The sequence below is a fragment of the Lutra lutra genome, chromosome 15, assembly GCF_902655055.1.
Source record: "Lutra lutra chromosome 15, mLutLut1.2, whole genome shotgun sequence".
In the NCBI taxonomy this organism is placed as follows: domain Eukaryota; kingdom Metazoa; phylum Chordata; class Mammalia; order Carnivora; family Mustelidae; genus Lutra; species Lutra lutra.
The window spans coordinates 20,246,197-20,530,701 of record NC_062292.1 but is presented as its reverse complement, the minus strand read 5'-3'; the positions used below and the strand labels follow the sequence as shown (position 1 = coordinate 20,530,701).

Below are 284,505 nucleotides of genomic sequence, written 5' to 3'. Positions count from 1 at the left end.
GACTGAACTGAAATTTCTAAATTTGAAACTCTGAGTAAGCTACAGAACTACAATGATAAACAACCTGTTAGTATTTGTTCTGATAAAGTAATAAGGGAGAATTCTAGCCTAATGAAGTCAGAGACATCGCGTCTTCAGGCAGGATTTTCCAAACCCCTGTAAAGTTCACTAATAGCTTATAGTAAGAATGATCACCAATTGGATGTTTACCATATACTTCGAATTTATAAAGCCATATGAGACAGGTTAACATTGTTATTCCCAATTATTATTCCCACCAATAGAAGTTGGGGTTTTTTGTTTGTTTGTTTGTTTTTAAGATTTTATTTAGTTATTTGACAGAGATCACAAGTAGGCAGAGAGGCAGGCAGAGAGAGAGAGAGGAAGGGAAGCAGGCTCCCTGCTGAGCAGAGAGCCCGATGTGGGGCTCCATCCCAGGACCCTGAGACCATGACCTGAGCCGAAGGCAGAGACTTAACCCACTGAGCCACCCAGGCGCCCCAGAAGTTGGGGTTTTTAACTCCAAGAAACACACTCTGGCTAAACAAAGCAGGTAGTGGGGAGGCACTGGCGAGAGCGTTTCTCTTGGAGGATTCTAGCTGCGGCAACAAGGGTTGCTGGGGGAGGGAAGAGGTTCTCAACGTGGAAGTTACAAGTACAGACTCTGAAGCCAGACTGCGGAGATTCAAATCCTGGCTCCTCCCTTTGCTCTATGTGACCTTCACCTGGGGGGTCTCCGTTTCCTCATGTGTAAAGTGGGATTATTGATAGAACCTATTGTTAGTTCTTGTGTAAAGTACCAGGTAAATGTGCTTTTATGTCCCCTCCTGTCCACCGCTGCCCTCTCCTCCTCTCCCTCCCCTTCCCTCCCCAGGGACTGCTGTCCTTGAACTTCAACTATAAATTCTAACTATATTAGCCAGCTCTGCGTCATCGCTAGCAGGAGCTTTGGCCATGTGCTCTGTCCTTGGACTTCTGATGGGTCTCCAGATGGAAAAGTGGGGAACTCTCCCCGCTTTTCCAACCAGAAGAGACAGACCTAATCATGTCTTTCTCTCAAGACAGCAGAAAAGTCCCCTTGGAACAATAGCAGCTTTCAAAGGCCATATTTCGGGGAGAAACAAAGGAGTGGCCTGGATTATTTATACAGGTCTTGTGCAACAGGAGACCAGAATAATAAATTAAATCTCGGAATGAAACAAACGACACGCAGGAGAGCGGGGCATGTCCTGAGGACATCGGGTTTTGTCACTACCCCAAGAACTCCCAGGGGCAGACTTGCCAAGTGGGGGTGCTCACCAGCTGTCTGACACAGTCCCTAAAGCAGCCTCTGGACAACACAGGTTGGTGTGGCGGGGGGGGGGGGGGGGGGGGGGGGGCGTGCCCAGGTGGCCATTACCGGGGAGGACTTCTGCCACACAGAACGTGGGCTCTGGGGAGGGGGGCAGCCCACTGCCAGCGGGTCTGGGCTGTGGAGCACCCACGTCTTTGCACAGACTCTAAAGCTAGAAAAAGAGCCCTAAATTATCAAAGAATTGTATAGGAATGGAGGTGGAAGGGATAGGAGGGATGGAGAGAGGGATGGAGCTAGGGAGAGACAGAGGGAGGGAGGAAGGAAAGAGGGAAGGGAGGGATGAAGGAAGGAAGGAAGAAGGGAGAAGAGGGAGGGAGGAAGAAAAGAAGAAAAAGAGAAAAGTTGTAAAAGAAAAAGAAAGGCAATTATTTCGGGGCGCCTGGGTGGCTCAGTGGGTTCAGCCTCTGCTTCAGCTCAGGTCATGATCTCAGGGTCCTGGGATCGAGCCCTGCATCAGGCTCTCTGCTCAGCAGGGAGCCTGCTTCCTCCTCTCTGCCTGCCTTTCTGCCTACTTGTCTGTCAAATAAATAAATAAAATCTTAAAAAAAAAAAAAAGAATGAAAGGCAATTATTTCAATGAAGTACTGACTTTACAAAGGAAAAAACGCAAAGCCAATTTCCGGGGAATTCTCACATCACTATGAAAAAAGCCCATTGCACAACACATCTCCCTGGAAAAAGCAGGGGAAACTGTCTCCTTCATGTAGCCTTGGGCCACTCCGAGCCTTATAAGTTCAGGCTGGGACATAATTTTTTCTTTGGTTCTTGAGGGTTGCATCCTTTTTATTGTTGTTTCTTTTTCTTTTTCCCCTGCAGAAATTTTCTCTTTCACATATAAGAACCAAAATTTCTTCCCAAAGCCCCTCATTCCCAGAACTTGCCTGGAAAATGTCTGTCTGATCTTGTAATGCACTGTGACCTTGGCAAATTACCTAACTTCTCTAGGACTTGGTTTTCTCCTCCGTAGAGTATGGTTTCATTTACCCAGCAAGCTCTCCTCCATTTTCTCTGTTTGGTGGGTCCCCCAGCAGGACTGACGCTATAGAAATAGAGGCTATTGGATATGGTCTTGCTTTGGCAGCCTCTCCCGCAGCCGTGGGGGGAGGTCATAGCTTCAATTCTGTGACCTGGAACTTTGAATATGGGACAGGATCCCCTGGAATCTGTTCCCATGAGAGTGGTGGCAGCCACTACATTCAACAGAGACATGGTGACAACATTTGGGTCCAGAGACACTGAGAGGTCTATGTCCCGTGTGTGTGTGTGTGTGTGTGTGTGTGTGTGTGTGTGTGTTGCTGAGGGACACACTTGTTTCCTAGCCCCTGTGCTTCTATGGGGAAGGTCCTCTCTAACCCTGCTTTGCTTCTCCATCCATTAGCTACTGGGTTGTTGAATTGGAAGCCATCCTGTTTGTGGAAAACATGCTTCTTGGTTTACTTCTGTGCAAAGGACTTAGCCTCTGAGTGCAAGGGGAAGCCTGGGGTTTCCTGCTCTGCCAGTTCCTGGGCGGGTCAGTCTCCCTAATTCTGTAATGAGGTATTAGTGTTTCTGCATTAGTCCATTCATCTATTGCTTTTTTAAAGCTTAAGTTTATTTCAGAAAGAGATTTTTAAAGAGATTTACTTATTTATTTGAGAGAAAGAGAGAGAGAGCACAAGTGAGGGCAGGAGCAGGGGGAGAGGGAGCGGGATCAAGCCCCACATTGGGCTCCCTGTTCAGTGGGGATTCTGCTTCTCGCTCCCCCTCTGTCCACACCTCCCCAGCCCCTCTTCCCCAGGCTTGTGTGCACTCTCTCTCAATAAACAAAATCTTTAAAAAAGAAAAAATCACATGCTTTCCTTTCCTGACTTAGCCAGCCAGATAGTCCTATATGAGCATCTTTTATATATAAAAAAAAGTTCTTTAAGCATGGGATGATCTTTAAATGCATGATTATTAAAAAGATCATATTTGTGTACTACTTAAAATCACATTCAGACCAGTGATATATGACTTTTACTTTGGAAAATACTGTATTATGCTTTACAGACTCCATTTTTTTTAAAGATTTTATTTATTTATTTGACAGACAGACATCACAAGTAGGCAGAGAGGCAGGCGGCAGGGCAGGGAGTGGCGGAGAAGCAGGCTCCCCGCTGAGCAGAGAGACCGGGGCTCAATCCCAGGACCCTGAGATCATGACCTGAGCCAAAGACAGAGGCTTTAACCCACTGAGCCACCCAGGTGCCCCATTTTTTTTTTAATTACCATAGCTGTTTTTGTCTGAAAGTAAGAAATGATCAGCTCCTTTAAAATGAGCCTCAAATAATACTCATGCAGCTACATCATTCAGTAGGTTTGCATGACATTTATGCAAATTTCATTTTCTCTTTATTACTCTAACTTTCTAGTATGTGTTGAACTCAGGTAGTGTGATTCCTCCAATTTTGTTATTGTCGAGATTATCTTGGCTATCCTAGTCCTTTGCAGTTCCACATAAATTTTATTTATTTATTTTTTAAAGATTTTATTTATTTGACAGAGAGAGAGAGAGCACAAGTAGGCAGAAAGAGAAGGGAAAGCAGGCTCCCCGATGAGCAGAGAGCCCGATGCAGGACTCGATCCTAGCACCCTGGGATCATGACCTGAGCAGAAGGCAGAGGCTTAACCCACTGAGCCACCCAGGCGCCCTCCACATAAATTTTAGAATAACTTGTCAATTATTTCAAAAAAGTCTGATGAGATTTTGACTGGGATTGCATTAAATCTAGAGATCAGATTTGGGAAGAGCAAACATAGTGAGTCATCCATTCTATGAACATGTCTTTCTATGTAATTGGACCTTCTTTAATTTCTCTTAGCAGTGTTTTATAGCTTTTAATGTAGAGTTTTTTGCATGTCTATTATTAAATATATTCTCAAGTGTTTTGTGTTTATGATTATATGGAGTTCTCAGTTTTTAAAAAAATTTTTTATTTAAAAATTTACCTATTGGCGCTAATATGTAGACAAATAATTGATTTTTGTATATTGACCATATGTCCAACAGTCTTGTCAGATTCATTTATTGGTTGTAGGAACATTTTTTGTAGATTCTGTAGTATTTTGTGTGTAAACAATCATGATGTCTATAAAGAAATGAAAGTTTTACTTCTTCTTTTCCAATCTTGATCCATTTATGTCACTTTTTGGCATCTAAAACTGGCGAGGACCTTTGGTACAATGTTGAGTAGAAGAGGTGACATTTAACATTCTTGTTTTATTCATGAAATGAGAAAGTATTCAAATCTCATTATTGTATGTGATATTAGTTGTATATTTTTCAGATTGAGTAACTTCCCTCTATTCCTGATTTGCTGGGAATTTTATCATGAATAGCTATTGAATTTTGTCTAACACCTTTTTTTCATCTATTGAAATGAACATGTGATTTTTCTCCTATATACTACTAATCTTAGATTATATTAATTGGTTTTCAAGTATTTAACCAAACTTGATTCCTGGGATAAACTCCACATGGTAATGATGTATTATACTTTTTACATATTGCTGAATTTGGCTTGCTAATATTTTGGTAAGAATTTTTGTGTCAGTATTCATGAGAGGTTGGTTTTATTCTCTTTTCTTTCTTTTTTTTTTTTTTAAGCAGGCTCCACACCCAGAGTTGAGCCCAACATGGGGCTTGAACTCATGACCCTGAGATTTAGACCTGAGCTGAAATCAACTGTTGGACACCTAACTGACTGAGCTACTCAAGCATCCCTTCTTTTTCTTGTTTAGGATTTTATTTTTAAGTAATCTCTCTATACACAACATGGGGCTTGAACTTACAACCCCGAGAAAAAGAGTCACATGCTCTGAGCCATCCAGTTGCCCCTATTCTCTTTTCTTAGAGTGTTTTTATCAGGCTTTCGTATTAGGGTTATACTGGCCTCAAACAAGGTAGGAAGTGTCTCCTCCTCTATTTCTGGAAATGACTTAGGACTGGTGTTATTTCTTCCCTAAATATTTGATTGAATTTACCAGTGAAATCCTTTTGACCTGAAGTTCTTTTTGTGGGAATGTTTTTGATAAGTTCAGTTTAAAAATAGATATATGGGGGGCGCCTGGGTGGCTCAGTGGGTTAAGCCGCTGCCTTCGGCTCAGGTCATGATCTCAGGGTCCTGGGATCGAGTCCCACGTCGGGCTCTCTGCTCGGCAGGGAGCCTGCTTCCCTCTCTCTCTCTGCCTGCCTCTCTGTCTGCTTGTGATTTCTCTCTGTCAAATCAATTAAAAAAATTAAAAAAAAATAGATATACGGATGTTCAGATTTTCCATTTCTTCTTGTGTCAGTTTGGTAAGATATTCTTTAAGGAATTTGTGCATTTCATTTAAGTTGTTGAACTTGACATAAAGTGTTTCACAATAATTCCTTTTTTTTTTTTTAAGATTTATTTAACACAGAGAGAGATCACAAGCAGGCAGAGAGGCAGGCAGAGAGACAGGGGGGGAAGCAGACTCCCTGCTGAGCAGAGAGCCCGACATGGGACTTGATCCCAGGACCCTGAGACCATGACCCGAGCCGAAGGCAAAGGCTCAACCCACTGAGCCACCCAGGTGCCCCTCACAATAATTCTTTATTATTTTTCATCACCTATAAGGTTTGTAATATCTTCTCCTTTCTAAATTTTTTTAGTTTAATTTGCTGTGTTTTTCTAGTTTCTTAAGATAAAACTTAAATTACTGCTTTTAAACATTTTCATTCCAGTTTCTGCCTTCTTCTGGTTGTTTTCTCCTATGTTTTGGACAGCTGGGTAAAATATTTTTCCATACTTTATAAGCATTAACTGGAGGATATTAATTTTAATATAAGTCATTCCACCATTATTGGAACTGGAATCCAGTTGTTGTTGTTTTGTTTTGTTTTGTTTTTGATTTTATTTATTTATTTGACAGACAGAGATTGCAAGTAGGCAGAGAGGCAGGCAGAGAGAGAGAGGGAGAAGCAGACTCCCTGCTGAGTGGAGAGCCCGATGCGGGGCTCGATCCCAGGACCCTGGGATCATGACCTGAGCTGAAGGCAGAGGCTTTAACCCACTGAGCCACCCAGGCGCCCCGTTGTTGTTGTTTTTAATTAATTTATTTATTTTGGGGGAGGGCATAGGGAGAAAGAGAGAGAATCCCAAGCAGACTCCCCACTGGGCATGAAACCCAACTCAGGGCTCGATCCCATGACCCTGGACCTAAGTGAGAATCAAGAGTCAGATGCTTAACTGACTGAGCCACCCAAGTGCCCCTGCAATTTAGATTCAAGCTTAATCGTCTTGAGTAAGTATTCTTTTTCTTTTTTTAAGAGAGAGAGAGAGAGTGCACATGTGTGTGTGTGAGGGGAGCAGAGAGAAGCTTAAGCAGGCTCCATGCCCAGAGCAGAGCCCTAAGTGGGGCTCAGTCTCAGGACCCTGAGATCATGACCTGAGCCAAAATCGAGTCCGTCACTTAACCAACAGAGCCATTGAGTAAGTATTCTAACCCAATTACCAATTTCGTCATCTGTGAAGTGGGGGATAATATGATAACATATACCTTAGAAGATTGTTTGTCATGGAGAGCAAATGAGTTAATGCATAGGGAAACACTTCTGAAAGAATAACATGATATATAAATTATATTTACTATCATTAGTGCAACAAAAGGAATCACTCCGATGGTATGTCCTTGTATTTGCAATTAAAGTTAAGAAACAATACTAAGTCATTTAATTTTCATAGCCTGGCAGATGAAGAAGATTGTTCTTTACTCTCTTCCAAGATCGTCTAACTTACCTTGTAATTATAGGCAGTTTCATTTTCAACTGATATTGATTAAATACCTATCGTGTATTAAGCATTTTATGTGCACTATCTTTTTCACTTTATTACTCATAAAAATAGTACCCTCCAACTTATCAACATGTAACAATAACTCAAAATCTCTCATACCTTGATTCTACTCTTAAAACTTTATCCTAAGGAAATCATCAGAGATGGCTCCTAGATTTAGGTGTAAAATGCTTTTTGTAACCTTATTCATAATAACAAAATATTGGGAGCAACCAAAATAAACACATTTAAATGATTTGTCAAAAAATTTTGGTGCAAAAACATAATTCAATACCATTTAGTTGTTAAAAACATTTTCCAAGATTATTTTTCAGAGATTATTTTATCACATGAGAAAATATATATAATATAATATTGTATCAAGAATAAGATTATTATTTAAACATCATGATTGCAATTTTGTTTAAAAATCTGAATTAGAGGGACGCCTGGGTGGCTCAGTTGGTTAGGCCACAGCCTTCAGCTCAGGTCATGATCCCAGGATCCTGGGATCGAGTCCCACATGGGGCTCCCTGCTCAGCGGGAAGACTGCTTCTCTCTCCACCTCTGCCTGCTTGTGCGAGCACTCTCTCTCTCTCTTTGACAAATAAATAAAATCTTAAAAAAAATAAAAATAAAAATCTGAATTAGAAAAAAAACAGCTAGAAGGAAATATACCAAAATGTTGATAATGATTACTTCTGGAATGATACTGTTAGGGATGACTCTTTCTTCATGTACTTTGCTGGGTCCTAAATTGTTCATAATGAATGTGTAATTTTGCTTTCAGTTTTCCCTTTGGATGCCAGAACACATTCTGCATTGGTTTAATCATATACTTCAACTCAACAAATACTCTTCTCATTTATTAATTTAATCTTATTTATTAATTTCTTATAAGTGCTCATAAACCCAATGATCAATATAAAAGCTAGCATTCAAACATGTGGTACTGTTGATATATTATTGCCTTTATAGTCAGGAGAAAAAGAATGTTTCTAAAAACAGGAACAAAAACAACACTGTCTTGCCTTCCTTTCCCCCAAATTCTGGGAAAGATTTGGGGCACAGGAGGTGGTGTATAAAAACAATTCCTCCATCAAGAGCTTTTCAAAACCTTCTAGTTCTAGAAACCCTCTCTTAGCAATGAAGTGGAAACAGTGCGGGGGTTGTGAGAAGGTAGAGAAACTGCAGAATTTTGTGTCATAGGGACTCTTTCCAACAGATGATGAAATTATTCTGTAGGGCTGAATTAGAAATCTCTCTCGTGTTCTCCCTCTCTCTTCCCTCCCTCTCTCCCTCTCCTGAGATGCATACACTGGACCAGACATAGCATTTTCATCCTCTGTAATATGTTCCCAAGACATTCTCTTTGCAACCGTCTTTGCAAATCTCAAAGACCTGACCCCCTTATCTAATTGTTTCTGTTTCCTGACTGCAAAGTAAGAACCCACCAGATACGCTAACTGGGGCGAGGGGTTCCCTAGACAAGCAACTGCAAAGAAAAAGAAATTCAGTTAAGCCTTGGAAAGCCTGTTTCAATAGTAGCACCCTGATTGTCTCCCTTTCAGAGCTCAGCCCTAGTGTCTCTCCCACTGCAGTCTCCTGGAACCGGATTCGGAGCACCAGATGGACATGAGGATGTGTGAGGTGCCCATCAGTCCTGAGAAAGGTGGGCAGCCCGTTCTCAAATCTACACAAAAGAACCAGGATGAGTTTGAGGACCAAATTGGTTGCCAGCCTGGGATTGGCATTCAGCCTAGAGGGTGGCTCCTGGAGGTGGAGCTCCAGGGTAATTTCACCAGATAAATCCACCAGCGACCAGACAGTGGTTTTCTCAGTTAGGTTTAGCAAGGTCCTCTCAGGGCTCTGGGGAGAGTAGGAGAGTCAGGGAGGCAGCGGATGTCCCACCTAATTTTTAAACAGAAATGGAGGAGCTTTCCGGATGCCTGGGTGGCTCAGTCGGTTAAGCATCTGCCTTCGGCTCAGGTCACAATCCCAGGGTCCAGGAGTCAAGTCCCCATTGGGTTCTCTGTTCAACGGGGAGCCTGCTTCTCCCTCTGCCTGCCACCCCCTCCCACTTGTGTGCTCTCCCTTCTCTCTCTGACAAATAAGTAAGTAAGTAAATAAATAGGAAGGAAGGAAGGAAGGAAGGAAGAAAAAGAAGAAAAGAAAAGAAATGGAGTAGCTTCAAAATAGTCTAATTATTTGATTTCAATGTATTTATGTATTTGGTTTCAAAATTAATTTGCTTGTGAAAAAGTTTCCTCTATTTCAAAGAAAGTTTAGAAGCCACTGGTAGTGTTTAGACCTTGAGCTCTAAGGGAAAAGGAGGTAGAGATTTGAAATAGCCTTTGGGGCAGCAGAGCCCCATGGTTGGACATGGATTCTGGGTTTCAGGAGGCAGGTCCATGTGGTTTCAAAATCAAGTGAGCACAAAACAAGGTTTGAAGCTTCTAACAAACATTAAGGAGGCAGACCTAAGACTCTTACTCCAATATGAGGAAGATTAATGAGGGGAAGGAAACATTTTGTTCACCATTGTTATTTTTGTGCCTAGCACAGTGCCTGAAATATATAGGTATGAACAAGTATTTGATGAAGGAAAACAAGAAAGATGGAGGCAACCATGTCATGTGGGCAGGGCCCAGAGCCTCTTTACAAAGTAGTTCTAAGACTTTCCTAAACCATAAACATGCACAAAACATGCATGAACACATGATCACACACACACAAGCACACACACAAGAACCTCTTATTTTTCACCATAGAGACCAATGAAGAAAACTTCAGAATTCTTCAGAATTCAGAAAACTTCAGTTAACAACCATGAACTTCCTCTAGAGAAAAAACCCCAATAGCACATCTGTGACACATCCCATTTTAAGCAGCATTGGTTCCTTGAATATTCCAGGAAAAGTTGGTTTTGAAATGAACCTCCAAGAATGGAATGAGCTCACTGGCTATCTAGAGTTGTCAACTGAGAAATTATGTTTTTGAGAGCATATGCCAAAATGATCTGGGCTTAGCAGTAATTGATTCTAAACCGTTCAGTCTGAAGGCAAAGGAGTCCAAGCTCCAGACTTGGTCCCTTGACCATCATCTGAAATCCCCAGTACAGTGCTCGCTTCGGCAGCACATATACTGAAATCCCCAGTACACGGGAAGGCGCTCCATGTTCTTACCAGCAGGAACGGCTGAGTAGGTGGGAAGGCAGGCGTTTTTTGCAAGGATCAAAAAGAGGCCATAAATCAGCATATATTTTAAACAAAGGGCATGAAACATTGCTCCCTTTGGCACCCTCTTTGACTAAAAAAGAAAACTGTCTATTTTCAAGAAACTGTACTTTAACTGACTCCAACTCTGAGCCGGTATAAGATGCTGGTTCATTACAAGGATCAGTCACTGAGCTTCTATTTTGAGCATAAGCAACAAAATCCAAAAATTGATTTCAATCCACAGAAGGAAGGGTTGAGGAAAGCTCCACATAGGGACAAGAGACTGTCTTATCTTTTGTTCATGAGAGAATCCTGCCTGAGCTGACAGACAGGCTGTGAATGTTCCATGGGCCTGGAATCAGGCTGAGTGGCCCTGGAAATTTCAGGCTGACCCTCACCAGGAAGGCCATAAGCACAGTGTTTACACAATGTGTTTAGTAAACCAATCGGGTAACAGTTTGAATCAGGGAGTCACCTACATTCACGGTGCTTTCCAGTGGTTTTTAACTGGTGACTTGCCTTGGACCCTACAGGCTAGAGCAAACCGCAAACAGTCTTTCAGGGAAAGAAACCTTTATTCAATTATTACCATTTTTTGAGGTTTTAAGATAAAGTAAACTCTCTGAGAAGACAGGACCAAAATCCAATCAGAGAGAAGCCTGTGATCTGCAAATCTTAAGACATTTGTGCTGAAGGAGAAGAGTTGGAAAGAGAGAGGAGTGGATCTGGATTTAAGCTTCCGTGTTCACACTCAGCCAGTTCGTGCCTGGCTGATTCTGTCCCTACATCTTAGCTCCTTCATGACTGTAACTGCCAAACCCTGGGCCTCCCACGAAGATTTGAGTCTTTTGGATACAGTAATAAGTTTATATAAGAGAGGAAGCCAATACATTCTAACGCTGACCCCTTCCAAATTCTATTAGTCCATGGTCTCAGCAGCTTAGAAAAAGTTCCTGTTACAGCTGTTTTCCCTGCTTCAGCAAACCAGGAGCGCGGGGTATGATGGCATCCCCCCTCAAACACGAAACTGACGGAACTCCTCACTATTTATGAGTCCCCGGTCTGTGCCAGGCCCTTTCCTGGGTCCTGGGGAAATGGCAATGAACTCAGTCAAGTTCCACCCCCCATGAAGCCTCTCTTCTAGTTTTAGGCAATAATTCACCAACACGGAGATTAAAGAGGAGCAGAAGACTTCCTGAGGGACGGGGCAGGACCCAGAGATCATGTTTGGAAAAAGTCACCCAGAAGATTAGATATTCTCTTTCTTTGTCCCGTTCTTCTTAAGCCGTCAATCCACTAGCTCAATGGTGGGCACAAACCAGCCCCAGCACAGTTTCGAGAGGTGCAAAGAGGAGGGGGACAGGACTTACCTGACCCCAAATCTTCGTCTTAAGATAGATAAGTGGAGATGAATTCATTACAATACAATGCTGACACCAGCTGCGGGGATAAAACTTCCTCCAGACGGTCCTCATTTCCAGATTCTCCTTATCCAGAGACTTTCTGCGGAAGAGGGGTTTTAGCTGTAGAAATAGCAAATAAGGAAAATATTTCCCAGGGAGAGTTTCAGACTAGAACGGGGCAAAAGATGTGCCTTGAGGACACAAGGACTCCTTGATGGGCAGTGGTGAAAAGTCCGGATCAGAGCAGCAGCCATGGGAGCAGGAGGAGGTACAAACAGCAAGCGTTGTGTTTCAGAGAAAAGTTTCCAGCTCAAGTTAGTGTCTCACCCTGCGAGTGGAATTGAGAGGTCCCCTAGGCTAAACATTACAGTCTTTTGTTCTTTGGGCAGTAGACGTTCATTCGTGACAGGAAAGGCTGGTTTCAGCCAACAGGTGGAGGAAAAGCCTGGATGCCATGGATGGAGGGGGAAATCGGTGACAGGGTAGCAAGGAACCCTGAGAGTAGATTCCATGAAAAATGATTGCACTCACCTCCCACCTGGCCCCTGCCTCTTACTCCCTCCTGCGCACCATTCAGGGCTAGTACAACACTCCCGGGCTTAACATCCGCTCATAACACCATTATCACCTGCACAGTAAATGTCATACTTCTTAGCACAGACATCCCATCCTACCCTGAGTTCCACTTATCTGCATAAATGCCACTCTTTGCCCCTGGGTTAGTCTCTAACAGACACCATCCCTTAAAGGAATGTGCCATTTTTTTCTTTTCTTTTTTTAAAAGATTTTATTTATTTACTTGAGAGAGAGAGAGATCACACAAGCAAGAAAGCACAAGCAGGGGGAGCAACAGAGGGAGAGGGAGAAGCATACTCCCGCCGATCAAGGATCCTGATGTGGGGCTTGATCTAGGACCTGGAGATCATGATCTGAGCTGAAGGCAACCATCCAACTGAGCCACACAGGTGCCCCAGGAATGTACCATTTCTTCCTTCCTTCCTTCCTTCCTTTTTTTTTTTTTTTTTTAAAGATTTTATTTATTTATCTGACAGAGATCACAGGTAGGCAGAGAGGCAGTCAGAGGGAGAGAGAGAGAGGGAAGCAGGCTCTCTGCTGAGCAGAGAGCCCAATGCGGGGCTCGATCCCAGGACCCTGGGATCAGGACCTGAGCCGAAGGCAGCGGCTTTAACCCACTGAGCCACCCAGGCGCCCCTACAATTTCTTATTTGATATTTTATGTCACCCCAACTTCTATCAATTCAACTCACTGAGTAGCATGCACGGAAAAATAAGTTACGGGAGCAATGGATGAATGAACCAAGGAATGACACCAATCTTGTCTTTGTAACAAAGGATTTCTGGATCCCAATATGGCACTTGAAGATCATCTATAATCTTTCTCTGGGAAATGTCTCGTCAAGTTGAAAGAATCTCTGAGTCCAAGAGCCTATTGTTGGTCGGGCATCATCGAAGTGTTTTCTTTTTGTACTTTGAGTTACTTTGGTGTTTCCTCATTAGAACTACACAAGTTCAAGTGTCATGAAGACCTCTGATGGGAACAGGCCTCCCTCAGTAATGTGACAAGGGTGTCTGGAAGTGCTACTGGATAGCAGGGCCCTAAGTTACTACCCACGTGTCCAGTTCTGTCAAAGCTCTGGGTCATGCTTGTAGAGTCAACAGGGTGACCAGGATGGCAATCGACTTTGCTCTGTGATTCCCCCGTTTGGCACATTTATTTGAACTCTCCTGGCAGAGCTGGAGACTTGCTCTGCTAATTCCCTAGGACATCGTTTTCCAGTCGTTTTCTAACCAGGTGTCTTGACACAGCAGGCCTTTCGGTCTTTAACATTTCCTGTGTTGCTTCAAGGTGCCAGCAAGCTGTCTGACTTTGAGCTGCCTGATCTCTGGAATGTGTTACCTGTGGTGTGAGATGAGAACACAGGTGAGCGCCTAGCCCAGGGTGTGGCACCTGGGGGGGGGGGGGAGGTGTCTTTGAGAGATGTTTGTCACACTCCCTTCATCCTCTGTGTCTTATACCCTTTAAATACTACCTTGGGAAGGCTGACATTTTTCTTCATCCCAGAAGAGAGTCTGGTAATTCTACAAACAGGCTTTATGTGGATTCTGTAAGTAATAACGGCCCCCAGGGAACGAATGCTTTCTGCGTGCCTGGTCTTCCAGTCCCTTCCTTTTCATCCTCACGGTAACCCTCGGGGGTGGACATTTTTACTTTCACTTTTTCAGAGGAAGAAACTTCCACGGAGAAGGACTGAGGTTACACAGCAGGGGAGGAAGAGCGGTGGACCAGAACCCACGTCTGCCTCTCTCTGAAACTCTTCGTCTTCAACCATCACACCTGCTGCCCCCCTCCACCCCCACCACAGGCAGGCTCTGAGCGGCCAGCGCGCCCAGGGGACACAAGGATGGACAAGCCACAGCCCTGTCCTAAAGGATTACCTAAAAGGTAACCCCAGGTGTCAAGAGCCCGGGGAGACTCCAGTCCCAGAGCCTGGCCCTTCCTCAACCCTTTCTCTGGGCCGTCCCACCCCCCAGCCCCTGCGCATCTGGCACGTGGAGGAGGGGCTTCCTGCAGCAGGTGCATACGGCTCCGCCCCCAGCCACGCCCCTCCTCCAGCTCCGCTCCCAGTTTGGGCCCAGAGGGGAGAGAACAGCAGGTGCCCCTGTCCCTTCCGCGTTCTAGGAGCCCGTTGTCTAATTGGGCTTCGGCCCGGCCTGCTTCCCTGTCAGCCCCGGGCATGCGGGCACCGCACAGCTGACTGGCAGGGAAGGATGCGGGGCTGCCTGTTCACCAGCGGGAGGCCGTGTTCCCAGCTTGCGCTCTGACATTTTCTGGGGCCTGGGCCACCTGCCAGCACGGGTGGAAGAGGGAAGTGTAGACAGGGAAAATCAGGTCCTGACAGTTGGCAGAGAGAATCCCTACGGGAAGGGACGCGGCTGAAATCCAGGGTCCACAAGGAGGAGACCCGACCTGGGGAGAGGAAGGTCCCAGCAGCGTCCAAGGCGAGCTCATCCATCCTCCGTCCACCTGCCAGGCCCCAGGAGCCCGATCCCCCAGCTTCCCCGGGGACACAACGGAGCCGAGGAAGAGGCTGCGGAAAGGTCTCCAAGCCCCCTGACTGTTGGGTGTCTGGAGGCCAAGTTCCTTGACCTGGAGAAACCCCTCGCAGACAGGGGCCCTGGAGGAGAACAGAGCTTTGGCCTCGTGGAGAAGCTGTGGCCTGGGGAGCCAGACAGATCTGGGTTCAAATCTCAGCTCTCGGCTGACGGGAGTCACCGCACTGTCGCCGTACTGTTCAGTCATAACACTCAGAGCGACCCTTTAAAGGAGATTATCCTTCAGTCCTTATTTTATAAGGAACAGGAGCTTCGTTCAACTCCTTGCCCGTAGAGACGTGTTCAGGGAGGACAGGTGCCCTGCCCGGAACTTGGGGCTGCCCAAAAGACATATGAGCTGCTCTGCCAGGCCTCCCGGGGAAAGACGCTTTGAGTGGGACCATGATCTATGGGACCGTGCGTGTCCGCATAGACAGTGAGTTTCTTAGTTTCGTCATCCCCAACATGGGACTAATAATATGCATCTTTGGGTCTTTTGCGAAAATTAGCATGGGAGAGGTCCTTGAGAATGAGGGTGGTGGGAGCGCGGAGGGGGGAGGGGGGAGGGGGGAGGGGGGAGGGGGAGGCCCCAACCCTCTCTGGGCTAGGACTGAAGGCCCAGGCTTGTTACTGCTGTTCTTTTACACCAAACAACTTTCAAAAACGACACATTACATCAAAACGTAGCAATTGTGGGGGCTGAATGATGAGGTCACGATTTTGTTTTCCTTTTTATATTTTTCCAAATACAAATCGTATGTATTACATTGTCTCATTATAACTGGAAAACATGCTGATGCATTATTATGGAAAATACAGAAACTATAAGAAAGAGAAATCTTTACTTTCCATTGTTCAGAGAGGACTATTGTCAAAACATTTTTTTCTGTTTTCGTTTTTTTCCAGTATTTCATTATTTGTTGTTGTTGTTGTTGTTGTTTTACAGAATTGGCATCATACTGCCCTTTTCACTTTAAAAAAAATTTTAATTTTTTGAGAGAAAGGGAGAGTGTACACATGCCTGCACAAGCTGGCGGGGGAGAGCGGAGGCAGAGGGAGAAACAGATTCCCTGCTGAGCAGGGAGCTTGACAAGGGGCTGGATCCCAGGACCCTGGGATCATGACCTGAGCAGGAGGCAGCTACTTAACCGACTGAGACACCCAGGCACCTCAGTACTTTTCCACTTGTAAAGTGTAATGTATCATGAACATTTTACCATGACATCAAATAACTCTTTTTTTTTTTAAGATTTTATTTATTTATTTGAGGGAGAATGAGTGAGAGAGAGCATGAAAGAGGAGAAGGTCAGAGGGAGAAGCAGACTCCCCAAGGAGCTGGGAGCCCGATGCGGGACTCGATCCTGGAAGTCTGGGATCGTGACCTGAGCCGAAGGCAGTTGCTCAACCAACTGAGCCGCCCAGGCGCCCAAATAACTCTTAATCCATATGAGAGTTAATGGTCGTCTTTAGATTTTCTTTGCAAGGTGGTTCATTACTTTTGTAGTGGAAAAACCAATTTAATTAAAAGAATTTAACTGGGCCCCTGAGTGGCTCAGTTGTTAAGTGCCTTCCTTGGGTTCAGGTGATGATCCCAGGGTCCTGGGATCAAGCCCCAAATAGTGCTTTTCTCCCTATCCTACTCCCCCTACTTGTGTTCTCTCTTTTGCTGTCTCTCTTCTCTCTGTTAAATAAATAAATAAATAAATAAATAAATAAATAAATAAATAAATAAAATCTTTAAAAATAAGTAAATAGAAGAACTTCGCTGTTAGAAAGACATTCATGTCCTGCTTCTGGGGTGGGGTGCACTACTTTGCCTAAGAGGTGTTGTGTCCTATGTTTTATGTGTAGCTCAGGCCAGATGGAGGGTGACAGTCTCCCCATAGTAATCATGACGTATGAAATGGAGATGGGGAGAGCTGGTATTGTTAGGATTATTTGCAATCAGGTGTGTGATGTCCCCAGGAGAGCGTGGGCCATATCGAGTGCTCAGTAGTGACCAAATTGTGTTGGTCAATGACAGTGCAAGGAGAACAAGATGGGTGTTGGTTGGGGATGCCTTGGAGAATTAGAGGGTAGCCCTGCCTGTGTGGGGCTGGATCCGGCTCTTACAAGCCAATTGTTAAATACTCAAGGACTTTCAAGCTGGTTATAAAGATTATGAAGCCAACCGTAGGTTGAAATCTATTGTAGTGGGAATATTTACACCACCAAAACAACAAAACAGTAAATGTTACAAACCAGGATTATTTATTTGCTGATTTATTTATCCAGCACACCATTGGTAGAGACAATCTGAAGACAGGCTGTGCTGCTGCTGCTGCTGCTTCTTCTTTTTCTTCTTCTTTTAAGATTTATTTATGTATTTTGAGAGAGAGCATGAGCAGGGGAGGGGCAGAGGGAGAGATTTTCCAGCAGACTCCCTGCTGAGCTCGGAGCCCCACGTGGGACTTGATCCCAGGACCCTGAGATCATGGCCAGAGCTGAAATCAAGAGTCAGATGCTGAACCTACTGAGCCACCCGGGTGCCCCAGGCAGTGCTTCTGAGAGTGGCTGAAGACTTGTAGACCATGCTTGCGAGGGCTGGTGTAGCATTAATCGATGTTGTAAAGATGGCATGTGAAGAACATGAGCTGAAAATCCTGGTCCGATTTGGTGTCTGGTGAGGGCCTGTGTCCTGTCTCAGAGACAGCGTCTTTATGTTGGGTTCTCCCATGGTGGAGAGACTAGGGATTTTTCTAGGGTCTCTCTTCAAATCTCATTCCTGAGGGCTCCACCCTCATAACCTAATCCCCTCTCCAAAACCCCCTTTCCCAGTTCCATTATGTTCAGGGTATAGGATTTCAACATATGAGTTTGGGTTGGCAGAAACAGGCCTTGCCCTATGGGAAGTGGACATGGAATGGGGGGAGGAACAGGTGAAAGGGAGACTAGTATCTTTCACTTTCCGAAAGTTCAAGCTTTACCACATCGCTTTTACCAAAGACCTACGCTGGTACCATAATGGCTTTTTCCTATAAATTTTCTTCAGGTTTCTTTCAGTTGGTTAAAACATGTTCTAAGGGACGTATTTCGTAAAAGCGAAGTGGCCCAATTCGAAGTTTCAGAGAGCGAAGAATACTGATCACATTGCCTCATTTCACTTGTGAAGGTTTTCGTGGGAAGGCTCTACTTTCCCGTACTGTGGAAAGAAGGAACGAACAAGAGAAGGAAAATGGGGTTTTTAGATATTAATGAGAAACTAGTTTGTGCTTGGAAATGGAAACTCAGGCCAGGCCTACCAAATACTATTAATACCCGAATGAAGAACTTCAGCCTCCCGCCTCATGACAGGAACTTGGCCCCATCCTCATGAGGGGACCCCCCCACCCACCAGGTGCGATAATCCTCTCCCACCCAATGTCGGCGACTTCTGCCCTTCACCCCGGAAGTCTGGGTTCTCTGGAAGCAGAAGGGAGGACAGAGTTTGGGCTTCAGGATGTTTATTTAAGAGCAACACTGTGAATGGGGGTGGGGAGGGCACTGGAAGAACGTCAATGCGCACCCTGTAAGGGCTCCCCCAACCAGGTGGAAAAACTCTACAAGAGGTTTGTATCCTGTGTGCTGTGTCACTTGGCAGGGTTCTTAGAAGCTGTCTCACTCAGGCCCCAGATCAGAGACGCCCAGAGAGGGAATGACCAGGTGGGTATGTCCTCTGCAGGCGAGGTGGACCCCTGGAGGCTGTGGCTGGCTGCACCCCCACAGGAAGGTTTTCTACTCCATCCCCATTGGGGAGCAGCTTCCTTAATTCTCCCTTCAGCCCTGCTGCTTTTAAGAGGGACTTTCTTTCTTTCTTTCTTTCTTTCTTTCTTTCTTTCTTTCTTTCTTTCTTTCTTTTTTTTTAAAGATGTTGTTTATTTACTTGACAGACAGAGATCACAAGTAGGCAGAGAGGCAGGCAGAGAAAGAGGAGGAAGCAGGCTCCCTGCTGAGCAGAGAGCCCGATGTGGGGCTCGATCCCAGGATCCTGGGATCATGACCTGAGCCGAAGACAGAGGCTTAACTCACCAAGCCACCCAGGCACCCCAGGAGGAACTTTCTTTTTCTTTTTAAAGATTTTATTTATTTATTTATTTATTTGAGAGAGAATGAGCAGGGAAAGGGGCAGAAGGGGAGGGAGAAGCTGACTCCTTGCTGGGCAGGGAGCCCAACACGGGACTCGATACCAGGATCCCGGGATCATGACCTGAGCCGAAGGCAGATGCTTAGCCTACTGAGCCATGCAGGCTCCCCAAGAGGAACTTTCTGAAGGGCTGAGGACATCAGAAGGGGAGTAGGATCCAGTAGGGAATGTGTCCTAACCAGTGCTAGATGTGACCACTTTCAGAGCACATGGGCAGGGGTGGGCCTGTCCTGGGGGCTCTCGCAGAGACTCTTGCGGCCTAGCTCACCGGCTGGGTGGCTTAGCCCTGTGTGCTGTCTTCTGTCCAGGTCCAACCACCAGAGGGAGGCCAGGAGGCAGGAAAATGCTCTGTGCCTCAGCCCAGCACAAGACCAGGCTTCCCAGGCTCCATTGCTGGTCCTAGGATCAACCCTTTCATGGGTCGGGGGGCATTTTACACCCACAAGGTGGGGGAAGATCCACCTCACAGGAATTTCTTATCAGGAGGTTCTGGGTTGTGAAATCTCACAAAATTATCTGGTCGAGCTGCCCTGACATGGCCCATTTCTTCCTTTCTTTTTTTTTTAAAAGATTTTATTTATTTATTTGACAGAGATCGCAAGTAGGCAGAGAGGCAGGCAGAGAGAGAGAGGAGGAAGCAGGCTCCCCGCTGAGCAGAGAGCCCGATGTGGGGCTCGATCCCAGGACCCTGAGATCATGACCTGAGCCACTGAGCCACCCAGGCGCCCCAGACATGGCCCATTTCTTTTTTACCGTCTCAGACTTGCAATTTGCTGTTATAAGCCCCTCTCCTCTCCGCCCTCCAGCTCTGGATGTCTTGCAAACAATGCTTAAAAAGTCCCCAGCAGTTTGCCACTGTAATACAAGCAGTACATTGTAGCACAGGAATTTTTAAAAATCAGTAAAATCCCTGGAATAGCAGAAAGAGCCCAGAAATAGATCTCAGTAAACATAACCATATAATATACGATATGAAAAGGTAGTATTTTAATCCAGTAGGGAAAGGAAGGTTGATATACTGTAATAAATGGTGCTGGCACCATGTGGTTAAATCTAGAAAAAAGGAGAGCTGGATCCCTCCCTCACACCGTATTCAAAAATGAAGTTTTGATTTTATGAAGCCCTAAAACAATAAAAAGAAAGCTTAAGTAGAGCTTTCACCGTGTATATTAAAACCTGCCTATTTGGGAGAATATTTTTATTAAGGAAAATAAAGGGTGCCTGGGTGGCTCAGTGGGTTAGGCCGCTGCCTTTGGCTCGGGTCGTGATCTCGGGGTCCTGGGATCGAGTCCCGCGTCAGGCTCTCTGCTCAGCGGGGAGCCTGCTTCCCTCTCTCTCTCTCTGTCTCTCTGCCTGCCTCTCCGTCTACTTGTGATCTCTCTCTCTGTCAAATAGATAAATAAAATAAAATAAAATAAAAAGACAGGAAAACCAGAAGCCATATATATGAATGAGTGACACATTAGATAAATTTGTATATTGGGATCCACCAAATGGAACACCCCCCCGCCCTAGCCCTCAGTGGCCCACCCAGCCCATGTCACAAATTTAAACCTAAGTCAGCCTGCACTTTCTGGGAGATTATTTATTTATTTATTTATTATTTCCTGTCGAGGAAATCTAACGCGCTAATCACAATCCTCCAACTCAGCACTGGCCAGCTTACTTTACCCTAGAAAATAGGACCTGCTGGCCTTATCAGGAAATCCCCAAGCTTTTAGTCAGTCATGCTGTGTCCAAGTTTCTCTTCTGATGCTAAACTTTGCTCTCGCCCAAAATTCTTTAGGAAGATGCTCCCATGCTTGTGACGCACTACCTCTAAGCTATGGGTCATTTTCCCTTGAACAAAGGACATCAAACTCCTTGCTAAATTGTTCTTGCTTTGTCATTTGACAAAGTTTTAAAACCATTGCATGGTAAAAAAAAAAAAAATACCATAAACAAAATCAAAAGAGCAATGACACATTTAAGGGAAAGTATTTGCAAGAAAGAGTGTAGATTAAGAATTTATAGTTAATACCTACTCTATCAAAGAGTTCTTCAGCTTAAGAGTCAAAACGCAGTCCAATAGAAAAATGGGTTAGAGATACAAATACATAGTTTTTGGAAAAGCGATTCCAAAAATCCATATATGCATGAGATACTGGAGACTAGTGTAGAGATTGGAGTGATTAAGTTCTTCTAGAGACAGATTAGCTGGTAGTGATCTTGACCAAGTTACTGAACTTTCCCGTGCCCCAGTTAAATCATAAGTGGAGATGCTCAAGGTACCTGTCTCACAAGACTGTTGTTAAGGATCAAGAGCGATTCTGTGTAAAATGTTCCATGCAGTGTGTGACACATAGTAATCCCAGTGCAGAGTAAAGCATTGTGCAAGTATTGGCTACTATTACAAGTTAGGGAAATGCAAATTGGAATAACAGAGCAATAGCACTCCTTACCGATCAGGCTGGCAAACATGACAAGTGTGCCTACATTTCTGGTGGGAATTCATTGGAATTCATCAGAAGAGAGTTTATTACTAGTGGAAACGTGGAATGTCGTGATCATTTTTGGAGGCCTTTGACAATATCTCTAAACATTTTATAAGTCCATCTACTGCTTTATGACTCAGCCGTTCAACTCCTGGGAGTCTATCCTGTAGAAATAAAGCCACTAGTACAAGGATATTCACTGCAGCCTGGTTTGTATGAAACAAAACGAGGACCTATCAAAAGGGAAGGATTGAGTCAAATCATGGCATATTCCCAACCTGGTAATATTATGCAATCTATAAATAGAACGACTTTGAGCTTTGCCAGTTGACTTGGAGAGATTTTCACAATATGTTTTCAAGTGACAAAGGCAAACTTTAGAGGAAGTATGGGGGGAAAGCATTTTTGTAAAGCAAATATTGGCACCCTTATATACATTTATATGTGTTTGCATATTGTCATATGAACATGAGAATGTTAGAAAGATCACACACAAGGTTGTTAATTGAGTGTCTGCCTTTATTGAATGTTATGTTATGTGAGATATATATATATATATTTTTTTTTTTTCAAAGAAGTATGAGGAAGATTGAAAATATCTGAAATCCCACCATCTGGAGATAATTACCATTAATGTTTTAGAGATCATCTTTCATGCATCTCTTTGCACGTATTTACAATTTTATGTAGATGGGTGTGTGATATTTTGATATAAGAAATACATATTTGGAGACCCCTTGGTGGCTCAGTGGGTTGAGCATCCGACTCTTGATTTCAAGTCAGGTCATGAGCTTGGTGTCATGGGATCCGCCCTGTGTTGGCTCCAGGTTGAGTGTGGAGTCTGCTTGGGGTTCTCTCTCTCCCTCAGCCCCTCCCCTGGCTCACATGCTCTCTTCTTCCCTCTATAAATAAATAAATAAATAAATAAATAAATAAAATCTTTTTAAAAAATGTACATTTGGTCTACAACCAGGTTATTGGAGCAAAAGATTCTCAAAGTTTTATTTCCAGAGTGGCAAGGGTGAGAGGGGCAACTTTTGTTATTCATAATAAGCTTCTTTCAACCTACCTAAGTGTATGCTAATGAAGTGACCTAAGGGGGGCCCCTAGATAGTTTTGGGGTGGGGGCCGGTTGCCAGAGGAATCAAGTGGTGATTCCCGTGATTCTGAGGTTGGAAGTTTCAGCCCTTCCCCACCCACAACTCTAGGGAGGAGAGAGAATCTAGAATTAAGAGAATTAACTAATTGTCAATGATTGAATCAATCATGGCTCAGTAATGAAACCTCTATAGAAACCCTAAACAATGAGGTTCAGAAAAAGTTCCTGGATTGGTGGTCGCATCCCTATGCCAAGAGGGTAGTACACCCCCAAAATCCATGGAGACAGAAGTTCCTGAGCTCAAGACCCTTATAGACCTTGTCCTATGTACGTCTTGACTTCATCTGGTTGTTCATTTATATCCTTTATAACATCCTTTATTATACACTGATAGTAGTAAGTTAAGTGTTGAATTCTGTGAGCCATAAACAGCAGATTATCAAGCTGAGGCGGAGGGGGTCATGGGAACCCCCAATTTGTAATCAGGTTGGACTTTAAGTGTGGATGACCTGGGACTCACCACTTACAATTGGTGTCTAAAGTTGGGGACAGTCTTGTGGAATTGAGCCCTTAACCAATGGGGTCTGCACTAACTGGGTAGTGCCAGGATTAAGTTAAATGCTAGGATACCCAGCTGATGTCTGCAGAGAACTGGAGAACTGCTTGGTGTGGAAACCCCACACATTTGCCAGTGTTATGTGTCAAAACAGATCCTAGTAGGGCGAACGCTCTTTTCTCATGTGTTCCTTTGTAGGGGGATTCCCAGCAAAATCTCACACCCGAGTCTTACTGTCCAGGAAGAGACCCGGAGTCAGGAGATGCTGAGAAGTGATGATGCTTGTCACCCTAATTAGCTCCATGAATGAGAGCAAGTCATTTCACTTCTCTGGGTGCAATTCCTGCCATGGAATGGAGTTGTTGGTAGATGATGTCTGAGGCTTCTTTCTGGAATTTATGGAATTCCTTGCTCCTGTGCTGTTGGCTGTGAGAAAGTCAGTATGATGTACAGGAGACTTTAGAATCAGACAGCCCTAAAGGGGGAGCTCTCACCCACGTGCGGCTCCTTGCCACCTCAGAACCAGCAGCAGGAGATAAGAATTATTTCCACAAGGGAAGAAATGTCTCACATAGGAATTCAAGCTCCTGCCCCCCCTCTTTTGAAATAAGTTTGTTTATTTATTTGTTTGTTTGTTTGTTTATTTTAGGTAATCTTTTCACCCAAGTGGGGTTCGAACTTAGGACCCTGAAGTCCCAATGCTCTTCAGACTGAGCCAGCCACTTGCCCCTCTCCTGCTTGTTAAGAAAAGGAGAGTCCTGGGTGGCTCAGTGGGTTAAGCCTCTGTCTTTGGCGCAGGTCATGATCTCAGGGTCCTAGGATCGAGCCCCGCATCAGCATCGAGCCCCGCATCAGCATCGAGCCCCGCATCAGCATCGAGCCCCGCATCAGCATCGAGCCCCGCATCAGCATCGAGCCCCGCATCAGCATCGAGCCCCGCATCAGCATCCGGCTCTCTGCTCAGCAGGGAGCTGCTACCCCCTCTCTCCTCTCTCTGCCTGCCTCTCTGCCTACTTGTGATCTCTCTCAAATAAATAAATAAAGTCTTTAAAAAAAAAAAAAAAGAAAAGGAAAGGAAAGTCCCTCCCTGCGCTGGCAACGATCTCATTTCTTTTGTTTAAAACAACCCACCCCAGTTTCCTCCCCAAACCTAGTAAAAAGCTGACCTTCCTTGTGTCTCTTCGGACCAGCCTGCGGTTCTCCATTGCTTGCTTGTCCTCTCCAATCCACTTTTTAGCTTAAATAAAATCGCTCTTAGCTCTGTTTAAACTTAACAAACCTCTCTTCATTTTGTTTACTTACCATATTTTATTTACCATATTTTCTGGGTTATTTGTCATAACCCAGAAAGGCTTATGACAGTAGCACCTGTAGGCTTGGGAAGACTTGGACAAACCTCTCCAAAATAGAAAATTCCATTGGTAAATTGTTTTGACATGTGCTCTCTGAAGAAACTGCAAAGGCCTTCTGTTTCATCACTGGGTGATTTTCCCCCATCGAAACTCATATCCAATTTATTTTAAACTCAAAATGGATGAAAGACCTAAATGTGAGGCAGGAATCCTTCAAAATCCTAGAGGAGAACACAGGCAGCAAACTCTGTACAGAAGGCAGGAGGTATAGTCTGGGTCAGGATGACTCTTTGTCGCCAGGTATCAGCATGAGATGTGAAAAAGCACCGTTTTTTTCTACTTAGGAAGAGACCTACTCTGGAAAGACCAGGACGACTTTTCTCCTGAGGAGCTGTGTCTTAGGACTGTCTGTGTGGGACTTGCTGTAGTGGAATTCAGCTCTCTCTGAGGGATTTCTTCTAAGAGTCTCCCTTTGCCTTCTGTTCTGTTTCCAGTTGGACCACCAGGCTTTGGCATTGAATGAAAAGCACCAACCAGAGGAACTCATCAACCAGAGTGTTGCTGGGTAGAAGAATGAATCATTTGTTTGTTTTTAATTTATTTCACTTCCTGACACACATATACTAAGTTGAAATGACATCGAAAGGATCCATCTGAGGGACACCTGGGTGGCTCAGTTGGTTGAGTGTCTGCCTTCGGCTCAGGTTATGATCACGGGGTCCTGGGATGGAGCCCCACATGGGGCTCCCTGCTCAGCAGGAAGCCTGCTTCTCCCTCTCCCTCTAGCTCTCCCCGCCGCTAGTGCTCTTGTGAGCTTTCTCTCTCAGTCTTTCTCAAATGAATAAATTAAAAATTAAAAAAAAAAATCAATCTGAAAAAGAGGAAGAGAATTTGTAGGATTTGCTCTCTTTTAAAAAATACACATCTTTGGGGCACCTGCGTGGCTCAGTGGGTTAAGCTCTGCCTTCAGTTCAGGTCATGATCTCAGCGTCCTGGGATCGAGTCCCGCACTGGGCTCTCTGCTCAACAGGGAGCCTGCTTCTCCCTCTCCCACTCCCCCTGCTTGTGTGCCCTCTTGCTGTGTCTCTCTCTGTCAAATAAATAAATAAATAATCTTTAAAAAAAAATATCTTTACCCTATGCAGGGCCATAGGAAAGCGGTTTCCAGCAGATGACTTGGTGAGATGAAACCGATCAAGTTTCATTTCTAGTTTCGTTTCATTTTTAATTTATCATAGTAACAGCTAATATGAGTAGGCCATGTCCAGTGTGTAAGTTGCTTTCACAGCATTTAGACCTATTGTGATCCTCACAGCAGCATAATGACACAGATCACATAATGATCCCCATTCCACAGATAAGAAGACTGAGGGTCTGAGACACTGACTATCCCCAGGTTTTCCAGTGAGCAAGAGGCAGAGTTTGAAATCAAGTTTAGACATTCTGGCTTTAAAGTTGCCTTTTTAAAGACCTGAAACCATAGAATCCTTGAGCTGGAAGGGATCTTAGAGACAGGCTGGGCCAGCATTTGCTTAGTCCTGCAGGATGTTGACCCAGGTTCCAACAAGCAAAGTTGGGGAACTGGCAGATTAAAGGCTGTGAAATGGATTTCTTGACCACAGAATATCCCAGAACCTTTATTAAGCTAATGGATCTTGATGATTTTGCTAATCTTATTTGGAGACTGATTTCTTCTAGGGCAGCATCTACCTAAGACCCACAACCTGGGTCGCTAGCCTGTCCAGGCTCCTGGGTGCTGTGTTGTCCGAGTTCCACAGTGAGCAGAACAAGGGCAACACCATGGTTTTCAACCAAACTATGAAGAATGATGGAGTTTGCTCTGGCTCTTGGATCGCCTCCTTCCTTGTTAATGTTGCGTGTCATCCTAGAGCCACCCAAACCACACTCCATGAGCCGTGGTCCCCACTGGAGGGCCTCACCTTGGCCCCACCTCACCTCCTGGAAGAAAACCTTCCAGGTTTCCTCATGGATACCTGCTCCCATCTCAGCCCCTCGTATTCCGGGTTCCATCCTGAGGTGTCTCGGAGGGGAGGCTCTGATTGCCCAGGTGTAGATTCTGACCCTCCTGCTCACTCTCTGTGTTGTCCCTTGTCTCTGTGCATCAGTTTGCCTATCAGCGAAAGGGGGCGAAACCTATCGGTTTCATAGGTCTTGTAAAGATTCAATGAGATCATACATGTAAAGCACTCCGCTTGCTGCCCGGTCCCTAGGCGGTATTCAGAAAACTCACACTATGGTTATTATCCTCTTCGTCTGGTCACTGCGTATTTGCAGAAGATGGGCAGGCCACCTTCCATTAATTTCCCCAGACGTGCCAGGCAGTTGTGACCCCTGCAGAGTTGCCATTACTGAGTGGTGCCTTGAGGTCATGCCCTCTGTATGTTGGCGGGATGCCGTGGGTTCATGACAGTCGTTAGGTACCTCCCTCTGGGATGGTCCTACATCCCTCTGTGCTCTATGGTGACTTCCTCATGAGACATTCCTTTCAGAATCAAGTTCTAGGAGAGATGTTTTGTATCTCCTTATGACCTTGACAGTTCTTCCCTCATTTTGGCTTAGAGCTAAATTTTGCCTAAAATTTTTATTTTACTCCCTCATTTTAGCCTTTTTTTTTTTTGCTCTTTTGATTTGTGCTTGCATATTCCCGAGTTTCTGTTTGTTTCCTTTTGTGTTTTTTAAAATGTCATTTTCTAAAGATCTTATTTATTTATTTGAGAGAGAGAGGGAGAAAAAAATGGTGGGGGGAGGGGCCGAGGGAGAGGGAGAAGCAGATTCCCCACTGAGCAGGGAGTCTGACATGGGGCTCGTTCCCAGGACCCTGAGATCATGACTGGAGCCGAAGGCAGATGCTTAACCAACTGTGCCACCCTGGTGCACCTTAAAATTTCATTTTTAATGTATTCATTTTGCAATTGATATTTTGTTAGCCTTGAGCCTTTGGAGAATTAGGCAGGGTACACACACACACACACACACACACACACAAATATTTGCACACAAATATCCCAGAAGGAGGAGCTGAGTATGAAACCAAAATCATGGTATTGGACAGTAGCAAATACATGATGTATCTTAAGTAATTCTTTTCAATTAAGTAATTCATTTTCTGTACTGTACAGTGTACCAATTCATAGTTCTTCAAAAACTGAAGAAGTGTCTCAGTATAATTTAATAACACCTGTCATTTCATGAATAGTTACTGTGTGTCCGAAAGAGACTGACATGCATTTTCTCCATTTCTCATGCCATGCCAGCATATTAGGTAACAGCATCTCCATTTTAAACAAAAGAAAATGAAAGCTCTGAGAAGGTAAGGGTCTTCTTCAGATTCATTCGGCTGGTACGTGGTGGGTTAGAGATTTGAGTTCTGGAAGGTCTAATTACTACTCACGATCTCTTCAGTACACTGTGGTCCCTCGCACGCAATCAGCAACTTCTCTGGTTGGTAATGGCTGTCGTATCTATTTCTCTGGCTGAGGCTATTTTGTGCACGTCCGATGATGCATGGTTTCACTCCCCTCCCTTTAAGAGGTGGAGCTTAATTCCCCTTCCCTTGAGTATGGCCTGAACTTGGTGACTTACTTCCAAAAATAGAATATGGTGGAAGTAAAAGTATAAGGCAGTGAAACTAGGTCGTAGACGTCACTGAGTCTTCTTTTCTGTTTTCCGTCTTGGATCACTTGCTGTAGAAGCCAGCTAGCATGTCATATAGACCTTCAAGGGGTCCTGTGGAGAGATCCCGTGGGAAAGAACTGAGGCTCTCTGCCAGCAGCCATGTTCCTGCTGAAGATGGTTGACTTTTCTGCGGATGAGTAAGTCCAGCCCTTAAATACTTGCAGGTGAATAGGAATTTGCCTCGTTGTCTGACAGTCTAGAAGGCTCTCACTTTAGGCAAATTTGAAGAGTTCTATTAGAATACTTGTTGGAGGCCAATGAGGAGCTGATTTTGGGTGTGGTGGTGGCACCTGTGGTCTCAGCTCCTTGAAAGGCAGAGGCAGAAGGACCACCTGAGCTCAGGAGTGCTGGCATAGAGAGCATCGTTCCAGTTGGAGTCCACATGAAGTCTGGCATCAAGATGGTGCCCTCCTGGGAGTAGGTGACCACCATGTTGTCTAAGGAGAGGTGAACCAGCCCACACCGGAAACAGAGCAGGTCAAAACTCCCAGGCTAATCAGTTGTGAGAACGTGCCTGTGACTCGTCACTGCACTCCAGCCTGGGCAACACAGTGCGACCCTTTCTATAGAATATATCCATATATGTGGGGGAAAAAAAAAAAAAAAAGAACTGACCTTGAGTGAAGATTTGTCGAAGTTCATCTTGGGCCCCTGATGTGTGAGGCAGATGGCAAGAAGCCGTTGATGTTATCCATTTATAGATCCTCTGTGTTCTATCTCTGCATGAAATTGTTACAAGAAAGCAGAGTCTGAAACATGTTATCTCATATTTGTCAGAGGGTGTCCAAAACTAGAGTCTCCTTTTAAAACAATGTTTCTGTGCTTCCCTCAAACCCTGGTTGAGACTATGTCTCAATTCAGTCAGGATTCAGGCAATATATATTTAAAGGCTACTAGGTCCCAAGGGCTACTGGACGGGCTTGGGGGTACAGCAATGAACAAAACAGACAAAATTCCTGCCCTCGTGAAGCTTACAGTCTTTTGAGGGAGACAGACCACAAGTAAGCAAGCTAAGAAGTAAGATAGTTTTGAAGGGGTAAGTGCACGGCAGAGAAATAAAAAAGGGGGCCCACGGGGAGCCCCAGGGGAGAAGAGGCGGGGATGGGTGCTCTGAGGGGCACTTGAGCAGCAAGGCGCGTGTGGAGAAGCTCCGGGCCAACATTACAGGCAGCAGAACAAGTCCTGTGGCAGGAATGAGCGTGACTTACGTGAGAAACAGCACAATGACACTTAGGGATTTCTGTGTAAAGATTCACATAACAAATCCCCCTTGAGGGGCAGAATTTCAGGAAAAGTTTCTCCCTACTGACCAATCTGTGTTCTTTTGGGTGAGAAATAACTAGCATTTTCTCCCTTTCAGCCTGGGCTTCCAGAAAGCTCAGAGACAAAATCCGTACCTTATACTGTCACCCAGATGCCACCTCAAGTCGAGCTGGAAGGGGGTAGAAAAGTTAAGCTATTAATAATTGTCATTTGACAGATTTTCATTAGAAACAAGGAAGCATAACAAAGTGACAGATTTCATTGCCCTGTTGATTCACTGCAGAGAGATTTATTAATTGCGTACCAGTTTCCAGAAACTGGGTGGGGATCTGTGTGGAAAGATGAAGAGAATGGGCCCTGCTCTTAGTCCCTCACATTCTAGGATGCAGTGCAAACACAACAAGCAAATCCTTACAAACGTCTGAGGCAACTGGCACCAGATGGGAGTCCCGAGGGTGGCAGCTTGTCCTGGGGAAGACTTTGATGGAGGAGACCACTGTGCAAGGGGTCCCTGCCCCTCCTGGTAGGAGAAAGGTCACATCAGCCCCTTCACCCGCACCCATCTGAGGAGGGTAGTAGTGACGGGCTGCCCCACTGGCAGAACCTATGGGCACCTTCTAGGATCAATCCCCACCTCAGGGCCCTGGGGTTTGAGCTCCCTGGCCAGAGCTTCCCTGACAGGAAGGAAAAATAGATTGAAAATGTCTCAGCTCCACAAGTCCTATTTTTAATTGATTTGCACACAGACTCTTCAATCACGGTATTAATATTTAATTGGCCTGTCAGGTCAGATCCTTCCCGGTCAGACAGTTAAAAATGGGCTAGGACAGAGGAGGAAATGAGGTGACGGTGGCATGTGGTGAGGTAGGTGAGGCGCTACCTCGGGGGAGGGGTGATCAGGATCTGAGGGCCGAGGAGGAGCCTGCCTGGCCCTACGTTCCTGACAGGAGGGACATCTGGCTCACTTTCCCCTGTCACTATCCCTTCGGTGCCTAATCTGTGAGCACAGCAGTACTTATCCGCAAGGCCATTTAGGGAGCCATATAGGAGTTCCACAAACCTCAGAGGTCCTGAGGAGCTATATAGGAGTCCACAAGCCTCAGATACCTATGGAGAAAATGGGGGTTCCTTTGATGAGGGGAAGCTGAGAGGCTGGTCTCTTTGAAAGGATCCAGAAGACCAAGCACTCAAGCCCCCCAGTTTCCTAAATAGGAGGAGGGCTGACTGGTGTTTTGGGCCCCACCGCAGCCCAGGTGAAACCTGATTTGTAGGCATGATTCTTTGAGAAATGGTGTCCATCTTGGCTGCCTGGCATCACAGAAACATGGAAAAATGGCATTTTAGGTGAACGCACGCTCAGAAGCAGTCAACGTCTCCATGCGACTCATTCCAAGACACTATTAATAGGCAGGAGATGAGAGGGATGTGAGAACTGGTTTTCAGTTTCAGGCTCTGGCTTCTTTTATATGTCCTTTTTAAACACAGAGGCTGGGAGGTAAGGTGTCTACCCCAGAGCCACGTGGGGAGGGGTGTGGCGGGGAGAGATGAGCACCACCCGAAACCTGGAGGCCCCCACCGGTCTCTTCTGAACACTGCCGATTCCTTCTCTGAACAAACGTCTAGCAAGTCCAGATAGTCACAGAAAATCGAGATGAGGTGATGCCTCGTTTTCAGCAAGCTGTGAAGAAACACTCAAGTCATCTTCAGGAAAAGCTTCAACATTGCCTTCACCTCTCTGTGCGTCTTCTCGGTTTGAGCCAATGGTTCTCGAGGGGGAGGAAGCATCTGCCTGAAGGGGGCCTTTAGAAATGTGTGGGTATGTTGGGTTGTCTTAAGGGTTGGGTTGGGACGCTCTCAGCACTCAGTGGGGGAAGGGGCAGAGACGCTAGACAGGCTGAAATCCTCCAGATGGTTCCCCAACCGAGAACTCTCTATCCTCTGGCCTGCACGACTGCTGGGTGCCTGTTTTGTGTGGCGGAGGGGAGAACGTGTTTGAGCCTAAAACTGATCTCCGTTTTACTCATAAAGTATTTGTTGCACATTTTCAAATGCACAGAGTTTTCCAGGAAGGTGACTGTTGTGGAAATCAAGGAAAGACTGGATTTGGAGGTGGGGGGAACATTCCCAAGAGCTGTTCACCTTTCAAAAAGATCGGATCCCTGATGGCAATGCCGCTTGTGGCCGTGAGCTTCCAGAATCCCACAGCTGTACCAGTCTGCATTCGAAGCTGTCAGATTCGAGGGAGCTGGAGGGGATGGGGTGGGGGGGCTCTGCTCCAGGCCGGGAGCAACTCATACTTCCCGCTGGCTCCTAAAGTGGTACCACCAAACCTCTCTGTATTGAAACATGTGCTGCTATCACAAGCGACCCTCATTTTATTTCTCCTTGATATTTCCATTAGGGCATGTACTGCCTTTCAGAATTGTGTGTCAGTGGGTAATACTAATTTAATTTCAGGAACACAAAGGGGACATTATAGGATATTTGTTTTTGGCGGGAGGCATTGGGTCTGATCCAGGTCCTAAATCAGGGTTGAGATGACTGGGTTTAGGTTTTTCTTTATTTCTTATTTTTACTTTTTTTAAAAAGGTTTTATTTATTTATGTGACAGACAGAGATCACAGGTAGGCCGAGAGGCAGGCAGAGAGAGAGGAAGGGAAGCAGGCTCCCTGCTGAGCAGAGAGCCCGGTGTGTGACTCAATCCCAGGACCCTGGGATCAGGACCTGAGCCGAAGGCAGAGGCTTAACCCACTGAGCCACCCAGGTGCCCCTGGGTTTGGGTTTTAAAACAGCAAAAATTCTTGAGAGAAGAGTCAAGCCTGGGAATCGTCAGGAATTGTATCCCCTGAGTCACGCTCTACTGGGAGGCTCCATGTTTCTGAGAACACACCTGTCCGCAAGCCTCAGGCAGCGCCTGGGGAAGAGGGAAGGTCGGAAAAGCAAGAGTGCAAAAGGTCCTGCGGGATATTGGCTCTCAGCCTCCCTGGGGCAGCTTTGCAGCTGTGGCAAAGTGGGACTTAGCTCCTGCGGATGGCAGCACCATGTTGCTAGAAATCCACCCAGCCCCCCGACCTTGGCAACTGGAAGCTGACATGCTGGCAGGTGCATCAGTTGGGGTAAAGCTAGTCAGCTCTAACAAAGGGAGCCAACACTGCAGTGGTTTAAGGAACCGGGATGTTGATTTCTTTTGCAAGTCACGGTCAAGACGGGGCTGCAGCCACATCTGGGTGTTCGCCAGAAGAGGGAAGAGGGCGTGGGCGAGAGTGAGAGCGGTATTGTTAAGGTCCAGGCCAGAAAGTGGCCACCAGTTCCACTGGTGCGTGTCCTCCAATTGGTGGGGAAATGTCACCTTTAGGACGGCCACCTTCGCCCCACCCCACTGTAACACGGAGGGGCTCTGCCAGAATGCCTAATTCGAACATTTACAACGCGTCCTGTGGACCAGTGCAGTGTGGACCGTGGGGCTGGGCTGGGCTCAGAGACGGCCGGTCCTGCCCTGCTGGAATTTCTCATTTAGTTGGGGACACGGACAACTCACAATGGAGGAGGAAGGAGGAAGGTGGGAGGGGCGGGGTGTTCGAGCTGGTGGAGGAGTGGCAGACTCAAAGCAAACATTCTCAGCTCAGGGACAAGAACAGACCCTGAACCGGGGCAAGGGAGTTTTTATTCGGGTTACCTGTCCCGCCTCTCCGGGAAACCTTTCCTGACAGACCCCTCCAGGGCCCAGCTCAGCGCTGCTGTGAAACACTCCCCAAGCAGTGCCAGTCACCCTTACTGCATTCCTGGCCCGTTGTTGTCTTTCTGCCCAGACCGCATTTATATTTTGTTAGAGCCTCAGCGGCCTTGCGGAGTCATTGGAATATGGCAGGTGCTCAACAAATATTTGTTAAATGACTGAAAAAAATCCTCTGAGCAGCGGACATGAACGCATGTTAGAGTCCGCACAAGGCATGACCGTGGTGCTTTGCGTGGAGGATGAATCCGGTTATCCAGCTGAGAAGGCCAGAGTAGCAGGACACAGACAGACTGGGTTGCTAATGAGGTACATGATGAGTGAGGGCAGAGGTGTCCTGTCGGAAAGGATGGACTTGGAAAGGGTGATGGATCCAGGGGTCTGGAGAATAAGAAATTCTGACTGTGGGTGTTTCCCCTCCCAGCCGGAGCAGCACTGACAGGAACCACAGGAAGCCTGGGAAGGCCTGAGTGCTGGGGACAGCGGGTGCAGCAAGGGTTAGAAGGTTCTGCTACGAAGCGGAATTAAAATAGCAACGCTAGGAGGACTGTGGTGTTTGAGGATGCATTTACGGGGGGTTTTGAGGCATGGGGAACAGGAGAGCTCTGAAAAGGAAGTTGGCCTCATCAGTTCTCCAGGAAGAGTCCAGTAAATATTTTTACGAATGAAAGACTAGATGAAAATGGATGGATGGCGGGATGGAGTGGCTTGTGTTAGACTCATTGGGAAAATGATGAAGAGGACAATCGGGGATTCTTCCCATCAGAAAATTTTTGGTGTTGATGTCAGGCCGTGGCCTCTCCCTCTCAAGACAGTTGAAGAAAGCTGGGATCTCTGAGGAATAGGTTGCTTCTTCTGGACGTGAGGGGAAGTTCTGGAAAAGTGTGGTCACCTCTTCCCTGAGCCAGTGGTCTCGCTGGATGTAGGCCTGTGACCCAGGGTCAACCCAAATGCTGACCTTGTCAGCAACAAGAGTCCATGTGCGAAGGTTTCCACAGCCCCGAGGGTTGGCAGCCGCTCCGGTGGCCGCTGTAACAGCCTCATGGTGGTGAGAGAAAGACACAGGCCTTCCATTGTGTGTGGGAGAGGGAGGCTGCGGGTGGGGGGCCCCAGACAGAGCACAGATACACGTGAGGGGAGCCAGCCTCCGCCATCAGACAAAGGCCCGGCTGTGTTAGAGGCTCCCTCAGGGAGTCTGATGATCAGGCTAGATTTAAGGCAAGAGCTTTCTCTGCAAATAGAGCAGGTGCCCGGAAGCCAGAGTGCCAACTCAAGAGGCTGAGGGAAGCAAAATAGAAAGGCCTGGAGTGGCTGGTGGTCAAGGTCACAGTGTCACAAAGGAGGCCTTGGGAACTAACGGTGAGGAAGGCTTGGGCTTGATTTTAGTCCCCTGGACAAGGAGGCTCTGAATGGGGTTGGAGGTGAAGAGGAGGCAGGGGATAATAGTGTTGAAAGAGAACGTGGAGACCAGAAGTCAGACGTCTTGGGTTTTGAATTCAAGCTTTCCCAACTAGCAGTTGACTGTGAGCCCATTCTCCTTCTCTGTGCCGGGCTCTGGCCCAGGACTGTTGGAGACGGGGGAGGGACAAGTGGACGGGCTTGGAAGAGGAGCAGGGTTTGGGACCTGTGAAGGGCTGGTGTGTCAGCGATCAACATTTCCCTGCGCCTCATCGTGGAGCTCAATGAATATAGAGCAGCGAAGCTTCCAGGCTCAGAGAACCCCCTTTGGAATATTCCCCAAATAACACGAAGGTCAGATGGGTCCCACATAACATGAAGGAGCAATGATTTCCTTTCCTGCAGCTCCCAGCAACAACTAGAAAATCATACAAGTTTGGGGCCCCAGCATGATAAATTGGGGCCATTGAAAGCCCTTCACCGCCAAATATCTCATTTTTCCCGAGGTGATGATTCAAATAACCAACATTCTGAAGGAGACTGAAAAATGTGCTTTGGGAAAAAGATTAGATTCCTTTGCTGAACAATAGATCTGGTATTTTTGAAATGACTGAGAACAGCAAAGATAAAACATCCAAACCTACCTCATGAGTTAATCCAGCAAAAAACCAGACATTGCCAATATCCAAGTGAAGTGAGCAAGACTTTAAACGTAAATAAACATCTCAGAATGTCATATTTGGAAGGGACCTTTGAGGATGGCTATAGCCCAACATACTCATTCTACAGAGGGAGAAACTAAGGCCCAGAGAAGAAGTTACAGTCAGCCACAAAAGAGGCCATATTCAGAGCTTACTTTCTCCCATGCTGAATGAGGCCCTGACTGCCAGGGGTCACCTGGCAGGCCATGGACTGATCTTACCCAGCATTGGGAGCAACATTCCTCCTCTTCTCCTGGGTCCATTGGTCATGGTACTGTCCATCATGGGAGGGCACATGATGCCTGACAGCCCAGTCAAGGGGCTGGTCTGGGGTGAGCATACAACTCAAATAAACCCATCGAGTCTCTTCTTGGGATTTTTATAAGGGTGGTTCCAGAGCTGCTGAGGTCATAAACACATGTCTCTCTCCCTGCAAACAGGAAGCTGTTTGAGATAGGAGAGAATGGGACTACTCTATCTGGAAGGGATAAGATCCAAGGTTAGATAGCTGATAGACAGGCAGAAAGACAGATACATACACACATAGAATGAAAGAACCCTACACTTGCTAGTTCTTTTGCTTGAACTAGCTTGAATTAAATTTCTGTCACTTGCAGACAAAAAAAATTGTGATTAATATAGTGGAAAAACCCAGGGCTCTGTGACTGTGTGACTCAAGCAGATACTTTGGTGGTAGAAGGTAAAGAAATGAGAAAACCTAGCTGGTCTCCTACCACTTTTCTATCACACTTTAGTTAAAATCATTTTCAGATAAATATTGAGCCACTTCTAACAAGTCTCTGTTCGCTGGAAGTCCAGGTTTCATTTGCTTTTGTAAATGTCATCCTCTGTGCCCTTGAAATCTCCTGTCCCTTTGTTTTATTAACTTTTATTAAAAAATTTTTTTAAAAGATTTTATTTATTTATTTGACAGAGAGAGAGAGATCACAAGTAGGCAGAGAGGAGGGCAGAGAGAGAGGGGAAAGCAGGCTCCCCGTTGAGCAGAGAACCCAATGTGGGGCTCGATCCCAGGACCCTGAGACCATGACCTGAGCCGAAGGCAGAGGCTTAACCCACTGAGCCACCCAGGTGCCCCTAAATTTTTTTTTTTTTTTTTTTTTAGTGTAAACCCTATGCCCAGGGACTCAAACTCATGACCCTGAGATCTAGAATCGCATGCTCTACCCACTGAGCCAGCCAGGTGCCCCCCCACTCACCTGCCCCTCTCTTTTATGTTCTTTGGCTCATTAACTCCTACTCATCCTTCAAAGCTCTGCCCTGCTTCTCCCTCGTTTATTCATTCATTCTTTTAGCAAGAATTTATTAAACCAAGTTTTGCTCTAAGAGCTGGGGATATGACAAGGAACATAACACGCTTTCATTCAACGGATTCCTCTTGAATGCGCGGATCCCAGCATGCAGGTAATCCAGTGGTGAGCACGCAAGACAAGGTCTCCGTCCTTGTGGAACTTGTATAGCATTGGGAGATAAAAGATAGAACTAATTTAAGATTAGGATGTGTACTTTTATCACCATCCTCCTCAATAGCTCTTACCTGTGTTTCCTACAAGTCTCCGAGGAACTTGGGGAGAGAGACTGTGTCCTTCAATTCGTCTCTTCACCGGTAGGGGGCCCAGGGGCACCTCAGTGCCTGGCTGCGCCGGGCAGTGCTTCCTTATTCATTGAGGATGCCGCCCAGTTAGGGGGGGGATAGCTGCTGTGGGAGGAGGGCTGTGGCTCCCCAAGCTCTGGTGGCCTCCTCTCCAACAGTGGGGGGAAAGAGGAATTTAATGAGGCTTTAAAGAAGACAATAAAGAATGCTCAAAGGCATGGCCTCTGGACTCAGCAGTTTATGAGAAGTGAGCCCAGTCTCTTCAAACAGCTGTGTAATCTCTGAAGAGAAGCAGAGTTTAATCCCCAGCAAAAGCTGTTGGGGGAGTCCACGGGCCAGGCTGTGACTGTCACCATTATCTAAAGAGGCTGTCATGGTTTCTTGCCAGCTTTGAAGGAGGGAGGTCCAGGGACTGGACGGTGGGGGGCACAGTCAGGGCCAATGCTGGAGGTTCGCGGGTGCTGAGAGGGGGTTGGACCTGTAGTGCCCCTGGAATGAGGGCTGGAAAGGCTGTGGAGTTCATCTGGACCAACCCCCTAATCTTAGTGAGAAGACTGAGGCCCAGAGACGTGAGGCAGCCTGACCAGCGTCCACCAGCGAGGACTAGGAATTCCCATGGGTCCTGCCTCAACAGCAGACAGGGCTCCGCTGGTCAGATGTGGAACCTTGGCTGATTGCTTACCATACATAGACAGTTTTCAAGATTAGTATCTGGCCCTCTTTCTTTCTTTTTCCTTTTTTCTTTCTTTCTTTTTTAAAGTTTTTTTTTTTTTTACGATTTTATCCATTTATTTTAGAGAGAGAGACAGAGAGCACAAGCCATGGGAGGAACTGAGGGGGAGGGAGAAGGAAGAGGAGAGAATCTCGAGCAGACTCCGTGCTGAGCGTGGGGCCTGATGCGGGGCTTGATCCCGCAACCCTGAGATCATGACCTGAGCCAAAACCAAGAGTCAGACACTCAACCGACTGAGCCAAGCAGGCGCCCCTGGGCCTCTTTTCTCCCCCTCTCCTACTCCTTCCCAAGGCGACCAAGTACTTGTGTGTGCCGGCCACCCCCACAGGGGCGGAGCATGGAGATGCCCAGGTGTGGCTGAGTACTGGGGAGCGGCCACTAGGTACTTGCGCTCAGTTCGGTCAGGCAGGCTGCACCGTGTGCTCTGAGTGCACGGGGTCACCCAGCTCGTCGTGGGGGCACCAGGGACCATGTTCTGGAGGAGAGGATGCTTGTGCTGAGTGTTGAGGAACGAGATGGGGACAGGCGTTTGGGAAGTTTTAAGCGGGAAAGGGAGATGCTGGGAATTTTGTTTCAGGTGAACAACTCTGGTGCTGATGTGAAGGGTGCATTTAAGGGGGCAGAGACTGGCAGGGGAGACCTGAGAGAAGGGAGAGCTTATGAGGGCCCGGAGTTGTACATGGGAGGCAGGCAGGCAGGGAAGAGTCAAGAAATATTTAAAAGGTAACACCAGCAAACCTGTCGGTTAGTGGTGGGGTGAGGGGCGGTGGGAAGTGGACCGAGGGGTGAGGCTGAGCGCTCACCTTGTCGAGTGGCTCTTCCCTTGTCGAGTGGCTCTTCCCCAACCTCCAGGCTGCTGGCTGGAGGTCTCTCTAGGGACAAGCACTGTCCTGTCAAACCCAAAGCCCCCTTGATCCTCTACAAAAATGTTTCCGCCTTTTCATTTTCAGGTTTTGGTCCGTGGTCCCCTACCTGCCCTGTCTTCAGGCTCCAGTTTCAGCCTTTTCTGCCGGAGCCACTCTGGTCCTTACCTTGGCCGAGCACATGACTTCCCTTAGAGCAAATGCAACTCACCTGACTTTTCCTGAAGCTTAATTTAAAAAAGTGCGTTTAGTCATTTCCCTGGGACTGGTTGTTTTTCAGCCTGAGCAGTTGAATCATTTAAAATTTAGTGACGTTCAACGAACATTTACCCAAAAATTCATTATTTGCTAAGACCCCGGAATCCAGCAAGAGCAGGTCAGTTTCTGCCCTCGAGGAGATCCCCGAGTGTGAGGGAGGCCTTCTCTGTTTCTGAACGGCAGGCCCCTCCATTCTGGGTTTTTGTCCCCTTCTTCTCGTGAACAGAATGGGGAAAAAAAAGTGGGTTCAGAAAACAGAACTAACAACAAAACTCTTAATTATTTGTTCTCATGGGTCAAATGTCAACACGATCTAGGCTCTGACAATAAGTCTGTTGTCAAATATTTTCAAATTTGACTTTTGGTTTTATTGTAGATGCTCGATAAGTATTTGTGGGATGAGTCAACGTCTAGGCTAAGAAAGCATTCATTGCAATAGGTCCTGTAAGACATGATTGGAAGCAAGGGCTGGGAGGCGCCCCTTGGCGTCCCTGGCACCTGTCACTGGGTCCTGAGCTCACAAAAATTCAGGGCATGCTGGGTGGGAGAAGGATCAATTATTATGATCACATTCTCCATTTATAAAAATCAACATTACTTTGTCCTGAGTATTTAAAGTAGGTCTCTCCTGCATCCTGAAATCTTGTTACTGTAATTATTCAAATCAATTCAGCATTACTGAGAAAAAGTACAGATTGTTCAAGGAGGAGAGGGAGCCATTCCTAATTCCCTAAGTGTTGCAGTCTAGGGGGTGGTACAATTGGGGCCAGGGGGCTGAAGGGTGGCAGTAGTGTGGGCTCTGGGTGTCAAACAGGCCTGACACTCACCCCAGGGTGCTACTTCTTCCAATCACTAGTTCATCTGCGTTGCTGCCTGTATCAGTAGTCAGCCAAGTAGTATCCAGCATACGGATATCTTGCATTATGTGAAACTGTCTGCTGTTTGCTGCACATTGGAGTGCTTTCTACTTTTCAGTGATTAGGAACAGAGCTCCAGTGAACATTAAAAGTACAAGTCCTGGGGCCCCTGGTTGGCTGCGTCAGTTAAGGAGCTGACCCCTGATTTCGGCTCAGGTCATGATCTCAGGGTCCTGGGATCAAACCCCATGTTGGGCCCCACGCTCAGCAGGGAATCTGCTTAAGGATTCTCTCTCTCTCCTTCCCTCTGCCCCTCCCCTGGCATGCTCTCCCTCTCAAATTAAAAAATAAGTCTTAAAAGGAAAAAACAGTGCAAGTCTTTTTGTGGGCATATGCTTTTCTTTCTCTTGGGTAAAATACCTAAGAATGGGATTGTTGAAGGAAATGATAAGTGGATGTTTATCTTTATGAAATTCTGCAAAGTGTGCCCCCTACCATTTTTGTACCCCCAGTGGCGATGTGTGGAAGTTCCAGTTGTTCCGCACTCTTGCTAACACTTGGTATTGTCCACTTTTAAAATTTAGTTTTAGCCATTCTGGTGGATATGTAGTGGTTTTTCATTGCAGTTTTAACTTGTATTTTCCTAATGACTAATGACATTGAGCATAGTTATCAAATGTGCACATATATTACGTTCATCTTTATCAGATTATATGTACTTTACACATATTTATCACAGTCTGTACTTTTTAAAAAATATTTTATTTACTTATTTGACAGAAATCACAAGTAGGCAGAGAGGCAGGCACAGAGAGAAGGGGAGGCAGGCTCCCTGACGAGCAGAGAGCCCAATGTGGGGCTCGATCCCAGGACCCTGGGATCACGACCTGAGCCAAAGGCAGACACTTAATGACTGAGCCACCCAGGTGCCCCTAAACATCTTTATTTAATCCAAAGCTGTAAAGGTTTTATCCTTCAGTTTTCTTTCAGAAGCTTTATAATTTTAGTTCTTACATTTAGTACTATGATCCTTTTCAAGTTCATTGTTGGGTGTGGTTTGCAGGAAGGGCCAAAGTTCATTTTATGCACTTGAATGTCCAATTATACCAGCACAACTTATTAACCATATATGTGTGGACCACTGCTGAACTCGTATTCTGTTCCATTGATCTGTTTGTACTTGTGTGTCTGTACTCTGTGTGTCCAGGACCACACTGTCTATTTTTGTAGCTTTACATTAAGTCTTCAAATCGGGTAGTATTAGTTAAAAAACACCTTTGTTCTTTTTTCAGAATTGTTTTTCCTATTCTAGATCCCTTGCATTTCTATATAAATTTTATAATAAGGTTGTGAATTTCTAAACAAAATCTACCAGGATTTTGATTGAGATTACTTGTACCTACATAGAAATTCCTTTCAACAAATTAGAGGAATACCGTTCCTAATTGCCATTGATTTTTCAAAGATTTTTTTTTTAAATTTATTTATTTGACAGAGAGAAATCACAAGTAGGCAGAGAGGCAGGCAGAGAGAGAGGAGGAAGCAGGCTCCCCGCTGAGCAGAAAGCCTGATGCGGGACTCGAACCCAGGACCTGGGATCATGACCTGAGCTGAAGGCAGCGGCTTAACCCACTGAGCCACCCAGGTGCCCCGCCATTGATTTTTGAAAGAAGCTTTGGCGTTTCAGTAAACTGCCTATTTTCTCTTGGCTGAGTGTTTAGAAGCCCATGCTTCTCACCTTCTCTTCTGATCCTAGGATGCAATGAAATGAAGACTCGCTTTGGTGATAGAAACACCTGGGAATGTACCCAAGGCTCTAGGGGCCACCATTTTGTCCTGAGAGGAAAACCAGTTTCCTCCTCCAGGTCAACTCTGTATCTGTGATGTGAGGTAAAACCTCACAACTTAGGCCCAAGAGAAGCTGTTTTAGGCATTTCCAAACAGCCACCCTTCTTTGTTTGTCCAGAGCAAAGTTCATGTGGTTTTGGAAAAGTCCTCTTACCCATAGCCCAAGAACACCACAGGCCCCAGGAAGAGAGTATCCTGGGAGGGGGTTGAAGAGAGGCCCAGAAAAAGCTGAGGCAGAGGCACAATCTTCTGGAAGCGTTGCCACCACCAGCAAGGGTGGTCTTCCAGATGGAAAACCCAGAGTTGGGGCCATGTTGGCCACACAGCCAGCTCCCCTGGGAGTGGTACCCTCAGAAAGTCGAATTTCAGCAGCAGAATTGTTGCCTGTTCTTTATACTGCGAATTGTTAGCAGGTTCTAAATAGACCATTCATCTCTCCTTTCAGCACAGAAGGGTCTCACAACTCCAACTACCACCACTGGCTTGAGTGTTTCAAGTCAAAACATTCCTGAACCACAGCCCTCGGGTGAGATGCAGGGCTCGCCAGGACTTTGGAGGAAAAACAACCCCCACCAGCCTGGAAACCGCTGGGTACACAGGAGGCTGGGTCGTCTTGCTCACAGAATCTGGGAGCCTGAGCATTTTTACCAGTTAATCTGATAAAGTCACCTTCCCTCCCAATGCTTGCCTCCACTTCTCCTCTGTCGCAGGAAATAAGCCCATTCCCAGAACTAGGGGCCTCAGAAAGCGGGGTACAGGGCACAGAGTGGGACAGCCTAGAGCACCTGTAGGACCTGAGTCACTCCCTAGTTGTAGACGAAAAAGAAGAAGAAGAAGGAGGAGGAGGAGGAGGGGGGAGGGGGAGGAAGAGGAGGAGGAGGAGGAAGAGGAGGAGGAGATGAAGAAAAAAGAAAAGAGGCTTTTGTAATGTTCCCAGCCCTGCATTCAAATCAGGAAGCAATGGAGCAGTGCCAAGTCCCCTTCAGACGCTACTAGGTGCACTGAGCAACTCTCAGAACAGGACGGGTGGTGGTGACTGCAGGAAAGCCAGCCCCAGTCAACCCTGGGAAAGCTAGGGTCCCAGAAGTTTCAGCTCCTGGAGCCCCAGTCACAGCCCAGCCCCCATGGAGGAGATCCAGGAGGTCCTAGTGGACCCTTGCAGCCGGCAGTGCTATCTGCAGGTGTTGCTTTCTGGGAAAGAGTATCTTCATCAAGTGCTTCGAAATCTAGGCCTCAGATACCAAGAAATTTTTGTGGGCAAGATCTTGTGTATGTTGCTGCTACTCAAGACTGTACCAGAAGATGGAGAAGGCGTCCAAGGAGATGGGCATTCACCACAACCTCGCCCACTGACATGCCATGGACTTCCATGGCTTTTTCGAGTACAGCGATTTCATGTTGCAGCTCTGCTGCTGGAGCTCTCTGGGGCGGAACGCACTGGCCGAGCCTGGGGCCGCTACCACCTCCTTGGATGCCAGGACCTGTCCGGAAATCGGGTTCATCCTTGGGACCTCAAGCTGGGCTAACTCTTACTCGGTGAGGATCTGGAGGAGGGACCCGGGGATTCTGATTGGCAACCAAAGTCGAGTATAGCAAAGAGAGGAAGAAGCCCCTAATAACAGAGCTCCAGAAGTGCCTAGCAAGAGGGCACGGTTTGGAATGCATGAGTCATGTGTACCTCATCAGTGGGCAAACCACCTTTTGAGATGCCTTGCCTCAAAGACACCTAGGAAGAATGAATGGTGTTTTCCAAGCACATCAACCCCATGGCCGCCTCCCAAGTTCACAAGATGCTTCAAACAAAATCCCACTGCCTGTCAGACCACACATGAGCTGTTCAACGACAAGTTCTTTACTTCTGGCCACATCCCTGCCCTTGTCCCTGCACCTGCCTCACCATTCCACGAGGTTTTCCATCGTTCCCAGCAGCCTGGACCCCAGCAGCCAAAAGCCTCTCATAATCCTCAGTAAAGACAACAAGAACCCCCAGCTCCAGCCCCCAGGGAAAGAGGAATCAGAGGTCTAGGAGACCAGTGAGGTGGTAGAGAGCCCCCTTGGGGACATGCTGTGACAGGGCGTTAATGCCTCCAAGACCTCAGAGCAGAGACTGGTGAGGCAGGACAAGGCTGAGGATCCTGCATCCCCATCTTCTGAGGCAGCGAGGTGGGGGACTCCTTGGACAAGGACGGCCTGGGGCATCAACTGTGTGACCACAGTGTGGGGGTGTGTTTCGATTGCATGACTCATTCTCTGCAAGGACGATGGCAGCCTGGAGAATGGAGAGCATGAGGACATAGAGTCCTCCCTCGCTGTGGGCTCCCATCTCAACTCCTCGATGAGGAAGATCCCCCACTTTAAGGGTTTCTGAAACCATGGGGGCGAAGACCTGCTGAAGGCAGACCCCGAGATCGCGCCCTGGGATCTGCCCCACCTGCTAGTTCATCGTCATGTGCCTCAGTCTGTCTGTGCACTCATCAGCTCCCAGGGCCAGGCCGGACTCACCCTGTTCCCACTCACGGCAGCCATGACCCACCTCGACGAGAAGTGGGACTTTCTTAGGCACCACCTGAGCACCCCCGCAGGGGTACCCCTGCCCCCAGGGGCTGGCCAGCCTGTCCCACTGCACCTGCGCGATGGCGGACAAGCTTCGGAGCCCATGCCCAGCCGCCAGCAGCCTCAGGGCCTTCTTACTAGTCCTCCCTCTGGACTAGTGGCCCCCTCACCCCCACCAGCACCTTGGGCCCCATATGGGTTAGCTCTCACCATGCTTTTTTGGTAGTGTGCCCCTTGGCCGCGATCGGGAGAAAGCGACATCATCCTGCAGGTGGGGGGTGCTCTGGACGTGGTTCTTTTTGAACATGTTGGGGTGTGGCTCATATGGCCTCTTCCCCTTGCCTCTAAACCCCATCCTATGATTGTAGAGAACATTGCTCCTGAACCCGGACTATTCTTTCCTTGACTTTATATGCATTAAACCCCTGTGAAGCTTTAAAAGTTTAGGGGGTATTGATTGGCTTCTAGCAGTCGTGTGGTCTCAGCCAATACGCGCAGGAATGAAGCACTCCGGGGGTGCGGGCCAAGGAGGCTTCTGGGTGCAGGGATGCCCGCCCTCACCGTTCCTTGGTCCAATGAGACATGTAGCAAATATAAACAAATCCGGTGACAGCCGAGCTCCTTTGACAAAAGGCAGTGTTCTGTTGAGAGCTGTGGTTGGTCCTGGGCTGCCAGGGCTCAGAGGATGCTAGTGACCCCGCCATGGGGACAAATCTCTGGGGTGTGGTCTGAGGGGAAGGGGGCCAAACTTGTGAGACCTCCTTTGAAGACCCGCTCTCTCCAGGTCATCCAGCTGAGGAGTCAAGGAGCTCAAACAGCAAGCCAAAATCTTGGAAACACAGTGAATGAGAAGGAAAGGGAGGAAGGAATGCCAGGAACACCCAAGTGGTAAGTTCTGTGAGGGGTCCCCACTCACGGGCCTCACATTAGTGTTTGTCCACTCATGACAGGTGGTTGGTCCAAGAGGGACAAAGGATAGACAGGAAGGCTCAGGGATCGTGGAGGGAAGCTGGAGGAGGTAGGCAAGGAACACAGCCAAACCAAGAAGAGGACAGCACAGGGACCTAAGGCACACATGTGAGCAGCATTATGGCCCAATTGTTGTTGGCCAGACCTCTGGGTCATGGGCCCTGATCCTGTTTATTATCCTGTTTATTATTATCCTCTACTGTTTATTGCTGTGTGACCTTGAGCGAGTTACTCAGTCTCCCTGATGCTCAGCCTCCCCAACTGTAAAATGAAGATTCAGCAGTTATTTTATAGGGGTTATTGGAAGTTTTCCTGAGATACATTTAGTCACTGCTTCGTAAATGGCAGTGACAGTTATGAAGATGGAACACTTGGGACCCAAGGGACAGCTTTCATGACACACTTGCCCAGAATGATGTAGACTCTGCTGGAGTCTGGCAGACTCGGTGTCCACCAGGAAGCTCATCTCACCTGGGACTTGAGGGTGGGTCTGCACTGACCATAGCCAAGTTTTAATGCAGGAAGAGGATCAGTTTGCGCTGGGGGCTTCCTATGTATCCTGATGACCCTATCTATTCACTTATATTTCAGAAGATCCTCAAGCTTTTGCCTTCCAATTGCTTGTGTTTCTGCAGTGGGGAAGGGAGGGAGCAGAAGAGGCAAAATGTTTGAGGCCAAAGCCACCTCTGTGGCTCCTGGGACAGGAGCCAGAGAGGGGTCTGGGGCACCCGAATCCCACTGCATCAGCAGAGGCACAAATACCAGATGATTTTCTCAAGGATAAAAGAGGATTTAGGGTGACTTGATTCAAAGCTCCCCTTTCTCCTTTTTTGGGCACAGGCCTGGGAGTAGGGTTGGGACAGAAAACAGACAGGGCCTTGTTAGGGACTTGAATTTTCACATGTAGAATGACAGAGTTTGGGAAAGGGCTTTCTCCTTCATGTGCTCCTCCCATCATGTGTCGTCTAACCTGCTCTTTATTTTATTTTTATTTTTTAATTTAATTTAATTTAATTTTTTTTAGTAGAGAGAGAGAGAGAAAGCAAGAGACAGAACACAAGTGGATGGGAAGGGACAGAGAGAGAAGCAGATTTCCCCCTGAGCAGGGAGAGCCCTGAGCCCCTGATCGGAGCTCGATCCCGGGACCCCAGGATCACGATCTGAATGAAAGGCAGATGCTTAACCAACTGAGCCACCCAGGTGCCCTCACCTGATCTTTATTTTATTTATTTTAAAGATTTATTTATTTATTTGACAGAGATCACAAGTGGGCAGAGAAGCAGGCAGCGCGGTGGTGGGGGGGCGGAAGCTGGCTTCCTGCTGAGCAGAGAGCCCGATGTGGGGCTCAATCCCAGGACTCTGGGACCATGACCTGAGCTGAAGGCAGAGACTTTAACCCACTGAGTCACCCAGCCCCCCCCATTTTATTTATTTTAAAGATTTTATTTATTTATATGTCAGAGAGCGCGCAAGCGTACAAGTAGGCAGAGGGACAAGCAGACTCCCTGCTGAGCAGGGAGCATGACTTGGGGCTCAAAACCAGGACCCCAGGATCATGATCTGAGCCAAAGGCAGAGGCCTAACGGACTGAACCACCCAGGCGCCCTCACCTGATTTTTTTTTTTTAAAGATTTTATTTATTTATTCGACAGACAGAGATCACAAGTAGGCAGAGAGGCAGGCAGAGAGAGAGGAGGAAGCAGGCTCCCTGCTGAGCAGAGAGCCCGATGCGGGGCTCGATCCCAGGACCCTGGGATCATGACCTGAGCTGAAGGCAGAGGCTTTAACCCACTGAGCCACCCAGGCGCCCCCCTCACCTGATCTTTAAATGTAAAACTCCATCTGTATTCCAGTGTGATCGTGGGAGACTCATCTCCTGGGACCCCAGCTGGGTTTGTACCTATGAGAAATGGGCAGGGCAGCCTTCAGCTGACACCAAAACTGTGGGGAGACCAGCCGGCATCCCTCTCAGGGTCCTCACCACCTGGCTGGGCCCCCCGGGGAGCAGGGTGAGAGCCTTTCCAACCACCTGTCACTGGCTCTTTTCTGTGTTGTGGTATTCAAGGCTCTCAGTCCCCTGGAGGACAGTAAAGCATGAGAGCCCAGTGTCAGGTCAGAGGCCGAGTGTCCAGCACACTGACGACCAGACCTGTGTGAATAATTGCCAGTGAGTGTTTGCGTTCTGGCCATGAGCCTGGATGCTCCGGTGAGGGAGGGCGGGGGGAGATGCATATGTCTTGGGTCACATCCCAGCGGGCAGTTTCCAAATTCACCAGGAATTCAGCCACCGCAGCCTCTGACTATAACACTGATATTAACACCCCTGCTCCCACCCCAAAGGCGCTGGGTGCGTAATTCCTACTTTTTTTTCTGTTTATTCAGCTCAGGGGCTCTGCGGAGGACAAGCAGCCACTCCCCTTACTCCCCTGAAACCGGGGACCCCTCCTTCACTCGCACAAAGGCTTTGCTGGGGGGTGGGGGCAGGGTTCTGCCTTCCCAGAGGCTGGTCAGTTTGGGGACGCAGGGGTGCGTTTCTGAACGCTGTGTTCCAGCCTGAACGCGCCTCCCACAAGGAGGGCTGTCCTGAAGGCGGAGGGGCAAAGCGGCCGAGGAACAGGGTGAAGCAGGGGCTGGTCTAGGCTGCTGCTTGCGGTGAACCACGGAGGGTAAGCCTCCCACCCGGGCGGGCCGAGCTGCCAGCGGGAGCAGCAGGCTTCCCATCGGGGCGTCTTCATGAAATTCTCGATCTTTGGAATGATGGAGGGAAATCGTGCCTGGCAAGCAGATGGTGCCTGGAGGCCTCACCTGAGCCTCAACCCCTAGTCTTGCAGAAGTTGACTCATTCTCTTGTCCCATATCCACAAGAGGGACGCCCCTCCGCGAGTCCCTGGGGAGTCCCCGCTCATTGCCCTCCTTCCCCTGCTCGCTCCTCATTTCATTCCCTGCTCATTCTCTCCATCAGCAGTGAGGACCCGGTTGTTTCTTTTCCGAGCGCTCTCGGCCCCGTGGAGCGTGTGTACAAACCTACAACCTGCTGTTCTTAACTCCTGAGGGCCCGGGTCCGTTGTGTTCCGTTGTGTTTGCGGTGCCCGGGGTCCGCGGCATGCGGTGTAGACAAGTGGTTCTGAAATCTTCCCTGTGCCTCACCGTTGCCTGGGGAGGGATTTAGAAAGGCCCGGCCCCACTCCTGGAGACCCCGAGTTAACTGCCTGAGGTCCCGATGGGGACGGGCTGGAAAGGTCCCCAGCGGGCCCCAGGGCGCTGTCGTCATTAGGAGGCCTCCAAAACCTTGTCTCAGAATGAGCCAATCAGGCAGCTTTGCCCCAGTGGCCCTTTCTCTTTTATTTATTTATTTACTGGAGCGAGCTGGATTCTCAGCGCCCGTGGACATCATGAAAGCTAGGGCATTTGAAGGTGCCCCGCGGGGAATGTGTGCAGGCTGGGCCGGAGGGCTCGGGAGGGAGCTGGCGTCATTTCTGGGGCAAGGAGAAATTAAGTCAGACATGTCCATCCCAGACACCTGGCCTTCAGAGTCTGCAATCAGAAACCAGCAAAGGGAAGCAAATGGCCGGGGGCATCTGGACCCGTGGCAGGCCCCAGGTCCCCGTACCGGTGGGGGCACAGTGTCTCTTCACCCCAGGCATCCCCGTCTGCTCTGTACGTGGTCCGGGCATATGCTTCCTGTGCTCTCGTGTGTGGGGAATGGACTTACAGAAATCCAGTGGGCTCCTCCTCTGTGTGTTTTTAATTCACCGTGGTTTGTTTTTTTTTTTTAAGATTTTATTTATTGGGGCACCTGGGTGGCTCAGTCGGTAAAGCATGCTCTCTATCTCAAACAAATGAATAAAATCTTTTTTAAAAAAAGTATTTTATTCATTTATTGGAGTGAGAAAGAGAGCAGGAACAGGGGGAGTGGCAGAGGAGGGAGCAGGGAGCCCGACCCAGGGCTCCATCCCAGGACCCTGGGACCATGACCTGAGCCGAAGGCAGATGCTTAACTGACTGAGCCACCCAGGTATATCCCATTCACTGTTTTTGAGGATAATCCCTGTTGAGACAAGATGGACTGCATTACTATTTATTCATCCCTTCTCTTTTTGATGGTCACGTAAGACTGTGTCTAATTCTTACCCATCAGAAATAATGCTATAACCTGATGTAGAATGTCTCTTACAGCACAAGCGTCCTTGCGCACAGGTGTTCCTCTCTCTCTCCGACCATTGCCACTTTCAGACCGTGCTGGGCTCTGCCACCGTCACCGTCCTCGGCACTGGCAATCTGGCTCTCAGTCAGTCAGTCAGTGTTTGCCCTTAGCCTGGTCACCTGGTGTTTGATGACCTAGTCTGACAGCAGAACTGCCCCGTGGCTCGAGTCTCAGGGCTTCTACTACCCCAGCCCCCACCACCTTCTGGCCCCTCCTGTAAGGGAGGTTCTTTTTGTCAGGAGAGACTGGTGAGTCTTGGAGCCATACGGCGGGGTCCCATGCAAGTGGTCAGTTTTAACAGGACTCCAGTGGAAGTTCAGTTTATGAGGAGACATGGAGGGTTTTCCTGATGAGGGGACAGCAGGAACCAGAGTAGAATAAACACGGCAGAGCAGTGTGGGGCGAGGACTGGCTGAAGAGCCAGCTGCCCAATGGAGGCTGGTTCTGGTGGGGAGCAGGCAGTGCTTTGGTTACACGAGGTGAGTGGAGGAAGTGAAAGCCTCATGTCCTCCTCCCAGCGACTTTGCTTGAGCGTTCTGGCAGGACGAAGTGGATGGACATGGGCAGTGGCAGGGTCATGGTGGCTGGGGGAACGCTGGGAAGAAGCACCGGCCCCCACGGCTGTCCCAGGGACCTGGCTGAGCTTTGGGATTACTCACTCCTAGGACTTGCGGTCGGCAACCTCGTTTTCCTCCAACCCACTGGGAGCTGGGGCTCCAGGAGGCTGGGCGTTCTTCTCCCTCCGGGGCTCCCAAGCCGCTTCTTGGCCCTCCAGCCTCCAGGCGAAGGAACTTGGGCAGCCCCGTGCAGGCTTCAGCCCAGCGATGACCAGGGACCTGGAAGCTGATGTCACCGCCATGGGCTTGGGGAGCCGACACCAAGGGGCCGTCCAGCGTCCTCTCAGCTCAACTCTTCTTTGGCCTGAGGTTAAAGGAAGCTCCCAGAACCCTGATCGGGGAACAGGAGGCCAGCATGTGTGTCGGGGGGGGGGCGCGGGGGTTTGGGGTGAGGGAGCTCTTCAAGCTTGGCCAGCCTTGTGCTTTCAAGCGAGCTTCTGCTGGGAGCAACAGGCTTACTGTTTTTGAAAGAATTCACTCTGGGCAGAAGTTTGGGCTTTTGCCTTGTTTGACAGCCCGTAAAACTCAACTGCAAATCTAGACTTCCAGCTCTACTGTTTGCAGGGTAAGACCTGGAGGCAGTTATCCACTCCTTCCCCTTGGCTGGCCGTTCCCCCACATTCCCGTGTCTACCCTGGATCCCCACCTCTCAGCTCCACACCGTTGGGAAATCACGAGAAAAGTGTTCCCAAGGGCAAGGATGGAGGGCAGAAGGCTGGCTGGGCTGGGGGATGGACCAAGAGATGTCAGATGTGGACAGGCTGATACGGCCGGGAAGACAGAGCCAAGGGATAGTGCTTTGACTTCATGCTTTGAGGCTGTGTGTGTGTGTGTGTGTGTGTGTGTGTGTGATTTCTCTTTGGTAGATCCTGGAAGCCCAGTGCAGTGGGAGAATCCATTATTCTGAGCCTTCAACAGGTACCAGGTCTTCACCGTGTTGGGAGTTGGGCAGGGGACAGACTGTAAGGCACCTGCCTCGTTTTTCATGCTGCTGCTTCTGCATTTGACTTTGCAGAGCGGCTTTCCTTAAGTCCTCCCATCCCTGCCCCCGTTTGGGAGACTCCAGGGCCTGGCGTTACACCGTGGAATGAATAAATGTCACTGCGTGAGCGACTGCCTTCATGAAGCTGGTGGCTGTTTATTGAGCATTTACTATGGGGTCTCCTCATGTCCAACCTATGGAAAAATGTATTGTTTTTTTACTGATGGGTAGGTACCCTCTAGGCTCAGGAAGCTTAAGTGACTTGTCCCAGGTCTGGCAGCCAGGACCGTGTGTGTGTGTGTGTGTGTGTGTTTTAGGGAGGGTGGGTGGAGATTTACAAGAGATTTAAAAGGCTCGTGGCATCATTTTTTATTATTGCTCATTCTTGCAACGTCAGCAAGTCTGTGAATTTGTGCATTTGTAGAGCTGATAGGATTGATGGGATTGATCCAGGGCCGCCCCTGGAAACTGGGGACAATGAAAACAAAGTTGGGGGTTTTCCAAGCCAGTGCTTGATGCAATAGTTCTCTCTAAAAACAGAACTTAAAAGAGTGGAAAATAGGGAATATCCTCTGTACTGAGAATAGGGAAGAAGAGAGACAACAAAAGAGACAAGCGGAGGGACCAGAGGGACCAGAGGGACGAGACCGTCTGTGACATTTAAACGGCCCCCTCTCTCAGACTCAGGAAAGAAGAAAGGCACAAAAAAGAACAAAGCCAGGTCAACTGTTAAAAATTATTTAATAGAAAGTCCAATGTCAAAATGTAACAATAAACAAAAATACACATGTATAAATATGTATATATAATTAGACCTGTATACTTTCTCAGACCCTTTTCAAAATGGAACGGAATCATCATTACATCTTGATGGTCAAATCAACATGAATATTCAAGCGATGTGGCCCCACTGGTGCGGTGGGGAACATCCCACTGAAGCAGTTGGAGGGTTCAAAGAATTCCAATCACGCGAGAGCCGGGAAGGTTGCTAAATGTCCTCTTCGGGAGAGACCCAGAGAGGTGAGATGAACAATTCCACGGCTCCGGACATCGTACCGGATCTTTTCTTAGCACCTGTAGCCACCACTGTCCAGGGATAGCTTTCCTGTCGGGCAGGTTTTTCATTATTGAAATTTAGGTTGTTTGAAGAGTTTGTTTGCCCTGTCTCCCAGATGAGAAACTCCTGGGATTTGGATCTTAAGACCTTCTTATTCTGCAGGCCAAGTGCCAGCACAGTGGTTTTGGGATGGATGCCATGAAAGTGTGCCGATTTGCTCTTAAAAGAGTAGTGTCCAAAGTGGGTGTGTGCAGACCAGGGGGTACTCAAGGTTCCCCCCTGGAGGTGTTCAGAGAGAAGATACCAGAACCTCTGTTTATAATATTTTGTATCTTATTCTTTTAAAATGGTTACATTGTGTACTTTTTTTTTTTTTTTTACAATGCGTCAAATATAATAGTCCAGGAGTAGGTGAATATGGGCTTTAAATAAATTAATAAACATCCAGATGGGGTGCATCTCACAGAGGTTTTGCCGAGAGGCGTGTGCGGTAGAAATAAACGGGCACCCACTGCTTGGTAGAGTTCCCGTGCATGCAGAGCGTGGGGGAGCCTGCCCTGGGGGACTCCCGTGCCCACCCGAGGAAGTGTGCAGGGGCTCAGAAGAACACTGCCGCAAGATACCTCTCAGACCCAACTGAGAGCAGATGCCTCCTAATCCTGCCACGGTGTTTCACTTGAATGTAAGGCCTTATTCCTAAGTTAAAAACCACAGCACACAGAGCAAATACACAGCCACTGGCAACGGGCAAGGAGGCATTTTGATCCTTTCCTGGTGACAGTGAGGGAAAGGGACCAGAGCAGACAATGGGGAGAGGGTGCCCTAGGGCGAAGCCCACCGTATTCCACGAACACCCCCTGCCGTCACCAAGGAGACCCCACAGGACCTTACTTTTCAGGTAGGTGTGTGTGAGACCGAATGCTCTGTCCGTTTCCAGCATGGTGACTGCCACAGGCCTATCTCTAATGGAAAGGACTAGGCCAGTGGGATATTTGAGTGGGAACCATAAGACACAGAATTAGAAATTCCTCACCAGGGAGCCAGAGGAAGATCTGGGAAAAGGGTGTGCGTTTGAGCTAAATTCTTTCCAAGGGTTCAGAAGGCTGGTGTTGCTTTTGAATAAGCCAGGCTGCACCCAGGAGGGTGGGTGTGGGGGTCCTGCAAAAGAGGTCAGCCCCAAGGAATATTCAGGGCCCTTGGGGATCCCTGGAGACCCAACCACTCGGCTAAGAAAATGTCTTTAGCGCCTAATCCCTCCAACCTCTCACTTGTTTGAGCCTTTTCTTTAGTTTCTAGAAACCACGCTGCCTCACAGCTAGTATTTTTGATTCATTGAATTCTTTTTCTTCTCTTTATAAAATTTCCAATTATTTGTGGGGGTGGGGGGAGGGAAGAACCCACTGCTCTGAACTCGGAATAGGTTCTCTGGAAAACCTAAAAGGCACTGTGAGGTGTCTCCACAGAGAGCCTGCTTCTCCCCTAGCCTCCCTGCTTCATGACCGGAGGGTGCAGAGCTGAGCTTGGGGGGGCCCCCCCATCCCCACGAGGCCCCTGCTGGCTGTCTAGGTTGGCAGGTTTTTGCCATGTGCCTACAATCCATTTGTGCTTTTTTTTTTAATTTTTTAATTTTTTACTATCTTTTTTCTTTGGCAGGATTCAGGTGTACACGTGGGACGGAGCAGAGGCTTGGCCACAGGGCATGACCGAACCCGGGGAAGGGCTGTCCCAGGGCAGGCTGAAGGAAGGCATCACACAAGCCAGCAGGCCGTCAGCTGTTTCCTGGGAATTCATCTTAGGGCATCCCCTCATCCTGGGGTCTAGGCCAGCCTCGTACCAGGGGTATTTTAGCCTTGGTGGCTCTATGGACAGGTCAAGATGACCAGGCACTGCCCCTTGTATGTCTCTAAGCCAGGTCTAGCCCCTGTTAAAGCCCCTGAATTCGAACAGCGTTTGGCAGGAGGATAAGGTGCTGGGTGGGTGGGTGGTTGGGGGCAGAGGACACATGGGGACGAATCATCTCAGCTAGCAAGTGTGTGGTCTCACAGTAAGAGGGCAAGTCTGGGCCCCGATGCTGACCGCACTTATCTCCCTGGGGGACCTCAGCAGTGACCTCTGCTGGCCTGTAGCTCTTTTTCAGCCCTCCCCTCCCCAGTCTAGGGCGAAGCCCCCGTGGCCTTCTGGGACCAGCCAGCTGACTGCTTGCCCTCATCCCCTGTCCTCTCCTCCCGACAGCCTGCACTGTCCCTTCGTTGGGCTGAGTCCCAGACTGTCCTCTCAGCTCCCTACGCCCTTTGTAACCTTCTCCCTCAGTCCTCTGACACACTTGAGCCTGGATGTCTCCTCCTTCTGGAAGCCTCGATTCTCCAGGCTGGGCAGCTGCCACTTTGAGATGCTCCCACAGCCGCCAGGACTGACCCTTACGGTCTCCACACTGTCTCCCTGACCGATGCTAGGCTCCTTGAGGGCAGCAGCCGTGTGCGGCTTAACTGGGCATTCTGGTGCCTACACTAGGTGCTCTACACCCAATCTGCTGCACGAATGGGTCTTCAACCCTGGAGAAGGCAACGCTAACGATGCCCCCTCTGGGACAACCCAGATGATGGGGCCCCAGATCCACACCTCGGGGGCAGAATGTCGCCGTGGATCGGCTGGGCTGCCGGTCAAGGCCATGCTGGACAAGTAGGCGAGGGTGTGAGGGACACTGGTTTAGATGGCTGCACCTGGCTCGGGTCCCGAGGGACGCGCCCTTTCCGCACCAGGGCTTGGGACAGGATGCCGGCCCCCGTGTCCAGGCCAGAGGCCCAGGTGAGGCAAACGTGCCAGTGGCAGGGCATCCTGGTCCAGAGGGGGCACGAGGCTGGGTGGCCAACAGACCTCCCCCCGCCTCATTGAGTCTAACTCAAAGTTTCACAAGAGGGATCACTAAGCGTTTCCTGTTTGGGCATTATTAGAGTTATGCTAATACCTTCCTAGATGTTCTCCTAGAGAGTATGAAAAGCAAAGTACAGCTCTTCCTTGGAATAATTCAATGATAAAGTAGATACGTATTTTTTTCTCTAAGTACCTGTGTCTGTGTGTGTGTTAAGAAAAATAGATAGATCCGAATTTAGAGTCCTAATAAGGCAGCTGCCTGGTTCTGATCCCGGAAAATAGACACGAATTTTTAAAAATAAATTTGCATCTTGTTTTGAATGGAAAAGCTGGCTTGAAATCTATAACGAAGCTTTCCTTCCCTTGCTCACTTGACGGTCGAGAAAGAACAGTCCCTGAAGGTCGGGACTGAAATGCCCCCAAACAGTGGCTCTTCTATTCCCTCTGGGTCTAGGCCAAGTGGCCCCTAAGGTTCTAGAACTATCTGCAACCCTGGAGACCCTCCGGCAGTTCTGGCTGAGTTTACCGTGTTCTTTTTACTGCTTTTAAGTCTTACTCAATCATGTTCAAAGCCTTGGGCTAAAAATAACTCCCGGAAAGGGAAAAAGGGGAGAATTCTGGGTAGAGGGGGAAGACGGTATTAGAATGAGGCCTTTGGTTTAGGAACGATCTTGTTGAATTAAAGCCACTTCTCTGGCTTACAAGAGATGAGAGCCGTTTCCCACATTATCTTGAAGGAATTTGACAGCTGCCAGGGTTGAAAGAGGCAAGATCTTGGGGACAGTTTTCAGAGAAAACTGAACATAGTAGCACCCCCTCTCCACAAGGAACTTTTTTTTGATTCTTTCTAGCCGAGTGAGAGCAGGGGTGGGTCCCCTCTGGACAGCACCTTTAACAGTTGCCATGGAGACGTGAGTCCTCTGTTTTAGAGGACGTGCCTTGAGAAGCAAGGAAAGGAACTCTGGGGAGTTCTTGGGCTCTTCCGACCTTGCACGCGTTATTTAAGTGACTGTCTAAGTCACGACACGACACGACTCTCCAAAACATTTAAAGTCTCGAAAGAGATTCACAGTGACCTGCGGCGCGTCAGCTGGCCTGGAAAATACAGACCCGGTTCAAACACTGGACAGAGACATCCAGCCCTGACCCACAAGAAAGGATTTCAAGTCAACGGTCCAAGCCCATCGTCTACGCTGGGTGATCGGGTTCTCCCACACTTCTCTGCAAGATTAAGGTTTTTCACCCTAACACGATGCAGTCTGGGATGAATTAAGCCTTGGGAGCCAAGAAAGAAATCACAGCATGCAAAGGCCTGTTCTGGTTGCATCTGGAATTTCACTCTAGAAGTAACAGGTTCCTTTTCCAGATGCTGAAAGGATTCCAGAAAGCGAGACATGTGCCTAAATCCCCAAAGCCTTTTCCTTCTGGGCACAAGATTTCTGTTAGCCAGCAGCCTCTGGTGGTTTGTGTGTAGCTCATCAGATCCGGGGAAGGCCGAGGAAAACACCTCCCGTGGCAAACCCGGCTGGGGATGAGCCAAAGAGTGATTCTGGAAGAGAGAAGCCCCGGAGGGTTCTTTTCACAGTGTTGCGAAGGGCAGAGTAAGAACAACAAAATTCGGAGACTACTTGAATGACATCTTTCCTTCTTCCCACGCGGGCACTAATATTGGATAGATGCATTCTGTACGTAGAAACATGAGGAACATGAGGGTCACAAATTCCCTTCACAGGGTCACACCGGGAGGATGACACAAGACAATGACAACATTCCCAGCACAGTATCCGGCACAGCGTGAGCGTAAATAATAAATATTAGTTCCTTTTCCTCCTTCCCCAAGATTAGGTTAGATCCCACATAAGGTACAAGAGTCTCCTGAGAGACGTGGGCGAGCTACAGCGTCTAAAGGTCGGTCACGTTAAGTCAAATACATTCACTCAGCAGCCCCGGTTTCTGCTGTAGTTTTTTTGATCGTTTTCCACAGACACGCGAAAAGGTGACTGACAGACATGTTTTCCCCTTGGAAAAACATGTTCGTTCATTGGCAAAAGGCAATTCATAGAAGTCACAAAATTCCAAAGGTTTACTGCGAGGACGTTTGTGGCGGGGAAGCCAACTGCCTCAACCAGGTGCCCACAGGCTTGTGGGGACCCAGCGGCCCACACGCGACATCCAGAAGCCAGTGTCCCTGCGTCCAGCCACCTTTCCACCATGCTTCCAGACAGGCATTCCCTCTCCCCAACCAGGTCTTCTTTCTCTACTGGGGTTTTGCACAACTTCACAAAAAGCTTTAATTTCTGAGAGGTACAAAGAAATAAAGCTCTAAAAATGCCTCCCAGGGGCAAAAGCACGGAAGGCAGATTTTCTGTCAAATGATCCAGTGCAAGCTAATGCTTTTTTTTTTTTTTTAAATTTGGGAGTTGGGAGTCTTTTCAAAAAGAACGTATCAGAGTCCTGAAGTCCAAGATTCAGAGTCAGTATTTTCCTGGCTTAAGACACGGATCATTTTTCTTCCTTTGAAACCAACATATTTAATGGGGTTTCCTTCCTAAGACCAGTAGGGATGGAGCGCTCCTTTGCAATTCTCACCTAATGTCTAAGCAGTTTGTAATCAATACGCTGCCTGCATCACAGGTACTGAGGTAAAATTCATGAGAGGTACAATCTCGGCTTTTAGCAGGCTTCTGGGAGAGTCTGGCCCTTAGGGAAAAAAAAGTCTCGATGAGGTTGGGAGGAGGGCAGTTAGGACTCAAAGCAGGATGGCATCCAGTGGGATGGAGACGAGGGCGCCATCATCCCTGGGCTGCTCCTGGGAGCCGTCAAGCGTCAGGCATGGGTGGGGAGGCTCATCCTGGGCTGATTCTGGGGGCTCCCCCGACACGGAGGGGCTTCCCTGCCTGGCAGCCACACCATTGTGGACCACAAAGGACCTGAGGCTACTCCCCTCTGCCAGCTCATCCCTCGTTTGAGTCAGAGCAGCCCAGTCTCAGAGCAGGGCCTGTGAGGAGGGGGAGAGACCCATCTCCCCGCAGGTCCGTGGGTGGCCCCTGCTGCCACCGAAGGCTGACTTAGGTTCCTTGTCTCTGGACTTCATTCGTTCTTTGTCCCTAAATAGACCCTAACACCTCTCTAGACTCAGCCTGGGGGTTGAGAGGCTTGGCTGAGGTAAAAGACTCTTTTGAGGTTCTCTGCCAGTAACAAACACGTACTCAGTTAAGACAGCAAGTACTCCATGATCCTGAATCTCCGCCAACCAAAAGAAAGCAGCACATACACTGCTGAACTTCGACAGCTCCACAACCCAGGAGCACAGACAGCGCGTGAGACCCAGCCATAAATCTTCTAGACGGCCAGCCCCACCCACTGGCCGCCAGGCAGCTGTATTTTGAATCGCACCCAAGCGTGGGGCCATGCTATCAACTTTCTGCTGAATGCTTCTCACAGTCCATTTTTCGTCCTTCCTTCTTCCCCCAGGCCACTCCACTCCCTCCCTCCTTCCATCTCCCTGAGTCCTCAGCCAGCAGAAGCACTAGTTTCTGGATGATTCTTTTCATGGTATCTGAGACAATCTGCTTCATGTTCAGATACATGGCAGGGGGAGGGGGGTAGGCAAAATATTTCCGCATTAGACCCTTTGCAGAAGGCATAAAAAAAAAATACAAACATAAATCACTTGACAATTTTATGATTAAAGCCAATGATGGAAAAAACAGTTTTGAGTGTTGCTAACATCGTCAAGCATCTCATTCCAACCCACTCAAACACCCCGTTCCCCGTTTCTCAGATCTATTTCTAGATATACCAAACTTGTCCGCAGATGAAATCATGTCTGCACATCAAAGAGTTAAACTTGGGAGACAACTCCAGGTGAAAAGCTCCCCCCGCCCCCCGCCGCCGAGCGGGAACCAGTTTCTAGTTTTACAAAACACTCAAAAGTCAACTTCCCAAGAACACTTGGTTCTGGGCGCACATGTATCATGTCCACATGCTAAACATGACTAGAAAAAAAATGGTATGAGCATGTATCATCTTTGGGTAGAAGGTGGTGGTTTTCTGGGAGGACAGGACGCGCTCTGAGAACACCAGGTAGAGCAGCCTGTGGGAGATGCTTAGCGCCTGTGTCACTCTTGCTCGAGAAGAATCAGCAGATCATGTAACCGTGAACAAAGTCCCACGTGGACAAGTTTCAGGGGGTGCTCAGCAGTTTACTGACAGTTGAGGAAAACTATTTTAGTCACTTGGCCAAAAGCCACACGAAGGCAGGGAACGTAAACCCCTCTGCGACTGGACCCTCTCTGCATTTTTCTGCTTGAAGCAGGATAAAAAGCCTTACATTTTGGCCGCATCTCTATTTATGGAACAACCACAGCTGCTCCCCAGAACAGCGGCCGCTGGCTGAAAGAGTGAAGGGCTTTTGTTGCTCTTGACTGAGTTTCCTGCCCCCCCACCCACGTCTGTGCCCCGGGGTCTGACGGCGGATCGGGAATCCATCCACGGCGCCATCCGTTACACGGATGGATTTTAAAGTCAAGGCTCATCTTCTCGGCAAGAGCGAATTCAGCGGCTTATTCTGGCCTGCGGCAGGTGAGCTCTCCGCTACCCGGGACGCGTCACGACTCCCCACCTTGGAGGGCGGCAGCGTGGCTGATCCTGAGCGCCCCGCCCCCTGTTCAAACCCCACAGGAAGAGAAACCTACATTCCCCCTCTGCGCTTCTGGGGTGCAAAGCGCACCCCGGCCTGCGGGCGTAGCATTTAGCAGGGCGCCCTGCCCTGAAGGTCACAAAGAGAACCCTCGTCAAAGCTATCAAACGCGTTAAAAAAATACAAAAGTTATTTTCTCCTTTTGATTGCTATTTACTTGTGACAACATTTGTTAAAAATATTACTTCTGTCTCTGAGAAGAGATCATTCTCTTCATATAATATGGAAAAATAAACTCTACCAAACCCACAGTTCACATTCCCCCCAGCACTGCCCCAGGGCTTCGGCTTCCGCATCTCCAAACAGCATCACCAGGGTCAACGTACTACATGTCCAGGACGGGAACGCACGGCACTGTCCTAGCCAGGGCCGTGCGGGAGCGAGGAAGGAAGTGGCAAGGCTCACGGAACATTCGGGAAGGAGCGAGTGAGGACGTAGGGTGGCTGATCTGCTAATAAAATCAAAGGACGCGGGGTGGTTTCGGGCCTTCCTAAAACGTCGAGGGGCAGTCCCTCATCTCCTCTGACCACCGGAGGCCCTGCCAATGGGTGGCGGATTGGTGGGAGGGGAGGGAGCCATGAAGCTCAATTGTCGGTGTCCCCTGCAAAGCAGGGCTCCTCTTCCGCACCCAGGATCACCGTAAGACACTGAACTGGACGAATGGGAGAAGACAAGGATACATAAAAACAGTAAAATGTTTATTTTCTTAGAAAAAAAAGTGGGGAAGAGGGATTCAAAATGATTGTGATCACACTTCCAACTGCTTCTGAGCAAAGCTAATGTTGCAAGCTTAATCCTTGATGAAGACACCTCGTCAAGGAAACCACCTGCCGCTCGCGCCTACGTCACTCCGGCAGTCCCGTCCCCACATGCTCTTAATGGGTAATGGCTTCTCTACCTCTTCTTAGCAGAGAAACCAGGCTTGCCATAGCAACCATCCTGTCTCCAAAGCGCAGCACTGGCAGTGGGAAGCAAGGCTCTGGACCGCTCGGGAGAGACAGAGAGGGAGGAGGGAGGGAAGGAGATGCTTGTCTTAGAAGCAGAACAGTTCTACGACAGAAGTTGGATGTCTGAGTTCACCACTACCTCATCTTATATAGAAAATCGTTTGGAGAGCATCTGGAAAACCGACAGGATCTTTAAGGTGAAAATGCAGAATTTTGCTGCATACCTGGACACAAGAGAAGTGAGAAGTTGCAACAAGTTTTAACTAGCAGCAACAAAGAAAGTTCGAGAACAGTTTTTGTGTGTGTGTGTGTCTGTGTGTTTTTAGCAATATTCCTTTGCAAGTTCATTAAGAAACACTGTAATTTAATGGGGCATACGATATGGAACGATCTTCTTTTCGCTATAGTGCTGTTCGCTGAAGAGAGAACCGACCTTTGCAAAAATTTCAACTGGGGTGTAACCTATTTACACAGTAGTAGCTCCTGGTTTCAGTGGTAGGATGGGTGCTATGTGATATCCTCTTCTTCGGAACAGTAATCTCGACCCTGGAGGGGAAAAGAGAAGGACAGTATGTGAGTGAGAAATTCCAAGCAGAACCCAAGACAGTGAATCACTGGCAATTTTCTCCCAACGTCTGTCTTCTTGGAAGAGGGCTCAGGCTGTATCAGTGACTACAGGCAAAAGGGAGAGAAGCCACAAATCCGTGTTGGCTGATTTATCAATGGGATACGCCTCAGGGCACGGAAGTGTTACGAGCCCCAGATAAACCCTTGCTATATTTATATTGGTAAGGACTTACATTAGGCACATACAAGACTCAGTCTTTCACCACAAAATTACCAAATGGACGATCCAATCAGGAGACCAAGTTCTCAAGACCAAGAGAAACTGAAATAAACAATGAACAAGTCACTTCTGGCTGGCGTCAGGGCTGCTCATGATCTATGGTGGTGTATCTCCATGCCCAGAATTTATAATTTTACAGAAGGGGAGAGTATAATCCAGGGATGTCTTAGTTTGAATCCCCTCTAAATTAAAACAGGGGATTAAAAAAAAAACTCAGGGGCACCTGGGTGGCTCAGTGGGGAGCCTGCTTCCTCCTCTCTCTCTGCCTGCTTCTCTGCCTACTTGTGATCTCTGTCAAATGAATAAATAAAATCTTTAAAAAAAATGCAATCTTTAAAAAAAAAAGTCAAAGATTTACTGACATTTGTATGACAAGTCTGGGACTACGGGACTATGCTTGGTTTATGTAGGAGGTACAAGAAAGGCGAAAATGCTTCTTTGATTCATTTGCCACCAAAACAGGTCACTTGAAGGCTTAAGGACAACACCCCATCGTTACTTTTGAACAGTTTTCATCCTCTCTCCAGGAAGTCATACAGTCTACGAGGGCATGGTTAGTTCTGGGATTCAAGCGTCACATCTGACCTAGGTGGGTTGTCTTGGTCAAAGCCTTCAGCTTCTTGGTCCATAATCCCTCACGATAGGACAGGAACCTGCCCTGCCTGTACCACAGGGTCCCAGACCAGGGCTTTGTAAAAGGTCATGTGTTAATACTATTTGTACCCTTCAACCTGTCTCTTTTTGTATACGCACCACACACTTAAATTTTGGAGGGGGGAGGGAATATTCCTTGAAAAACAGAATTCCCTACGTAACTGGAACTTATTCCCAGAGGTAAATTTAAAGAAAAAAACAATTTTGCATAAAACTAGTTCTCAAGTGTCTTACAGGTTTGTCACCGTTTGTACACCGAACATAAGAGCTAAGGCTGTACTATCTGGCCAGGCAGTCATCCTGGCTCTGTGACTTACTAACTCTGGTATCTCTATCACGTTCCCTTTCTGTACCTCGGTTTCCCCAACTGTTCAGTGAAGAAAACAACAATACCCACTTCACACGCTTGCTGAAGATTAAACGAGTTAATAGTCGTAACGTGATGGAATGGTGCCCAGCACAGCCTTTTGTACATGTTGTACGTGTGTAGTGTGTATGCAGATGTGTTTGGTAAAAAAACGCTGCCACACCGTGAAGTCTCGGGGGCCCGCGGAGCACGAGAGGTCGCCAGCTCCCACGCTAAATGGCCCCAGCTTGCCTGTTCTCCTCGAACGTGATTCACTAGGGGGCATGGTCTGGTCCCCCACCCCCCCTGCAACTTGTAGCATGTCTGAGCCCCAGGTCATCTCCAGGTTGACTTTACTTGGCAAGGAGAGAAGCATGACTCAGCACCCATCAGCAGTCTCCTTGGTGACGCCACCCAAGTGGATGTCATCCTAGCCTTGGCCCAGACCCCTTGGGAGAGCCGCATGCTGGAGAGCTGGAAAGGAGAACCTTGTGGACCCTGGCGGTTGGGAGTTCAGCCTTCAAGGGGAGAAACAGGACACATCCAGGCATACCAGCACAATGCTAGAAACAGACCGGGCGATGCTGACCACGGATCCTCAACTCGTGAGGCTCGGGGAGGAGATCTGCCCGTGGGCACCAGGGGTTTAGCTGGAGGGGAAAGGCAGGGCTCGTGCAGTTTTTATTAGGAAAGGGAAGAGGACATATCCAGCATATATGTGGACAGACACACTGTTGTGTGACAGCAGGCAAAACACCGGGCTTTGGTTTCCTGGGGATAATCGTGGTTCTCTCTCTCTCTGGGTTGTGATCAGGATTTGATGGGAAAACACAGTGTGTGGCAGGTATTCAGTCAAGGTCACTGCTGCTGCTTTCACTGTCATCACTGTTATTATACACCCCATGTTTGACCAGCCCTGCCACAGGGGGACAGGGGTCTCCTTCCTTGTGGCTGTCGGTGAGTGAGGACTGTGGTCATACACTGTGATCGGAGAGATGGCGGCGAGACCTTCCTCCCGCCCCGCAGCCTTGTACCTCAGATGGGCCAGAACCCTGTGCACTTGGATAAAACTTCTGTGAAAGATGCCTAAGGCCCTTTCCTTCTATCTGAATGAGGCCGCAAATAAAAGGCTTGGCCAGCTAATGTGGTATTAACGCAGCAGGAGCATATCAGGGACAAACCCACATCAGCTGTCTCTGTAAACCCGAGACTGTAATAATCATTTCCTGAGCATTTGCTTCTTGGAAATTATCATCACTCTGAGGAGGAGGAAGAAAATGCCATCAGGTGCTTTGCAGACATTATTTGCTTGACTGTTGACGCCGACCCTGTCGGGGGAGCGGTGCTGTGTTACCTGGAGGGAAATCTCAAAGGGGCCCAAGACCACAGGGTTCATCCTCCCCCTTTCTGTGATGACTGAGTGGGCTGACAACTGAATTCAAATGGTAATCAGTTCCCTACTTGTTATCACCCGCCAGCAGCTCCGAGAACCAAATATTTCATGGATGGGAGATTTGGAAATTAAAGGTCTGGAGGGTAAGAGCCCCCAGGGGGCTGGCGCCCTTCTAAGGATGGGGAACCCGAGAACTGCCACGGGAACACCCCACCTGCATGCGGGCAGGCCTTCTACAACATGACTGCACGTCTCATGTAAATGTATAAAGAACTGTGCTAAAAAGAGAACCTGAAAACCTTGAGCTGGCAGAAGGCAGAGGTGGGAGTCGGCCGTGTTTGGGAGGACAGGCAATTCTTCCAACTGAGGGAGTCCTTCCCCGTAAAGGGTCTGCAAAAGGGATGTCTGTAAAGATGCTTCCCACAGTCAGAATTGGGACCGGGGGACACAATTCCACCCTTGTGCAAAGGACCCACTGAAAGCTACAGGGAAGAAGATTCCGACGAGGCCCTTGCAGGGCCAGAAAGTCCCGGGGATGCTGAAAGGAAGGGCTGTTTTAAGACCCACAGGGGCATCATGGTGCAGACTCGAAAATCTCGAAGAGCTCTTGCCCACGGCCACATCCCTACTCTGTACAGGTTTCCGTGTCCTCGTCAGCTGTCTGTGCTATCTCCTTGGAAATGTAAAGAAATTTCTGTCAGCTCAGAATATACATTTCCAAGGTTTTAGGGTGAGGATTTTTGTTTATTGAAATGTCCAGAATTTCAATAACCTAGGAATTAGGGATATTAAGGAACAGAGAAAGGAAGACCATTATCCTAATTTTAAATTCTGCTAAAGAGGGGCAACTCAAGGACTGACTTCAAACAAGAGAATTGTTTTCCAAAGTACCTACAGTGCTTATCTCCTTAAGTTTAACGAGACAAACGGTCAAGGACTGGCTGCCCAGTTGCGGGTGTGGTTTTATCTTGGAAGTCTCCAGTACATTTCTGTAGACCTGTGTGCGTTCAGCCCAATACATATACCTCAAGTACAGAACACTCAGCTGTGAACTGAGTATTTTTCCAATGGGGTAGATCAGAGCCATATGGCTGTTACTAAAAAGATGCAGCGACTCTCCATTTCTCCATCTGTAAAATGGGGACAGTAAGATCCAACACACAGTGTTGATGAAGGAATTAGAATTAACACACATAAGGTGTTTGGCAAAGCTTTGCACATGGGAGGGAGGTAATTAATAAATTAGCTCTAACGATGACATTGAAAAATGAGATCAACAGATGCGGGAGTGAATAAACTGTCGTGATGAGACACTGGGCCACCGCTGAATGAGTTAGTCACTTTCAGGTCCTCAGACAAGCCGGATGCTTGGGTGCTCGTCCATCGTCCTCCGTCCTGACTGGCTCTCCCTGCCTTCAGCCCTCCCCACACCCATCCCTTCTCATTTTCTGGATCTCCGCTTAAATGCCACCTCACTGTCTTCCCTGAACGCCTTATACACAATAACACTTCCCTTACTCTGCTTCATTTTTATTTATATTACGTATCATTTCCCGACATTAATGTATTAATTCCTGTCTTTATTGGCTGTTTTCTCTCTCGCATAGAAACATCAGGATGGTAGAGACTGTTTTCATGCAGTGCTGCGTGTTCAGGACTCAAGACTAGTGTGAGCCGCATGGGAGATGCTCAGTGAATATTTGTTGCCCAAGCGAAAGGATGAAAAATATCTAGAGTTGTGAAGTTTCAGAGTTGAAAGAGGACTTAGAGGTTTTCCCCTCTGACCTTGCATCTAATGCAGGATGGGCCTCCATTTACCCCATTCCAGACTGGGAGCCTTCTCTTGTAGGTTAGAAAATGTCAGATGGTTTTCCAAGCTGCCCATCACACTGTTCAACAGCTGGACCCAAACTCTGACTTTTTGTAATTCCTAAAGAATGGGTTACTCTAGGCCTTTGGAACCAGAGGATGATTCTTCCCAGAATGACATCACCTCTTGGTTCTGCACCTGCAAATAACATGGGTAGGTCTCTGCCTTACAAGGGTGCCACTTCCCCATGATCTTATTAAAACGGACCTATTAAGAATATCACCTGCACAGAATAAAATATCCCAGATACACAGCATAAGAGAGCTCAGAATTCAGGAGCTGACAAAGGGAATCACCAGGAATGACAGATTCCAAGAGAATGGATGTGCTCAATCTTAACAAGAGAACTTCTGCCAAGGTTCTGGAGAGGGAAACAGCTCTCAGGGGAAAGAGGGAAATAAACTTATACAAAGGAATAGAAAAAGGTCGCAAGAAAGAAGATAAAAAGAGGAACGCACTTGATCACGTGAAGACAAACTTTTGCAGGGCAAAAAATAATAAAATAAAAAGGCAAATGCCATTAATGGGAAAAATACCTGTAGCATACCATGTGTCCATAAGTTGTAAGTTATAGGAGAAGCTCATACCAATAAAAAATGGACAGTAAGAGGATCTCAGTAAGAGGGAAGGGTACAAACTGGAAACTCATTCAGAATGACGTAAGACCAGTGAACACATAAATAGAAAGGTGGTCTGCTTCACTGATCAAAAAATATAAATCAAGTAATTAAATATTTTTTTTTAAAGATTTTATTTATTTATTTGACAGACAGAGATCACAAGTAGGCAGAGAGGCAGGCAGAGAGAGAGGAGGAAGCAGGCTCCCCACAGAGCAGAGAGCCCGATGCGGGGCTCGATCCCAGGACCCTGGGATCATGACCTGAGCTGAAGACAGAGGCTTTAACCCACTGAGCCACCCAGGCACCCCAAGTAATTAAATATTATTGAAAAAACAGCGACACCCAATTCTTGAAAGTACGCGGTGGAAGGTAGTTCTCCAAGCTTGCTGGCAGTGGTGTCGAACAATATGGCAGCTTTGAAGGGTAACTTGGTAATACCTACCATGAATCATAAAAACGTTCATACCCTTTATTATAGCAATCACTGAAATCAATCTCAAAGATGAGCCCCCAAAGATATGTTTTTAAAAAATATATGTGTTGTTTCCCTGGGTCTGGAGATAGGCATGGGGATCGTGTTAGCAAGCAGGAGGGACCTTCTTGAGGTGATGGAAATGTTCTAACACTGGAAGGTGGTGCTGGTTGCATCATTTGGCAAATTTACTAAAAAATTACTGCACTGCACATATAAAATGAGTAAATTTTATGCCATGTAAATGATATCTTCATAAAGTTCTCAGAAGTATATGTACAAATATTTTCATTGTTGCCTTTTGACTAGGCATGAAAAAAAAAACCTCAATCAAATATTCCAAAGAAAAAAAAAGTGGTTACTAAGGTTTGATTCAGGCACACTCTGGGACCAAAGAGGCACATAAACAAGCGACAGGAAAAAATCACTCTGTGTCCCAGGCAGCTCCTGCTGGACACCAACTGCCATTTTCACATATATTGTTACCTCATCGCAGAACCCCTCCCCCCACCCCCGCCAGCTGTCTCTAGCGGCCACTCAGTCGTCACAATGGTGTTCCAACATCGTATCTTCAAGTGATGATGATTATTAAATTATGATGCTCTTCATTTCCCTCAGTTGCTCAGGGAGAATCTCTTCCCTTCTAGACCACCATGCTTTATAGTGATTTTAGCCAAAATGTTTGCCTCCCTTACTCTAGGCAGCAGGACGTGTCTCATTCATCCTTGTCTTTTTTGGTATTTACTGGAATCCTCGTGTGGCTCATGTCATGATGGTTATGAATACTCAGGCGTTTGGAGGGAGGCACTGCTGTGTGTGTGTGTGTGTGTGTGTGTGTGTGTGTGTGTGTAGGGATGGAGGCTGTTACGTGATGTTTCTGGGAAGTGTCTTGGACTTTAATAAGTAAAGCAAGTTGTCAACATTTTACGGATTGCACTAGAAGCAGTACTCTTCAACAACACAGCTGATAAAGAGTGAGTTTTGAACACCAGCATCAGCAGAGACTGCAGCACAGCCTTGTCCCAAGAAGAGCCTGGAATTGAGCCGAGGGCAGCAGGAATGCAAGGCGGGGAATAAAAGCTGATATCAGAATCCCAGGTCCACTACTTAGCATTCTCATTTATATAAATAATACTTATGTAAACCCCATAAGGAATCACGTCTGGTTTTCTTTCTCTCCCTCTTTTTTTTTGGACAAGGCAAATGCAGTTTTATGTTTTGATTAAAAAATGTGCATCTGGACAGCTAAGTTATAAGTGTCCATCTAATGCCAGTGTAATAGGAACACCAGCTGTCCCTTTTTAAAAAATTTTAATTCCAGTATAGTTAACATACAGTGTCATATTAGTTCCAGGTATAGAACATAGTGATTCCGTAATTCTACACATTACTCAGTGCTCATCATTCAAAGTGAACTCTTAATCCCCATCACCTATTTCCCCCATCCCCCCCACCCCCCCTTTGGTAACCATCTGTTTGTTCTCTATAGTTAACAGTCTGTTTTGGGGTTTGTCTCTCTTTTTTTCTTTGTTCATTTGTTTGGTTTCTAAATTCCACATATGAGTGAAATCATATGATATTTGTCTTTCTCTGACAAATTTATTTATTTCGCTTAGCATGATACTCTCTAGATCCATCCATGTTGTTGTCCATGGCCAAGATTCCGTTTTTTTTTTAATGGCTGAGTCATATCCCATTGTGCATATGCACACACATATATACACACCACATCGTCTCTGTCCACTCATTTGCCCATGGACATTTGGGTTGCTTCCATATCTTGGCTACTGTAAATAATGCTACAATAAACAGAGGGATATATATACATATATATATATATATATATACATATATATATATATATATATTTTTTTTTTTATTTTTTTATTTTTTCCAAATTAGTGTTTTCATTTTCTTTGGGTCGATACCCAGTAGTGCAATTACTAGATCATATGGTATTTCTATTTTTAATTTTTTGAGGAACCTCCATACTGTTTCCACAGTGTGTCTGCACCAGTTGGCATTCCCAGTCTGGTTCTCTTTTTTTTTTTTTTTTTAAAGATTTTATTTATTTATTTGACAGAGAGAGATCACAAGCAGGCAGAGAGGCAGGTAGAGAGAGAGGAGGAAGCAGGCTCCCTGCTGAGCAGAGAGCCCGATGCGGGGCTCGATCCCAGGACCCTGAGACCATGACCTGAGCCGAAGGCAGCGGCTTAACCCACTGAGCCACCCAGGCGCCCCATGGTTCTCTTTTTATAATATTCAGCCAGGAGTCTTAAACTCAGGCTTTGCTGTTGTCACAAAGTTCTGACTAAAAACCTCACCGGTACTGCAAAGGGGCCAGAGAACTAAATATTTTAGGGAAGACTCGTTATTTGCAGAAGGCAAACATTAAGTTTTGTACTGGAGGCTCATTACAGAAGTTTGTTTTAATGTTTCTGTCTTGTACCGTGAGCTACACTCATCATAAAACAGGCTCCTTGTTTGCTGACTGACTGGCCAACGGAAGCGTTCATTCTCTCCTCCTTTATCCCTCCGGATCACACCAGGAACCACTGTTAGATTCTGGCCCGTGCATTATTTTGATTCTCCTACTTCCCGTCTGCCTCCTTGATATGATTCATCTTCCTCCTCTCTCTTCCCAATCATGGGCATCCTGAGTTTCAGTTTCTTGACTTAGTTTGGCCTCCTGGATAGACTTCTATCCTGCATTGTGGCTTTGCGGGTGCCCAAGAACACCCTGATTCAGGAAACACACTGCTGTGACTGCATTTTGGTGCAGAAATTTAATGGGCCATCTCCTCGCTCTGCCGACCTAACACCTTTCATTCCCCCGACCTTTTCCTCCAGGCATCACCATCCAGAGGCAACCTCGGATCGAAATTTCCATGGGAATCGGGACAATTTAAAAGCTCTGTCCCTGAACCAGGAGTACACCTAGGCTGTAGTCAGGAGAGCTGTACGCCACAGCGTGAGCATCTGTGCGTGATGAGCTAGAACCCAGCACCCAGGATGTGGAGGCAGGAGGCGGGAAAAGGGAGGAGAAGTGGAACAGAGCCCCCCAATCCCGTCGCGGGGCAGCGGGCCAAAGCAGGCGCCTTCCCCTGGCTTCCTCAGGGCTGGAAGTGGCAGGGCCTTTCCAGTCAGTGCTCCAGCAGCGTTTTCGCCAACAGCCCAACAACAATTTCTAGTCACAGTTTTGAGGAAATGCCAAAGAAAAGCAAAAATAATTCGCCACGCTGTTCAAGTCTCCTCCTCCGGCTTACTTCATTAGAAAAATCAGTCAAGGCATTAATGGCCATCTCTGTTTCTAATGAGCTTTATTCTAATTAGACTCATGCGTTACTATTTCGGTTGGAAAAAGGTCTCGTTTGTAAAGAGCAGTAGGAGTGTGACAGCTTCTGCCGGTTTCTCTGACCAGACAGAGGCATAATCACCACGATAACAGCAGCAGGGACAATAGTCACAGCATACTGAGCTTTTCATTTCCAAGAGAGAACAAGTATTAACTGCACGGCTTTAAAACCCCCATGGACCCCTGGGGATAAAAATATATTATATGTTTATAAAAAATAAAATTAAAAAACAAAAAACAAAAAACCCATGGAGTGTTTATAATACCCGAATCCTCATTCTACGAACAAAAAGGAGGGTATTTTAGAAGCGTGAAGGCACGTGTTTCTCAAGCTTTATCTGACTTCGGCACTCAGAGGACTTCAATGATGTTCCTTCCCCGCCCCTAGGAGGTGAGCAGGAATGAGGATAAAGGTGGGAGGTTCGTATCTCTAGGCCATAGTGAACTGCCATCGTAGGGCAGGAGTTGGCAACTTTCTCTGCGAAGGGCCAAACAGTAAGTATTTTAGGCTTTGGGTTCCATACGGTCTCTGTTGCAACTCAGTTCTGCTGTTGGAAACATGAAGGCAGCCATAGATTAAAGAAGAATGAGTGTGGCTGTGTTCCAATAAAACTTTATTAGTGGACCCTAAAACTGGAATTTCACGTAATTTTTCACATGTCAGAAAGTATACTCTGCTTTTTGCTTTTCCCAACTATTGAAATACGTAAAAATCATTCTTGTTTGGTGAGCTGGATTGGCTCATGGACTACAGTTTGCCCACCCCTGTTCCAGGGAACAGAATTACCATCAGTGGGTTTAGAGGCTAACATTGTCAAAGGTTTGGCCCTCTTCCTAGAAGCTTAAGCAACAGAGATAATTTCTATCTTGAGAGGCATTTCTCTCAAGATGGGGCCAGAGTTCTCTTCTAAAATGTCATTTTATAAAATTGTTCTTATTTTACAAACAAGAAAACCATCAATCAAAATCAAATTTTCCTATAATCTACCAACAAGTTGGAGAGTTTCCAAAGTTTCATTTAAATCTGTCTGTATATCTGTCATTTTTATATAGTTTCAATGCTATGATAGATACTTTTTGTTTTTTTCACTTAATGTTATCTTATAAAATTTTTCCCTGTAGTAACCGATTCTTTCTAATGATAAACAGCTATAACATAAATTTCTGCGGAATTCTTTGTGCAAGATTTCCAGGCCGTTTGATGGACTTAATTCAAGGGATGTCTTAGTGTATTTTCAGGTATAAGAGTTAAGATTTAAATACCATCTCTTGACCCCCAGGCCAGGTCAATCTACTTGGTAGGTTCAGCCTCATGGGGTCCCCTCTAGGGTTCACTTCCTCTAGGACATGAAACCTCATGTGTCTCCTCTAGGATTCACTTCCTCTAGACATGAAGTTTCCTCTAGGGTTCACTTCCTCTAGACTTGAAGCCTCATGGGTCTCCTCTAGGATTCACTTCCTCTAGGACATGAAGCCTTGTAGGTTCCCTCTAGGATTCACTTCCTGTAGGACGTGAAGCCTCATGGCTTCTCTGGGGTTCACCTCCTTCAGGACAATGGCTTCAGCAAGTTTGGGATTTCAATCCATATGCCTCTTGACAAAGATGTGTCTTCCAGACAAACTCTTGAGAGCTCTTTGTTTGGAACTAATTGCTTATACCCTAGGATGTATATTGAGCATGCTCAGAGATTTGGTGAGACTAAGTACCCACTTCCTTTCCTTACAGTTTTTAAGTGAGAACAGTCAGGAGTCAGATGGTTATTAGCCCTCCTGCTGGGTTAGGGAACCCAGCAGGCCCTTTCTCATCACCACCCTCTGCCCCACCCTGAGGCCCTCTGGATGGTGACTGACCCAGCCAGTCATATGTGAACAGAATGGAGGATGTTGGGTTTTTGCCCCTCTTACTTCTTTCTCATAAGCTAGCAGACTAGTGAGGAGAAAGTGTGAAACGTTGGTTCCTTTTCTTCCTCCTCACCGAGAGGAGTGACCTTGTCTGCTGGATCAGTGCTCACCGTCCCTTCCCTTTCTCTTTGCTTTCAGAGTAGAAAGGACATGCATCTGGCCAGGAACAGACCACAGCTCCTGGTGGGAGGTCCCTGCCTATAAAAGGCAGAGGACAGTGGATTAGCCAGATAGGAGGTGGAGAAGGCCCAGAGGACAATGACAGTGGGTGTCCTGGGCCCCAGGAGGGGGAGAACATGTCCATGTGGTTTCCCTCCTCATCCAGGACATGGCCAACATAGCCAAGCTGCAGCCTAGAAGAGAAGGGAAAGCAGGGTCTGTGGGACTTCATTATGGATCCTGAGGGGCCCCCTGGCCTGATGAAACTAAACATTTCCTAGGAATGAGCATTCTGCAAGGATGACAACTGAGGGAGGTCCAGAGGACACATGGCAGGCTGGGGCAAGCAGAAGTGACCAGATTTGTGGGGACTCTTTAGCCTAATGGGAAGCTCTACTGAAATTAAGGATTGTCACATATTTGGCCAACTGGCCAATGAGAGTAACGATTAACAGAAGTCAACGCCACCTCTGGTCATGACTATCAGAATCCTTGGGAATAACGATTTCACAGGAAGTAAAAAACACGGCTATTTCGGGTGACTTAGAGCGTTTCTCAGTGCCTGTGTATTAGAGCTTGTCGGCCGTCTTCCACCGAACCGCACACACTGGGATGTGGAGGAAAGTGGGAGCAGGACTCGTGACCACTACAGAATCTTTTCCCCACTAGACATTTTGTCATAAACAAGGTCCTCTTTTCAGAGACTTCAGTTAATCTTGAGAAATTGAGAAGATAGAGAAAAGTAAAAAGATCGTAACAAACACTGTATTTCTATCACTTGGACACAAGAAGCAGGAATATTTTGTAACACTTAGCCCTGATGAAATCGCTGTCCCATCCCCATTCCCCCTCCTCCATCCCCAGGTACAGCGATGGTCATGGGTTTAGTATGTGGCCTTCCAGCTCATTTTTGATACTCGAATATTCAAATTTTTACTCTATCAAATAAACTATACTTGATGTGTATATAGATGTTTAAGTATATAGCAGATATAAACACATGCCATTTATAAATACATACAAATCTACCAGACTGATGTGTGCATACACACGTGTGTGTCAGTGCATGGTATACAGCTGGTACTTTATTTATTTATTTATTTATTATTATTATTATTTTTTAATTTATTTGACAGAGAGATCACAAGCAGGCAGAGAGGCAGGCAGAGAGAGGAGGAAGCAGGCTCCCCGCTGAGCAGAGAGCCCTATGCGGGGCTCGATCCCAGGACTCTGAGATCATGACCTGAGCCGAAGGCAGCGGCTTAACCCACTGAGCCACCCAGGCGCCCCTACAGCTGGTACTTCATAAATACTGGCTGAACTTCCATCTCTAAACAACATATGGCATTTTTATGTTTTTAAAATGGGATGGAATCATACAATTTTTTTTTTATCATTCTGCATATTCCTCTGTTCACTTAATGATATGGTTTCAAATCTATACACTCCATTTACACACCCAATTCATTTCTTTTAACTGCTGTCTAACACTGCACTGTAGCATCCTATAGTTCCATCTACTCATTCCTCTAAAGGTAGACACTTAGGCTGCTTCCAGTGCCTTCATGGTTTTTTGTTTTGTTTTTGGGTTTTTTTTTTTTTTTTTGCTTTCAAACACAGAATGCTTCAGTAAACTTTATTGTACAGATGTAAAAAAATTTCAAGGATACAGACCCAGAAGTTTCATCCCTGGTTTGTATTGGTTTGTATCAATAGTACTTCTTTATATAATCTGGCTATAGATCCTTTCTACGTTTAAGTGTTGTAAAAGTATTCCTAACTAGTTTACGAGAAACCCTTCACTTGGGAGTGATGAGGCTCATTAATATTGTCATTGATCCATGACAGTCACCTGGATCCCTGTGTCAGTTTTTAGTTTGTTAAAGAACCCAGAAGGGAGGCAGGATATGATTAAATATCTCCAAACCTCCAAAAACCAATTTTGGGAATATGAGTTTAAGGAATTTTGGTACTCCTCTTTTGAATCCATGTAGGAAAATGGGATTAAAAGAGGGTAGTCCAGGGGCGCCTGGGTGGCTCAGTGGGTTAAGCCGCTGCCTTCGGCTCAGGTCATGATCTCGGAGTCCTGGGATCGAGCCCCGCATCGGGCTCTCTGCTCTCTCGGGGAGCCTGCTTCCTCCTCTCTCTCTGCCTGCTTGTGATCTCTCTGTCAAATAAAAAAAAAAAAAAAAAAAAAAAAAGAGGGTAGTCCAGAATTGTCTGCCCCAGGAATGCTTTTTCTAGGAATCAAACAGAGTCTGTCTCCACTCAACAGAACTTCAAAGAGAGGAATAAGTATCCATTAATAACAAGATTATCTCAGAATAAAACTTTCAAGACATGTGCAGAACAAAATATGCTTCATAATTCCTTCCCAAATGATATAAATGGGCATGTGTCATTCTGTGCTACAGAGGATTCCCTTAGTGGGAATTTTCAAGAGTTGGGGGGCAATCGGATAAGATATTCTCTTAAGTTCCTCTCAACTCGAAACTTTGCTTCTGGATTAGAAGTTCCCCAAAGGCAAGAACCCAACTTTTAAATTACACACCCCCTATGGCTCCTGGCCCATTTCTGGGTCTGGGAGAACACATCCCAGTTATGTTCATTAAATGAATCAAAAGAAGTTAGTTTTACTGTTTCAATGATTTTGGGGGAGACATCCCTTTCCTAACTTTCTGTTGTTTTTGTTGTTGTCACAAGCATTTAGAGGCTGGTATTGCTATTTATAAAAGCATGTTTTAAAAAACCTAGAAGAGTTAAAAAAGAATGAACCCTCCAAACACGAAAAATCTATATAGGGATCTAGCTCTACCCAGGCTACTGACTCACCGACTCATTCTGTAATCACAGCTCAAAAGCTAGCACAAGGTTATTTAATGGCTCTAAAAATGGCCACATGACTCTAATTCCTGAACACGTTTATACCACACAGAAGTTAGGCAGGTCAGCGCACACTGGAAAGGTGTCCCCTTCTAATACTCTACCTCTAAGGAGACCTCTGTACCACAGGAAGGCACTTTAGCTCGTGCAAAATTCAAGCTATTAAATTCTGCATTTTCAGTTTCAGTTTTAGCCCCCTCAAGCCCCGCCCCCGCATCTCTACAAAAGGCTTGATGATAAGGATACAAACAACTTCAAGCCTGTCCAACAGACTAAACTCTCTGCTAGACACCTGTAACTTATCTCTAATTTCCCAGACAAGTTGGTATTATTATGCAAAATTTCAAGGAGGAGTGAGAGGATCAGAAAGGTCTAACTATCAGTCTGGGGCCACACAGCTACAACTGGAGCTGGTTCTCAGGTCTGGCCCCTGGTCGGAAGCACAGGTTCTTTCTCTTCCTCGGTGCTGCCTCTTTCCGTGACCTCTCTCAAGGCAGGTCTTGGCTCTGCACCTGCTGTCTACCTCTGGCGCTGTTCTTGGTGGAGAGCACCTATCCTGCTGAACCTCCTGCTGGAGGCGTCTGCCTGACCACGCTTCCTTCCTCTGTTTGTTTCTGCTGAGCCCCACGGTCTTATCTGTACCATTCCCTCATTCTAACCAGTTTGCTAAGCATGTCTTCTGTCCCAGGCCCTGTGCTAGGTTCTGGGGAAACAAAGACAGATAGACCCAAAGACAAATCTTAGCTCAGAGGGCTAAGACGATACCCATGGCCGCCAAACAAAGAACGGACACACAGAGAAAGGAACAGCCCAGGAAGAAGACAGGAAGAACTGAATGGGAACACGTCAAGGGAATGACGCACACCAGCGTCACTGTGTCTCTGCTCCGAGTGGTAGCTTGGGTCGCCCTCCCTTGCCGAACTACTGCACCCACAGCAAAACGACACCATCCCCTGATTGTGCCCCACACTACTGTCGGCCAGGCTTCGTTCCTAAGCAGGGGAGGGTTCTCATCATTCCAGAATCTGAACTCTTCTCCGCTGCTGCTCCCTAAGAGCCCGTCCGGCAGAGAGTACCTCAAGGATTCTCTGAAAATCAAGCCCTCCAGAAAAAAGAAAGCGGGCAGAGACTGAGTATTTCATTTCTTTTGGGCTTGCTGCCTACTTTATCTTCCTTAGCCGTGCCATCTATTACGATCAGCTACCTTAGGATCGCAGCCCAGTGGTTCCTACACCAACGTTAGCGTCACGACTCTTCAGGAGGGAGAAAAACAAACCAGGACTGAGTCACATCCTTACCCTTGTAATCACAGCTTTCATTTCACTGATGAATAAGGAAAGTTACACACAGGAGAGAGAGAAGGCAAGGCAGGGGGATGGAGGGACAGGGGCCATATGAAAGGGTCTGATTATGAGCAAAGGCAAGGCCATACTATGCTTAGTGTGGAACAAAAAATTGTTTAATGAAATGATATTGGCAAACCAGCCCACTTGCAAAATATACACGTGGGCAAGCCTCCCTCCACCAGTGTGGAGGGCTGAGAAGGGCCTTGGCTGTTGCTAAAAGTGAAAAGCAAGACGCGAGGTACACCCTGTGATTTCCTCTGCACACGCAGGCGGGCTGTGGAACATTCCTTAGGATTTGATACTATAGCCCTATGTTTCTCTTCCTAGCCAGCACCAAGGAGGCCTTCAAACACAGGCCCAGAGAGGAAAACCTATCATCAGCTGTATCCACTACACATTGTAGCTGATTCTATAGCAACTCTGAGGTTACACAGTCCCCTAGGGGGATAGTTTATATACAGAATGAAACACCACGATTTGTAAATTACATGCTCTTCACTCTCTTCACCAGGTGAAAAGCAAACACCTTCTGATCTCCGACACAGGGACTCAAGACATGGTTCAGACTGAGCTGATGTAATATTCAGAGGAAGAGCCCTTGAAATAAACTTCTAAATGCAGACGTGCTGGTTCTCACCAGCTAGGTCAGTTCTGGGGCCAAGGGGACCAGGAACGCAGGCATTTTCTAAGTGTGAATGATTTTTTTAAAATAGATGTACAGGTCTATTGTACCTTTTAAATAGATATTAAAAGTCCTATTGTACTTTTTAAATAAAAGTCCTATTGTACTTTTTAAATAGATGTACAGGTCTATTGATGAACAAACGTCCTTTAAAATCAGCTGATTTTAACTCCAGAGCCGCTCTTCTACATTTCCTCAAAAGGTTATAATGAGTGATTCCAGTCAACAGTGGCAGAATCTCACGGTCACCCAGGAATAAGCAAGATGACACAGTGGGTGTGCGGGCCGCTCGTGCTCGGAGGGTCAAGCGCTCTCAGCCACTTCTGAGGAGAAGGAAGGGCAGTAAGGAAAGAACGAGAATGGGTTTGTGTGGAGTTTCCTAGTCTTCAAAACCAGAGATCTATCTGGATCATTGCTAGTAAGGTTCACAGGTACAGACAGGTCCTGCTCTGAGGAAAGCACACCAATGAAAGGCATCATGAAGAAATCCTCAGGTTCTAGGCCTGGGGCCCAGGGAGAGGTTCCAGGGAAATGATCCAAGCCTGACATTTTACTTAAGAAATTTGTGTACAGGATATGTGCATTTTTATAGGTAGAGTCTCTATCACTCTGGTAAGATTCCAAAAAGATGCTCACAGCCTAACAAAGCTTACAAAGTTTTGCTTGCGAAAAACTAATCAGACGCAAACGGTGCTGTACTGAGACGTTCTTTATTTAATATGAAGGGTTGTCCTGGGATGCCTGGGTGGCCCAGTCTGTTAAGCTTTGGCCTTTGGGCTCAGGTCATGTCCTGGGATCAAACCCCACACTGGGCTCAGAGCACCTCTGCCCCGCCCCCCACTTGTTCTCCCTCTCTCTTTCAAATAAATAAAATCTTAAAAAAAAAAAAAAAGAGGGGCACCTGGGTGGCTCAGTGGGTTAAGCCTCTGCTCTGCCTTCGGCTCGGGTCATGATCTCAGGGTCCTGGGATCGAGTCCCACATCAGGCTGTCTGCTTGGCAGGGAGCCTGCTTCCCTTCTCTCTCTGCCTGTCTCTCTGCTACTTGTGATCTCTCTCTCTCTCTCTGTCAAATAAATTTAAAAAAAAAAAAAAAGAGTTGTCTTTGAGAGGGCAAAATGCTCCTTGGTCATCAGCTGCTCTTACATCCTCGTAGAGCAAAACTTACATCCTTGTTTTTGCCTGGAGAAGGTCCTATTGTTGTAGACACTTAAAAATGTATTTACCTTTCTGACTTCTAACCTGTAAACTCAAATGTACAGAAGAAAGCATATCTTAAAATGTGATGTCATCTGGGCGCCTGGGTGGCTCAGTGGGTTAAGCCCCTGCCTTCGGCTCAGGTCATGATCTCAGGGTCCTGGGATCGAGTCCCGCCTTGGGCTCTCTGCTCTGCAGGGAGCCTGCTTCCTACCTTCTCTCTCTCTGCCTACTTGTGATCTCTGTCAAATAAATAAATAAAATCTTAAAAAGAAAAATGTGATGTGATCTGTCTTTGGTACTATATTCAGATTCTCCCCCATGGGTCTGACTTTTAATAATCTAGATATCATCTTCTCTAAATATGAATGAGTAGAATTTAAAAATTCGAAATGAGTAGAATTTAAAATTTATGAAAGCATAGAATTTAAAGTCATTATCTTGCTCTGCAGTAAACCATCATTTTCTTCCGTTGCAAAATTAGGTGGATGTCGCCACTTCCTGTAAGGTTTGGGAGTCTGTGAACTGGCAGGAGAAATAACTACAGATTCCAATTGAATATCCGAGTAAAACATAATGAGGAAAAAGTAAACGGGTGCTCCTTTTGTGGCATAGGATTTTTACTCTCCACAAAGGAAATGAAGAAGTAAATCAAAGAGAGTTTATCAAGCTCTTTGGAACTCTCACTGCTCTCCTGAACAAAGCTCTCCCAGACGTAGCTCAGGGTCCTGGCCTTCTAGCTGCCAGGGCAGTGGAAATGGTACAAAGTGTCCAGGAAGCTGACCCAGCTCCCTGGTTAAGGGACTTCAAGTTCCACCACCTGACCCAACAAACACTTGTGTCCGGTAAAGGAAGGCCTGGCTCCCAGTGATGGCAGGAGGACAGGGGGTCATGAGGAGAAGGGCTAATGGGTGAAGGGCTCCAATCAGTAAAATGATTACATTGTGAAAGGAATTCACTTTCTAAAATTGAGCTCCTTAAGGCCAGGGACTGTTACCTACATATTTGTATCCCAAATTCCCATCCTGAGTAACTATCTGGTACTCACTAAGTGGTAAGTAAGTTTTTTTTTTTTTTTTAAGATTTTATTTATTTATTTGAGAGAGAGACAGTGAGAGAGAGCATGAGCAAGGAGAAGGTCAGAGGGAGAAGCAGACTCCCCATGGAGCTGGGAGCCCGATGTGGGACTCGATCCTGGAACCCCGGGATCATGACCTGAGCCGAAGACAGTCGTCCAACCAACTGAGCCACCCAGGCGTCCGGTAAGTAAGTTTTTTTAAAGGCATTTTTGCTACTCGCTTTTCTTTGACATCATTAACGTCTTAGAAAACGTTGGTCCAGCTGAAGGTGTGAACTAGAGCAGTCCAACTTAATTTCCACTAAATACGAGACCCTCTAACAGTCCTAGTTTCTTTACACTAACAGTACTTTTACTTCTCTCTTGAGAGAGACACAGTAGAGATTTCTTTTGGTGTTGAGAATTGAAGGGCAAATTAAAGCCATGTTCTACAGACATTCAATAAATACAAAGGAAGATCAAGGAAGGGCAGGTTTCAATCTGCACAGACAGTCAATTTTGTTTCTCATCAACTGAAGGAAGAAAAAAAAATCTCTGGACATTTCTGAGAGATATTAAATCTCAAAACTCAAGTCCTCTTAGAATGACTCCAATTTTCAGCACGAAGTTCTGAGGTGTTTTCATTTTTTAAAGATTTATTTACTTAAGAGGGAGAGACAGAGAGAGCACACAAGCGCCTAGTGGGAATGGGCAGAGTGAGAGAGAGTCTGAAGCAGACCCCATACTCAGGGTGAAGCCCAAAGTGGGGCTCAGTCTCATGGCCCTGAGATCATGACCTGAGCCAAAACCAAGAGTTGGACACTTAACTGACTGTGCCAGCCAGGTGCCCTGTCTTTTGTTTATTAATTAATTAATTAATTAATTAATTTGATAGGCAGAGATCACAAGTAGGCAGAGAGGCAGGCAGAGAGAGAGAGAGAGAGAGAGAGAGGGAGGAGGAAGCAGGCTCCTCACTGAGCAAAGGGCCTGATGCAGGGCTTGATCCTAGGACTCTGGGATCATGACCCGAGCCAAAGGCAGAGGCTTAACCCACTGAGCCACCCAGGTGCCCCTGTCTTTTGTTTTTTAAAATCAACTCTATAAACCTGAAAAACCGATGTGAGTTTGCATTTATGGTTGCCCTCAGGCTAGCTTGGACCAAAGAAATATTTAGCAATGATGGAAAGTCAGGAAAACAATTTATAAGAACTCAATTTCCAATTTTGGTTATATAAAATACATAAAGATTATATTAAGTCAAATGTGTAGATTAAGAAGGAATACTTTAATCTTGGCGGCTCAATGGTTAAATAACACACAGAACAGCACGCTCATAATATTCAGAGAGATGAACTTTAGATAAGAGGGAAGAAACAGGAAAGCCTGGTTCAGACCGGATAGAAAATTCCCCTAGAAATCTGTAACTGGGAGCATGTCACAGATTACATAACAGCTCTTCTTTGAACATAAATGTATTCCATAGTGAGAATACTGTTTATGTTGAATCTACAAATGCTCCTTTGTCTAGGGAAAGTTCCATCCAACAAATGAACAAGTTATAAACTTTGCTTTTGTTGTGTTAGACACATCATACTCTACACCCTGGACGCAAAAGGAAAAACGAAATCAGATTTCAGATGGGAACAATGAATTCCAGTTTTGAGTAAAAGCAGGTAGAATTTCAATTATGGAAACACACCAGGATGGGATTAGATAATCTTAAATGCCTTGTCAGGGTCTGTAACTTTTGTTTAAAAAGATAACTTACCATTCAGGTTTCAGTTTTTAGAGACTAACTTGAACTACTAAGAAGATCCTCTTATTGCCACAGAGCTAGTGGAGGAAAAAAAGTCCAAACAAACCGAGAAAGAAAAGGTCTTCACCATTACAGCGGGAACAAAATATTCTTTTTTTTTTTTTTTTAACCTCTCTTAATAAAACAAGTGTTATTGGCAAGTTGAACAGTTTTGGAACCAATACATGAAATTTGGTAATTATTCCTAGATGAAGTTTTCAATCTAAAAAGTCATATGTAAGCCGGGATTTCACTAAAAATTAAAAAGAAAAAAGGGGTACCTGGGTGGCTCAGTGGGTTAAGCATCCAACTCTTGATTTCGCCTCAGGTCATGATCTCAGGGTCGTGAGATGGAGCCCTGGTTGGGCTCTGCACTGGGTGTGGAGCCTGCTTAATATTCTCTCTCTCTCTATCCCTCTGCCCTTCCACTCCCCCTCTCTCCCTCTCTAAAAACAGAATAAAATAAATTACATGCAAAGGAGTATTTACGCATAGCCAAGTAATGCTGTAGGTTAAAGTTCCATTCTAATCCATCTTCCATCTCTACCTCTCATATGGGCACAACATGTGCTGGTCCTGTAATGGTGCATGGGAAGATTACACAACTATTCTTTATGGAGGTCCACTTCAGAATGGGGTCTGCTGCTAAAATACTCAAGAATTTAAACCCTTTATTATTTTCCATTGACGGATACATATCATAACCTAGGAATTCATGAAGGAATGCTCAGATAAAAGGGCCACAAAAAAATAAAAAATAAATAAAAATTAAAGTGGAAAAAACTCCAAAGGCAAAACTGGCCCGCAATGCCTTCATCATGGTTGTATTATGTTCTGAATTTAGGATTTTACTCTTCTTCAGAACAAGGTTTTCAAATGGAATTACTCCGATTTATAACAGTCGTATTTAAAATTCACCCCCTGCAGTGATGAATTTGAACTCCACAAGTATGGAAGTAAGCCTTTAATTCTTACCATATTCCCTACTTCATTTAGCTGATTAGCATATGGCACTCTAAGATCCTAAGTATGGCTTCAATTTCCACACAGATCTTCCTGTCCCTGTAAACCACCCCCACTCTGGGAGAAGCGACTCAGCAGACTCTGCTTTGGGGCCAGGCAGATGTGGGCCGGAATTCCAACTTGACCACGATCAGCCTTGCAAACCTCGGTAAGTTATTCAGATATTCTGAGCCTTAGTTTCCTTGGCTGTACAAGCAGATAATACATGTCTCAGAGCCATTTCCCCGTGGCAGGCACTGACGGCAACACAGATGCGATGTCTGTAGAGAAGAGCGAGTGGTGTGAGGCCCTGAGCGGACACTCCAGAGGCGTCGGCAGGCACTGATGACCTCCTTGCTCATGGTCTCAGGTGAGAGCAGGGTACCAGCTGCAGACAATGTGCGGTGACAGCGATGTTCTGTCTCTGGGCAAAGGCTCTGACTAGTCTCTCTTTGGCCTTACACCTGTTCATTAGTGATCAACAAGCCTGGGATCCTGGATGCTCTAGCAGAGATCAAACATTCTCAGAGTCACATTTTTTTTTTTTTTTTTTTTTTTGGTGTGAGGGGAGACTTTTGTTTTAGCTCTCTACCCATCCCCTTACAAGAACAGCTTTGTGACACAGGAATCAGAACATTATTACCTGAACTCAGGAGGCAGTAGCACATGTCCCTTGAAACAAGTGCTTCATTTATTTTACTTCTTACCTTTTCAATTTTCTCATCCAGCATTCTGAAGAATTCTTGTTGGCTTTCAGAGATGTGCATGCTAAAAAAAACAAAGAGTAGTTCAGTGCGTGTTTCAATGTTGTCTCCAACCAGCTCCCTCCAGTGAAAAACGCCGAGTCCCCAAACTTTGAAGCGGATATTTACTTATTGCTGACTTTTCTACTGAAATAGTCCAAGTCCTATTGAGGATAAATGCCATTACAGTAATTCCTATAAATGTGTTTCATTAGAGTCTATCAGTTCCTACGATTTAAGGTATACAATTTCCTTTCACCATACACATATTATTAATAGTGATGTTACTGGGAGCTGTGTGGCAATTTTTTTCTTCAGATACACATTTGTGATTTAAAAAAAAAAAAAGCACAGCCAAGCATTACATGGCATATTTCAAGCCTGTGTATAACTGTGAAAAGCAAATATATCCAAGTTATTATGTGGAAATGTGTATTTTACAGAGACTGTCATCATCAGCACGGTCTTCAGCTGCCCATCTAGGTATGGGCTGGCAGCAAATAGGCAAAGAACTTGACACTGCTCCCGAACCCTTTGTGCAGTGGTGACAGCCAATGCAGCTCTTTAGAAGTGAAATCCCACTGCACTGTGGGAGCGAGTCAGGAAGCCTATCTGAGGAGCACTTGCCCTGTGTGTTTGCTCATCTAATGCTATTTAACTGTACACCCAGTGACACTGACGTGGGTGCTGGGTACCAAACATAAGAAGGTAAACGAGAGCAGAGAAGAATCACAGATGGGAAGGGCATGGGAGGAAAGGGCCCTGGTGGCAACATAGACTTGATGATAGTAATTTCCATGCAACAAACAAGGAGTGGTCCAAGGAGGTTCAGGACACTGGGCTAAGAGACACATCACATAGTGCTTCTTCCTAGTGCTCAGTTGCTGCAGTGGCTGGGCATGGAAGCAGGGGAGGCTCTGGAATAGCTTCTTCCCTACAAGTCTACGTGTGGGCAGCCCACCTGCTAGCCCTTAGCATTCTGTCTCAGCCTTTAGGGGCTGCAGAGAATGCCCAAGGGACCCCAAACCCTTGGTGCTCGAGAGTTTTCCCCTGCGTGGAAAACCAAGATTTAATACTGGGAGCCCATGACATCAGCTCAGATATAAAAGGGAAATGATAAACTATCTGATACCAGCAATCAGCTTTCACACACTTCATATAATTTTTCCTGTCCTTTATATGATAATTCAAGTGAGGTAAAGGTCCTGTTTCAGAAACACTCCCTCCCTGGTTGCAGGTTAGAAGGGGGTCAGAAACTGTGATGATGAAAATATATTATTAAAACAGTCTCCTCTCCTCTCTGGCTGGGCGGAAAAGCCACTTTTGCATACCAGAGTTTTTCCAGATTCCCCATGGTTTTACTCCTTTAAGTGCCAAAACATTTACTATTCAAGCCATTTTGGATGCAAATCTTCTAACTTTAATAGAGGATCTATCACAAACCTTATTTAACTTTCACTTAATGACTAGTAGCCACTCCCATGATCTTTAATCACAATCCCCTCTGTAATACTGAGACCTCCCCCACCCTGAAGCCTCTGAGATGGGGAGAGCCGGCTCTCCTTCAGCAAAGTGGCCTTAAACTGTGGGTTTTGTACTCTGCCTGCTTTGAACTTTCCCCCTTTCTTCTTGTCAGAGAAGGTATCGGTTCTCTTTCCGTTTCCTTCCCAGCTGCTGCTTCTCCATGCTTAGCCCATCCAGGTCTGTTAGAGTTGTGTCTAAAGTCAGTGTAAACAGGCTCTGAGGGAGAGATTGTGTCAGGGGGGTGGTTCTTGTGAGTGTGGAACAGGCGTATCCTGGCAGTCACCACGGCTGCTCAGACACTCCCCCCACCCCGCCCCCCATTCCTGGTCAAACTCTCTGCCAATGAGGATGCTGGACAGCTCTGGGTCCCAGAGAGAAAAGGCATGAAGACAGACAGACACAGATAGACCCTAATATCGATATCCATGCAGACACACATGCACGCACACATATCTTAGTATAGACGAACCATATATCTATTAGTTTTCCTAGGAAATTCCAAGAGACCTCCTAAAAATGGCATGTTTAGGATTTGACGTTCACAGTGATAACTCTCAGGGTAGAGTTTTTAACAAATATTGCCTTGCAAATAACAGAAGGGCAATACATATTTAATCAGGTGGCCAAGTGTCCCTATTTTATTTAGTGATTCACGACTCCTCCCAGAGGCAGTTCAGTATGTTGGGAGGGGTGAGGTGCAGGCCTCAGATCCTCATCTCTAAGACCATCAGGCTGGTCTCTGAGGTCCTGGCCGGCACTGATATTCTGGGATTATTACTAACTTCCATTAACCCCTTAATTGAACGATCACAACAAGAAAACAGGGATGTTTGGTTAGTACTCATACATATGCATACCAGACTAACAAAATGATTAGTCTTAAGTAAAAGCGATTCTGCAAATGTGTCTGCCATCCCTGGGATGAAGAATGCAGAGCTCAGGGACACTTGGCTGGCTCAGTCAGGGGAGTATCCGACTCTTGATCTTGGGGTTGTGAGTTCGAGCCCCACGTTGAGTATAGAGATTACATAAATAACTAAAATTAATTAATTAAAAAAAAAAGAATGCAGAGCTCTGGGGTCCGTATCAGGAGACTGACACCAAAGGTAATGGTGAAGACCTTAAGATGCATATACAGTGAGCTAGCGCAAACATCTCAGTGCTTCCAGTTTTGTGTAGTTTAACTACATACTTTCTAACCATTTTTTTAAAAGCATTCCTTGATTAAAGCAAACTGAACAAAAGCCATGTAACCCAGAATTCATTAGACAAGACAGCGTATCTGCGATCCCGCCTGAATCCTGAACCAAACAGCACCCTCACTCCAGGGGCAGAGGGTCCTACGGCTGGGAAACCCCACTCAACCACGTTCTTTCTCATGTGTGCCCTCTGAGAAACAATTCTAACCAAACCGAGGCAAATGGCTTTCAGTCGGTGCATCTCCACCATCACACCACACAACACAGACATGCTGCCTGCTTTGGCTTTGGGTAAGAGCATCAGAATGTCCCTGCCCGCCTCTGTCTCATTTCAAAACCTACCAAGTCGTGTTTTCCGCCAGACGGATTCACGATCTTGCCACAGACAGCATGTGGACTGTGTTAGCCGGAAAAGACTAATGGAAAGTTGACTTATTTATTATCAAATCCTGATGCACCAAATGAGCTCTTTCCGATAAGCTCCAGCATCCCCGGAAGTGTGGCAGATGGCACAAAGGCCCACATGAGGCCCTTGCCGCCCGCACGCCATCTTCAGGATGGCGAAACCCTCAAACATCCGCTCCTCCCTCTCTGTTCTCTGTGGATTTGTTTCACAGACAAGCCCTGAAGTCCCTTCAACAGGGACAGGGGCAGCACTGTTACTCTGCGGGGGGGTGGGAGGAGTGGGTAAATAAATTACCCCACCTGCACGGACTCCTGCCTAGAGAAACACGGATGTTCTCTTCTTATGTAGAAGCTCTATCAACACAATGTCATTAATATTAGTTTTTACCTTCAAGAGTCCCAACTGCGTTGTGAGAAGCAGTCCATAGGTAACAACTCCATCCTGAAACCCCTTCTGATGCACACTTTGGTGACTGTACGTGGTGAGGGAGGGAAAAGGCCCACTGGCCTTTCTACCTTTCCTCAAGATAACAGAAACGGATAACTAAATTGTTTACGATTCAGTTTATAAAGTATGACTATTTGATGCTAAGATTAATTATATCTAAAAATCTTTTACAAAAGCCTGTATGTTGGTACTTGATTTAACTGATAAGACTTAACAGTCTCAGTAATTCCCATTTCTCTCTAATGAACTCAGCCGGGGAAATCACAATGCTCCCTCCGCCCCAGCACTTCCTGTGTCCCTGGTTGGTGCCGGAAGAGCTAGCTCTTGTGAGTTAACCCTGAATCATCCAAAGGCTCTTCCCGCTGTGATTCCTTAGCTTTGTGAGACGGGGGATGACAGTCATATGGAATCTTTTTTTAAAAAAGATTTTATTTATTTAGTTGACACAGAGAGAGAGAGAGAGATATCAAGTAGGTAGAACAGCGGGCAGAGAGAGAGAGAGGGAAAGCAGGCTCCCTGCTGAGCAGAGAGCCTGATGTGGGGCTCGATCTCAGGATCCTGAGATCATGACCTGAGCCAAAGGCAGAGGCTTTAACCCACTGAGCCACCCAGGTGCCCCCTCATATGGAATCTTAATGACAAATAATCAAAGGAACGAAACAGGTGGGCAATATGAGCTTGAGCGCTGAAAGGGGTACAGCTTTCATTTTTTAGTGACTTAAAAAAAAGAAGTTTCCGATAATAAAAACCTAAGCCACCAAACCTATCAGAAGGCAAGGTCCTGACTCCCTAATACTTCACCTGCAAAAATAAAATGCAATCACTCAGGGCGTTCCTGGCCAATCTTGGCTTGACACAGTTCTTTCTTTCATAACTATCGTCACCATTGCTCAATGGGTCCTTGGGGGAAGTGGCTTCACCCTAATCCCCAAATCACGACACACCTTTGCTAGCAGTTCATGCATGGCTCACTTCCATTGAGTCAAATTTATTTTTTTTAAATAGTATAATAAGCATCTATGAAACTAAAACAAAAACAAGCGCTAGGACCTTGACAACAACCTAGAGCTACCTTACTTCCCATCGAGGCGTGTTTCCCCCAACACCAGGAAACCAAGATCCCCCCACCCCTTTTATAGGCTTTACTGCATATGTGCTTTATAAAGCAGATGATTTATCCGGTTGTTTTCGACTTTACGAGGAGTGTGTCATGCTCTGCGCCATCTTTCAGGACCTAGTCTTTTCTTCAGGTATTACATTGCTCGGGGCCATCCAGCACTGTGTGCTGTGGCCGTGCATCTGTTCTCATGGCTAATATGCCACTGTGAGAAGGCGGTGAGGTTCTTTACCCAATTTCCTGTTAAAGGGCATTTGGGCTATTTCTAACAGTTAATGCATTTTTTTTTTAAATGTTTTATTTATTTGACAGAGAGAGAGCACAAGCAGGGGAAGCAGCAGGCAGAGGGAGAGAGAGAAGCAGACACCCCACTGAGCAGAGAACCGGACGTGGGGCTCGGACTCCATGCCAGGACCCCGGGATCATGACCTGAGCTGAAGGCAGACGCTTAACCGACTGAGCCACCCAGGCGCCCCTAACTGTTAAGGCCTTCTTACCAAGCAGCAGACACTGTGATAGGCACCGGGCATACATTATTTCATTTAGGAAGAAGACTTTTCTCTTTCCTTTTAATTGGAGAAAACGGAAGACCAATGACATTAGGTCACTGGCCTGAGATCACAAAGTAAGCATGTGCTCTGCACGTTACAGCAAATGAAAGTGTGAAGATCGTCTGCCTTTTATTACCTGTCTCCTTTATTATTAATAAATCCCCTGTTACCACATATGGGATTGCTCTTCCACTTCTGGGGAAAAGAAACTCGTTACCTTGTTTTCTACACTGAAGAATAAATGAGAGTTTCCCTATCTTCTGTGTCAGTAAGAAGGAAAATACCACTCACCCCTCATGGTCTTACAGGAAGATTCTGTAGTGGAATTCCAGTAACCCAAGGTTCTGACTCATAGTTTAACACACACACACACACACACACACAAAACAGAGGATTTTCTTCCTAATTTTAATGTAAACACATGAACCAGTTTAATCAACTTCTCTGAAAGCTTCAGCACAGGCCAGTCTGCAAAGAATGCTGCTTTAGTGTGTGTAAATTTACACCAAAGGAAGGAAGAAATTCTCCTTAATGCAGCCCCTCCTTAGAACTCAGAGATAAGGGAGACATTTAAAAATAGCATATATCGGGGGGCGCCTGGGTGGCTCAGTTGGTTGAGCATCTGCCTTCAGCTCAGGTCATGATCCCAGGATCCTGGGATCGAGCCCTACATCAGGCTCCCCGCTGAGCGGGGAGTCCGCTTCTCCCTCTGCCTCTGCCTACCACTCCTCCTGTTCGTGCTCTCTCTGTCTGACATAAATAAATAAAATCTTAAAAAAAAAAAAGCATATATCGAATGGCTTAGATGAAAAGATGACTTGTTCTATCGTCAGATACCTGTTGTCCCTCAAAGGCAGATAAAATTAGGGTAGATAGGGGCTCCTGGGTGGCTCAGTGGGTTAAAGCCTCTGCCTATGGCTCAGGTCATGATCTCAGGGTCCTGGGATAGAGCCCCACATGGGGCTCTCTGCTCAGCGGGGAGCCTGCTCCCCCCTCCCCGCCCCTGCCTGCCTCTCTGCCTACTTGCGATCTCTGTCTGTCAAATAAATAAATAAATAAATAAATAAATAAATAAAATCTTTTTTTAAAAAATTAGGGTAGATAAAAGTGGACGTGGCCGGGTTGGGGTGGGGGTAGGTTGTCATTACGGCATAATGGGTCCCTAAGGGTGCAAAAATTGGTTTTGCCGTCCCACGGTCAGTGTAAGTGGTAAGTGTATTTTAAAATGCCGCAGTTTTCTTTGAAAGTAAACAACTAAGTCCCTGAGCTCATTCACCACTGGTAGAGTCCTAGCCACCTACAGCACCACCAGAGACACCGAGCCAGGGGAAAGTGACTACTTTGACCTCAGCTATTTTTGTCTCCATTTCCTGGGAAGAACCAGACGTAACACAACTTTTTTCTGCTTATGACCCGGATTTATGGAACTACTATTGCATCGATGCAACAGGTTTATTTTGGGGACGGGCGTGACCACCAGCTGCCCTAGTGTAATCGGCACCCTCAGAATTTGTTCTTATTTAGGTGCAACACCACAAAAGAGATTTGTAGCCTCGGGAAAACAGAGCCACTCTGAAGGAAAGGGGAGACAGCTTCAAAGCCCCACAAAGGGCGTTTTATTGCCAAGACAGGTTCAGTTCTAGAACAATCTAGAAAAATACTCATTATTCTCCTTAACTTTTTAATCGTGCAATGCATAACCCATGGAAAACATACAATGTTATTTGTACAGTCTTAAGTAATAACAATGAAAGGAACACCCGTGTAATCACCACTCGGGTTAAGAAACAGAACCCCTGGTTCCATTGTCTTCCACCCAGTGAGAAAGAACCACTCTTTTTAGTTTAATGCCTTTTCATTTCCTCGCTTGTCTTTTTGTTTTATCACACATTTATATTACCTACTGACTCGTTCTGCCTGTTTTCGAACTTTATGTAAGTGAAACTATACGCAGGCAGGTGCTACTACTTCCTTCAGCACACAATCTTACCTTTGTGACAGTCCGCCATCTTCATATGTACAGTCATAGGTTTTCCATTTTCACTGATATGTACAACTCCTTCCTAAGAATACGCCTCAGTTTTTGGTCATCCATTCTATTTCTAAAGGATGTTCGGGTTTTGTTCAAGGATGTTCAAGAGCCTTAGGAGCTCATGGAAACAATCCTGCTATGGACTGGTCTACTGCGCACGTGCGTGAGGATTTTCTAGGCTACGCGCCTGAGAGGGGAGTTGCTGGAGGGCAAGGTAGGTCCAGGCATGATTTTATTAGAAAATACAAATTGTTTTTCAAAGTAATTGTACCGGTTTATGCTTCCACTGGGGTGAAGGGTTCCTATCGTTCAACATCCTGGTCAACCATTTGCACTGTCAGACTTCTACTAAATTTTTGCCAATCTTGTGGTATAAAATGGTATTTCCCGAGACATGATTAGCTCTTCAAGTTTCCTCTGTAGTGAAATGGTTGTTCTCATCTTCAGCCTCTTTTTCTATGAGCTCTGTTTTGTACTTACTGATTTATAGGGGAAGTTTACATATTCTGAAACCCAACTCTTGTCGCTTATATGCTAATATAACTAAATATATAGATATATTCCACCATTTCCTTTTATGCTCCCACAGTAAATTTTGATAAATGGAAGTTCTTAACTTTAATGCAGTCATATTAATGAATCATTTTTCTTAAGTTCTACATCTTTTCTGACTTACTCAAAATGCTCTTACCTCATGGTCATAAAGATATTCTGCTTTATTTTCTTCTAACTGATCTGAAATGTCAGTGCTGTCATTTACTGCGGGTCTGTTTTGGGACTCCCCATGCTGTTCCATTTGACCAAACCACACTGTTTCAATTCAATGAAGCTTTACAATACGTCCTGGTTACCTGGCAGGCAAAACTGAGCTCACTCTGAAGACATTAATAGCTTTAAAAACAACATAAGGAAAAATAGGAACTAGAACTTACTTTGCTCTGGGTTGATGAACTAATCCTGGAATCTCTTTATTAGTTTTAAGTCTTACATTTGAACTGGCACTTTTTTCCTGAAAAACATAAACACATATGTAAAAGACAAGGTGAGAATCAGCAATTAAGCAGCGGTATGAACTGTCATCACAGAATGCTAGAGTTGTTTGAGACCCTCCACAGCCGGTCACTTCCCAAGGACAAAAATCCCTGCAAAGAGGTCATGCTGTATGGTGAAACTGCCCAGCATTTTAACAGGGAACACTGTCAGGAAAAAAGGGGTTAGCCTTACAACAGCTATAACTATTTTTAGAAAATTATGTGCAACTAATATTTGATGTTTAGGTGTTTCTAGGAAAAAATAGTAAGAGAACCAAGGAACAGAAGATTCTAGTCCCAAAGAGAGCAGTACTGTAATTATAGACATTGTTTATGTGCTCAGGTTAACAGACTTTAGTGCATTTAAAAAAAAAGATTTTATTTATTTATTTGACAGACAGAGATCACAAGTAGGCAGAGAGGCAGGCAGAGAGAGAGAGAGGGAAGCAGGCTCCCCACTGAGCAGAGAGCCCCATGCGGGGCTTGATCCCAGGACCCTGAGATCATGACCTGAGCTGAAGGCAGAGGCTTTAACCCACTGAGCCACCCAGGCGCCCTCTTTAGTGCATTTTGTTTTTTTTTTTAGTCAACTGTGGTTAGGGAGACGTGAAAGCTTGCACGAGGCCCTGGCAGTGACAGAGACAAGAACATGATTAACATTAATTAATTGATTCCACCCATAACAAATACTGAGACTGAATTCAACTGAATGCATAACATCCAATACTAACTTATACTCAGGAAGCACTTCTTTGGCTTTTAATCTGATCTGATTTCTTATTCCCAGTTTACCAGCCTCATGGGAAAGAAACACTTTCAAATCTTAAAGTGCAAGTATATTGGGACGCTTGGGTGTCTCAGTCAGTTAAGTGTCTGCCTTTGGCTCAGGTCATGATCTCAGGGTCTTGGGATTGAGCCCCACATCAGGCTCTCTGCTCAGTGTGGGGGGGGGGGTCTGATTCTCCCTCTGCCCCCCCACCTCTGCTGCTTGGCTCTCTCAAATAAATAAATAAAATCTTTAAAAAAACTACAAGCATATCAGTGGGCATACTCTCTCAATAACAGTGCTGCTCTATATTTATACAATATTATCTTTAAAAAATATTCAGGATGCTTTATAATTTGCTCTGAAAACAACCCCTGAAATGAAAGGACAGAGTATTCTAAACCTATTTATAACAGGTGACTGTATCCACTCAAGGAACCTGACATGTAGCAATAATTAAAGACCCAGGCGAGGGCAACAAATAAAGGCTCCTGTGGGCCAACCCACTGCTCTTACCACATGCAGAGTGATGGCACCTAAAACAGATGGTCCCTGAAAGACCTTTTTCGAGAGTTCTTATTTCTCTCAGGACAGCAGAAGCCATTTAAATCAGTGAACCTCTGATGATTTACATGCTCTTAGGTGAGCTTATCTGTATAATGTCAGGACTCCAAAATACAGGGTAATTTTTTGTTTGTGATCTTCCAGGAAAAGAAACAATCGTTATGATTCTTCTGCGGCCTATCCTACCTTCTTTGCCTCACGCTAAACTGAAGAGAGTATTTTCATACACTTTTAAAAGGCATAAAATGTATGCTGTTCCTTCTGCTGACACAGCTGGGGAACAACAGATGAACTACCTCAGCTTTCACAAAGCAGCTCCAGGAGGGCAAGGCCCAGTCCCTTCTTTACCAGCAGGGCCTCCGTGCCTTTGCTGGGACCTGACACTCATGGGAGTTACCCATCGTATACTGGTGGCACGAATGAACAAGGTCAACAGATGATGAGCTTCTTTTCATGAGAGATAAAAATAGCTTCAACTTAGTCTCCCTGAAGGACTGCGGAGGGAGGTTCCGAGTTAGTCATTTTTTTTTCCCCCGAAACTTCCTGTCTGCTTGGATTAATCACCGAAAATGGACCCAGGACAGAGCCTTATGCTTTTTCTCTATTCACATAAATTCTCAAACGCTGAGCCTAAATGATACATTGTAATTTTGTTACTGATTGATTGATTGATTGACACTGTAATTGTAAAACATTGCTGAGGTAGGAATGAGGCCTCTAATTTTATGACTGTGAACGATACACAATTGTATTCTGTTTACAGTCAATGTATTAAACGGTAATCTTCACAATTACATTGACTCACCGCATCTTCCTTAAAAACACTGTGCGTGGTTGCTAGGAAGAGAAGGAAACCCCAAACAACGGGGCTCAGTGGTTGAGGGGGTATGGTGGTACTCGGGCCCAGGACAAGCCATCCCTCCGCGCATGCACACAGGTGCGCACTGCCAGAAATTGGGAGGACCGAAGATGTGGTAGAGGCACGGGGAGGGAAAGTCAGCTTCAGATTTCCCAGTTACAAAAAAGAAATAAGGAAGTATATATAATCACAGAGAGATTTCTATTGATTATGTTTGTATGATGTATTTGATTTTACAAATGACCACTCGCCAAGATCACAATAACAGCTCAGTGGTCACTTACTATATAAGTCAGGCCCTATTCTAAGTGATTTCCATATATGAACTCATTTTAATGTTCACAAATATTTACATACATTAGCTCATTCTTATGTCCACAATGTCTTTCTGAGATAGGTACCATTTTTATTCCCATTGTATAGATGAGAAGGCTGAGGCTTTTACCTGAGACCACACAGGTGTTAAGTGATAGTGGCAGGATTTGGACCGAAGCATAATGGCCCCAGAAGCCATGATATAGCCACGAGGCTAGCAGTTCTCAAACACTATAGGATCAAGACCTCTTTGCCATATTCTCCAAATTTTGACACATTTCTTTGTACAATATGAAAAAAAAAAATCCCATTTGATAAAATCACCATCAGTCTCATTAGGAAAATCTTGCCAGAAGCTGTCAAGCTCATTGTGGTACAAAATTTTCCAAAATTCTAATTTTGGTTTAATGTTTGAATTCTGTGACTAGCAACACATCGTGCCATTTTTTTTTTCTTTGAAGTGACAGTTTCTTGTCATTTATTCTTGAGACAATGTTTGCCAAATACCCAAGTCTGAATATCCATAATTTGTCTGTCAGGAATTTTTTTCTAAAGTAGAGATGGTGTTCCATAAAAATAACCACTCTTTCAGCCTGCAACTCAGTCAACTGCACAAGTACTTTTCCTTGAAATGACCATCTCACCTGGGTGTGCAGAAGAAATGCCATTTTATCACATAGACCATTAAAAGGCTCTGTACCCAAGGCACAGGACTTAATAAAATTAAATAAAATTGACTGCTTCATCAAGGACATTCTTAAGTGAAAATGGAATGTATGCTTCCACTGTAAGTGCACGGGGGAGGGGGCAAGGGAGAAGGGGTGAATACAATGACTATAAAGTTTGGTGCCACTGCCCTGATATGTGCTGGGACACCAGTAGTTTCATCCCCTCGTTGTTTTTGCACCATCAGTGCAAATGTCAACACGGCAAAAAAGGCAAATTGCTTCTTAGTACGGTCACGAAAATGAGCTGGAGGACATCCTAAGACTGTTTGTTGTAGGGACCCCAGGTTTACAGCCATAGCTTGACTAGTGTTTCTCGATTTCCTTTGCAGAGAAAAGAACTATTGATTATTTAATTTGCTATATGCTTTATTTAAAAAAATAAAAAATATATAAATATATAAATAAAAATAATAAAAAACCTCTTTATTGAGGTAAAATTTATATTCCATAAAATTCCATTATAAGTGTATGATGAAGTGATTTTAGTAAATTTATACAACTGTACAATTATTACCATAATCCAGTTTTTGAACAGTTCTATTATCCTAAAAAGTTTCCTTAATCCATTTACAGGTCTTCTCTCCTCTCTGTAAACCCCAGGCAACCACGAGTCTGCTTTCTGTTTCTACAAATTTGCCTTTTATAGATTCATAGAAAATGGAATCTTAGAACACATAGCCTTTGGGGTCTGGCACTTTTCACTTAGCATAATGTTTCTGAGGTTCATTGATATTGTAGCATCTTTCAGTATTTCACCTATTTTAGTTACTAAATAATATTCTAGTGTATGGGTATATTGTATTTTGTTTATACATTCACTACTTGATGGACATTTGGGTTGTTTCAAGTTAGGATATTATAATAATGGTGCTAGGAACACTCAGATATATGTAAGTCTTTGTGTGAACACATATTGTCATTTCTCTTGGGCAGGTTCCTAGAAGTGGAATTGCTAGATTATATGCTAAGTGTATATTTAACAATTTAAGATATCACCAACCTGTTTTCCAAAGTGGCTGCACCATTCTACATTCTCACTTGGGATGAGGGATGGTTCGAGTTTCTCCACAACCCCGCCAACACTTGATAGCGTCTTTTTGATTATTGCCATTTGAGGGTGCCTCATGTAGGTTTTATTTATTCTTAAAAATATGATTTACATGGATTTGTTCTTTGTGTCCCTCAGAACACCCAACACCTTGCCACGTGGGAGCATTTACATGCTTACCAGTTAGCTATACTTGCCTCAAGAAGTCAGTTTTATATTTCCTTATAAACATCACTTAACTTCTTGTCTGGGTTTGTTTGTTGGGGAAGGGGAGGTTTACAGAGACCTGCTTAAAAAAAAGGGCAAAGAAACAAGCAAACACACAGAGAAAACCAGAAGGACTGACAAGATGAGGCTAATGGGAGCCTCAGATGGAGAAGACCCAACAGAGAGCCAAGAGTCATGCCATGTCTGGGGTGCTCCAGAAATAGGAACAGAGAATCTGGTTGATGATGGAAGCGGTAACTAAGATATCATTTTCCTTGGCAGAAAAACCGATTTTATTGGTATTTGACACATGTAAACTAGTACCTAAAATAAACTGGAACCAACTGGGACTAAGACAAAGCCACTGGACAAGCCCCCAGGAAGCAGTGTGCAGAGCAGTGTTTTTCATGATCCATTCATTTTGGTATCAGAGTCCTCTGGGATGTTTGTTAAAATACAGATTCCCAGGCCCTAACCAAGACTGTGTCTCTGGGATCGAGGTCTAGGAATCTGCATTTCATTTTATTTTAAGTACGTTCCATACTCAGTGTGGAGCCCAACATAGGGCTTTAACTCATGACCCGAGACCCAGAACTGAGCTGAAATCAAGAGTCAGATGCTTAACCGACTTAGCCCCCCAGGTGCCCCAAGGAATCTGCATATAAACTAAGAGTCCTAGAGCAGCACCCCCTTTAACCTGGTTTATACTTAGTTTTATCAGTTGAAAAAAAAGCATCCACTTCTCAAAAATATTTGGAAACTAAAGCCAGGTAGTGACAGGTTTATTTAAACAGCAAACCAAATAACTCCTTTGCTTGGAGTAACTCTCCCTCTTGATGAACAGAACACATTTGTCAGTGTCTAGAGTCGACTTACCATTCTCTTAGTTTCTCTGAGGATGGAGAAAATCAAACCAGCCATATTTATGCTGCCTCTCCCCAGTCCCTGGGTGGCATCTCCCACAGGGAAAGTCAGGACTCCTAAGAGAAACTGATAGCTTCTTGAAGAAATCCCCCCAAACCTCCCCTTTTTAATTCTTTCTTTTTTAAGACTTTATTTTTATGTAATCTCTACACCCAGTGTGGGGCCCCAACTCACAACGCAAGATCAAGAGCGGCATGTGTCACCCCCTGAGCTGGCCAGGCGCCCCACCACTCCTGAATTCGAAGGGAGCCGCATTGTGCCTTTAGGAAGATGACAGAAAGCCCCCTCCCCATTGGCGAGGGATGGAACTTCTTTTCTCCCATCACTCCTTTGACTGTGTTGTTCTACTGAGTCTGAGCAGATCTAGATAGCTATAGCCCCGTGAGGCCCCCTGAGCTCTTTCTGGGCTGGAAAGGTGGGGAGGAATCTCAATCTATTTTTCTGGGCCCAACAGGAGGAAGTTCAGTCTTATAAAGAAATCCCAGGGGCCGGATAGATGCAGGAAGCTGGAGGCCTAGAGAAAAGTAGTGGGGGTTGGAGGACTAGCCTCTGGGACTGCCAGTGAGGGAGCAGCGCAGAGAAAAGACACAAAAGCACTAAATATGAATTTGCAAGGGGTTTCCCCTACACACCGACTCTGTGCGCGTGCGTGTGTGTGTGTAATTTTAACCACTGCATTTCAGAAAGTAAATGAAAACTAGAAAGGTAAATAATTTAACTACAATTAGGAGATAGGGGGTACACACATCTTTAAAATAGGAAGACATCAGCTATAAAATACACGAGTAGTCATTCCAACTTTGAGGGAGTAACCCATAGGATGCACTCTCTAAGAAAACAACCTCAAGATGCCTGGGTGGCTCAGCTGGTTAAGCATCTGCCTTTGGCTCAGGCTGTGATCTCAGGGTCCAGGGATGAAGCCCCGCATCGGGCTCTCTGCTCAGCAGGGAGTCTGCTTCTCCCCTCCCTCTGCTGCTCTCCCGGCTCATTCTCTCTCTCTCAAATAAATAAATAAAATTTAAAAAAACCCAACAAAACAAAAAAACCTCCACAACCTCATTTGATGTTTTATATGGCATTTTTCCTGTGTCATTAGTGGGATAAGATACCACTTTCTTCAAATATAAAGGAATTTTAAGCTTCTGCCTTCTGAAGGATGGTGACACATTCACTCTACCAGAATTTCCAGTTATTAACAAACAGCAAGGCCCAAGCTACCAGATGCAACTGTTGACTTGGATTGACCTAGATCTTCATAATTTCAGCAACTCAATACTTCCATTTATAAATTACCGATCCAGGGAAATTATCAGAATTATTAGTATTTTGTTAGAATTTAGTAGTAATGAAGTTAGCATGAAAAGTATCAGCTTTATGGGAATTCTTTTTCTATAAATTAAAATATAGCCTTGTACCTCATTTTTTGTCAAGCAAATGTTAAGGTGGGGGCAAATCAGTTCTAAAGACCTAATATATTTTGTGTAGTTGTCCCTTGATGTAGATTGTAAACATTTAAAATAATCTTTAAAAAGTAAACAGAGTTGCAAGAAATTGCTTGGAACAGATTTAGTTGTGTACCAACAAATCTAAAACAAAGTCATTAAGTCACTATGCCAGCATGTCAGTAATTAAAAGTAACAAGCTCTCTATAATGTTGTCAAATTACACGGAGAATTTTAAGTCGAGGATGTTTTCCACAAGATGATGTATCTCTGAGTTTTTCCAAGAAGTATTACATACACACCCAGACAATGAACTAATCTGGAAGAACCATATTCAGTTTTTGCCCTGGACGCTTTGTCACTTTGAACCGGGGACATCATACTATAGTAAAAAAAACAATCCCAATAAAATACAAGTTTATGTCTTGCACAAGCTAGAGGCGGGGCTCTGCTCATCCTAACCCCTCACGGACTCAGGCTAATGGAGGCCCCATGTTGGTACCTCCTGTCACAATCATCACAGCAGAGGAGGCGACGGTACAGCAGAGCAATAGTTAAGTGCTTGTGTTTATGGGCCAACGCAAATCAGAGAACTACACGTAAGTTCAAGAGAATGGAGAATGTATAATCCTAGTATGTGCTTAGGAAGAGCAACATTGGAATATTTACAAATAGCCCTAATGACCGTCACGATGCTCATTTTTTTTTAAAAGTATGTTTTCTTGATCACAGAACTACCTAATGTTTATCACAGAAATCTTTTTTTCTTAATAATCTGATGTACAACTGTGTCAAGTACCTTACTCGAACTAAAATATGTGTAATTTGCACAAATATGGAAGAAACTAAAATACTGAACGTTTAGATTGGGCTAAAATTTGAGCTTAGTCTTCAAGACAAAGCTGAAACCACGTGGTTAGCTGACTGTAGGGGAAAAGCGTTAGTGAATCAGGCTAAGTGCCAGGTGGACACATGAAGAGGGAAACAGAGACAAAATCTGTGGTTTATACCCCAGAAAACTGCACCTATGTCCACACCTACACCCACGCTCACACACTTCTTGAATTTTGCATTTCTCACTTTTCTCCAACCACTAAATAAAACAAAACACATAGACATGCCAATCATATTCACTGTCATCCATAATAACAAGATCAAAGATTTTAGGAATTCAACTGTCAATGGATGGTGCTCCCTAAAAGACCACATTTAAGAGCTCTTGAGCACAAAATAAACATGCTTTGTCACAGATTTTTCTGGTGGGTAAAAATATCGTCAGAAAAATCAAAGTATATTTGATCAAAGCTAATAAAATATGAGAATGGAGAAATGTATCACTCATTATGTCTTTAATATTTTAGCAAATAAAAAGTCACCATTTACGCAGAGTTGCTAAACGTTCCCTGTGATGAACAGAAATCTCAACGAGTTTATCTAAGTTGAAGAAACTGTCCGCGTCAAAGCTGAAAACAAAAAAGTTAAATGATCAGTTTTTCTTACAGGCACGGTGTTTTTCTCGCACTCATTGTGCTGTAGAAGCCAGCCAAAAAATCAGGCTCCAGCCTTCCGGAACTCTCTGGACACACCCACAACTCTTTTTTAATTCCAAATTCGCCAGTGCCCAGGAAATCTGCGCCATCAATTTCCTCTGCTCCTGTAGCAAGTCAACACACACGTGGGGCTTAAAACCACACACATTTATTTTCTTATACTTCCGGAGGCCAGAAGTCTGAAAACAATTGTAGGGCTGCCTCTGCAGCCTCTGGAGGTCTAGGACAGACTCTGTTTCCTTGCCTTTCTCGGCTTCTACACGGCACCTACGCTCGTGGGCTCATGGTCCATCTTCAAAGCAGTACTGTAGCACCTTCACTCCTCTCTGACCTCTGGTCTGTCCTTACGTCTACTTTTTCTAACTCTGATTCTCCTACCTCCCTCCTGAAAGGATCCTTGGGATTATATTGGGCTGGCTCAAATCAAGAATCTCTCTCCATGTCGAGATCCTTGATTTAATCTCACCTGTAAAATCTCTTTTCCCAGGTAAGGTGCCATAGTTACAGGTTCCATGGTTTAGGATGTGGACATGTCTGGGGGCGGGTTTTTTCTGGCCTACCACCATGTCCGCCTGGTTTCATACCGAAGATTCAGAACTCTCCCACACACAAAACAGGTCCACCTCAAGGTACCCCCAAATCAGCCCACGACGGCATCAACCCAAGTCTCAAGCATTAGCCAAGTCGTATCGGCTTGGAAGTCCCTAAACTTCATTACCTAAATAAATGAGATATGAATGAGGTTCTGGGTCTAATCCATCCTAGGGCAGAACTGGTCTCCATCTGTGAACGTGTGGAATTAGAAATCAAGGGACCTGCTCACAAAATACACTGGTGGGGCAGGCGTAAGAGGACAGTAGAGGCCTTCCTACTCAACCAGCAAGAAATGGAATGAAAAAAAAAAAAAAAAAAAAGAGTTACTTGCTCCAAGCAATTGCAAAATCCAACTGGGCAAACTCCATGAGCTTTCAAGGCCTGGGAATAATCCTCTGTGGGTTAAGACTCCGATCTCTGGACCTGAAGCTCCAGCCTTGTGGTCATTCTTCCTTTTTCTTGAAGGGCAGCGACATGTTTGCAGCTTAGCCCTTTTATCAGTTTGTTTCCTGCCTGCACAAGTTTGGGGATCTGACACCCATTTCTTCCATTTCACCCTCTTGCTTTCCCTCCCGGTTCAAACTGGCAGTCTTTCTGCTGGTGTCACCTCCTCAAGAATGCCATGGGCCCCCTGTGGATGTCATAGGGCTTCACTTCGTTACCCAGGAGGCCCTTCCACGGAGATTTCCTAGATGCTCCCATCTCGATTTCTGGCTTCTGCTGGGATGGTTGAGGGAATACATGCCTCATCTTACTCAGAGAGTCATCCGTGCGACTGAATAGTCTGACCTTTTAATTTTTTCCAGGGATTAGCCTAAGATTGTTCAGCCACACCCTTGGCCTTCTTTCTAGAGCATGTGTTCCCGAGAGCGAATCTCCTAGTTTTAGCATCTTTTGCAATCTGGACAGGCTAAGAATTTCCCAAATCAACAAGTCCTGGCTCCTTTTTGATGAATAATTCTTCCTTCAATTTATCTCTTTGCCCCCCCATTTTACTATCGGCAGCAAGAAGAAACTGAGTGGTGACTTCAACACTCTGCTAAGAAATCTTCTCAGCTAAATATTCAAGTTCATTGTTTGCAGGTTCTGCTTTCCACATCCTTGTAAGGACATGATTCACTATGTGTTTGGCATACGACAAGTGTCACCTTTCCTCCAGGTTCTAACTGGAAACTCGCCAGTGGTGACTTTCACGTCCGTATTTCTACCAACAGTATGTTTGTGAAGTCCGACGTTCTCTAATAAGAGATACGGGTTTTCTTCATTATGGTCTTCACTTTTTTTCCGAGACCTCACCAGCAGACTCTCCAATACCCATATTTCTACTAACTGTTCAAGACAAGCTAGGCTTTTTCTACCGTGCTTCTCGGAATTCTTCTAGTCTCTGTCCACTTCCCAGTTCCAAAGCCCCTCCACATTTACAGGTGTTTGTTAGAGCACTACTATATATATCAAGGTACCAAATCTATATTGGCTGCCTACTGCCACTTAACAAATTACCACTGACTTACAGATTTTTAGAATGTTTCCTTGACTTTTCCAGCTTCTAGAAATTAACCACCTTTGCTCAAGGCTCCTTTTTTCCATATTCAAAGTCAGAGCTTAGCATCTCTCTTCTTTGAGCTCTGCTTCCATTCTTATATCTTCTTTTTCCAATCTGATCCTCCTACATTCCTCTTAGAAGGATCCTTGTGATGCTACTGGGCCCCCCTGGATAACTGCTCTATGTCAAGACCCTTAATGTAATCACATCTGCAAAGTCCCATGTAAGGTACCATACTGACAAGTTCTAGGAATTAGGATGCGGACATCGTGGGGGAGGGGGTCATTCGTGCCTCTACCTTTTCTTAGTGAAGAACTCACATCTGCAAAACTCAGTCTTATCAGGACACACCAGTCCCATGGCCCACAATGAAAAGGTACATAGGGAAAGAAACATGGATTGACAAGTACTTGCGGAAAACCATAGTAGAGAAACCTAATGGTCCATCCTTCACTAAATCAATGTTTAATGGTTCTTGTGAGCCAGACTGTGCTAGAGAGTTGGCGATATCATCCTCAACCACTAAAAAATCAGAGAGTGTGAACTGATGTTTGGAAACTGTAGACGTATGTGTGGTAGAAGCGCTTGAGATGACACTTAACTCAGAGGAGGAGGTCAGGGAAGCTTCCTGGAGAGCGAACCAGGCAGGGATGGGTCTGGAAGGAGGAAGAATGTACACCCTGACAGGGAAAGGAGAGAACTTGACAAGTACTTGGAACCATATAGAACCTGGGAGAGCCTGAGGTGCCAGGAGGGCATATGAGAGATGACGTGAGGTGGGCAGGGGTGGAGCTCATGCTTGGACACTGGGTTTTCTTCGGAAACAAGGAGGAACTACTGAAGAAGTTTATGAACCTTCTGGCAAAATGTTTCAGAGATGGAAGCAGAGAGCCCATGGGGAAGCCATGCCAATAAATTAGCAGAAAGTCTATGAAAGCAACCTAAGACCAGAGGGGCAGGACATAGTGGATAACAAGACTATAGGCTCGGGAGTCACACAACCTCTCCACTTTCTACTTGTGTGACCTTGAGTAGATTACATAACCTGTGTGCTTCTGTTTCCTTAGATGTGAAATGGGGACGTTAGTCATACCTCCTTCACTGGGTTACCTGTTGGGCAGGAAGAGCATCACAAACGATAGCTTGTGTTGAGAAGATAGTTACCCTGGAAATAAGGATGAAGAAATGGATTTGAGAGTTGCCACAAAAATTCCCGAGTGCCCACTGCATGCTGAGCACCTTGCTTTCCTTTGAGGGAGACAAGAAAAAGGCAAAGGAGATCCCCACTTTCAGGGAGCAATTACAAATGTCAGAGGAAAAAAAAAAACCCAAATACTAAATATAGCACTTACATATCATTTAAATACAAATATCTGTAAATAAAATAAATATATATAAACATAGTGCTTATATCTATACTTAGAGAAGTAAAAGCACTGATGAAATCTGAGGTCATCTGAATGTACTGGGCTGGAAGAGGACAAGGTTAAGTCAAGGACAACAGCCAGGTTTTCGGCTGAGCTGACAAAAGGAAATGGTGGTGGCAAAATGGAGAATAAAGGAAATCTGGGGTTACTTATTAAAAGGGTGAAATTTCAAATTTCAAAATTTGATTTAAAAAAAAATTGTTTTTTTTCTTCCTTGCTATGTATGTGTAATGGGCGGGTCAACTCCAAGGGAAGGTATCTTTCTGGGCAAGCAAAGGAAAGGTGACACAGCTATTAAGCAGAAACAGGGCTGGGCAGAGGTGCATTTCTTGATGGGAATGAAATGTAAGCTTCAGGGCCTATCCCCAGATGGCCTGAATAGTCAGAAGAAATTAAGAGAAAATGTAGGGGCGCCCGGGTAGTTCAATGGATTAAAGCTTCTGCCTTTGGCTCAGGTCGTGATCCCAGAGTCCTGGGATCGAGCCCCACAACAGGGCTCTCTGCTCAGCAGGGGGCCTGCTTCCCCCACCCCCTTCTCTGTCTGCTTCTCTGCCTACCCATGATCTCTGTCTGTCAAATAAATAAATAAAATCTTAAAAAAAAGAGAGAGAGAGAGAGAAAATGTAGTCTTTCTGAATGGATACATTAGAATGCAACTCCTTTTGAGACCACAGCCTTTACTTACCACATAGTCTCTCCATGTGACCCAACCAGCGTTCATGGAGAAGGCTGAAGGTGAGGGCCCTGCTGATGGAGAGACCACCTGTCTGAAGGCCTGGGACATACTGGTTTACCTCACAAGAGCGGATCTGAGGTCAGGCCTGACTGGATCCAGGTGGACGAGGAACACTCCCTCACTCCTTCGCTAATCACCCTGATTTCACTTTGTCCAGGCCCCTGTGGCAATGCCAGAGTCAATCTTTACGACCCTGTGGTTCAACAGGCAAGAAAGTCTTCCCTATTGGGGCCATTTTCAAGGATCTCAGAGAAAGTGATTAGCTTGCCTTTCGTCCGGTGCCGACTTGGCAGGAGACCACATCTTGTATTCTGCCTGTGAGCTCTCTGCATGGAAAAAAGTTTTTTCTTTTATATTACTGGACATATTTACAAAACAGACACATTCTCTGTTGCATGGATTTCTCTTTTTAAAAGGTGTGTTTAAAAAGATCCTTTTATGTTTTCACACACGGGAGTTCTAAAGAACAGATTTCTTTTATCTCTGATTATTTTTCCATCACTTCTAGGATTAGTCTGGGCTAATTCTAAATTTAGGTCCCTCCCCATACATTTTCTTCTATACCCTTCTGCCACCTCTCCCACCAGAAGTCGGTGTAAATGAAGGAAGTCGATGTTTTAACAGTGCCCTCAGGCTTTCTAGCTAATACAAGTGTCAATCCTGTCACGGCAGGATTATTTTACAATGCCGAGTCAGTCACTAGATTTCTATACACAGTGTTGACAGTCAATAATCAAATGTGGCCTTGTTCCATTATTGATGTAACTTTTAGCCCAAGGCTAGGAAAAGACTGGTTGGTTCTAACTAGCATTTGGGTTGAAAAAGCTCTTTAAAATAAAATATGGTACTTAGGCAATAAAAGGTAAGCACTATTTTCCCCCCACTTCCCCTGTCCCCACTCCTTTGGGGGAAATGGGCTGCTAGAAATATCTTCATTCTAAACTTTGCAAACAGAATCATCCAGAAATGTTGTAATGGGTTGTTTTTAACCAGGAGTGTCTTTATTTGCTCCTCAGTCTTTTTAGAAGCTTTCTAGAAAAGCCCCCATACTCATCTTTTTCCACGTCTGCCTTCACAGCTGGTGTACCCTCCCATAAGACTTCTGAGCTGACTCCTCACTGGGCCTGGGCCCCGCTTGGGCAGCCTGACAATCAAGCAGGGGAGAAAATAAGAGCCAGTGATCTATGTTCTCTGCCACTGTCATTTCTCATCTCTTTGAGGTTCTTTAAGGAGACTTTCCAATGAGGGGCTTATCAGTGGTACGACAAGCTTTAGTTTAGTGAGTCTGCCTTATGTAAAGTGGTTTCTGAATGTTTGATCCCATTTTCTCCATTCTTCTCACTCTAGATCCTACCAGGCAAACCCGTCTTCACAGACAGCTTGCTCGTTCCCTTCTCCTTTGCCTCTCACCTGAAGTGACAGTCTCTCCCTACCTGAGTCAAAGGCCGGGGGGTTGGGGGAGGGTAGAGCTGGCATGGAGAGAAGACCATGTTAGACCCCATGTCTAAGAGCTCTGATGAACCACACGGGACGATCTCCGTTCCTCCGTTCCTCCAAAGACAAGATCCTCAGAGATGCGTCCTGGCAAGCTTAAATGTATCATCCATCCTTTCGGAATGCAGTCGAAACCTTCAGGCGACGGACTTACAATAAATATTAGTTCAGCTACACAAATATTTAAAACCACATATTGTGTACAAAATTATAAGACTTTAGAAAAATTACTTTTTCCCACATTCACGTCTCGTCAGCTTATACATCTCAGGTGTACCCGGCCTCAGTGTTCCCACCAGCAGTCCCCCACTTTTTGAGTTTCTCATGTTTTTCAAGGCATATTATCTTTACTACTTCCGACCTGAGGACACACAATGCCAGTTGAATTTCCGAAGGCAGCTGTCTTGGGTGTTTATTCCAAGCCATCAATACCCGGGTTAGGAGTGCAGATCTCCGTGTTCTTCAGCACTTTCTGCATTACTCTTTCAGCGTTAACTGTTAAAAAGGCTGTTCTGATGACGCACAGAAATATTACTAAATTAGAATGGGATTTTTTTTTTTCTCATTTAGAAACAGACACAAATGCTGTCAGCAGGCCCCTCTCGGGAAGCCCTTCAAGTGCTCCCTGACGAAAGCCGGTGTTTTAGACGAACGTTTCCCTCAAACTTTGTGTTCAAAGGAACAAGAATGTCCCATCCCACGTCATTCATACAGAAGGTGCAGCCACTTTTCTCAGGGACTTTAAAAAAAAAAATCCTGCTTGCATTCTGGAAAATACCACAACACAGTGAAAACTTCTCATGTGAATACCACGGAAAGGGTACCTTTACCGCCGTCCAAGGTTTCCTGATAAAACTCAATAGAAATATTAGAGACTTCATCCCATCTCTCAAGGGGAATCTTGAGATGAAATCTCACCAATGTTGAGGGCCCCATCTGTTGTCCAACGGTCATTTGGTAGGAAACATTCCGAGGGCCGTGAAACAACGAAGAACGACTTGTACGTATGCTGATGTGCTTGCCCAAGTCCCTATTGTCTCCCAGAGTCATTGTTCCAGAAGATAAACTCCTCAAGTACACATCTAACTGTGTTTAATCTGTTTCTTATACGAGGCCATGAGGTATGTACGTAATTGACGCCCCTGCGATTATCTGACAATAGAGAAACATAGCTTTTGATTCTTTATTACCGTGGGTTCTTATAATTGCAAAAACAGTAACAAGTCAACATAATGGCTCTCACTGAACACCCCTGGCAGGTGCCGGACACCACACCAGGGCCTGCGGGCATTCATTACATTAGTGCAGACCAACGGCCACGCACGGGCCCTGCCGTGTGGTAAGAGCCCAACAGATGTATGTCAGCAATTGCTGTTATTGTTATAATTCGAACTTTTTATTATTTGAGCCTCACAACAACAGCATGAGGTAAGCATTCACAGATGAGAACATTAAGGAAACCATTAAGGATACGGAGGCTCTGAGACATTTTCTGAGTTACCCAAGGTCAGAGAGTTATTGGCCGAAGGCAGGCAGGAACCATGCCCTGGCATCTCATCTCTTTCAATAAATATTGTGCATTCTTTTTGTTTTGTTTTGTTTTGTTTTAGAGAGAGTGGGAGAGAGAAAGCATGAATGGGTGTGGGGGGAGGGCAGAGGGAGAGGGACAAGCAGGCCCCCCTCTGAGCAGAGAGCCCGATGCGGGGCTCGATCTCTGGACCCAGGGATCATGACCTGAGCCGAAGGCAGAGGCTTAACCCACTGAGCCACCCAGGTGTCCCAATATTGTTCATTCTTAAAAAACCCAAATCTGTATAAATTAAAGAGGGTGAGAATAAGAGCAGTCCACATAATTTTTATCACCTGCTTTGTGTTTTAACAACAGAAGATGAGATGAGAAGCCTGGAAGAAACCCAGTTTCAAAGACACAGACAAAAACCCCACGACCATTGGTGAAAAACAGCAGCGGTACCTCCCAGACCAAAGCAACTTAAGGCCAGGCGAGCCATGTGACTAGCTGATTGATGGCACCTTGAGTGAGTAACAGGGAGCAGAGGCACCAGGTATGACTGATAAGGACAGCCAGCAGGGAGTACCCCTCCCAAAGGCATTCAAATTACATTTTTTAAAAACTGAGGTAGAGGGGCGCCTGGATGGCTCAGTCGGTTAAGCCAGGGTTCTGGGATCGAGTCCTGCATCTGGGTCCCTGCTCAGCAGAGTCTGCTTCTCCCTTTGCCTCTGTCTACTGCTCCCCCTGCTTGTGCTCTCTCTCTCTCTCTCTGTCAAATAAATAAATAAAATCTCTTAAAAAATTGAGGTAGAATTGACATAACATTAAATTAGTTTTCAGGGGTACAACACAATGATTCAACATTTGTATATATCGCAAAATGATCGCCACAGTAAGTCTAGTTAACATTTAACACCATAGATAGCTGCAAAAAATTTTTTTTCTTGTGATGAGAACTGCTGTTGAGTCTACTCTCTTAACAAGTTTCAAATAGGTAATATAGTATTATTAACTATAGTCACCATGCTGTACTTTACATCCCCATAACTTATTTATCGTGTAACTGGAAGTTTGGACCTCTGGACCCCCTTCACCCATGTTGTGTGCCTCCTACCCTCCCGCCTCTGGCAAACACTCCAATTTAAGTCTAAAAAAGGCTATTTCTACCGGCCAGTCAGACGTACAGTGGTACTCCGGAGCCGGCCCTGACTAGGAGAGCCAGTTGTTAAATATGCACTGTTAGCCAGTGGCTGGTAGTTTGAAATCAGTCCTTGTGGGAGTAATTGCACGGTGGAAATTGACAAACAGTATCCATCAAACCTCTTCTCCACCCGCCCCCGAAAGCTAGTGTCTCTCTCTATAAAATCATAAAGGATTTGGTTTTAGATTCGCTTGTCATCTCTACCTGGTCCTTGTTGACCAAAGTCAGGGGACCTTACATAATTGACAGCCTTTTCCTTAAATAAATACCCTTTATATGTGGTCAAGAGGAAACTACAGTCCAGTGGAATGCTTTAAATGGACGAGGCTGACCTGTCATCGTGATGCTTTTAAAAAAACTGGGTTAAGGGAGCTGAAATTCCTGACTTCCATCGGCTCAGCTCCTAGGACAAACAGCTACGTCATGTCCTCTCCACAGCATGGTGACTTCTTCCTGAGTGGATGACATGGGATCCTTCTCCATCCCTAGCTCACTGTTTTGTCGCCCTGGTCCCAGTCGCCAAAAAAGCTTCACCTGGCCATGACTAGCTTCTATCACAATTATGTCTTGCAGGAAGTTCTATTATTTCTCCTCCAAATCAGGCAGGTGTCTCTTTAGGGATTTTCTTTGAAAGGACACTGTAACCTGGAAATGAATTAGAGTTGTTTTTGGTTTAACCTTCCACAGAAGAGGGAAGTCCAGCTTCCAACAAAATGTGAGGCAAGAAGAGATTTGAGCTAATCTGTGCACCACAGGACTTTCAACCTCGCTCTGCAAAATTCTCACGCTTCCATTTAATGACTGCTGCGGAGGGGGATGAGAGACAAGGTCGAGAGACCATGCTGCTTTCTTATCCAAATTAACGAACACCACCTGGTCCCCTGCTCCTTTATCATCCGAACAGCTCCAAAGCCATCCAGAGACTAGAACCTGAGGAGTTGCAGAAGCAACTCAAAGTGGCATGGTACAGTTTGTCAGCCTTGTGGAGAAAGGCATCCCCCCACCCCAAAAAGCCACCATGATGACCGACATCCTCAGCCTCCTGTGTGGAACCAGCTTCCCCCTCACTGTTCTTGCTCTGGTGCCTCAGCTTATCTGTTTATCCACCTCTCTCTGTCTTCTTACCACAGGATTTTTTTTTTTAAAGATTTATTTATTTATTTGACAGAGAGATCACAAGTAGGCAGAGAGGCAGGCCGAGAGAGAGAGAGAGAGAGAGAGAGAGAGAGAGAGAGAGAGAGGAAGGGAAGCAGGCTCCCTGCTGAGCAGAGAGTCCAATGCGGAGCTTGATCCCAGGACCTTGGGATCATGACCTGAGCCAAAGGCAGAGGCTTTCACCCACTGAGCCACCCAGGCGTCCCACCACAGGTCCTTTAAAGGCTTCGGTCTCTTGGAACGGAAGCCCCTTAGAGACAGTGATAGCGTCTGATCTGCGTTTGTAGGCGGTATGTGACAGTGGGAGGCACTCGGTAAAAGGCTAAGGAAGAGAAACGATTGAACGTCTGTCCTCCCTCACTGGACTGCTACACTCTTCGGCAACATTAATCCCACTCGGAGTATGATGCTGGGCAGGTGGTTCCGAGGAATGAACTTGGGAGGGTGGCGGCACCAAAGGGAAGAAGGAAGGGAGCTTCTATTGTAGCCGTCACTAAAATCACGCGTGGGCCCCATGGGAGAAAAGAACAAGGGATCGCATCTGTCCAAGCGCATGGCACCATCACTTTTAAAAATTACAAGAACCTCAGGATTAAAAAAAAAAAAATAGGTTTGAACTTATTTCAAAGAAAGAGAAAGAGCTTAACGTATGTTATTTCACTCTAAAAACCTTTGAAATACATTCACCATGAACTCTCTGGGTAGTAACAGTAATATATAACATCTGTTCCTCTCTTAATTGTAGTACTGATCATGTCAGCTTAGACCTTCTACAGAACCTATAGGAGTCAGCTACATGGAGATAGAAAGTTGGTCATTGCCAGTGGCTGGGGGTAGAGAAGGGTGGAGAATGGGGAGTTCGTGTTTAATGGGTACAGAGAGATGAGAAAAGTCCTGGAGATGGATGATGGTGATGTTTGCACAAAAATGCGAATGTATTTAATGTCACTGAACTGTCCACTTAAAAATGGTTCAAGTAGTAAATTTCATGTTACGTCCATTTCACCCAATGTTAAAGAACGCACAGCACAAGGGAGAAGGAGTTCTCACCTCCAGCCGCCCCCAGGCTTCTTTTAAAAGATTTTCTTGACGCTTCATCAGGTCTATTTTATGTTCTCTCCTTATTTTTATATACTCCAAAATTGACATTAAACAGAAAAAAGACTTATGTATAAAGATCCGTTACAGTAGTCACTTATTAGTCTACAGAGTCTGGCAATCTCTGAAGACAACTGTCGTGTCACACGATCCACTGAACAAAGGGATCTGGAGGCCTGGTGGCAGTGGCAAACACAACACCTCCTGTTCAGGTTTAGATGGGCAGGGATTGGAACAATGTAATGTCACACACGTAGAAGCTTTTAAATGGGGATTCTGAGAACTCAGAGCAAATGACCTTTGTGAGAGGAATACAGGGCTCGGTTCCTTGAGGCCTCCGATGCCGATCCACATTACAGGGAAAAAAGTAATTCCCCAGTGGGAGGCAATGAAGCCAGACTAAAACCGAAAGCAACCAAGGGACCTCAAAAGAGTATAAGGCTCTCACTGGGGAAGTACCGAGCGGAGTTCAAAAAAAGAGATGCACGGTGAGATCTAGGGAACTGGTTCTCTGGAGATGGTCGGATCCTCAATACCCAGACTCTGTCACTGACTGTCTGTAAATTTTACACATAAATCCTTGAAGCCTCAGTTAGCTTCTCTGCAAAATGGGAATAAAACAATGTGTCTCATAAAGCACTAGTACCCCATGAAGTGAGGTTTAAGAAGATAACGCAAGCATCTGGAACATGGTGGATATTCAAATAATGCTTAGATATTATTATTTATCTTCACGATGTATTACCTATTACTAATAATATGTGTTACCTATTACTAATAATAAGAATGTATGTACATACACTTCTGAAAAGTAACCAGGTCGGCCTCAGAGACTTGTCCTGATGTCCTGAGCTGTTTGAGAACAAGGAAGGCACCTTTAGAGATGGTGGTCTAGTCTAAAAACAAACAAACAAAGGTCTAATCTATCCCCTCTCTTTTACATCAGTAGTGACTAGAGCCTCGAGAGATCAAGGACTTGGCTCAAGGCCATACCGTTAGAGGCAGATGTTAAAACCTGTAATATGCCCCACTGTATATGCCACACAGTGATCCACCCTCGGGAGACCTTGGTTGGGGGGGCCCGGCAATCCGTCCCAGCTCGGCATGGAACACTCGACCGCTGGTGGAAGCTCCGCGCACACAGGCTGGGCATGGGACCGTGGGATTCAGGGATGTGATGGGCTTTTCAGTTACAGAAAGTCCAAGGGCAGTGTACTTGGGTCTATTTACTTGGGCCGGAGAAGGTGCATCTCATCATGTCTTGGAGAGTCTAAGCGTCCTTGCCAGCATCCTGGGGAGCCAGGTGGGGAAAGACAACCAGGGATCTCAGCATTCGGAATGCAGACTTTCACTTAAAAGCCCTGATTTCACTTTGGTGTGTCCCTGCCCTTAACACTGCCTGGCGCTAAGGAATGAAAGCGCAGACCTGGGTTTCAACGAATCCTCCTGTTTTTAGGTCCACTTTCACATCTGTGTCCAGAGGTATCTAGGCTGAGCATCTCCTGAGCCTTTTCTGCATTCTACAGTATAAATGGCTTTCTCGGGTTTGCTAAGTCCGTTCCCACTCTCAGCTTTCCACCTTACAGAATGTCGATACTGTCTTCTGTTAGTCATAGAGGATTACTATTATTTTGTGGGGTCCTTTCACTGTTGTTTTATTGGCATTTTAGAAGGAAATGAAGAGTGGGGTGCTTGGGTGGCTCAGTTGGTTAAGTGACTGCCTTCGGCTCAGGTCATGATCCCGGAGTCCTGGGATCAAGTCCCGCATCCGGCTCCCAGCTCCATGGGGAGTCTGCTTCTCCCTCTGACCTCCTCTCTCACTCTGTCTCTCTCTCTCTCAAATAAATAAATAAAATATTTTTTTAAAAAAGAAGGAAACAAAGAGTAACAGCTATGTTCCACCCCCGCCACCGTTCCACCTAATCCATTTTTTTTTTTTTAAAGTAGGCTCCATGGCCAACATGGGGCTTGAACTCATGACCTGAGATCAAGAGCTGCCTGCTCTACAGACTAAGCCAGCCAGGGGCCCCCACCTTGTCTAAGCTAGGCATTTCGCATACACTGTATGCACCTGCTATTCCATCCGCATTTAGTGGTGAGGAAACCGAGTTTCAGCAACTTGCCCAAGGTGTCCCACAGAGTTTGGACTCAGGTCTCTCTGCTATTAGAATCCAAGCTGTAGGTCACGACCATATCCAAGCATCCACGGTGAAATAACCACTGCTGACTGTCACTGACCATTACTCATGTGCTAGACGTCTCAAGTGCCTTCCTCTGTGCTCACTGCAACCACTCTGTGAGACAGGCGTCTATTACAGGCGTCAACCATTTCCCGGCGGGAGAAACAAAGTTACAGACTGGTTAAGGAGCCCACCCAGGATCACAAAGCCCAGAACAGAGTCTGGCTCCAGGGGCTGTGTTCTTAACACTCACCAAAGAGTTAGATACGCTACACCTACTTTGTGGACTGCCATGATCTACTTTAGGAACCTCCCCCAGCTCTGCCTTTTTTCTCTTTCCTAGATGACTTACTCCAAAAACAACAAACAAAACCCAAATCTCCTTAAATCAGCCAACCAAAGCAGAGACAATGAAGAGAAGACGGCCAGATTTAAAATAAAATCATTCTGAAAATCTTTGCACAAGAAATTATTCTACTAGATCATGTCCTCCTCTGTTGATAGTTACTTTCAGACATTCGACTCAGGAATAATGTGAAGAATGAGCCAATATAACTAGACATATTTAAAAACATATACTTTTTAGAGAAGAAATGACAAAAAGAATTTGCTTCCTAGTCTTATAGCCTAAAATTATATATGCTAGGGGGTGCTATTGAACAACTTTAGGGGTTTTTTTTTGGTCCACTAGATATTCTTAGATTTGCATGGGATAGCGCTCTGGGCTAGGGTGAGCTTATAATTTTTAATTAAAGTCTCTTTAACCTTGGTTTGCTGTCAACTAGCACAATATTTTACTGCAGAAGAGATTTTAAAGTAAGTCATATTCATTATACGTACTGTTAGTCCTCATTCACGCAGAAGCATTAATCACCCATTATTTTCTTTTCCACATATCCGAGAACTCAATTAAAAGATAATGAAATGTAGGTGTTTAACCCAAAAGAAGGTGTTAGTGTCTCCGGAGCCATATCGATGGTGTAAAGACTTGTGTCCCAGGGCAGTTAATAGACACCGTGAGCTGAAGGCAGCACAAAATCAAATTAGCGAAACCAAAACATCAGCCCTCAGGAAATCTTAGTTCTACATCTCTTGCTCCCCAATTAAGCTAAATTACCGAACTCGTTTAAATCATGATGCAGGAGATACACAAGGTTAGGAAGGTTAGAAACCACAGCAGGGCTTAGGCTGATCTGATACAATTTTGGCTGCACAAGCTCGGTCTAAAACAGAAAACGTGATGCAGCCAAACACAGAAGAGGCCAGACGCCATGCAGAACCTCCCCCCGTAAGAATCCAGATAGGAACGAGGCACTTGTAGACCTATCTATCTTTTAATGAACTTCCACGAATGGTCTAAAAAAATTATTTGGTCTAGAATGGTGCCTCATTCGACACAAAATCATCTCCACGGTGGATGCTTGCATCTGTCTTGAACGAATAGAGTTCATCTATCGACTGTAGCACTGGCAAGTGTGTAGCACTTCGAGGGATATGACCCTCCGCATAGGGCTAGAAGGCACTATGTGGTGGATAGTTTACGGGATAGCCCTACTACCTGACTATTCCCTCACTGCTCCACTTGTCACTTGCCAGGATGGGACAAAGGACTTGAAGGAGGTGACGTGGGACACCTACTGCTCCCATATTTATGCGGCTCCAAGGCCAGCGCTAGGCCAAAGGAACTCAGTGCACACATGCTGACTGGCCAACCGTACAGATGGAAGCGTGCGCTAATTCCCATGGGGTTTATCCAAGTCTGTAGAAGGGTTCCTACAGTTCAGAGAGAGCCATTACTCCCTCAGCCGCCGTGTAAAGGAGAAAGCGAACCATTTTGCTGAAAGAACCATTTGCCTTCCTGAACGTTGCCACGTCCAACATAATTTTTCCTGTCAGCTATCAAGTTCAAGATCATTACCGCTTACAATCAGACAACTTGACAGCTTCTGGAGTCCCGAGGTAAGGTGGTTTTTCCTGTTACACACGAAACCACGTGAGTTACTCCACGTACTAGTACTAGTTTTCTAAAACCATTTAGTGTGGGCCCGGAAATAGCTCTGGGCAGCATACATAACACATAGGTCCTTTTTGCAGTTGGCAACTCTGAAACTACTATTCTGGGACATGGACTAAAAAAAGAAAAACCCTAAAAGCCTTTTTGGTTGAAAACCGATTCTTGGATGATTTATTTTTAAAAAAAGAAACCAAGGTGGGGGGTTGGTAGAAACCCAAAGTATCATATTTAAAGAAATCCTAAAAATATATTTATCCAGTAGACAATGTCAGACTTTTGGAACCAATGGTTACTTTCCAGGGAGTAATTTCAAGGATTTGGGAGAGAACACACTTTGAGTATGGGATTGGGACTAAGGCAAATGATCGGATTATGTCTTCTAACGAACTCATACCTGTTAATCCTAAAACGCCAAATTTTGTCATCATCTTGTCACAGAATGTGTTGCTGCCATCCCAGTAACACCTACCTGACTGTATCAGGCCAAGGGCTTACTGCCCTGCTCAAGATGGTTTGCCAAGGTTTGGCGGGTAAACTGCCCAACCCCCCACCGTCGCTGCCAGGGAGACTGAGGGGCACACTCGTGTATCTTCTAGGTGGGCAGAGGGTTGAGGGAGGGAACAGCTCCGAAATACATGATAATGGCTTCTTGCTCTGGCATCTCGCCTGGGGCTAGGCAAACGCACTGCCCTGAAATTTACATTAAGTATGGTTAATGCCCTTGTCAAGATGTTCTCCACTAACACTGGACTATTCTACAAAGGCTGGAAATGATCTCTGCTTGGAGAAAGGTTTCTCACAGAGAACACAAATAGCATTGCAAACAAGAGCGCTTAGGCAATGCTTAACCGAATTAAGAAAATCAACTGTTTTCAAAAGGCCCTTAGGCACATCAGAGAGCATCTTTTAATTGTAGACAACTGAAGCACTAATTAAAAATAATTCCTATCTACTCATTAAAACAGGCAACTGAAGAGCTGCCCTTAGTCGCCATCTCATTAACCGACGATTAGAGAGTCATTCAAGGTAAAGCGAAGAATTCATTTCATTGGGGCAGCTTTGCTGGGGACTGGCTCTTTTTAGAGGTACGTGGATCAGGGATCATGCCTGTGACATCTGAGGATTCTGGACAGGCTGCTCCTGGGAGCTCAGGACTTTCTGGTCTGCTCTGTCTGAAGTGATTGTGGGGAAGAGGCTGTTTGCCCTGGCTAGACGCCCCTTTATCTGCAGGAGGGACACCTGACGTGACTCCTTCAGATAATTAGAAATACCCCAAGAAGCTGGGTTGGGGGGGTTCTCTAATACTTGAAAAAGTCAGAATTTCCTTAAAAATATTCTGACTTGGCTTTTTCTTTCTTTTCTTTTTTGGATCATGTGACTCCATGCAGTTTTGCTATCACTGAAGAGAAACATACCCAGAAATTCCGAGTTTACACACGTCAGAGAATCTCACACATTCAAGGCTTTGAATCTGCAGGTTTTCAAGAACCTCTTGTGTCCCTTCTTTGGTTCTTAGAAGCTCCAAACATGCATAAGTCTTCAATTTCATCTCTTACTCTCCTCTGAGTAAAATAATCCAATATCTATTCGGCACTAGTGTGACAGGAATAGGGCTATACTGTCTCTTAATGCAAAGCAAACATAACCTCCTTTTTTGGCCTCTTTGACTAAGTAGAAAATGTGACGAATCTCAACAATTTAAAGCACGTCTACTCTGCACTGGAGTTCATCTGGCATGAATTCTCCATGACCCTTCACGTCTCCTGGATTTTACTGACAACGTGCTAGGCCGTGCACACTGTGGGCTGCTCCTTCACAGGTGACAGATGAGGAAATCCAAGCTCAGAGGACAGCAAGCCACTGAGTTGTCCTGTTCACAGGGCTGGGTATTGGCGGAATGTGAGCTCCAGCTGGTCGGCCCAACGTGCACCTCCCCGCAGAGGCAGCATTACGCACGCGCAGTGACTGGGCCCTCAGGTCTTGCCAGGACTGTCCAACGGTTTGACATGTACTGACTGAGCTAACACTCGTAACAATTCTGTGAGGAATTACTATTAACAATCAGCATTTCAGATGAAGACATGGAGGGGTTAAACACCCAGCCCCTCTCACACAAAGCATTGAACTCCAGGAGCCCAACCAAAGCGAGCAGCTGGGTGACCCCTCAGATTCCTCCCCTCATGAAGGACCCTGTGTCCAGGGTGCCAGAGAAGGGTCCCTGCACAGAGCTGACTGCACTTGACCTCTGACCTTCTTCCAGCCTAAGACTCCTAGATGCTTTTGTTCACAACCTAATGGTTTATGTATATTTGACTTTAGAATTCCTGGCATAGAAAATGGGTGTTTTATAAACAAATTCCTAGCAATTACCCTAGGAAATTTAAAAAAATGTACACTTTGTCACTTTGGTGAGATCAAATATTCGGAGGGCTTGAGGGACATGAGCAGTCATCACTCACACAAGTCAGGGCCACAGAAATCTTGAGGGTAGTACACCGATGGGCACTGAAGATGGTCTCTCTGTGACAGGCATGCGAGAAGCTTCTGCTTGGTGAGTGTGTGTGTGTGTGTGTGTGTGTGCGCGGGGCGGAGATGTGAAGAGGTAGTTGAAGAGGAAAACTGAAAGGAAGGTGAAAACAGTATGCTGTTTCCGCTTCAAAGGCTACAAATGAATGAGTGGGAAGTGGGAAGGAAGAGGAAGCAGGAAAAGGCAGCTGGGCCCTCAGAGGGCTGGGCACGGCCAGGGCAGCCATTGGCTCTTTGCTCTTATTTCGAATACTAAGTGGGTAAAGCAAGACCCGTGCCCTAATTCATAAAAACAGGTTTATCCCAATATCCTCTTAGGACACCTGCACGCTGGTGACGTTCCACCAGAATCCCCCACTCACATCTGGATACCTGTGTTAAATCACAGTGGTGTCACCGAGGATGAAAGGGTCCATCAGCCACAGTGTGGGGTTGGGCTGCCAAAGCCGCAGGTGGTGGTTTTTAAAGTTAAAACAAAGTTACTTAAAAACAATGACAAATAAATAAATAAAATCTTTAAAAAACAAAACAAAACAACAATGACAACCAGAGACTAATAAAAATCAAAGAGCACCAAAATCAACCTAAATACTTTCTAAGTAGGAAATTAAAACTTGAAGGAAATGAAGTTTTTTTTTTTTAAGATTTTATTTATCTATTTGACAGACAGAGATCACAAGTAGGCAGAGAGACAGGCAGAGAGAGGAGGAAGCAGGCCTGAGATCATGACCTGAGCCAAAGGCAGAGGCTTTAACCCACTGAGCCACCCAGGCACCACAGGAAATGAAGTTTTAAATGGGGATTCTCTTGGGGAACCTGGCAGTTCAGTCGGCATAGCACGCAATTCCTGATCTTGGGGTCATGAGTAAGGGCCCCACGTTGGGTGCAGACATTACTTAAATAAATAAAAGCTTAAAAAAAATTGGGATTCTCAGGTGAACTTAATACTGTAAGAACAATAATGGATCGATTCATGACCCCCACTGATATTTGCAGGAGTCAGGAGGCTGGGGCATACGGCCGGGAATTCTCACTCCGTAAGTGCAAAGACGGGAGCACAGGGCAGCTCCCATGAGTGCAAATACATCAGCAAAAATTCATCAGGGAATGTGATATTTGCCAATGGAGGAGAAACTCCTTACTGGATGAAGCAAGATAAAAACCGATAGGAAAACAAACAAACAAACAAAAAAACCAAACAAGCATTTTTGGGCACAGAGTGGGAGGGGAAATGACAGAAAGGTTAGTGAGTCTTGTGATACTCGGGCCACTTTTATCACAGAGTGACTCAGCTGGACAAAAAATAGAAATGGATCTCCTAAGCCCAGACAGTCTTTCATTCATCTCTGCCTTTCTAAAATTATAGCCATCCTCCTTAACAGTTAGATCATGTTTTCACAAAGCGTGGAGCACGGTTTTCCCCGGGCTTGATCGTACTGTGCCCTGTCTCTATGCAGGTATCACCTTTCTACTGCTAAGGCGGGTTCTGGGGTGCCTTCCTTCGCCCTTCCTTGGCGTACCCAACTGTTCCAAAATAAAAGGTAACAGCATTTTCTGGTTAAAAGCATTATATGAATACACAACCCTGACAACATGATGAGCGGTGGTCACCAGGGAACTGATGGTGGAAGGTTCCTTCCTTCCTGGTTTGTTTTTAAATAAAGAGGGGGTTGCCTCTCCCCAACCCCCATTCCCTTTCTGCATCCTTCTCCTCCGCCCAGACCCATGAGAGGCCCCAGCCTTCTCAGAAATAAGATTCCTTCACCAGCAGGGGCTCTGTGAGTGTTCTGGAAGCAGGACCAGGTTTGGGGATACACTTTGTCAGCCTGCAAGGAGCGCGCACAGTAAAAGGCCACGCACGTCCACAGAGGCTGCAGGTTCCTCATCACCAGCCTGGAGACTGGAATCTGGCCACTGCTGCTGACCTGCCCCACGGCTATATCCACCTCTCATCTGTCGCGGTTTATTTGTCTGCGAAGCTAAATTAAACCCGTGACAGTATATGCTGTGGTGAACCCTGTGAACGCCTGCGTGTGCCTGTGTCTGTGTGAGGTGGGGGGTGGGCAATTGCTAATTAGGTTAACATTTCTCTGGTATCTTTCTAGAATATAGTTCAAAACAAAGCAGAAAGGAAGCAGCCAAGCTTTATCTGCCTCCCGCAGCCATCCTTGCCTGGGGCGACAGGGAGTTCACTTCAGGGGGCCATTGTGTCCAGATGGCCTGGGGGGCCAGGACAGCAGCTCCACACAGGGACGATTTGCATGAGGCACCAAGTTGCCTCCAGGGAAATTATTTTTCCTGCCAGAGATGTGTTAGCTCAGTCAGAAGAATGCCTCTGCGTTGGAGGGGCCCTGTGATGGCTTTTTCCTCAGAACTTCTGATTCAGTCAAGCCACCGTCCCACCTCACACACTCTCCGCCACCCCACCATCCCTCCACCCCCCACCTTCCCCAACCCTAGTCCCAGCCCTGGGCCTAGGAGCCAAAACAGGGAGGTTGCACCTAAAAACTGAGAAAAATTTGGAAGCACAAGGTAGCTCTGGCCCTCAACTCTGGGACAGGGAGGTTAACAGATGTCTTTTGCATGCGGATGTGACAATATGCATGAACGCGTGTGTGCGCACTTGTAAGGGTGTGTATGTGCTCATTACCACATCAGCAGAGGAAGCTCAAGGCACAGTTCCACAGAACAGTGAGTGGGCTTTGATTAGAAGTCTCCCACAGTGAAAGCAGCAGCATCTGGCCACGGACATCAGTGCCCTCAGCTTGGACCTTGAGAGACTGCGCCCATGCAGACATCAGTAGTAGCTCAGAGGGGCCTCTGCCTGGCACCAACGGATAGGGTGTAGGGATGTAAGGGTTCGGCAGCAGATCCCACTGGAAGCCAGAGCAGGGGGAGTGAGAGGGAGAAGGACTGGTTGGTGGTGGCCACTGGTAGTGTTGGGACTGTACTCAAAGTCACCTGCCAGGTGTCTCCTGAAAATCCCAAAGAATAGCTCAGAAACATCAATATGAGGTGTGTGTGTGGGGGGGTGGGGATGGGGTCCACTTCCCACACAGCACATAGAGGCAGAGAAATTCATTCATCCATTAGTTGATTCATTCATTTTATCTAAATGAAACTGAGGAGTAGCTATGTGCCAGGTATTGTTCTAGATGCTGGGGGTTGGGGGGGGACAAAAACCAGTGTCCTAATAGAGGCAATTAAGAAATCGAGGGGTGCCTGGGTGGCTCAGCCGCTTAAGTATCAGACTGTTGATTTCAGCTCAGGTCATGATCTCAGGGTCCTTCATCGGGCTCTCTGCTCAGCGGGGAGCCTGCTCCCCGCCCCCCACCCCGCTCTCTGCCTGCCTCTCTGCCTACTTGTAATCTCTCTCTGTCAAATAAATAAATAAAATCTTAAAAAAAAAGAAAGAAAGGAATCCAACAGATCTGTTCAGGAGGCTTTGGGACCCTCTGTCCCAAATAGAAATTCAGGATTTGAACGTGCCGTCGACATTTATTGAGCAACTATTATGAGTACCGGGCATGGACCAAGACCTTTAGAAATGGATTCTCTAATATAATTCTTTGAAAGCTAATATGAGGAATACATGGAAGCTACTTCTCCCCTGAGCAGATTTGTCCCTTCTCTAGGCCAAATGATAAAAATGTCCATTTTACTTTCATATAAATGCAAAATGCGTCACTGCGGCTTTCTTTCTGATAACCAAAATAATAGTTTCCTTGCAGAAAATAAACCGCATGTTACCCTCCCAAGTGCCACTAACAAAATGGAGTATTTCCCATGTTCTTTTTACATCTCTTTGTTTCTCTTTTCTTCACTCTGCTGTGTGTGTGTGTGTGTGTGTTTAAGATTTTATTTATTTGAGAGAGAGAGCCAGGGAGCTTAAACAGGGTGCAGGGGAGAGGGAGAGGCAGACTCCCTGCGGAGCAGGGATCCTGATGTGGGACGCGATCCCAGGACTCTTGGGATCATCACTTGAGCCGAAGACAGATGCTCAACCGAATGGGTCACCCTGGTGCTCTACTCTCTGTTGTTTATCTGCAAAATTAGAATTATGTAAATAAACATTCCTTGAACAAATGGTTTTTCATGGCTTTTAATATTTCCTTATAGGATAAACCATTAAGTAACCCTAAGGATAATATAACAAATTTAGGTTATTTCCAGATTTCCACCATTACAAGTAATGTTGTAATAACTATCTTTATACATATCTTTGACTTCCTTCCCTTCTTAGAAAAATAATTTGATCAACTTGAACATGAGCATCTTCATGGATCAAAAAACTGTCATCCAGAAAGGTGGTAACAATTTACACCCCCTGCAGAACACACCCACTTGACCTTTGCTTGAACTGGCAGCATGATTTTAAAAAGGAATACAAGCACAAAATGGCACAAAAAATGTTGTCAATTTCCTAGACCAAAAAAATTTATGTTACTGTTTTCTTAAATCTGCTTTTTATTTTGCTAATAATAAATAAGGTCAATATCACTTCCGCTCCTTTTGCACAGACTATCCTCTTTTTTTTTTTTTGCAGACAAAAATATTATGTCCTTTGCCCATTTAAAAATAATTGGATTGTTAGAAGTATCCTTATTGTTTGATAAAAACACTTTCTATGTTAAAGATATTAAATCTTTTTATTGGTAATATTTGTTGCAAATATTTTTTTACTTGGTGGTATTTACCTTTTAAATGTTTACTGTACTCTTGGACCTAAGGAATTTCAAGTTCGAATATACTAGACAGGATTCACCCCTGCCCTGCCGAGAGACCCTTTCTCTCCAATTCACATCCCTTTTTTCAGAGAATTTGCTTCTGCCAGAAAGCAGCAGACACAAGGCTGTGTAACTGAGCTCAGAGCCCTGGTTCTTCCAGAATCTGGAGCGGTTTCCCTGCCTTGCCCCTGGGAAGGCCCAGCTCAATCACAGTCCCTGCCCTGGGGTTAATCGGAGATCTTTCTCTGGTAAGCCCTCCATTTATTTGTGGTATTTTTGAGTTAGTTTAATTCCTCCTACTCATAATCTTTACTAAAACATGATGAAATAAAAAGAATTCTTTCCCTTGTGGTTTCTTCCACTGCTTTTAGATTTCCAAATCCTTCCCCTTCCTGGTATTGGTTAAGTATTCACCTATTTCTGTCTCCTAGGTTTTAAGAGAATAGTCTTAAAAAACCCACATGGTTCTCTAGTTCCCTGGAGTTTATTCTGGTATGTGGTTTGCTGAATAATCTACTTCCTCTCCCACAGGTTTGCTGTATTTCAATGACTATAAATTAGTGCCTATGTGTCTTTGTGTACATTTCAATGCACTATTTTGATTACTGTAGCTTTACTGCATATTTTAATATTTGAGATAGTATGTTCCTTTTCACCACTTTTTAAAAAATTTTCATAGCTACCCTGTCCAAAACTATTTTGTTATCAAAAGATACCTTTTGGGGGGCTTTGGCATAGGGGGAATGAGGAGATGTTTGTCAAAAGTTCAAAGTCTCAGTTATAAGATAAATACATTCTGGGCATCTAAGTATATAGTATGTTGACTATGTATTGTACACTTGAAATTTGCTAAGAGAGTGGATTGTAAGTGTTCTCACTACAAAAGAAAAAGGTATCTATGTGAGGTAATGATCTGTTAATCATATTTGATTCTGGTTATTATTTCACAATGTGTACATATATTAAATCACACAGTATTCCCTTAAGTATATACAAGTTTTGTCAATTATACCTTAATAAAGTTATACCTTAATAAAGCTGGAAAAAGAGAGGGGGTGAGGGAAGGAGCAGCAGAGGGAGAGGGAGAGAAATCTTCAGCAGGCTCCACACCCAACACAGAGCCCATCACAAGGCTCCATCTCACCACCCTGAGATCATGACCTAAAGTCAAGATTGGATGATCAACTAACCGACTGAGCCACCCAGGTTGCCCCTATCTTTCCTTTCAAAATGTCACTAACTAGCTCTCTCAAGCTTTTGAAAGCCAGTTACAGTTTAACCAAGTCTAATAATAAATTCGTCTTTATAAAACCAGAAGAGAACTTGCTTCTGGATGGCCAGATCTAGTTACTGCCACACTCCTGGCTCAGCAGCCCTGCCAGATTAAATTAATAAGGCAGCTACAAGAAATTTTGCAAATATGCTGCAGACAGCATTATAATTTGCCTTTTTAAAAAACTGGGTGAAGAAAATTGGGTAGTTCACAAAATTAAAACAAATTAATTTACTTTCCTTCCAAAAGTGTTTTTTTCTTTTTTAAATAGATACTAACAGGCCTTACAATCTGGTTTAGTACCATATGCTTTCCTTGATATTGAGATCTTTTAAATTTTTAGGCATTTATTTCTATTATTTGTTTTTTACAAGAACATATAATAGTTACTGGTACCTTAAGGAAAAATATCCATGAACATCTACAATCAACTACTATATTTTGTCTTTCACCATAGTTCTGAAGGCATTTTCTACATATGATTAGGTCTTTGCAGTGACATATATGTTTATTTAAAATTACATGAAATATGTGTAATACATGAAGATAAATAGGAAAATTAGTCATTTAGCGACTTTACTGATACATTTTTCATTAAAAAGAGAAGTGATGGAGGCCCTGGGTGGCTCAGTTGGGTGAATATCTGACTCTTGATTTCAGATGTAATAACTATCTTGATTTTGGCTCAGGTCATGATCCCAGAGTCCTGGGATTGGAGTTGGGCTCCGCACTCAGTGTGGAGTCTGTCTGAGATTCTCTCCCTCTCCCTCTACCCATCCCCACCCTTGTATGTTCTCTCTCTTTCTCTCTCTCTTAAAGAAATAAAGCTTTAAAAAAAGTAAGAAAAAAGAAAAGTGATGGACTAGGGAAAACAAAAAACAAAAAACACACCAGCTAGGAATATTCCAGAACTGCCTGATTGGCAGTACCTTCCCTGCTGCTCCACCCATGAATTTTTATACATCATAAAAGCAATCAAGCAAAAAGAAAAAAGCCCACAAAAATATCAGCTCACAGGCTGAGAATGAGTGAGAAATGCAATGTTATTTCTTTAACAGAAAACTAGGGACTAAAATACGTAAAATCCAACAACTAAAAAGGTAAAACTGTTAGTGTTTATATAGAGACTCACTTTATATATTTAATATATATACAATTTTTAAAGTGCTTATTTATTGGGGTGGGGGGAGGAAGCACAGAGGGAGAGTGAGAGGGAGAAGCAGATTCCCTGCTGAGCAGAGAGTCCACACAGGGCTCGATCCCATGACCCAGAGGTCATGACCCGAGCGGAAGGCAGATACTTAACCGACTGAACCAACCAGGTGCCCCATGTATTTAAGTATAAATGAATTATATTTTAAAACACTGCTGTTGATGGAGAAAACAAAACGTAAACAAACAGATTTGACGATTATGTGGTATCTCAGTGACTTTACTTCATTAATTTAAAAACAAAGTACTCTAGGGGGTGCCTGGGTGGCTCAGTCAAGTTAAGTGTCTGACTCCTGATTTGGGCTCAGGTCATGATCTTGGGGCCCAGGCAGAGAGTGTGGTATCAGGCTCCACGCAAAATGGGGAGTCTGCTTGAGGATCTTCTCTTTCGCTCTGCCCCTCCCCCCAATGGTGCATGCGCACACTCTCTCTAAAGTAAAATAAAATAAATCTTAAAAAAAAAAAAGCAAAGTACTCTAAATAAGCCTCACACTTTCAGTAGAGCTAGAGTGAAAAGAACAAATTCTTTTCTTAACTGAGATTTTCACTTATTTCACTTAAATCATCACTATTACTTTCCCATTTTACAGATGACAAAACTGAGGCTCAGAGAGCACTACGGTTACACAGCTAGGAAACTGAGTAGAAATTTGGCCTGGAATGCAAGGGCTTTTCACCCCACCCGGGGTTCTTAACCTTTTTTGTGCTATGGACCCCTCTCTGGCAGCCTAGTAAAGCCTACATGCTTCTTCCAGAACTGTGTTCTTAAATTCTTAAATACATAGGGTTATAAAGGACAAAAACTATGATAAAACAGAGTTACCAAATATTTTTTGGTACACAAAACGTATGGTATAGCAATTACCAAAACAGTTACGGCGTAGCAATATATGATCTTCATTAATGTATTAAATAAAAAGATGTATTAGTGGGTCTGATAAATAAGGTAATTTTGAAGCAGTATGACCATTAATACTTCCACAACTTTAACTCAATAATCTATGATAACGTGATACAAAACCACCTGTGATTTCTACTGTTGAGAAGTCACAGGTTCCCCCACGGTTTGTCGCCTGCATCCGTAATTAGGGTGCTGTTTCCTACATGCCTTATTTCCTTCTCCAAAGGAAGGCACCCTAAACATTGACGTTAACCAGAAGTCTAAGTTTTAGTTAGAGGTTAGTGAAAATAAAGATCTAATTCTTTTTTTCTCATTCAAGTTCACGGACTCCCAGAATTTTGTCCACAGCCTTAGGAACTGGGTAAGTACTGGGTGTCGACTGCACGTACACACCACACAGGCTCCGACCACGAACCGGTTATGAGCGTGAATCAACGGGCTCAGTGGGTTAAGCCGCTGCCTTCGGCTCAGGTCATGATCTCAGGGTCCTGGGATCGAGCCCCGCATCGGGCTCTCTGCTCAGCAGGGAGCCTGCTTCCTCCTCTCTCTGTCTGCCTCTCTGCCTGCTTGTAATCTCTCTCTGTCGGATAAATAAATAAAATCTTAAAAAAAAAAAAAAAAAGATGTGACACGTCCCACTAAAACACCAAGCAGGGTCGGGGACTCTACGGTGACAGTTCATTGGCTCTTTCTGGGACGGTTCAACGCTTAGAGTGGGTCTGTATGTGGCATGTGTGCGTGCCTGAGCGTGCGTCGGGGGTGGGAGATGAGTCACCACACTGCCGAAAGGCACCTTTTTAACCTGCCTGACCAGTGCCGGGCACCTGCTGACCCTCTGTCCTTCAAAGCATACAACGGGGGTGCCACCTGGAGGTGATGGCAGGTCTTTGGGAAACACACCCTGTTAGGCTGCCTGGAGGAGGGGTGAAGCGAGGAACAAGGAGGGGAGGCCCAGCAGAGAGTAACGGCCTTCCCAAAGCCGTAGTGACCTCTAGCCGTGGTCTGGAGGGGCAGGGGCCACCAGAGTATGGAGGATGAGGCAGCTGGAGCAGGTGTCTGTTTCCAGTCACGTGACGCGCCCACCTTGCAGCTGCACACTCTGATGCCCTAGGTCAACATTTCAGATCGTTATGAATGTCAAGCACTCCTTTCTGAGAAATCCTTGTCTGATCCTCACCCACATCATCTTGCTAGAGAACAGCATATTCATTTCGATTGTTCTTCTCATAAACGATGAGGTACGTTCATTTAACCTATTCAAGTTTTTTAATTAATTTAAGATGTGAGCTAAAATTTTAAATACCCGAAATGCTGCTAAAATAAAACAGACAAACACATTTGGCTTTATTTCCTGGACTTTGTATGTGGGAAAGAACATTCCCGTGGTTGTGTGCATTTGTGTGTGTATACATGTGTGCTGGTCATGGGGAAAAGAAGAAAGCTTCTTTATGATTTTCTAGATTTCCTCCCTGGGGTTCTCAGAAACCATTTTCCTTGCAGCAAGCCCAAGAACTTGTTTGGCGCGTGCATGCCATTTGCAGTTTTTCTAAGAGAGAAAGACACAAGTTTATTTGTATCCTTAATTGGCAAGGAAGTAGGATCATAATTACAAACGTAAATGAGCAAAGACTGATTACACTTGACAAAAAGGAGGCAGAATAATTCAGTCCCTATATAAATGAAAGAATGGTACTTAAAAAAAAAAAGGGAATGGTACTCCAATTCAAATTCCTTAGCTTGGCATTCAAGGCTCTCCTCCATCTGGGTCTACGGCCTGGTGCAAGGAGAGCCTGTCCTGTTTGGTCTGGAGTTTTTCAGCTGCTCTGGTTTCATCTCAACCCACCTTTGCCTTCACTCTCCTTCTCTAGTCTCAGCTCCTGGAATATCCCGGGCTCTGTCCTATTTTGGGGACTCCTACAGATTTTTCTGCCTGGAAGGCTCTTCATGGTTCTCCCCACCATCCCTCCTCCATGTCTAGTTAAAACCTACTTATCTTTCAGGTCCCCCTGGATCCTCCAGACCAGCCAGGCTCCCAGGGCCTGCGCATTTGGTTGGGTAGAACGTGCTCTAAATAAAGGCTCCTAATCAAGATGGGGGAGGAGGATGTCTGCTCTGCTGGCCAAGTCATGTGCCCTGGGACTGGACTGTATCTGCCTGGAGAAAGAGATTCCTTTGTGTGAACTAGAAAAAAACCTCCATCCACTTGCCAAACTGTGCCGACTCTGTGCATCTACCTGGAGGGGCTGCCTTTTAATTTGTTCACCTAGGGGGGGTGGCTTTTTCTAATCTGCACAAAGTCAGTCTCCTTGGCCCTGCAAGTCTTCCCGCTTTACATCTGCTGGTGGATTCCTCACTCATCAGAGTCTGATCAGAGTCTGTAGTCATTGCTTCGTACACTCAGCTGGGTAATGGCAGTTATCCCATTAGACAGTAAGATCCATTTAGGGCAGGGACCGTGGGGTTTTGCCCCCGATCTACTTCCAGTCTCTATTACAGTGTCTGGCATGGAGTAGGTGCTCCAGGCATATTTGTGGGATGAATTAATAAAAAGGAGAGTCATGGAGATGCTGTCATGGAGGAAATACCCAGACTTGGGGACTCAAGAGGGGTCTCTAGCAAACTTACTTCCTCTTACTGAATAAATGAGGATTCAACAGATAATAAGATGTGGAAGCTGGCAGACCCAAAGACAGGCTTCATAACTTAAAGCAGAATTTTCACTGAATCATTTCACCCCAGGGCTAGAAAGAAACATGCTGCTTCTGGAAGAAGACAGAGTCAGGCCAGTACCTCAAGAGCTTGCCTGGGAATCAAGGGAGTTTTAGATAGGACGGCAAGCTGGGAGGAACCCTAAGTGAGACAAAAATCTAATGACTCATGAGATTCCAGGTAGACCAGGCATCTTGGAACTTGCAAAACTTATTGAAACAAAAATTCTTGCCCAGTTGGCTGAAGATGCGGAGGCAGAAAGCCTCTACGTGCCACTCTGTCCGTGCTGTGCACATCAGGGCAACGGGCTACAAATGAAAAACAGAGGCCAGAGTAGAAGAGTTACTGCTCAGGAATTCCTGCAGTCCTCAGGGACTTGGAGAAGAGAGATCCATGTGGTGCAGGGCCTTGGTGATAAGGGGATGGGGCAGGAGGACTGTTCAAGCAGACATCAGTGCCCCATTTCTAAATTTAAAAACATTACTCATTAAAAATGGAGGGAGGGAAAAAAATGAAAGGTAATCACTGGTAATAGTTTTTCATTCTAGCAAAAAAAAAAAATGTATGCTATACCAGATTACATGTATACTGCAAAAATATCTATGTATCATTGTATACCACTTTCTCTACCATAATTCTTTGTTTCATAGTATATTTTCCTTAGAGAGAGAATCTTAAGCAGACTCCCCACTGACCCTGGAGCCCAGCAGGGGGCTTGATCTCAGGACCCTGAGATCAAGAGTCGGATGCTCAATTGACTGAGCAATCTAGGAGCCCCTATATTCTATTCTTTTTTTAACACCTGCAACACATTCCACTGTATGATGTATTGTGATCTATAGAACACAGAGACGGCCATCTAGATTGGTAATACAGCTTGGGTTTTTGTTCATTTTAAAGTGGCCATACGGGGTTGGCAGCCTTCAAGAGGACCCCCAGGAATTTCTGCCTCCTGACTGTCATACTGTACGTGGGTTGTTCTCCATGGCCCAGAGTCTATGACTTGCTTGCTTGCTGGCTGTCTCTTGGTTCACACACTCTGGCGGAAGCCAACAGCCATGTTATGAAGACACTCAGGCACCCCGAGGGGAGGCCCATGTAGTGAGGGAGTGAGGCCTCCCAATAATCATAAAAGCGAGCTCGGAAAAGAATTCTCCGCCCCCACTGGGCCTTGAGATGACTGCCACCCCTCCCTCCAGTTTGACAGGAATCTCATGTGTGACCATGAGACAGACCTACCCACCTAAACTGTCCCCAGTGTCTGAATTCAGAAACTGTGAGATGATGAATATCCGTCGTTTTAAAGTGGCTACGTTCTATGGTAATGTGTTACACAGTAACAGACGACTCATACATCACACACAGTAAAGTCCCCACGGTGGCCTACCTTGACCAAAGGTATATGCATTAACAATTTTAAAAGATCTTGCCATACTGTCTACCAAAGAGGTGGAGCAATTTATCATCACACCAATAAAGCACAAGAACATCGGTTTCCTTAAATTCTTACCAGCACGAGAAACTATTAAGCTTTAGCCATCGTGCTAACCTATTAAGTGAAAAATGGTATCTGTTTGCTTTGATTTGTATTTCTTTAATTTCAAAAGTTCTTTTGGACACATACCCTGCATGATCAGAAATGCAAAACACAAGGTGCATTGTAGGGTTCCAAATGATTAATTATAAATGAGAGACTGTGGGGTCGCCGTGCCTCAACCTTCAGCCACTATCTAATTATTAAAAATTTCTATCAAATGATTAATTTTCTCAAAGTAATAACTACTGCAATTGAGTCTGGGAGTGGAAGTAAGCATCTGGTTTTAAGTATTTTCTCAAAAATGCACAGAACATTAAGTAATTGTACCAAGAGGCATGACTGAATCTAAAGCGAGGAGCCCTAAATTAGAAGTGATCTGAATCCAAATACTATTTCTTTTTAGTGGTTCTGAACCAGAAGCTTAAACACAAAAATTGAGTGAGTGATTGGGATCAAATGGGAACTGAATGTCTGTATTTTCCAAAACTACTTAAATGAAACATCACAATAGTCTCAAATCAAGTATAAACTCAACTGAGTCTTATTTGGCTTAGGTTGCTAGTGAGAGTAAATGGTTTTGGAAAAAAAAAATCTTTTATCCTTTATAAAAAGCTATCGAGGAGACTGGAACTCAGTGATACTGGATAAAATCAGAAATGCTCTTCACTAGAGAAAAGTACCTGCAGTCATCACAGGTCTCCCACTGCTACCTCCCAGCTTCCCCATAATGAAGACAAAAGCATATTTGGTTATTTTAAAAAATAAACCTTATTCTTGATGACATTTCACTAAATTATGAAATATATCGGTTTCTCCTGCCAGAAATCATAAAAAATATTTTTAGAACAACCAATCTACTTTCTGTAACAGTACAGTGGACATACTGCACCAGGGAAATTCTAGAAAGCATTCCTAAACACCTAAGTATCTAGGGTTGAAAACCAAGACAAACTGGTTGCAGATGATATCAAATGATCCCTTGAAGCGCATAAATGAGCTTGTAGAAGGCTCTGTATTGTTAATAAACTAATTACAGTTACTCTTTGAACAATGAGCTGGTTAAGGGCACTGACGCCCCGCCCCCCCAATGCAGTTGAAAATCTGCACAGAACTTGACTCCTCCAGAACTTAACTACTAACAGCCTATTATTGCCTGGAAACCTTGCTGATTACCTAAATAGTTGATTAATATGTATTCTGCATGACACATGTATTATATACTCTACCCTTATAATAAAGTAAGCTAGAGAAAATGTTACTAAGAAAATCATCAGAGAAAATGCATTTATAGTACTGTAGTTCAGTTATCCCCCCCAAATCTCCATCTAAGTGGACACACAGTTCAAAGCTTTGTTGTTCAAGGGTCAGCTGCAGTTGACTTCTCACTTAGTGCGTGACAAGTAAATGACAATATAATTATCATTGCTGCTCCCCCAGGCTACATGGGCGTAAGGAAGGAAAAAAGAAGGATGTGGGTAAAAACAGGGTCTCCTCTCAGCGGACTCAGTGGGACTCCCGTGTCTCCCCTCCAGTTTTCCAGGCAGAGAAACCCAGGGTGGACAACAGGGCACCAAACTTTTCTCGCCACTCTGCCCTGCTCCAGGCATACCTCTCATGGGCAGCCTCTGCTCCACATGTGGCCTTGACCTGGCTTGGCCTAGCTGTTTCTGCCACTGTCCTGGGCTTGTGACAGGCTCTAGCCACACCTCCCCCAGACGCCAGCGTGCATGTATGTTCTTCTGGAGTGACAGAGGGCACCCTCCCTAGGACTGGTGCACCCACTCGGGTCACTCACTGACCAGTGTGAGACTGCACTTTCAGTGACCTTTGACCCTCTCATTGGCTCCCACAGTAGGACAGATGCCATGCTTGCGCTTCTCTAAGGTTTGAATGAGAGGACAGTTTAGTCATCATACACAGTGCCTGTCATCCTTGAAAGCATTCCCACCCATTCACACTTGAAGAGAACTTTGGATAAAGCCAAGGATCTGCATCTCTCTCTTTCCTCTCTAGGATGCTGTGGCCATGGGAGGCAGGCAGTCTCTGAGCTCTGGCGGGAGCTCTGGGCCCATTTACGGTAACTTGGCTCTTGCTCCTAAAGGTCTGCTGGATCCTTGGGCAAACACAAAGATGGTCACCTCTATTGTGTCATTGCTACATACTCCGTGCATGGCATGAAGAGATTTTCTAATCACCCACCTACGTGTAAGCACCGTCTGTTCCGGTGTCCACAACCTCTCCTAACTCTCCAGGAAGCAGGGTAAAGTGTTCTCTCACGTAGAAGGGTCTCACCCAGTAGCAGCTCGTCAGGTACTCCTCTATAACCTTCCGATGATAAATACTCGTATTTTGCTAAAATACGTATTTCCTCCCTCTGAAACATCATTGATCTTATGATTTACCATTTTCAAGAGAATCCTACTTTTGCGTGATTGGGTCATTCCAGCTACTGGTGCTAGCCTGCCTGGGTTTGAATCCAGCTCTCAACCGGCTGCATGACCCCACGTGCTTAACATTTCTTTTTCTGTGAAGTAGAGATATTAGATGCATCTTCTCCATAGGTCGTTATTAGTATTAAATGAGTTAATGCACCTAAAGGGCTTAGAACCATGCTCCGCACAGTGTTTACTGTTGGTGTATCACATGAATTGTCTGTCTTTTATATCTCAGTATCCCCACACAGTGAGATCTGCAGGTGAGATCAGTTATCTAGCTCCAAGTGCTGAAAACGACAGAGACAGAGCATCCCAGCATGTTGTGACAACAACCTGCTGACAAGCTAAAGACTGCGCCCTGTTTGGAGGAGGAATTTGCCTGAAAGCAAAAACAGGAGCACAGTTCAGGCAATTAATCACTCTCATCCCTCCGCTCCCAGAACATTCAGCTTCAGCAAATTCAGGAATTTCTACACGTAAGAAATTGTGAACGGAGAGCTGGCCAGGCTGACATGCCGAAGCTGCCAGAAGCCACACGGAATGCTGTCACCTTCCTATTCAAGTTCCGGCGGTTCTGACTGAGCAGCTCTGCACCTCGGCCTATGATACCCTCTGGCTTCCAGCTTAGGGAGGGAAGACGCACACCTTGGCACACCCTTTCTCAAAAGCCAACCGAGATCATGAGCTTCCCATCTGGAAGGCCAGGTCTGTTCTGTTTATGCACAAGAAGAAAGTCAGGCACTGCTTTTCAAGTTTGTTTGTTTGTTTGTTTTTAATAATTTATTTATTTGACAGAGACAAATAATTTATTTATTTGACAGACAGAGACCACAAGTAGGCAGAGAGGCAGGCAGAGACAGAGAGGAAGGGAAGCAGGCTCCCCGCTAAGCAGAGAGCCCGATGCAGGGCTCGATCCCAGAACCCTGGGATCATGACCTGAGCCGAAGGCAGAGGCCTTAACCCACTGAGCCACCCAGGCGCCCCTGCTTTTCAAGTTTTTTTTTTTTTTTAAGATTTTATTTATTTATTTGACAGAGATCACAAGTAGGCAGAGAGGCAGGCAGAGAGAGAGAGAAAGCAGGCTCCCTGCTGAGCAGAGAGCCCGATGTGGGGCTTGATCCCAGGACCCTGGGATCATAATCTGAGCCGAAGGCAGAGGCTTTAACCCTCTGAGCCACCCAGCCGCCCCTGCTTTTCAAGTTTTAACTGGAAAACACTATGTGCAATTTTGGCTCTGTGGGCCCTCAACATCCTCAGGGGACCATGATGTGATCTCTAAGCAAACATTTATGGATCTGATAGTCTCTCCCTATCATTTCTGCTAGGACCTGAGCACAAGATTTATATCCTTATCCCTTCACCAGAAGACATCCAGACAGGTCACTATGAAGGGTTCCTAGTCTCAGATCTAAAAAAGTAAAGTTATGATTCTGTCTTCTGGGATGGGGAAGAGCAGGCTGGACACATAGTAGGGCAACAGGTCGAGGCTGTTTCTTCTAATGATGATAGGAAGCATATTTACTTAGGGTGATGCTCCAAGTCTATCTTTTTAGGATGTTTACTTAAAATAAGTGAACAAACAAAAAACCCCAAACAAATAAACAAATAAAAAAACCCTGGCATTTCAGGATGAGGGGAACCACACACTGGTTGTTGTCAAAAATTGAGAGAGAAGTGTAATCTTGCTGCTCTTCTATACATGTACTTGGGCAAAATCAGCAAGGGACACAGGTACTTCCCAGGCTTCCCCCACACCACCCCCTCTGCGAGGCGGGATGCCACTGGGGATATAGATGGAGACTCGGGGCGGGGGGCACACAACATGGGTTCAAGTTTCAGTTCCTTCACTCCCCACTGGGGTGGGCTTCAGGAAAGTTCCTAGTTTTCTCTGTGCTTCGATTTTCTCACGCACAAGAGGATTGCTCTGAAGAAGGAATGAGATAATTTATGTAGATCATTTAGGATACTTGGTAATTAGTCAGCATGCAATAAATGTTAGCTATTATTCTTTGGTATTGGAACTGACTTTAAATTAAAGTGACTCTTAAAAGTGGTTTTTAAGTTTACAAGTATACACTGACAATTCTTTTCAATGCTTAAAAAAATAATAAACATCTTAAGAAAAAACTGGTATGATAGCATTTACGTTGTTTGTGGTAATACCATTCACAGGTTACAGATCAGAAAGTCAATTTCTCCGCCAAATTTTAGGACATCAGAACTACAAATAGAGTTTTATAGCATAATAAAACCTTTTCCCAATCTAGATTATAAGTTTCTATAACCCAAAACACTGAAGACTATCAGACTCAAGGACATACAACAAGTCTGTCAATTTCTTTTAAAACCTTGGTGTATCATAAAACAAAACAAAACAAAACAAAAAACCTTGATGTATCTCGTAGCCTAACAATTATGTTAAAATGAGAGGTTAGGGATTGACATTTATTGAAAATCCTGCTGCTAACTAGCATGAAAAGACAACAACTAAATTAAGCTACTAATCTGAGCATTAACTATTAGTATTTGGGTAAAAGCTTTAAGATGGAACAAAAAGATGCATGCATTATATACTGCATTTCTTTGGCATTTATGAACAATGATTTTTTGGTTTAATTAATGACTTTACTTTCACAAATAGAGTGGTAACTGCCTCCCTATCACTTGTGATCCATTGATGAGGTATTTTTTAGTTTCTGTTTCTATCAGCCAGAGGGGTTATGTTATGGTAACAAACATCCCCCAAACTCAATGGCTTAAAACAACAAAGATTTATTTCTCATTCATGCTACACGCCCATCACAGAGCAGAGATGCTGCCCTGAATCACCAAGTCATATCCTCACTCAGGGATACAGACTCAGGGAGAGCAGCCATCAAGAACTTTGCTGGTCACCATGGTGGGAGGTATGCAATATGTAGAACTCTACACTGGTTCTTAAGGTTCTTCCCTTAAATGTGACACATCTCAGCTCTATTCACATTCCATTAGGAAAAGCAAGTCACATGGGTCAAAAAATTGCCCCATGGACTCAGAAGAAGATTTAATGAATATCCCCAGTGACTACCACACCATCACAAGGAGCTTTGTAGGATTCTTTCACTTGAATTTAGAGGTTATATCATGTTCTGTATCTAATTCTGGCACCAGAAAAAGCTTGTCTGCCTTTTCCATGCCCCCTTGCTATATAGAGAGCCACATTCTGGGCTATGCAAGGGAGGGAATTAGCCCTTTGCATCCAACAGGAATGAACTTGATTCTCCCTTTGAAGAAAAGCAAAATTTGGATATGAAAGTAAAAAGAAGAACTTAAGGTCCCAGTTAATTTGTTTCTTGTTGCGTTATATTGTAAATAGAGAGAGGAACACACAGATTTCTTATCGTTTTCCCTGTTTTGAGGAAGAGTAATCAATTTTTTTACACAAAGAGCATACTTCATCAGGCTCTTCTCTAGGACTTCACCATGTCCCCTTCTGCTGGACCTTTCTCCACCTGCCTCCTCTGCCACTGTTGCTTCCAACAGGTACCTGGCTGGAGACAGATATGGTCTCCATTTTTTTCACAGTTCATGGGAAATTAGACCTGGCACTTCTTATCATTTATTTTAAAACTGGAAAGGACCTGAGATGTAGGAAAGGAGACTGCTAGTTGTCTTCATATATCTACTTCCTGCTCCTTCTATATGGTGCGGCATATGTGCCAACGACATGACACGACAGCCATCTCACACCTCTCTTCTAGCTGGGGGTGAGCACAGGACCGTGTTCTGGCCAAAGGGGTATGAGTGGAAGATGTGCGTCACTTTTATATCATGCCTTGGAAGGAACAGGTGTGTCTTCCCCTTGACACCTTCCCTCTTTTCATTGGCTGATCTGTGGACATGGTGACAAATGCCGGAGCAACATTTTTTTTTTTTTTTTAAGATTTTTATTTATTTACTTGACAGACAGAGATCACAAGTAGGCAGAGAAGATAGGCAGAGAGAGAGGAGGAAGCAGGTTCCCCGCCGAGCAAGAGCCCGATGTGGGGCTCGATCCCAGAACCCTGGGACCACGACCTGAGCCGAAGGCAGAGGCTTAACCCACTGAGCCACCCAGGCGCCCCTGGAGCAACATTTTTAACCACAAAATGGAAGCTGTGTATTGAGCAAGGCAGAGCAACAAGACAGAAGGAATCTGGGTCTCTGAAACTATGAAGCTTCTGAAATAGCTCTGGAGGGTGTATGTTAAGACTATATGTGAGAGAAAAAACATGTTTATAATAAAGTGTTAACTATTGCCATGTCAGCTGCTTCAAATTTCTTGTTTTCAGATGAGGAAACTGAAACCAGAGAGACTAAAACATGTGTCCATGGTCATAAAACTATCTTCTCTGTAGGCTGTTCATCAAAATGATGGAAAATTACTTATCTCTTAGGATAATGATCATTATAAGTCCTTTCTTATTTATTTAATGCCATACTAAGCAGGAGGAACAGTAGAATTTAATGCTAAGAACTATACCATTTCAACTTTCTTATGATGATCAACATATCCTATTAATAGAAATTACTTAATTCAATGTAGATTGTCAGGGTTCAGAGCTAATGAGAAATTCTGGAGGTTGTGATTGAGCCAATAGCCAAACCATCAGAAGATATTCTTGATGTACATTTCCCAAAGTCCACAGGAAGATGATCAGTGGGTTGTCTATATTTGTACTTCCTTCTGAGAAGGAACAGTAGGCCCTCAGACGTGATTGGAATTTGGCTCTGATGGTGTAAGCACCCAGACTTGAGTACACATACGAGAAACCACAGGCTTAATTTACTAAAACGAAGTCCACCTCTTAGACCACATATGTTTCTGGTTAACTTTTTCATAGGATAAAAAGAAAAAAAAAAGGTTCTCAATTCACCATTTCTTTGATATCCTCATTTGCTGTTTTAAATGACATTCAATAGGAATGACGCTTTTTGACGTGGCCCATGAATCTGATGCTTTAAGGAGTTGCGAAATGGCTGGGAACTGTTTCAGAGAGCAAAAGCATTTGACCTTGTTGGTTTAAGCTTTGGCTATAGTTCATGGAAAACCAGAGTCCTTTCTTTCCTTTGGAATTATAGCTTAGAAGCATTTCTTTTAGGTTCTACTTAGTGTCCTCCTGGTTGAGAGGGCTGATATTGACTCTTATTAACGTCACAAAATCAGGGACAACTAAGACTGCAGTAAACCAGTCATCAAAATGCAAAACCATTTGGTTCAATTTTTTCCACCCCTCCTTCTGAGCTCCCACACAGCTGACCTGAGTCATTCTTGCTCCTAGCAGAAATCAGTTAGCATGAATGGGGCTCACTTTCCTACAATACATTGTCTCTGCTTCACTTCACTTCCACTTTTCATAATCTTCAACTTGGAACTCAGAATTTCTAGAAGGGAACAGATTAATGCCAGTTATTTTTTTAAATCTGATGTTATCCATCTGTTTTAAAAAAATATCAAGGGCTCCCTTTTGCCTAGAGAATGCCTGAGCTTTAACATCATAAACCTTCAAGTCTACCCATCCTGCCTCTTGAGACCTATCTTTCCCCCTTGTTCCTCTTTGTCCTAACTACCCTGGACTATTTTCCATTTGGGGACTTTCTCCCCCCATCCTTCTTACCCTATGCCTGGCGTGACTCCCTCTGTCCCTTTTTCTATTTATTCTCCATGAAGTTACTCTTGTTGCTTGCCCTCTCTCCTACTTGCACATAGACACACATTCATTCCCTAGACCTTCCTGCCTACAGTATCACTGGTCTAGCTGTATTGTAACTATTTATGTATCCACCCATACTGCTAAGCTATGAGCACCTCAGCAAGAAGGATCATATCCTAATTTTATTCTGAACATCCAGGATAGTTCTTGGCATACAGAAGATGTTCAGTGTATGCTTGCTAAATCACTGTGGGGATAAAAGAAAAAGAAAGGATCCTATACTACAATGAAAAAAAAATCCCAACTAAATGTGTAAAAGAAATAAAAATTTATAATAGTGTCTTTTGTTCATCTTTTATGTTGAGTCAGAAAAAGCAAAAAATTGATGGTGTAGAGAGACTGGATGAGAGGCAACTGGTATCTTCACACTCGGAATCAGAAGATCCAGATTTGAGTTTCCTCTCTGAGTTTTCTGCCTCCTTAACTCCAGGCAATTTGCATTTATAAAATTGAAATCTAAATCACACCTCATTCCAAAGTAAATCTCAGGCAACAGTTGGCAGAAAATAGCCCTCTGAGATTGTCCTTTTTAAAATTAGTTTAAAATAGAGATGAAAATAACCTGCTGTACCTTCCTCACAAAGTAGGAGGTTCCAATGAGCGGGCGGCCTGGAAAGCGCTATGTAAACTACCGGGGGACATGTAAATGACATGCATTATTATCCAAGACGGGAAAGAAAAGGGGACAATCCTTAACAACAATCCTCTCTGGAGTGGTTACTGTGGACCAGACAAGAGAGCAGGTGTTAGGGATTCAGAGAAAGCCTGAAGACTCAGGATTGCCCTGGTAAGGTCTCCCTCAGACAGACCCACCTGCTCTCGGATGGACTCTCTCTACAACTAACTTCCGTCTCCATGGGTCTGAGCATCATGGCCTGAGGGCAAGTCTGGATATGACAAAGGAACAGGTGCACGTCCCAGGCCAAACATACACCAAACAGAGTCACCACCAACCCTCAGCCCCACCCTCAACTGGACAGTATATAGCACAGCTGATCATTGCTTACTGAAAACAACAAGTATGATATAATTTAACATTTTCCTTTCACATAAGAAAGTAAATGCAAATATCATGTTAGGACATTTGTTTTTGAAGTTGTTTATGAGGCATCATTCGTTATTCTTTAGCATCCAACCTGGTTAAGTCTTGGATCTAGAGGAAGTATTACGAAATCCAAGGCCATGCCTCCTTTAGCATCATGTTAAAGATTACACTCATTTATTTATTCATTCATTTATCCTACAAATATTTATTTGGTGCTTATGACATGACATGCCAAAAAGTAAGCAAGGTGCAGGGAGAACAGCCACTGACAACCAGAGGTAGCCTAAAGCAGTTACATAAGTAACTTTAATTACAACAGTGATAAGGGTTACAAAGGAGAAGTACAGAGTTTCATGCTACAGTGAAATCTGTGGGGGAGGGTGGAGGGGGTGGCGGAGGGGTGAGAGAATGTTCCCTGGCCGAGCACATTAGGGCTGAGACAAGGGAGACAGAGCTGGCCAAGGGAAGAACAAGAGAAAAGCTCAGGGGCAGGAAGTGCAGGAAAGCAGGATCTGCGTGGGAAGGAGCTTGGCCAGGAGCGGAGGAGAGAGAGGAGCCCAGAGTGCAGGGCAGGGTCATCCCCACTGGGGTCAGAACCTGAGAGCAATGGGAAGGGCTTTCAAAAGGGGAGTAACATGATCAGATATGCATGAAAAAACAACATCAAAAGGTGACTTTACTACCCAAGACAGTGGTAAAAAACAGAGAGAACTGGACTGCCTACCCAGGGTGGGAGGTGGATGCCATCAAGGTTGTGTGCACGCTGTGGATGAAGATGCTGAGCCTCCAAAGCAAAGTCACGTGACCAAGAACACGCAGAGAGATACTGGACAAATCTCCCTTTTCTAACTCTTGGTCCAGGGTTGGGTTTTTTTTTGTTTTATTTTTTTCTACAATAGCACCCTCCATCCTATAACTGAATTTGGAATCATGGCTTTCCCACTCTCTGACTCCCACCTACATAATCATAGAACTGCCTTTGCTTTCTCACCACTTTGAACTGAATGATGCTACCAGTAATAGCAAGTCATTTATTAGGAACCTGCCATGTACCAGGCTACGCGGTCGGTGCTTTCCATTTCTGATCTTCGCCACAATCTTGTAAGGTAGGTATTATTTTTACTGTTTCATAGTTGAAAAGATGAAGGCTCAAAAATATCTTGTACATTGCCCAAGGTCACATAGAAGTTAAGGGGTACTGGGGGTCCACAGCTACTTCCCTCTGGCTCCAAACCTTGCCATCATACCATACTGACTCTAGATCTTATCATTGTCAAATGCCAAATTCTCGTCTTCTGGGAAAAATCATAACAGGAATGGCAAACTTTCTTTCCCTCAATTAAAAAAAAAAAACCTACATGAAATTTTCTGAAAAGTTAACTATTTATATACAGCCACAAGGAATAAGAATTGAGAAAATTCAGAAGAAAATTTTCATTTTTCATCTACCACACTCATGACACACATATTTTTAAATGCTCTACCAATCTGTTTCAGGAGATAAATATTGGCAGTAACCACATGGTTGGGCGAGATGAAAACGTTCCCTTAAAATGGTCTGATCTACAATCTCGACTGGAGAAACCGCACTGCTGATTACTGAAAAGGGTGGGAGAGCAAAGAAAAAAGAATTCATCTCCGGTAGATCTGATCCCAACCTCCCAAACAGGTGGAAATGGAATTTAAAGTCAGCTTCCATATAGGAGACACTCTAAAATTAGAGAGGGAGTTTAATAAAATATACCTCCACCCCACAAAAAAATCTGGCCCTAATGAGAAAGTTATATGATCCAAAGGAAAAATGAAAACAAACAAACAAACTAGGAAGATCTTGGAAACAATTATAATCCCCTGATGCAAATGTTGCCCACCATGTGAGAAAGTTTTGGAAATGGCTGTTATTCATTCTCAAGGAGGTAAAAAGAAACATCTCCATTAAGAAATAAGAACAGAGCAGGCTCTCTATGAAGAAGAAGTAAGATCATCAATGCATGCACTAAATATTAAAATCAACCGAGTTAGTGAATCAGAAATAGATACAAGAGACATACATGGAAGGTTGAAAAATAATCAGACATAGAAAAGAAGGTGAGAGATGACAGGCATAGAAAATAGAGTGTGGAGATGTAACTTACAAGCGAGGGGAGTCACGAACAGGAGAAGAACCAACAAAAAATGGTCAATTTTCCATAATTTAGCACCAAGGCCAAATGCAAAAAAACCTATGGATTGGAGACTAGAAATGCTCATTGTGTTCTCTGTGATATTTGTAAGCAAAAAAAGTATACAAAGGCACACCTATTTAAGATACAAGCATTCTGAAGTCTAAAACCAGAAAACCAGATCACTTTCAAAAAGGTGAAAATTAGTATAGCTTCAGATTTTCCCTATAAAAATGGAATCTAACAGAAGAGGCAGGAGAGGAGTATGACTGGGGGACTGAGTGTGTGTGTGTGTTTGTGTGTGTGTGCACCAATGGGTGACATGAAACCTGTAAGAATATTTAAATAGCTTCTGCATGCTAGAAAGGCTGTACCAACCCACTACAAACTCTACAGAAAAGTGGAGACTGTTACTACAAATATCAGAATAAGAGAGGAATTCACTTAATGGGGGAATAGCAGTGTTGAAAAGGGGATGGGTGACCATGGAATCAATTTTCCATTCAGCATTAGGTAAGCAAGATCATCAGTTGAAGATAGTTGTAGATTTAAAAAAAAAAAAAAAGAGCCATAAAGAAAAATCCTAAGTATTGAGCTTGACAGATCTAATAACTGATGAAATTACTGAAACAGAAAAGAAAAAAAATTATAAATGATACCTCAAGAGAAACAAATGAGAATTTTAAGATCCTCAGAATAAATTATGAAGTATGCAAAAGGGAGAGAAAAAAGAAAAAAAAGTCAAAAGGTACTAAATTACTCATATTCTTAAAATACAGTTATTTTGTCCAAAGAGGTAGCTATCACTATCATTACCACCATCACCACCACCATCACCACCTCCATCATCACCATCATCATAAGCAGCATCAGCATCAGCATCACCATCATCACCACCATCACCATCATTCCACCTCCATCATCACCATCGCCACCGCCAGAAGGAGCAGCAGCATCACTATCACCATCATCACCCCCTCCATCATCATCATCACTACCTCCATCATCATCACCACCATCACCATCAGAAAGAGCAGCAGCATCACCATCAGCATCATCACCATCTCCATCATCAGCACCATGATCAGCATCATCAAAGTTATCACTGATACAACACTCATTATGTGGCATTCTAAGTATTTTGAATGCGGTGGGTGCTATTATTATCTCCATTTCACAGATGAAGAATCTGAGGCCCAGAGTGACAATGTAACTTTCCCAAGGCCCAGAGCTAAGTGGGATCCTAACCCTGCCATTAACCACCTCACTCTCCTACTCTCCTATGACTAGTTGTGACTAGAAGAACACAACATGTACAGGATGTGCTTAAAAATAATCACTAGTACATTTGAGCTAATAATGATCATTCTAGCAGCTACTATTTGCAGAGGACCTATTATTGCCAGGCATTGCATTAAGCATTTTGAAGACATTAGCTCATTTAATCCTAAGAGCCTTCAGGATACTGTAAAAGAGCTTACATAAAGTTATTGCAAAGATCAGAAAGGTATTAAGATTCCTGCCCAAGGTCACCCAGCCAGTAGGTAGCCAAGCCATGATCTGAACTAGGGTCTATTTCATACCAAAGCACAGACTCCTTTCTTACTGCACTACATCCCATTCAGGGACAGGTATTTTTCTATTCAAAATGGGACTGCAAGATAAAAGGGTACCAGATCGACTTTGTCTTTTAAAAACGTGCTGCTTCCATCAATGCTAATAGCTCAGTTCAACAGATGCTCCCCCACTCCCTCCTCAGGCTGAGGCTACCACTCCTCTCTTCAAATTCCCTCCTCCCACGGCTGTCCGCCAGTTCTCCTCTCACCTCACTGCCCCTTCCTTTCTGTTCTTTTACTGGGATGTTCTATCTTTGCCCAGCTCCTGACTTGTCAGTGCTTCTGGCTTTGGGCAAATGGTCCTCTTGTCACCCTGTGATAATGATGACCAAATAGTATACATACCCAGATTTCTGTACACACACACACACACGTATCTGCACCTGCCTGCTATAAGTACACTTACATGTCCCTACGGACATACAGCATCTGTATCTCTTTCAAAATGACTCAAGAGCCATTCCATTCAAGAACATTGTTCTTCCTTGCCCTCCACCTTCCTGCTACATGTGGATACCTATCATAGCCCTTACCACATGAAGCCAAGGTGGTCCTTAACCCAATTATCTCTCCTACCAGACTGTAAAATTCCTTATCTTTCACTTCACTTCTGTTTCCAAAACAAGGGAGTCCAGGTCTGGTAAAGCTACTCAAGAAATATTTATTAACTGAATAATAAATATAAAAGTGAAAGAAGGCATAAAAAGGCTATTGCATTAGGTGACCCACCACTTTAAAGAATGAAAATAGTAGTCATAACCTGCAAAAAATAAAATGGCCTTGGGTGCCATTTTTCATTCTCAGTTCAATTAGCAAAGAGTTTTAAAAAGTAAAATGCACATTGCTAGAGAGGCTGTCAACTGGGCCTCTTGAAGGCATGAGGCAACGTATGTCAAAAACAATGAAACTATTCATAACCATCAACCCAATGAGCCCACTCCTGGAAACTTACCTAAGGAAATAAATCAATAGAAGAATAGGGCTATATTTGGGGATATGCTTACAGGAGCATTATACACTATATAATAATGAAAAATAGGAAATAGATGAATACCCAACAGCAGGATAAAAGCTAAGGGAATCAATCTGAAGTACTTTTACACATCCATTAAAATTTAACATGATGACTATAAAGGAAAATGGAAAATGATCTAATGCTAAGAAAAAAACTGGAATGCAGAATTACATGCCAGTTATGACTGCCACTGTGTAAAAACTATTACTTGCACCCAAGCAAGGGCAGAAACCATCTGACGAGAATTCACAAAAATGAAAAACGTGTTGCGATGATCGGATTTTATATAACTTTTAAAACTCAAATTTTAAGATGCGACTGCTGCAATAGGACATGAAACACAGGTTGTACCCTTAATTAGCTGTACTACCTCAGGCAAGAAGCTTAACTTCTCTGAACTTCGCTTACTCATCTATAAAATGAGAAAACTCTATTTCTACCTCTTAGCGGATTAAATTATACGACAAACACTTCCAATGTACCTGGCACTGTTCTAAGCACTTTACAAATATTACCTTGTTTAACGGGCGAAACAACTTGTTTAAGATGATGCACCAGGAAGTTCAGTAATCTACAGTGACAACAGCAAGATAATAGTAACTTTCAGTAGCTTTCCAATGACCCCTGCATCAAATCTAGCCACAACAGCAATTGCTAACATGTAGCGAGTGTCTGCTAGCGCGGCAAGCTTTGCGCTAAGGGTTTTCCTCACATTATTGTCTGTGGCCCTTACAACAGCCCAGGACAGAGGTACGATAATTGTGTCCTCACGGTATTCAGGTTTGGAGGTCATATAACGTGCTAATGAAGAAGAGAGTCAAATTTGAACTTGTATCTGTCTGAGTTCAGGGCCACAGATGCTTTGGCACTATGTAACGATGCTTCCAATTTTTGCTAGGATGGCATACACAATCCTTCGGAGTCTGACCACAGCCCACACTCTCCTCATTCCAGATCTGGGGGAGTTCTGAGTTGACACCAAGACCTTTTAAGTCCCCGGCCTTAGCTCCTTCTGGTCTTCACCTGGTCTTCCTCTAAAACTCCCCTTTATCCCTCAAAGGTCCATCTCCCTGTACCTCAAGAGGCATAATCAATTGTTCCCTTATCTTCTGTCCATCCATCCACCCACTCACCCATCCATCCACCCACCCACCCACCCACCCATCCACCTATCCATCCATCCATCCATCTTTAAAGTAGGCGCCACACACAATGTGAAGCTTGAACTCACAACCCTAAGATCAAGAGTCACATGCTCCCCGACCTGAGCCATCACCATCATCCCCCACCCAGGTCCTCCCATCTGCTGCTCCTTTAGCTAGTAATTCATGTTAGTCAGTCAGCATCTACCATATTGTACCTATGCTTCTTTACCAGGCTGTATCTTCCAAATTATGTTCCACAAAGGCAAAGACCATGTTCTCCAGCTTTGTACACTGTTGTATTCCTGGCTTCCAGCATGGTTCCCAGCACATGACAAGGACCCAACTGCTACTTGCTGAATGAACAAAACACTTCCAGCTGGAAGGACGTTTCCAGGCATCACCGGGCAACACTGGAGCAGCCTTTGCTGTGTGCGGAGGGTGGAAACATCAATCAGGAGCCCATACTTTTCTATACCATTTTCCACAGAGCTTTGATGGAGGTAGTTTAGCTAAAATGAGGATATAAAGGAGACCCACCACTCGGACTTCCTAATGTACTATGTTTGGGTTAAGGGTGCATAGTGCTATGTGGTTACTTGTTGGGCCTGTTAGCATAGTCCATGGAAATTGCTTGCTCACTGCCTTACCTTCCCCTTCTAGAAAGGACTGTAGGTATTCCACATAATCCCTAAAGCCAAGGACAGTAGCTGGCATGTAACTGGTGATTAAGGAATATTTATTGAGTGACTGACTGAGTGAAGAAATAATGGGGTTGAGGCATTTTTCTCTCCCTGGGTTCTTGAGAAAATATTTCAACTTACAGCATGCTCTACTAAACCAGGGGCAGACTTTAAAAACAAAACAAAACAAAACGAAACAAAAAAAAACCCCAAAACCTTTCAATTTCATGATTCTCCCAGAATTTTGTGTAAATACTAAATGAACAACTTCAATAGTTAAACTACTTGCCCATCTATGTTATATCCTTCTGTACTCTCTTCAATGACTAGGAAATCAATGGGAGCTCTAACTATAGAGGATCTATTTTTCCTCTAAAAGCAGAAGAGAACCTTTTTAGAAAGTAAAAATGTTTCCCACTTAACATTCTTAAAAAATGCACAAAATAAGAAGATTCATTTGGTGGACATGTTCTGTCTCTTTATCTTGACATCAGTTCGGTGCCGAGGAACTATTATTAGAAAGTTCTCAGCTGAAGAAGATGCCTTCAAAAAGGAAGATAAGATGTAGGATACTGTGTGTTCAAAGCTAATTTTAATTATACAGGCTATAGGGTTACTGAGATATGCCAAACATTTAGCTAATTAGCAGACTCTTGAGACAAGAGGGCCGCCAGAGATAGACACAGTTTTTCCTCATTAATGAGTGATGACAAATTCCAGTTAAACACACATTTTCACTTGTACTATAAATTCACTTCATTTGTTCTTTCTTAAATCCCAATAATGAGAACTCATTTAAACTTGAAACTTAGACACTGAGATTAAGATGGAAATCCTCCACTTTAAAAACAATGACCCAACATCAACTGCCATATTGGGAAAATTAGGGGGTGGGTGGGTAAAAAATTACTTATAAGCTCAAAGACAAAAATCACCTAATTTATTCCTCAAAACTGCCCAGAAAAAGTATAAATCATTTTTCTTATTTTATAAATGAGGGACCAAGGCATATGGAATTTGAGTAAGGTCATCTGTTTAGAAAGTAGCTTGGCTACATTTGATGCCAGAATGCTTCCCTTAGACTCATTACTGATGTCAGCCTGTATCCGAGAAGACCTTACGGAACAATATAACTGGTTTTTTGCTTGTTTGTCTCCCTGGATTAGACATATTTAGCTCTTTGGGTATCTGCTACTTATATAAGGGTGTCTTCTTCAGGACACAAGCATGAGGTAGATGCATTTCTCTGGTAGCTTTTCTTTCAGAATAAAAATTAGATCCACGGATACAATCTAAATTTCCAATGTGAAACCAGTGGGATTGCCCACAAGGCTTTTCACAGAAAGTGGTCCCTATCCATCCTGAAGTTTGAACAGGTGGGTGGCTGTAGCAGATTGAGGTTCCCAAAGATGGCTGCTAGAGTATCTCCGGTTTCTGGTGCTCCTCTACCATCAAACCTTTCTACTTCCCCAAGAGGAGAAGGCTCGTTTTCCAGTCCCTTGAATATGGGCAGGTTCTGTGACCACTGTGACGAACAGAACTGGAAGAAGTGCCACTGCTTCTAGGAAGTCAGTTGTCAAGTGAGAAGCCTGACTACTATCCTCAGACCACTGTGTTGTGAAAAGCCCAAGCGATGTGGAAAGTCATCTGTAGGTGTTCGTTGATGGCTCAGTTGAGCTCACAGTCAACATCAATTGCCAGCTCTGTGAGGGAGCCATCTTGAACACCAGCCCAGCTAAGCCTTGGGGTAACTGCAACATGGGCCAACATCTACATGCAAGTGAGCGAGAGATCCTAAGCAGGACCTGTCTAGCTGAACTCAGTTAATCCACACAACCACAACATAATGATAACTTCTTATTTTAAGGCACTGCATTTTGGAGGGGTCTGTTACACAACAGATCATCAGAAGAGTGGTGTTGGTTTTCTTCTAGAATGAAGCAACTACTTCTTTAAAGCAATTGAGGGTAGATTTTGGGGGGCAGGGGATAAGCAATTTTCTCGTTGAGGGTTATTCCTATAAAGGACTGAGGGACTATGAAAATGTACCTATATAAACATTCTTACATTTTGGGGGCTACTTTTCAATAATTGGCCATACAGAGGTATTATGCTTCAAAGCTGATGTTTTATTAAGAAAACAGAGTAGGGGGGCGCCTGGGTGGCTCAGTGGGTTAAAGCCTCTGCCTTCGGCTCAGGTCATGATCCCAGGATCCTGGGATCGAGCCTCGCATAGGGCTCTCTGCTCCAAAGGGAGCCTGTTTCCTCCTCTCTCTCTGCCTGCTTGTGATCTGTCAAATAAATAAATAAAATCTTAAAACAAAACAAAACAAGAGTAGGTTCTCAGCAAAATGATTAGAAAATAAGGAGTCAGTTAACAATAATGCTGTCAAACTAGTCTCCTTTTTTAAAGCAATAAACCAAACATGATTTAGTCCCTCAACAGCCTCAGCATGTCAATAAATTGATTTATTTTTATATTACCTGCCAAATTCCACCTGAGCTGATGAGAGGAATTTCAGCACTAATGATCCCAAGAAAGAGAATAAAATGCTGGGAACAGAATGATGTTCCAAAAATACTTGAAGTTTAAGTATAAGAGAAAATAATGCTTAGATAAAAAATAAACTCTTTTCTAGGGAATATCAGAAGGCTAGCACAGATTTTGTCAAATCTCTTCAGGTTTTGGATCTATTGCTTGTTTTTTGTTTTGTTTTGTTTTGTTTTAAACAATGATCTTAAGGCCAGTCAGGATACTGAATCCTGAAAGAAAAATTTACTGGTATTTAAAATCCTGCACTTCTAAGCAAAGAGAAGGTAAATATACTTGAAAAAAAGCTTTCAAGAACAAGGCAAGAATAAAGGAATTATGGTGCTTGATTACCACACTCCATTCTGGGGGCAATTTGGTTAACTCAAGTTTTCTGCCCTTAAGTCTAACAATAAGATTTAAAAATTATTGCCATTTTGCTAAATAATGGAAACAGTGTCACAACAGTACTTTCATTGTGTCTTTTATTTTTTTTTTAAGATTTTATTTATTTATTTGACAGAGAGAGATCACAAGTAGACGGAGAGGCAGGCAGAGAGAGAGAGAGAGAGAGGGAAGCAGGCTCCCTGCTGAGCAGAGAGCACGATGCGGGACTCGATCCCAGGACCCTGAGATCATGACCTGAGCCGAAGGCAGCGGCTTAACCCACTGAGCCACCCAGGCGCCCCTCATTGTGTCTTTTAAAGAACTCCTAAAAAGACAAAGCAGTTTGTCCACATGGTGACTGTGTTCCCTTCCCTAGTATATGAAGTTCTGAAAAGTTTTATACTGGCTGCATTCATTCATAGACTATGCCACCTGTGGCAGATGAAGTTTCCACCGATTCTCGAGATAGGAGCTGGGTGAATGCTCCTTTCCCTGCCACTCACAGAGATGTCCATCACAAGAACCAAGAGCAACAGGGGCACCTGGGTGGTTCAGCTGGTTAGGCATCTGACTCTTAATTTCAGCTTAGGTCATGATCTCAGGGTCATTTTGAGCTCTCAGCGTGGAGCCTGCTTACGATTCTCTCTCTACCTCTGCCTAACCCCCAGTCCTCTCTCTCTCCCTCTCAAAAAAAAAAAAAAAAAAAGCAGCATTCACATTTGAGGTAGCATGATGGTTTACTCTGCTGTAACTCATGTTTTAAATGCTTTTTTATAATTTCCTTTTTTTAAGTTTTAAGTGATTACTAAGAAGGAAAAAATTTTTTTCAAAGATTTTATTTATTTGACAGAGAAAGAGAGAGAGATCACAAGTAGGCAGAGAGGCAGGCAGAGAGAGAGGGGGAAGCAGACTCCCTGCTGAGCAGGGAGCCCGATGCAGAACTCCATCCCAGGACCTTGAGATCATGACCTGAGCCAAAGGCAGAGGCTTAACCCACTAAGCCACCCAGGTGCCCAGAAGGAAAAAAATTTAATGCAGAAAAGAATTAAAAAAAAAAAAAAAGAATCTTCTACAACCCTGCTACCCAGAGAAATCACCCTTCCCTCTACTCTTTTGATCAGTTGAAACCAATACCACTGTTCTGATGATCTACTGTTGCCTAACAAACCACTACAACTTCTCTCGTAGTTCACTCCTCAGACGTAGTTCATGATCTGATCACAAAATTCCTGTGTAAATCCCAATGCTGCTATGGGTTCTGCTCATACAATCAGAACCCTAATCTAATCTTTCCTAAGGCCAATGGGATTTTTTGGTTTAAAAACAAAACACAACACAAAAACCAAATGATGGAAAAGAAAAATGTGATGAAACAAAAGGATAAAATTTAAATGAACAGATAAAATCAGAAACTCACTGAAATATTGTAGGGAGAGTACACTGTACACATTTTATAATTTGATGACAAACTAAGATTTTAAAATTGGAAGTTAATTTTCCAATGTAAACTGATGATATGAAAATATTTATAATGAACAAAATTTTAAAAATAAAACAAAGGAAGGGCACCTGGGTGGCTCAGTCGGTCTGCCTTTGGCTCAGGTCATGATCCAGGGGTCCTGGGATGGAGCCCCGCATCAGGTTCCCTGTTCAGTGGGAAGTCTGCTTCTCCCTCTCCCTCTACCTCTCCCCCCGCTTGTGCTCTCTCACTCTCTCTGTCAAATAAATAAATTATTAACAAAATAAGTTTTTAATAGCCAACATTATGTTTAAAATAAAATCAATTTTTTCCCATTCATCCCTGCAGGTATGTTGTTTGTCTTTGCCTTAAAACAAAGCAAAATTATCACTATATTGCAAAAGCTCAGATGCAGAAGAGTCTATGTTCAGGTAGTAAAAAAATCTACCATTGCCCCAACTCAGAAAATACTGATATTATTAGCAGGTAATCTCAACGTGCTCCCAAACTGATGGATACTTTTAAGAAGCAAATTTGAGAATATTTTCTACAGCAAAATGAGTTAAGACCAATAATATCCAGGTCAAAGACTTTCATCTCAGCTCAATTTTCTCGTTTACAAGACTACAAACTGCCCTGAGGTTAAGGTAGGAATGTTGCAAGTTTTAAGGCTCCTGATGTATAACAATGAGGAAAGGTACCCTTTTTCAGGAATGTGAAGCCTGCTGAATGACCCCCAACCCTCAACCAGCCAGTGAAATGATACTGTCTGGCTGTATTTATATATTTAATTCAACACTGTTAGAATAAATGGTGACTAATTAAAAACCATTTAAAAAATACTACTATCCCAGTTCTGTATCCTAATTGAATAGGAGGATAATTATGGTATCTTCAAATATTCACAGTGTGTATAGGACAGGTCTGTTGTTGTTTTTTTAATTCTAGTATAGTTAACGTCCAGTGTTGCATTAGTTTCAGGTGCATATTATAGTGATCTGACAATTCTATACATTACTCAGTGCTCACTGTGATAAGTGTACTCCCTTCATCTATTTCATCTATACCCTTACCTACCTCCCCTAGGACAAGTCTTTTTTTCACACTTAATTAACTGTCATAATTTAGAATAGTTTTATACTTAGAGACAAGTTGTGAAGACAGTACAGAGTTCCCATATGCTGTACACCTGGGTTCCTCTATTATGAAGACCCTACACGAGGATGGTACATTTGTCACAATTAATGAACCAATATTGATAAGATACTCGCATTTCCTTGGTTTTTAGCTGGTGTCCTTCTTCTGTTGCAGGATTCCTTCCAAGATACCATATTACAGTTAGTTGCTGTGTCTACTTACGTTCTTCTTGGCTGTTTCCTGACCGTTTCTCAGGTTTTACTTGTTTTTGATGACCTTGATAGATTTCAGGAGTACTGGCCAAGTATTTCTGCTGAATGTCCCTTAACTGGGCTTTGTCTGATGTTTCTTTTCATGATTCCACTGATGTTATAGGTTTTGGGACAAAGACCACAGAGATAAAATGCCATTCTCATCACACCATATCAAGGATGTATGCTATCAACATAACTTATCACTGTTAATTTTGATCACCTGGCTGAGGCACTGCTTCTCAGGTTTCTCTACTGTAAAGTTACCTGTTTTCCCCTATATCCAGAAGGTAGTCTTTCTAAGAAAGTCACCACACACAGCCCACGCTTCAGAAGTGGAAAGTTAGGCTTTGCCTCCTTGAGGACAGAGCACTACACAGATGATTTGGAATTATTCTGCACGGGAGATTTATGGATTCTTCTCATTTATTTTATTTAGTCATCTGTATCAGTGTAGACTCATGGATATTTATTGTACAATTTGTTCAAAGTAAATACACTGTTTACTATACCAGATTGACAGCACGATCTAGCAGGACAGCATTAATTTTGTTGCTTCAATTGTTTCAGCTCTGGGCATTGAGAGTTCTTTCAGTTGATTCTTGTGTCCCTGTGACATATCCCACCTTGTGTGTGCACGTGTGGGTGCCCATGGGCACTTCCTAGTTTTATAGCACTACAAAATGTTCCAGGGTCATCATATATACTCCCTAGCCCTATAATGAGCCACATATCCAAGGAGTCCTGGTAATTTTTTTGGAGAACGGTACTAGACCCAAGATCTGGGTGGTGATTATCCTTGGGCTACAGGGTATCACTGCTTCTAGGTCCTCTCGATTGACAGCAAGAAAATGTGCGTGTGTGTGTGTGTGCATGCGCACGCGAGTGCATGTGTGTGTATACACACCACATCTCTACACGTGCACATACATTTATAAACACATGCATGTACATGTGTACCCATATATGTATACAAATATATGCATGCCCACTCGTGTATGTGTGTTCACACATATCTATCAATATTTCTACATGTATCCATCTGTATCTACATTGGCTAAACATCAATTCTCACTGATGTCTCCAGCTCTGATCCACTGCCATAGGACGCTGCTGCTTTTTTTTTTTCCCCAGAGAGAAAAAGTGCTGTGCGCCTGTGCAGAGGAAGGGGCAGAGGGAGAGAGAGAGAATCTCCAGTAGGCTCCATGCTCAGCGTGGAGCTGGAGGCAGGGCTTGATCTCATGACTCTAAGACCATGACCTAAGCCAAAAATCAAGAGTCCGCGCTTATCTGACTGAACCACTCAGGCACCCTTCCACAGGATGCTTCTAGCCACTTCCCTTGTGTGTTTACAACCTCCCACTCCAGCAGTGAGAAACTTTGCTCCCCAAGCCAGCCACCACTAATTAGTGTTTTTAGAATTGTTAACTCTTAGCTCCACAGTAAAGGAGTAGAGTGCTTATATACAGTTACTTTTACTTACAGTTTTAATAGACTCTATTCATTTCTGAAGTTACACAGGTCAGCACGTTCCCCCCCTCCCCCGTCCCCGCCCGAACTTTAGTGAGGTTATTTCATGTATTTGTAATTCTGTTAGATTCCTTTATCAGTCTACATTCTACCCTGGACCCCTTGACCTCCTCAATGTTTTTATAAATTTTCAAACATTAAAGTTCACTCTCTTTTTTTGTAGCATTCTATGCATTTTGATGAATGCATAGTGTCATGTATCTACCATTATGGTATCATACAGGATAGTTTCACTACCCAACAGACCCTTAAATACGGAGAACAAACTGGTGGTTACCAGAGTGTGGGGGATAGTGAAACAGGTAAAGGAAATTAAGAGGTACAAACTTCCACTTATACGATAAATAAGTCACAGTGATAAAAAGTGCAGTACACAGGATATAGTCAATAACATTGTAATATATTGTTGTAACAGTGTATAGGGACAGATGGGGACTGTTCTTATCCTGGTCGGCACTGAGTAATAGACAAAATAGTAGAATCAGTATGTTGTACACCTGAAACTAATACAACGATGTCAACTATACTTCTAAAAAAACCAAAAATCCCCTGTGATTCACCTCATCGACCTTCCTTTTCCCACAAACTCCTGGAAACTACTGATCTGTTTACCGCCTCTACGGTTTTGCCTTTTTCTGAATGTCATAAAGGGAGAATCACACTGTATATACCTTTCAGACTAGGTTCTTTCACTTAGCATTATGCACACAAGATATATGTTTTTGCATGAATGGTAGCTCATTCCTTTTTATCACTGAATCATATTCCATTTGTGGATGTAACCAGTTTGTTTGTTCATCTGTTGAAGGACATCTTGGTGGCTTCCAGTTTTTTGGTGATTATGAATAAAGCTACTACCAATGTTCATGTAAAGATTTTTGTGTGATCTGAGTTTTTCTTTTCTTTCTTTCTTTTTTTAAATTATTTTATTTTTTTCTTTTCAAGTAATCTCTACACCCTATGCGGGGCTTGAACTCACAACCCCGAGATCAAGAGCTGCACGTTCTATCGACTGAGCCAGCTGGGTGACCTGATCATAGCTTTTCACATCACTTAGGAAATTATCTTAAGACTGTTATTGCTGGACACATGTTAAAACTATGTTTAATTTTGTAAGAGATTGAGTCCATATTGCTCAGAAAAAAATTATTTCTATGTATATTAGGCATAAACAGTTATGTGATTTATGACTGATTTTATTTATTTTTACTCATTTCTGCATTTCCCAAGAATTTTTAAAGTAATTTAAGCAAGCAGCACATATTTAATCATGAAAAAGTTAATCTCAAAAAACAAGAGAATAACAGAAGTGAACCAAATCCAACATCTATGTATTGTTTATCTCATTTCACTAGACCACCAGCTCCCAGCCAGCTGATTCTTTGGTATGAATTTATACACTGTGAGTGTTAAGACATCACACAGACTGTGAAGCATTTCACTATAATGAGATTCTCTGTTCTTTCCTAATAGCTCCCTGACATTCTTTTCCAGGATAAGTCAAGGAACCCAGCTTAGCATTGAAAAACCCAGATTCAATGTCAGTGCTGCTGTACCTCGCTTCTAATGATGAACTCTCTGCTTTGTTTCTAAGACCAGTCTTTACTTCATTTTCCAGTTCCAATCAAAAGATTCCTATCTTGTTTCTGGTCTAAGTGCCCTCAACTGTACAAATCCATCACATATCTATAAAAAAAAAAAAAGTTTGTCTCCAATTAAGCAAGCCCTGAAATGATCAAGTTATGAGAAGAAGTCTGTCAGTAAATGAAAATCTGTAGTATAACATCACACACTGACAGGAAAAAAAAAAAAATGGAGTCAGCTCATTATACTTTGGAAAGTATCGCTGTCATTACCAATTGTTTTAATTTTCAAAGGAGGAGGAAATTTGGCATCTCTTCTCATACAGAGCACCGAGGAAATAAATTAAATTAGACTTATTACGAACACAAAGCAGGCAGTTACAATGGCATCTTCATATAGCTATTATAATGCTGACATGCTAAAACAATACATCTTCCACTCTCCAAGATGATGCATGAATTTTTTATGCCTGGTTATTTATTTCCATCTTTTCTGAATGACAGGTATAGAATCCCTGGTTAGAATTACCAGGAGCTTTTTAAAGACAAATCATGGGGTTGGCAAATCCTGTATTTCTGTTAATACTGGGTATGATCTGCTCACAAATAAAGTCCATAAGAAGAGCGAGACCCTTATCAAAGTCCAGACTCGGACACATGACTGTGTCTTTTGATGTTCTCACCTCCAGGGCATAAATCATTAATTTCGAGGGAGGTTACCTCACCGAGTTTGCCAACTGATGAGTGAAACTTACACGCGTTGCTTTTATTTTTAGCATCGCACAGGAGAGAAGACAGAAATATGAACAACGTGCAGAAAAGCCACACCGCTGTGTTTTTGTTGTGGACACTCTAATAACGGCGGACGGGCCTCTGGCAGTTCCCTCAGTTGTTACTCATCTCCCCTCATTCCGTTGTTGAAACTGTGCTACTTGGGTAAAAAAATGCCCATGTTTCTGTGAGATAAATAAATCAGGGCATCAAGAACGACCGTGAGGACCAGACAGAATCAAGCTTTGAAAAGGGCTCCTTTCCACTTTCTGCTGAAATATCGGGTACTGTTCCTGAAGAAGAGGCCAACAATCGAACTTTAAGGTACTGTTTGTGTTTGCTCCACTTGCCAAAGTTAAACGGGGAAAGTTTCAGAGGATCCATTAGAAGCTTATCCTTTCCTGGGGCAAGCGAAGGTCAAGAGTAACTATGCTCCACCACGTTTAGCCAGCACCTGGCCTCCGAGGAAAGCATATTTAAAAGCAATCACATTTTGCAACAATGCTGAGAAAAGGGAAGCCATTATCAACACTCCCAATCTTAAAATGAGACAAACGGAGGTCTGTTCTATTTATTCTGTAGTTACAAATGCCACAAACTGGCTAAAGCCTGTGGCTCTCTGTAAACCAGAAATTAACGTGGTGACAGAAACGAAACAAAACAAAAACAAAAAAACCCGCAGTTAAAACACACCAACTAACCAAAACACTTCATCACGCCCCATCAGCCTCCCCACCCACTCATTATTCATGCCACGTCTCCCTGTTTTGCTCTCACTGTCCTGTTCTTGTCCCTTTCCCAACCTCATCTGCCAGTGAAAACTTGCTTTCCCTCAAGGCCCTTCGGCAAGGTCAGCTCTGGAATCTTCTCGGCTATCCCAGTAAGGGTCACCCGTGCCATGCTGCTTGTCCCCTAAGACTCTGTTAGAGACAATGCCTAGCTGCCAGTGAGAGTGGAGTCCATTGAATTAGGGATTTATTCAAGAAATAAGTTGTACCAGGACCCTAAGACTGTTCGTCCACATATGGTCAATTCAGTGTATTAATATGGGAAAGAGGAAAAGTCATTTGAAATAGGATTTCAGGGGCGCCTGGGTGGCTCAGTGGTTAAAGCCTCTGCCTTCGGCTCAGGTCATGATCTCAGGGTCCTGGGATCGAGTCCCACATTCGGGCTCTCTGCTCAGCAGGGAGCCTGCCTCCTCCTCCTCTCTCTCTGCCTGCCTCTCTGCCTACTTGTGATCTGTCAAATAAAAAAAAAAAAAAAATAGGATTTCAGTTACAGTTTGCTATGCCTGGCATTTTACAGTGGTCGCTCTAACACCCACCTCTGATTCACCGACGTCTGTGTCTGCTGAGTATACACTTGATGCCCCTTCCTCGCGGGAGAATGAAGGGTGCCATGAGGATATAGGCTGGCCTTACTTGTGTTTCTACCGTAGAACAACAAGGAGCCTGAGGAAGGCATTCAGGTGTCCTCTGAATGAGTAACAACAATAATCATCATCATTTGCATTGCATGTTGTGTTTACAAAGCACTTCTGTGGGCATTCTTTTATTCTCATAATGTTCTGTTCCTGAATCAGGAACTGTGCTTCCGTATGACACTTGAAACTTAGAAGGCTGATTCGACAAATCCCTCATCCTTAGAGAATTAAACTCTACTTCTGTTCTGCTCTAAAACAAATCACCCCAGTGCCAGAAGAATCTGTAAGACCTTGAATGTGCCTGGCTCCAGAAGCACAAAAAGGATGTCCTCCAAGAGAGATGAAGAGGTAGCACTCTTGCCCCTGATCGCTTCTACGCCACAATAAACATAGTAAAAGGGAATGATACTACCCAAACCCTCCAGTCAAAGAGCTGTTACTCCCTTAAGAAACTAAAAGGTTGGGGTGGGTGGGTGGCTCAGTTGTTAAGCACCTGCCTTCAGCTCAGTTGATCTCACCGTCCTGGGATAGGGCCTGATATCAGGCTCCCTGTTCAGCAGGAAGCCTGCTTCTCCCTCTCCCACTCCCCCTGTTTGTGTTTCCTCTCTCGTTGTGTCTCTCTCTGTCAAGAAAATGAAATAAAATAAAATAAAATAACTAAAAGGTTCAGGCAATCCTCTAGTTTTGCAGAAGAACCAGAGGCTGATGTCAACATCATATGCACGAGAGAAGAGGGAATTAGAATGGGGGTCCTTGAGTTGGAAGCAGGTGAACTTTAGGGAGGGGTCTTGTGCTAACGTGACTGCTTCTGAAGCTGCTCTAGGAAGAGGCTTCTCTCGTCTAAAGTCAGATACCCTCAAACCACTCTCCATCTTCACTTTGGTTTGGGAACCTTTAGTCCTATTGAATTTTGATAAACCAAAAATTCTCTACCTCAAGTCCAGATGTCCCCCACAACCCATCCAATTCTAGCCCCAGCCTGAGCTCCAGTCCAACCTCTACCTGGAAGGAGGAAGTGGAGACAGAAGAGGTACTTCACAGAGCTTGACCCCTTGTCTGGAATATCAGCTTTACTCTTTGGGGGGGGGGGGGGGTAAAGACTATTTATTTATTTATTTATTTGAGAGAGATAGAGAGCAAAAGTAGGCAGAGCAGCAGGCGGAGGGAGAGGGAGAAGCAGGCTCTCTGTTGAGCAGGGAGCCTGATGCAGGACTGATCATAGGACTGTGGGATCATGACCTGAACCAAAGGCAGACGCTTAACAACTGAGCCACCCAGGTGCCCCTATCACCTTTATTCTTGTCAGTTTATTTTACCTTATTCTCAAGATCGCTAAGAGTGTTTAAATAACTTAGGAAATTGGGACAACGCGAAGTCATGGTCTTTTGCTATTATATTAGCTGCTCTGTAGAGTCACAGAAGTAAACACGGTTGTATTTGTTAAAAAGGAGAGTTTAAGCAGACTCTTAGAGTGGTCTCAACTAGGAGAATGCCTTTATTGGAATGTCTATAGCTTAGTATAATAAACATTATTGATTCAAAATTTACAGTGTTCATTCACGTAAGTTTATTTCTTACAGGTATGTTCTAATATTTAGAGTAACATGGTGATTGTGGTCTTGAGCACTTAGCCTTCCTATGGACCTATAGTTACAAACGGAATCACAGACTCGTCCCCGGTTTCTGACCGCCCATCACTATAGCGCTTTGGAGAACACTGGCTGCCCACAAAGAACTGCTTGAGCCTGTGAGGCAGAGTGACTTGCCGATTTTCACCAGCTGGAAGCCACAGCTCCAGAGGGAGCTCTCAGTGGTTTCTGGGGCATTTCCTCTAATCAAAGATATCTCCTAATCTCCCAAGTTTTCAATTCTGGAATTGGATACTCTGATAGTCATTGGAAATCTAATGCACTGGAGAGACAGACGGAAGCTCTCACAAACTCAGCAAGCAGGAGGAGGATGTAGCCACGCGTAAGTCTGATTCCACTCTCCTTTCCTGCTAAAACATATTAGAACATTCTTTTCATAGTGTCATTTGATTGCGCTCAGGAAGTGATGACTTAGACAAACACGTCTCAGATCAGTCCTCAACTCTATGGATAACGATGAAGTCAAAAGCTCACCCAACCGTGAGAAAGGTGATAGGATACAGAAGAATCTTCTCACTCATACCGAGATATCTGGAAATAGTGACTCAAAAGCCATTGTAATATATGTAAATCTAGGAAATAAATATGAAAAAAAAAAACCCTCCATAATCAAAGAATTTATTAACTCCTAAGGGAGGATACTTAAGAATGACAGATGTTAAGGAAAACAAGACAATGTTTTAGCAAATAGTAAGGGGAAGCACTTTAAAACTCAAACTGGAATGTCTTTCATTAGTCAAGATATTTACTTTGGAGGAAGAAGGGACTGAATACTGCCAACTCTGGAGTAAATTACCTACTAAATTATTTATACATAGTTAACCTACGTAAATGAAGTTGGATGATCCCTAAGCTTTCTTCTACTGCCTTTTGTTAAGCAACATCAGAAAATGACAGAAAACAGAGGTTATTTAAGATAATGAGGAAAATGACATAACCCCACTTACATTACAGATTCCCAAGTAGTCAAAATCTGAGCTTTGCTATTATCATTCCCCTTTTCAAAAATTAACTTCAAATCACACAAATAAGATACTCATATTTTCTTTAAAAAATTAAAACCATTAAGTTGAAGGGTAAAAAAAAAAATCCCCTTTTACCACCGAATACAATTCTTTCTCATCCTTCCTACGTTATCCAGCTCCACTGCTGACACTAGCCAACAATGGCATTTTCTGTGCCAGAAACCATGCTGACTTACAAGCATAGCTTCTTTAATTTTCACAATTTCCTGCTAAAGTGGGTTCAATTATCATCCCCATTTTGCAGAGGAGGAAACTGAGCTTTGGCATGAATACATCCCCATTACCCAGGTACCTACTGTTAATGGTTTGGGACACATCCACCCAGGTTTCTCTATAAATCCCTATACATCTATGAGCATTCACAGAAAATGTAGCGTATTGCTATTCTGTTTTATTAGAAAAACCTTAAATGGTGTCATGCTACACCATCTGCAGCTTTCTCCATGACAATTCCTAAAGCTCTACCTCCTTCTTTTCTAATTGCTGTCTAGTATATTATAGCTCTACCATTCTCCTACGGACAAGAATAAAGGTTAGTTCCAGTTTTTCAGTAGAAATGGTGCTGAAGTGAACAGTCTTGTGCAAGCTTCCTCTTGCACACAGACAGCTGCTTTGGGTGCATACCAAGATGTGGAAGTGCTGGGTCATGGGCGTGCGTGTTCTAATTTTAATAGATACTGCTACGTAGTCCTCCAAGATGTCGGCCACCAGCATGTGAATACTTATTTTCCTCCAACCATGCCAAAATCGGATATTATCAAAGCTTCGACTTTTTGCCAGTCTAAGGAATCATGTTTTAATTTGCATTTTCCTGATTAAAATAGAAGTTATATTAGGCAGTGCCATCCGGACTGGTAATTAAATGGTAAAGTGAGTTAAAGCAGGACAAGATAAAAATGTAAAGACACATTAAGCATATGATTTTATTTTAAAATACAGGGATGTTCATTTCCTTTCATCTTTTGACGTAGGAACAAGGCTTCTGCTGTAAGTAAGGGAGCCACGTGCAGACACTCCATGTGTACCTTCTGGACTAATCACACGTTATTTTTTTTATTTTTAAAGATTTCATTCATCTGTTTGACAGAGAGAGAGAGATAGTGAGAGAGGGAACACAAGCAGGGGGAGTGGGAGAGGGAGAAGCAGGCTTCTGCTGAGCAGGGAGCCCGATGCGGGGCTCGATCCCAGGACCCCGGGATCATGACCTGAGCTGAAGGCAGGTGCGTAACGACTGAGCCACCCAGGCGTCCCCTAACCACATCCTTATAAGCACATCTAAGATCCCCTGGTTTGGTTTCCTAACTGAAGTGAGAATGTAAAGATGTGAAGGAATCTGAGCGCAGAACTTAATTTAATTTAACAGCAAGCTTTTTAGTATGCGCCTTCATCAAGACTTTCTAAAGCATCTAATTTAACTTTCAATGAAACAGCTCTTCTTTGCACACTTGTGTTTCGGTGGTTTACATATTACTGAATAAATTACATAATTACAATGACATTCAACCAGTATAAACAGATTTGGGAACCATCATACGGGCTCTTAGAAAACACATTTAACTGCGGGAGCACAGGCACAGAGGTGTTGTAGACAGTAGCCCAAGAGCCAATCGAGCGAGCACGCCGTGGGCGGCAGTCGGTGCCTTTTGGAGAGGGATTTATGAGAATCTTCTTATGCAGCAAGTTGGATAGAGAGTGTCTATTGTACCAGTGATGTGGAACATCTTTTCATATGCTTATTGCCCAATATCCTCTACTGTGAACCATCTGTTTCTGTTCATTTCATGTACCTGCTTTTCTCTGGGATTATCTTTTTCTTAATTATTTATAAGCGTTCTTTAAAAACCTCATATTGATTAACCTTTTGCCTCTTAGAGGTCATAAATATTTTCTCCCAGTCTGTTGCCTATCTATTAACTACTTTCTTGTAGTTATTGTTTCACAGAAGCATTTAATTTTAATCTAATGAAATATACTACTTTTCTTTCTTCTTAGCTTTTGCTATTCATTTTCTAGGTCTTTGCTAAGATTCTAAACATATTTTTTGATGTTTCTTCTAATATGTCAATTGTTTTGCTCTTACCAGGCCCCAGATGAGGAACTCAAAGTTCAGAAGTTTTAGATGTTGGACCAAAATGATAAAGCTAGAAACAATGAAGGTCAGCTCTCGACTGAGACATAGCTCTATCTGATCAAAGCCAATGCAACAATTTCACATCACCTTCCTGAAGAAGGAATTAAAGTCTGAGAGAAGTAAAGTGGAATATACAGATGTCTAACAATGATGAAATTGGGACAAATGCACATCTTTGCACTGAGGATGCACAAAGGACTGACCTATAAAGGATTCATCAACCTCAAAGAAGCAGCATAATCTCCTCCGTCCATAGAAACTGTGGCCAAAGGGCTTGAGCAACTGGAGATCTGAACACTCCTGAGGAACTAAGCAGTGCCAACTGCTGTCACTCAGAGGTCCAGCTACTCCTGTCCACTCACTCATCCACCCATTCCAGCAAACAAAAATACACCGAACACCCAACACATCCCAGGCGATGCTACCTAGCTCCACACCCTCATTTTTGTCCTTTGCTAGATTCCCCCACACGGATGTTCTGCAAGTTCCTACAGCTTGGCTTACTCAAAACCAACCTCTGCTTTCAGTGTGCCTTGGATTTTTATGGTCATTCAGGTCACATGTTTTCAGTATGCTACTGGAGAGTAAGCTTTCTCGGGTGAGATGCATGCCCGATGCACCTCTGAGTCCTCCAAAGCCTAGAGTCTAAGGACCCAGGCAGGCCGTACGGGCTTTCTTTACTGGACTCATGACATTTTTGTGTGATCAGCGGCTTCACTTTCTCTCTCGTGGACTACCCTGTGATATTTTTTAAGAGTGAATGAAATGAAAGGGAGGGAAGGAAAAAACATCTTGTATTTTCATCACACTTTATCTTCCTAAGTGATTTTCCCATTTCATTTGGGGTCATTATTTATTCTCACATCCACCAGTCCTCTTCCCTCTGCTGGCACGGGCATTACTATGATCTTCCGATTCCTCTGCCTTCCTTTAATGTCTGTAATATTAGCTGTTAACTCTTGTTGCTTCTACTGCAACTTTGTCCAAATCTTTTCTGTTCTCTTGGCCATCATCTTGCTTCAGGCTCTCTGTCTCTTGCAAAAGCTATCATAAATGGTCTCCAAACTGGGCACCCCACACCAATTCATACGGCACGCACTGCTGCCTCATAAACTTTCCTGATTCATGCTCTCATTCTTTGCTTGAAACCTTCCAAGTTCCCTACGATCCATGGAATTCACTCAGACCTCTCCGCTAGACTTGAAGGCTTTACATAATACGCCATTTACATTTTGGTTGTTAAATGTCCCACTGCTGTCCTACTGACACCTTCTCCTCTTCCCTTGTACTCCCCAATCAAACAGGACTACACACTTTTCATTAAATACACCTTGCATTTTCCATCTCTGTCACTTCTGCCTGGGCCAGCCTTCCTCATTCTATCTTTCGAGGCCGACCACAAACACCAGCTGTTTCGTGAAGTAGGTCCAGACACCCCAACAGACGGGATGGCTGCCTCCTTTGATATTAGCAGCACTTTGCATTGCCTTCTTGGAATCAATCTTGTTTGCTTGATGCATTTAATCCTGTTTTATTTATAGTCTTTTGGTATTTACCTTGTGTACTGCCATAAAGTACCTTAAGGTAAGGATCAGTAATTTCCTTATTTTGTGTTTTTGGCAGAGTCTAGTACAGAGCCTTGTACCTACAGGCAATCAATCAAATATCTGTTGGAGCTGAACTGTTCTCTAAACTTTGCTGTAAGCTCTTTGAGGACAGTGACTTTAAGTATTGCTGTGTCTCTTGATACAACTAAGGGCCTTATACATAACAGGTGATTGAAACATATTTATTTAAATAACTTCCCAGTTCCAGAGCAAGATTTTTCAAAATACATGTAATACTGGCATTAACCTAAAATATTCACTTAGAAATCTCTCACCAATTAACACAAAAGAAGAAGGAAAGAAACACTGACCTTAACATTCTTTTCCTTTAGTTTTATATGATAATGCCTAACTCGTACTAGGTGCTTATCATGTGCCAGACTTTGTACTCCGAGCCCTACAATGCCCATCTCATGTAGTCCTCACCCCCCAGCACCACGAGGCCCTGCCTTTCCCCCACTTATGGGCAAAAGGTGCAGGGAAGTGAAGTGACTTGACCCCACACTGAGCAAATGGCAGAGCTGAGATTTGAACTCAGGCAGTTTCTGCCTCCAGAGCCCATGGTTGTCACCATCATGGCACCCTATCTAGACTGAGTTTACTGAGCCCCTTAATTTTAACAGTCTGAGTTAAAAGAAAAAAGAAAGCTTCTAAAAATAGTAAAAACAAGAACTTCTTGTCTTTTAGATTATTTTAATGGACGGAAAAATAAAGAATTGTTACATCTCTTTCATCTACCTCAATGTAAGCCTCAAATTTAAGAGACATATTTGTTTTTTCTCAAACAACACGCCAGGTCCATACTCGACTATGCATCCCAAAGGACAGAAGAGATGACAAAGATAACATACTAGCAGACTACTGAATAATCATTTAATTTTGGAAAGCGATCTAGAAAGCTCAGAATCAAAGAAAACCACTTACTCCCCCTTCTCCATGCAAGTCTTTTTACACACTCAAAAACTCTTGTTGGTGGTCTGGACTCTGATTGGTTGGCAGACAAGGGATGTGAGTGTTGTCACAGATAGTCTACAAGTTAAAAAAAAAAAAAACAAAAAAAACAAACCCAGAAATGTCTCTCTTTTTGAATTTTCATTCAGTCTGCATAGAAAAGCACTTGTGCCAATTCTGGCCAAGTGCTGGAAAAGAATATATTAGCACCAAGCAGCTGAGAGACTGCGAAACTGGAGAGAAGGAAAAAGTAACGGCTGTAAATACGATGAGGGCACATTGAGGGAAAAGTCGCACACTGTAAGATAGAAGTCGTTGCTTCCCTTAGGGTTTCGGAGATACAAGTATGCTAATCAGGGATGGACTCCAGTGTTAGATCCAAGGAACACCACTGCCAGCCCGATCATCAGTGTCTCTTCAACCTCCAATGGAAATATTAAAGATGAGATTTATTAACTCTAGCTGAAATTATATGAAGCAAGGACAAAGTCTGATCTTTAGTAAAATGAAGTAGAAAAATACCAGTTGATGCTTCAACTCCTTGGGTCATTTCTTTAGCTGCTCAAAGTTAGAAAAAATGAATATAAAAAGTCAGATCACAGTAACTTCCACTATTAATCGTAGCTACTGTTTTCTAGATCTAAGTGCTAATGTTAAAAACAGACCATATGTATGATGAATTTCTGTGACTCAAGCAATACGTTAAGATCCAAATCCCATTTATGAAGCAAAATTTTATTACAGAGTATTTCCACTCTTTCATAATGATCTAAAGTACTCAGTTGTTAGTGACTTCAGTATTTCAAGGTGTAGATCAGATGTTCAGAGAAGAACAGAGAAGAAAAGAATTAGCCCATTATATTCAATAACGTATCATGGAAAATGACAGCCTGAAATACTCATGAGCACCAGCCCTCTCCCTCTGCTATAGCAGAAATCACAAAAACAAAAACAAAGCACATAATGGAAAAAGGAGTTTAAGTCAAGAGAAAACACCTTACGACGTTTCAAGCTTCTTAAAAATACATCCACTCAAACATGAAAAACAGAGCAAATAACTAACCCCAAATCAAATGCAAAAACCATGTTGCTCTAACACAACTGAATAAATGCAAATTCATAACAGTTTGTAACGTTTTTTAAGAAATCAGTGAAAAAGGCATTAACTAAACGTTTTCACAGAGATGGAACATTAAGTTTTAATAACATGTACTGAATCACATGAGAAAACTTTGTTTCAGACCACCGCAGCTCTCACATTCACTCAAAAGCCCCAATACCCTTAACACCGTGAAGGTGAAGTGCTGACTATTTTGGTAGAGACCTTTTTTTTTTTTTTTTTTTTAGATTTTTATTTTAAGCATTAGGTTTGATATGTGGAAAAAGTAATGACAAGATGGGATTTATATTTATGTAGGTAAATTAGAAAATGAAATTCAGAGCTGGACAGTGACAGATCAAGTGGTATAAAATAGAAATTACGGCCAATCAGGCTCAGATTAAAAAACTGATGAGAGATCTCAGCCTATGACTTACGAAGAAAGAGAGAGAGAGAGAGAAGCTAAGAGAATGTCAGCCAGTTTTGTAATTTAGGTTAATTTTGTTTCATATTTTAGAGAAGAATTGTACCATTAAATGTTAAACTTCTAAAGCACTATTTCTTAGGTGCCTTCAGTGTAATTCATTATGACCTTATAATTTTGTAATATCTTCCAACATATTTGAAACTTCAGGGACAGCATATTTTAATACTGGAATTAAACTGAAAAAGAAGTTTGTTTCAAAATAATTTTCACTTTACTTGCTTCCAACATTAATTTGTTATCACAGTAGTTACAGAAATCTCTACCCAGGGGATTGATGACCTGCTCTCCGAAATGGACATTATGCAAGTATGGTAGAGACCTATCTTAAAAGTACATCCTTTTCCTCTCCAAGACAACTCTATCCACAACACTCCGTGTCCTGAGTAATGAAGCTTAGCTGTTCATTCCAAGAGTGGAAGAGGTGGAGAAAAAGAAAAATATCTATGAGTCCTCCCCGCAATAAATCTCAATCCTACTTCACGCCTTTTCCTTCACAGTTAACCATTTTAAGACGCTAATAATTTTACCATATTTCCCCCTGGAGTGTTCTCTATCAAGATTAAAAAAGGGCTTATTCACGAACAAACAGGATACAGGAGTGATGGAGTGGCCTCCAGGCAAGCTATAAATAGCAACAGCATTTTCAAGAAATCTTGTGCTGGTGTGTAAGTTACAGCTGAAACAGTGCAGATTTTATTACAATGGTGTCACCAAAATTCATTGTTATATGAGAAATGCAATCTTACCAAGTTTTCTTGGTTCCTGGCTGCTATTTTCTGCTCCTCTTCTGCCCCATTTTTCATGTACTTGACCTCTTCCACCGGTTTGATCCTATACTCGTCTGAGCACCAAAAAAAGAAAAGACATTTTATAACTTTTTCACAACAGTAGAAAAGTGTCACTGAGAAAAGCCCCCAGGAGTGTAATTTGTCAGAGCCCTTTCCCTGCAGCCTTCGATGTGGTTCATTTGAAACAATCCGGAAGACGCTTAACCAGCCTCTTTCTAGAAAGTGCTCTCCTCTGCCCATTGGAAAGAGCCCGGCACCATGAAGGCAGCTAATGAACATGGCATTGCCTGGTCCCTTCACAGAGAGCAAAGGGCAGCAGAGGAAAGAGAAGTTATTCTGCCTTTAAAGACTATCTGGAACCGACACATAATAGCGCATTTCACATAATGGTCTAAGAAGTTTCTTCTCCATGAGAACATTAGTTCAAAATGCCTGTGGCAGCAACTTTCAGCAATACACACACACCTTAATTTCCCTCTTTTGCAAAAACGAAATATTGCTTAAGACTAAAGAGTTTAATTGACCAATAAATAGATACCAAAAATGGGGGACTGAAATTTTCCTACTTGTGATCCCCATATTAAACGTGGAGCAGTCTGCAATCACTTCATACACTGCACACATATGTGTGCATATGTGCGTGCACTCACGCACACACACACACGCGCACACACTTTAATCTCTGTACAGTCAGAGGCATGAAGAGCCACAGGATTTAAGGGAGCTCATCGGTATATCACTGCAGACTGGAGAGGTCGTGGGCCTCTAGGTAATGGGATCTCGACTTCCCAACAGCCAGAGAGAGAGAGAGTACAATAAATCTCAGTCTCGTATATAGCACAGGACAAACTCTGGAGAACATACAGCTACGGCTCTTCTCCAGGGCAGCAGTCTGGGAATGACGATGACGCTTCTGTCAAATTCCCGTCAACAGGAAATGACTTGGGAACCCTAAGGTCCAAATAGGTGTGACTTCGAGTCATCTCTAATTTGTTGGAAAAATCACAGAAATTGTGCAAGTGGAAAATGCCACCAGTCAACAAACTGATGGCTGCCGAGCGTAGGCATGGAATAATGCCCATGATGGTCTACCTGAAAGACAGACGTTTATCGCCAAGGGAGTCTACATTTCAGTCCAGGAAGTTGTAATGTAATAAACCTCAACACACTACCTCCTTCCCCCAAGAGGTCTGCTAAAGTAACATTTCCCCAAGTAATTGTACTGTCAAATGTTTCTCAAAATGATCATCCTTAGGAAAGTAGTACATTTGCTTGTATCTGAATAAAGATTCTGTGTTCATGGCTAAGCCAATTGTTTTTTTCCACCTGACAATTCAAGGTAGTTATTGATTCTGCTTCTTTCTGAAGAAATTAGGAAGACCAGTGTGAGGTTACAGTAAAGAGCCCTTCAGGAATACGGACTCCTAAATGTATTAACTAGTTAATCGGTGAGCTCCGATCCACAGTCACAACACAGAAGAATTTCACATTCCAATTTGGCTTTAAGAGGAAAAAAATGAAAGTAAATGAACAAAATGGACACATTTAATTAAGGATTACTTACTCAGAAGTTAGAAAAGCACTTGTTAATTACAAAAAAAAAAGACCAACAAATTATGCCTCCAATATAATTACACAGAGATAAAAATAAAGGTTTAAAAAAAAAAAAAGCTAGAGATGAGCCTCCCTAACTTCAGTTTGGGGCATTAATATTTATAAACCATGGTTCACTTGGATAAATACTAACATTTCACTGGACTAAATTGTGATCTTAATTACTTCTGGTCTCTATTTACATATAAATTCTACACACACGCACATAGTTTTTAAACCTAATTCCAGTGGATTTCTAGGACTGTCTGTAGGATCCTACCCCTCAGCTGAGAGCACTAGGAAAGCACGACATTTTAGGACCTAAACAGAACTTTCTGAAAGATGGTACTTTGCCCACCGCATGGCCAAGGGTCTGTCCTGGAGAAGAGCGACCTTTGCCTTGTCCCTTTCCCTTCACCCACTAAGCCATGGCCCACAGTCCACACTCTCTGGGCCGTCCAGCAACATCCAGTCTTCATTTGCTTTTACCCTCCAGGGAACGCAAGTGAATTGAAAGTAGTAGACAACCTATTAATATTTTCCTAATATATTTCTTCAATGAAACGGGAAACCCACTGGCAACATGACTTTCAAAGCAGCATTATCCCAAATACAGGCTTTTTTTTTTTTTTTTAAACATCAAGGCAGAATCCTCATCAATTCAGAAAGAGGATAGGTTTTAGCGTGTCGTTAACAGCCACGGCTGGCTAGCCGATGCGGAACACAAAGAAAGAAAAAACAAACAGCCACGACTACAAAGCCAGACCTATCATTATTACTTACACAACACACTGCACAAAATCCATTGTGGTATAAAAGAACAACAAAAAAGCCAGCAAGACCCTTCGATAAACCACAATTTGTACAAAGCAAATACTGGGAAAAAAAAAGAAAAGGTCTGTTACATTTCTCAGAGGCTGGGAATGAAGATGTCCATCTGGAAACAGACAACTCATCAACAAATGTGTCACACATTTCCATGGCGATGCAGCCGTCAGGAACAGCACTCGCCAGCAAGCCTCAGCGCGGACGGATGGAGCGTCTCGGGTTCTGACAGCGCACCAGCCAGGCACAAATCCTGTTTTCCTTTGTTTAGGGCACAGGGGAGCCAGTGTGGGACTCTGGGCCCTCTTCATCAAGGCCCACACTTGAGGCAATTAGCGTAGCCACCGGTAGAAGCCAGAGCATCCTGGCATCAGAACAATGTGCCAACTTGATTAAGAGGAGGGAGAGGCAGGACCATCTTCCTCTGGCTCCCTCACACCTGTTCACAATTTTTCTTTTCTTCCTGTTGATCTTGTCAGGTGGCCTATTAAAATGCACATCAGGAACAGGAGGCTGACACCCCGTTCCGAACCCGCTCCCCCTTCTCTCTATGTAAACAGTCACAAGCTGTGCTAGTCAAAATAATTCTGGGGTAAAAGCAATGCATTGGTGATATTTTTAGCATTTTATTCTCCATCCTACATCAGAGAGGGGTCGGATTGTTTTTGCGATGGCTCTGGTATGAAGATACAGTTTCCCACCAAATCTGTGGGCTTCATTTCGATGTACAGTATATATCTATATTGTGTGTGTGTGTGTGTGTGTGTGTGTGTGTGTGTGTGTGTGTGTACAGTATTAGAGCTTTTAGAGCTAGGAAGGGATCAGTCGGCTGCACATGCTTTAGGCAGTATGGACTCACCCCATTTTCTGGATCCTGTCAATTCTTCCATCATCAACAACTCACTGGCCCTATCCTAATTCTCCCAAGTTTTGCCATAAGGTTACCTTTATAATCAAGGCAATGGGCTTTCAGATGAAGCTGTTAGATGGAGAGAAGTGCCGGAGTGAGTTCATAATGCCAGAATTATTTAAAAAAAAAAAAAAAAAAGTTAACAGTTTTCACAGATGTATACATTAGATGGGGAAGGAAGAAAGGCAGAATGCCTTATATGTTATTCTCTCTAGCAAGAAGGGATCTTACAGTTGTTTGCTAAAATGGTGAAATTTGCATCTGCTTTCATACCTTCTTGCTCAGTCTTCTTTTGATCAATGACACATATGTGGTAATAAATTTGTTTTCCAGGACTGTTCCAATTTCAAAAATTCTGTGTTAATGTCCATGTTAATGTCCTCATATTAAGAATGTCCAACATCTGGGCATCTTAACTGAACGCTCTGGATTGTTCAGAATTTGCATGAAGATTCTCTGGTAGACAATTATGATATGCTCAGGAGAACATGAGAGCTTGGGAAAGATATTGTAAGAAGTATTTATAAACGTAAGCCATTGGAAAGAAAACAACCATACTAACCTTATAGCATACACTTGTTCCTCTGGGGTTTCTCCCATTGAATAGCCTATCTTCCAAGCTAACTAAATTTGAGCCTTAAAATCCCGGTACAACTTCAAATTCTTGCTTAAGATCTTTATTTCCTTACTTGGTAGGATTTTTCAAGAAGCAAGTATTCATAATGGCTAAAAGCTTGGCTTCTAGAGCTGGAATGCCTAGCCATTCAACCCTGGGCAAGTTACTCATCCTTTCTGTGCCCTGATTTCTTCATTGGTAAATTGGGAATATCTACAGTACCTAATCTCACACACAGAGTCACACTAATTAATACATGAAAACAGTGCCTTGTCTATAGTAAATACTCAATATATGTTAGCTGCTGCTTTTGAAAGCTCTGCTGGTTCTGCAGGGAATAGTATTCCTAATGTACAAAATCCATCAAGATACAAAAAGAAAAGGTATAACACAAACATCACTAATTAATTAAACCAAAAATTGTGACTTAACTGCATTAACAAATGAAGAGAGAGGAAGTGAGAAGGGGATTTATGATCCAGTTATCATCCATAATAAGGCTTCAGTGTTTTTTCAGCCATGCACCTGTATTACTTTAATCAAAATACTAACTAAAGTACGGTATTACTTCAGTTAGAATAATTTTGAAAGAATAATAAACAACTTCTATGACTGAGAAAAGAAAAGTGACCATTATTTAAGTGAAACCAGGGGTACAACAAAATGGTGCCCTTCTTCCTTCCCTTATGTCCTCATTCAACAGTTGCCATTGGCACCACCTCAGTGTAGCCTACCTTGAGGGCCAAGAGCGAACAAGCGAGATCCCAACTAAGAACAGGCATAATGACTGTTTTCGAGCCAGAAGAGTAGAGATGGCTCTACAAACAAGCAACTGTAGAAGGAAAACCCTTTTCTGGAAGGACAAAGAGGCAGGATTCTCTGAAACTACGAACCAAAGATGGATCTGTGGGTCAAGTGCTGTGGGAAGACATGTCTTCTCACTTCGGGAGACTCCAGCTCACCCGCGGCGCCTGCTTCCACTGGTTCCACTCAACAAACAGCATGTACTGTCCGCTGGGTGCTAAGCCCTGGTCTTTCTCAGGGGTTCATCAGGGACAGTGCATAATGGGGACTGTGTGCCTGTGTTGTTAGTCAAACTGTCTGGCACACAGAAGGTGTTTAATAAAGTCTTTAAAAAAGAGAGAAAAAAGCAGAGAGCTGACTTTAGTTCATACATGAATAACTATTTCCCCTCATCAGTGAATGCTTCAGTCCTGTTTGTCTCAGGGTTACATCTTTTTTTTTTCCTGCTAGATTTTCTGAGGAAGAAAAAGCATCTCTAAATGAAAAAAAAAAACCAAAAAACAAAAAAACAACCCTCTTTGCATTTTTTTTTTTGCATCCAAATGCAATGGGTGTGAAACTGCTTTCAAGTCCATTTTTGGTTTATGGATGTCCTCAATGTGACATTGAGGGTGTCACATAAAACAGTGCCTTGTCTATAGTAAATACTCAATATATGTTAGCTAAATATATGTTACTATATGTTAGCACATTGCTAAAAATGTGCCTGAACTATACAGGCACATCACAGACATAATGTGGGTTCAGTTCCAGACCACTGCCATAAAGCAAATATGCAATAAAGTAAGTCAAATAAATGTTTCAGTTCCCCACGAGATATAGAGATTGTTTACACTATATGATAGTCTATTAAGTACACAATAGCATTAGGTCTAAAAAATCCAATGTACATACCTTAAACTTAGAAATACTTTATTGCTACCTGTAACACTTTCTGCTGGGCTCATGGAGTAGAGTGGAAGCAACACAATTTTTCAATATTAGAAACAATTAAGGAAGAATAAGTTTAGATCATTTGCCAAAATAGCAATCAATGTATTTCTTGCAATTTGACTTCAAGGGCCCTACCATAAAGAAACTGGATCCCAAAGATTACAGGTGAGGTCCATATTTGGGTGGAGGTCAAGGAAGTCCAACCAAAAGAACTGGATTGACTAAACGTGACAAATCTGGACTGAACAAACGTTCTTTGTAAAAGGGCTACTTTGGAGATTATGATTCTGACTTTGGAGGCACTATGTGATTGGCAGTGGAAGGAATTACATGTAAAATTCCTAAAATATGCATTGACTTTTGAAAAATAATAAATAAAAATAAAAATACTTCATTGCTAAAAAATGCTAACCATCATCTGAGCTTTTAGCAAGTCATAATCTTTTTATGAGTGGAACTCGATGTTGATGGGTGCTGACTGATCGGGGTGGTGGCTGCTGAACTCTGGGTTAACTCAGGCAATTTCTGAAAATAAGACAGCAGAGAAGACTGCCACCTCAAAGGAAACTTCCTTTCATGAAACAATTTCTCTGTAGCATGCAATGCTGCTTGACAGCATTTTATACACAAGTAGAACTTCTTTCAAAATCAGAGTCGATCCTCTCCAACACTGCTGTTACTTTGTCAACTAAAGCTACGTAATATTCTACCTATCCACACATCTATCCAACCATCCATCCATCTATGTATCTATCCAACCATCCATCCACCTATGTGTCTATCTAATCATCCATCTATTCACCTATGTGTCCATCCATCCATCCAGCCATCCATCCATCCATCCATGTATAAATGTATCTATCTATCCATCTATCCATCCATCCATCCATGTATGTATGTGTCTATCTATCTATCCATCCACTCTTCCTCCCATCTATGTATCTATGTACCAGTCTATGAATCCATCCATCCATCCATCTATCTTTTGTTGTCATTTCAACAGGCTTCACAGCATCTTCACCAGGAGTAGATTCCATCTCAAGAAAACACTTCCTTTGCTCATTCATAGTAAGCAGCTCCTTAGCCACTCAACTTTGATCATGAGATTGTAGTAATTCAGCCCCACCTTAAGGTTCCATTTTGAATTTTAGTTCTCTTGCTATTTTGCTACATCTGCAGTCATTTCCTCCTCTGAAGTCTTAAGCCCCTTTCTAAGTCATCCATGAGGACTGCAATCACTTTTTCCGAAATCCTGTTCCTGTTGGCATTTAGACCTCTTCCCATGAATCACATATGCTCTTAATGGCATCTAGAATGGAGAATCCTTTCCAGAAGGCTTTCAGCTTACTTTTTCCAGATCAGAAAAATCATCTCTCTATGGGAGTTACAGCCCTATGAAATGTATTCCTTAAGTGATAAGACTTGAAAGTCAAAATTATTCCTTGATCCACAGGCTGCAGAATGGATGTGTTAGCTGACATAAAAACAACATTCGTCTCATTTTATGTCTCCACTAGAGCTCCTGGGTGAGCAGGTATAACGGCAATGAGTGCTAATATTTTGAAAACAAAAACAAGAACTTTTTTTTTCTGAGCAGATCTCAACAATGGGCTTAAAATAGTAAACATGTTATAAACAGATGTGCTTGTCATCCAAGATTTGTTGTTCCATTTCTAGAGCATGGGCTGAGTATATTTAGCATAGTTCTTAAGAGCCAAGTATTTTCAGAATGTGAAATGAGCACTGGCTTCAAGTTCAAGTCACCAGCTGCATGAGTCCCTAGCAAGAGAGTCAGCCTGTCCTTGGAAGCTTTGTAGGCAGGAACTGACTTCTCCTCTCTAGCTATGAATGTGCTAGCTGGCACCGAGAAGACTGTCACATCTATACTGGAAATCTGTTGTATCGTGTAGCCACCTTCATTGATTATCACAGCTAGGTCTTCTGGATAACTTGGTACAGCTTCACCATCAGTGCCTGTGGCTTCCTCCTGCACTTTTGTTATGAAGGCGGCCTCTCTCCTTACGCCTCACTTCATGAACTAACTTCTGCTAGCTTTCAACTTTTCTTCTGCAGCTTCCTCAGTCTTCATAGAATGGAAGAGAGTTAGGGTCTTGCTCTGGATTAAGCTTTGGCTTAAGGGAATGCTGTGGCTGCTTGGATCTTCTATGCAAACCACTTCAACTTCCTCCATCGCAACAATAAGGCTGCTTCACTGATCATTTGTGTGTTCCCTGGAGTACAGCACTTTTAATTTCCTTCAAGAACCTTTCCTTTGCATTCACGATGTGGCTACTACTTGGTGCAAGAGGCCTGGCTTCCAGCCTATCTTGTTTCTTGACGTGCCTTCCTCCTAAGCTTAAGCACTTTCAGTGTTTGATTTCAAGTGAGAAACATGTGACTCTTCCTTACACTCAAAGACTTGGAGGCCATTGTTGGGATATCCACTGCCCCAATTTCAATATTGTGTCTCAGGGGCTAGGGAGGCCCAGGGACGGGGAGGGACGTGGGGGAACAGCTGGTCAATAAAGCAGTCAGAATACACACAGCATTTACCAATGACATCCCCATCGTACATGGGTGTGGCCTATGGCACCCCAAACAATGACAAATAGTAACATCAAGATCACTCATCACAGCTCATCATGACAAGCATAATAATAGTAATGAAAAAGTTTGAAATATTCCAAGAATTACCAGAATGTGACCCAGAGACACAAAGTGAGCAAATGCTTTTGGAAAATGGTGCCAACAGACTTACTGGATGTAGGGTTGCCACAGACCTTTGATTTGTTTAAAAAAAAAAAAAAAGGCGGTATCTGCAAAGTGCAAAGTGCAATAAAGCACGATAAAATGAAATGAAGCATGCTTGTATATCACTGCGCTCTGCTTCTGAACTTGCCTCACCCCTCCTGTCATCCTCATCTTACAACACATTTTGTGTTTCTTATTTTTGCAGCAGTGGGACAGGGTCTGATATCTGCTGGATTGAACAGAATTTTAATATGGAGGCATTACAGAGCAGAGAAGAGTGAAAACTTTGATGACTTCAGCATAGCTAACCCTCCTGCACTTCTAAACCCTCCCCCTCTTGAGAGCTCGTACTGGGTATATCTAAGAAGCTGCTGGGTGCTAGGTTCTGTGACAAGCAATGCAGGGGTTATGGATATAGCTGGGAGTGCCAAGGAGAACCAGCTGTCTGGAGGGGAAGGCGCATGCTCTGAGTGCCCCTCTCCTATCCTATCCGAAGCACATTCCTCAGCACGCACAGACTGACCCCATTCCACTCGGCCATTCCTCACCAGGGCTGATTCTAAATCTGGAACAATCTTAGGCAAGCCAGAGACCGGGTTGAAGGTGCTCATAGACCATTATCAATTCTCTAAGTCAGGCGGTTCCTTAGTGATAATTACTGTACCTTGCTTGTAGAAAGTGATTTTGCCCTCTCCAATGTAATTGTTATTATTAAGAAATTTCTACGGTAATTATAAACTGCCCATTCTAAATGTTTTGAACATTTCAAAACAAGGCTTTGGTACATTTAATAGAAAACACTCTCAGTTCTTTTCAAATCCACCTAATAAAGGGAAAGTGATTTCAAATTAAGATTGTTTGGCACATTATGTGCTAACGATCTAAAAATAGAAGTTGTTCAAAAGTAACAAGCAAGAAAATTAAATGTTTAGACTTTATATGTGTGGAGAATAGACATGGAGAGGTCTGGCCCAGGGGGTTTCTACTAGGGGAAGTAGGAACATTGTACATATTGTACATATCTCCCATGATTTCAAAATCCCCACATGTTAATGTCACAAAGAGCAATTCTCCTATGACTACTGCATCCTTATTCTCTAGTGAAACCTAATGCTTGCTTGTATTTGAAAACCAGAGAGAAAAGGCCTTCGGAGGTGCTGATTCCATTTAGTCTGGCTTTAGTGGAGCAAAACTCATTTCAGCACCCTCGTCCATAAAGGGTACTATCCTTTCCAAAAATAGGCCACGAATTGAAGGGTGGAAGTGGTACCTAGGTTTTATTTTAGTTTGAGGACACCGAGCATTTTTCCATGTGTCGATATCAGTCATTTGTACTTCTGTCTATGCGAAGCATCGCTTCATATCTGTTGCCCTTTTTTTCTTATTGGAGTTATATTTTTTTTTTACTGACTGCTATGAGCTCTTTGAAAACTAAACCTATTTAGGACACACTTCTGGCCCAAAACGGTCTGGGCAAAAACACCCTTGATTTTAGTTTGGACATGAGAAAGTGGAAGGAACTAGCTGCTTTCTGTCTTTGAGTCAAGTATGGGAGTATCTTGTGCTGCTTTTCTGTGTTTCTTTCTTTCAGCATACTTACTGGGCACCTACGATCTGCCAGAGAATATACTGTTCAGTCCTGGGCGTTATGTCTAGGAGGAAAAAGTGTCCCTGTTCTGAAGAGCTCACAGCCTCTTCTGGAGGAGTGGGTGAGGAAGACACAGGAAAACAGGGAAGGAAGGACACAATTTCTATATCTATGAGAAGGACATGTATTGGGTGGTTGTGATAAAAAGGAGATAAAAGGGTGAGACCCGCTAAGGAAGGCTGGGGAAAGCCTTGGAGGAGGTGATGTATCTCAGTGGAGTCCTGAGGAGCACTACTGTCAGGAGGAAGGACAAGTTCAGGCAACAGGCCAGGGAGTACAGAGGCCCAGTGAGGCAAATGGGAACTACAAGCAATTCAATATGGCCAACATGAAGAATTCCAGGGGGGCACAATAATGTTAAGAGAAGAGCTGATAGGACCAGTCCAGGAAGACCTGATATGCAAGTCCCACTGAAGAGTCAGCCTCTATTCTGAATTGAATGGTGGTGGACTCGCTGCCCCAGTGCCCAGCACTGAGGCCACCAGGTCAACTGTCTGTCCTTTGGACTGTCCTTAACCATCTCTTCTGGAAAGACTCCAACCACCTTAATCCAAGGCTTTCTGCTTCTCTCTGAAAGAAGCTGCAGCAAAGGAAGAATGAATGTACATCTCGAAATGGGCCAGTTGGTCGAGGAAGGGTAGGAAGAACACGTAAGTAAGACAGGGAAAGAGCCAGAGAGAGAATTCACAGAGAGTAGTAAGGGAGTAGAGTCTTTATCTTGGATTCAGCTGATGGGGTGCTGGTGGGGCACTGGTGGGGCACCACATATGCCAGAATGTGTTTCCTGTCTCCAACAGGTATACCTTCAACTGGGGACGGGAAAGTATTGTAACACTAAGAATAGGGAGTGGTTGAGATGGGGGATGTATAATCTCTCCTGGGGCAAAAAAGAATGCAACTGACTCTGATGCCAGCTCCTTCCCCTTCAAGAGGACAACAGATCACTCCAGATGGAGCACTGGTTTCAAAAGGCCTTTCTCTTCCAGCCCTGCCTTTGTGACTTCCCAGCTGAGTGCCATGGAAGCAGGGTACCTCTCTTAGTGAACTATGTGTTCTGGGATGTGTGCATGGGGTGCTTGTGGTCTCATAGCATTCTTAGGTCTTGTCCATGTCTTTGAGAGGACAGGATGAGCGGCGCCCACTGCTGCAAGGATAAAAGGGTGATAAAGCCTCTCTCACTATAGCACCTTAAATAATTAACACTCCACCTGCAGGCCCCATTCCCAAATCATATAATCATTTCAGAGGCCACACAACACATTTCCCTCATTCATTTGGGGTTCATTACTCAGTGATCAGGAACTATTATCCAGTCATTAAGGGCCCCTGGACATTCATCTCCTGACAAGCTCCCACAAAAGACACACAACCAGATCCAAATCGAGCCCGGATTCCTTTATGAATGCATATGCACACTGAGGCTTTCGAATGGGGCGGGGGGTAATTTCTACAACATCCAGTAATAATTTCCAATCAAGAAATAGAATGAGTGGTCGAGGAAGATCCAGAACCGCTTTCAGAGAAGAGGGCATGAGTGGTTGTTCTGACAACAAATATCAAGTTTCTCAAGAGCTCTGCTCTGACTTTTCCCTAGTGCTGGATCTCCATCCACCGAGGCCGCAGGGACTCTTAAAAAGTTGGAGGCCCGTGAATTCCTCTCTGCTATTCTCCACCGGCCTCCTGTTATCTTAGATTAACATTCGTGATAAAAGTCTGCCCAGTCATCTATGCTCTCTTCTGCTGACTTAATCCTCATGTGAGCTCTATGAGGCAGGAATGCCCCCTTTCTGCAGATGCAGAGATCAGTCTTTGATTGGCTGGTCTAGTGGCAACGCTGGTTCAAATCCAGGTTAGTCTGAGCTGAGGGCCAGGTTCTTAACCACCAAGTCAGTTATTTTTGGTTTTGTTTTTTTTTTTTTAAAGATTTTATTTATTTATTTGACAGAGAGAGATCAAAAGTAGACGGAGAGGAAGGCAGAGAGAGAGAGAGAGAGGGAAGCAGGCTTCTTGCTGAGCAGAGAGCCCGATGTGGGACTCGATCCCAGGACCCTGAGATCATGACCTGAGCCGAAGGCAGCGGCTTAACCCACTGAGCCACCCAGGCGCCCCGGTTTTGTTTTTTTTTAAACCACAAAGCACAGTAAATAATTATTTACCTAATTATTTAAATATTTAAATAAATTTAATTAAAAATTAAATTATTAAATAATTATTTACAGTAAATATTATTTGGGGAGATGATATAGGCATAAAGTATGAATGGATTCAGACAGAACTTGGATAAATGTGTAAATCACAGAGATATGAATAAAAGTTACAAAGACATCTAACCTTGGAAAGTAACATCAGGAAAAATGCTAGCCCCTCCCTTGTCAGGTCTCTGGAAACTCTATCAGTGGAAGATAGCATCCCTGTGCTCTTAAAGTTAGCAACTAATATGCCATCCAAAGTAAGAGCTACATGAAACCTTTGTAAAAATGGTGATTTGACCACCACTGTATTTAACAGCGGAAAACTGAGCTTTTCTCCAATATGTAATTACTGCAATGTCTTCACAAAAACTTGTGTTTTGAGAGATAACTTAATGTTAAGGCTTCTGCCATACTACTACAACTCTGATACGTGATCATTAAGACCAAGGAATAAATCTAGGACCTCTCCGGTCACTGGAGTAAGACAGAGGAGGAGGGGGAGGGAGAGGGGAAAAAAAGAGAAGACGAGGTGGAGGGATTAAAGAAGAAAGGAGAGCTACCATTTACAGAGCCCTTTTAATGTTCCAGATCCAGTTCTGAAAGCCTGACATACGACAACCCATTTAATACTCACAAGGGCTCTAGGAAGTAGAGTCATTAATGTCTCTATCATACTAAAAAGGAAACTGAGGACAGAGCAATCATTGACCTCGATGAACGACCTAGTGAGTGGTGGGACGGGCCCAGGTCTTGAACTCAACCCGTCTGATTCACACCTCATGCTCTCATTCAACTCTCCCACAAATGTATAGTAAAGTGAATTTCTGAGAAAAAGAGAAATCCTTTTTGTATAGAGAACTATTATATGTTTCCACACCGCGTACTCTCTGTCTGAATGGAAGATTCAAAAGGCACCCCTAAGATAAGCCTTTTCAAGTCAGTCATTAAGAACTGTATTATCATAAAATAAGGCTGAAAGTCACGTAAACAGTAAACTGTTAGGGTAAACTATAAGGCAGCAACAACTATAAGGCAACTATAAGCCAACTATAAGGCAGTTACCTTCCGAAGAGGTAACGAACAGAGCGGCTCACACGCCCTCCGCTATTTATGCAGTTGATAAAATTCCACTGTTCTCAGAAGGACCTGAAATGTGAGTTGTTTTTCTAGGGCTGGCAGTAAACTTCTGCGGATTCATTTGCAGTCAGCTCCTCACTACGTCCAAGATCAATGGTCCTGAATTTGCAGGATGGCTCTTCAGGATGAGGAATTCCAACGACCATTCCAGAAACTCTCTCCCATTTAATGGGTGCCGGCCACAACCAGCTAAACCACTGAACAATTTGTCCGGTGGCTCTGTGTGTGTGTGTGTGTGTGTGTGTGTGTGTGTGTGTGCGTGCATGCGTGGGTATGTGTAAGGAAGAAGTGCATTTTAATGTCCATTCGACTTCATTCCTTTCGTTGGGTTCCGACTTACGTGGATTTCTGTTAAGGAAAAGATTCCCAGATAATAACCAAAACAGAAAGTAGTATTAGCATTCGAGCCTCCAGCACCCCACTGCTGAGACGCCTTACTGAGGAACTGCATGAGGCCAGACCTGCTTGTGTGATTCTGGGCTGCAGTCTGGCAAAGGAGTGAGGAGGCTGGTGGGAGAGTAGCAGCAGGCCGGGTTCACACCAGAAGGGGGAGGGTTAATAAGAGAATTGTTAAGGCCAGGCACAGGAAAGCTCAAGGGGGCCCGGCTGGAAGGGAGAGTTTTGTGGAAGATGAGACAGGGAAAAGGGGAGATTTTCTTAGGGGGTAAAAGGGAGACAGACAAAGTCACCCGAGAGCTAGAGACTTATGGCCGTAGACTTCAGTATGCTGTGCTGTGGTTCATGAATGGCAATGCCTTGTGACTTTTTGAGATTATTCAGTAAAAACGTAACTTGCTTTTCAATGATCTTTAATGTTTCTTTTAATACGCCTCTGAAATGAAGCTGGCTTTCAGGGGCCTGACTCAGTCTGGCTTAGACAACCGTGAGTGTCAGCAAAATCATTAACAAGAACAGAAGGAGCCTGGATAGAGTCATTTCCAGTTAAAGTCATTCCCAAGTTTGTAAGCACTGCCACTGCAGTTTGAAAATGGAAAGCTAAAATACAATGTGTGATAAAATAGTGTAGCCTCTCTACTTCGGAAAAATATTCATGACCTGCCTTTCACGGCAGCGATCTCATGAAAGAAATGCACACACTCATGGAGAAAGGCCGTGAAGTGTTTAGGGAGGGCGCTCAAACACGCACAGAAGGGACACAAGGACTCTCGCGCTTCTCCTCTTTGACAAGTCTGTAGATCTCTTCTCGCAAGAGCTTCATTCACATAAAACAAAAGATCATTTTCAGCTGCTATGAATCGCCAAGTTATCTTCCTCTCAAAGAGGAAAGTGGGCTCCGACAGCTCGAGGAATAATGTGTCTGGGTGAGGGGAACAGCGTGCTCGAGGACAGTGTAATGGCAAGCGGCGCAGCAAATAAGATCACACCGTCTTCCGCAGCCCGTTTCTTCTGCATGAGCCTATTTTAGTAGCCCGTTCTGCTCAATAGGTTTGTGAAAGACAGTGGGCGTTTTGATTATTTATCTTTCGGGGAGAGGGGATGACGACTCATTCATAAGGGCATCTGAGGGGTTCAATTAAATTCAAATCGACTAACTTGAGTGACAGTGGCCAGGCAGTCTCTTGTAGTGAGAGCCCAAAGACTAGAACTGATGGAGAGATGGTCCTCAGGGACTCTCACCCACCATCTACATGTAAGCTATTTAAATGTGTATCAGGGGGCGCCTGGGTGGCTCAGTGGGTTAAGCCTCTGCCTTGGGCTCAGGTCATGATCTCAGGGTCCTAGGATTGAACCCCACATCGGGCTCTCTGCTCAGCAGGGAGCCTGCTTCCCCCTCTCTCTCTGCCTGCCTCTCTGCCTACTTGTGATCTCTGTCTGCCAAATAAATAAATAAAATCTTTAAAAATAAAAAAATAAATGTGTATCAGGATCGCAAAACTTCTTAAAGCTGACATTCCATTTTGGCTCCTCAAGAGGGATGTATAGAAGCAAACAAGACAAAACACAACAAAAAACCCCGCTGTGTCATCTGATACATGTCAGAAGGGCAATTATCAAAAAGACAAGAAATAGCAAGTGTTGATGAGGCTGGAGGAAAAAACAGAACCCTCGTGCACTGTGGGTGGGACTGTTAATTGGTGCGGCCCCTATGAAAAGCAGTATGGCGGTTCCTGAAAAAATAAAAAAAATTAGAACTCTCATATGATCTAGAACTCCCACTTCTGGGTGTATATCTAAAGGAAAGGAAATCAGAATCCTGAAGAGCTACCTGTACACCCGTGTTCACTGCAGCACTACTCACAAGAGCCAAGGTAGGGGAACAACCTACATGTCCACTGACAAAGTAATGGTGAAAGAAAATGTCTCACACACACACACACTCACACACTCACACACACCCCACGCTGGAATATTACTCAGTTGTGAGAAAGAAGGAAATCCTAACGTTTGTGACAAGCCGCAGAGATCCTGAGAGCGTTATCCCAATGAAATAAGTTAGAGAAAGTCAAATATGGATGATATCACTTATATGCAGACTCTAAAAATGTTAAACTCACAGAAATAGAGTAGAATGGCGGCTGGTGGTAGCTGGGGGAGGGTGGGGGAAATGGGGAGCTCTAGGTCAAAGGGTACCACTTTCGGTCATCAGATAAAGAAGTTCTGGGGATATACGGTACAGAATGGTGACTATAGTTAACAATGCTGTATTATATACTTGACAGTTGCTAAGGGAGTAAATCTTAAGTGCTCTCACCACATACACAAAAAACAGTAATTATGTGAGGTCACAGACAGACATGTTAACTGACCTTATTGCTTAACCATTTTCCAATATACATGTGTACCAAATCATCAGGTTGTAAGCCTTCAATTTATACAATGCTACAAGTCAATTACACATAAATAATGCCGAGAAAAAAGTGACAAAAATAAAAAAAGAACTGCTGTAATTTCTAAGACTTTGGATGACTTAAATCAGACATTTTTAACGTAGAGAAGTATGAAAGGCCCACACATTTTTATACACACAAAGGAGAATTTGGGAGGCCAGCTCACAGAGAGGCACAAAATAGCCATAGGTTTTCAGCACATTTGTACCACTTTCTTTCAGCTAGCTTTCTGAGATGTTGCTTGGACTCAAAGGCCTAAGTTCGGTAAAATCTCAGAGTTCAAAGATTTTCAAGTAATAATGTAAGACCTGACGTGGTTCAAGGTTCGTTCTACTTTGGGTCACATCTGAAGCAGCACGTGTAGTTCAAAGAGGCCTTGCAGCCAATCAAGGAGTAATTATGGCTCCATGGCCTTTCACACGCCCGCCACGGCCGTTTCCAGAAACAACCTCGATCACCATCTGGGACATCTGTTCCCTATGGAATGAGCCACATCCCCTACTCTAAGGTGGGTTTTGGGTCTTGAAATCTGTCCTGGACTAGGACTTCCACTCTCCCCTTACCTTGGGCACAAGCTAGAGGTTACTCACTTATTTTCTCAGGATGCTCTCTGGGTAGCTCTGACCTTGGCTTACCAAATCTACTCTAATCATCCCTCTCTTACCTCCTCCCTTTTCTACCCCATCCAGTTGGCCATCTAATTTCTTCTTCCACTTTCGGTCAGCTTCTCCTCTCTCCACAATCTTTGGAGTTAAATCAAGCCCCCTTCACCCCCAAGCCCAACTTTCTGCAAAGAGTGACATTTACACATTTACCACATCTTTTCACGGTTGACTTTTTTCTTCTGGAAGATTCTGATGAGCACAAAAGAGCAGCTTTTGTGGAGTACCTCGAAGCATAGGGATGCTGTTACAAGGTGATGGAGGTGGTAGGGGGCTGGGCAGGACAAGGAAGGAGGGTACTGATAGCATTCGTTCCTTAAAAGGTAACAGTACAAACTGGAAAAGCGATCCCAGTGGAAAATTATCTGAGGGTTTGGTATGTTTTATTTGTGTGTATGTATCTGTTTTCATGCCTCATAGGATGCCACTCCTGTTCTGGGGAAATGGGAAAGATAACTAAATGGAGATGGTGGATACATCTGAAGCAAAGAGAACAGGAGCATGGACCACAGCTCAGAGCAGGGGAAGAAGAAACTAGAGCTCAGAGTTCCACGAGGAACAAAGAGGGCAGGAGTAAGGGTCAGCGTTGGGGGCCAGGGGGAGAACGGCAATCAAGGGAAGGGAGGTGAGAGCAGACACTGCCTCCTCAGGGACCTGTAGCCGTTAACCCACTTGCTAAAAATGAAAAAAAAACAAGTCATGTCTGAAGATCCCTTCACAATTAGGCTGACTGAAATGAAACATGCTGGTTTCTATCAGAGCCGATGAAATGCTCAAGAGAAGAAGCAACTCACCCCAGAGCTTTCAGAGTCCTGAAGTGACTCTCTTTACCTGGGTCATGCCCCACACCTACTTACAGCCAAGCACTATCACCAGAGAACAGAACCCTGGGCATTGTATCCCTTACAGACCCTATCTTGCAAAAGTCTTTACTTGTACAATACTATGTTGCTAAGTCTCAGAACAGTCTTTGCTTCAGAACCTATAAACCTTGGCTTGCTTGAACCACTTACGGGAGCCTCTATTGTACATAATCCCACCCAGCACTCCCGCTCCCTCACTGAGAAACCTGCAGAAGAGACGTGCTCTAATAAAGACCACATTTCATCATCCCCTGAATGTACCCGGAATGTGTCCACATCACCACCTCCACTGACACCTCCCCAGTCCACACCACCATCCCCTCCTGCCTGACCCCGCCTCTAACCATCACCTGCTTCCTCTCTTGCCTTGTACAGTCTATGCCCAACACAGCGGCCAGATTAAGCTTTTAGATTAAGCCCAAAGTCGGACTATATCACTCCCTAACTCCCTCAATCCTCTCCTGGCTTCTATTACATTTAGAATAGAGTTTGGAATCTATACCTGAGCTACACGGCAACACAGAGTGAGGTGATCAGCCATCATGCTCCTGGCATGAAGACCTCACTCAGGCTTTTCCCTGGAACCCTCCCGCAGGCTCCCTCGCAGGGATTTGGCCCTACTGTTCCTCTGCCTCAACCACTTTGTTCCTGGGTGTTCCTGTGGCTTTTGCTCCCTTACTGCAGGTCTCTGCTCAAAAGGTCAATGACTCGGACAAACCTTCTCTGACCTATGCATTTAAAATAGCCACTCGTCACTCTCTGTCCCTTTATTTTTTCATTGCACGTATCCCCATCTGACCGGGTGTTATCTGTCTCTCTGCTTAGTGTCTGTGTCACTCCCTAAGATGGGAGCCAAATGTGGGTGGTTACTGGCTCACGACATGTTATATCCCCTAGGAAAAGCCAGTTTATAGCAACGGATCAATAAATATCTCTGAAATGAGTAACTGATTTTCAGAGTTCCATCGGAGTTAAAAGCATATTGTTTTTCATTTCAACACTTGGGAATTGAGCAATCATATTAGGGGAAACAGCGAAAGAACAAAGAAGGAAAGCCATGGTCAAAACTCAAGGTCTAGGGGATCCCGGTAGCTCAGTTGTTGGGTGTCTGCCTTTGGCTCGGGTCATGATCCCAGGGCCCTGGGATTGAGCCCTGCATCAGGCTCCCCGCTCGGTGGGAAGCCTGCTTCTCCCTCTGCCTGCCACTCCCCCTTCCTGTGTTCCTTCTCTTGCTGTGTCTGTCTGTCCAACAAATAAATAAAATCTTAAAAAAAAAAAACAAAAAAAACTCAAGGTGTAAACACCTTTTTTTAAAAAAGAAGATTTATTTATTTATTTGAGAGAGAGCAAGAGAGAGTACCAGTGAGGGCAGGGGCAGGGGTAGAGGGAGAAGCAGACTCCCCACTAAGCAGGGAGCCCTGACACAGGGCTCGATCCCAGGACCCTGGGATCATGAACTGAGCTGAAGGCAGATGCTTAACCGACTGAGCCACCTAGGTGCCCCAAGGTCTAAACACATTTAAATAAAAAAAAAATTCTTGAGTAAGAGAAGGCAACCAGATGTAAAGCAGTCACGAAAAATGTCAAAATGTTGATGCAACATTAAAAATAAAATACTATTTCACATATCATTGGATGATACCTTCTTTGGTCAAGGATCAAAGTCAACAGTGACATTTATACAGTGAAGCATGGGTACGTGTAGCTAGAAGGGAATTTAAATGCAATTCAGCTTGTTGTGCATGTGGTTTCCAAAATGGAAATGAAATTTAATCCAAAGAGAGATCTATACCAGTGTGGCCCTGTCTTACAATTTGAAATTTTCATCAGTTTCAAAGATTGCTATTACAGTGCTCTGGTTTTTCCATTTGCCCTTACTTTCTGACTTCCAGTCTTAATAGCCATGCACACAGCTTTTGAACTATGTTTTAAATGGAAATGTAAATATCGTTTACATAATAACGTAAGCACGGACTATTATTTCTAAGGAAGTGAACTGCGCACATCACAGCCTCCCTCTCCACCCATTCCTTTCCCCAGCAACGGCCTTTCTGGCTAAGAAACTTTATGGCACCTTTTAAACACCATCAAAGACCATTTTCAAATGTACTATTAATTATGTTAGTGGGATATTATTTATGTATATATTTAATATTATGGCCGCGAGACTTTCATCTCTTTATTTTTTTTTAAGATTTTTAAAATTTATTTGTCAGAGAGAGAGCAAAAGCAGGGGGAGCAGCAGGCCCAGGGAGAAGCAGGCTCCCTGCTGAGCAGGGCACCTGGTACAGGACTTGATCCCAGGACTCTGTGATCATGACCCGAGCCCAAAGCAGTTGCTTAACCAACTAAGCCCAGGAGTCCCAAGATTTTATCTCTTTGTTTTCCTTTAGAATTTGGCTTTGGTGAGTTTTGACTTTCTCTTACCCTTTTAAAATCCAGCAGAAGCCAACAGAGTCCTATGTAAGTTAATAAACAAAACCATCCTCTGAAAGTGACCAGCTTACAGTAGAATAGTCTTTGTCAAAGTCAGCAACCTGAGAAATTAAATGTTCTGTTTGCCTAAATTTTATTTCAGACTATCATCTATCAAATATTTCATTATTCCTCTCAAATAACAGAACCCATGGATGTCACCCACTACTTCCAACAACACTTGAAAACGGAAAGTCAGCAGCATGAATGTCACACTGACTAGCAGCCCCACAACATCAACACAAGCCAGCATCTCTGGATGAAAGATCAACAGAAAACCAGCCTGCCAGGATGAAGCAGGACAGTACCCCACACTTCCACCTTCTCACCTTCTAGCTCGCAGGAAGGCCTTGAAGCTACAGAAGATAGTCGTCATTCTTGTTTCTAATTTTTCAGAAGAAAAAAAAAAAATGATATCACAAAGTAATCAACACCTTGGCCAACTTGGGACCATAAAGCTGGTAGCTGTGAACACTACCAGCCCCACTGTTTTGCTTTAAAAAAAAAAAAAAAAAGGCATAAAAAAAAATCATGTATAATCTTTTCAATGACCCCACGGCTTAAGAGAAACCAAGAGCACAGAGTTGCATGACCATAGTCTGGGGAGCTGGAAGAATGGAACCTTTGGGGGCGCCTGGGTGGCTCAGTGGGTTAAGCCGCTGCCTTCGGCTCAGGTCATGATCTCGGGGTCCTGGGATCGAGCCCCGCATCGGGCTCTCTGCTCAGCAGGGAGCCTGCTTCCTCCTCTCTCTCTGCCTGCCTCTCTGCCTGCTTGTGATCTCTCTCTGTCAGATAAATAAAATCTTAAAAAAAAAAAAAAAAGTAAAAAAAAAAAAAAAGATAATTTAAGAATGGAACCTTTGAACATTAGCTCAGCATGCCTACAGGATCACCTAAGTTCAACACACTCACTCCCAAGACAGAGAAAGAACCTCACAGGTCACCTTGTGGCCATTACTCTGCAGCAGAATCCACACGCACCCGAGGTCCCCTGCCACTAAGTCGGCAGCCCCTCTCAGCACTGGGCTTTACTAATCTGCAGCCACTTGTTTTGTTTCTTTGTTTTAATGAAGGCTTACGCAGTGTGACGCCCACTATGCTCTCTAGGAGAAGCTGAGACTGTGAAGAATTACAGTAGAAAACCTGACAGGAACTGAGAACACACATCGGGTCAGGATGGCTCCACTTCAAGCTGGTCATCGGTCAACTCTCACCACATCCTGCTCATTTCTCTTCTGTTTTTTAAACTAGCAGTCTGTCTGTCTGTCTATCTATCTATCAGAAAGTGAAAGAGAAACCGCCAGCAGGGAAGAAGGGCAGAGGGAACGGGAGGGGCGGGGGGGGGGATCTTTTTTTTTTTTTTAAAGATTTTATTTATTTATTTGACAGACAGAGATCACAAGTAGGCAGAGAGGCAGGCTGGTGGGGGAGGGGAAGCAGGCCCCCCGCTGAGCAGAGAGCCCGATGTGGGGCTCAATCCCAGGACCCTGGGATCATGAGCTGAGTCAAAGGCAGAGGCTTAATCCACTGAGCCACGAAGGCACCCGGAAAGAGAGAATCTTAAGCAGACTCCATGCTGAGTGTGGAGCCTGATGCAGGGCTCAACCTCACAACCCTAAGATCATGACCTGAGCGGAAGTTAAGAGTCACGTGCTGAACTGACTGAGTCACCCAGACACCCTCATTTCTTCTCTTTACACTTTGAAAGGAAGTGTAAGACAACTGATAGGTTCTCACTGTGACCTACTGGATAAGGTATTATGAGGACTGAATAAATTAATAAATAACAAAATACTTGATATAATGCCTGCACATAAAAAGTATTCAATAAATATATAAACTTCTTTAAGAAAGTTTTCTAGATTATTTCCTTCCATAAACAGCACAATAGTCTTTATAAAAGTAAGGTTCATCATAGTGTGTTTTGGGAAAAAAAAAAGCAAAAAAACCCAAAACCAACCCATTTACTTAAATGTTTTAAAAAACTTCCTTTAGTGGGGCACCTTGTGGCTCAGTTGGTCAGGTGTCAGCCTTCTGCTCGGGTCATGGTCTTGGGGTCCTAGGACCCAGCCCCTCTTTGGGACTCCCTGCTCAGCAGGGCGTCTGCTTCTCCCTCTCTCTCCCCTGGTTATGTTCTCTCTCTCTTTTTCTCTCAAATAAAAAAACAAAACAAAACAAACAAACAAACAAACAAACAAAAAAACTTCCTTTAGAAAGAGATGAGGAATATTTGGAAACTATAACAGAAGCACAAAGGCTCACTGGTAATCAGCCCCACCCAGAGATGACCATTATTCACCTTTCCTGGCAAACTGAGAGGCTTTCTTTACAGTCCATGCACATATATATTGAATATATATTGCCATTTGATAGACAGAGTCATTCTATGAGTTTCATACCCAGCTTTTTCCATTTAACATCAGAGTACTTAATACAATGAACACATAAAAATACCCAAACAAGGAAATGAAGCATTTACTATAGTAAACTCTCTTATCTTTATATCCCCCAAATCCAGAGTTTGGGATTAATTATTTGACACAATTAGGTTTTTACCGGGTTCACTGCCTCTCAAATAGAGGTGTCCTTGAACTTCCTTGGGCTCAGATGTAGGTTCTCCAGACCCTAGTCTACAGAAGCCAGCTCAGGAACAGGATACAACATGAGGGGTATCTTCCCGCCAGTATTCAGTGGTTGTTCGCCAATGAGATCAAAAAGAAATTCAGTGTGAAATAAGGCCCATAACATCTGTTGCCTTCATCAGAGCCCTGCAGTTCGCTGTCATGGGATGATCCTCAGTGGTCAAGTCCATATCGAGAGCTGTGGGCCAGAGGGCTGCCGCTGGCACACACGAAGCAGGCCAGGGTGGAGAGGCTGCCCATCCAACAGGGCTCAATAAATTGGTGCTTGATGAATGAGAAAGGACAAGGTAGGTGATGCCAGGCTTTGTTCTTCCATTAGATGCAAGTCCCTAGAACAGAGGAACTATATCTTGTATGTTTTTTAAAAAAATCCCTTACTACGCCCAACAGAGTGCCTTCCCTTCTTCCTCTTTCAAAGCACACACTGGTTCACTGAAGTTCTGAAGTCAGACGTAGCTGAGTTCCTGACCAGACTCTAAGTTAACATACAACCTGTGTACACTTGGGCAAGTTACGTAACTTCTCACAGTCTCCACTCCCTCACCTACCACTAGGCGTGACAGCACCCCTCCCCCCGTCACTGTTATTGTTATTAATATCCATCTATTACTACCAAACGACTTACATGCTGGGCACTCGGTTATGTTAGGCAAGAGTGGTGTGTGATTACGTTAAAAGCGTTATCTTCAAGGAACTAACAGTCAATGATCATAAAAGACTGATGATTTACTGAACGATGGCTAGATTTTTCTCTAAGAAGGAAACGTCTTTATTTTCCCATAACATTTTCCTCTTCTCTCTACCCCCTAAAGCAGCCTGTATTTATTTTTTCCGTTTTCCACAGTATTTGGGGATCTGTTATGCCAATAGACACTCAATATAGCACTTTTTTTTTTAATTTTTTTATTTTTTCAGCATAACAGTATTCATTATTTTTGCACCACACCCAGTGCTCCATGCAATCTGTGCCCTCCACAATACCCACCACCTGGTGCCCCCAACCTCCCACCCCCCACCCCTTCAAAATTCCCAGATCGTTTTTCAGAGTCCATAGTCTCTCATGGTTCACCTCCCCTTCCAATTTCCCTCAACTCCCCTCTCCATCTCCCCTTGTCCTCCATGCTATTTGTTATGCTCCACAAATAAGTGAAACCATCAATATAGCACTTTTGTTACACGTTTTCAAGTCCAATCTCTGTTTGTTGCTGAATTACTTCCTGTGCATAAATGGCATCTTTCTAAAATAGGGTAAAGGCTTTGTGGGCAAGTCACCTAATTCTGTTTCTGTCGTATCTACCACCCGCCAGCTCGCAGGTCCTGTTCATAAACATGGATTCAGCTGGAACCATTCTAACTCTGTGACTGGCCAGTCAATGACTGCTGACTGAGGATTACTGCTTTAAGGAAATCCTAAGAGGTTGAAGCAATTTCCCTCACTGTTTGGAACGCTGTTATCAGAAACACAATTAAACTGTGACACCAATTTATGATCACAAACTACTCACCGAGAAATATTTAACAGCTGAACTCTTGGGAACAATGGGTGGGTGAGTGAATGGTAGACCTCACCTTGCTCAGCCCCAGGGGGATGGACATGCCATTGTTACCTCCCATTGTGTCCCAATCCTCCCCTCTAAAGATTGCCAAAGACCGGGGGCTTATCGGCAGGGACAAGTTCCTGCATGCTTCTAAGTGAGTAACTATTGCCAGGTTTTTGTCTTTATCTCACCCCACGTGAAGAATTTACTTGTGACGTATGACGCACATAGAATCTACTTTGAAGACACCACCATGTGCACTAGTAAGGAACAGAGTCATGTTCTGATTCCCACATGGGACAAACACCACAACCATCAAATTCTGTCTCAGACAACGGTTTGGTGGTGTTTTAATGGTAATACAGTTTCACACGTAGACGAGGCTATATTCTGGGATCAGTGTTTTGGGGACTATGATTCTTAAAACTGAAGTGAGGCTTACCACTTCGAGAGCTTAAGGAATCAGCATCAAATCTTCTAGACTGTATCTGTCTAGTGTTGTCTAAATTCTCAGCCCACTGTCTGATCTCTGACATAATTTTGATTCCTGTACTGCCTGCAGGAGCTTTTCAGTATTTGGGGGGAAAATTACAGTGTAAAATTTCCAAATATTTAAGACACTTGTTCTGATGTGGGATTCTCTAGTTATTTCCCCACTGGATTGGTAAAGCTTCCCAGTCTCCCTTTGACATACCTGACACACAATGCACCCCTGAACCTTTTCAGTCTCTCAGCCTCTCACTCCTGCCCTACCTCTGTTCTTTGGTCTGCTACTTGTCTTTTAAGACTCAGCTAAGGGGCGCCTGGGTGGCTCAGTCGGCGAAGCATCTGCCTTTGGCTCAGGTCATGATCCCAGGGCCATGCGATCGAGCCCCAAGTCGGGCTCCTTGCTCAGCAGAGAGCCTGCTGCTCCCCCTGCTTATGCTCTCTCTCTCTGTCAAATAAATAAATGAAATCTTAAAAAAAATAAAAAACCACTCAGCCGAGATCTTAATCATCGTCTTTAAGAGTCTTCCTCTACTCCTGGGATAGGAGACCCTTCTGCATGATCGTCATCGGATATGAACATTCTCTTGAGATGTCCATCTGTGACATCATGATCCGTTCCTAAAAAGCGGGGACCAGGCTTCCTTTATCTGTACAGTCTCAGTACCTAGCCCAATGCCTACGCCACGTGAGGTGGTCGATACGTGCTTAGTGGACGGAAGGACCTGCTGGCTAGCAAGCGCCATTGGTCCGAGTCCATCTGTTCACCTGGGCAAACAGGTCTATTCCTCGAATCCCTGTGGCCCCAGGGCTATTTCCAGGGAGAGAACTTTCTCCTACGGGATCGATTTCACATTGCCCTGAAAGCACCGCTGCCCGGCTTCGGAAAACAGAAACACAAAATTTTATTTATCAAAGTAAACCGTTGTATCAAATGACAAATGTTGACCATCAAAGATTTAAGAAATTAAGAATCACCTGAGACTTAACAAGAGATTTGCCATGGTTAATGTTTTCCCAAACATCTTTTTAAATACACAACGTTTTACATATATTTTAAACAAATGAAGTTTACGAACAAGATATGCTATGTAAAACCCTTTACTATTTTCATTTATTAACACATCATAGACTTTTTTTGAATCTCAGTAAATATAGAGTAGGGTGGCTCAGTTGGTTAATCATCTGATTCTTGATCTCAGCTCGGGTCTTGATCTCAGGATCGTGAGTTCAAGCCCTGTGTCGGGCTCCACACTGGGTGTGGAGCCTACTTAAAAACAAACAAACACTATGGTGAGTGCTGTGAAGTGTGTAAACCTGGCGATTCACAGACCTGTACCCGCTGGGGCTAATAAAAAAATAAAAAATTAAAAACAAACAAATAAAGAGTACCTTAATCTTTAATGACTATATCTGATGTATGTTTCACCAGTGAGAAAGACCCTGGAGTATACAGGTTTGCATGCTCGTCCAACTATCTCCTTATGATAAATTCCTAGAAGTGGGATGGCTGGGGTGAAGGGCAGCTCATTTACATTCTATATGTATATATATCTAACTATTTGGTGCCCCCGCCAGATTTGCAGTTATAGTGTGAGATAGATGCCCATCCCTGCTAATTTCAGTGGTGAAAAAGGTTTTGTTCTGCTTTCTTTGGCGTCATTTATTTGACTGCTAAAAAGCTGAGTTATCTTTCTGCCATGTTTATTGGCCTTTGTAATTTTTCTTTTCAATTGCCTGGTCACAACCTTTTCAGTTGGAGCATTAGTTCTTTCCTTACAGATTTAAGAATCTTTTTACACTAGTCTTACTAACCTTATCTATGTTAGAAATATTATTCTCACTCTGTTTGACATTTGTCTTTTAATGTAGTTAATGGTAGTTTTTGGTCATGCAGAGAATTTTACATGGTAAAATTCATCAACTTTTCTTTATGGCACTGGATTTTGCAGCATTGTAGAAACCCTAAGATTATAAAAATACTCACCCATATAATTTTTCACCCACATTTTTTTCACCCATATTTTTTATAGTACTTTAATGGTTCCATATTCCATCTTGATTCATCTGGAAAACTCTAATATGGAGTGAGGAGTTAAGGAATTCAAATTTTAATGGTAGACTTACAAAGTATTTTTTTTTTAAGATTTTATTTATTTACTGGAGAGAGAGAGAATACGTGAGACAGCATGAGAGGGGAGAGGGTCAGAGAGAGGAAAATGCTACTGCGCACACACACACACGTACACACACATGCAGAGATTTATGTGTGATAAATGAAAATGTATCTGTGAACTTCTAGGATGGAACTATTTTTTTAAACCACACTTTTGCAGGAATGAGGCATAACATCATACTCACCACTCAAGTCATATACTTAAGCCTTCTGATTATTTTTTTATTTTTTTTTAAAAGATTTTATTTATTTATTTGACAGACAGAGATCACAAGTAGACAGAGAGGCAGGCAGAGAGAGAGAGGGAAGCAGGCTCCCTGCTGAGCAGAGAGCCCGATGTGGGACTCGATCCCAGGACCCTGAGATCATGACCTGAGCCGAAGGCAGCAGCTTAACCCACTGAGCCACCCAGGCGCCCTATTTTTTGATTTTTGAAGACTTTATTTATTTGACAGAGAGAGAGCATGCACAAGCAAGGGGAGTAGTAGGTAGAAGGAGAGGGAGAAGCAGGCTCTCTGCTGAGCAGGGAGCCTGACGTGGGACTCAATCCCAGGTCCCTGTGTTCACGACCTGAGCCAAAGACAGACACTGAAGTGACTGAGCGACCCAGGCATGCCTTCAGTCTTCTGATTTAAAGACACCCACATGGTCACACACACTCATATCTTATACAGAACAGAAGTTGTCAAAACAGAAAAAAAAATATAGGAAAGCAATGTATTTTAAATTATAGGAATTTAAATCACAGGAACACAAATATTTTAAAATACAAAATAAAGAGATAAGTATTATGTGGATAACTGACAAACTTTTCAGGCTTGGAGAATTACACATCTGGAATAGACATGTTGCTTCCCCAAACCCCCGGCATAATCAAGGGAAACTAAGCCTGCTAATTCGATATTAGCAAACGGCACCCACACAGTGCGTATCATGCAGCAAATCCTATTCTATACACTCATACGTTAAATCTCCCAACGGTCCTCTGAAGGCAGGTAAATACTAGTTCTCCCCATATTAGACAGATGGGGAAACCAAGGCAAAGAGAGTAATTCGCCAAGGTACATGTTGGTGAGTAGCGATTCAAAACCAATCTGGCAACTCTCAAGCCTGTGCATTCACCATGACCATGAATTTCAGGTCTCCTGAAAATAGCCCTACATATAACAATAGAGCCTTCAGATATCCTCGGTTAAAAGCTGGAGCTGAGCTCAAGCAGCTGGTTCGAGATTACTTCTCAAAGACTCCTGAGTGGAGGCTGGTTTAAATTTAATAGCAAAGACAGGTATGTTCTACCTGAGAGGGGGAGCTCCCTTAGTGGAAGTCTGCAACCTCAGTTCCAGACAGTCCTGCTTGTTCAGGTAAGTGAAGTGGTGTGGCTCTTCGCTTCATTTTCCTGAAATGGGGAATAACAGGGGCACCTGGGTGGCTCAGTGGGTTAAAGCCTCTGTCTTCGGCTCAGGTCATGATCCCAGGGTCCTGGGATCGAACCCCACATCGGGCTCTCTGCTTAGCAGGGAGCCTGCTTCCCCCTCTCTCTCTGCCTGCCTCTCTGCCTACTTGTAATCTCTGTCAAATAAATAAATAAAATCTTTTTTAAAAATGGGGATAACAAGAAACAGTTGAATAGGAGTCTAAGTTGTTTTTATATCATAATTCAGGGGCAAAAGAAACAGTCACATTTCCGGCTCTGGGTGCAGAAGGGAGGTGCTGAGCTGGTCTCTGCAGGGGAGAGCCAGGTCCAAAATTCGGGCTAAGTGTAGGACAGGTGCAGCCAGGTGAGCGCTGCTGGTGGGGGGGAAGGGGGAGCTGAGCAGGTAGGTTACCAGGCAGGTGCTTACTGCAAAACCCATCCTTTCTGCCACATCAACCAGGATTCCAGGAAGCAGTCATTGTTTTTGAATTTCTGAATTCTGTGATGTCACTCAGGAGAAAATAACTCGGAGGAGAAATGCTGTGGGTAAAGAAACCCTCCCACCTTCTCTCGTGTTGCTGACTCACTTTTTGAGAACTTCCCCCAGCAGAGAACAAGCTTTGCCTGCAGCTCCAGTCCTCTGTGCCTTTCACTGGATAGTACCAGAAAGGTCTCCACTGCCTTCTCCGGGGCCAAGTTCTTTCTTATTTTCTGCCTGAAAAAGGGTTCCAGGCAGCTATAGAGAAGACCAGGCCCCTGGAGGGGCAAGAGAGCAACCGGAAGAAACCCTCTAGACTTAAAACCGGAGGGACACCACCAAGGGCCCTGCCTGGATGTCCTTGCCAACAGAGTCTGTGAACTCAGAGGCTCCCTCATCCTGCAGTCAGGTTGCCTCGAACCCATCAGTGACAAATAGTCCCACTTTTCCACTCATCTCTCCATGTAACATTAAACAAACAGGTTCAGGATACCAATGGCAAGGGAAGGAAAAAATAGTACTTGCATTTTTTTTTAAAGATTTATTTATTTATTTGAGAGGGAGAGAGAGAATCTTCAGGAGACTCCCCACTGAGCAGAGTCTGATGCGGGGCTCAATCTCACGACCTTGAGATCATGAGCTGAGCTGAAATCAAGAGTCAGATGCTTTAACCAGGCTGGGCCACCCAGGTGCCCAGAATTTTCTTTTTTTTTAAATATGGAAAGTATTATGCTCAGCAAAGTAAGTCAATCAGAAAAAGACAATGATATGATTTCACTCATGTGGAATTTAAGAACAAAGACAGGAGCATAAGAGAAGGGGGAGGAAAGAAAAGAAAATCAGAGAGGGAGACAAACCCTAAGATACTCTTAACTACATGCAACAAACTGAGGGCCTCTGGCGGGGAAGGAGTGGGGGCGGGTAACTGGGTGATGGGCCTCGGGGAGGACACATGATGTGATGAGCACTGGGTGTTACATACACCTGATGAATCACTGAACACTACCTCTGAAGCTAATAATACACTGTATGTTAACTAACTGAATTTACATTTTTAAAAAAGTATACGATTTTCTTGACTTTCTGTTAACAGGAAACTCTTCCAAAGAGAAATTCAGACTGACTCTACTCATCATGGGCCACTCTAGCACAGTATATTTTGAGACGAGTAAGTGGCAAGAGTGAAGAGGTGGGCAAACCTACTCACACCCATCATTAATGCTTGGGTGCTAATTATGCGCAGGCTGCGTTCTCAGTGCTCTCCATTGTTAATTCATCTGATCTTCCGCAGGACTCCGAAGGCTGGATTCTGTCACTATCTCTGTATCATACATGAAAAAGCCCGGGCACTGATGAAGTGGGGAAGCTGGAAGATATATTATTTTTTTATTTTTTTTTAAAAGATTTTATTTATTTATTTGACAGACAGAGATCACAAGTAGACAGAGAGGCAGGCAGAGAGAGAGAGGGAAGCAGGCTCCCTGCTGAGCAGAGAGCCCAATGTGGGACTCGATCCCAGGACCCTGAGATCATGACCTGAGCCGAAGGCAGCAGCTTAACCCACTGAGCCACCCAGGCGCCCTATTTTTTGATTTTTGAAGACTTTATTTATTTGACAGAGAGAGAGCATGCACAAGCAAGGGGAGTAGTAGGTAGAAGGAGAGGGAGAAGCAGGCTCTCTGCTGAGCAGGGTCCTGGGATCGAGCCCCGCATCGGGCTCTCTGCTCAGCGGGGAACCTGCTTCCCCCTCTCTCTCTGCCTGCCTCTCTGCCTACTTAGGATCTCTCTCTCTCTGTGTCAAATAAATAAAATCTTAAAAAAAAAAAAAAAGACACTGTGGAATCTTCAAAGACTAAACCCAGGGCCGGTTCCTCACTCATCTGGACTTAATTTTTTTTTCCCCAGCTTTCACGACCATGACCTGGCTCTATCACAAACCCATCAAACAGTTCTCCTGCCCCTAAGGTTCTTTACCAACTCAATGAAAGCAACAACAACCACCAAACAAACAAAAGGTGGGTGAGCAGTGAGAGAGAAAGATTTCCTCTCTGATCCTTGGAAAAGAACAATTTCAGAAGTCAACACAAGCTTCCCTGGGCCAGCAGAAGAAGTTACACGAGGGGCAGCTGAAGACTCCCACTGATGAGAGCAGAGAGATGAGCACGTGACCCTGTGTTCTTCCTCTTCTGCTAAGCTGCTTCCCCATCTCTGCCTTTCCCATGGTCCTGTGGACCCCAACACCCTGCTCCCCCACCTGTCTCAGCCTAACTAACTCCTTTTCCCTCGAATTCCAGAATAAGTAAACTCCAAAGCTGAAACTGGAAAGAAAAGGGAGCCCAAAACACCCAACACTTCCTTTCGGGGACTTAAACCAGCACCATCCAGTAGAAAAATAATGCGAGTTACAGATGTACTTTCAATATTTCTAGAAGCCACATTCAATGAGCAAAAAGAAACTGATGAAATTAATTTGAACCATGTATTTTACTTAACCCAATACGTCCAAAATATTATTCACTTCGATATGTAATTAATAAAAAAATCATTAATGAGCCATTTTATACTCTCTTTTATACAAAGTCCTTAAAGTCCTGGGTGTATTTCATGCCCATAGCATATCTCAGTAAGAATACGCATATTTCACATGCTTCATATCAGAGGTGGCCAGAGGATACTGGACTGGATGGCACAGAAGTAACATTATCCTGCTACTGTCTCACAAACACAAACGCAGATTAATTTTAATTAATCTTCACTTCATGCAATCAGAAATGACTGCAGAAAGAAACGGGGAATTATTACTTCGCCTTCAACTGCGTTGACTTTCTGAATGAATGTGATCCATTCTCTTACGTAATCTTCCCATAACCTGTGAAGTTGGTCCCTACAATACTTTAGATGGGTAACAGATTGGATAACACCATCTCTCTCTCACACGCAGACACACACATACACGCAGACAGTCCTGGTATATGCTCCCAATTTACACAGCTAAGCATCAGAATTGCACTGAAGCTACACAGTAATACAGAACCCAGGGGAGACAAAGTAGCCATTCTTGCTTTACTGCTTGCCTTTTATATTTGGTCTTACACTGCTATTTCAGAAGAATTTACTGTAATAATCTAAGCCCCTCCACTTACGGGAACATTTATAAACCTCAAACTCTCTTGGCCCTCTCCAGCCAAACTCGGCCACCTAATCATATGGGGAAGCTGGCCCAGCCAGGGCCCACCCCAATCCCCAAACAATCTCTCTGTCTCCAGCTTCCACAGTTCTGGGAACCCTGGTTTCCCTCAAGACCTACAGTCCCTGCCTTCAGGAGCCTAACTGGCTCATAAGAGAGATGACACATATACACAAATAATGAGATGAGATGTATCAAGAAATAAACCAAATACCTAAGTATGTAAAAAGGTATTCTGGGATGGCAGGAAAACGATACTTTCTGAAGGTATGAGAAAAGCTTCATGCAAGTTTGGGTGAAGTTGGGAAGAACAGCAGGATTTAAAAAGATGAAGGCAGGAGAAAGGGCCCATGCTCAGCTGAGGTCATGGCGTACCAGAAGGCCTAGGAGACAGGTATGTCCAAGGTCACAGGGCAAGCTGTCCAGTCTGGCTGAGGAACAGGGAACATGAAGGACAGAGCGTGAAACAAGGGTGCCAAGGTGGCTATGAGCTCTTACAAGGCATGTTCACTAAGGATTTAAGATTTTACTGGCTAAGAACCAGGTGCCACAGAAAGTTCTGGAGCAGGAGAATGAACACAGGCAGAGGAGCACTTAGAAAAACCTGACAGATTCCAACAATGGCGCAAAAAATTGAGAATTAAAAATGAACGACAACGAAAATCCCAGAAGAAAACAAACAACCAAGGGGGCTCATGGCGCTCAGTTTGGAGATACCGCGCTATTCCGGGAGACAGGCTGTAGCAACGGCAAGAGAAGAGCTTCTGGGGAGAGCGGCCAGAGTCACTGAAGCTGGAAAAGGCAAATTTAAGCCTACATTCCTGGAAGAATGGTGGTGACCTTCAGGCAAACAGTAAAGTCAATATAAGTAAAGAGCTTTCTCCTCTTGGGGTGGGCAGCAGGAGAGATAATGAACTCAGGTTTGAGGTGTTAATTTCACCAGTAAGACTTGAACCTGTTCCGTGCACCTACTTTAATAGTCTAAGAAAATGGCTGTTAAAAGAATCCAGTAAGCCCTTGGATTCCCTTTAGAACTTGCTTAACTAGTTCATGATAACTTGAACCTGTTGGTCACCACTCTGTGGCAAGCTGGTTTTGGCAATCTGCTCAGCTGTCCTCCAACTGACCTTGGCACATCGGCCCTGACCTCTGGGAAGGAAAATTCCAATCTGGAGACGGGGCCTTCTGGTCTGGATTGTACTTCTCAACAGGCCTCATGGATGTGAGGCACAACCGTAGATCTGAAACTTTTTATTTAAAGGGAAGGAAAGTCTACAGGTAAACGTGAGTGATAAAGTTCCTTGTTAGTGACCTCCTGAATTCTATGAAATCTAAAAGTCAAGATGCTCTTTGGTCAGTTGATCCTCTTTTGTGGAATAGTCTAGTCATATTCTGTAACACACATTTGGAGTGGTCGGTCTTCTAGGTAACCAAAACATCACAGAGACCAAACTGCTTCATAAAAATGGAAATTACCATTTGTAAAAACACACTGTTTATCAATGCTCCTCAGCATGTCCTTAGAAGCTATGAAATTAAATTCACACCTTTAGGAAAAGGATCGAATGTGTGTGTGTACACACACTCAGAGACACATACTTCAGAGCCATCTCCAAATATGCCATCCTTCACAGACTTTGTCAACTCTTCAACAACAAGCAGTAAAAACATTTTTTAAACATTTAAAAAACAACTTCTAAAAAGTGAAATGAGGCAACTTTATTCAGTAAAAAAACAGAGCAGTGATTCAAAAAGCAGACTCTAACTGTCCAGGTTGGAACATAATCCAGTCAGGGGGTTCTCACTGCCTCTCTCAGTGGCTGAGGTAACTAGTATCCAAAGATGGCCGCCAACAATTCCTTAGACTCAATAGATGGAGACCTCTAGATCTCTTGACACTGGGATGGTCTTGAAACTTGCTTTAGTCAATAGAATGATGCAAAAGCGATGTTCTTGGACTTACAAATCTAGGTATTCATCGGCCTAACAGCCTCTACTTCCTCTACCAGCCACCTCATGAAAAGTTTGACTTTCTAGCTGGAGAGACTTGAAGCCATCTTAGTTAGGTGAGCCCCACTGAGTGCCCAGCTAAGTGTCGCCACCTGGTTGAGCCAAGGCAAAAACAGCAGAGGAACCCCAGGCACCCACAGAATTGTGATAAATGATAAACCAGTGCTTGTTTCAAGCTACTAAGAGTGGAGTTCTTTGTCATGAGGTAACATGTTACAAAACAATGGGTGACAAAGATATCAGGTGAGTAAAAGTGAGCCAGATCTGCTAGTCACCTGGGACCATCTGTGATCATACTGGGATTCTGTACACTTGCTCTGCTTGCAAACTAAAATTTAAGTGGAAAAACACAGATAGGAACTTATCGTGTCATATACATACTCTAGCATTTAGTAACACTAGGATAAAGGCACTGATGTTCAGTCTGCCCTCTTGACAATTTTAACCCCAGAGCCCTGTGGGACTATCAAAACCATCTCCTTTGCCCAGTTCAAGAAGCTCTCTCCCTCCTTGTTCTGCTGTCTCTAACACCATGCCACAAACCCACCAATGTTTATGTCAGAAAGAATAACAAGATGATGGATGCTGAAGTGAATAAAACGTCCGTGTAAGTACTGGGAGGCTGAAAAAATGCTCAGACTGCATGAACTGAACGGAGCCACACAGACAGCAATGACTAGGGAGGCCGGGGGTGCAGTGAATTGTCAGCCTCGATTCTCGACCCTTCCCTGCATCCACACCCTCGTCACAAATGCACCGCATTCAGATGGGTTTCTCTGACTCTTGTCTTTGAGTGCATTTGTGTGACTTGAGTTGACCAGTAAAATGTGGGTATACGTGACACTGGGCCAGCTGTAAGCCCAAGGTTAAGAGGCATCTTGTGTACTGCTTGCACTTTTACCCTTCTGCAAAAGAAGAGCATGCCCCTATTTCCCCTTCCACAGCTCACTGGTCCCAGGAGGAAGATGAGAGAGACATGGAGCAGAGCCACTCCAGCTGACTCACCAACTCGTGATCAAGAAAGACATGCTCATTGTTGAATGCCGCTGAGATCTTAAGGTTGTCTGATACCCAGCGATAGGTGACTAATGGAAAAGTCCTTTATTAGATGCCAACATTTGCCAAATACACATCGTACTTTAGAATAATAGAAAGTCTCCTCGCCTATTAAAACTGAAACCGAATTACCAACTGGACGGTTACGTGTTATCACTGCGAGGCAGAATATAAGGGCAATATACTGACTATGGTTTTTGCTCTTACAGTCTATCTTTCTAAAGACTGTAATTTGGTATTCAAAGTTCTCTATAATTTAACCCTTAGTTTTCTAGCCAATTCTCTCCCACTTAAATTTTATATTCCATTCCAACTGGATTATTTATAATTCTCAAGTAAGTCTCACATCACCTCTAGCCTTTCTTCACCCAGTTCCTTCCTGCACCCTTCATCTAACAAGTTTAGATTCTTCTGGTCCTTTAAGGCCAGGTTTAGAGGTCACCTCTAGAAATCTACTCTGATCCCACCTTTTAAGGCAGTCTCTCCATCCCCTTGACTCTTACCATGATGTATGTCTTTTCCTCTCCTGGTACATGGCTTATTTTGCCTCGTAACATTTCCTCATCCTCTTAGGAAGTCCTAGAAAGGGAGGTTTACATATCATTTACCTCTGCACCCCACCCCCATGGCATTTAGCAAAAGGTCTCGGCCTATCCTGTACAGGCCACTCAATACTCTTTTGCACTGAAGAATGAGTGACCGATGGGAGGCAGCAGGGTGCCAGGCATCGACACTGAGAGAAGCAACATGGACCCTGGAGTCAGAGCGACCTGAGCCTGTGGCTTCGTAGCTGGGCAACTTGGGACCAGTTAGTCTCTCTGTGCTTCAGCTTCCAAATATGTAAAACTAGGATGACACATCTTTCACAGGATTGTTGTAAAAAATCCACCATGAAAATGAGCGTATAAAAAAAAAAAAAAAAGAAAAAAAAAGAAAATGAGCGTATAAATGCTTCGGCATGTTTGACATATGATGGCAGCTCCATTAATGGTAGGTCTTGTTACAAAAATGATAATGACACAGAATATCACGTAGAAGCTAATGTGAACAAATGCTTGATACTAGATTATGTTCTCTTAATAGTTAAGTGTTTGAGGGTGACGGAATAATGCTCATCCAATTAACTGTTTTCCCAGGAACTGGTCTCAGTGATCTGAGTCAAGTTTTAGTTAAATGCTCCCATGCTACTCTTCCCCACTGTTCTGAATTTTCTAGGCAGTCGCCACCAGAAGCAAATTTGTTCCAAGCAACACATACATTTCCTTGAAACGACACAACACAAAGTCCTCCTCCCATATACACTAGCCTACTTTTAGCAGAGCAGCAACCTTCCCACGGTACCCCAATTCTTCACCAGGGACCGGCACAACCATCAGGAGGGACCGAAATGCCATAGAGTGACTTGCCAGTGGCTGAACACAGGAGTACCGTGCATGGGTCCAGTCGTGGGTTATGACAAAGTAATTCAGCCAAACTCCTATGCCTGCCTTCCTAACTCGAATTTTGTACTAACCCACAGCCATGTGGCACCAGAGCAATCACGGATCTTCTAAGGAACAAACGCATCGCCAGACACACTGAGAAGCCTGGAAGTGGCCAGGCCATTGACGTTCAGGAGTGAACGGGGCTTGGTGTGCTCTCCAGGGCGGGCTCAGCAGTTCTCGGACTGAGGGGACCACTGTTATCTCAACCCACTGACTGTGGCCTCAGGGAAGACAGACTTGGTGTCACCAGATTTCCTGAAGAAAATTTTGGGGTTTTACGTGAAACATCCTGAGTTTTATACGCTGCCTTGCTTTTTATTTTGTAATTCTCTGGGAGCCAAAGAAAATATATCTGCCACCCAGACGTGGCCATGGGTTGGCAGGTTGTGACCTTTGCACGAGATATTCTACACTTGATCTTAGCCAAAAGGCCGAGAAGCGATGCACGAGATATTCTAAAGTCACTTTGATTCATCACAGAACAGTTAAAAGACAATTATTAAATTCATTGTATTTGTATTTTTTAATCTGAAAAAAATGCACATGAGAAGTCCCATAAAGAGTAACTAGGAGCCCGAAGAAACACCTCACTCTCTCGTTTACAAATCCTCACTCACTGCACTTTTGGACGACTGTGTTTTCGGTCGTACAGCGCTCCTCTAGCAGGACGCCCTGTGGCTGCTGTCCTATGTACCCATCCAGTTACTTAAAGCTTGACTTCAGCGTTAGTTTCCATATAAAACCTCCACAATGCTCCTCAGAATCCTCTATGTATAAATTACTAACAGAAACCGCCCCACGTAAAAGATCTGCCATGATTTCTAGCCACATCTCATCAGCCCTTTACCAGCACCACCCCCCACCCCCAAACACTACAAGTATTCGCTCTGGAAAAAGTGAGGGCCCAGGTCAGCAGGTGAAGGGTCAAGTTCAACGGCACTCACCGCCAAACACATCTCCGTTCTGGTAGTTCTTCCCTTTCTGGGCTTCCTCTTCATTTTGAACAGTGGCAACATGCTTGGCAGAGGCACAGCCCATAGTCTCATTCGGTCAGCTTCAGCCGGGCTGAACTGCAAATCATCTCTACAGACACGGGGACATTTTTTTTCTTTAAACACAAAGAAAATCCACCTTCCTGCTGAGTCGGTCAGGATGTGCGCACCTGCAAGAGCAGAAAGCTGGATCAGAACGAGGGTAGCAAAAGCCTGTGTCTCAGTGTCCCCTGCTGTGTGATCGGCAATGCATGAGGAGTCCTGCCTGACCCCGGCGCACGGGCAGGGGGTAACTGGTGCTGAGGAGGAAAGGCAACACAGCCCCCTTTCGTCTGAAAGTCACTCAGAAAGCAAGACCAGAAGGCATGGCCCCTGCAGAACACATGGCTGAACTCCTTGAGGAGATAACAGAAACATATGTATTTGTTTATTCAAATAAATATTGGGGCACTACTCCTTATTACACATAAAGTGCATGTATGTTTGCTAATGCTCTGGAATCTCAAAAACCATCAGAGTAAGGAAAAGTACATTCATGAGATCCACCCAGCTCAGGAAACTGGTGGGGAAAATTCTCCATCTTCCCCTTCCTTCCTTGCAAGCCAGCTCTTTTCAGATCCTCAATTTTTTTCCAGGACGAAGCAGCCTTCCTCCACAGGCTGAAATATGGGCTAATTTATATATTTCTAGTGGGTTCTGGAAGGAACTCCGTATTTTATTTTACCTGAGGTGACAGTGTTTTGGAAGATGAAGGCAGGCAATGGGGGCAAGAATTCACACTTATTTTGTCCATTCTCCGAGTAGCTAGCTGAGTGCTTTAAGGATTGAGAAGATGTGGGAAGACGAAGAAAAGAAAAGGCAATTGTCCACCTCTTACTGGAGGCTCTGTCCCTCTACTGGACCACTAATAAAGACTGAAAGAATTTATGGATAAACCACAACGGAGATAGTCTTCTAGTTTACGTAAGTAAATATACTTTCCCCACTCCACCCAAGGTCACTGCTCAGATTCTCAGGGTTTCCTCTGTATTATTTTATTCTTTCATTCTTTTCCAGCCATTCCAATCTTGTAGACCACTTATGCCAGTCACACAGATGTCTGCTTGGATACCCACCCATTCCTTCATCTCCATCCATCCCACTGTAGCTCAGGCCCCCACCGCTTTACACCCAAGCAGAGCAAAAGAAGCATCAGGCCATGTACCCGACACGGATGAGCACCTGCATCCCCTACAGCCCTCTCCCCTTTATGAACAACTGATGGTTTTCTCAGCCTCAGGAACAGGGCTCTAGAAACTGAAATGCAGCTGTAGGCCTCCTTCCTAGGGCACCGGCGTCCTAGGGCACCAATGGACAGAGAAATCTAATCACTTAAGCCATAAAATCTCAGCTAAGGGAATTTTTCAAATTCACTGAATACTGAAAGGTAATTCCAAATCAATCTCAAAAACAAACTTAGATACAAAGGTAATGATCTTCAATGAAGCCAAGCAAATGCAAATTGTAGTATCGACTCTGCGGGTATAACATTAGTCCTGTCTTTCTGTAGTTTTTCATACTATCTTCTAGCATTGGTTCATAACTGGGAGGATAGGATTAGGGTTAGTTGATCAAGTTTTACAAAAAAGGAAGATTTTTTTTTTATTCCCCAGACAGTTTTTCTACACGATTGGGTAACCTCTTGTTAACACATTTTCATATTTGTAAAGCTAGCTGGAGCGCGTGCGCGTGCGCACACACGCACACCCCCCACATTTAGCAGTAATGTGTTTAAAGCTAGAGTATTTTGATCTGATGGTCTATTCATACCAGTCTGTATAGCTCAGGGGCCTGATGGGGGCAATGTGCATGCGGGAGACATTTTTAAAAAATCTACACGATGATGTGAAGGAGGGCCATGATAGAGGTTTCACAGGAATGTGGCAATGCAGAATTTAAAAAAAAAAAAAAAAGAGAGAGAGAGAGAGAGAAGAAATTATGACTGGGCAAAGACAGGAGCTAAAAGAGGAAGTAGTATTTTGTAGAGATTTAGCAGCCCAGTAAGGCTCAAAGGGCAGTAGCATCATCTAGACCTGCGGAAGTGCCTGAGTGAAGACACTAGAATCTGGAAGGGTGGGCGTGGGAGTGTGCGCCCCTGAGTCCAGACTCACCCTTGCTGGGTGAGATGAGGTGGGAGCGGGTCAGGGAAGGGGGCTGCATGGCTGATGCTTTGCGAAGGGCCTTATCCAACTTCAAGATAAGGACGTCTCTCCAGTGCGAAGCTGGGCACACTTGGAGAGATATTAAACTAGCAGTGCAGAAATCCATTCTGTTGACCTATCACAGATTTTGAAGAAACATCACTGACATATGGGACAAGAAGAATGAGAGAGGGAATTCAATTCCAAAGGCAGAAGAAGGGGAAAATTCCTCTCCAACCAAGAAGCTGCTGGGGCTCGTGGCCACCGCCACCATGCTCCCCGAGCCAGCACTTTCTCGGGGGCTGACCTCCCTCAGTCTCCCTCCAGCATCACCACCTAAGGGAACAGGTGTAGGCCCAGCACAAATTCCTCAGTTTTCAAAAAGGATTGTGGGCAAACAAGCTCACAAGTCCACAGGAGAACAAGCTGAAGTGAGGGGGGAAACCTTCCCGTTGCCACCTCTTCAAAACAAAGTAAGAACAGGAAGGAGAATGGGAAACCCTAACAGAATCCCTGAAGGACAGGGGAGATCCAAGGGGACCTGACAACTGTCCTCTCTGGGAGTCCCCCTCGCTTTCCTTGTCCTCATTCCAAATTTCTGTTCCACCTCATAGGCTACCCAAGAAGTTCATGTAAGGATCTAACATGTGAATTATCCTTTGCTACCCCCTGAAAAGCATTGTGTGGCTTCTTCTGTGTTTTCAGAGTCATGTTTTTATCAAAAAGTCTTACTTGAATTTAAAAAGGTGAAATCACACGAGAATCAGACCGCAGCAGGCTAACAAACATAAAACGTGTTTAAGAATACCTTTTGGAAGGACTTCTCTGCATTCAGGCACGGAGGTGAGGGGCATGTTAATAAGCAGATTAGACATGATTTACATCCAATTCAAGTGATGACTCATGAAGCTTCCATTTAATTATATTTTTTAAAAGGCACGCATGGTCGGTATGAGTTCTCTCTGAATCCTAACCAGGTCGCAATTTTGTTTTCGAAACACACACCCTCTGTATTTTACAGCAGTAATTTAATGAGTGGTGTTTTCAAGTTTTACGTCATCAGAAATATATTTTAATATTTTGCCTTTGGGCGGGGGTGGGGGGTGCACACTGCAGAGGGGAGAGGGAGACAGAGAATCTTAAGCAAGCTCCATTGCCCAGCGTGGAGCTGGACACAGGGCTCAATCTCACGGCCCCGTGATCATGACCTGGGCGGAAATCAAGAGTCAGATGCTTTATCAAAGGAGCCACCCGGGTGCCCCAATATTTTGCCCATTTTGAAGGTTATAATTATGAAGTCATCTAAGAGGCAGAAGATCTCTAATTCATAAAGTTAACCATGGATCAGTAGGGAAAGCTTTTTACTATGTCACCTGGATCCTGCACATAAGCAATCGTCCAATCATTCATTCATTTTATCAACAAATACCTACTAAAAACTACTAGGCGTCTGGCAAGCATGGGTTATACACAAGATCCAGTTTTGCTCCCTATCCCCACAGAACACGAACATTTGCAGAGCAGCGACCACAGTGGTGGTACAGCTACCACAGGTCAAGTCCAGGGAAAGAGGTGAGTTCATCCCAGGGGCACCAGATTCAGCCTTGAGGGAGGGAATGTCAAGAGACATCACGCTTGGGGCCTGAGCACAGCTGACGAATCATAACGAAAACACCCTGCAGGGCCCCTTTCATAGCCTGATGCGATGTCACGGTTTCATTTCTCCTGAACATCCTCCCACTTTGACCTCGGTCCCACCGAGACCTCAAACCGAGCAGACCCTCAGAAATGTCCCCCTAGTGGCCACAGTAATCTCTCCTAAATGCTTCCCTCGGGTTTGTATTATCTCTCACAGAAACCCTAGCATTTTTTTTTAAGCTTCTATTTTCTCATTGGCTTTGCTCAGCTTTTCTCTGCCAAGCCCTACACCCTCTATGCACACCCCTTCCTGAAACCACAGCACTTAGGTGAGTCTGACGGTGCCCACGAACATGCCGAGACCACAGAGCTGGGCGGAGCTGAGTCTCGTTTTCCCATATTGTTATTAACAGCAGCTATTTCTGAAGTCAGATCGCAGTGTGAGAATTAAGCTCAAGTATCTCTTTGATGTTTGATAGAATCTTCTAATAATACCAAGTCCCACTGAGGACAGTTTCTAAAAACTAAATAAACGACATGACAGGATCATCAGGCATCTCTAAAAACATGGGATCCAATTAATTGCCCATGGCTTTGTGCAGAAGTCTTCCCAAACAGTTGAATGGGTATGTTATCCTGTACCATGAGATCAGAAGTTCCAATGTCTATCCGCAATGCTATGAGCTAACTGACTTTAGACCATCCCTTTTTTTTTTTTTTTTGAGATTTCGGTTTTTTTCATTTGCGAGAGACAGAGAGCATGCGCACACACACACACACAAGCAGAGGGAGAGGGAGAAGCAGGCTCCCCACTGAGCAGGGATACCGATGCGGGACTTGTTCCTGAGAATCCAGGATCATGACCTGAGCCTAATGCAGTTGCTTAACCGACTGAGCCACCCAAGTGCCCCTAGGGCCATCTTCATAGAATATTTTCCTGCTTTTGATAAAATACATTAGAAAATTTGCAAATCCTATTCAAAAATTTAAAAAGGACTAAAACATTTGTAACCACGCGTGCATGTTTATTATTCCTTACACTATGCCTCAAGGCTCTTTAGGTAATGCTTTAAGTATCACTAGGGGAATTACTGTTAGAGAACACTCCACATTGGAACACTAGAAAGTTCTTTTCTATGCACAACTAAGCCCATTACCTTTCTATGAATACCTCTTACATACACGTGAAACATTTGTCTTTTTATAAGAAAAGATTATGGATTATTATGGATTTTCCCTTTTTTTTTCCCTGTGCCAATGATTTCTCTTCATTTGTATTTTATTGTTTTCAGCTTTAACTGAGGCACAATTGATAAAGCTGCCATACACTGTGAGTGTGTAAGCTCCGTAACGATGGTCTGATACACGCATACACTGTGAATGGGATCCCACGGTCAGGTTAATTAACACATCCAGCAACTCTCCTATTTATCTTTTTCTCTTTCTCTCCTTCCTTCCTTTGGCAAGAACTCTTAACTTTTACTCTCTTAGCAACTTGCAGTTATAAAATACATGCCAATCAACTACAGTCACCATGTTACATGTTAGATTCTAGACTGTATTCATCTTAGAACTAGAAGTTTGTATCCTTCTACCAACCTCTCCTCATTTCTCCCACCCCCCGACCCCAGTCCTTGGCAACTGGCATTATACTGTTTCTGAGTTTGACTTAGTTTATTTTTAGATCACACAGATAAGTGATACCATGCAGTATTTGCCTTTCTCTTACTTCACTTAGCATAATGCTCTCTAGTTCATTGGTGGTGTCGCAAATGGCGGATCTCTTTCTTTTTTTAAGGCTGACATTCCAGTGAGAGAGAGAGAGAGAGTGAGTGAGTGTGTGTGTGTGTGTGTGTGTGTGTGTGTGATATTTTCTTGATCCATTCATCCACAGGTGGACACTTGGGTTGTTTCCATACCTGGACTATTACAAACAACGCTGCAGTGAACACGGGAGTGCAGACATCTCTTGGAGATAGTGATTTTGTTCCCTTTGAATATATATCCACAAGTGGGATTGCTGATGACCTTTCTCTTTACCTAAGTTTTTTTAAACTGGAAGCACAGTTTCATCAGAAAACCTATTTTTACAAAAGTGGGAAGGAAAGAAATACACAAATTTTGTTTTGAGAAAGATCATAGAGATATCTGACCTTTTTTTAAAAGAGGAAAAACATGGGAAAACATTTCTATTGACATAATAGTATGGATAATTTCACTTTCCACCAATCAGTTCTGGTCTTTTTCATTTTGGATGAAAAAGCCAAAAATACTGTAGACAGTTTCCTTGTCAGGAAAGACACTTACCAAAAAAAAAAAAAAAAAAGAATTCAAAGTGATAAGCTCCACAAAGAAATCCTAGACCAGAAAGAACATGCATGTACCACATGCAGCTTAGAGGACTGGAGAGAAATCAAATTCTGATTGAAATGGGTATACAGAGAGCTATGAAGTCAGCAGTTAAGAAAAGGATACAGCCACATTATTAATAGATCAGGAGCAAAATGCCCCCTTTTTGCCTCTGATTAAAAAGGGAAATCAAGACAAGGCAACATCTAAAAACTCCTTTCTTTTATTAAAGGAAGAGCCAACATCTAAGCGTCAAAAAGAAAAAATATATATATAAATAACTAATCAGTCTGTTTGCCCATCTGCTCTGCTTTGCTATAATGAGTGTTAATACAGCAATCCACTGGGGGGAAGGGGGGCGCAGGGAGGAGAAGAAAGACAGCCTAAAAGTGATTTCTAATCTTGAAGCTTTGGTATCCTTGGGCTTCTGTTAACACTATCTCACATTTCATGGTGAATGTTGAAAGTAATACATACAGAGATGTCACATTTGACATGAGGGTTATCTGGGAAAGTCAAGTCTTCTTCTTATCAGTAATTGCTAGCATCACAGAAGATAATTTATTCCTCACCTCACACTCATTTGGTGGCATGACAATCAACAATATGCTATTAACCCCAAGAAACAGGAATTTTGGCATCTGCTTTCTTTACTGGAAAACTCTCAAATATTCCACAAATAATAACTGCACACAGGTGTTTCTCGGAAACGTTAACAATCGTTAGTTAAATCCTGTGCAGGATGATTTACTTCTGCAGGATTTTGGCAATGAGGTGCGGGGACAAGGAGGAATGGCGGCAAGGGCACCACATGGGATGGAGAATCCCAGCTCTGGTCTCAGTCATCACACACATGCCTGCCTCCGTACCAAGGCTGGGCTGCACCTCTTCGAGCCTCTCTCCTTGGTTCTATTATCGACCTGAACGTATGTCCAAGGGATGCTGAGCATGAAACGGCCATTTACAGAAAGACCATTTGTTTTGTTTTCATCTAGATTCAGTTTACTTACAAACTTTGCTTTTAAAACTTACCCAGTTAGGATATCCTTGCAGGTCTAAAACCCTCAACATTCTGAGAAGCCCTATGAAGTCTGTGGATTATTCCCAATGATGTTTGGGCCTGAGGGTGCTGATTTCAATTGTTTATAAAGTGGAAAGATGAACAAAGCTTAGCTCTCCTATTTCCTCTTCTCTATCGTGCCTTTAATGAATAAAAATAAATTTTAAAAATGTTTCTTGTAGGGAACAGTTTTTAAAAGCCTGTAGAATAATTGTTCTTTAGCTAGAGATTTAAGAGTTTGGTGCCTTTATCCTATACCTGAAAACTCCATTCTCATGTCACCTGTATGTGCTTTCACAGTTTGTGCATGGCTGACACTATTTCTGGGAAGGCAAGAGAAGAAAACAGCAGATCCTGATTAGTCACCCACCCAAACCATGGTAAACCTATGCAGAATTACGGTATTTCTAGACTTGCTCCCCAGTGATCAAGGCCAATGGAAGACATTCCAGGACTTGGGAGTTCTGGTTTTTCCTTCCATTTCCAAGACTCAGAATACTAAGGGTACATGCAGGAAGTTGTCAGCCGGTGTCCCTGGGGGATCTTCTATACCAGGTTACCCGGGAGTGGGATGGCAACAGCTGTGCTGCTGGTTCACCATGTCACTTGAACCAAATCTGTGTGATTTCCTTGTCAGTAGCCTAAGAATAACAATAGCAGCTCCCTCTCTTTTTTTGGATTGTTCTGGAAATCTAGGTAGATAACGAAATGCTTGGAAAAGCACTTAAAAATGCAAGGTAATATTTTTCTTTGCATACTTTGCTATGCCAGGTGCAGGACATTACTTTTCAGGAGCCCTGGGTGGAATCAGTTTCCCAGAGGTAGCCCCAGAGAAGTAAGAGAAAACAGATGGTAAGGGAAAGATTAAAAAAAGAAGAAGAAGAAAGTGAAAGTAGAATAAGCACAAATTACTAAAGAAGCACAATTTGATTTTATTCTAAATTGGTAAGTCATGCTCCTTCTTGAATGGTCAATGAAGAACATCCTAGGTGATGTGCATGTTGAAATATATTATGAAGAATGGAGAGGATTCCTGCCCTTGGAGAGCAAGCATTCAGAAAGGGCTAATGACCAGAAACGTAATTAAATAAAATGAAATTCCAATACCTAATGCATGTTGCCGGAGAAGAAAGGATCAGAGACGTTCTTGAAATTCACAGGATGTTTCATCTAATTTTTTTTTTTTAAGATTTTATCTATTTATTTGACAGACAGAGATCACAAGTAGGCAGAGAGGCAGGCAGAGAGAAAGAAGGAAGCAGGCTCCATGGCGAGCAGAGAGCCCGATGCGGGGCTCGATCTCAGGACCCTGAGATCACGACCTGAGCTGAAGGCAGAGGCTTAAACCACTGAGCCACCCAGGCGCCCCTCATCTAATTTAACTAGTGCCGTCTCAGCTTTATTTTATGCAACAAGGGATGTAGGAACATCAGTAGAATGCACTACTCTTAGCAGACCCTTGGTAAGCATTTACTGATGAGGATGACAGTGGAACAGATGTCATGCCAGTTTTGAGCCGTTGATCCTTTTTAACACCATAAACTACCACAGAACTGCAGCCGGATTAATCCCCGGGAAATGTGAACGTTATTCTCATGGTGCCGAGGGGGCAAGAGGTGAGCGTCGCTGATCCCAGTCTGATGCGCGCGCTGGGAAAGCACGTATCATGTTTTTATCCCTGAATTAGGAAGCGTCAGCTTTCACACGAGCCAAGCATGTTTCTCATTTTTTATTCGATGCCATCTCTAAAAATGCTGACGCGGCACAGCTCAGCCTGGTCACTGGGGTAGGTAAAAGGACATAGGACCAAGAAACGCAAAAGATGGGAATTATCTAAACTAACCATTAGCAGCAAATGGGAGAATTATTTAACAACGAAAGAGCCTGCTTGTATTTTCTTAGAGCAGTTTAGCACTAATACTTAAGTATGGATATATTTAATATCTTCAGAATTATAAATACTTTTGACAAAGTAATGTAGTAACACTCTGAAAAGTGTTGAATACTAGAAGTTGAAAGACAGTGTTTCCCTCAAAAATCTAAACAAACATCCCTCTTCTCTCCCAAAATAGCCTCTTTCCTCCCTTTCCCCCCCTTCCTGCTAAAATAAATGAAATCATCCCTGAGAAACTGGTGCCAACTCTGGCCTAAGAGCTCTCTCTCCCTGGGCTCAGACTCAGGCCACAGTACCCCAGGTCTGAGAAGTTAATAATGACCCAGTGGTTGAGGAAACCCTCCTCTCCCAACTGGGTAGAGAGCTGCAGACTGAAATGAGCATTGCCAAGGGAAAGCCTTGGCTACCTGAAATTCGGCCTTCTAGAACCTTCCAGTTCTATCCAGAACAGCTCAAGATTTGGAAGTGCCCTGAAAACTTAGAGAGAGCACACAGATAAAACCTCTTTACTGGTAAAGGACTTAGTGTTTCTCTCTCTCTCCCTTTTCTTCATGCACACATATACCCACCACAAAAGTTGTAGAGATGCAAAGACAATACCCAATATTCTGTAATTTAGTGAGGGAAAGGTGTTGTGTGGCTTTAGGCAAGTTATTTACTTCATACTGCCGTGGGTGCTCATTTATAAGATGGGGTAAAAGTGCATGAATTAGGACAACACCTGACAATTAGTAAACAATTGATAATGTGATTCTTACTGTCATTATCATTACTACCATCATTATTACTTAATGGGATGGTGATGAACTTTAAAAAGAAAGGAAGAGAAGCAAAAAAGACTAGAAAGCGAAATGGGAAGAGATGAGGGGTTAACAGAGACAACTCGGGAGTTCTTAGGAACTGCACCAAGGATAAAGCAGGCAGACCCAGGGAACAAAGAACCAAGAGACAGCAGTGTCATGGCAGGAGAGGCTTGTGGTGTGTGAGCAGTGTCTGAAAAGGGAGCCCAGAGCAGTGCCCATGTCTCTGCCAGGTTGGAGGTGGGGAGGGAGGTCAGCTTTCATGTGGGACATCCTGGGGCTCTGAAGGCCAAGGCCGCTGTGTGCAGACAGAATGAAGGTCAGTGAGCTCTCCCAAGCTTGGCCTCAGCCTTGGTGATGTGCAGCTCTCATCCTGCTGCTGTTAAGTGTTTATGTGTCTATCTCCTTCACCAGGCCGATTTCCAAGGTCACAACCATGACCTTGGAATCATTCCTCTCTATAGTCCCTTTGATACAGATCCAGCACAGAAGGTCTGTGATAGATGTTGAACTAATGAATTCTCTTAGAAATCTCTTTTCACAAAGAGATGTCCAAGGCTTTTAAGGAAGGGAGTTCTCCTAAGTCCCAGCCCTAGGTCATCAGCATGGATGGTGGCTTTTCAGTACATCATAAGAACTTCAGTTAAAGAAACTCGTCTGAGCCATCGTGGACAACTTAAAACTATGTTCAGTATATAGTTCCTTAAAAAGACAGGAAGGGAGTAATATATATTATACTAGTATGATGGAATTTTGAAAGCTTTTGGCACTTGTATGGTTGGCCCTGATCTGCCTTGGAAAACTATGTTATTTATTTATTTCAACAATCATTTCTGGGGAACTTGTTTAGTTCTCAACATTCCACTAGGAACTAGAGATTCCAAAATGGATAAGTCAGCCAGACCTTGACACGCATTTTTTGGAGTTAGAGTCTGGAGATGTTTAGCAGCGTTTCGAAAACTCATCTGTCGGGAAAACCAAAGTATTTTTGTTTTTTGCTGAAATTTAAATCTTTGATTAAATCCATGACAAAGAACTATTTAAGAACTGATATCCTTATACGGCTAAAAAATTGAAGTTATAAATATCATTTTCAGGTGGCATAAATCCATGCCCCTTTAACCTACCAAGTTTCGTTTTGTTTTGTTTTTTAAAAAGGGCACATTGGTTCTCATACTGCTCTCAAGTAACGCACAAGACTTTGGGGAACTTTGATTTTGCAGAGCTTGGCCAAAAACACATTCTGCACAATTATCTCCTTTAAAGAAAACAAAAAGTAAGAAGCTGAAAGACTAGACCCAGAGGGCACAGCAAAGTCAGCTAAGTAATGACCACTTCTCCCTAATGTCCCAGCAGAGGCCCTTTCCTGCCCCTCCTGAGTTCACTCAGGACTCTACGCTAAATGTACCTACCACCGTCTCTGAGACACGTAGCAGCCTTTCAGTCGTGAAATGAAAAAGGGAGGGCAGGAAGCTCTTCCCTGGCTTTGATGCCCATCTGCAGCCACTAAATAGCCATAAAAGAACAGGTAGGGTGATAGGCTATGAGCTATTATGACCTCGTAAATGTTACCAAAATTTGCAGTCTACTCTGTAATAATTATTTTAAATCAGCCTAATGTTCTCCCTTTGAAGTAGCCTAATTAGTGAACGTGGTGTTCTTCCCTACTTGTCCAGCAAATTGTACTTAGAGCAAGAGACCAGAGTGACATATACTCGGCTGGAGAGGAAAATCAGAGTACGAGCAACAGGACTGGGGCCCGCCCACAGAGGACCGCAGCTGAACATCAAGACATACCAGCCAGTACTCCTTGGCATTAACACTCTCCAACAGATGCATGTTCAGTTCCAGCTGGACACATGGAAGTTTCAAGTTTTCATGTGGACAGAGAACTGGGATTTGTAGATCACTTTTTGGACTCAGCCTCTAAACCTCTCCCTTACTCATCAGGCTTTTCTAGGCCCTATCATTTGTTTGGTTTTTGCTTTTTTTGAGAAAGAACTCAAAGGCAATGTCCAGTGGACATCAGGGTGGTACTAGCAGTTTTCAAAGCATCAGAACATGATTAAAATTTTTAGTAAAAAACTGTACTTCTCGTAAATTAGTAATTATCCCATTAATTTTCTATAATAAAGAGAAATTAATCTTCTTAATGGACTGATTTCTGATAGGTCCTTGCTTTGTTTCAAAATCTTCCAGAACTCATTAATGCCTTGGGAATAAGGCCCAAAACACCTAGACTTCCAAGCTACACATACTCTCAGGGACCACTGAGGTCAAGGTCCCTAGATTTACAAATGAGAAAACTGAAGGGCGAGGTTCCCCCAATGGGACCAGACTTGTTGACCCACTGTTGGTCGTCTCTTTCTACTGCTCCAAGGTTATGGGCATCCTCTTCATCACACCAGGTGGGTCTCATAGACCTCTCCCCCCGCCCCAATATTCTGCTCACATACCCACCTCTCTATATCTGTTTCAGCCTTAACTTTTCTAGGAAGATTTCACACTGTTCCATGACTTCCTTCCATTTTCTCTTTCCTAAATCTTACTTCTAGAGTAAATTATTTGGTGTTTTTTAGACATCTCTCTCTCTGAAAAGACACTAAGTGCTCTGTGGGCAGAAACCACCTCCTGTATTGTCTCCCCCACCATTGGCAGGGCGGGGGAATGCACTGCTAGGCGGACAGTACGAACACAATAAACCTTCAAAATGACAAGCAGCTAGCTATCTTTGTCTTCCCACCTCTGCACCTGTTATCCTCTGGGCTAGAAAACTTCTTCCTCACCTTTGCCTAACTTCTGGTCTTTGTGAGCTGTCCCTTCCAAAAGGTCCCAGTGCATGTGATAATTCCCCTTCATGGCACCCATCACAGTGCAGGACAGTCTCCATTCCTCACTGCCTAACGCTTCCACAGGCATACTCCTCATGAGACACAGATTATGCTTCTAGCTCCCTAGTGTATCCCCAGCTTGGCACAGTGCTTAGTTCAAAACATGTGCACAGCAAATAAATAATAAATGAAAATATCCAGAAGGAAGTTTAAACTCCTCTTCATGGAAATCAAGGGTTTCTATAGATACCTTGCTCTAGCCAGTCAAGTCTCCAGCTACTATGTCTAACCCTAGCTACCTCTGGTCATCATCTCACCTCAGATAGGAAGCCCTCCTCATTAATCTCTGCCTGGAATTTAAATTCTACCTGTCTTTAAGGTATAGAAGAAGTCTTGTCACCTCTAAGAAACCTTTCCCCCAGCCACACAGGTCTTCCCCTTCTGTAGGCTCATCAGCAGGCGTGCACATGACCATTCATCACCTACCCATGTTGGGACATGTCCACAGTCAGCATTCCATCTCAGACCAGCTTAGACTATGGGAGCTCCCCCCGCCCCCAAGAGGCAGCATTGAACTCTCTCACTCAGGAAAGAATCACATCCACGGCTTTGGGACATCTCCTGTGCCGTTGTTTTACACTGTTAACTTTCGTGCATTTTTGTCTTGGCCATCCTAATTCATTTTTAACCTTTTCAATGCTTTCAATGTCTGATCCTGTGCAAGTCTTGGCACAAAGCAGAAGGTTAACAAATATTTGTTACCTGACATGTTGGCTAGAAAACAAAAGTGTGCAGGATGAGAGAACTATAGAAGTTCTAAAAAAAAATAACTTTTGCCCAAAGTGCTGTTGAACACTTCTGATTATTAGAGGCTGTTTTAAAAGGTCAAATGTTGGTAGTACAATTATGCCATAATTTGGTAAAATTACTCTGAATAAAGGTTATTTTTAAATAGAAACTTTTGTCTATATGATAAAAAATTACAAATAGAAAAGGAAATTTTAAGGGGAAAAAAAAAAGGAAAAGAAAGAACAACGTATACCCAAGACTGCCACTCCCACTTCTACCCCTCAATCAGGAGGGTTGGCTGTGGCATCCACAACTGAATCAGTCGACTTTCATTACAGAGTCTAGGTCATGACTGAGTTCACATAATGGCTCCATAAAGGCTGGCCCAACTGTTCTGTGAACATGAGCAAAATAATTCTCTCAATGTGGCAGGGGTAGGAGAGGGGAATCAATCGTGTTCCTAATTTGCCATAAACATTTCCTTATAATTATTGTTTGATGTACTGTGTCTAACTATTTCGTTTTATTTATTTTGCATCTCACCAAACTCTCCCCCAAAATACAGCTGCTTTCAACCATAAATAACCATTTTTAGAACATAAACGCTATGTTCAGGGTTCAGTAATTCAGGGTTCAGTAACTTAGCAACCGAATGTCAAGATCCCCTAATCTATACCCTCAAGTGCCCAACATCCACATACCCCCAAGACGGGCTTGCAAACTGCTGTTCAAATCAGGTTTGGCTAATCCCAAGTCAATACTGACCAGCACAGGAAATAAAACAAAACCCCTTTTGCTGGGCTCCAAAAGCCCGGGGTCGGGGAATAGATCATTAGAGATTAGCGGCCACAAAGCTGCTGACTGGGATCTGGCCCTGGGAAAATCCAAATTGGCCAGCGGCTATAAACTTCTACAACCAACACCCGACATGTTTTATATATCAAAACGCATTCTTAGTAGAAATAAACAAATGTACCCATTACCAGGAACATGCAGTCAGAGGAAGACAACAAGAGGGAGGAAGGCCTCTTAGATGTCTTGCTTTAATGAATTAATTAATGAGAACTGAATCCTCATCTCCAAGATGTATCACAGGAAATAAAATGAAGACGCATGTCCTCCTCCCTCTTATTTAATAGTTTGGTTTTGTCATCAAATCCATCTCGTTAATGGGCCTACGCTTCAAGGGGCATCTGCAGTGAAGGGGCCCTCATTTCTTAAAAAAAATATACAAACTTGACTGGTTTTTCTTCCCTACTCCGTGGTGAAGGTCATGATATAGGAAAGCGGCGTAACAATGTGTTTTTTAAAATCAACCATCCCAGCAGTGGCAAAAATAAATGACATGTGGAGGCTGTTTATTTGTACGTCAAAGAGAAAGCAAAATTCTCTACAGGGTGACATAATCATTTGTTTTCCCCAATGAAGCAAACAAATCAAAGAGAAATAAAACAGGAGCCGCCCTTCATCATTCATGGTGGAATGAGTTCTTGCTAGATTAACCATTCTCCTTCCTTGTTAGAGTCACTCCAAAAACAAAACCAGATAGATGTACAATGACACCAGCAAAACAGCCAACGAGCATCAATCTACAAGACAGGAAATGCAGCAGCCAGACTTGCATTCTTTTTAAACATTAGCTGACTCCTGGCTGATGGCTCTGGCTCTGTTGTGCAGGAAACAGGCTCACCGATAGGATGCAATGATCAGGACGATTTATCAGAAGCAATGCCTTAGGACAGAGACGCAAACTGGCTACTCCAGATCAGATGGCTGCCTAGGTAGTAAGCTTAAGATCGAAAATCTGAGACTCGCTGCTCCAGTGAGAAGTACCCAAGGTACTTCTCTCCCCTCTGACTCAACCAGCCATTACCGGAAGCTGGATACCAACAACATTCTGTCAAGAAGATCCAAGACAGAGTGTATGTGGCATTGGGGAGTCCTGGCCACTGGCATTAGGACAGTCCGTTGAATGGACAAGACCACCACACTGCATCCGAGGAACAAGCCCGTTTAAGCCATGGCGGATGGGGACTCTGAGGTCCTAAGCAAAAGATCCGGCCAATAGAATGGGTGACATGGGTGCTCCTGGGTCACAGGAGTGGGGCGAGGTGCTCGTCCTGAAAAATGGCAGTGATGTTCAGAGGAGGGCAGGCATGCAAGCAGCAGCATTTTCTGTGAAGAAACGGAGATAGGGAATCCCAGGTAAATGGAGACACGAGGGACAAAAGGAAGGACACTGGTCCTCAATGCCAGTGATGGAGGGCTATGGAACCCAGGCTCCCTGCTGGCATCACAGATGCAACACAACTGATTTTACACACCCCTTTACCATTTGCACAGCCTTGCCCCCAAATATTGATCTGCCAGGGTCTTCACTAGCATCTTAGAAGGCACCGCTAATGCAGCTCTAGATGCCCCTAAAGCTACACCAGATCTAGGGTGCCCCCTGCGTGTGGGGAAGGAAGGAAGGGCTACCGCTAGGAAAGGGGGTGGTCACCCCATTTGATTTCCCTCACCTGAGAGTAACAGAGGTTTTAGTGAACAACAAAATCAGTAAGAGTATCAGAGCTTATTCGATGGTATTTATAACATCTCTGACCTTAGTATGTCTTGCTGCACACGCACAGCTCCGTTTCTACCCAATGTCTACCGAAGCTGCATTTTATTTGCGATGGAAACATCTGCAAAGGGATCCTGTTTCTCCTGGTAGCAATTGTTTGAACGAGCATAATGATAGCTGGGATTTGGGGACTCACGGAGTGACTTCCTCCCACCGCTTGCTAATCCCCCCCACTTCTGATCTATTTCTATCCCTACCTACCGACATGATTTTGAATTAAATTTGTGCCTTGGATGTCTAAAGAAAAGCCGTGATGTTTTCCAGTCTACCACAGAGGAAATCTGTCTTTCTGTGAGGGCGCCCACTTGGCGCTGTGCTCTCCTGTTGCTTCCGGGAAGGGGACTATGGGGAGAGACCCCTGTGTGGAAAAGTCCTGAAGAACAAAAAGAGCTGAAGAGAAAAGGGGTGTGAGGAAAAGACACGCTGGGCAGCTGCGGGAAGCTGAGGAAACTGGAAGCAGACAAAGGAAAAGTGAAAGAAAGAAGAAGGAAGAGAGAAGGGAATGGGTACAAAAGTTTACAGGAATGCTGTCCTTGCCAGAGCAACTCAACCTCTACACTCTGCTCAAAAGTGTCAGGTTTCTAGGAAGGCTTTGGTGGTTCCTGCCCCCCACCCCCAAGTGTGCTTTCAGCTCTGCACTGCATCCTCTCAGCCTCCTATGTTTGTCTCTGGAACGAGACCATGAGCGACAAATGCATGGACTCTTACTCACTTCAAAAAAAACTCCATCCCCAGCTCCCAGCACTGGCTGATGCACAGAGGATGTTCGACAAATGTTTGCTAAGTAACATGAATCTTAAAAATGGAGAAGGTGTTAATAAAGGATACCAGCTGTAAAAATCCTAGGGCAGCTTCGGGATCTTAAACCCATATGCAGCACAACACACAGTCATAAAATCCTTTTATAAGAAAGGAAAGACATTCAGTCACTGAGAAATGAACGGGAAAAGCTGAAGGCAGTTCCTTTCCATATTCCACAAGGCCAAGTGAGGTGCCTTCATAACTGACATTGATTCCTTAAGGATGCAGACTTCAGAGTTTTTGCTCTTTGACCTAAAAGCACTCGGGCAAACCTTAAAAGAGTCTGATTTACCCTTCACCTTCTCCAGGAATGATTTATATTTTGGAAAAAAATAGCCCAAATCTGTTAACGTGATGAACTTCCTGAATGTCAAGGGTATTTACCAAATAAATTACTCCCCAGACCACTTTGTAATCTACTCTTCTTGGGAGGATGGTAGAAGCTGACGCTTTATGAGCTTAGGACCTGGAAAAATCTCCGTAATGTTCTCCAGAAAGGGGTCAAGATGCAGAAACAAAGTACTTCATGACAAACAGCGCAATTCAACATGCATAGAAGGTAGTTAAATACTGTTTAAGTAAATACAAATGTTATTAAGATTCTAGGCTTTCAAAACAAAACAAAACATACATTTAACTTTATTCAGGGAATGGGAAAACCTTTGATAGAATTACCTCTAAAACAGAGAGACTTCATAAAAGTACAAATACCACTCTGATTCCTATTTATTTAAATTTGCTGCAAATTCATTTAAGCAAGAGCTAATTTCTCAGTCTTTCTGAAGTTGCAGCATTCTATCATTTTGTCTCCTGGCACAAACTGTAATGCATTTAAACTCTGAATTAGTGTAAGTTTGATTCTTTCAAAATTATTTTTATAGCATGTATTTAGAAATGAATAAATGAATGAATTTATTATGAGAAAATTTCTAATTTTTTGTGATAACTGGCAAAAAGCCAGATTGTTGTAAAAGCCAGAATTAGTCTAAATAAATGAAGATGTTAAATTGAAATACTTCTGGAGTTGTTTCAAATTATAGCAGAGTCAAGGGGCGCCAGGGTGGCTCAGGTCATGATCCCAGGGTCCTCATCAGGCTCCCTGCTCAGTGGGAAGCTGCTTCTCACTCTCCCTCTGCCTGCCGCTCTGCCTATTTGCGATCCCTCTCTCTTTCTCTCTCTGCCAAATAAATAAATAAAATCTTTAAAAAAAATTATAGCAGAGTCAAAACCATATCCATTTACCATTCAGTACATATGTGCCAAGCATAATATATCGTTATGGCTTCAAAGAGTCTAGACCTCGCAGTCTGTATGTTATAACTCCTTTATATATATGTTAATTCCTTTTATCTGTTTCCTCAATGGGACCCAACAGAGATGAATGAATGACTAGGAGATTGCGACAAACCTTTTCCCCCTAACAATCTTATCAATCCATCTTCTATCAAAATTCCTGAAGAGAAGCAAATATTAGAAGAAAGACGAAAGGGCAGACACCACTGGAATAATCTGTACACACCACAGAACAGTAATACTTCCTCTACTGGGATCACTATACCAGGCTTCAAAGACCTCAGCCCCCAGCGAAGGTTCCATAAAGGCAGCTCCACTAGAGGGGCAGAGGGGGCAGTTAAAAGAAAGTAGGCTTTGGAGTCAGACAGACTGGGGAGAACAAGGCTCTACTATTCACCAGCTATGCAACCAGCACAAGTTCATTCATCTCTTAAACCTCAGTTTCCTCTTCTATAAAACCAACATAAACACCATCTACCCCCGTAGAAGAGTTCTGAGCATTCAGAACAATGTCTACAGAGCAACGGCCCGGATACCAGGCACTTCAGTAGACACTTAAGAGAAGGCAGTCGTCCTTATAAAATAAGGGAATTCGTGTCAGGAAGTGCACATGACACTAAATGATAAAAACGGCTTCCTACCTAGCTTCACTCCCATAACAACCCCCCTCAGACACCCAAAACTGACGCAATCTGACTTTCCCTTTATCTGTGTTACAGCTCCTAACACACCAGCCTGATCACGGGGGAGGCGAGCACACTGACAGGGGCAAGGTACCCAGGAAAGAGGCTCAAAAGAACCGTGAGCAGATGTGAGAGTCCGGCAGAGTCTGGGCCGTACCAGGAGAGTAGCTTTCAGTCGACTCAGGTCCCAAAACAAGGTTCATGGGAATGATCACAGAGAAGGTCACACTGCCTTCAGCCGATCAATTCTACTTCAGAAGGCACAAGAGACAGAATCTACGTGAAAACCATTTACAGCCAACTCCAGCTGGAATCTGTGCCTCCTCCGTCCCGGTTCTCACAACACTGTGCTTGCTTCTCCGCTGCCGAGCTCCTTACGGTCTCTTTGGGGACAGTCTGAACGTCAGTAGACAGGAGCTCCTTGAAAGCAGGGAACCAGGGTAACTCATTTTTGCTCAATAAGTATTTCTAGAATACATCAACTTTCAAGAGGACAGATACAATTCTCACCGCTTTCATGTCCCCCCCTCCCCCGAAATTCCTTCCTCTGAGTAAGAATTAAGTTCAGGGGGCGCCTGGGTGGCTCAGTGGGTTAAGCCGCTGCCTTCGGCTCAGGTCATGATCTCAGAGTCCTGGGATCAAGCCCCACATCAGGCTCTCTGCTCAGCAGGGAGCCTGCTTCCTCCTCTCTCTCTGCCTGCCTCTCTGCCTGCTTGTGATCTCTCTGTCAAATAAATAAATAAAATCTTAAAAAAAAAAAAAGAATTAAGTTCAGAACATCTGCAAATATCTTCCTAGTTTGCTGCTTTATGCAGCTAGACCCTCTTCTTATGGGGCATTTATTTATAACGCTCAAATACTGGTGGCAGTGCTACCGTAATTATAAGGCAGGAGATAACGTCCAACCAAATGATCATCATCACCTTTTCCAGAAAGCTGCCCCAGATAACTTCTGCCTGGTTTGGTCTTCTTTCTCTCCACAAATGCTCAAATCACTCATGCGTTTTCAGTCAACATTTGCTGCTGCTGTGGGCCAGCATTAGATGAGGCATACCTGGACATATAAAAATATAGAGATGAAAGTAATTCTCTCCAACAGAGTGATCGTTGGAGAATAAAGGATGAGCGAGTCAGAGAAAGCAATGGGAGAAGAGGACTGATGTGTCCAGCACAAAACCAAGCAGAGATCAAGTTACAAAGCAATGCCTGGATGGATTCCAGAAAGTCTGTGCAGAAGGCAGGGTTTGAGTTGACACTTGGGAGAATTTTAACGGGAAAAATAGCAAATCTGGGACTTGTGCTATCATAGCTTGTTTCTAAAGAGGAAGACTGGGAACATCCTCACTGTGAATGAATATAAACCTATCATAACCTTTCCAAAGATTACCAAGTTTCTGTCTCAGAAGTAAACTCTTCATACCCTCCTGGAGCTGTTCACGGTGATAAGGAGATTCCCTAATTTGGTTCATGAAAGAAGCAGTTAAATTTAAGTAGAAAGCCATGAAAAGAGGTGAGGCGTCAACCTGATGACTCTCCTGAAGTAAGAACCAGGTTCGGGGTGTATCTACTACTCTACACTTACAGAGAATTAGGTAGCTTTTTGATGTGTTCCCAGGGGCTGTTCAAAATCTGATGGTGAAAACTCAAAATGAATGGTACTCATAATGTCCCCAAATCTCAATGTTATGTATTTATCCACTTACGGCTTCATTTAACAGGTCTTTATTCCCATATGCACCAGGAACATTCTAGGTGCTTGAAATGTAACGGGAACGAGAAAGACGTGAGCTTTTAGTAGTCATTGTGAAAGAGTTTTACGATAAATCTTAATATTAGCAATCCCAGAAAGGGATTGTGCCTGATTTTCATCCATGCCCCCGGAGTGGGAAAATACTAGGGACAACATAATACCCATCTGGGAGAATGTAAAAAAGGAGAGTTCCTAATTTGGGGGTGGGGACTGGCTGTTTCACAGCTACTTTTTAAGACTTTGTTTTTCTAACTATGATATAGGGGATCAACAGGATTGGGATCCACCTAGGATCTCTCCAGGAATGCACATTTTCAGGCTTGATCCCAGGCCCTAGAATCTGCATTTCTAACAAGATTCCCCAGTGACAAGTATGTAGGCAGAAGTTTCAGAGGCACTGTTGTTCTCAGAGGTTTTATTTACAAGTCCGATTACAAACAGGTCACTGTACATCTGTGGCTGAATGAGACCTCGAAGGCTCCTTCCAACTTTGGAGATGGTGCTGCAAACAATGACACAGAAAGTCTGGAGAGGGCTCATTTATTCTTTTAAAATGTCAGGTCATAGGTTAGGGACAACCCTACAAATATCTCAGCTATTTTTACCAGTGGAGCTTTGAGAAATTAAAAATTCAGATGAAAGGACAGTTATATTAGACCAACAGGCCATATCACACTTCATTAAACTCTAATTTCTACTTTCAGAATCTAGACCGTCTTGCAATAAGGACACAACTAACTAATTTAAAATGGCTTAGATAAGAGAAATATATTTACTACTTCCTAATTCCTCCAAAGAATGCAGGTGTCTGAGAACAGTTTTGATTTGCCTGAGATCAGTGGCTTATAATTCATCAAAATTTAGGGAAACCACAGCGTGGTATTGGATGCCTTTCAAGAGATCCTAATCTCTTCCACACGCTGCTCACCACTGCGTTATGTGCCCACTGCTGTTTGGACCTACTATTAAATTTACCTCTAATTATCTGTGACTATAATTACTGATTCTATTTATACCTACTCTAATAATAGATTATCCGCATAAAATTAAAGGTTTCTAATCTACTCAACCATATCATATGAACTGTATCAAATATATCAAAACTTGAAATATTCTTTTTTTTTTTTTTCCTTCCATTCCCAGCTTCCATTCCTGGATAAGGATTAAGTTTTAGACATACAAAATTTCCCTCTCACTGTCTTTCCAAAAGTAAATAAAGCAAAAGAAACTCACTCTCTGTATGTATTTTTAAGTGTTTCTCTTATGGATCTGCTAATAACGTTTATGTTTTAGCTTAGGGCACTCAGAGTCCCCTCAAAAAAGATGTATGTTATCCTTCTCCCCATACAATGTTTTGTTTCTTATGCTCACGTTTAGAAACAAATTTCAGTTACTCTCTCTGGCCGCTGGAAAGAAAATTTAAATAGAATCTCTTCTCTTTCAGAGCTGACTTTCCAAAATTGCAATTTAAAAGCACATTCTGGGAAAATCAGGAGAGCAGCTTCTTTCATTAAACTCTAACTGACACAGACAAAAGCTATAAAATATCAGGCGCTCCCTGTCCCTTAATCCCTCAAGCTTCGCACACACGAAAACAAACCGCTATTTCTTGAAGAACAAGTCAAACATGGCAGTTATAAACAAATAACCTCATAAAAAAACTAGTTTGGGCCAAGATTTCTCCAGAGATTAAAAACTAGCATAGGTGGCAGCGTCAAACAAAGGCTTCAGAACCGAAGAAAGGGCATTAACACCAGGACATTCAGCAAATGAAGGAAAAGACAGAACACTGACCCCCAGACTAGTATTTACATGGGGTTCTCGCCTTCAGGGGAATGAAACACTAGCTCACTGAGAAAGGCAGGCCCAGTAACAATGTGTCACTAAACTGTACATTCGTCAATACTGTAAAATGTTCTGGAAGGCAAAGAAAGAACTGCAAAGCCAAGTGAGAAGCACTTGCCTTTTTTTTTTTTTTAAAGGTTTTTATTTATTTATTGGACAGACAGAGATCACAAGCAGGCAGAGCAGCAGGCAGAGAGAGAGAGGAGGAAGCAGGCTCCCTGCCGAGTAGAAAGCCCTATGCGGGGCTCGATCCCAGGACCTTGGGATCATGACCTGAGCCGAAAGCAGAGGCTTTAACCCGCTGAGCCACCCAGGCGCCCCAGAAGCACTTGCTTTCTATTCGACATGCACCCAAGGCCATATGCTGCATTCACCTGGGGCTTCAGGGATGCCACAGTCGGGACGCAGCAGTTCTCCCCTCTGCTCAGAGAAGCTCTGCAGAAGGGAAGGGGACGCGGTTCCTCAAGATAAGCTTGGCTGTAACGCAGCTCTAGCTGCCTCTTCCCACAGTGAGGGACCCTGAGGTCTTTACCACTTAGAGGCATTCCATAGCACGCTTCCCAGCTCCAAGATTTTTCTAGAAACAGACTGTGGCTCCTCCTCAGTCAGCTTGTTTACCATTTAGGAGGGAAACGACCCTGGCTGAGCAGAGACCAGTGGGCTCGACAACACAGCAATCCTCCCAGCAAAGGGCATATATGCTTCCTTCTCACTCCAAGTTTCCACTGATGAGACCAGGGAAAGCTTATAAGACACAAACAGCAGAGGGGAAGCAAAGCTACTAAATTTTTTAAAGGCCTTAAAAATTGGTCATCAAATTATGCTGGGTCACAAGAAAGAGAGCTTCGTAGGGGACGGGACTGCGAGAATGCACAAGCAAGATGCGGGCCCGGCTCCTGCCAGGTGTAGCCCAAACAAGCCCATCAGTCCTCTGAGACACCGTAACTAGTCATTCAGAGGGTTTTTCTCTGTTATTAGCTCAAAAGGCCAAAAGAAATTCGTTCTGAGCCACCAGCCACACAGACATATCATGAAAAGGTATGCAAATCATGGCCTTCTGGGGCCCCTGGGTGGCTCAGTGGGTTGAGAGTTTCACTTCAGCTCGGGTCATGATCTCAAGGTCCTCGGATTGAGTCCCACGTCGGGCTCCATGCTCAGTGGGGAATCTGCTTCTCCCTCTACCCCTCCCCCTTGCTTGTAATCTGTCTCTCAGATAAACAAATAAAGTCTTTTTTTTTTTAAAGATCTGATTTATTTATTTGACAGACAGAGATCACAAGTAGGCAGAGAAGCAGGCAGAGAGACAGGGGAAGCAGGTTCCCTACTGAGCAGAGAGCCCGACGCAGGGCTCGATCCCAGAACGCTGGGATCATGACCTGAGCCGAAGGCAGAGGCTTTAACCCACTGAGCCACCCAGGCGCCGCACAAATAAAGTCTTAAAAAAAAAATTACGGGCTTCTGATCTGCAACAGTGAATGTGAGCGATGGTTACACCCTGTTTTTGCCACACTCAGGTGTGGCCATACTCGGGTCAGGCCGGTGGTAGTACATGGGCTACATATGACCTTTAGGATACAAGCAGAGGAACCCAGAACTTACTTCTGGGGCAACCTTTAATTCTGTTTCTGACAAACACAACAGTGTCTAGCCACCTACCTGCAATGGTGACCCACCAGTGAGATGAGAAATTCGACCTCTCTTTGGGCTGCTAAGAGAGCTGGTCTCACACCCACTCTTGTAAAGAAGGAGAATTTTGCTCTGCACCAGGCTTTGGGGACCCTAGAAACCAAAATCTTAACGGAACAAGCCCATCACAGAGACATGGTGATGATACCATCATTCCCGCCAACCACACCTTCTATCTTGTTAATAAACAGTAAGTTCCCTCCAAGACGCATTCCAAAATTTTCATCAGAAACACTTCTACAATGCACACATCCATGTGGAGTTTAAGAAGCACTCTGTACACCACCCTGGGGTAAATCTCATCTAAGTAGTTAGCTTTGGCTTTGACTTCTGACGTCGATGTCACAAAATATTTCGCCTCCCAGGGAAAGCAAAAGATCACTGGGGGAGTAATGCTTTCATTCATCTCCAATAACAAACATTAACATTTATTTCTAAAAACAATTATTTATAAAGAATGTAATCACTCAATGGAACATTTGCTCATTAAGTTTATAAACATGGAAAAACTTCAGCTTTCAGATGCTTCTAATTTGCTAATGCCCTTTTTGTGAACTTGGAGCAGAAGAGGTCTTCAGTGTGCAAGATACTCATTTTGGGGAGGGCGGGATTCTGCTAACTTTTAATTCACTTGTTTTTGAGCATGTAAAAAAGTATGTGTGTATGTGTATATAGAGTTCTTTAGAGCCACAAAGTGTAATATTATAACCATTGATGGGCAGATTGAGATTAGAACCAGTGTTCCAAAATTAGTGAAAAATAGAAAATTTTAAAAAGAACAGGCAGGGCAATTATTTTTATGTGATTCATTTTTTAAAAAAATCATAGCTTTAATGAGCACTTTTTATACTGGTGAATTCAGAGGTCATCTGAAACTTCTTTATTCTCCATCCTCATTTCTGATTTTAAAGAATAAAAGAACTCATTAGCACAAAAAAAATGATTTAGGTTTTCTCCCCAACCTTTATAAAGCTTTTCATCCAGATGGGATTTAATTAAGTTTAATATTGATATGAACATAGCAAAAGACAGGAAAGTTAAAGGCAAAGAACTGGCAATTTGGCTATACGTTTATTTTGACACCTTTATCTGGCCGTGTGTGTGCGTGTGCTCACCTCTTGGGCATACCACAAATTACAAGGTGGGTACTTCACTGGGAACAGCACCTCCGGCTACCTGTCACCCTAAAACTCAACAGATTTTCCCATTCTTTGTATGATGGCATGGTTGACGTTCATTAAAATGTAAACAGTACTGGGAAGACAACATATTCTATCATTGACCTGCTTCCCTGATTCAGTGCCACAGGTTAGCTGGTTAGACACCTAGCAGGCTCTAAGTGGGAGCAAGGGGAGTCCAAGAAAGGGTAGCGAGTAGCATCCTGCCTGGAAGGGCTCTGGACCTGGAGAACCCCTGAGAGGTCTGCGCCCGGTGCGGTGACCATGCTCTCTATTTCACTGACCCTAGTAAAGGCAGCAAAGAGGCACTTCTCAGTTGAACTGTGAGTGGCAAACCCTTCATGGAGCTGCTCTATAAGGGCCCATACACCAACCCTTCCATGATGGTACTAGGAACTCATCCACCTACTACAACCTCACTGTGCTATCCTCAAAATAAATGACTCTTATACCTGAAAGTGAAGGCACCAGATACCCCAATTTTATCATAAAAATACCTCCTTCCATCTTGTGTTCTGTCTGTACCCATATCGTGCACACTAGGCAGGGAGACTTTTCTGTCATTTCCAAAATCCCACGTAAGCCTTCCTTTCCTAGTTTTCAGGACTCAGGGTAGCACACCCTCTTGCCTTCTCCACCATGGAGCTGGCAGGATGAAGTTACTCAACACTGAAGGAAAGCTATATGGAGATACATGATCACACTTAGATAGACACTCACGGCTACCAATCTGCGGGCTTACGAAGAGAATCGAGATGGAGATCTTAATTCTGACTGGTATAATGTTGAGATCACTAACGAAGCCTCTTCCGACTCAAACTGTTCTCAGAAGATTTAAATAATAATTTTCCAGGGAAAATGGGTCCACTATCAATATGGAGTTCAGTGGCCCCAGAGCAGTGAGAAATCTAGTTAAGCCCCTATTTTCATTGCTTAAAAATATGATAAAATAAGTTAAAAATGAAGTTCAAGCCACTGAATTCATTTAAAAAAATACATAGATTTAGGCAGAAATTTTAGGAAGAGGGTAGTCTTATTTCAAACCCTTTATTCACATATTTTAAAAGGGGTCACTAAGAAATGGGAGAGAATAGAAGAACCTAGAAAGGGAAGGAAATAACGGGAATTCCCAGAGAAAAACTAGCACTTGAAAATGGTCTCTCAGCTTCCCCTCCCACTGACTACTCAGGACACATCTCCTCTCCTCAGGAAACGGGATCCAAGAGAAAAAGAAACCTTGTGGCTTCCCTGTCACTACCTCCTTGAAAGAGCTTGAGGTGGCTCCCACATGTAGGAAAGGAAGACTCTTGGGAGGCCCAGGTCGGTGTGCATCTGGCGACCACTTATCAAATGCTCCTTCCCTCCGTGTTGGGCAGGAGCTAGATAGTCTCAAAAAGATGCTATGGAGGTATTCACAGGTTAGCTTATGGCTCTATCAACACTGGCAAGGCAATTACAAAACACCAATACTTAGTGACAGTATGTGCAACTGGCAGAGTGAGCGTCTGAGAAGAAGCACCCGTGTGATTTGGGAGCCCATCAGGAGCCTCAGAGAGAAGGGCCATCCTGAAGACTTGAAGGAGAAAGTGGTACTTCCCATGTTGGCAAGATGGGGAGGGAAGGGGAGCGGTAGGGTTGTGGTGACTTTCAGGTAGAGTGAGTAAGTGAGCAAAGCGTAGGAGATTTGACAAATATGTTATGCCCTAAATAGGTCTGAGGAGGAAGTGTCGGGAAGTAAGACTGCTTGAATAGACAAGGGCTGCCTAACCAACAGCCCGGCTAAGACCTTGGAAGCCACTGATGTAAACAGAGAGGCAAAACGGCCAGATTGCTGTTAGTAACATCATTTCTGGGAACTGAAAGTCCTGGGCTAAACAAGGAGATCGCAATCACCTATGTCTGAACTTCAACAATGATCAATTGGTATCACGGCATCCCTATATATCAGTATCTACCTCTAAAAGGACCACACTAAATGTACATGACCATGCGGGCATGGCCACATCTTAAAAAACTAACAGTGACACTTTAAAAGCATCAAATATCCAGTAATGTTCAAGCCCCACCCCACCCCCTGCCCATTGCCTCATATTTTCCACTGTGTTTTCAATTTGTTTCAAGCAGAATCCGAAACAGGCCCACGTGCTGTCACTGGCTGACAAGTCTTCTAGTGTCTTTTGACCTACAGGTTCCCCTACATGACTGACTTTCTTTCTTTCTTCCCTTCTTTTCCCCTTGGTCATTTATTCTATAAAAGTGGGTTTGTTTTTTTTTTTCTGATTATATCCCTAAAGTAATATTTAACATTCAACTGATTTTTCTATATCTTGTAAATTGGTACTTGGACATAGAAGTTTGATTACATTCTGGGTCAGTATTTTGGCAAGAATACGTCCTACGGGGTGCTGGGTTCCCACCAGGAGACAAAAAGATGGGGTTAACAAGTCCGTATATATCTGTCATGGGAAAGAAGCCCATGAAAAAGGTGAGGGGAAGGAATGGGGAAAAGCGTGGCCTGAGAGACAGTGGACAGTGAAAAAAGAAACAGAAAAACATAAAAGCAATTGCATATCTTCCTCATAAAGCATTGCACTGTGGGACCATTTCGAGCAGCCCCAAGCATCTCTCCACAGCACGTACTAACTGGCCCCCATCACAGGAATCCTAAAGGCTTCAAGAAGAAAGTTTCCCAAGAAAATTCACAAAAAAGGAGCCTACCACATCACCCACATAGGAAACTATTCAGTCCTGTAACCACAGAGCCCCTATAATCACATCCTTCAACTTCACACAGCAAATATTTAGCCAATAATATAACATCGATATAATTATTCCACGAATGTGGTAATAAAGAGCGAGATCCAAAGTTATATATATCCTTCTTGTTAATTTCCATCATATCCTCACATGACATTTTTTCTAAGGATCAAAACTTGCATTTGATAAAATGCTCTTCTACAAAACACAAGCTCCGTTAATGGATGCCCCTAAGGGACACATTCATTCCGCCAACGTACCCCCTCAGAAAACCTGTCTTATTGTCTGTGACTTTTCTCCTGTCCCTGCCTCAAAAGAGAAAATTCTATTTCAACAACTATAGCAAGTATGTTCCAATTCACTGAGTGTTCCCAGGCACTGTAATTGCTCTGCCATTGGAAACAAACGCCAGGTCTAAAAACAAAGCATGTTTTAATTTGGAGTGCAGTAGGATCAGGTAAAAAGGGGCTCAGACAAATTAATAAGTTTTTCATCATATGATTTTACATTCTAAAAACATTCCTTTAAAAAAAAAAAAAAGATTTTATTTATTTATTTGAGGAGTGCACACAAGCTGTGGGGGGAGGGCAAAGGGAGAGGGAGAAGCAGACTAACTGGGGCCGATCCCAGGACCCTGAGATCACGACCTGAGCCAAAGGCAGATGCTTAACTGACTAAGCCACCTAGGCACCCCAAAACAAGCCTGTTTCTAATGCTTTTATAAATGCATCAATGAGGTGATTTCATTAGGATGAATGGACAAGTAAAAAGTCAAGAAAGGCTTCCCAGATGCCAGTCTGAAGACCAGTGACCATCCACCAAAAAATGGTGGGAGGTCTCTCTCCTGGGAGATCTTTCCACAGCCGTGAAATATTATTCATCTGCCACCTTGCTATTGTCCCCCACTGGGGCACATAGAATATGACAGCACAATCACGCTACACACAACCATTCAACAAACACTATATTCACACTAGGTGTTTACACACTGAGGGTACAACATGTGAGAGGAATCGTCTTGCCTGGGAAAGCACTCTCCTCATCTCCCTGCATGGGGGACCCTGTGACGCCTGGGTACTCCAGCACAAAGACCCGCATAGCGTTTTTCCTGTGTTTGTTGAATGCTGGGATGAAGCCCTTTTCTCATGTTCCTGAAAACAGCCTTTTTTTTTTTTTTAAAGATTTCATTGATTTATTTGACAGACAGAGATCACAAGTAGGCAGAGATGCAGGCAGAGAGAGAGGAGGAAGCAGGCTCCCTGCCGAGCAGAGAGCACGATGCGGGGCTCGATCCCAGAACCCTGGGATCATGACCTGAGTTGAAGGCAGAGGCCCTAACCCACTGAGCCACCCAGGTGCCCCTGAAAACAGCCTTTTGAGGTGGACGGGAAGGACATAGATTATATATTTCTTTGTGCATATGGAAATCAGGTTCAAAAGTAACAAGACTTCCCCCAAGGTCTCACGGCTAGTAAGGAGGCCCCTTGAAACCCAGTCCGTTTTGAGCAGATGAAGGAGAGGACGGATGGACCAAGGCAGAAGCTTCCAAGCCCTCCTTTGCAGAGACCGTGATGACTAGGCCGTGGGAGCTCTTTTCAGGACTGTTCTCATTGGGAGGCAGAGCCCCCTAAGGACATACTGGTCAAACAAATGGGGACAGAAGGCATTTTAGGAAGCAATACTCCCTGCTGTGCTCACCCAAAAGCAAGGATTTTTTTCACTGAAAGAATGTTCAATAATCAACTCATTCTAAAAGGCTGTGGTCTGCTTCCGATCGCTATGGAAAATGCTGCCCACATCCTTCCACAGCCTCAGGACTGGGCCTTCTCACCTCCAGCCCAGGCAGGACAGAAGGCTCTGCACACAGTGGAACTTCAGGCTTTGCTTGGACTTCTGTGCCTGATACCCCATTTCAGGGGTTCCAGGCCAGGGGAACCCACCTTGCCCTGCTATCCCTTCTGCAGCTCTAGCAAATGGGAGCTAGGTAAAGGGAAGTGATGGAATCATCGAGTGCCAGGAAAACATGGGTGCTGGGGAGGGGAGATGTGGGCCCCAGAGGAATAAATCACCAACCGTGTAATTAGCAGGCCGAATAACCTGAGATGAAGAATTTTCCCAGTGCCCCTTCAATACACCAAGTAAGCAAACCATCCGTTACAGGTGGAGTGTTTATAAACGATATTTTGCTTTGAGAGCTCCAGGAGCCCACCACACGGCATCCATGTCCATGACAATGGTCACTGTCACTCCGAGAGAGAAGGGAGGAAAGTTAATGTCAAATTTATAGACTTGGTAGCCAGTGGAATATTAAATCTGGCATCCAGTGGCAAACAGAATTTTGGATTTTAAAACCTGGTAACCCCTCCCATCACAACAGCTACTGTACTCCTAGTTCCAAAACACTGAAAAGCAGGTTAGGTAAGATCTTATGTGTAATAATCTCACCCAGAGCTCTTTATGCAGGGCGAAAGGGAACAGCCCACAGAAATAAAGTAAATTTGCACGTACGGAGTAGAAATGCTAAGTATATGATTAAAGGATTTTGCACCTAAACCTCAAGGAAGATCCTGCAAGCCAGGGGAACTCCCTTCCAGAAAACGCGCAGTAAAGTTATCTGCGTGCTTTGTTTTCCCATCCCCATTTCACATTTTAGTAACAGCATATTCCTATCGTTATTACTGACAAACTATAGGGCTTCACATGAAGTTCGAGAGAGAATGGAGCCGAGATAAAAGACATTAAAATGTCGTACTTAGCATTAAATTATTTAAAATGTGGATGATCTCAGTATGACATTTCGGAAACACTGGCAACAGCCACACAGAACATTGGGCGATCCGACCCACACATTCATGTAAACGGACACACTTCCACAGTCTTTTGACTCAGAACCTTTTTTCCTCATGTACACAAATATTTTTGTTCAGCACAGAATGCATCCAGGAAAACGGAGATAAAGATCAACGGTAGAAGAACAGGAACTTTATAATCTTAACAATCAAGTAAGTGGGTTAGGGTCCTGACCATATCTCTTGATATAACCAAAATCATGATCTAGTGAACAAAAAATAACTTTCCTCAGCCACTCAGATCACGGGATCGGAGTCAAACTGGTAAACATCACAGGGAAACTGTGTTCACTGTAAGTAAAGCTCTGATAATCCCAGCTCCCTAGAGCTGCCTATCCCTAGAGGTTGTGAGCCAAAGGGAGAGAGTCATAACCATTTATGAGGGTCAATTGGTGGTAGACACTTCACAGATTTCACATGTCACATAATCTCTATCATAATCCTGTGTTAAATATTATCTCTGTTGTGCAGATGAGGAAACAGAAACTCGGAGAGGCAAGCAGCTTGACTGAGGTGAATGCTGGCAGAGCCCAGACCTGCACTAAGTCTCTCTGACCATAAGATCCTTTTCAACTCAAGAGATTCCCGGATTATGACAAATGTGATTAACAAGTACCATTTTGTTGAATATCTATTCTGTGTTAGGCTCTAAGCAATGTCCATCCATTTTCCTTTTTAATCACCGCAGCCAGAGGAGAGAGTAGTATTTCCACTTTACAGACAAATATAGGGAGGCTAGAAGGGTTGAATAGCTGGCAAGCTCATCCAAGAGTAGGGAAGAAGTCAGATTTTGAATCAAGTTCTATTTGAACTGAAACTCCAGGATGCACTCAGCTCCAGGGCTATCCCAACCACGGACCACAGCCTAACTGAATAGCACGCAAGAGCTTCGCTGTGACATTCACTGACATGTACTCATAATATCACTAACAAATACCAGCCCCTGTAAACACCAGTAACTGCTGGACACGAACCACCACTAAATGGGCCTACGCATTTCTCTCATTATTGTCAATTTTTTGGACATGCTTCTAAACCGAGTCAGAAAAAATTAATCGTACCTTGGGTTTATAGCAGCTTTAAACACACGAATCAATTTCCAGTGAGCTCAGAACATCTATTAAACAGTATTACCAGGCAGGGTAAACACAGTAGTTAAGATTATCTATTTGTCTATAAAATGGGGATGACGCCGCTCATCTGAGGATTGTTGTGTGAGATTTAAATAAAGTTACAAATGTGCATAGCACCCGCACATAATAATCACACAACATGGCTACTGCCTACTTATTTTGGAACTGGGTCATTTAGGTCAAGTAAGAATAAAAGAACTAAGAAACTGGTAGGGATGCCTGGGTGGCTCAGTTGGTTAAGCAGCTGCCTTCGGCTCAGGTCATGATCCCAGCGTCCTGGGATCGAGTCCTGCATCGGGCTCCTTGCTTGGCAGGGAGCCTGCTTCTCCCTCTGCCTCTGCCTGCCATTCTGTCTGCCTGTGCTCGCTCTCTCTCCCTCTCTCTCTGACAAATAAATAAAATCCTAAAAAAAAAAATAATAATAACTAAGAAACTGGTGAATGAATTCAAACTTGGTTGTAAGACACGAAAATACTAACGGGGAATCAAGCATCTGATTTTGAGGGCAGAACTGGTATCTGATTTCTAGACGAACCAGATGTTTTCCTTTTTCTTTTTAAGAGAAACATAAAAAAAATATTAAAATACCTCTCAGGGTAGGAGAGGTTTAAGAAAAGAGCTGTGGGGAATTAATAAATGGAGAAAGAGAAGTAAAAGATACAGCACAGTCGAACAGGGAATGAGGAGAAACATGGTAACTCACTAAAAATAACTCAATCACAAAACCAAGAGGAAGCTGCGCTGAGGTAAAAATGCATACGCTTCCTGGGAATGGAAGTTTCCACTAACCAAAAGATGAAGCTTTCTTTTATCAGAAAACTTAGAATTTTAAGGAGGTAATTGCCCCCTCATACTTTTCCAAAGGGAGGAATTGCAGTTTACCGAGGACATTGGGTTCTACCAAAAAACATACAGACTACTTCAGTTCAAATTATAGGGAGCACTCGGTAAGACTCCCTCCCCATCCCCCGCCCCGTATTTTTGATGTATTTCTGGCACCAATACTCAAAAGGAAATGCAAGGACTTTCTAGGACTTGATTTTCTTGGAAAATGTAGACTCTGGCAGGTCTCTCAGCTGGATCCCTTTAATCGGGAAGGGTAAATCAGGTCTCCTAATAATTTATTTTACCATGAATGCTTCATGCGTAACTTAATACATGCTTTTAAGTGACACACACTTCACAAACCACAAAACACTCCTTTCTCGTTCTCCCCTTCCCCGCTCTTCCTATGATATACTTGATTTTCATATTAGGGATTGAAAATATCAGAGATGTTTTTCTAAACTTAGTAATGTTGGAATATGTTTATTCAACTGCTTAGTAAACTGCTTTTGAAGAAGTTTTGAAAATCATCAGATTTCCTCCAGGGAAATATTTAGACAGTTTCCAATACTATTAAAAAAAAGAAAATTAGTTCATCGACATTTTTCTGGTGCGATTCATCTTAAAGCAAGTCTCAGTCGTGCTAATTTTTACCAAAGCAATCATTATCTATTGTGGAGAAATCAGGTGTCACTTCCTGATGTCCTCGGTCAACAAACACTGTAATATCCAGCTCAGGGGATCCTCAATCTCATGAGGTTCATCCCCGTCAGAACTCAAAAGTTCAAAGCAGGAAACAAGTCTAATAGTAATTCTTGGGGGTTCCGTTTATTTAGAGAAATGTATTTATCACCAAGCTGATTTTTTAAAAAGATGGTATTTATTTATTTAACTGACAGAGAGAAACTCACAGCGACCGAGGGAACACAAGCAGGGGCAGAGGGAAAGGGAGAAGCAGGTTTCCTGCTGAGCAGGGAGCCCGATGCGGGGCTGGATCCCAGGACCCTGGGATCATGGCCTGAGTCGAAGGCAGGCACTTAATGACTGAGCCGCCCAGGCGCCCCACCAAGCTGAATTCTTGCTTCATTTTAATTTGTGCTAAGTTGACAACCACAAAAACCTTAAGAAATCCCCAGACTCACTCTTCAGCCTGCCTTTTCATACCATCTTTATTTGGGCCATCTTTCTAACTCCAAAACACAAGATAATGCCCAGAAACGTATGCTGAACGATTGAACACAAGTGCTTTACAAATCTAGGCATTGTTGGCCAATATCTATTTGAACTAAACCACAAAATTTTTTACCAAAAAAAAAAAAAAAAAGCAACCTCGGGACTTCTCTAGTATCTTTCTTTTTTTTTTTTTTAAAGATTTTATTTATTTATTTGACAGAGAGAGATCACAAGTAGACGGAGAGGAAGGCAGAGAGAGAGAGAGAGAGGGAAGCAGGCTTCTCGCTGAGCAGAGCCCGACGTGGGACTCGATCCCAGGACCCTGAGATCATGACCTGAGCTGAAGGCAGCGCCTTAACCCACTGAGCCACCCAGGCGCCCCAGGGACTTCTCTAGTATCTTATGAATGTGGTTATATCAACAAAAGGCTTCTATGGGGGATTTTGACGGAGTGACTTAGAGCACGGGCTCTGGAGCCAGCCAGCTCTGGGGCGGGGTCTGGATTCTGTCCTGCACTAGATAATATCACTGTCCTCACTGCACAGATGAGGAAACCATGGCCTCCAGACATAACCAGCCAATCACTGGTTCAACTGGAACAAACCTGAGTGCTGGGATTCCAGGCAACCCAATGATGTGTCTTTAGTTTTCCAGAAGCTTAGAAAGAATTCTGTGTAGTGATCTCTCCAGTAGATATCCTTATTGCCTTTAAGCCAACCATATTCATGGGCTCTCCACCAGTTGTAAAGAACTGTTCAAAAACTACTCAAGAATGACCTAACACAGCCCCTCCTCTCAAGGGGCACATGATCTACTAAAGGGGTCCAGTCTCTCAGCAGTGCTTCCTAACTAGGGGGCCACCAATGGATTCAATGTGTGCCAAGCTAGCATCTCCTTTGTTCTGAACATCCCCCCAACCCAGGCCCCCTCTGGCTTTGAGCAACCTTGTCAATTAACCCCAACATGCCTTGCCAAGGCTGATCCTTTTTTTTGTGCATGGTGAAGAGGAAACACATTGGGGACCACCACACTAGGACACTGGAGGGACAGCACAGCGGGAGGGGACACTCTGCTCTGCTGGCACCAAGTCATCCAAGCTGACATGGAAGGAGAACCGAGGGACCTCTCTGTGGAACCCGGACAAGCGTCAAGGCCCCTTCTGACTCTCAGATTCCTCAAAGGGAAATACAAGGGGCAAATGAGTTTTCTTCTCAGAATGACACCTGCTCAGGACTCCTAAGGCAACACAGAGTTTGGAATTGAGATAAGTTCGATCCTGCATTCCTTAGGAATGAGGAGAGAAGTTGATTTTTGAGAGCCCTGAGAATGTGACCTATTTGGCCTTTTTTCTCCCCACTGGGAAAAGTCCATAGAGTGGGGTTATGGCTACAGATCAAACATTAAGTTCCTCTGCACTCTGCCCACCAAGAACGTCAACGACCTGACCCGTCCCACCATCCAGCCCACCTGTGCGCTGCAGGGACGGCTACCCCCCCTCAACCTGGGGGGTGTGACATCAGGGAGAAATAAAGAAGGCTCTTTGCTGAGATAGGAAGCAGGAGCAAGAGCAGGCCTAGGTGGGAACTTCTGACTAGAGAAAGATTTCCTTAATCATTGTTTGCTTGTGTTACTGACCCAAGAGCCTTGATTCTGGGGCTCGGGTCAATTTTCTGAGTTCATTTTGGAGTGGGCCTGATCCTGAGATCAAACCCCTTTTTGTCCTTCTAGAATGATTTTCTTTCGTGAAATGAACAGTTGTTGAAATGTGGGGCGGGAAGGAGGGAAGAAGGGAGATAGAGAGGTTCCTTCCAGAACGAGAGTGAAACATTTTAGCATTTTAATCTTCTGAACAAAAATTCCAGGAGGATTTCCCCAGCCCTTCCCAACACCCCACTCCCACAGGATTTCTCTTGCCGGAGTTCCTCTTCTCCCCCAGGGACAGAAAAGGCCCCCAGCTGTTGAAGATCCCTCGTGGTTGGCTTCTTACCCTTCACGTCTCAACTCCAAGGTCAAGTCCTCAGAGGGACCTTGTCAAGCAGCCCCCCTCCACAGCCTGGTGACGCAGTCCCACCGCCTAGTTACTGACCTGACAGCGCTCACCAGCATCTGAGATTATCGTGGACAACTGTCTCTTTACTGGGTTAGGGCTGCGGCCCCCTCTGACAACAGATGTTCTGTGAGACTGGGGACCTCTTTTGCCTTGTTCCCAGCTGCACTCCTGGCACGTGGACCAACCCCTGCCACTGCGAGGTGCTCCACGTGGGATTGAGGGCGAGCCAGACAGGGATGAGAATGGAGGAAGGGCAAAGAGGAGGACGAGGCAGTGTGCATTCTAACAACTCAGCAACTCGGAGGAGAGCGAAGCAGTATAGCAAAGATCAGATGGAGGTTCTGACCTTCAGGGAAGTGTGTTGCTAGTTCCTGGGCTCCTGGGGGTTGGGCAGAGCTGGGTTCCAGGGCCACTCGGCCTCAGACCCGCACAAGTGATGACATCTCTGGACATTTCTAAGTGCACTCAACTTTGTACCCACTCCTTCTCCACCCCTCCCATGCTCATGCTTTCCACATCAATGTTCCAGGCTGACCACTCCCAGGTCCTTAAGCATCAGACTTTACCCTGTACTCTCGGTGGGATGGCTACACCGCATCTTTAAGAAAACAGGCTGCGAAATGAGTTCTACCCCATCCTCCCAGCAACAATGCATACCCCTTACTTAGCTGCGTCTAATCCACGTCCTCTACCTTCCAAGTGGGCATGATACTAGAAGTGTTCCTTCTGCTAAGGCCACACTCCCCACCCCTTCCCACTTCCCACAGACTTCTCTCCTGCGATCGTCCCCTCGTCCACACCACTGACCCCTCCCTTTCCATTGCATGGTTCTCCTCTTTATATTCTATTTGCTCCTCTTCCTAGCCCTCTTGGGCTTTGGTCCCCATCACGCTGCCCTCCTGAGACTTTCTTATTTCTTCCTGAGGATAACTGCAGCAGCCACTGCAGGCATCCACGTAGGCAAGTGGTATGTCCAAAGCTGCACTTTACAAAGATCAGCGTAGAAGCGATATCATGTATGCACTGCGTACTTTAAGCCAGACCTTTCTCGGGGCACCTGGGGGCTCAATCGGTTAAAAGTCTGCCTTTGGCTCAGGTCATGATCCCAGGGTTCTGGGATGGAGCCCTGCACTGGGCTCCCTGCTCAGCAGGGAGCCTGCTTCTCCCTCTCCCTCTGCCTGCTACTCCTCCTGCTTGTGTGCTCTCTCTCTCTCTCTCTCTCTCTGTCAAATAAATAAATAAAACCTTAAAAAAAAAAAATGAGATCTTTCTCAGTCCCTGGGAAAGAGGAGATTGGGGAAGAAAGCCTTCTGCATACCTATCCTTCTCTCAGCCAGCCCAGCAGAGAGCTCTGAGCACCACCCTTGGCAGCCTGAGCAGACAGAAGAAGATCTTCCACAGCTATGGTAGTGAACCAGAGCAAGGAAGACTCTAGGGCATGGGTGACCACCAGGCACATGCTCCCCACCCGCCCCAACCCTCCACCCTGCCCCCCACAGAGGAAGAACTGCCCCTGGGGGCCAAGAGATGGCCATGCTCTGCTGTCTCAGGCTGCAGACACATACCTCCCTAAAAAATACCCAGGGTGAGGAGGAATCCAGGGCTCTGGAAACAACTCACCTGCCTCTGGCTAGGGACAGCCCTGAAAGGCTGCCTGAGACGACACAAGCATAGACCTCTCCAGTCTGACTCGGGAACCACTGATCCCAAACCCCAGTGCCACAATTCCATGACTGAATGACGGTGTCTGTTTATTTTAAAGATTCTGAGACTAGTCTTTTGATATCGAACCCAATAATAAAAAAATCGCAAATTCAGGATTCCATATTCTCTTTCACTAGAAACCAGAAAAGCAAAGCAGAGGAGCTCCTAATAACCTTAAGGATTCTGCAAAATCTCTCATGTTCTCCATTTAGTTCTTCAGCAAATGTCTTAACTCACTGAAAGCTTATAAATTTTGCAAGGATGTGGTGCTGTATTTTTCCTTCTTCCTCACAGAGGAACCAGATCTCAAAAGAAGGAATGATGAATGGGTATAGTTATAAATATTCCGATGCTAATGAGAACCAAGACGAACTGTAGAAAAATCTGGTATTTGAGGGTTAGCTCCTGGCACGTGCTTGAGCGAACAGGTCCTGACCTCATATAAATCCCAGAGCTATTTTATCAAAGAAGAAAAACAAAGCCAAAAAGTACTCATAAAGTACTGTAAATTCAGATTTCATCAAATATGACTTAATCAAAAAACCCACCATGTTTTCCAAAACACAGGTTAACAGACGGCTAATTGAGATCTAAATTGTATTCATGGACATTTTAAGCATTTTAATAGATGGTTGTTTGTCACTTCATTTTTTGTAGGGGAAAGAGAAACGTCAATCAAAGTCCTACAAACAGTAAAATGTGTTATATCTGAAATAGCAACTCCTCTTATGTGAGGAGGGGCCCAGAGTGGTGAACATTCAGAGAAACACGGAGCAGGGCTGCCTGACTGATAAGTGACTGGTAAGTTTGTTACCTGTACTGATATGCACCCAAGATCACAGATTACAGGTGGGTGCTGTCTAGCGTTGCCTGATTTGGGGCGTGGGGGAATCACCAATTAACCGTGAATTTCAGATAAACAACAGATAATTTTTTAGTATGTCCTAAAGTGTATCGCATGGGATATGCGGACAAATTGTTCATATTTTTGGTGTACTGTATTTTATCTGGCACACCTAGTACTACCTGGTGGTTGGCAAAGCTTCTAGAACATTTCAGCTGCATATGAGAACAGCAGATCCCTCTAAGTACCTTTGTTACCCTCAGACCAAAATCCAGTAATTCTTTTATGCCAGATGGCATCAAATGTGAATAAGCAGACACCTCAAGACAACATCTACAGTGTCCATGGAAACACGCTCAAAAACTGTCTGACTGCTTTCCTAAATTAATTTAGAATCATACAATCACAGAATTTTAGAATTGGGAGACTTGCATAGACTCCTTTAAAAAAAAAAAATGAAAAAAAGAAAAAATGATGTCATTCCCCAGCGCACATAACTTTCCTACAACCAGTTTACCAACATGGGAATTAAGGAAAGTGACGTGGGCACCACATTTAACCACAGGAGAGCCAAGAAGAGATGGCCAGTACCTCTCCTGCCCCAGTTTATTTATTTGTCCAGTGCTGGCTACATGGGGGCTCTTTTCACAAGCAGTAATAGAAGCAGAGAAGGAATGGACTATGAGCTCCTTGAGGTCCAGATGGGTATTGAATTCATCTGTGTAACCGAAGTGTTGGGCACTTGGTGGACACTCAATGAGTATCTGATGAATTAATGGATGACTGTGTGTGGTCTTGAGTCACTGAGACCACATGTGTTGGTTGGGAGAGACAGAGAAGTGGGCAAAGCAAGTAGGAGGGGAGCTCTGAGAACAGGATAATGGGAAAGTGCCAGATGACCACAGCCATGGCTCTCGGGCCATCTTCTAACTGGGTCCTCTTGTTTGTCCTTTCCCCAGTAATGATGCAAAGATATCATCATCCCCTCCATTTGGGTCCTCAGGAAAGCAACCTCATGGTAGCACAGGGTCAGCTCAGACTCTGCTGCTTGACCATTTCATCCACAGCCATAGGGACATGGGCACAGTCAGTGGTCCACAGGTTCTCACTAACATCTGTGACCCAAGGGAGAAATAATTAGTTTCAGAATACAAATGGAAATCAGAATTATCCAAATTAGTAGATGTTTGCTTAGATGACTATAAAACATTAAGTCAACAATCAAACACAACTCAACACTCACATTCTCAGACAGAGGTCATATTTAATATGGAATATGGCTACATTTTATAATTCTGATGCAAGGTTAAGTATGACCAGCCTTGATCAGATTCCTTCCTCCTCCTGTCTGAAGCTGTTCTAAAGTAAATTGCCAAGTAGACCACCTCTCACAACATTTAGAAAAAGAGTAATTCCTTCTCCTTCCTTGCCTATCTTCTGCCTCCTCAAAGCTATTCGTTATTATAATGTCTTGACTTTAGATGCTTCTTTATGCAGCAATTTGTTCACCTGTGAAGACTTATATGGTCTCCTGCACAGTGATGTACCGTAGGAAACAGCTGAAGAACTCAGTGTAGATCTGCTGGAAAACGTTGCAGTGCTTGAAGAATGGAAAGAGGCACAGAAACTAATAATGGCATTGGAAGAGTGCTCACCATGTGTAAGGCACTGTGCTCAGCCAGTGAGATACTAATACCTCATCACATCCACTGAAGTGGGATCTATTCTCATTCTCCTCTTACAGACAAGGAAATGGAGATTCAGACGAGGAAACGGAGACTCAGAGAGGTTAAGTATCTTGCCTGAGGTCACACAGCTGAGCCAAGATTTAAACCCGGACCACACGATCCTGTTTTATGTAAGCTGTTGATTGTTGCTGCCCTGGAGTCAGATGGACAAAGGCTCATTGCCCAAAGAGTGGTTCCAACTTACAAAAATGTAAGGAAGGGCATGACCCAAACGAGCTAAGAGTGAGGGATAGTGTGTGGGAGGGAGGGAGAAGAAAGACAACCAAAGAGAGTTTTCTAAGCAGGATAGTCGAAAAGATGGAAAGGCAAGAGGCACACTCCTCCAACTGAAGTCAGAGCTGCCCGGGCTATATTTTGGAGCTGGACGGTCACTAGACTAGGAAGTGGAGCTTCCTAATGCCAGGAGCTGGGGGGATACATCAAATTCAGACATTACAACCACCTCATTTAACAGATGGGCAGCCAAAGCCAAGAAAGGTTAAATAACCTGTCCCAGATCACCCGACTGAAGAGGATTCCAAGGTGTCCTGACTCTAGTCCAGGGCTCCCTCCCCTCCAGCTGCCTCCCAGGGTCTGCTAGTAAGAAGGGAGAAGACAAAAGAACTTTTTAAAAAAGCAATCCAAGACACATAAGGAGAACCTGATCTTTAAAGCCTCTCTGAGAAATCTTTGGGGAGCCACAGAGAGTTAAGAAAAGTTCCTGCAAAGGTAAGGAGACAAGTCAGCGTGCTTTTGGGTTTTTATAAATGGGATAGATAGATCCAGGAAACCAAACCAGTAGACAGAGTCTGTCTAAACTAAAAAGGGGCTTTGGCAGTTTTTTGGAAGCACCAGGTACTAACAAGAATTCACTGGAAATATTATGTTGTAAAACTCGCGTTTTACAGTTTTTGGTAAGCAGGAAAAGTCTGGTCGGCTTAAAGGATCAAGACTAAAGCAGAGTATATGGTAGTCTCACACCTGGAGATGAAAATGGCGAAGTAAAAGGGATTTAGCTCAAACATGATCTTCTTAGGACACCTTCGGCAGCCCCATTGCAGACGTGGAAAGCCCATCTACCCCAGTCCCACAGGTCTGCACACTCGCTCTGCTGGAGTGAAGGTGACAGCTTCCTATGGGTCGTTTACCAGGCTGGACCCCACTTGGGGGACTGCGAGCTGATGAATCCGGAGCCCCTGCACGTCGGGGGAATCTCAATTATGTTGGCCGAATGAATGACTTCCTACTTCTCTTCACCTGCTCATTCTCTACTGGGTACCTACAATGTGCCAGGCATTGTGCCAACCACCAGTGTGCCCTGCTTAACAAGACAGACGCGATCCCTACCCTGGGGGAACTTAGCGTCTCCTGACGGAGACAAGCATAAAGCAAATAATCATACAAACAATCCTAAGAGTTACAGAGAGAAAGTACCAGATGCTACCAAAGGGGGCATTTAGGGAAGACGGCTCTGAGGAAATGACACGTAAGCCAGGAATCAAGACAGGAGATAACGAATTAAAAGCGAGGGAGAAGAACACCGTCTAGAAGGAGAGCCTGAGTGAAATCCCGGAGGCAGAAGATGCAGGGCATGTTGAGAGAATGGAAAGCAGCCCCACGGGGCCAGGACACGGCAGAGCGGAAAGAGCCCCAGTAAGGGGAAGGGAACAAGCGGAGAGACGCGCAGGTCTCTGATGATGCCTGCCCAGCGGGCACAGGGGCGCGCTGCCGAAGGGCTGACGGTGGAGAAACGAGATCCCACAGGCCTTCTAAAAGACCACTCTGGCGGTGGGGACAGCATCAACCAGCTGGGGAAGCAAAAGACCACCAATTAAGTGGCTCCTGCAGCCATCTGGCAAGTTTTGAATGGACAGCCCAGTGGGTGGCAGCAGGGCTCTCGGGAGTCACCCTTCTGGAGCAATCACACCAGAGGACATCGACGCTTGGGTGACAACTTCAGGAAGATCTTCATCACGTGGGGCCACCGTTTCTCGCTGGCTCCGCCCTGGGTCTCTGTCCTTTCCAGCACCTATCTTGATGGGGATGAGGCCAGGAGGGAAACCAGCCAAACCGCTAGTACGTAAAAATCTGGGAGGGGAGGGATGGCCGACACCAGAAAGTTCACCGAACCACTATGGGCCTCTCTCGTAGGTTCGGGAAAGAGAAGGTTTATAAAGATGAAAATGGAACCGCCTCATTCTCACGGGACTCCCAGGCCTGGGGTGAGGTGGGGAGAGGTTTGGGCCCAACACACGTTAAGGCCAAGCCCACTAAGATAAGAGCTGTTAACAGCGCTATAAACAAAGTTGTACCAACACGCACTAACAACAGGAATGAATCCTGGCAGGGAAGTAGGGCAAGTTTCTTTCAAAACTGGCCTCTGACCTTGGCCTTTCAGGCTGAGTTAACACTTGGAGGGGTAGAGGTGGGGAGGGAGGGGGCATACCTGTGAGTAGGAAGAGTCTGAATAAAGTAAGAACAAAGAGGAGTGAGTCTGTGGGAGCCCAGGAGCAAGGCAGGCCTCCATCCACGTGGTAAAACATTAGGATTAGCACTGACTTGCCCACTGACAATGCCCATTTCATTTCACCTCACACTGTCCTTGAGGTCAGTTAAGACTGATCCTGTTTAACCGCAAGGCGCCCACGATGCTCCCTTCACCCAGCCGCAGGGGACAGAGCCAGCAGGCATGCCCAAGTGATCAGCCCCATTCCTGAGCCTTGTTCCGAGGGTCATCAGTGAAACCAAACAATGCTAACGGTGTGCCATTTCACAGAAAGAAAAATGAAGGCCCCTAGTTCGGTTCTAAAAAGTTTTCCATACGTGCACGATGACCGTGAATGTAACGCTGGCTGACGAATACGACGCTTCAGTTCATACTGGCTTCATGAAGATCCAATCAGAAATTATGATAAAGAACAGCCCTTCCATGACCCTGAAGTCAAGGCAGCTCTTGGTCTGATTTCCGGCACTTCCACCTCCCAGCTATGTGGCCGTGGACGGGAAGGTGTATCACTCCCAGGTGAAGTTCCCCACATCTGGAACTTGGGAGTCCTAAACCCACCCCACCAAGACTGCTGAAAGACTAGATAAGAAAGTGCAGGCAATCAGGTACGAACCTGGCACACGCCTTTATTAACTCTCATTGTAGCTCTCTGCCAAGGTCAGAACACGTGAGACACCATGCTTGACTGCAGGTTCCACATTTTATGAGAGACAGAGAAAATTCACAGAATGTTTGGGAAGGGGGATCGCGAGAGAAGGTTCAAGAAAGCACTAGTCTTGCAAGTACAGACACCTAAAAGCCCGCGTTCTTGCCCTAGTTTTGTCACTAGCTAGCTCTGTGATCTTAGGCATGTCACAACTTATTTGTGACTCAGATCCTACCTGTAAAGTGATGACAGTTGAGATATGAATTCCAAATGACTCCTAAAGTCCCATTCAGCTCTAAAACTCCTTTAATTTTATGAATCCTGCCTGATGAGGACTTTTTTTTTTTTAAGAAGATTTTATTTATTTATTTGACAGACAGAAATCACAAGTAGGCAGGCGGGGGTGGGATGGGGTGAAGCAGACTCCCTGCTGAGCAGAGCACTGAGCCACCCAGGTGCCCCAGATGAGTACCTTTTAAAAGGGAAAGCAGTTGTCCAAAAGAAGAAATGGTTAAAAAAAACCTCCATGCTTTAGTTTTGAAAGTGATGAGAAGCAGTCACATAAAACAGGAGTACACTTAGGATGTTTTACAAGAAATAATTACAAAAGTAGGACCAATAGGAGAGAAGCTCAAAAGGGAAGAAGCTTTCGACTCAAGCTGAGGAAAAAAGAAATTCTCAACAATAAAAATTATTCAGTGATGGGCACTCCCAGTACCTTGCCCAAAGTGGCACATAAAAAACTCAAGAAATGATGGATAGATGGATGGGTGGGGAGGAAGGAAGGAAAGAGGGAGCTGGCTCGGGAGGGAGTAAACTTCCCCATGGGGGCTGCATTCAGGCATCAGCTCGGGATCCCTTGTAAGAGGCACCGCGGGACGGACTTCTATCCCACGTGGAAGGTTCCACTACAGGTCAATGTGATATCTGGTGCCTCGTTTCTCTCCCACTAACTCGTGCATAGTTTATGTATGTATATTTTTATCAGATTAATTTCCCTAAAGGACAGTTCTGTTGATGTCACCTTCCTACTCAGAAAATTTCAATGGCTCCCTATGGCCTCTTCAGTGAGGCCCACAATCCTGATATTTATTTGAGGGTTTATTCCAGCTCTACCGTAAGGACGTTTATTCATTTTTCAAATCCCAACTTGGCTCTATCTCCCATCAAGAAAATGACCACTCCTCCCCTCTCCCTACAATTTCTCTGAACTGTGTCTATTGTTGTATATTATTACACACAATTATAATACGTTTGGTGACAGTTCTTCTCTTTCACGAGACTGTGAGGTCCCTGCATGAGGGAGGAATCTCTATCCGTGCACCTCCCACAAGGAGCAGCACACCTGACTTCCAGTAGTCCTTCTATAACAGTAGAAATTGCTCATTTAAAAAAAAATATTTCTTTAAGATTTTATTTATTTGACAGACAGAGATCACAAGTAGGCAGAGAGAGAGGAAGGGAAGCAGGCTCCCTGCTGAGCAGAGAGCCCGATGTGGGGCTCAATCCCAGGACCCTGGAATCACGACCTGAGCCGAAGGCAGAGGCTTAACCCACTGAGCCACCCAGGTGCCCAAGGCTGAGGCTTTAACCCACTGAGCCACCCAGGTGCCCCAGAAATTGCTTACTTTATCATAAACAAGGCACTCTGTTAAATTCCTAATAGGCACTACCTTCTTGGATCTGTAGAACAACACTGTTGTCCACAGTAAATACATAAGGACCTGGGGGTAAGGGAAGATAAGTCTGCCCAAGACTGGTACCCCACACCTCAAAGTCCTCACAGGAAGCGTTCTCCATGCTGCTTTCCCGCAGCAAGGCCATCTAGACAGCTACAACACGTTATTCATTCACTCACTCAACAAAGCACTGACTGAGCCATTAGGGGACAGGTTCCTGAGGTAGAGCTCCTGCCCTTAAGCAGCTTACAATTTCATGTGTGAAAGGAACAAAGCAACCATTATGGCACGATGCAAGAACGCTACCAGAGAGAGAGGTGCAGATAGGAGGAAAACATTTCAGCCCAATCGGGGAGACAGGAAATACTAATTAGAGCAATGACTTCTAATTACTGAGCATCTACTGCGTGCAGAACAACGTCTTGAAAATCGTGTCACGGGGCTTTACAAATAAACAAAGTGCAGCCGAACAAGATCACAGTGTGGTTAAGTGGTTGAGATCATCGCTTCTGCAGGCAAAGTGCCACTGTTCTGGTCTCGGCTCTGCTGCTTTCTCGCTGTGTGCTTGTGTGTGCCGTCCGTCCGTCTGTACAGTAGGTCCTCCACCTCTAACATGGGAGCAGTTCCTAGTCACAGGGACGTTACAGGGATGAAGCCTACGCCGGGCACTGAAAATGCTCCCCGATGCTGCGTGAAGCTTATTAAGCAATTTGACCCAGAGCATACCAAGTTTCCGATTCCAGTATCCATTCATCCAGAGCCTTCCCCGGGGAGGCACCTGTACCAAGGGGATGCTAGGGTCGGGCTTTGAAGGCAAATGTATGTACACGAGCAGGAAGGGTCTGACTGGCTACGGAAAGAGCCAACATTCCACACTGTCCTACTCCTGACTGATGCTCATTCTTTTCTCCGCCTGATGTTCTTCCTCCCGGAGTCCTGACCCAATGAAATCCTACCCATCAGCCAACAAAGCCATCCCAGTAGACCTCTTCCACAAATGAGCCCCTGATCTCCCTCCCAGACACTCGGCTGACACCTCTCAGGTCAGAGTCAGTCTTGTGTATATGGTTGGTATTTACACTTTCACCCATACAACTGTGCACCATGTACATGCACAGAAATCCATGGGGCTTCTAGAATGCCTCACGTTCCCAGGGCAGGTACTTCACAAAGCACCACAAGACAATGATTATCAGCTCAAGTTCAGAGATATTTGCTACACTAATTACCATTCCAAAGCTAACATTAGAAACCATCCCCAAACTGCAGACAGCTCTACTGTAAACAATATTTCCTACTCATCCTAACTCATCATCTTGAATTTCTCAGAAATGGGGGAGGCAAACTCTGATTTATTATTTAAAAATGCAACTCCATCTAAGGAGTTTAAAAACAGACAGGAGAATGTAAGACAAAAGAAACCTCTACCCTCCCTAATACATATTTATCTGAAACTGTCACATTTGCTTTCTTGGCTTCCTTGTAAGCTGGAGTGAAGAAAGTGGGAAGCATTTTTATATTAAAAATCATCAGAAGCACAGGGGCACCTGGGTGGTTCAGTCGGTTAAGCATCTGGCTCTTGATTTCAGCTCAGGTCACGATCTCAGGGTTCTGAGATTGAGGACACCCCCTGCCCCCAGCCTCTTGCTCAGCAGGGAGTCTGCCGGAGATTTTCTCTCTCCCTCTGCCCCTCTCCCCCACACTCTCTCCCAATCTCTCTCTAAAACAAATAAATAAATCTTCTTAAAAATTAAAAATAAAATAAAAATTATCAGAAGCATAATAAAAATCACCTAACATCAAACTGTGTCAAATATTGTTTTATTTTAAAAACTAAAGGAATTTTATTTTTTTCAGAGCCAACATTTGATCAAGAATGCAATCAAGGGCGGCTGGGTGGCTCAGTTGGTTAAGCGACTGCCTTCAGCTCAGGTCATGATCCTGGAGTCCCAGGATCGAGTCCCACATCCGGCTCCCTACTCAGTGGGGAGTCTTCTTCTCCCTCTGACCCTTCCCCTTCCCATGCTCTCTCTCTCGCTCTTTCTCTCTCAAATATATAAATAAAATCCTAAAAAAAAAAAAAAAGAATGCAATCAATCCGGTGTGATAGCACATCTGGGGGGAAATGCACTAAAAAATGATGAAACTGTAAAGTTAATGAATGAAAGAGACAAACATGAATTCCATCTCTTTTCTTTCTCTCAGTCCAATTACAGAAGGGGTAGGCAGATCTGTGGTCATAATGCAGGCAAAGTTAATAGAAAAAAAGCAGCAGAGAGATCAAAAAATCCAAATATTAAATAACCATCTCTCCTCCAAAATAATCAATTACATTGTCCTCTGAGGACTGATTAATCTTTATTACAGGTCTTGTTATTTAAAAAAAAAAATCGTGGGAGGTACAAAGCTGGCCATCCAGTCAGTCATGTGACTGACTGGATCTCAGCATTGTAGGTTCAAGCCCCATTTTGGGTGTAGAGATTACTTACAAATAAAATATTAAGAAAAACACACACACACACACACAAACCCACAAATCATTGGCTTAAAAATACTCAGAAAATCAGAACTGAAAGAAAATTTATTATTATTTTTTGGCTTTGGGGGATGAAAGATTAACTTATTTCTAGCAACTGAAGATTAAGGAACAAGAAGGATTAAAGTACATTTTTACGCCAAATAATACATTTAGGGGGGCTTCTCCAAAAGCAGAAAGAAAAGGGATCAAGTATTGGCCAAGATTAAAAGTAAAGGACTAACAGGGAGGCAAACCTATCAAACTAAGTCATTTTTTCCTCTAACAGTCTAAAATTAGATCCCTTAGCAATGTTTACTTTCTTTAAATAAAAATGATATAATATCACAAAAAACCTCCCTTTTAAACACCACTGAGGTGTTCTGGTTCCATAAGTCCTTGACAGCTAACTTCAGAGCTAACCAGACCTAGAGATTTTAAGTCTAATAAAATGTCAGACAACCTGGTGAAATTGCAACTCTTATTTAAAGTATCCCGTCTATAAACCCAAAGCTATATGAACAAACACCCCACAAGTAATTTTAGGGTACAAAAAAATGCATCAGCTTTCATCCCCCACCCCAAGATACATTAGTAAAATACATGGAATCAGCCTTTTCCCCTCTTTCCTAGTCTAAATCTTGCCTCTCAGAAAGCAGTAGGATATTTTGAAGATTCCCTTCATGTTGGGATCTCTGATGCCCACAGTGGTCCAGCAGCAGACCCAGGACCTGAACCCTAATTCCAAGTCCTATTCTAACATGAAGGGGTTATGGATGACCCCCAAGATCTCTGCTCTTCATCTCCATGTGCTCTGAGCAGCACCAGAGTGATCCCATTAAAACTAAGTCAGATCATGTCATCCCTCTGCTCAGAACTCCCCCTTCGCCTTCCCTGTCACAGTTAAAAACAAAGCCCTACAATGGCTTCCAAGCCACTAGAGATTCTGACCCCTGTGCCCTCATCTCCTGATTATCCCTTTGCCCACCAACTCCAGCCACACTGTCCTCTCTGCCCTGCCTGCTCTCCACTTGGAATGCTCTCCCTCAAATATTTGCATAACTGTCACCTTCAAATATTTAAATGAACATTTCCCTCCCAATTAGATTTAAAATTACATGTTCTTTAAACTCCATTATTTTTCTTTCTCCATGGTATTTATGACTTTTCAACAAATGACATAATTCATTGATTTACTGTGTTTCGTGTTTATTGACTTGTTTCCTCCAGCTAGAATGAACGCTCCTTGAGGGCAGGAATTTGCCTGCGCTGTTAAGTGATGCCTCTCATGAGTTCAGTATGTAGCAGGTGCTCAGGAAAATATTTGTAGGATGAATAAATAAGCTCTTTTATTGCTCTATCTTTTTATGATTCCATAAAGTATCCGGTACTTCCTGCTTGGCAAACTGATAACTATTTATTTCCCCACAGATACCAACCCAAGAAACTGATTTATTAAAGTTAAAGAACATTTAATTGCCACATTTACTGAGAATTTATTATGCGCCAGGTACCATGTTTTATGTGTTTTATCATTTAATCATCACCAAAAGCTAGTGAGAAAGACATTACATTCCTCCCTAATTTTTTAAGGATCCTAAGGAAATGTAGGCTCAGACAGGATAAATAAGTAACCCAAGACCAAACTGAAACCTCGGAGGGCCCGTGCTGGGCTGTTGGCACATCCAGGGCCATATGTCCTCCATCCTGGCTCCCATCAACAAACTGGTTCCACTCTTCACTAGCACAGACAGCAGAGACCCCACGGGTGTGTCATGGAAAGACTCCAGGGTACAGTTAACTAAGAGAAAATCTGGGCTAAATAATAATAATAATAATAATAATAATAATAATAATAATACACGCAACAAAATTTTGTGAAAGAATCTGTATTTTTTCATTAAAACATATGGTCATTCTCATAAAATCATTCTGATACTGTTATAACCAAACCAATAATAACAGAACTTGGAAGGGAAACGGCATGATTACACTCAGCACTGATCTCCCCAAAGATTCACTCTGGAAGCAGGACAGCCCCTGACCTTCTCACTAAGCCTCGGCACAGTGGCGTGATACACCCCCAGCCCTACCGGCTACCTGCAGATTTTGAGACTAAGTTAGAAAAACCTATCTGAAAAATAATGAATTTACAAAAGAGAGGCACGCTGTAAATTCAGTTATCTCCTGATCGCAATTTCTGAGGTTGGCAGGAGTATTTTGAGCACCATTACAAAAGTCCATTGGAACAAAACCTAAGTCACCTCAGAAAGCTGAGCTCAGCAGTTCCCAAAGAATGACAGAAAAAGGACAATTCTATCAGAGGCTCTTTTCTCTGAATCATCTCACTGGTGGACCAAAGTCTTCATTGACGCCAACCCACAAAGGAGACATGGCCCATGAGCAAAAGTTTCTGGAAGGGCTAGCTTCTCTTCCGGCGGAGAGGGAAATGGTCTAAAACAGCCACCCCCTTCTGTTGTTCAGAATAGGCTGTGTGGTTAGACAAGGCTGGGATGCCCATCCTGAGGCTACCATCACCACCTTAACTGACTCCTGAACCACAGACCCTGGGGGACAAGGGGACAAAGACCAACCACGGGTTCTCCCAACTCCCACACACAGGACATGACAACGTTGTCCCCGGTCAGACCTGGCCTATTCCAACACAGCTCATCAGATCTCCATATCCAAGCTCTCCCAGGGGTTTCTCAACCAGACACGGCTTTCGCCTTTCTGAGGTGGGAGGTGGGAGCCTCAGTGACTGTGCACAGAGGTAAAAGTAGAGTCCAGAATGTTGGCGTTGCCTCATTCAGACGAAATACCTCAAACTTCAGAGTACTGCATGGATAACTGAATTTTTTCTTTTACTTGATAATTCTAAATTGTGAGTTCAATATTTAAAATTAGATTATGCATAAATGCCAAGAATTCCTTTTGTGATGATCGTTAAAAACCCCAAATTTAAAATCCCTGCTTAAATGGTTTTAATCAAGATAGCACTCTAAAGTCTTAATTTTTCAGATCTATTATTTGTAGACACTTTTACTTTGTTAGTAATGTAAAACAAGCAGGCAGCCCCTAGGAAAAAAATTTTTAATTAAAAGCCTTCACAAGTATTCCATAACCACACTGAGAGCTGCCTTGACGCATGGATGCTTTTGGGGGAGGGGTGTACCTAGGCTCTAACTGTACTTGAAAAATAGCATTGTCGCTATGGAAGCAGCTCTAAATTTTGACTGTTCTTCCTTATGCTAGCAAAGGCCATATTCTTTACATGCGGCTTTGCTTTTCACCGGAAAGGGTTTTGACAGTAACCCACCTAGGGTACAGCATACCCTATCTCGTGAGGTATCACCCTTTTGACTTGCCCTCAAGCCCCATGCTTCCAGCTGAGCCCCAAAGAGGCAGAGTACATATCAACGGAATACCGGCCTTCACCACCTCTCTCCCCAATAAAAGGACTCGCATTCATTCAACCATTCCTTCCTTAAAAGAATCACAGATAAGGCCCATTCAGGTTCTTGTCACTGGTTAACCGGGCCTAATTCCAATCTCTCTTTTTCTCTTTTCTGGACCCTTAATGACAACTTGTCAATCACTATTGAGTTAGGTATGACCAAGTTTTGCTTAAAAACAAATGTTTTGGAGCTCCTGGGTGGCTCAGTAGGTTAAGCGTGTGCCTTTTGCTCAGGTCATGATCTTGGGTCCCGGGATCCATCTCCACATCAGGCTCCCTGCTCAGCAGGGAGTCTGCCTGTTCCTCTCCCTCTGCCCCTCCCCCTGCTTGTACTTTCTCTCTCTCTGTTTAAAAAAAAAAAAAAATTAAAAAATAATAATAATAAATTACAAAAAAATAAATAAATAAACACAAATGTTTCAGAAATTTGACACTTAAGAGTACAGGCTTTTGGAGCAGTTCCCTTTAGAAAACAGCACGTCTTCCGTCAGCATGGTGGAGAAGGCTGCTTGGATAAGTTTGAGGCTCTTCTTTCTGAGCTACTTCCATTGCAATAGCACAGGGACAGCAAGTTGTCATTCTCTGGAAATGTGTTTGATTCTGGGGAGCACTTGAAAGGCCTTCAGAGCCCAAACTTGCCAAATAATACAAGTAATCATGTAGAGTAATACTGTTTTTCATAAAAATGAGGTATGACCATTAAAGTAATGAAACTGGTTTTCTTGTGAAGATCATAATGAGATTCTGAAGGCAAATGCAAAAAAAGAAAAGGTTCAAAAAAGTGTTTGGTGATGGAAATTCTGGGTGTTTGGTTGTTTTTAAGCAATGTCAAGATCTTTCAAATTAGTACAAAATGAACCAAAGCTACTCCAAAGACAGTTTTTCCCATTCAGACACACATACGAGTATACACAATAAATTACATTAATAAATTCTGCCAACTGCCTCCTAAATTAACATTTTGATTAATTTTCACAAAATCTTATCCTTTTTCCGCCAACATTCTCATAAATTTAAATCATTCACTGTGATAGGAAAAAGTATTATATTAAAATGTAGGATTCCCTCAAGGAGCTAATGATCACATGTATGAAAGAAAAGTCTTATTTAACATCTCAGAATTAAAGTGGCTTTTGAGAGCATCCAGCCAAAAGGTATTTATTGAGCAAATACTAGCAAAGGGAGAGAGATGTTCAGTTGGCCAAGACTAACCATCTAGATGTCCTTGAATAAATCATCTCTTTAGGAGGATGATTTTGTGGCTGTGAAGACAGAGCTTATCTTAAGCAATCTTTTTGGCCTGGGACTGTTATTTTATGTTACCCAAGTTGTTTCCAAGTAGAAGTAGAAGGGAGTAGTAGAAGGGAGTAGGAGGGAGCATGGCTTCCTATTACATTCCTGAGAAGACTTAGAGAGGATCTTCTTCCTCTATGTTATGATATCGAGCAAGCTTCCCTGGCCATGGCGGAATCACCAGTTCTATCCTGGGACAGTGGCAATGGCTAGCAGTATTAAAATTTCCACCTCAAGTCAATTCATCTTCTTAAAATAATCAATGCTCCAGGAAAAAGATGAATTCCACAGCTCCTATCTGCATACTCAGGTCAACTAGCAGAAGGTAGGCATAATAGTCTTCTAAATGCTCGGAAGTAGGGTGTTGCTCTAGCAAACCCTTAAAAATGTAGATGGTGGCTTTCTCTTTTTACTCACCTTTCCCCTCAAGATGCCTCTGATATCTTCTCGTCTGTTTCACTTTTACAAGGCTTTAAAAGTCTACTAAATTGATTTTATGGCTCATTAATGGGTCACCTCCTACAGTTTGGAAAACACTGACCTATACCAGATGTTTTTGACAGTTTGGCCCACAGTCCATGTCCACTAGAACAGAACATGTGGGGGGAAAAAAAAAAAAAAAGAAAGAAAGAAAGAAAGAAAAAGCAAATTCCTGGGCTCCATCCCAGACTTTCCACAACAGAGGATCTGTTGGTAGAGTCCATAAACTGTCATTTCAATGAGCTCCTGAGGTCATTCTGATGTGCACTGGAGTTTGAAAACTTGTCTAGACCATTACCCAGCCATAAGTCATAAGGAAAATAGGTCCAAAGAGGCTACATGGTTTTTCAAGGTCGTACTGCTAATTAGTAGTAAAGCCAACAGTAGGGATTGTGCCTCCTATATCCCTGGGGAGTGTTCTTTAAGTACATTAAGAACACCATTCATGCCTGTCTCTGATCCATAGCCCCCAACTTAACTCGATGGTCATGCCCACTCCAATGCCCAGAAGAGTGCCATCTCTGGAGGCTGGGGGGTTAGGAAGAACCACAGAAGTGTATGTCTTATCATTTTGAAAATTAATGTTCCAAGAAGACAGGAGTATAAAATCATACATATGGCCAATCCAACAACCAGTGCACTATTGTTTAAAAAGCACTGATCTTCATGAAATGTACCTCTGACCTAATAAAACAAATGACCTGAAAGAATGAAAAATGAAATAATGGAGACAAAGGTGCTTTGCTTTTCCTTTATACGGGTAAGAAGAAAACAGTGGCCAAAAGGGGCAATAAACTAGCAATAAGAAATGTCAGTTTTTGCTCCTAAATCATAAAACTTACAAATGGTTTCTCCAGATTCTAACAAAAGAATGATATCAAAAAAAAGCAAGTCAATCTAGGATACTAAATAAAACTAACTATATGTAATAGGTTAAAAACAGACCATGGAATCTGAACATTTACTATCAAATTTGTGGTCTGGTTAGGCGCTCTGGGTTTACCTTTCTAATGTCAATTTTTCCATCTGAAGGGCTCCTCCAGTTAGTTCAGGTTCCCATGGGTCAGGCATTAGGGCCCACAGCCACAGTAATTCCCATGGTATGACCAACGATCTATGAGCATCGCACTGAGTCATGTTTGCCCTCTCTTCCAAATGCAGCCCAAAGATGGTTTTCTAGATGGTTTCAAAGATGGTTTAATTCAATATCATTTATTGAACAACATTAACTTCTGGGTCCAGTGTGACCTTGTAGGAAAAGGAAGACAGGTAAGTAGACTCTGCAGGTCTCAAGTCATATAATTAATTGCAAAAATCTCTCAATGCATTCGTAAGTATTAGATTATTATCAATAACCACCCAAGCAGGTACACCATGACCAACATCTTTACCTGGAAGGAAGGAGCAAGAAATAGTGATGTATACACGAGAAGACTTTTTTTCAGGGAAATATATAAGTGTGAGGTAGAGGGCCTCCCCAAGGCCCGCCTCCCCGACTTTGAGACTCCTCTGTCCTTCACACTCCTTCTGACTTCTCTGGCAAAGGCAAGGTAGGAAAAGAGACTTGGACTTGAAGATGACCCTGCCACACATACTTGCACACACGGGCTGTACTTTTAAGGGTAGAGAAGGCAGTAGGAGTAAAGGCAAAGCTGACACATCTTCTCACTTCATTCCCTACGTGGCTTGCCAAGATTCCCACCGTGTTCTCTGTAAAGAAGGGGTTGATCAGAGAGTCAACCGTATCTACAAACTCAATGCCTTGGGTTACTGAGCATTTTTCAGAGGCCTCCTTCCCTGGTAACTAATACTCAGGTCTGACCATAGAGCTACTTCCAGAGACTTGCGGCCAAGGTCTGCAGCTCATCAAAATAAGAAAGAAATAATCTACACATTTCAAACATTTTTATGAACCTAGAATGAAAAAAAAAAAATCAACTCTGGCATCGTTAAAATGTTAATACAGGAGGTCTGTCTCGATCCAAAGCAGCCACTCACTCCCACACTTCAATCATCATTAATTCTGTGAGATTTAGTTCAAATTTAACAACTGGCTACAAATACACGGCATAATTCTTTTTTTTTAAAGATGTTATTTATTTATTTGACAAACAGAGATCACAAGTAGGCAGAGAGGCAGGCAGAGAGAGAGGAAGGGAAGCAGGCTCCCTCCCGAGCAGAGAGCCCAATGCGGGGCTCGATCCCAGGACCCTGGGATCATGACCTGAGCCAAAGGCAGAGGCTCAACCCACTGAGCCACCCAGGCGCCCTACACTGCATAATTCTTAATCAGGATTTGAGGATGGACTTCACCTCTGGAGTCTGATGACAAATACGAGTGTTTTAAGACACTCTCCCACATACGTTTCATCATACATGTACATACATACACATTAAAACATGCGTGAAGCCCCAATTACTCCTTTGCCTGAAGAATTTCAAGAAACTACTCATGGCGACCCTACAGGATCACCCCTGTAACACAAGTTCTCCAAAGAGATAACAGGAAAAAACCACTGAGATTATTTTCTTTTTTTTTATTTGACACAGAGAGAGCACAAGTAAGGAGAGCAGCAGGCAGAGGGAGAGAGAGAGAAGCAGGCTCTCTGCTAAGCAGGGAGCCTGATGTGGGGCTCGATCCCAGGACCCTGGAATCATGACCTGAGCCGAAGGTCAACCAACTGAGCCACCCAGGCGCCTCTGAGATTAGATTTCTTTTGCTTGCTCTCAGCGTTTTAGGATGACTGTTATCTCCAGAGTCAATCCCTCTAGACGTAGAAACGTAATGTCTTCCATGGTTCCCCACCTGCAATAATCAATCAGAATTATCTCTAGAAAAGGCTTGGGAAGAAATCTGGATTTTCCCAAGCAAAGTTGAATTGTCATCACTCCGTATCCCTTTCTCTCCAAATGAATTTTTCTCTCTGTGCGTAGCAGCAACAGTTGCACTGTGCAAAGCAAAGATATATTTTTATCCTATAACTGAATCTTGTCATTGATAATATTTCCTCTCATATGGCTGCAGGGAAACTCAGGGCCAGATTTGCAGACTACCTTTAACATAATTAGGCAGAGCCTTACAGAATGCCTTTCTAGATTTTAACACTCTTCCGGTTTCATCTGTTTGATCCATGTGCCACTTTTGTTCTTCTTTCTTCATCTTTATTAACATGTTTGGTTAAGAAACAGAAAAATAAGTACCTAAGCATTGTTTATCCTGTATGAGGTTTCCCCTAAACATTCACCACCTGTCAGGATGTTCCCAAGCAGGCAGACATGTCCACATTACCCTGAATCCATAATTTCTATCTTCAAGCACACATTCCTTACACAAGAAAACCCACTGCTGGCTTGCTGACAATCCTGAGGGGTTCACCCTCTCCATTTAACAGTGTCTTCTTTTGAGTGGTATTTAAACCTGGCTTCATTGTTAACTAAGAAAATCTTATCTGGCAGGATTAGTGGAAAATGGGGATGAGGGGAGTAAAATAACTCAGCTAAAAACACAGAAATGTAAAAAGCACCCAATTGATGTCATCTTTGTCACACAGTCCATCCCATTAAAAAGCCATCTGTATTCTACAATAAAGGAAGACAGAGTTGATGGTAAATTACGCCTCCATAGCCCAGTTCTCTCTGAAATTTTATTCGATGATAAACCACCATATCAAATAGTTTCTACATATTCACTCATCTCTAGCTAATGTCAGGTATGTGATGGGCACCAAGAAAGCATCACCTAAGTTTTGAATCTCGCATCCAGGTCTGTAACAACGACACGAGCTTAGCAGACTGAAGACAAATTTTAGCTTATGACAAAAATAACATACAGAACCTGGTAATCTCTCATAATAAACTCAGGGTGGGCATTTAAAAAGAAACTGATATAACCAAGAAGTTTTAGCTATGTTGGTTTTAAGAAGAGATAGCATTGGGGTGCCTGGGTGGCTCAGTCCTTAAGCATCTGCCTAGGGCTCAGGTCATAATCCCAGGGCCCTGGGATCAAGCCCCACATCAGGCTCCCTGCTCAGTGGGAAGCCTACTTCCCCTCCTCCTGTGTTCCCTCTCTTGCTGTGTCTCTCTTTGTCAAATAAACAAATAAAATGTAAAAAAAAAAAAAAGAAGAAGAAGAAGAGATACCACTGAACTTATCACACCCTAATTTGAAAGTAGCATGGAAAGCTGCCCAGCAGCCACACTTTACTGCAAAATATAAATATTCTTATTTTGGAATCATGAATAAGGGAGTAATATTCCCTAGTTCATCTGCAGAAAAGCCCTTTTAGAGCCTAGAGAAGACAGCAAGTTTTCCAACCCTGCTCAATGCCAAAATCAAAAAAGTAGATAGGACCTCACTGATTCTGGCATTTGATCATAAACTTTCCTGTAAGCCACATGCATTCAGGTTTAAGTCTCCATGTTTACTGAAACCAAAAAAATATTGGCAGCATGCCAGGGTGGCTCAGTCGGTTAGGCATCTGACTCTTGATTTCAGCTCAGATCACAATCTCAGGGTCTTGAGAACCAGCCCAGAACTGGGTGTGGAGCCTGCTAGGGGTTTTCTCTTTCCCTCTCCCTCTGCTCCCTCCCCCTCACCCCTTTCTCTCCCTAAGAAACAAAAACAAAAGCAAAACAAAACAAAAAAACACACTGGCAATAAAATACAGAGACTCAATAGGGCATTTTCTCTAAATTAGAACTATTTCATTTGTATTATAAGATTTTAGAATTGCCTGAGAGAAACAACTCTAATTGATACAGAGATTTAGGAGGAAAATATATTTTGGCAAATTAACTTTTATTACATCACATAAAATGAATCCACACTATATAGTAGAAGGAAATCTGAAAACTCACCACAAGTTCTCACTCAATACTGTCATATGCCATTAGCCACCTTCATCCACATAAAATTTGTCGTAATTCATCCCAATATACAGAAATACACTGGAAATGAACTGGCTTTCCTTACTGTTTCAACACTGCCCACCAAGCCAAAGGCTGAACCTAAGATATTCATTGTGCTGTTACATATTTGATCAAAATCATTCAACATGTTCAAAAATTATGATTAGAGTATGAAATCCAAGACACACACCTAAAAAACATCTTTGGTCTCAGCATAACTCTTCCTCCCAAGACAAATTCTGACTTCCTGAAACATCTTTACATATCCAGACACAGGTATAATTATGAGGACATTGCTTTCAGAGCCATATGTCCTAGATTAGCAAACTACTCATAGATCTTTTATCTACTGTAGTTCTTTTTCTTTGCCTTTGCTTGCCAGAACAACAAACCCCCTTTTCTTTTTTTTTTTAAGATTTTATTTATTTGAGAGAGAGAGCGAGAGCACCATTAGGGGGAAGGGCAGAGGGAGAAGCAGACTCCCAGCTGAGCAGGGAGCCCGATGCAGGGCTCCATCCCAGGACCCAGGATCATGACCCAAGCCAGAGACAGACGCTTAACCTGAGCCACTCAGGCGCCCCACAATAAATCCTTTAAAAAGAAGAGTCTTGGGCGCCTGGGTGGCTCAGTGGGTTAAGCCGCTGCCTTCGGCTCAGGTCATGATCTCAGGGTCCTGGGATCGAGTCCCACATCGGGCTCTCTGCTCAGCGGGAGGCCTGCTTCCCTCTCTCTCTCTCTCTCTCTCTGCCTGCCTCTCCGTCTACTTGTGATCTCTCTCTGTCAAATAAATAAATAAAATCTTTTAGAAAAAAAAAAAAAGAAGAGTCTTGTTGCATATTTATTAGATATTATTTTAAAATTTAAGAACAGACTCATTTCTATTATAATGGAAAAATAAATTCCCTACTGTCCCTACCCTTTCTTCTCCATAGTCTATCACTTTTACTTCTCAGAAGTTTGCCAATTCTTCATCCTTTATCCCTATTCTGCTCTATGTCTTTCCCTTACATTACACAAATTTATATAAATGTTTTGATTCTTTTCCGTGGTAGCGACTCTGCAGTGCTACTTGAGAAAGGGCATCAATAAGAGCCAAGCCAACTGAGACTGTAGCTTAGAATGGTAAGATATTACTCAGCAACCCGCAGAGAAGGGAAATGAAACAATGAATACCCAGGGCCCCCGGAGCCACCATAACATTTAATTCAATTCCGTACGATCTCTGGAGACCTGCCACGAACCAGGCAGTGTGCCTGGCAGACAGAGAGCTATAAAGAAAGGCCAGGCCAGGTGGACCAAAGACCTCACTCCACAAGGAGTTAGTCATTGATGGTCCGTAAAGAACTATTAATTCATGACCAAGAGAGTTATGTTACTTTGGTGAAAATCTCTTTCTTCTTCTCTCTCTCTTTTTTTTTTTAAGATTTTATTTATTTGTTTGACAGGCAGAGAGGCAGGCAGAGAGAGAGGGGAAGCAGGTTCCCTGCTGAGCAGAGAGCCCGATGCGGGGCTCAATCCTGAGACCATGACCTGAGCCGAACGAAGGCAGAGGCTTTAACCCACTGAGCCACCCAGGCGCCCAGATCACTTTCTTCTTATTCTTTTTCTTTTATTTTGCCAAGATCCATTAGGAAGCCCTGTATTCCAGTAGGACACCGGGGAAGGGGGCTATGTGACACCCCACCTGCGGTCCTCCCACTCACCATCTAAAGCCCACATCCCACACCCCACTTGCATTCCATTACTACCTCATTTCATTTACTTCCTCCCCAACAGGGTGAGGTGATTTCCTTCTACAAAGGCTGAAGATCAGAATCAATTCCAACACAAGAGCCTACTCACTGAAAAACACAAACAGAGCAGATTTCTGGCCCCTCCACCGAAACTCACCTGGACAGAAGAGAAACTACAAGCCAACAGGTTAGCCAACTGCTGGCCGGAGGTCATCCCCACACTACAGAACACGCTGAAGAAAACTTTCTTTGAAAATTGAGTAAGAATGAAAACAAACAAATAAACGAACAAACCCAAAGGGCTGAACAGAAGACAGAAATGTTAGAAGCTCTCCCTATTTCACTTTCTCAGCTGAAATAGCTCTTGCTGGTCTAGTACAGAAAGGATGCTGATACCCAAACCCATTAGGTCACTGTGAGGATAGCTGTGCGATGAAGACACAGACTTTGTTCTAAAATTTTCTGATGGAGCTTTGTCAGAACTAAATAAAAGGACCCTCATTTGCCATTTTTCTTATTCATGAGGCTTCATCAGATTGGGATGCTGGAGAAAAGGTGGTGAAACCTGACAAGGCTTACAACAGCTTTTTCAAAGGTCAAACTATCCCCAAAGGATGGGAAAGCCTGCAGGGGGATAGGTCTTCACATTCTATCCGTTTAGTGGCTCAGTGACTATTCCTGTTTCTAAGTGCTTATCGGGGATTCTTTATTCCTTACAAATACCTAACACAGATAAAAATTCCTCCTCGATTATAAACATTTTGACTTATAGCTCAATTTAGAAAAGCTCCAGGCCCTAGCAAATGATCCAAATCATAATCGCTTGTTGATACAGGAGTCAAAATACTAAATGATGAATAAAAAAAGAAATCAAGGCAATAAAAAAATCCAGTAGAGCAGTGTTTTCTCCTGGATAGAATGGGTGCCACTGTTGAGACACAGAAGTCAGTCCCTTGGGAGGCAGGGTTTGCCAATAAGCACAAACCCTCCACACCCAGGGCTGCTGTTGCAGAATAAATATATTCTCCTCCTCTGTTCATTCAGCTGTCCGTCTAGTTAATGAAAAGTAACGTTTCAGTTCAGGCTCTATGTTTGACTTGCAAATACACTACCACTCACAAAAATAAGCCATTGCCCACTGCGATGTTAACAATATTAACACACGCTTTCCAGTTTTGATAGAACAATTTTGACGTATTACAGAGGGCACTGAGTTATCTACCTACTCCGCAAGGAAATACTGAATCGCTACAATTTCTATTTAGGACACTTTTCTCATTCTTATCTGCCCTGTCTCAATTATCATTGAGTTATTAATTTTCCAACTGCTGCTCTTTCGTGTGTTGATCATCTCAGGTAACAACATCAGAGCCAAGTAAGTAAAAGGGAAAATGACATCTCCCAGATCACCTGATGGTTTCTAATCCCTAAATTCCATGGAAGGTCATGGAAGGTCAGGGCTCCCTCCTCTATCTGATACCCACCAGCACATCTGCGTTGGAATCCCTATATCCATGCAACGCAAAAACCAGACCCTGGGTCTTCTTCACCATGACTTCCTCATGACCTTACCATGACTATCAGTGCAATGAAGATATGCAACTTTTTAATTTAGACTTTTTTACACCTGATTAAAAAAAAAAAAAGATAAACACTCATGTCAAACATAATGCTCATCTGGCATCACAAGAGCCACAAATGATTTGCTAGAGACCTGGTTCATTTCCTTAAATGCCCCCGTCCCTCCTTAACGACCTTAAAAAAAAAAAAAAGGAAAAAAGAAAAAAAAGCCCTTATACTTAAGCAGGTAAGAGACATGTAAGAGCTGTCAAAATACTCCAAACTGGTGTATTTTATTTACTTCAGAAGGAAAACAGTATTTGTGGATTTCTGAAGTACCGTGCATGCATGTGTTTAATAGACGCACATGCTGTGCTAAGGGAAGGTGGCAAAGCACAGAATGGGGCCCATGGGGAAAGTTCTGTTTAGCTTAGAAAGAAAATCTCACCTGAGAGATTTTTCTGAGTTTTTCATATTAAATGTTACCAAATGTAGTTGTATATTCATTCAATTATGGGAAATACCACTTAGGCACCTATTTAATTTTTCTCACTCATTTTGGACATATAAAATATTATAGTCACAGTTCCACATCAAAGACTCAATTTCACAGAAAGAGGGAGGCGGGAGGTGGTGTGGGAAGGGAAAAAAACATCCCCTTACCCTCTCCCCTTACTCTTCCACATGCATGCAGCTGGCTCACTAAAGCCCACTGCAACAGAGGGAAGTTCAGGTCCTTCCTCAGTAGCCCTTTCGAGGAGCAATCAGGGAAACAGAGTCTGAATGTATTTCTGTAGATTACAAGGTTACCTGCACGGAGAAGACACGCAGGGCCAACCTAACTGTACCGAACTGCATTTCCCTCAGAATTCTGATTCTCTATGCCACTTAACAAATAACCTGCCACACGTTCTAGTACAAATGTTATTTTGCAATGCACAACACTTGATCATAAATCCAAGAGCTTCTTTTTTCTTCCGAAGACATTACCTCTCACCCCACTCTAATCCCACCTCTGTGATGGACAACATCTAAGATCCAAAGAAGGGTTCTAGGTAGTTTCGCTGTAAGCATCTTTGATGCAAGCAGTTTTGCCGCATAACCAATTGGCCATAAGGCAATTCTGCATATAAGATTAAAAAAAAAAAAATAACTCGTTGACAGTGTGGTTTGACAGTCTGTCGGTTTCATCAACTGGCTGACAGTTTAGTTTCATTTCTCCACTGATGCAATAATCCTGTTTTATATTATATAAATTTTAACCCTCACAATCCTCTAGACAGAGGCACAGAGTCTTGAACACATTTCCCATGGAACCTTGGAACCTCTATCAACAGACCCGTGACAAGATGCCAAGAACGAACAACAGTATAGGTTTTCATTACAATATACAACCAAAGCTCATTTACAAACATACGTTCTAGTATTTGTTAGCAGATATGTCTTTGAATGAAGAAAGGAATATTAGCAAAAAAGAACAAGTATGATGTCAAGTGAGGAGATCAACCAACCAACCAACCAACCAACAAAAAAGTATAAGGCTATGAACAAAAGACTCTGAAGACAGGGCTTAAGCACAAAACAAAAAACCAGTTATTTGCACAGTTTTGTCAATGAATCAATATCATACATCTTAAATGTATACAAACATACTATATTTTGCAATCAAGTCTTTTTACGTTTGTCACTTATTTTTCATGTTTCATTATGTCCTTTTTAATAAACGTCCCTCTTTTTTTGTGTGTGGCTTTTATCTTTTACAGCAAAACTGACTTATGGCCAATTAATTATTTGGTGAAAATGTTTGCAGTGAAGTGGCTTGCAACAAAGATGTTTATGGCAAAAACGCCAGACGTGCCAAAGAAGAACCCCCCAAAATCATTATTATAAGATCTAAACAAGTGATAGAAAACAAAAATGAATTTCACATGCATTTCATTTCTGGATATACTCATGTTACCTCCTTGCTAATCACGGGAGTTTTTTAATTCTATCCGGTTCCTCTGAAGCGTGGGTTAGTCTTAGGTATTAGAATAAAGAGTGAAAAATCAAAACACTCGCAAGGGATTTTATCTTCACACAGCATCCTTAAACTCTCATTCGAGATTATATGAAGGGGAAATATTTTCTTGACATTAGAACCTAAAGCAAACTTGGTACAGACTCAAATATAATGAAAATAGAAGAGAGATATAAAGATAGCTTTGGTGTTATAAAAACTATCCTCCTGGGCTTGAAAGCACACACACACACATCCACAGGTCACAAGACGACCTGGGCATTCGCCATCTTCACTTTAAACTGACCTTCTGATTTTGAGTAGAAAAAGGTTTTTTGCCACAAACTCCCCCTTGAGACAGGTCTAACAGCCCCCACAGAAAGAAACCAGCAGCCTCAGGAGCTTCAGTCGGCTCCAAAGCTGAAGGCACATGAACCTAAGAAGGAAGGTGCTACTGGACAGAGATGCCAAGTGGCTCTGCTATAAAATCGGCTTCACTCTGGGAAGTCACAATTCCGGAGTAAACCAGGTGCCCTGGCAACCAAATATTTATCGGAATGCTCCTTCCCACCCTACGCCTTCTTCGGCGGTGCCATCTCATGAAAATACCAGCGGAGAGAAGAGGATGTAGCAATGGCGGGATTTTGAACACAGACTTCAAAGCATGATGGTAAGTATTGTACTGGGTCTGATCAAACCACGTCAAATAATGACTCAGATAAAAGATGAGGGCGGGGGGAGGGGCAGGGCCCAGCTGGGTGGCACAGTCAGTTAAGCGCCTCTCAGTTTCATCATCAGGTCATGATGTCAGGGTCGTGGGATCAAGTCCCTCATGGGGCTCCCCACTCAGCATAGAGTCTGCTCAGGATTCTCTCTCCCTCTGTCCCTCCCAATCATGCTCTCTCTCTCTCTCTCTCTCTCAAATAAATAAATAAATCTTTAATTAAAAAAATGGTCAGGGAATGAGTTTCATTTGCTGACATCGCACTTTGGGATACAAAAAGTAATCCTTGCAGAACAAGGGAGAACAAAAGGTTTTAAAAATTTTGAAAAGTTGGAGAAATCGATACATATAATCTCAACGCCAGAAGGGAAGATCAGCTACAAAAGTTTTGCACAGGCATAGTCAAGACAGGTTTGAGGGGGTGCAGGCTAATCTTAAGAATGGAAAACTAGGAGAGGCTTCAAATCAGAAAACAAACAGTAACCAACCCTGTGAAGTGTCCCATTGCCTAGTTGAATCCTTAAGGCCACCAAGTCTCTGAAAGCACACATCATAGCAGGAGAGAGAAGACTCGAACTGATGTTAAAATTTCACGTTGACATTGTAAAGAACCATCACAAGAGATTCAAGGATTTCCTCTCTGAAATTTTAAGGGTAAAAATACCAACTTTCTGGCATGGGCTGCCATTGAGCAAAAGGATATATTAGTACCTGAAGTTCTTAAAAAGATACTCTGGAATAGAAGTTGGGAATGTGGGGATTTGGGGCCAGAAAAACCTTCGTGGAAACCCCATCATGTATTTCCCACTGACTTTGTGACATCACCTCATTTCCTGTGTGGCTTAACCTCTCTGAGTATCAGTTTATTCATCAGTAACACAAAGCCCATATGTAATTCTCACAGGACCGTGACTGAGGCTAAGTGAGTTCCTGGACACACTACATCTAGCATACCGCATGTGTGTACCAAACATCTCCCATTTATGATGTTGTCCCTTCAAAAATCATGTCTCTCTAAATAAAGTTTAGAATTGGCCATGAGGATATTGTGCATAAATGGTTACCAAAAAATCACTTACGTGTCAAAGAACCTATGACTCTGTATGTTGTTGTGCCTGGTGATGATATAACAGTCACTCGTGTGTGTACACCACACAACATATTTCTTGCTGCCTGACCCAGACACTAAAATTAAGTGTCTTAAAAAAAAAAAAAGTCATCGTCCCTAAATAAGAAACAAAAGAAGCCAAGTGTTCCATATTTAACAGAAGTCTTTCTCAAGCATAAATTTAGTTACTTGAGTTCTGAGTAATCGAGCCTATTCCTGGGTCTGGACTTTTGTTGTTGTTTTCCCTTCTCTTCTGTTATGAAATAATCACATAACATGTGCAATTCAATGTATAAAAGCAAAACGAACATCTCTACGTCCACACCTGTAGAACATCACACACACCTTTGAAGTCCCAGGTGTAGCCATTCCTAACCACACCCTACCCTTCACCCCCAGAAGTAATCACTATTCTCCTGCAGTTTATGTTACTGGTCCCCACGTTCTTTTTCTAATCTTGCCATATATGAGTCAATCCTTAATGTTGTGGCTTTAGTTTAGCATTCTTTAGAATTTTACAGAAATGGAATCAATTCAATGGAATCTTATTCTTCTATCTTGCTTTTCCACTCAACATTATGCTTATGAGATTGATCCCTGCTGATAATCACATTGCAGGTTATCCTCGCTGCTGTTTATTATAAATGTATCAGTTTCTCTTCTCAACATACTGTGAACAGGCCTATTTCAGTATTTCATTGTAAGCACTCCTACAGATGTGTAAGAGTTTCTGAGACTGTGCTTCCCAATCCTCTTCACAACCATATTTACAACCATACACACACACACACACACGTATATATGTATGTATATATACATACATACACATATGTATGTATGTATATATGTACATATATACACATATATATGTATATATGTATACATATGCTTGTCAGAATGACAAGCTATAAAGTTATAAGACAAAACTGCTCCAGGCTTGCAATTTGCTCTGCTACCCTGAAGACTAAGAGGGTCAGGGGACCATTTCACAGGGAATTCCAAACTTCTTTCCAAAACTGTTATACCAGTTTCTACTGTCACCAGACTCATACGCATAGTCCCTCTGCTCTATATCCTTGCCCAGTGCTTGATGCTGACAGACATTTACCAACCTGGTAGGTATGAAATGGTAGCTCATCGTGTTTTTAATATTAAAACATATCAGACCACCTCTATAATTAAAACAGTAGAGAACAGAATAGAAAATGCAGAAAGACAGCCAATTAAATACTTATGGAAATTAAATGTACGACAGGGGCACATCTCAAATCAGTGGGGAAGAGATGAGAGTTTTCCTAAGTGGTTTGTGACATCTAGGTAGCCATGTGGAAAAAGAGAAAATTGGATCTATTTCCCCATATGACAAAATAAATTCCAAATGGGTCACGGACCTAAATGTCAGTGATAAAACCACACAAGCACTAAAAGAAAATATGGGTGATTCTCTATAACAGTCCAAAAGGGTAGTCATTATCCACATATGGCTACTAAGCACTTGAAGCGTAGTTAAGTGTGCCTGAGGAACTAAATTGGCAGTTTTAATTTATTTTCATTAACTTAGGTTGAAATTTTAAAATATTTAACTCAGTTATTGGAAAGCTTTCATGTATACTTGGAACAACCTGGTTATGTGAATTTACTTTTTCAACAGCAAATTTTATGAAGTCTAAATGCAGATCAAGTATTTATTATGAAAATTTAGTGACCAAACTGAAATGTGCTATAGTATAAAATACACATCAGTTCTTGAAAACTGGCATGGAAAAAGAATGCAAAATATCTCGTTAATTTAAAACTACTGATTACTTATTGAAATGATAATATTTTGATAGATTAAAGAAAATTTATTACTAAATTCAATTTCACCTGTTTCTTTTCACTCTTTTTAATGTGGCTATTAAAAGTTTACATATGTGGTTTCTATTGGATGGTGCTGCTGTATAATCCAGAAGAAAATTTCTTTCTGCATCATGATTCAAAACCAAGAGGCAAGAAAAGAAAGACTGATTTAAAAAAAAAAACTGACTACATTAAAAAAAAGGTTTATATTTAAAAAACCGTAATCTGGGGTACCTGGCTGACTCAGTCAGAAGAAGTCAGAGTCAGAAGCATGTGACTCAATCTCAGGGTCATGAGTGTGAGCCCCATCTTGGGTGTAGATTACTTAAATAAGAACTTTAAAAATAAAAATTCAAATAAAAAAAAAAAAAACAGAATCAGAGACAAAAGACAAATGATAATCTGGGGGAAGAAACTGCCAGCACTGCCCATTCACCTGTCCATTCAGTTAAGGAAAAATAATGTTTTAGTTTATTTTAGTTTATTTAGTTTATTATCAATGTTTATTGATTCGCAAATAAACCTCCACCAACAAAAACAATCATTCCCACTATAATGTAAGAGCAAAAGACTGGGAACAACCACACAGCCAAAGGAATAAAGTGTATATTTATAAACTTTATACACTATTTATAAAGTAGTATGTTTATACAACTGGAGTCTCTGCAGTTGTAAAATACAAGGAAAAACTATATATGGCTCCAGAGTGATCAGTGAAAAATAGTGTTAAATGCAAAATACAAGGTGCAGAACTATAATATTCTACCTTTTTTTCTAAGAGAAAGGAAATGAAGATATTTACATACATCAAATAGAGAGCATATGTCACATAGATCACACATACACACACATACACAAACACATGCCTACATACATACATACATACATAGGTGTATTTTCCTAACTCTGTCCATCGAGCAATGACCAGCCCAGAGACAATGAGAACGCCTAACACCTGGACTATGGTCTCTAAATACCACTCACCACTAAAAATGATCTGCACTGGAAGTACTAGGTAAGTCTGAAATATCTTGTATACAAGAAAGTAAAAATACCATCAAAGACCACTACAGTCCTGTCAAGAGGATTCAGAAGCCAACTTAAAGAGTTTTCCACACACCAAAGATAATTAGAGCTTTGAAAGAACTAACTGCAAGGGATTGAAACACATATAATCTGTTAAAATCCACAAGTTCAGAATTCTAAAAAAGAAAGAAAGAAGAAACCCAACCTCTTTAGTCTTTTTTGAAAGATGCTAGAAAATCAACACATTATTCTGAGTATTATTTAAGAAGAGAGAATAACACCAAGCACTAATTTTCCTATGTAAGCTATACTGATGTGGTTCACCTCTTCTTGATAGTAAAACTCCAGCTAACAAACGCAGGACGGATGGCGGAATATCATCCTCGTACAAGCCTTACCGAAACACTGTATCTAAGCAATGACCATCAGTGGTTTTGGAAGGACCTGGAGGAAACTTTATAAGGAGAGACGGAGCTGACAATACCTAAAGCCACTGATCAGACTTAACCTCACAAAAGAAGAAACAAGAAGGCGCATGTGCTTCCTGACGTGTTTTCACAGAAGGTACATAACACTTCACATGATGGACTCTCGCCAAACTGTCTGTCCGAGCTTCCAGTGTAGATCAAATTACCAGCTTATAGGAAACGAGAAACAGAAATAGTGAAGATCGCCAAGAGAGAAGATGCCATCAGCAAACTACAGAATGCGGGAAATCCCACAGAAAAATCCCCGTTTCTTCAATAAATAAATGCCAGGAAAGAAGCAAAAGAGAGAAAAACAGAAAAAGGAAGTTTGTAAATGAGGACAGATGCATCTTTCAGGTGAGAAAACTGTTTGCATCCTGGATGTAACAAATTAATCATTAAAAACAGTTATGGGCCAATCAGGAAAACTTGCTTTCTGATTGGATATCTGATATTAAAGAATTATTGTTAAAAATTTTTTTAGGCATGATAATAATATTGTGGTTATCCTAAAAGAAAAAAAGTCCTATCATTTAGAAATATAACCTAGTATGCACGGGTAAGATGACGTGATGTCTGTGATTTGCTTCAGAAAGAACCAGTAGGGGAGGGGAAAGGAACAGGTGTGTATGGCGGGAAAGGGAGAGGAGTATGGAGAAAACAGAACTGGCCAAGTGTTGGTAATTAAAGGCCGGACTATATCATCAGAGAGTTGGGTTCCAGTCTTGGCACCACCACTTGATGGCTACAAAACCTTGGTCAAGGTCCTAAAGACCCTTAGCCTCAGTTCTTCTTTATCAATAAGTAGAGGTAATGGTAGGAGGTTCCCCATAAGGCTGCTGCAAGCATTAAAGAAGATAATTCATGTAATGTACTTAGCACAGTGCCCAGGCACAGAGTAAGTGACACAAAACGAGTTGGGTTTCATTATTTTTACCATTAATTATGACCACTGTTGTTCAAGATCAGGAAGCTAGAGTCAAAAGGTGGTAGAATTGGGATGCAATGTGCTGACTTCAAAGCCCTCCTTCGTTCCAGTGCATTATTATGCCTCCCCCACCTCTACCCTGAGTCTCAGTGGAGACTGAAAACACGTAAAAGTATTCTGCAGTAAGAGTCTCTTTTTCACAAGACAAGGCTTTGATGGCACTGCTACTCATGGCTTCTAGAATCAAACAGTAAGCCGTCCTCTGTCACAGTGTCATAGCTTCATGTGTCTTTACTGTTCATGGTTCCTCATCTGGTAGCAAGTACACACTTTAGTATCCCAACCCCCTTAAGTCAATACGCACGCTCGTAAATCCACAGGGATTCGACACTGCGCTAGTTCACCGTCCTCCCAAAATACGACCTCAAGTATGTCATTTTTACGACATCAGATGCTGGTGTAAATCATCTGAAGCAAACCTCAGAATCCCACCCAGTGAGAGAACATCAAACTTTGCAGGCAGCACAAGCTAAGAGAACATTACGGTGCTAAGTAGCCGCGTCATGAGATCTCCTGTAGGGTAAATAGTTCCACTTCTATTTAGTAACAGAATTACAAATTCTGAGAAACCCTCTTCAATATTATTTTCTTTCTTTGTTGGGCCATGCTGACCACGTGGCTGATTCGTGTCCCACCCTCCCTGCTTCCCTGACACCGGGCCTCGCTGCCCGGCTCCCCTGCCTCTCTGAGGGCCTGTACTGTTCATTCTCTTTCACTGTCCTTTTCCATCCACAGCCCTATATGTCGGTGCTGCCTGGAACTCACTGTCCAGTTTTCTTGTGCTTACTCTCCCTGGGCAATCTCACGCCAAACCACATAGCCTCAACTACCAAGTTTACAAAAATTCTCATTCATTCAATCCATTCACTCACTCACCAAATACAGGCTAGGCCCCAATTGTGCAGTAGCTGTCGTGGGGATATAAGAGAATTAAAAACAGAAAGAGTCTTACCCTCATGGACCTTATACTTGGGGGGTGGAGATGGGTAATCAGTATTTGAAGAATCACAAAAATAAATCTGCAACTATAATAGTAGTAAGTACGTACAGACAAGGTGTATGGTGTAGCTGAAGAGAGAAAAGAAGGATCTAACCTCATCACGGAGGTTAAGGAGCAAGTCCCTAAGGAATGCTGAGATCAAACCAGTAATTCTGCCCAAATCTCTCTTCTGAAACCTAGACCAGAATTTCAGTGTAGCTCCATCAAAAAATTACAAGCACCTAAAACTCAACACACTTCCTTCCCTTCCCTCCTGATGCATGGATTCCTCATCTCAGTGAAAGACAGAATAATCCATCCCCAAATTTCGCAATTATCCTTTACCCCTTTCTGTGCCCTCCAGTCTCAATTTGTCACCGAGCCCCACACATCTTGCTTCCTAAATACCCTTCCTGCAGGTCCATCTTCTCCATGTTCCGGCATTAATTCAGTTCCCATCAGCTCTCATCCAGTTATGACCAGAGTTCCCTTGTTCTGATTCGGGTCTCTGTTCTCCTCCAGCCTCTTACCCACACTTGAAAGGAACTGTCTGTCATGCAAACTACGTCTCTCCCCTGATTACAATCTTTCAGTGTCTCTGGCTGCTCGTATTTGGGGCAGTGACTCCACACTGCTTACCACCAAGCCCTGTGTGGTTCCTCAGCCTCATCTCCCACTGGGTTTTGGCACGTGTCTAAACTCCAGCCATCAGGACCCACATCACATGGGCATCTGCCGCCTGAAATGCCGTCCTTCATCTTCCCTTTGTCCATAAACTCCTTTATCCCCAACTACCAGTCTGTGAACTAGTCTATGAATCTATAGTAACATGAGAAAAATAAACTTGGAAAGCCAGCCTTAGCCGCCTCCCAGTATTTTTAGAAATATACATAATGCCCCCAGAGGACTCCTGCGTAGCTACTGTCATCCCAAACACCTCTTCCCCTGTGAAGCCTTCTAGGGCTTCTTTATTTCAGGGAATCACATAATTTATTTCCCAAACTGGGAGACTTCTGAGGGCCAAGGGGATGGTATTAAGACCTGCTGAACAGGAGGCACAGACCAGGGCTGTCCCAGGGAAACCAGGCTGCACGGTCAGCCTACTCTAGAGAAAACTGACTTCTTTCTTCCCTCAACTCCCAAAGCAGCGTCATTTACCACACATCATGTGTTTGCCTGTCAATTCACTCCCTTGCCTGAGAAGCCCACAAGGGCAAGGCCAAGCCTTTTTATCTGTATCTCCAACATCTCTCAGTGCCAGGCACGGAGATGACACAAAGTGTCATCAACAAAAGTAAATGTTTGTTTAACAGATTATCTGAGTGAGTAAGAAAGATTAGATGCCTTAATCTTGGCCAAAAAAGGAATTTTTAAATTCCCATTATCTTTTCTCATCCCACATGATACTTCCTCATTTGGTTAAAGAGAGTTTTAAATGGGAGCAAGGTCTTCACAGAGAAAAATTTTAAGCGTCAGACCCCTGACCAGCTGTCAACCAACCAATAGCCACTTACTCAGCATAATACAGTCCCCCCCCACCCCCCCCCCCCCCCCCACCCCCCCCCCCCGGGCATGAAGGAAGATCTTATCATTTGCTGGGGCTATAAAAAGTACACAACTGAAAATCAAAACTAATAGTGAAAGAAATAAACATCAAGTAAGGGTTACAGGCATTCACGGATGGCAAAGGAGGAGCCACTCTCACGGTTGGTGGGAAAAGGATAAGCCTTCGGCTCAAGTCATGATCCCAGGGTCCTGGGATGGAGCCCCGCATCAGACTCCCTGCTCAGCGGAAAGCCTGTGTCTTCCTCTCTCACTCCCCCTGCTTGTGTTCCCTGTCTGGCTGTGTCTCTCACTCTGTCAAATAAATAAATAAAAATCTTAAAAAAAAAAAAAAAAAAAAACAGGAAAAAGAAAAGAAAATTAAGAAAGAAAAGGATGAGAGACAGGATCGGAACCGAGACCTGAGATAGGAAAGCCACCAAGGATAAGAGCAAGGTTTGTTTTGTTGCTGTGTCTAGACTGCCATGGATTCCTGGCACAGAAACCAGGACATCTGAATTCTCAGCAAATATTAAGGGACTCGAAGAAGTTCCTGGATTCTCATCTCCTTCATCAAAATAGTAATCCTATCTTTCTGGGACATAAAATGAGATATACGTTGCTTCTTCCTGAATAACCTTCTAACTGCAGGAACGGTTACAAAATTCTTTTAGGGAAACTGCTTCTGGCAGGACTTTCCCATAGAACTGCTGAAGTCACCCCTTGGCATGTATCAACTATCTGTGTCTTTGAAAAGTTCTCTGCAAAACACAGCCTGGCAGGCTGCAGCTCTCCTTACGCCACACCTGGCCTTTCAATCTTCGCCGGATAGAAATCGTAATCGTCGTGTCAACAGAGGGGTTCCGCTGCGCCGTAAACAACCACACACAGACCTTCCTTGTCAACCTGGGGTTCGGGGAGAGGCTTTCAGGAATGGCTATGATACACACTAGCAGCTGTGATGATTGGTATAAAAAAGATCCCCACACTCCAGAGAAGACTAAACTTCTCATGACCTCTTCCCTGTCCAGCTCAGCTGGGGAAAACCTTAAGTCACCAAGTGAGGTGTCCTAATATGGGATTTGCCAATGAACCAGAACTACTATGCTATCCACTGCACTCAAATAAAGCACAGTCCCATCAAAGAAAGGGAATTCTTACTTAAAAACCATTTGCTCTCGGGGCGCCTGGGTGGCTCAGTAGGTTAAAGCCTCTGCCTTCGGCTCAGGTCATGATCTCAGGGTCCTGGGATCGAGCCCCGCATCTCAGGGTCCTGGGATCGAGCCCCGCATCTCAGGATCCTGGGATCGAGCCCCGCATCGGGCTCTCTACTCAGCAGGGAGCCTGTTTCCTCCTCTCTCTGCCTGCCTCTCTGCCTGCTTGTGATCTCTGTCAAATCAATAAAATCTTTAAAAAAATAAATAAATAAAATAAAAAATAAAAAATAAAAACCATTTGCTCTGCTCTGCTTTAAAGCACCTTCTTCCAAAAGCCCGGGAGCACTCAGGATATTGCATAACTAGCGCTGGATCTACTTGTGAAGTACAATTTTATAAAAAGACCAACCCAAGTATGTATGTAATGAGTCAATAGGATATGTTTTTCCAGTTGTCCCCATTAATACTTTTCCTCCCACTGACTCCCTATTGGTGGGGCTGACCTAGGCTACAAACTTACAGGGCAAACCAATAATATTAGGTCCTATTAGCTAACAAGCTAATAATATTAGCTAAAGAATTCTTACTTGGCATAAATAGGTCCTATAGGCTTATAACATTTTCATGGAGAGCAGTAAAACCATAACAAATGAGGGAAAAAATTTGGTTCAACTTACAGTAATATTTATTTAACCAAAGGAGAAAAAAAATAAGGTAATGAAGACGGCATTAAATAAGCCATTCTATTTCTGTCATTAGTAGATTTTGGCATACGGCAACGCCTTTCAATGGTGCCATTACAAAAACCTCTGAAATGCTTTTCAAGATTTATTGTCCAAATCTTTAAAAATAACAATAATCATAGAGATGTTCCTTTATTACCCAACACGGGATGTAACAGCTAAGTGAAGAAGCAAAGTACTTCAGCTATTACTACATGGCTTAAGAACCTTAAAAAATCCAAAATACAGGGAAGTCAAAAGTGAAAACAAAGGCAAAGAAGATCCCTAAACTCACGGGTGCTCTAATCCCATTTTTCTACAAGGCACAAAGCATGTGGACTTGAACTCATGAATGCTATAAATGCATCTGCTAAGTAGCATGAGTCTGTGAAACAGGCACAGGCAGGTACGTGCTAGAAGATCTAAAGGTTTGATGGGGAGAAGTGGGTGGGAGTAATAAGGGAGGTGTGGGGCAAAGTAGGACAAGGTATAGGGGCCCTGAGGGCAGAAGGAAGAAGTTCCCCAGAAGCCAGAAGGCTATACTTGAACAGGGAGGTGGGCGGAGTCAAGGAGAAAGTGGGCCTGGAGAGGAGGTTAAATATTGGACAAGATGATACAAACATAAAATACCCAAGTCCTGCTGGCAAAAGTAAGATGGAAGGATAAGAAGCAGGAGGCTCTATGGGTGAAAATCTGTGGGACAGAAAGCCATGTTACAGCTCCAGGAAGGACTAGAGGGTGAAAGGGATATTTGGCAAAGGAATAAAGTTAAAAACAGCCTGGAGAGAGAGAACGGATATAGGGGCAGATCCACGGGAACGCCAGGAGCCTGGTGAGCTCCCTGCATGAGACAGGTCTCCACTCTCCTCACATTAAGTGATTTTAGAGGGAGTAGCAGTGACTATCGATTACCACCTCCCTTGGGAAAACCTAATAAACCAAGAGCTGGGGCTACCTGAACCTTCCCAGACCCCTCTCTCTGACTCGTGTCTGGAATTCCAGCATGGGACACCCGAGTGCTAGGGCTGCGGCACAAAGTTCAGTAAGACAAGGCACATGTGAGTTCTCTGGAAACCATAACGCACCGTATTCATATGAGGAATCGTCACTCACGGAATCCCTTGGACTAAAAAGATAAAGACCAAAGTCATAAGTCAACACTCATGAGTGAAGAAATATTTGTCAAAGATGGATACTACATATAATCCCAATCAAGATCCCCCCAGGTAGAAATTCCAGTAATTTCAGGGGACATTACACCTCGTATGTTTACTTGACTGTCCAGTATTCTTCAACAATGAAAAATGCTATCCAACCCTTGTGCCTGGGTGGCTCAGTGGGTTAAGCCTCTGCCTTCGGCTCAGGTCAAGATCTCAGGCTCCTGGGATGAAGTCCCGCATCAGGCTCCCTACTCAGCAGAAAGCCTGCTTCCCGCTCTCTCTCTGCCTGCCTCTCTGCCTACTTGTGATCTCTCTCTCTCTGTGTCAAATAAATAAATAAAGTCTTTAAAAACAAACAAACAACCCTATCCCAGACAGAATATGGAGCTCTTAATAAGCTATCGTACTGACTTACTGAAATGGAAGTCCGTGGCTAATGTATTTCCAAGGAGTTTTTTTCTGACACATTACAGACCTTAACTAATTAGGTTAATTCAATTTAATTCAATCACTCACTGAGTAACTTCCAAGTACAAGGTAGTGTGTGGGCTACTGCAGGGCTTGCAAAGATGACCCAAACCGCTTGCCTTCTAGTCGCCTGGCCAATTCATCTTCTCAGTTTCTATTGTAGATCAGAGGGGAGCTACCTCCCCTTTCCACAAGTGGAGAAAGAAGGCAGTCTTTACATTCTGTGCCTGGCCTACAACCCAGGAAATACATTTTCCAGGAACACATTTCATTGCAAAAAATAAAAAAAGTCAAGGAACTTCTTAATGCCTGCTGACGGAGGACGCTGTTGGGTGCTCATTTCTGTGTTCATCCTAGCCCAGCTTACATCCAACCGCTCTTGTCATGATTGCATAACCACAGCATGTCAAGTTGTTTCTTGTTGCAACTGTAACTTGTAAAATTAAACTTCAGAACTGAGATAGGCAAGCTAAATAATTGCCTACTTTAAAAATATGTATATGTGTAATTTGCATGCCACTTTAGATAACCCCTTGAATTATGAGCTCTTAAAGTCACAACTGTCACCAATTTCTAAAATAGTTTCAATGTTGCAATTCCCCCTGCAGACAGGGCCTATCCCTGCCTTCTCCGTGGTCTAAGCCATATGTTATACTAGCCTATTGCAATCTGCTTTTCGTGTTTTAACAAGAACTTAATTAATCACCACATTTACTTCTCCCATGCTATGGGACTTCTGACATTCCAAAGAAGGATCATAAAATGGCCCAAAATGCACTTGTGTGTGCCTCAGGTAGCACCAAGTGGTACTCATAAGTTCAAGGGAAGCTGGGGCTACTTATCACACTTAGGATCCCCCCACCACCCCGACGTGATCGAGTCCCTGCCCTCTCCTGCCTCTCCTGACCTCCTGGGAGGTGCCATGACACTCCCTCTCTCAATCTGGGCTGTCTCACTTTGTGAGAGAAAACAGCCAGTAGAAGGGGGGCTGGCCGGGAAGAGCCTGGAGCAAGCCACTAGAAATGTAACAGTCAAGGTTCGCCTGATGGACAATTCCGCACAATGCTGAGGCACCATCTGCCTGGAAAGATACTCATAATCGGGCAAACCACCTTCCTCCTTGGTAGGATTTTTAATCAGGCACAGCAAGTAGCACCAATTAACGACCAAGCTCTTGATTTGCACCCTGTGATCCTTCAAGAAGCTCCAACCACTTCAAACAGTGGCCTATTAATTCCCAGAAATCCATGTGAGATGACAAAATGAGACAGGGAGAAAGGGGTGACGGATAAATTACTAGCCAAGAAAACAAAATGATCTGTTCTCTCCAAAGAGTTAAAATGAGTCAGTGCTGCAGAGGGAGGCTAGAACCTCAGGGTTCTTCCAGGATGAACTTTTAACGTTGGATAAAAAAACCTCCATACCAACCAAGGCCATTTTTCTGGGGACCTATGATCCAAGGGAGGTAAGCCTGACCACAGGACCCCCACTCCTCCTAGGGCATTGGCTCATCCAAGAGCTAAGTTTGCTGGGTTTTGCTGCTTTGCCCAGTGGCCCTCCAGAACTGTTCTCTGAACCCTGTTTGCCTAGCTGGAAACCTGAGGGGAAGTGGCATTTCAATGCTGCATTTTGTGATCAGCGAATAAGTGCTGGTCCCAGTAATGGTTTAATGCAGTTAAATACACTCAGATGTCCTATCACCAACACTTCCCACTTCACAAGGGGTAAAACAAAAATAGCTGATCGTGTCTAAATTAATTTCCAGGTCCGTTCAACTGTATTTCCAGAGAGCCAACACACAACATGTTCTATTGGTCCTACTCTCGGGCTCTAGAAGTATGAAAAAGGGGGGGGGACCCCCAAACTGAGTATCTTGGACTGAAAAACCCTTCAAAAACATCATCTTTCCCCCACCCCCACCACCACCCCCAGGAGAGCTAAATAGCCCAGACCCACACTACCCATGATTTTCTTCTACCTTGGTACATTCCAACTCTACTAAACTAAAAGGTTATTATTAGGTGAAAGGTGAGTCTACCCCCTTGAATAGAGAGGTTTTCATAACATCTCTCTGCGTAATGAACATGCCACTTCCCCAAACAGTCTATACTGTTTCCTTAAAAAAAAAAAAAAAAGTGTTTCATGCAATCTATGGTGCGTCAGCCCCCCTCCCAACATCTGAGTCAGAGCATGTGTGTGTCCAACCAAGGTTCTGGACGATCAGGGTGTATCACTTTCAGAGTTACTCCAATAGCTGAACTTATTATGGCTCTCTTCCAGCCACACACAACATAAGCACCATCTATTTTAAAACAAATTTCCTAACCTACATGCGATGCAAGACACCTCATAGGGAGGTAGGTTTCCTCCTGAAACAAATCACTTCTATCCCCAACTGTATTTGTCATCACTCACGATTAAGGCATGTTTTGGGGGTATGTATTTTTTATCTTTGACCATGTAACTCCTGGAGCAAAAGAAAGCCTCCTCAAATGTGACCCTCGTGCCTGAGCCAATTCAGAGCTTTAGAAGAGGAATGAATGGGAGATGAGAGCCCTTAAGCCCAGGGACTTCTCTCACACAAACAGTAAGGGAGGGGGGATCCCTCCGTGGAGGGAGGAGGCAGGGTGGATGCTCGGGGAAGGACATCAGCAGTAGGGCAAAGGCAGCCCTGGCGGCCGCACTTCGCGAACTGCCTGCAGAGGGGAGTGAGATCTTCTCCGTGTACAATACCCAAGCACCCTGTGTTGCCTCGCATGGGCACGAATAATAAACAGCCGAGGTGGGCAGACAGATGCACCGAGACCAGCCACCCCAAAAGGTCAAAACTTCAGAAATCCCGGGGATCCCAGCACCCACCCAAACACATCAATCAGTCGGAGCGGGAGAAGGGACTCGGAGACCTAACACAGGATTCTGAATTTTGTTGTTTCCTTCTAGATCTGGCTTGCAAAGTACGGTGGCTACATGCACAGCTCGAGAGGAGCAGGCAGGCTGAGGGCGGCGGGGGGGTGGGGGTGGGAAGGGAGGGGTGTCTCACACCAGCCACCCAGGCCTCAATGTGACGAAAGTCGTCAGCAGCCCCAACCGCATCCCAGCCCCTCCGCCCCGGCGAGCAGACGCCCCCACCCCAGCTTCCGTCCCCGCACTAGCAGCAGCAGCCCCGGGCCGGGCCGCAAGCCGGCAGCGCCACCACCGCGGCTCCCATCCCTTCCGCGCGGCAGACTCCCCGCAGGCCTCCCTCCCAGCCCACCCGGGCTCGCCGGGGAGCCGAGCCGGAGAGCCGAGCCGCGGGCCGCGCCGCCCGCACCCCCCGCCCGAGGCCGGCGGGGGCCACGCTTACCTTGGGCGCTCGCGGGGGGGCTGAAGGTGGCAAGCCTCCCGCCCCCCGCCCCTTTCCTCCTCGCCTTTTCTCTTCCTCCCTCCTCTCCTCTTCCTTCGCCTCCCCACAGTGAGTCCGGGCGCCCCCCTCCTCCCCGCCGCTCCGAGTAGACGCCGAGAACCCCGGATCCCGGCCCGCGTGCGTGCGTGCGGGAGGCGACGGCGCGCGGCCAGCTCTCCAGTAACTGAGCGCGGCGCGCAGCTTCCAACTAAAGTGTGAAAGAAGCGGCGGCCGCGGGGCCGCGGCGCGGAACGTCCCCCCGGGAGTGGGCAGGGAGCGAGCGGGAGCGGGCTGGGAGCGAGCGAGGGAGGGGACCGCCGGGGAGGGGCGGAGGGAGGGAGGGGCCCTCCTCGCCCAGTCACTCACTCGAGGGGCGGGGGCAGCCGGCCACGCCCCCGCCGCCGGCCCCTCCCCGCTCCGGGCGCGGCCGGCCGCCCTCCCCCGGGGAGCTGCCGAGGCCGCCGGGCCGCGGAGCCCCGGGAGGATCGCTCTGGGCTAGCAGGCGCGGGGGCCTGCGGGAGGGGAAAGAGGGCGCCGCGGGGCACATATGTGCGCGTCTGTGCGTGTGTGTGTGTGTGTTCGCGCGCGCGGGCGTGTGACCCGAGCCCGCGGGCCGGCGGGAGGGGAGACCCCGGCGGGAAAGCTGCGTGCGGGCCCTGTCACCCGGGGGCAGGCGGGGTGCAGCGGGGCAGCTCCGAAGCCGGAGGGCCCAGCTCTGCGGTAGACCCGGCCAGCCTCTGGGCCCTGCCGCGGGGCTGCGCCTGCTGGGAGCGGACGGAGGGAAGGCCGGGCACCCTCGGCGCTCCGCGCGGCCCCTCCCCTCCCCGGCTGGAGGACCGCAGAGCCGCGGCTCCCGCCCGGCACCGAACCGCCTCCCAGGTGCCCTGGAGCGGCGGCGCCTTCCAGCAGAATGAAGGCCGGGCCCCCCGGCGGCAGCGGCCCCGCGGGGCAGAGCGCGGTGCGCCTCCGGCCCTGGCGGCAGACTTCGCGCCCTGCTTCCCCTCCCCGCCCTTCCCGGGCTCGGGGCACTAAGGGCGGAGGCCGCGTGGGCTGGGCGCGTCTGGGATGGTTAAGGGTCCAGAAAGATCGCCGTTCAGTTTTCTGTGGGCACTCACAAGAGGCCACCCAATTTACCCCCCTTTGGGAGAAGGTATTTGTTTCCCTCTTCTCGGTCATCTTGAATGTTCCGTGCGAGCACCGAATTGATCTTTCCACATCGATAGCGTTTGGACGTCTTTTGTGCGGCTTCCCCGCGCTTCGCTGCTGCTGCATTGCCCCAGACACGTGAGGAATGCCAGGCCTCCGGAGCGAGGGACCCCCAAGAAAACAAAAGAGGCAAAAGATAAACCCCCCAGGTCTCGCGGATCACACACAGACCGAACCATGTCTCACTTTCCACCAAGATAAAGTTGGAGAATGGAAAAGGACACGTCAGAGCCGTGACAGTGATGAGACACTTAATTGAAAAGCAAATGCATAATTTAGTGTAATGAAATGAGTTAATAACCACCCATCATGGCTGGGAAGTCAGGCTTTTGGGGGGAAAAAATGGTTTCCCGGTGCTTTTTCGTTCTCAATTTAAAAGGGTGGTATCACGTTGTTTGTGAAAATCAACTTGTGTTCTGTTTTTTAAATTACGCATATTCTAGTTCATTTTTCTCCTTGGAACCAGAGCTCTCTGTAATCTGAAGAGGAACGGTTAAATTGGGAGAGGAGGCAAATTAGAATTCCAGTCAGGCACTGCCAGCCACCATCTCTGTGACCCTAGGCAATCGGTTTCATTTCTGTCAGCCTTCCTTTCCTCAGCTGTAAAATGGGATTGATGATACTGGCTCCCACCTCTGAGGCTTGTTGTGAAAGTAAAAGGAAAATAAAATGAGGAGCCAATGTGTGTAAAACACTTTGTGTAATGACACATGGTAAGAGCTCACTGAATGTGAGCTGTTATTTCAGATATATAGTTTAACCCCAAATTTGGTAAACTATTTTTTTTTTAATCTTTGCATTCCTTCTTAAAGTTGGGGGAGGGATCCATCTGCTGGGTTTATGCAAATGTAGTCAGCCCCT

The 284,505-nt window shown here is 44.1% G+C and overlaps 1 protein-coding gene, 1 long non-coding RNA gene and 1 pseudogene across 2 annotated transcripts; 2 read left to right on the top strand and 1 right to left on the bottom strand.

Annotated features, from left to right (window-relative positions):
• The first annotated feature begins 31,675 nt into the window (after nt 1-31,675).
• LOC125085557 (serine/threonine-protein kinase PLK1-like) lies at nt 31,676-43,799 on the top strand (annotated as a pseudogene).
• Nucleotides 43,800-60,142: 16,343 nt separating this feature from the next.
• C15H1orf21 (chromosome 15 C1orf21 homolog) lies at nt 60,143-203,808 on the bottom strand. The gene is made up of 5 exons (XM_047705816.1): nt 203,591-203,808; nt 165,876-165,970; nt 90,941-91,017; nt 82,697-82,757; nt 60,143-60,958 (listed from the first exon to the last, which is right to left on the bottom strand). The coding sequence occupies exons 1-5, from the start codon at nt 203,682-203,684 to the stop codon at nt 60,920-60,922; spliced, it is 366 nt and encodes a 121-aa protein (XP_047561772.1). The 5' UTR covers nt 203,685-203,808; the 3' UTR covers nt 60,143-60,919.
• LOC125086449 (uncharacterized) lies at nt 154,808-164,223 on the top strand. The gene is made up of 3 exons (XR_007123199.1): nt 154,808-155,081; nt 157,761-158,151; nt 160,938-164,223. It is a non-coding gene; the product is annotated as an uncharacterized LOC125086449 (long non-coding RNA).
• Nucleotides 203,809-284,505: the final 80,697 nt, after the last annotated feature.

Excerpts from the sequence above, each read along its gene's own strand:
- C15H1orf21 (XM_047705816.1), bottom strand. The coding sequence starts at position 203,684 with ATGGGCTGTGCCTCTGCCAAGCATGTTGCCACTGTTCAAAATGAAGAG. Across the intron at positions 165,971-203,590 it reads GAACGGAGATGTGTTTGGCG|ACGAGTATAGGATCAAACCG; the intron begins GTGAGTGCCGTT and ends TTTGGTGCTCAG. Across the intron at positions 91,018-165,875 it reads CCAGGAACCAAGAAAACTTG|GAAAAAAGTGCCAGTTCAAA; the intron begins GTAAGATTGCAT and ends TATGTTTTTCAG.